At 42.7% G+C, this 243,993-nt stretch overlaps 5 protein-coding genes and 2 pseudogenes across 13 annotated transcripts; 6 read left to right on the top strand and 1 right to left on the bottom strand.

Moving 5' to 3' along the window:
• The first annotated feature begins 22,245 nt into the window (after positions 1-22,245).
• LOC311099922 (uncharacterized protein) lies at positions 22,246-40,168 on the top strand. The gene is made up of 8 exons (XM_084140640.1): positions 22,246-22,401; positions 22,986-23,184; positions 23,370-23,560; positions 30,042-30,200; positions 32,029-32,187; positions 37,868-38,005; positions 38,672-38,764; positions 39,086-40,168. Exons 1-8 carry the CDS (start codon positions 22,387-22,389, stop codon positions 39,557-39,559), a joined length of 1,428 nt encoding a protein of 475 aa, XP_083996766.1. The 5' UTR covers positions 22,246-22,386; the 3' UTR covers positions 39,560-40,168.
• Positions 40,169-41,935: 1,767 nt separating this feature from the next.
• LOC311099658 (spindlin-Z-like) lies at positions 41,936-44,295 on the top strand (the record flags this gene model as incomplete). The annotated part of the gene is made up of 1 exon (XM_084140379.1): positions 41,936-44,295. A coding segment is annotated over one exon (729 nt), but the record flags the coding sequence as incomplete, so codon positions are not given.
• A 454-nt stretch (positions 44,296-44,749) lies between these two features.
• On the top strand, positions 44,750-78,780 carry LOC311100053 (trafficking protein particle complex subunit 13-like). The gene is made up of 13 exons (XM_084140796.1): positions 44,750-44,850; positions 58,699-58,767; positions 64,418-64,517; positions 68,911-68,995; positions 69,112-69,239; positions 69,449-69,521; positions 69,995-70,039; positions 70,448-70,465; positions 72,357-72,490; positions 72,832-73,030; positions 76,991-77,091; positions 77,355-77,502; positions 78,463-78,780. Exons 1-13 carry the CDS (start codon positions 44,805-44,807, stop codon positions 78,568-78,570), a joined length of 1,254 nt encoding a protein of 417 aa, XP_083996922.1. The 5' UTR covers positions 44,750-44,804; the 3' UTR covers positions 78,571-78,780.
• A 4,327-nt stretch (positions 78,781-83,107) lies between these two features.
• Positions 83,108-92,353, bottom strand: LOC311099560 (small glutamine-rich tetratricopeptide repeat-containing protein beta-like; the record flags this gene model as incomplete). The annotated part of the gene is made up of 10 exons (XM_084140258.1): positions 83,108-83,219; positions 83,520-83,603; positions 84,234-84,271; positions 87,562-87,624; positions 89,929-90,067; positions 90,270-90,374; positions 90,735-90,834; positions 91,018-91,099; positions 91,289-91,392; positions 92,254-92,353. 10 exons carry the CDS (start codon positions 92,351-92,353, stop codon positions 83,108-83,110), a joined length of 927 nt encoding a protein of 308 aa, XP_083996384.1.
• Positions 92,354-99,487: 7,134 nt separating this feature from the next.
• Positions 99,488-107,673, top strand: LOC311099422 (neurolysin, mitochondrial-like; annotated as a pseudogene). Its single transcript has 12 exons — positions 99,488-99,652; positions 99,850-99,996; positions 101,440-101,541; positions 101,738-101,840; positions 102,307-102,448; positions 103,187-103,314; positions 103,867-103,880; positions 103,964-104,133; positions 104,385-104,444; positions 106,988-107,036; positions 107,160-107,298; positions 107,515-107,673. The product of its transcript is annotated as a neurolysin, mitochondrial-like (transcript).
• Positions 107,674-110,281: 2,608 nt separating this feature from the next.
• On the top strand, positions 110,282-236,923 carry LOC311100272 (erbin-like). 7 transcript variants are annotated; one of them, XM_084141120.1, is made up of 27 exons: positions 110,282-110,894; positions 128,520-128,595; positions 176,855-177,052; positions 177,655-177,772; positions 182,158-182,236; positions 183,224-183,313; positions 184,832-184,888; positions 195,122-195,185; positions 195,383-195,457; positions 197,063-197,207; positions 198,373-198,445; positions 202,378-202,507; positions 202,702-202,817; positions 204,878-204,947; positions 210,400-210,499; positions 214,472-214,593; positions 215,587-215,760; positions 216,381-216,554; positions 216,660-216,777; positions 217,048-217,231; positions 217,582-219,130; positions 221,306-221,458; positions 223,419-223,475; positions 230,575-230,757; positions 232,890-232,982; positions 233,217-233,291; positions 233,452-236,923. In XM_084141120.1, the coding sequence occupies exons 3-27, from the start codon at positions 176,864-176,866 to the stop codon at positions 233,557-233,559; spliced, it is 4,296 nt and encodes a 1,431-aa protein (XP_083997246.1). In that variant the 5' UTR covers positions 110,282-110,894; positions 128,520-128,595; positions 176,855-176,863; the 3' UTR covers positions 233,560-236,923. The 7 variants fall into 7 exon arrangements, with proteins under 7 accessions (XP_083997246.1, XP_083997247.1, XP_083997244.1 ...); XM_084141121.1 differs by having other exon boundaries at positions 216,645-216,762; XM_084141118.1 differs by having other exon boundaries at positions 216,645-216,777.
• On the top strand, positions 234,691-243,279 carry LOC311099421 (annotated as a pseudogene). Its single transcript, XR_014615713.1, has 8 exons — positions 234,691-234,704; positions 238,043-238,135; positions 241,495-241,704; positions 241,983-242,133; positions 242,415-242,560; positions 242,690-242,701; positions 242,911-242,982; positions 243,085-243,279. The product of XR_014615713.1 is annotated as an uncharacterized misc_RNA (transcript).
• The last annotated feature ends 714 nt before the right edge of the window (positions 243,280-243,993 follow it).

Below are 243,993 nucleotides of genomic sequence, written 5' to 3'. Positions count from 1 at the left end.
CATGGTTGCTGGAAGACTAGATTATGATCATAAAGAAATGTATTTACTTAGTTTGATTGAGTCACAGCATAAACACGTTTGGTACCACTTGCCTAGTTGAATATCAATGAGTGAGTGTGTCATTCAATTATGAGTCATAACTGTCATTTTAATGTGGCCCTACTAACTGCATATGATAACCCTGATCAGAGAGAGAGAGAGAGAGAGAGTGAGAGAGAGATGACCAAGCTCTGTCTGGGTTTGAGGCGTTGATTGACCGGCCAGAACACAGACTGTGCAATAGTTTCAGAACTCTCTCTGTCTGTCCTGTGGTGAAAGAATAGCTTCGTCAGTATTAACCGATGTGCTTAGTTTGCTTGAGTTTGGCTTTGCTTTGTTCTTTGTTGTGTTGCAAAAATTCCAGGAACTTTCAATAAATTCCCTGGTTTTCCAGAAATCCTGGTTTAGATTTCCGGATTTCCCTGATTATTCCCTCCTGACATATGGAATTGTTTAAGATGGTCATACTATGGATAATTTAGCTTTTTGATTTTGAATTTTAGGACCCCTTTAGGTATCCCCCCCAAAAAATGTTTTGATAAAATATTGAATTTGGCCTTTACTACTATAGCCTATAGAAAAGCATTGAATAACACATTCATAATTGGCAAGACAGTCAAAAAATACATCATATGGAACAAGGTTTAGATGTGTCTATCCTATGTCTAGGAGATATAAGAAAGCTCAGGAAATATTTTTTGTTTTTTTGCACATATTTAACCCCTTTTTGGGGTAGGCACAAAACGACCTACATACTTCCATTCATTTTTTTAAACAGGTACCTTCAGACGAGTCCAGTGACACTTGTGGGGGTTGTAGAGCAAAACGGAGAACACCATCGTGTTTGTGATAATCTCCCCTTTCCCATTAGTTTGTAGTCCGAACGGTTTGGACGCTACAAACAGAAGTTGGCACATCGATGGTACTGACTTCAGACAAGTCCTGTGACACTTGTGGGGGTCGTAGAGTAAAACGGAGGACCAATTTTCGGAATGTCTCATGGTCTGACAAACACCGCTGTAGCTCAGCCACCTTCCACCTCAAAAACAGATATCTCTAGCTTAAACTGATGGATTTTGATGGGGATTTTTTATTGTTACTTAGATTGATGCATGGGTGCATCAATCGACTCAAGTTCTTTTTTTATAACCCCCATTTTGGTTGAGTGAAAACCCTGTTGTCTCTCTCTCGGTCTGCACTCCCCATCGTAGCACAACAAATCCACAACAGCGGATATGTTACACAATAGATGGGCTAGAATAAAAACCTGCTGTAATTATCAAGCTACTGCCCTACATTCAGATTTAGATTGGGTAATGACATTTTGCATACACACACAGACACATTGTAAGTGTTCATTCTGTCTTTTTCTCTCTCTTTCTCTTTCTCTAAACAAGATGAGTGGGTAAGTGGTCCTTTAATGTGATGCCAGGACTTCCACACACATACAGTTGAAGTCGGAAGTTTACATACACTTAGGTTGGAGTCATTAAAACTCGTTTTTCAACCACTCCACAAATTTCTTGTTAACAAACTATAGTTTTGGCAAGTCGGTTAGGACATCTACTTTGTGCATGACACAAGTAATTTTTCAAACTGTTTACAGACAGATTATTTCACTTATAATTCACTGTATCACAATTCCAGTGGGTCAGAAGTTTACATACACTAAGTTGACTGTGCAACTTGCAAAACACTGCAAAAATTCTAAAAACCTGTTTTCGCTTTGTCATTATGGAGTACTATGTGTAGATTGATGAGTAAAAAAATTAATTTAACCAATTTTAAAATAAGGCAGTAACGTAACAAAATGTGGAAAGAATCAAGGGGTCTGAATGCTTTCCGAATGCACTTTATATCTGGCATTCCCTTAATCATGTTACATATACAGTACAGACATAGTTGACATCTTTGCTCTTTCAAATTAGTATTTTCTGTGATTTTATTGAGCAGAGAGTAGGAGAATAAAAGGGAGCATGAATCAGCAGCGTATTGTATATGGTGCACAGCAAATTGGCCAGTTTTACCTAGTGTTTTTCAGTGTAACATATAGTGTTGATTCAGGAGTTAAATTAACGTAACACTCAGCGGTGTAAAATAACCCTAGTGTTGTTTTGTTGTTGTTAATAACCAGAGTTGAGTGTGATTGTGTCATTTTTAGTAAAACGCTCAAAACCAGGCACCTCATTAGCATATTTCCCAAAATGCTCTATTGCAGGTTGATTTTCAGAATTGTTTCAATATCTGTGTTTTTTGCATGTAATGATTGATTGATTAATCTTATGCTACACAAAGATAAATAACATACATTTTCTAAACAAATCCAATCTGTTAGTAGTGAGACGTATTGCACCCGTTACTGAAATAGTTGTTCCAGTTGATTTAGGTCATCCCATTAATCAACCTTCTCTACCTTGGCAGTCATTCTGAATGCAGGTTGTGGGTGATTAAAAGTTCAAATTGTTGGATATCCTCAATCTGGCTGGATTCCAATAGGAATTACTTTGCATCCAGCATAATGTCATTTGCATGCCTGATGTGACCTGTAAACCAGGAGTTTCCTAACACCACTGTTAGGAAACGATCTAGGCCCTCAAAGAAATACCTTATAATATATGTAATGTAGTGTCATAAAGAGTTTAATTTTAAAGGCTAATAAGGCTGGTGGAACCGTTCATAAAGGGTTCTAGGAAGAAATCTTCAACCATAAAAGGGTTCTCAGTAGAACCCTTCATGGGGGGTTCTAGGAAGAACCTTTAGAGGATGAAAGAGTTATTGGTAGAACAGTTCACCCCTTCATAGAGGGTTCATTTACAGGTGATTCTATGAAGAACCCTAGATAGAGGGTTCTACCAAGCATCAAAAAGGTTTCGCCTATGGGGACAAACAGAAGAGCACTTTATGGTTCTACTTGCATATTTTTTTCTAAGCATGTATAGTCTTATGAGTGTGCATAGAGTCAGAGCAAGATAGGGTCCATGACTGCTCCTGCTCCCTCTGTTAAAACTGTATCATGATAATGTAGCCTACTATACACTATTACTCTAATACGAAAATTGGTTGCGTTTTGTGAAAAGTTTAATAAAGTTTAGTTGCCATTCAGGATATCCTGTGTCTTCATCAATCTCAGTGGTCTTTATTTATGCAGAGAGGGAGCCCCTAGTGGTCACAATTGGACAATGCACAAGTCTTGGCGTAAATAAACAAGCTGTGCAGGGTGTTTACATATCTTGTTGGCTAATAAAACTTGTCTATGCTAATGTACAATCAAAATATTTTTTGCGAAATAATAAACAAAGGTACTTCATTTTTTGGGGAAAATGTATATGGAGAAGCCGGGGATTGAACCCGGGGCCTCATACATGCAAAGCATGCGCTCTACCACTGAGCTACATCCCCTTCCACGTATGGGTGGAGAAAATTAGGCATACACAAAATTAGGCAATCCAAAAAGATACACTATACAAAACTATAAAAATACCCACTCATCACTCAAACTGTATCGCTTTGCAGTTGCAATCCCCACCACCCCTCCCAGATATAGTTAGTTGCCTAAGGACGAAAAGTTGACTTTTCCTCCACTTTCTGCACAAGATGCCAGTAAGAACGTTATCTCCATATTTACGTTACATATCAACCTCAAAGCTTGATTTCACAAGAGAGATTTGATATCACCAGAGAGATTGGATATCGGTGTTATCAAATCTTTCTGGTTAATTCAAACTTTGCTTCTCCTCTTCCTCTCTGAATGTATATAATATAACTTATTTTAGAAGGTGGGAAAGGTTTCTTTGATTATATCACTTTTAGAATGTCGAAGCTTTATGTTACCTAGGAGACAAATGTTACATCACATCAGTCAGGCGGGAAATGCTTTGCTGAGTTCTAGAACGTGCACGGGTGACATTGCCTTCAATGAGGGAGGAGGCAGGAGGAACCGTTGGCTGCAAGAAGTATTCAAATCAACATGGTTTTGCTGCTTTAAACAGTCATAATTACTCCAAGAAATGAGTGTACACGACGAGATATAATTTTATGGGGAATTCTCATGGTCATATGTTTTACTGCTTGGTTTATACTTTTTGTAAAACACCAGACCAGGCAGTGTTTAGGCCCAATCAAACGGTCAGCAGAAATTGACCTCACAGAAGACCAGGGGCAATTGGGCCCACTGACCACTGATGGACCATTCACCATGAAGGAAATAACACAGGGGCATATACACTAGCCTATTTTCATTACATTTACATGTTAGTCATTTAGCAGACACTCTTATCCAGAGCGACTTACAGTTAGTGAGTGCATACATTATTCATACTCATTAAGTCTTGATAAGCACAACTAGATAAATGCTTCGCAAATAATTTATAAGCAAAGTCATACTAACAGGTACTATATATAACAGGTGATCTGGTGCTTTGCCAAATGTGACCACCTATTTACCATTTAAAGTTTAAAGTTTTAATGTCACATGCACAAGTACAGTGTTAGAAATTGCGTAATTCAAATCTGGTATTGGAATAAGAGAAAACATAATCAAGAGATATTCAATCCAAGCTAAATTTATTATATGCAAAATGTATGTATGATAAGTATGATGGTTCGTATACGGGCTCACTGAAATACCACGCAGGGCAGACAGAGAACTGATCCATTGTTATGAGTTCTTCTTAAAATACTCTGACAGAGATAGTTCCCACTCCCTGCTGGCCAATCAGAGTAGAGACTGAGCGTGGTTTAGACTTACTCAGCCTATCCGTTGGCGCACCGGCTGGTCCCAGCCCCTTGGCGCTCCACTGTTGCACACTGTTGCCAGGCATAAGTTGTTATAACAACCTGTAGAGTCAGCTCCCCTAGACACCGTTCCACTGTACTGTAAGTACTTACGTTCAAGGACGGTTCACAGACAACAAAGAGGCAGTGTTCGTATCTGTAAGAAATACAAGTCTTATCTCATCCTAGCCCCTAACGTTCCTCACATGAATCACAGCTTGTTATGTGAAACAATTTATATCAGTACAGTACAAACCTTCTATGTTTAATCACCAATGCATTCCTTCTAAGCTATTCATCACATACAGATCAAATTATGAGAAAATAGATCCCCACAACAGTGAAATGCCTTTCTTGCAAACTCAAAACCCAACAATGCACCCAATATAGACATTTGCTAATTAATGATTTTTGAATCATTTTTATATGGGTGTTATAAAGGATTTATGAAGGCTTCATTAAGTTTAGTTACTGTAGTTTAAAATAGGACCATGAATGGAAGGGATTTCTTTCCAATCATAAAACTTTCACGCTGCTCTCACCAGAGCCATATATTGGCAGTACATGTACACTACATGACTAAAAGTATGTTGATACCTGCTCGTCGAACATCTCATTCCAAAATCATGGGCATTAATATGAAGTTGGTCCCCACTTTGCTGCCATAACAGCCTCCACTCTTCTGGGAAGGCTTTCCACTAGATGTTGGAACATTGCTGCGGGGACTTGCTTCCATTCAGTTGGCACTATGCGTTGGGGGAGGTAGCGTTCTCATCTGCCAAAACCAGATTCATCCATCAGACTGCCAGATGGTGAAGCATGATTCATCACTCCAGAGAATGCATTTTCACTGCTCCAGAGTCCAATGGCGGCGAGCTTTACACCACTCCAGCTGACGCTTGGCATTGCGCATGGTGATCTTAGGCTCGGCCATGGAAACCCATTTCATGAAGCTCCTGACGAACAGTTTGTGTGCTGACGTTGCTTCCAGAGGCAGTTTGGAACTCGGTAGTGAGTGTTGCAACCGAGGACAGACAATATTTAGCACTCGGCGGACGCGTTCTGTGAACTTGTGTGGCCTACCACTTCGCGGCTGAGCCGTTGTTGCTCCTAGACATTTCCACTTCACAATAACAGCACTTACAGTTGACCGGGGCAGCTCTAGCAGGGCAGAAATTTGACGAACTGACTTGTTGGAAAGGTGGCATCCTATGACGGTGCCATGTTGAAAGTCACTGAGCTCTTCAGTAAGGCCATTCTACTGCCAATGTTTGTCTATGGAGATTGCATGTCTGTGTGGTCGATTTTATACACCTGTCAGCAACGGGTGTGGCTGAAATGGGCGGATCCACTAAGTTGAAGGGGTGTCCACATGCTTTTGTATATACAGTGGGGGAAAAAAAGTATTTAGTCAGCCACCAATTGTGCAAGTTCTCCCACTTAAAAAGATGAGAGAGGCCTGTAATTTTCATCATAGGTACACGTCAACTATGAATTTATTTGCAAATTATGGTGGAAAATAAGTATTTGGTCACCTACATACAAGCAAGATTTCTGGCTCTCACAGACCTGTAACTTCTTCTTTAAGAGGCTCCTCTGTCCTCCACTCGTTACCTATATTAATGGCACCTGTTTGAACTTGTTATCAGTATAAAAGACACCTGTCCACAACCTCAAACAGTCACACTCCAAACTCCACTATGGCCAGGACCAAAGAGCTGTCAAAGGACACCAGAAACAAAATTGTAGACCTGCACCAGGCTGGGAAGACTGAATCTGCATTAGGTAAGCAGCTTGGTTTGAAGAAATCAACTGTGGGAGCAATTATTAGGAAATGGAAGACATAAAAGACCACTGATAATCTCCCTCGATTTGGGGCTCCACGCAAGATCTCACCCCGTGGGGTCAAAATGATCACAAAAACGGTGAGCAAAAATCCCAGAACCACACAGGGGGACCTAGTGAATGACCTGCAGAGAGCAGGGACCAAAGTATCAAAGCCTACCATCAGTAACACACTACGCCGCCAGGGACTCAAATCCTGCAGTGCCAGACGTGTCCCCCTGCTTAAGCCAGTACATGTCCAGGCCTGTCTGAAGTTTGCTAGAGTGCATTTGGATGATCCAGAAGAGGATTGGGAGAATGTCAGATGAAACCAAAATAGAACTTTTTGGTAAAAACTCAACTCGTCGTGTTTGGAGGACAAAGAATGCTGAGTTGCATCCAAAGAACACCATACCTACTGTGAAGCATGGGGGTGGAAACATCATGCTTTGGGGCTGTTATTCTGCAAAGGGACCAGGACGACTGATCCGTGTAAAGGAAAGAATGAATGGGGCCATGTATCGTGAGATTTTGAGTGAAAACCTCCTTCCATCAGCAAGGGCATTGAAGATGAAACGTGGCTGGGTCTTTCAGCATGACAATGATCCCAAACACACCGCCCGGGCAACGAAGGAGTGGCTTCGTAAGAAGCATTTCAAGGTCCTGGAGTGGCCTAGCCAGTCTCCAGATCTCAACCCCATAGAAAATCTTTGGAGGGAGTTGAAAGTCCGTGTTGCCCAGCGACAGCCCCAAAACATCACTGCTCTAGAGGAGATCTGCATGGAGGAATGGGCCAAAATACCAGCAACAGTGTGTGAAAACCTTGTGAAGACTTACAGAAAACGTTTGACCTGTGTCATTGCCAACAAAGGGTATATAACAAAGTATTGAGAAACTTTTGTTATTGACCAAATACTTATTTTCCACCATAATTTGCAAATAAATTCATAAAAAATCCTACAATGTGATTTTCTGGATTTTTTTTCCTAATTTTGTCTGTCATAGTTGACGTGTACCTATGATGAAAATTACAGGCTATGATGAAAATTACAGGCCTCTCTCATCTTTTTAAGTGGGAGAACTTGCACAATTGGTGGCTGACTAAATACTTTTTTCCCCCACTGTATAGTGTAGCTCTGGTGCTAACACTACTGGTTCTCCTCACACTTGTTCTCATATCATCTCTGACCTAAAGAAGGACAACTTCAACCTCAGGCTCCGCATCTTCTTCTACGAGGAGCTGTTGCAGCAGAGGTGTGACGACTCTGTCGAGGAAATGTACAAAACAGTGAGTGATCGGGATCAGAGACAGATCTTAACAAAGTAATGTACAGTCATGTAACTACTTTGAAGAAATACTGTAATGGTAGGCCTACTGAATAACTCCATGTATTTTTGTGTCAACACAGAACATTGACCTAAAGGTAGAAGTTGTAACACTGGAAGAGGAAATGAGGGAGCTGCAGAGTGTCTCTGCCCTTGCACTGTAAGTTTGGTCGAGGATATTTCATTTTGACCGAATAGAAATACAATTGGTTGGTATTGTATCTAATCTGCCTGCGTTTTGTATGATCTAGTAAAAATTACCCAGAGCAAATGGAGCAGCACAGAGAGTACGGCAACACCAAGATCCAGCTGCTAGAGAAGGTATCTGAAAAAAACAGTTCAATCTTAGCATTTAGAATGAAGACGTAGAAGACGTATTCCCAGTAGCGGTGCATGGGAAAAATCACTGGGGAAGCCCAGCCAGGAAAAGAAAGCCATAGTACAACCTGTATTTGTTGTGATAATTGCATTGTTTGCCCTATAACCTGTTAGTTCATATGCCTTGCCACCATGATATATAGGCCTAAGGCCGAGATAATGAGAAGACACAGTGGTAGAATAAATTCAGCCAAGCCTTTGTTTAATCACAAAAGCGGAGAGAAACATTTGTCCAGGGGAGCCCACAAAGCATATTGCATGTAACAAACAGTACATTACCTACAGCATGGTCAATCAAGTTAATGTTTCCGACATTTTCGGACTACTAAACCAACACCGGAGAGTTTCCACGAGTCGCAAAGAAAACAGGAGCTGCCTCCACTATTCCAGCACCATTTCAACTTCAGCATTTCAACATCATCAAACCTATGCTTAGTTACAGTAACAAAAAGATTCCCAAAACAATTTAGTCCAATCAACATAAGCTAAATATCATGTGGCTGGCTATGGTTCTTATTTCTGTGTGTGTGTGTGTGTGTGTGTGTGTGTGTGTGTGTGTGTGTGTGTGTGTGTGTGTGTGTGTGTGTGTGTGTGTGTGCATAAGTAGAAACAACAGGTTGACTCACCCTACTTGTAGAGAAACGCCAATGCCATCCTCCTTTCCCGGTCTATGACTCTGTTATACAGTACACGCTTTTAGTTTTTGTTGTCCTAGGCTACCTGGCTAAAATGCTTGCTCGCTAGCCTAACTTCCTTTCATGGGCAACGATTAGCCAGCTAGTTAACATTAGCCTACTACATATAGCTACATATTGAACTTCTATCCTCTGAGGCCAGGGGCACAATGTATGAATTTATGGTTGGATCAGAATCGCCGTTATAATCATTGGCCAGTACGGATAATTAAGTAAAACCACAAGTCCAAATACCTATCTCCATCCATGGCTAATTTAGGAAAGGGCCAATTTTAGCTAGCTAGCCACTGGAGGACAACAACGAGATGCAACAATTCATGTTTTTTTCTGTCAGTGACGTTTGGTGTGAAGCCAAATCCAAACTGGCTTCCCTTGACACCTTTTTTTGGTGCGCCAGGACCATTCACAGTTCAGTTCATTTAGTTTAGCTCGACGGTGATTGGCTATTATTGCATTTTTTTAAATCAAGGGAGGCCAAATGCTAACTGGCTTCCCTTGAATTCAATGCTACGGGTGGCAACAATATCTTACTATTTTTGACCGGACAGCATCAGATAGATGGGCTACACATACAGAGACAGAGGGGCGCTGTTTCGCTCGCTCGGAGGCTTTCTATGGTGAGATACATTCAGCCTCTTGCGAATTGAAGGAAAATATGAAAAACAGAGAGACGAAAGATACAATCTTTTATATCTTTTTTTTCTATTTTGGGGGGGAAAGCCTGGCTTCCCTCGGCATCCATCAATACACGCCACTGCGTATTCCATAAACAAGTGTTCTCCAATGTCCTCCAATAGTTGCTGAATATTGTTTCCATTTATTTCCAGGATCTGGATTCGTCCAGAGTGAAGGTGGGAAAGGTGACGGCCATGTTGGAGCAGGAGAGGATGCGTTGCCTGGAGCTGGTTACCGAGCTTCAGGGGGAGGGTCACTCCCAGTCGGACGCCCCCAACCAGACTGACCCTCTACCCCAGGACCAGAACCCAGATCAGAACCTGGAGCAGTACCAGGACCTGCTCAGCCTGTTGGAAGAGAGAGACCGGTAGGAGAGACTAGAGACCTCCTGGTTTATTTTAATCCCTCCATAGAATCACACACCAAACAAAGTTTGACCTTACACATTACACCAATGGACTACCTCTCTCTCCCTCTTTAATTCTCTCTCTCTCTTCCTCCACCTCCTTCTCCTTCTCTCTCACACAGGCTGATAGAGCAGCTGCAGGCATCTGTAAAGTCCCAGGAGGTTCTAATAGACCAGCTGAGGAACAGTGGTGCTGGCCAGGGTAGCGGAGACCAGCCAACAGCAGACCCCAACCGTCAGCTGTCGTATCTCATCACTCAGCGAGAGATGGACCTGCAGGTCAGTGCGTGTGCGTGTGTGTGTGTGTGTGAGTGTGTGTCAGTCACTGACCTTTAAAACCTTTATTTCTCAGGCTCTGAAACAGGATCATGGCAGAGAGAAGAGGAAATATGACAGACACCTGAAGGTTGGATGAGCCACATCATTTTGGACGTAGTTCTATATTCAAGATTCTACAGTGCCTTCAGAAATTATTAATACACCTTGACTTATTCCACATTTTGCAACCAGAATTTTTTTTTTCTCTCTCACCCATCTACACATAATACCCCATAATGACATTTTAGATATTTTAGCAAATGTATTGAAAATGAAATACAGAAATATCTCATTTACATAAGTATTCACAGTATTCACAGCCCTGAAGCACCATTGGCAGCGATTACAGCTGTGAGTCTTTTCTGGGTAAGTCTCTTAAGAGCTTTCCACACCTGGATTGTGCAACATTTGCCCAATATTCTTTTCAAAATTCTTCAAGCTCTGTCAAATTGGTGGTTGATCATTAATTTTCCTTAGGTTGATTTTTAGTAGTTCAGTTTTTATTGTTATTCATTTCTTTTTTTATCCTCTTATGTTTGTTGTGTAGTAAATATTTCAGTTTCTATTTTCATTGTTTTTCAATGTTTTTCCTGTGAAGCACATTGCGTTGCATTCCATGTCTGAAATGTGCTGACTAAATAAAGCTTGGTTTGATTTGATTTGATTTGACACAAATTTTTAGGTCTTGCCATAGATTTTCAAGTAGATTTAAGTCAAAACTGTAACTCGACCACTCAGGAACATTCACTGTCTTCTTGGTAAGCAACTCCAGCGTAGATTTGGCCTTGTGTTTTAGGTTATTGTCCTGCTGAAAGGTTAATTCATCTCCAAGTGTCTGGTGGAAAACAGACTGAACCAGGTTTTCCTCTAGGATTTTGCCTGTGCTTAGCTCCATTCCATTTATTTTTATCCTTAAAAACTCCCCAGTCCTTAACGATTAACGTAACATGATGCAGCCACCACTATGCTCGAAGATATGAAGAGTGATATTCAGTAATGTGTTGCATTGGAGTTGCCCCAAACATAACACTTGGTATTCAGGACAAAAGGTTAATTACTTTGCCACATTTTTGCAGTATTACTTTAGTGCCTTGTTGCTAACAAGATGCATGTTTTGGAATATTTTTTTTTCTGGACAGGCTTCCTTCTTTTCACTCTGTCAATTAGGTTAGTATTGTGTAGTAACTACAATGTTGTTGATCCATCCTCAGTTTTCTCCTATCTCAGCCATTAAACTCTGTAACTGTTTTAAAGTCACCATTTGCCTCATGGTGAAATCCCTAAACAGTTTCCTTCCTCTCCGGCAACTGAGTTAGGAAGGATGCCTGTAGCTTTGTAGTGACTGGGTGTATTGATACACCATCCAAAGTGTAATTAATAACTTCACCACGCACCTTACTATGTGACTTGTTAAGCAAATGTTTACTCCTGAATGTATTTAGGCTTGCCATAGCAAAGGGGTTGAATACTTATTGATTCAAGACATTTGAGCTTTTCATTCTTTATGAAACTTTGACATTGTGGGCTATTGTGTGTAGTAGGCCAGTCACAAAAATCTAAATGTAATCAATTTTAAATTCAGGCTGTAACACAACAAAATGTGGAAAAAGTCAAGGGGTGTGAATATTTTCTGAAGGCACTATGCAACCAAATTGGGCATCCCAATCAAAAACGAAAGTTAACATAACAAACGTAGTACAACTTGTTTGTTGCAAGAACAGAGAATCACTAGATATCCTGAATCTATAATACTTTTGTGATGATGAAAGTAATGGTGTTGATAACTCTACTATTCAGGAGCTGCGGGATATGATGGCAGAGAAGGATTTTCAGCTGGCTGAGTGTGAGTTTAAAGTCAAGGAGCAGGAAGCTGCCATCCAGAAACTCAACCACAAGCTACATGAAAAAGACAGTGACAAGCAACAGGCTGTTGAGGTAAGAATAGAAGGGGATGCAGTAGTGGTAGAGCTCAGTGGTAGAGTGCATGCTTTGCATGTGTGGTGCCCCGGGTTCAATCCCTGGCATCTCCACAATTGTTTTGTGGTTGACTTATCTACCTTAGTTGAATGCGTTGACTATATGTTGTTCTGGATAAGAGCATCTGCTAAATGACATAAATGCTAATTAAATTCCAATGTAATGGAGTTATTGAGGTTATATATTGTCAAGTTGACCCATCTTTAACCCCTGTGCCTTTTCTCATTTAGTCAAGCAATGGAGAGACAGACATGATAGGCCAGCTCCAGGCATATCTGCAGGAGAAGGAGAAGGAACTGCTAACCCTCAACAACCTGCTGTTTAGCCACGAGGATACAATCCATGTAAGAACTCGCAGCTATTCATACTGACCAAAACTATTGTGTATAGATCCATCAATCTATTGTGTAGCTCTTATACTGTATATCCATCCCTGAGTATGTTGTTGTTGGTTTTCCCCCCAGACTCTTGAGAATGAACTGGCCAATGAGAAGATCAAATATGACTCAAAGATGAAGGTAACACACAGACCCTTTTCCCTCCGGGTCCTCTGTTCTTTAATATAGTTAAATTATCCACTTCTGCTGTGACATGTTTGTTTAATTCTTCACATATTTTTTTTAATACATTAAATTGATGAACTGATAAACTGATCAGCTTTATCAGCATAGATAAGCAGATCACTATTATATGCCATCTGTTAAGGTACTGTAACTTACATACATTTATGTTCCTCTGTCTACCAGGAGCTCCAGGATGCTTTGGAACAGTCCAACAAAGAGATGTCAGAGAAAGACTTCCTCCTAACAGAGAATGAGATTAAACTGAAGGAGCTGGAAGCCACAGTAAAGACACTCAACTGCACAATGCCGGAAAAATATAAACTGCCACAGGTATTAGGCCTACAAAAAGCCAGAATCAAGCACTGTATAAAAAAAGCATACACGTACGGTATTATATAATGTCCATGGACTGTCAATGCATATGTTCACTCACAGGATAACTTACACAGGAGTGTGAAAGTGAACCAATTTTAACATTCTCTTTCTCAGGAGGGCCGTGTCCACATGCCCTGAGATTACCACTCGTCACCAGCAGGAGTCAGTGTTACAGCAGCAGCTTGAAGAAGTGAAGGAGGCTACCTCTGGCTTTCTCATCCAATGGGTTTTTAGAAGGAGGAAAGGAGAGAGGATGCATGTATGCAATTGAGATTCTCCCAAAGTCACATACACTTTCATTGGGCTTTTGCTCATTGTAAGTTTCCATACCTTTGTTTTTTGTTAGAAATAGAATAGATCGAAAGCTCCTGTCCCACATCCAAGATGCTAATAGCTATAAACATACAATACTTGGCCTCAATGCATACTGTTATTTCCTTGTGGTGATTCCAGTACTTAACCACATATTGATTGTGTTTGTTAATGGATAAGAAAGTCCCTATATTTTCTTAGCGAGCCAAGGATGAAATCCTCACTGCCATTAAAGGGAAAGGTAATTACAGCTCTTCAAAGCTGTCTCTACTGCTGCAGAAGCTAACCGATCTGCAAGATAGGAACGACCAGCTGTCTTGCTGTCAACATCTGATAAATGTATGTTTGCCTCACTTGCCTGCCCCTCTGGTGATACTATCTCCCCTGTGATATATCATAACGAATTGATATATCATATTCATTCGTCTTTATTTTTTGATGTTGTATGTTATTAATGTTAATAATACAATGTGTTGAGTTGAGCAGAGTGTGGGTGCTCTGACGCCAGAGCGAGAGGTGGAAATGGATCAGACCAGGGGTGTGTTTGAGCGCCTGCAGGGAACCAAGCAGGAACTGGAGAAGAGCCTGTCCCAGACACTACAAGACAAGGACAAGGCCAAGGCCATTGCACACCTGCAGGATGCTCTGGACACAAAGGACAAGGACATTGAGGTACAGGAGGACACATATGCATTTGAATGCAGAGCTAACGGACACAATCCACCATCCACTTGAATTGCTATATTCTCCAAAAATGCAAGCCAGGAGATTCTGGATGTTGCTAAATAAACAGCTAGCGAATGTAAAAATGGTTTGGAGGAAACAACACCCTAGAGAAGTAAAAAATGAGCTAAAAAAACAAAAATTAACTACCTCTTTAAGCTTAAACTCATTCAGAGTTTCTCTCATATTTTCGGTAATATCTCTTCAGGTCATGGCTGGTCAGTTCCATAGCCAGACAGAAGAAAGCACCAGGGAGCTAGAACGACTGGAACAGAGACTGAGAGAGACGGAGGACATTTTGGCTCAATTCAATGCAGATAAGCAGAGACAGCTGACTGATCACCAACTCACAGTAGAAGAGCTCCAGTCTGCCATCAGTATCAGGTGGTTCTCTGTAACTCAGCTGGTAGAGCACAGCGCTTGTAACGCCAAGGTAGTGGGTTCGATCCCCGGGACCACCCATACACAAAATAAAATGTATGCGCGCATGACTAAGTCGCTTTGAATAAAAGCGTCTGCTAAATGGCATATTTTATTATTAGTATCAATGCTAAAGGTAACATAAAACCTCTTAAAGGGATACTTTGGGATTTTAGCAATGAAGCCCTTTATCTACATCCCCAGAGCCAGATGAATTTGTGGATACCATCTCTGAGTGCAGTTTGAAGGGAGTTGCTAACTAGTGGTAGTGCAATTACTAACTAGCGTTAGCGCAATGACTGAAAGTCTATGGTAACAGCAAATATTTGTTTAACTAACCCAAGATAGACGATAGCCCGTCGTTTCCAATGGGAGCAAATTAATCATAGAACAAGCAAGGAGGTAGGCAGAGCCAAGCATGAACTAGTGAGATCCTATTGGCGTGTTCTAGCATGTATTTGCATATTTCCGTTAGGGAACACCTACTCTGTGAAGTGCACATGTGCAATCCTTGTAAACAACAAAAACATTAAAAAACTTTGGCAAAGGATAAAGTCGACAAATCTTAGTCCACTATGTTCGTAACAGATTCTAGTTTTGGGAATAGAAAACTGTATTGAGACCAAATGTTTAATCGATGAGAAAATTTGCAGAATGTCGGACAAAATCCATCTCGCTTCATCTTCTCCCACTGCCAGCCACTGAGCTTCCTCTCATCACCATATTTGGTGGTGAGTGGAAATGCCAGCCGGATGGTTCAGATTTATACATCCGATGAAACATCTGGCTCATTGTTCTATCTGTGGTAACAGCTAGCATAGACTTCCAGTCATTGCATGCTAGCTGTTACCATAGTTTTCCAGTCATTGCGCTAACGCTAGTTAGCATTGATTCGCAAAACGACCTCTAACTTCCTTCATACTGGATGTAGGGACATAAAATGGTATCCATGAGTTAATCTGACTAGATAAAGGGCTTCATTGCCAAATAATCCCTTTAACGTAAAATCCCGAAGTATCCCTTTAACGCCTTTTAGAGCAAATCTATAAGGAATGTATTTCCTCATACAAGAGTCACATAGACTACGGGTCTCAAACCTAGGAAGCTGTTATTTTGTAACTATGTTTATATCAGGGGTGCCAAATAAATGTTGCCCCGGGGACTGCATTCGGTCTTCAACGAGTTCTGGAGGGCTGCACTGAAAATGTGTTATTTTTTCCTCACTGTCAAAATATGCTAAAGATAGTCCTCTATCCATAATTTTTAGACTGTCTAGCTTTCATTTCAGTGATTATTAGCAAGCTGGACACAGTCAAGAAATCATAAATGTAGGTCCATTATCCAGTTTTTTATATATTTTATTTTTACTCAAACCACCCGCGGGACGGATTGGATCCCCTCACGGGCTGGATCCGTATGTTTGACACCCCTAGTCTATATGGACTTTTTGTATGTGCATAACTCTCAAGTGATTGCGGTGGAGTGGAGACCCATGGTCTACTATAATATGCCACTAATTTAGTTGATGATACAGCTACTCAACCTACTGCAATATATATGGTGCTAAGTGATAGAACATTAAATATAATTTCCTGTCACTTTCCTGTAGTCTTTAGAGTCTGTGATGAAGGGTTTGGACCAGGAGCTCCAGGAGAAAAACTTTATCATCTCCCAGCTACAGGAGGTGGTCAACAGGAAATCAGAGGTAGAGTGACAATCCAAGTCATTATTTGGTCATTATGTAATTTCCATTTAACAATTTCATTTCTGGTGAAATGTCAAGTAAAATGTTGTGAAATTAATCAACCTATTTCTGGACTGTTTTTCACATCTCTCTCCCCAGATCATGGTTGGCCGGTTGCATAGCCAGACTGAGGATAGCAACAAAGAGCTGGAGAAACTGGAACAGAGGCTCAAAGAGACGGAAGCCATTTTGGTTCAGACAACCCAGGAAAAGGAGACACAGCTGACAGACCATCAACTTGAAATTGAGAAACTGCAAGGTGAAGCTGAGGACAGCAACAGGAAATTGGAGCAGCTGGAGGAGAAACTCAAGGAAACTGAGGACATTTTGTCTCAAACCTCTGACAAACAGCTGCAGGACAATCAACTCACAGACAGGAAACTACAGGGTCAAGTAGAGGACAGTGACAGGAAGGTGGAGCAGCTGGAACAGAGACTCAAGGAGACTGACATTTTGGCTCAAACCATTGACGATAAGGACAAACTGTTAATAGAAAATCAACTGGCAGAACGGAAACTACAGAGCTACACTGAGGACAGCAGTAGGAAGCTGGGGCAACTGGATCAGATGTTAAAAGAGAAGGACGTCCTGTTCATGCAGAACACAGCAGACAAGGCGAGGCAGCTGACAAACTACAAACTCACAGTAGAGAAGCTTATGTCTTACATCACTGTCAATGAACAGATGTTCAAGGTAAAGAGAATAGGTTCCGCCAGAGCCACAGATACAGTGGGGAGAACAAGTATTTGATACACTGCCGATTTTGCAGGTTTTCCTACTTACAAAGCATGTAGAGGTCTGTAATTTTTATCATAGGTACACTTCAACTGTGAGAGACGGAATCTAAAACAAAAATCCAGAAAATCACATTGTATGATTTTTAAGTAATTAATTTGCATTTTATTGCATGACATAAGTATTTGATACATCAGAAAAGCAGAACTTAATATTTGGTACAGAAACCTTTGTTTGCAATTACAGAGATCATACGTTTCCTGTAGGTGGGGAGAACAAGTATCAAATACTTGTTCTCCCCACTGTAGGTGTGCATCTCAAATGTCACCCTATTCCCTATGCATAATAGTACACTACCTGTGGCCAAAATTGTCTGTCTCCTCTCTTTCCTTTAACCACAGACGTTGAGACAAGGCTGCCAGAAACACATTTATATTTTCTCTTTGAAGAAGCTGAGAGAACATCACAGCCAGATTCTGGCCAAGCACACGCTGGAGCTTAAGGACTATGGGAAAGAGGCAGGAGCAGCAATCCACAGCACAGACTCAGGTCTCTGAACTCAAACAACTCCTGACTGAGAGGGAGCAGGTCATCAAGGTACTGTAGATGTGACTATCAGGACTGGGTTAATTTCCGTTGTAATTCAATAAATTCAGGAAGTAAACTGAAGTTCCAATTTCTAATTTCCTACACTTGTCTTACTGTGGGTTTTTGATCAGGGCCTAAAGCAGCTTGCAGTCCAGAGGGAGAGGGGTAGAAGTAATCTGTGGCAGAGAGAGACTCTGTACCCTGACAAACACACCATCCGAGAGAACAGTGAAGGTGAGTGTAAGCGGTCTGTCTGTGGTCTGGGACTGTCTGTAGCTGAAGTATGTAATTGTGGCAGACTCATAAAGACCTCCTTACACTCTCATTCCTCTTTTCCTTTCTTCCTACCTCTCTCTTATTTTCTGTTTCACTCTGTCCTCCTCTCAGTTCCTCCTGCTAAGGCTGGCCCGACTAGGTGTGAGAGGTGTCTCCAGCTCCTGCAGCAGGAGAATGGCAGTCTGCTGGACAGACTGAGGGCTAGCGAGAGACTCAACAAGACCCTGCACAGCCAGCTGGACCTATGCAGAGCCATAATGGCTCAGAGAGAGGGAGGCGATGGATGCAGTTTCACTCCCTCTACCTCACTCACAATGGAGGAAGGAATGGAGGAGCAGCAGCAGGAGATCCTGAGGCTGAGACAGAGGCTGGAGGAGATAACCCAGGCCAACGGGAGGCTCCATGAGCAACTGGAGAACCATAGGGCCCAGCAGGCAGCAGCCCAGACAGGAGCTCAGGAGGCAGGGACAGAGATGAGGCAGAACCACCCAGGTCAGTCAGACATAGGGTTAATAATTTATTTAATTAGGGCCGAATCATAATGCACGCTTAACTTTCACGTAAATCATGCATTAATATCAATGGAAGAGTTACACGAAAACAAATTATTTTACAACCTAGTTAGTCAAGTGGTGGTGAACACACTTTAACTGCGTGACTGTTCGGAGGGAATAATCAGGAGTGAACTGTTACTGTACATGCTTTTGTCCTGATGTCCATGTGTGCATGCTGAGACAGAGAGACTGAATGAGGCTGTAGTTGAGAGTGGAGCGAGAGAGAGTGGAGCGCTGAGGGAGGAGAGAGAGAGGCTGACAGAGGGGCTCGCACGCTCTGAGGACAACAGGAGCCTGGAGGGCTCACTCAGCTCCACACGGAAAGAAATAGACAGGTAGGAGGGAATAAGTATAGGAAATAGCGTCCAATCTCCAGACTCCTTCATCCCAGCCTTGGCTGTTAGTAATCCATTGAATTATAGCCTGAGGCAGAGCTTATTTGGCTTGACAACGTAAATGCAGAGGATATGGCGAAAGCTAAAACACAAATACTGGCTATCAGGCGGATTGAGTTAGATGTCGACAGTCAAAATCGAAGACTTGATGTGAGTTTATTTCACAGGTTGAAGGGAGAGATCGATGCCTATCAAAAACAGCTCACCAACTGCCATGAGCTCCTCAAGTCATTGTGTGTGGAGATGCAGGGGTCCAAGCAGATGAGGACTGCTGCAGTCAACGCCACTGGTACTGTATAAAAGACGGTCCCTCACTTTCTCTCTCCATATATAGTTATTCTTGATAGATGTGACATTGATTCTGTTGAGTGACATTGGCTACTCTCTTACCCAGCAACAGAGTTTGGAGGCGTTCTCCAGGACAACCCCAAGCTAAATCAACTCCTCTCTGAGATCCAGCAAATCAGAGGACAGCTTGCCGATAAGTACACGGCACAGACTAAAGCCACAGAGGAGAAACTCCCTGAGCATTCTGGTTGGCCCGAGTGCCGTCCAAAAATCATCAATATCAACTATGTGGCGTGTGGTGCGTCCAGGCATTCAAACAGGAGCAGTCCTTCAGGTACAAGTAAGAACTGTGAAATGTCTAAGTGATCATTAAGTATGATGATGGGGTAAAAAGAAATGCCAGCATATTTTCAGTCGAAGCTCCATTGAAATGGCTTTGATGACCCTCATATCACCATGAAGTGTACAGAAATGTAACATTTTAGTAATCAAGTCAAAGATACTGCACGTTTCCGCTTAGGAAAGGCAAAACCTTAGTTGACTTGAATATAAAATTCAACTAATTTCAGTGACTTTATCACCACTGTTTTTATTGTTACATCAGGTAGAAGAGATCATGCCAAGAAGGACAACCTTTCTCAAAGCAGCCATTACTCCAGCATGGACGACTCAGCCACATCCTTACTGAACAGTAGTTTATCCCAACTGTGGGTCTATGACAAGAGCCCTCATGTCACTGGCCAGGAAGACAATTACATCACCTGCAGAGACTAATATCAGAAGGGAAGACACTGACCAATAAGATCACTACACAACAACTCCCATCCCGAGTCACAGTCAGTCTTCCGGAATTTGAATTTTTTGTGATCCCTAGGTGGAAATTGAAATACCACAGGCTTCAATATTGTGATTATTATAATCCCCAAACCACTATATAGTTGAGATGTTATGTTTACGATGAATGTATGCAAATGTGATAAAAGCACTACTCAGTTTTCCTTCCATAATTTCATCTCACACTGGTGCTGTTTGATGTCCCTCCGATTCAGGTGGACCTGAAGTTCATCAAGCATTTCTCGTCAACCATCAGTGCTACCCAGCATGCTTTGGAGGAAGCCTGTCATCTTCTGATTCTCCAAGAGAGGTGTTTTCACCTACAGAGCGACTCTGTGAATAACAACCAGAGCCAAGAGGTAAAGATATCCTTCCCATGTAGTAGCAGTCATGGTTTAAAATGTTAACACTGCAGCTCACCTCATATGCATTTGGTCTGAGCTACATTGTAAAATTAGGTGGTGAGGGAAGGAAATGTAAGCTGGGGACTTCGTGATCATATCTTTCTGCCAGTGAAAAATATAGATTTTATAGATGCTGCAATGCATATTCTGAATTTGTATTTTTATGTTTCTCTATGTTTTCCTAAGGACCTCTACTGGGAAAACCTGAAACTGAAGAATAAAATTGAGAGAATGAGGAGGGAGCAATCTCAAAATAAGAAGATGCTTTCTGAAGCTGTCAAACGACTAAGAAGAGTGAACCGGAGGAAAGTGGAGAGACTGGGTGAATAGCAGCATGATCGTCATTCCACTTAGCCAACTTTACTCCATAGATGAAAATAGAAAGAAAATGGAAAGCTTCCCTCATTAATTAATAAAAGTCTGTCATTGCAAAACAATCAATGTTGTTTCATTGATGCACACCTTTTTTCAATTCTGTGTAGTACTTTTGAACAGATCAACCAATGGAAAAATGTACCATATAAGTATATTACAAACATGATACAAACATGATAAAATGCACTTATTTGTGAGAAGGACAAGAAGTTTCCAAATGCTGATATGAAAATCAGTTATTCAACAATAATTATGACGACGTATTCCTTTTAGCTTCTAGTGGCGCAAAGGGCCTCATCAGTGCATACATAGTCTGTTGAGGTTTCTGTAACCATGTTTTGCGCACAACCCCCAATCTGGAAGACCAGGGGAATGGTCTTTGTCAGGTCTCTACCCCATGACCTAGCCTACTGATGTTGCTATACTCGCTAAGTCTTGGGGTCCTAGGCCTGACTGAATGATCTGTAACCTGATTAAATGTGTGCATTAATGTGAGAAGTAAGCGGACCATGTTGTATGTGGGTGTACTCAGGAGACAGCAAACATACCTGGATACAGGGCCAGATCGGTCTTGACGCTCTCGTCGGCCACCCCAAGCAATGACGTTCAAATATGGTGACCAATAATGATTGGTCTAATTTGTATTTGTTACAAAACTGGCATGCCAAAACAAAACATTTAACCACAAACAAACACTGGCAGGCCACCAGGCCGAGAGGCTCCTGCCACCTGATTGGCGTTCCCCAACACATCAGGCCTGGCAGCGCCTGGTGGTGGTCCGGTTGCCACTGCCCGATAGGGATGAGGTGTGGAAGTGTAGTGTATGCTAAGAACTAAACAAGGCAACAGTAAATATGTTGTCCCCCATGAATGATGCCCCCCCCCCCCCCCCCTTGGGCCAATTAGTGACAACAATTCAAGCTCAAACAGGACAGGAGATATGCTTGTTCAAAGTTTGGAATTTCAGTTGATTACTATAGCACCTGCCTTGGGCCTATCAGTGTAATTTTGTAAATGCCGGATCTCTATGGCAAGACAGAATAATAAAAAACAGAAATACCTTATTTATGTAAGTATTCAGACCCTTTGCTATAAGACTCGAAATTGAGCTCAAGGGTGATGGGAGTAGTGAGGTTTGTAGGGAATTATTTGATTTAATTTGAAATGTAGGGCTAGTTAAGAGAATATAGGTCGTGAACGGCCTTACACTCCAGTACAGTAGGTGGCGGTATATGCACCTATCCGTTTGTTGCGATTCGCCAATAAAACTTGAAGAAGTAGTGATTTGGCTCGCTTGTTTGAATAAACAAATTAACCGGTAACTTCATTTTTAAGCTGCATGTGTTTGAACCATTGGTTTGAAGAAACATACTAGCTTCAGCAGATAAAATGTCGGCTTTTATTGTAAGTGTCTCGCTTGATCAGTCATAGTTCTTAAACGTCTAGTGAAGTCGAGTCCTGAAAGCCATGGATGGACAGTCTTGTTTACAGTTAGCAAATTTAGCTAGCTGGAACTGCTTATTGCATGCTAACCAGCGCCTGTAATGTTGTGCATTAGCAAGCTATTTAATGGCCAAACAAATGCTATTAAGTGGTCTGCACTGTAGCTAGCTAGATAGTTATGTTCTGCCCAAATGGCTACTATGAAATTGTGTGGCAACTTGGACGTGAGGGGATAGGCTCAGTAGCTAGTTTATTTCATGTATGTTTGTCCGTAAGTGTAACGCACTTATTTACCACTAGTCGAAAATAAATAATATTCTAGCCGAAATCGTAGCTAGTGCAAGTTACGGAGCATTATTGTTGTCAACATTAGAGCTCAGCTCAGTATGTACCTATGTAATTAGTGACAAAAGAATATACTAACTACAGACAGTAAATGGCCTGTATTGTTAAAAATGACATCATATAAGGATTAACTTGCTGCAGCAACAGTCACCCTCACACAGTCTAGCCTGAATTGACCTCCTTGCCCTGCTGTGTTTCAGGCCCACCCTTCGGTGCGGATCAGGGGCACAGAGCACACCTACAACCCAGTACTATGTCAGGATGACAACTGCTCAGGCAAGGACAAGGGCACACATACGCACTGCCCTTTCTGCACTGTGGCTGAGGCCTATCAGGACCCCGTCATCTTACTGGCTCACTACCGCATCAAACATGTTGACAAGGGCATTGACTTTGCTGGTGAGAGGCTTTAACACCTATACAAAGGAGTACACATAAGATAATAGATTCAGTGGTAGTATGACTTTGCCAAAAGGTTTCAGTGAGAGATCTTTCACTAAAATGTATATTTAGTTATTGGTAGAAGAAGAAAAAAAAAAACACCCTATAGCAAGCTTTTTGTCCCCCACATTACTCCCCTTCAGGCCTAATAGTGCTTCGATGCTGCAATCACTGTGAGATCGTGGGCACCATCAAAGGGGAGAAGAGGTTCAAGGGAGCCCACTGGCACTGCTACCGCTGCCGAAACGGCTTCAACCGCAGAGATGAGGCTATTAAACACTATAAGACCCACTTCCGGAACCCCCACACCACCTTCCAGATACAGGTCACACAGGTACTGGCACCAGACAACTGTAATAGAACATAGTGCCTTCAGAAAGTATTCATACCCCTTGACTTATTCCACATTTTGTTGTTGCAGCCTAATTTCAAAATGGATAAAATATTTTCTTTCTCTATCATCTACACCAGGGGTGTCAAACTCATTTTAGCTCAGGGGCCACATGGAGGAAAATCTATTCCCAAGTGGGCCGGACCCGAAAAATCATGGTATATATAACTTAAAAACAACAACTTCAGATTGTTTTCTTTGTTTTAATACGATCAACATACAACATAAAGCTGGAGCCTGAGGACATTGTGTCCAAAATAGTACAAGCACAACATCACTATTAATCATAAAACACGTCAAGTTTATTTGAAAATTCTAAAGAAAAAGAACACAAACACACAATGCCTCAGTGATTAACAGAACTGTTTCACAGATCACAGAACTATATCAGGGTGTCATTTCTCAGGCAGAAATGTAGATACAAATAATGAAATCCTGTTCCCCAAACAAGTGCAAGAACCACAGAGTCAAGAATAGGTTAAATATACAAATAAAATAAAATCAATTAAAAACAATAGCACATCAACATAAAAACATATAAACATAAATCTGAAAGCGTTGCTCAAACTCCCGTAACAGTCCCGTTATTTTATCTTTGAACCGCTTCATGTCTGCCACATGTTGGGTCGCGCACACATTTTTCAGACAGGGGAAGTGAGCTGCATCACCACCGGCAAGTTGCGTCTCCCACAATGACAGCTTCAACTTGAAAGAACGTATGCTGTCATAATACTGCGTGACAACTTTGTTGCGCCCTTGCAGCTGTTTGTTCAAGTTATTCAGGTGCTCTGTAACATCCACCATAAATGCAAGGTCCTGCATCCATTCTGCGGAATGAAATTCTAACACTGGTTTGCCCTTTTCTTCCATGAACTGTTCAATTTCTTCTCGTAAATCAAAGAAACGCCTCAGCACAGCACCTCGGCTTAACCATCTTACCTCAGTGTGGTATGGCAGGCCATAGATGTGGTCTTTCTCTCTGAGAAGGCTGTCAAACTGACGGTGATTCAGGCTTCTGGATCGGATGAAATTAACAGTTTGGATGACCACCTTCATGACGTTATCCATCTTTAATGACTTGCAACACAAAGCCTCCTGGTGCAAAATACAGTGAAAAGTCAAAAAATCACATCCTCCATTTGCAGATTGCACTTTCTCTCTGAACTTTGTCACAACGCCTGCTTTTTTCCCGATCATTGAGGGCGCACCATCTGTAGCCAGGCTGACAGCGCGGGACCAGTCCACTCCGACCCTGTCCAGCGCGCCGACGAGTGCGGTAAAAATATCAGCTGCTGTCGTTGTATCTGTCATCGGCACCAACTCCACGAACTCCTCGGTGACGGTCAATGTGTCATCAACTCCGCGGATGAAAATGGCCAGTTGTGCAACATCTGTAATGTCCGTGCTTTCATCAATTGCAACCGAAAACGCAATAAATGACTTTCCTTTTTGCTTCAACTGGCTGTCCAAATCCACTGAAAGATCGGAAATCCTGTCTGCAACTGTGTTTCTTGTCAGGCTGATATTTGCAAAAGCCTGGTGCTTTTCAGGGCACACAATCTCTGCTGCCTTCATCATGCATGTTTTTACAAATTCACCCTCACTAAATGGTTTTGAAGCCACTGCGATTTCATTAGCAATGAGGTAGCTAGCTTTCACTGCAGCGTCACTGATGTCTCGGCTGTGAGTAAACACAGACTGCTGTTTCTTCAGACCCGCCAACAGTTCATTCACCTTCTCTCATCTCCGCTGTCCTTGAAAGTTGTCATATTTGTCGGCATGAAGACTCACATAGTGGCGACGAAGGTTATATTCTTTCAGCACTGCAACATGCTGTGAACACACCAAACATACAGCTTTCCCATTCAATTCCGTGATTAAATAGGATGACCATTTTTCTTGGAACACTCTGCACTCTGCGTCCACTTTTCTCTTTTTTGACAGAGACATATTGGGGCAATGAGGGTGCCAAAGCACATAATGTTAAAAGTAGAAGCCGTAATAAATATTGCGGGCAAAACAAAGTAGCTCATTGGCTGCACGTGCTTGACCTACTTGCTCTGCCCCGGTATAAACAGTTTGCTTGCTTAACACAATTGCTATTGCGCCATCCAGTGGACGCAATTGGAACAGCAGTTTATTTTATTGAAAAATTACAGCGCATTTTTATACTTTACCAATTTTTTTTTTTTTTTTTTTTTTTTTTTATCATCTCGCGGGCCGGATTAAACCCGTTTGCGGGCCTGATCCGGCCCGCGGGCCGTATGTTTCACACCCCTGATCTACACACAATACCCAATAATGAAACATGTTTTTAGAAATTGGTGTAAATGTATTGAAAATGAAATGCATAAATATCTCATTTACCTACAGTTGAAGTCGGAAGTTTACCTACACTTAGGTTGGAGTCATTAAAACTTGTTTTTCAACCACTCCACAAATTTCGTGTTAACAAACTATAGTTTTGGCAAGTCGGTTAGGACATCTACTTTGTGCATGACAAAAGTAATTTTTCCAACAATTGTTTACAGACAGATTATTTCACTGTATCACAATTCCAGTGGGTCAGAAGTTTACATACACTAAGTTGACTGTGACTTTAAACAGCTTGGAAAATTCCAGAAAATTATGTCATGGCTTTAGAAGCTTCTGATAGGCTAATTGACATCATTTGAGTCAATTGGAGGTGTACCTGTGGATGTATTTCAAGGCCTACCTTCAAACTCAGTGCCACTTTGCTTGACATCATGGGAAAATCAAAAGAAATCAGCCAAGACCTCCACAAGAAAAAAACAATTGTAGACCTCCACAAGTCTGGTTCATCCTCGGGAGCAATTTCCGAACGTCTGAAGGTACCACGTTCATTTTCTTTTCTTGGTGACTATGGTCCCAGCTGCCTTGAGATCATTGACAAGATCCTCCCGTGTAGTTCTGGGCTGATTCCTCACCGTTCTCATGATCATTGCAACTCCACGAGGTGAGATCTTGCATGGAGCCCCAGGCCGAGGGAGATTGACAGTTCTTTTGTGTTTCTTCCATTTGCGAATAATCGCACCAACTGTTGTCACCTTCTCACCAAGCTGCTTGGCGATGGTCTTGTAGCCCATTCCAGCCTTGTGTAGGTCTACAATCTTGTCCCTGACATCCTTGGAGAGCTCTTTGGTCTTGGCCATGGTGGAGAGTTTGGAATCTGATTGATTGATTGCTTCTGTGGACAGGTGTCTTTTATACAGGTAACAAGCTGAGATTAGGAGCACTCCCTTTAAGTGTGCTCCTAATCTCAGCTCATTACCTGTATAAAAGACACCTGGGAGCCAGAAATCTTTCTGCTTGAGAGGGGGTCAAATACTTATTTCCCTCATTAAAATGCAAATCAATTTATAACATTTTTGACATGCGTTTTTCTTGCTTTTTTTGTTGTTATTCTGTCTCTCACTGTTCAAAGAAACGTACCATTAAAATTATAGACTGATCATTTCTTTGTCAGTGGGCAAACGTACAAAGTCAACAGGGGATCAAATACTTTTTTCCCTCACTGTATAAAGTCCCATAGTTGACAGTGCATGTCAGAGCAGAAACAATACCATGAAGTCCAAGGAATTGTCCGTAGATCTCTGAGAGAGAATTGTGCTGAGGTATATATCTGGGGAAGGGTATAAAACAATTTCTAGAGTGTTGAAAGTTTCCAAGAGCACAATGGTCTCCATTGGGAAATTGAAATTGACTAAACTGAGCAACCGGGCAAGAAAGACCTTGTTCAGGGAGGTGACCAAGAACCCAATGACCACTCTGACAAAACTACAGAGTTCCTTGGCTGAGATGGGAGAACCTGCCAGAAGGACAACAGTCTACAGCACTTCACCAAACTGGGCTTTATGGGAGAGTGGAAGGACGTGAAAGACTCTGAGATCAAAAGATTCTGTGGTCTGATGAGACAAACATTATACTCTTTGGCCTGAACGCAAAGCGCCATCTTTAAAAAAAAGTTTTGCTCCAGATACAAACTTATACAAACAACAACTTACAGACACACACAATGACTACATATAATCTGCCCAGATCCGCATGCTCACACCTCCATCCCTAGTGCATTATTGTTGGCAGCATCATGCTATGGGGATGCTTTTCAGCGGCAGGGACTGGGAGACTGGTAAGGATAGAGGGAACAATGAATGGAGCCAAATACAGGCAAATCCTTGAGGAGAACCTGCTTGAGTGCAAACAACCTTTAAACTGGGGTGACGATTTACCTACCAACAGGACAATGACCCAAAGCAACGCTGGAATGTCTTCAGAACAAGAATGTGAAAGTCAATGAGTGGCCCAGCCAAAGCCCAGACTTGAATCTCATTGAAAATCTGTGGAAAGACTTGAAGATTGCGGTTCATCTCCACTCCCCATCTAATTTAACAGGGCTTGAGGAAAAATCTGCAAGGAAGAATGGGAGAAAATCCCCAAATCCAGATGTGCAAATCTGACACAGACATACCCAAGACGACTCAAAGGTGCTTCTACAAAGTATTGACTCGGGTATGAATACTTATGTAAATTAGAATGCTGTATTTCGTTCTCAAAAAATTTGCAAATTTCTAAAAACATGTTTTCACTTTTGTCATAATGAGATATTGTGTTTAGATGGGTGAGAAGAAAAATTATTTAATCAATTTTGAATTCACGCTATAACAACAAAATGTGGCATAAGTCAAGGGGTATGAATACTTTCTGAAGGCACTGTGAGCATGATATACACTGCTCAAAAAAGACAATGTAACTCCAAGTCAATCACACTTCTGTGAAATCAAACTGTCCACTTAGGAAGCAACACTGATTGACAATACATTTCACATGCTGTTGTGCAAATGGAATAGACAACAGGTGGAAATTATAGGCAATTAGCAAGACACCCCCAATAAAGGACTGGTTTTGCAGGTGGTGACCACAGACCACTTCTCAGTTCCTATGCTTCCTGGCTGATGTTTTGGTCACTTTTGAATGCATGGTGGTGCTTTCACTCTAGTGGTAGCATGAGACGGAGTCTACAACCCACACAAGTGGCTCAGGTAGTGCAGCTCATCCAGGATGGCACATCAATGCGAGCTGTGGCAAGAAGGTTTGCTGTGTCTGTCAGCGTAGTGTCCAGAGCATGGAGGCGCTACCAGGAGACAGGCCAGTACATCAGGAGACGTGGAGGAGGCCGTAGGAGGGCAACAACCCAGCAGCAGGACTGCTACCTCCGCCTTTGTGCAAGGAGGAGCAGGAGGAGCACTGCCAGAGCCCTGCAAAATGACCTCCAGCAGGCCACAAATGTGCATGTGTCTGCTCAAACGGTCAGAAACAGACTCCATGAGGGTGGTATGAATGCCCGACGTCCACAGGTGGGGGTTGTGCTTACAGCCCAACACCGTGCAGGACGTTTGGCATTTGCCAGAGAACACCAAGATTGGCAAATTCGCCACTGGCGCCCTGTACTCTTCACAGATGAAAGCAGATTCACACTGAGCACATGTGACAGACGTGACAGAGTCTGGAGACGCTGTGGAGAACGTTCTACTGCCTGCAACATCCTCCAGCATGACCGGTTTGGCAGTGGGTCAGTCATGGTGTGGGGTGGCATTTCTTTGGGGGGCCGCACAGCCCTCCATGTGCTCGCCAGAGGTAGCCTGAATGCCATTAGGTACCGAGATGAGATCCTCAGACCCCTTGTGAGAGCATATGCTGGTGCGGTTGGCCCTGGGTTCCTCCTAATGCAAGACAATGCTAGACCTCATGTGGCTGGAGTGTGTCAGCAGTTCCTGAAAGAGGAAGGCATTGATGCTATGGACTGGCCCGCCCGTTCCCCAGATCTGAATCCAATTGAGCACATCTGGGACATCATGTCTCGCTCCATCCACCAACGCCACGTTGCACCACAGACTGTCCAGGAGTTGGCGGATGCTTTAGTCCAGGTCTGGGAGGAGATCCCTCAGGAGACCATCCGCCACCTCATCAGGAGCATGCCCAGGCATTGTAGGGAGGTCATACAGGCACGTGGAGGCCACACACACTACTGAGCCTCATTTTGACTTGTTTTAAGGACATTACATCAAAGTTGGATCAGCCTGTAGTGTGGTTTTCCACTTTAATTTTGAGGGTGACTCCAAATCGAGACCTCCATGGGTTGATAAATTTGATTTCCATTGATAATTTTTGTGTGATTTTGTTGTCAGCACATTCAACTATGTAAAGAAAAAAGTATTTAATAAGATTATTTCATTCATTCAGATCTAGGATGTGTTATTTTAGTGTTCCCTTAATTTTTTGGAGCAGTGTATATGCAAGCACAGTACCCTCAGTGCCATAGGTAAACTCTCAGCAGAGACCTTAGAATGCTTATCAATGGCAGGGTATATTCTGTCCATTCACAATCTCCTTTCTCGGCTTTCAGGAGGTGAACAGCCGACAGTATTATGACCAGAATCCGGAGGCCCACCCTAAAGCCTATGGAGGGCTGGAAGTGTGTTCTGGGGCAGAGGGGGGCGCAGTGGGGACCATCGTGGCCCAGCCAGTCCTCAACACTGAGACCCTGCTCACTGTCGAACACAAGGTTTCATATACAGTGCATTCGGAAAGTATTCAGACCCCTTGACTTTTTCCACATTTTGTTACATTACAGCCTTATTCTAAACTGGATTCAATCGTTTTTTCCCCCTCATCAATCTACACACAATACCCCATAATGAGAAAGCAAAAACAGGTTTTTAGAAATGTTTGCAAATGTATAAAAAAATTAAACAACTGAAATATGAAATTACATAGGTATTCAGACCCTTTACTCAGTACTTTGTTGAAGCACCTTTGGCAGCGATTACAGCTCAAGTCTTTGGTATGACGCTACAAGCTTGGCACACCTGTATTTGGGGAGTTTCTCCCATTCTTCTCTGCCGTTCCTCTTAAGCTCTGTCAGGTTGGAGGGGAGCCTTGCTGCACAGCTATTTTCAGGGCTCTCCAGAGATGTTAGATTGGGTTCAAGTCCGGGCTCTGGCTGGAACACTCAAGGACATTCAGAGACTTGTCCTGAAGCCACTCCTGCATTGTCTTGACTGTGTGCTTAGGGTTGTTGTCCTGTTGGAAGGTGAACCTTCGCCCCCAGTCTGAGGTCCTGAGCGCTCTGGAGCAGTCTTTCATCAAGGATCTCTCTGTACTTTGCTCCGTTCATCTTTCCCTCTTCTGACTAGTCTCCCATTCCCTGCCGCTGAAAAACATCTGCACAGCATGATGCTGCCACCACCGTGCTTCACCGTAGGGATGGTGCCAGGTTTCCTCCAGACGCTTGGCATTCAGGCCAAAGAGTTCAATCTTGGTTTCATCAGACCAGAGAATCTTGTTTCTCGTGGTCTGAGAGTCCTTTAGCTGCCTTTTGGCAAACTCCAAGCGGGCTGTCATGTGCCTTTTACTGAGGAGTGGCTTCCATCTGGCCACTCTACCATAAAGGCCTGATTGGTGGAGTGCTGCAGAGATGGTTGTCCTTCTGGAAGGTTCTCCCATCTCCACAGAGGAACTCTGAGCTCTGTCACAGTGACCATCGGGTTCTTGGTCACCTCCCTGACCAAGGCCCTTCTCCCCCGATTGCTCAGTTTGGCTGGGCGGCCAGCTCTAGGAAGAGTCTTGGTGGCTCCAAACTTCTTCCATTTAAGAATTTCAATGCTGCAGAAACGTTTTGGTACCTTCCCCAGATCTGTGCCTTGAGACAATTCTGTCTTGGAGCTCTACGGACATTTCCTTCGACCTCATGGCTTGGTTTTTGCTCTGACATGCACTGTCAATTGTGGGACTTTATATAGACAGGTGTGTGCCTTTCCAAATCATGTCCAATCAATTGAATTTACCACAGGTGGACTCCCAATTAAGTTGTAGAAACATCTGAAGGATGATCAATGGAAACAGGATGCACCTGAGCTCAATTTAGAGTCTCATAGCTGAAAACCTGTTTTCGCTTTGGCATTATGGGTTATTGTGTGTAGATTGATGAGGGAAAAAATGTATTTAATCCATTTTAGAATAAGGCTGTAATGTAACAACATTTGGAAAAAGGGAAGGGGTCTGAATACTTTCCGAATGCACTCATGATTTGTGGTGGGTACATGTGGAGAGGGTGCGGTGGGTTGAAATTGTGAAGTGTTGTGTAGTAGTTGTAAAGTGTGCACTGTGTAGTAGTACGGGACTGGTGTGTGGGTGGGAGATGTGTTAATGTTTTATTGTGCAGTGTGTGTTACATGGCCTGTTGCTTGTGCTACAAAAGTTATTATTGGTGCCACTGAATTTTCTACAGCGGTAGTGCCACCGGCGCTAAAAAGGTTAACCTAGAGCCCAACACAGGAGGTGTACATGTCAAGTAACTTATGTCTGGTGATTGGTGCCTGCTCTGGTTGAAGGACAGCAGAGTGAACAGCAGGATCCTAGTGATGGCCGAAGGGGAGGTGGGGCCTTCCCAGCATACCCTGGACCGGACCCAGACGCTTGTTCTCATGGACCCTGATGGACAGGGAGGCAGCCTGATCTACGAGGAGGCGGCCAGCATTATCACCGAACCGGTAACAGCATTCACTTTTGTTGTGTAAGCAGATTCTGCTATAGTACTAGGGCCCTTTTCTTGAAGGATTGAGTGCTCTGGGCTGTCTGCATTGAGCTGTATGTTTGCTAATATTGTACCCAGGGCTCTAAAGTGCGACCATTTTGGTCACATATGCGCCTAAATATTTTGCTGTGCGACCTGTATTTTTCTTTTGGGAGCACCAGTGTGACTAGGAATAAAAATCAGCCAGAATAATTGTTGTTATTATTAGCGGCTTTTGTCCATTTTAATATCGAGTAATATTTCACTTTCTCTGGTCATAGGAGTAACAACATGAATTTGTGCGTGAGGCAGAAATAATGCGACTCAAGTCTCACCATCAGCTGGAAGACGTGTCGCCTTTTTGGTCACGGTCGAGGAGAGGCAAACCCTCTGCTGCTCTCTCCCTACCTCCGCTGAAACTGACCATCAGATGCAGGCACCATCAGTTCAGTAAAATAAAATAAAGCAAATGATTTCAATTTATGCTCACTCAGCTGTGCCTCACAAGTAATACAACCGATCTATTACCGGTGTGATCATATAGCCTACCTCAAAAAATCAAAATATTTTCCAAACAACAATGCATTGGCAGGGCAATTCAAGCAAAGCCAATATGCAGTGATAACACAGGAGGCTGCTAAGGGGAAAACGGCTCATAATAATGGCCGGAACGGAGCAAATGGAATGGCATCAAACACCTGGAAACTATGTGTTTGATTTATTTAATAGCATTCCATTGATTACGCTCCAGTCATTACCATGAGCCCAATAATGTATTGGGCCTATAGCATACTGCACAAACCTCATTGCTACAGTATTGTTTTTAATAGGTTAATGCTGCTTAGGCGTATGTTTTTTAAGTCATGTTTAAAAAATATCTGAGCAGTAGATCTCTGCTTCAAAGTATGTGTATCAATATTTTAGCGTTTTTAAAATAAACAATGTATTTAAAGGGTTATTAATTTTAGGGCAAAGCATGTGCTTCAAAAGTAGCTAGAATTCATATAGGCCTTAGGAAATTATTCAGACCCCTTGACTTTTTCCACATTTTGTTACGTTACAGCCTTATTCTAAAATGGATTAACTAAAAATAAAAATACTCAGCAATCTACACACAATACCCCATAATGACAGAGCGAAAACAGGTTTTTAGACATTTTTGTACATTTATAAAACATTCAAAACAGAAATACCTTATTTACATAAGTATTCAGACCCTTTGCTATGAGACTCGAAATTGAGCTCAGGTGCATCCTGTTTCCATTGATCATCCTTGAGATGTTTCTAGAACTTGATTGGAGTCCACCTGTGGTAAATTCAGTTGATTGGAAATTATTTGGAAAGGCACACACCTGTCTATACAGTGAGAGAATAAAGTATTTGATCCCCTGCTGATTTTGTATGTTTGCCCACTGACAAAGACATGATCAGTCTATAATTTTAATGGTAGGTTTATTTGAACAGTGAGAGACAGAATAACAACAAAAAAATCCAGAAAAATGCATGTCAAAAATGAGAGAAATAAGTATTTGACCCCTGTGCAAAACATGACTTAGTACTTGGTGGCAAAGCCCTTGTTGGCAATCACAGAGGTCAGACATTTCTTGTAGTTGGCCACCAGGTTTGCACACATCTCAGGAGGGATTTTGTCCCACTCCTCTTTGCAGATCTTCTCCAAGTAATTAAGGTTTCGAGCCTGACGTTTGGCAACTCGAACCTTCAGCTCCCTCCACAGATTTTCTATGGGATTAAGGTCTGGAGACTGGCTAGGCCACTCCAGGACCTTAATGTGCTTCTTCTTGAGCCACTCCTTTGTTGCCTTGGCCGTGTGTTTTGGGTCATTGTCATGCTGGAATACCCATCCACGACCCATTTTCAATGCCATGGCTGAGGGAAGGAGGTTCTCACCCAAGATTTGACGGTACATGGCGCCGTCCATCGTCCCTTTGATGTGGTGAAGTTGTTCTGTCCCCTTAGCAGAAAAACACCCCCAAAGCATAATGTTTCCACCTCCATGTTTGACGGTGGGGATGGTGTTCTTGGGGTCATAGGCAGCATTCCTCCTCCTCCAAACATGGCGAGTTGAGTTGATGCCAAAGAGCTTGATTTTGGTCTCATCTGACCACAACACTTTCACCCAGTTCTCCTCTGAATCATTCAGATGTTCATTGGCAAACTTTAGACGGGCCTGTATATGTGCTTTCTTGAGCAGGGGGACCTTGCGGGCGCTGCAGGATTTCAGTCCTTCACGGCGTAGTGTGTTACCAATTGTTTTCTTGGTGACTATGGTCCCAGCTGCCTTGAGATCATTGACAAGATCCTCCCGTGTAGTTCTGGGCTGATTCCTCACCGTTCTCATGATCATTGCAACTCCACGAGGTGAGATCTTGCATGGAGCCCCAGGCCGAGGGAGATTTACCGTTCTTTTGTGTTTCTTCCATTCCACTGTTGTCACCTTCTCACCAAGCTGCTTGGCGATGGTCTTGTAGCCCATTCCAGCCTTGTGTAGGTCTACAATCTTGTCCCTGACATCCTTGGAGAGCTCTTTGGTCTTGGCCATGGTGGAGAGTTTGGAATCTGATTGATTGATTGCTTCTGTGGACAGGTGTCTTTTATACAGGTAACAAACTGAGATTAGGAGCACTCCCTTTACGAGTGTGCTCCTAATCTCAGCTCATTACCTGTATAAAAGACACCTGGGAGCCAGAAATCTTTCTGATTGAGAGGGGGTCAAATACTTATTTCCCTCATTAAAATGCAAATCAATTTATAACATTTTTGACATGCGTTTTTCTGGCTTTTTTTGTTGTTATTCTGTCTCTCACTGTTCAAATAAACCTACCATTAAAATAATAGACTGATCATTTCTTTGTCAGTGGGCAAACTTACAAAATCAGCAGGGGATCAAATGTAAGGTCCCACAGTTGACAGTGCATGTCAGAGCAAAAACCAAGCAATGAGGTCGAAGGAATTGTCCGTAGAGCTCCAAGACAGGATTGTGTCAAGGCACAGATCTGGGAAAGAGTACCAAAAAATGTCTGCAGCATTGACGGTCCCCAAAAACACAGTGGAAGCCACTCCTCAGTAAAAGGCCAAACAGCTCAACTAATCTATCTGCAGTGATTGAGGGACCAGGGAAAAGTACCGCACAGGGATGCCACCTGATGTAAGAACAATGGTCTTTGAGTATCTCAGCCTTCACGCCTCCTGTCAATGTACCTGTTCGTTAAGTCTCTGGATCTCTGCCCTAAGCCTCTTCTCCATGGCGAGTTTGCCAAAAGGCACCTAAAGACTCTGACCATGAGAAACACGAATCTCTGGTCTGATGAAACCAAGGTTGAACTCTTTGGTCTGAATGCCAAGCGGCACGTCTGGAGGAAACCTGGCACCATCCCTATGGTGAAGCATGGTGGTGGCATCATCATGCTGTGGGGATGTTTTTCAGCGGCAGGGACGTTTTTCAGCGGTAGGGACTGGGAGACTAGTCAGGATCTAGGCAAAGATGAACGGAGCAAAATACAGTGAGATCCTTGATGAAGTGGCTTCAGGACCAGTCTCTGAATGTCCTTGAATGGCCCAGCCAGAGGCTGGACATGAACCCGATTTGAACATCTCTGGAGAGGCTTGAAAGTAGCTGTGCAGCAATGCTCCCCATCCAACCTGACAGAGCTTGAGAGGATCTACAGAGAAGAATGGGAGAAACTCCCCAAATACAGGTTTGCCAAGCTTGTAACGTCATACCAAAGACTCTAGCTGTAATCGCTGCCAAAGGTGCTTCAACAAAGTACTGAGTAAAGGGTCTGAATACTTATGTATTGGTGCGCGAGTCAGCTGTTTGTTCAAACGCACCCGTCCACAATTGCTAATAACCCATCCGCAATCGCCCGACTATATGTGATAAAGTGAAAATTCGGCTTGGATGCATATTTTATGTGGTTGAAAGCTTTTATGATGCTGATAAAGATGGCTCTCTACGGTCCCTAACTGCGCATTCGCATTCTCCAATTCACCAAATCTTTCCCAATCATTACTTTTCTGGCCCTCCCTTCTCTTTATTTTCAACTCTCCATTTTGCAGCATTTCTGTTACTGAATTAAACTCCGACATTGTCCTTTTTGCCTCAGTGGATTGATGTTAAAGGGAAACCTCGGGATTTTGGCAATGAGGCGCTTTATCTACTTCCCCAGAGTCAGATGCACTCGTGGATACCATTTTTATGTCTCTGTGGCCACTATGAAGGAAGTTAGAGGTAGTTTTGCGAGCCAATGCTAACTAGCGTTAGTGCAATGACTGGAAGTTAATGGGTATCTGCTAGCATGCTAACGCAGTAGCTAAAGGGCATCATTGCCAAAATCGAGAAGTATCCCTTTAACTCTTTCTGTCCGTTCCCTAAAGCGTTTCGTGATTTGCGTGTAGGCTAAAGCTTAGGCTTATGCACTAATGCCAGATCGCCAAAATATAATGAACAAAAAAACTAAATGTAGCCTATAGATATACACTGTAGCCATGATAGGATGCACCTGGTCAGCAACAATGTTCAGATACGTTGTGGCATTAAAACGTTGGTATCAAGGGGCCTAACGTGTGCCAGGAAAGCATTCCCCACACCATTATACCACCGCCACCAGTCTGTACCGTTGACACCAGGCAGGATGGGGCCATGGACTCATGCTGCTTACGGCAAATTCTGACTCTGCCATCAGCATGAGTCAACAGGAACCGGGATTCGTCGGACCAGGCAAGGTTTTTCCACTCCTCAGTTTTCCAGTGTTGGTGATCGCGTGCCCACTGGAGCTGCTTCTTCTTGTTTTTAGCAGATAGGAGTGGAACCCGGTGTGGTCGTCTGCTGCAGTAGCCCATTCGTGACAAGGACCGACGAATTGTGCGTTCCGAGATGCCGTTCTGCACACCACTGTTGTACTGTGCCGTTATTTTTCTGTTTGTGGCCCGCCTGTTAGCTTGCACGATTCTTGCCATTCTCCTTCGACCTCATCAACGAGCTGTTTTCGTCCACAGGACTGCCGCTGACTGGATGTTTTTTGTTTGTCGCACCATTCTCGGTAAACCCTATACACTGTTGTGCGTGAAAAGCCCAGAAGGTCGGCCGTTTCTGAGATACTAGAACTGGCGCGTCTGGCACCGACGATCATACCACGCTCAAAGTCGCTTAGGTCACTCGTTTTGCCTATGCTAACGTTCAATCGAACAGTAACTGAATGCTTTGATGCCTGTCTGCCTGCTTTATATAGCAAGCCACGGCCACGTGACACATTGTCTGTAGGAGCGAACAATTTTGTGAACGGTGTGGTGTACCTAATAAACTGGCAATAAAATTGCACAAGAATTATACATTTATGGATATTTTAATATATATATATTTTTTAATTCAAACCGACCGTCACCCACCCGCCCTTCATCCACACAATATTTCATGACCCTAAATCCGCACGCCCCGCGGATGTAACCGCAGAGACTGCGTGTTGAGTCAACCCGCGCATCCCTATAACATAGGTTTTATCGCAATCAAGCTAAAAGTCTGCTTTTCTGGTGCTCCTAAATTTTATGATGTGCTAACTTTTTTAAGTTGGGAGCATCAGTGCTACCAATTAACATTTTTAATTTAGAGCCCTGATTGTACTTATGGTTGTCCATTGCAGGGCGGGGAGGGTCTGGAGCAGGCCCTGCAGATGGAGAAGCATCTTCTGGAGCTCCACCGGCAGAACGAGACCATGCGGCAGGAGAAGGACGCCATGGAGAAGAGGCTTAGGGCAGAGATCCAGAGACTTAACGAACAGGTACATTGACAGGAGGCGTGAAGGCTGAGATACTCAAAGACCATTGTTCTTACGTCAGGTGGCATCCCTGTGCGGTGCTTTTCCCTGGTCCCTCAATCACTGCAGATAGATTAGTTGAGCTGTCTGATGTGAGACAGTTTTTCCACCCTACCACTTTCCTGGCATTGCACTGACATGTGTCAGAGAGGGCTTAAATGAAATAAAGAAAAAAGTCAAGGGCTGTGAGAGTGGGGACAAAGTGTTTTACAATTTTCTCTATGTGAAAGATGCTATACAGGGACAAAGTGGCCAGGTTACTTGGAGACGCAAAGTGGGAAGAGTTACAGAGACTCAGAAACCAGGTACACTGACCAGCACAGCAGCAAAGAGATGGTTAACATAACATGATTACTCATTTTGTGGAGGATCATTTATCATAATTAGAATTTGTGTGAAAGATAAATTAATAGTAATCTATTTCAACATGTTAGTGTTTAATTTTAACATCTTTAAAGCACTAACGTTATCTCTTTTAAATGCCAGACCCCCCCCCCCCCCCCCCCCCCCTTCTTTGACATGTTTGGTTGAATGGGAAACAGACAATTTTAATTTGTCCATTCCAACTTCTGTACTTCTGACGTGGCCATGGTTGATGTGTCTCCTCCCCTGTGCTGTGGTGCCCCCCAGGTGGCCAGTGTGGTGCAGGCCAACGTCAAGATGTTTGAGGAGCTGAAGCTGTACCGCTCTGCAGAAAACAGCCAGCAGAGAATCAATCAGCTGGTGAATGGAGGCTTTTAACTGCTACTGTAGTGATGATCCAAAGTGTTTGTTGAATACTCTCAAGGCCACATGCCAGATGTAAAATGATGTGTAAAGCCTCTTAGAAGAGCTATGCATTCTGTATGATTTAGTTAAAATTCATGAGCTTTAATAGTATTAATGAGCTGGAATGTCAAAGGGCTTTATTGCCTACTGAAGCAAAGTGGTTTCTCGTTTAAAAGGAGCCATCCTTTTGTAAATCCACTGAACATCACACATCATTGAAGCTCATTGGATGATATAAGAGAGTCTTTGACAGCTGTTTCCTTGTCTGTCTCTCAGGTGAAGAGTTTGGAGGAGCAGCACCGTACTCTCATCCACACCCAGCTAGCCTCCCTGAGGACAGAGCTACTGCGCCAGGCAGGAACCGCAGCACCCATCAACGGCCACTCAGAGCTCACCGTCAGCCTTATCGGTGAGGCCACTGGCCCTGGGGAGATGACTCTCCTGAAGGAGGAACAGAGTGAAACAAGGGTAGAGCGGGAGGGAGAAGCATTGACCATGGTGGTGGTTCAGATGGGCCCTGACCCAGGGGATTTGGTACCAATATCGAGTGATGTATGTTTGGTGGGTGGGCAGGAGGAGGAATCATCGGTTCCTGAGCTGTACAGTGTTGACTCTGGTGCAGAGGACTTCCAGAATTCTACTGAAAGCCTTGAAGACAAAGAGGGGGAGGAGCCATCTTTGTCAAGGAAACGCAGACCCAAAGAGGAACCAGGGGGAGAGAGCGAAGCCAAACTGCAGTGCATCTGTTGAGACCGTGCTCTTTGTTACTCTCATCTATCTTTTTCTCTCCAGTCATTTCCTGGCAGTACTTGGGGGTTTCTTTATGGGAGGGTACCTTTCCCACGAGGTGTTCTAAAAGGCTGTCCAGACAGGCACAGGGCAGCAGTGTGGGAAGAACTCTACTGTCAAAGCATCCTTCACTCCCTGTAGTGTGTGACCTGTACTTCCATGTAACGCTACTCAGCTAAACCTAATGACTGTTTACCAGTCTGCTCTGTACTTAAGCTCTGTTTTTAGAAGCTTCATGAAGGTCTACAGCGAATGTATTACACACACCTATTCAAAGAAAATAACTTATTTTTGTTCTGACTGTTCCAATGTTTTCATAAAGCTTGTTTGTTCAACTGTTGGTTCCATTGTTCTACTAAACATTGTATTTACAGCCTGGCGGTAACTAACTAACCATCTATGTCTTGACGAGACAGTCAAGTCACACAATGCAATTGTAGTTTGTGATACAATGTGTTGCTTGTTAACTTGCATAAAATGTATACAGTACATAGCCTACAAATCATATCTGCTACAACCGTACATTTCATGCCTATGAATGTCTTATTTGAGAAAATTATTAAACTCAGCAAAAAAAGAAATGTCCTCATTGTCAACTGCGTTTATTTTCAGCAAACTTAACAAGTGAAAATATTTGTAAGAACATAAAACAACTGAGACATAAACTGAACAAGTTCCACAGACATGTGACTAACAGAAATTGAATAATGTGTCCCTGAACAAAAGTAACAGTCAGTATCTGGTGTGGCCACCAGCTGCATTAAGTACTGCAGTGCATCTCCTCCTCATGGACTGCACCAGATTTGCCAGTTCTTCTTGCTGTGAGATGTTACCCCACTCTTCCACCAAGGCACCTGCAAGTTCCCTGACATTTCTAGGGGGAATGGCCCTAGCCCTCACCCTCCGATCCAACAGATCCCAGACGTGCTCAATGGGATTGAGATCCGGGCTCTTCGCTGGCCATGGCAGAACACTGACATTCCTGTCTTGCAGAAAATCACGCACAGAACGAGCAGTATGGCTGGTGGCATTGTCATGCTGGAGGGTCATGTCAGGTTGTGCCTGCAGGAAGGGTACCACATGAGGGAGGAGGATGTCTTCCCTGTAACGCACAGCGTTGAGATTGCCTGCAATGACAACAAGCTCATTCCGATGATGCTGTGACACACCGCCCCAGACCATGACGGACCCTCCACCTCCAAATCGATCCCGCTCCAGAGTACAGGACTTGGTGTAACGCTCATTCCTTCGATGATAAACGCGAATCCGACCATCACCCCTGGTGAGACAAAACCGCGACTCGTAAGTGAAGAGCACTTTGTCAGTCCTGTCTGTTCCAGCGACGGTGGGTTTGTGCCCATAGGCGACGTTGTTGCCGGTGATGTCTGGTGAGGACCTGCCTTACAACAGGCCTACAAGCCCTCAGTCCAGCCTCTCTTAGCCTATTGCGGACAGTCTGAACACTGATGGAGGGATTGTGCGTTCCTAGTGTAACTCGGGCAGTTGTTGTTGCCATCCTGTACCTGTCCCGCAGATGTGATGTTCGGATGTACCGATCCTGTGCAGGTGTTGTTACACGTGGTCTGCCACTGCGAGGACGATCAGCTGTCCGTCCTGTCTCACTGTAGCGCTGTCTTAGGCGTCTCACAGTATGGACATAGCAATTTATTGCCCTGGCCACATCTGCAGTCCTCATGCCTCCTTGCAGCATGCCTAAGGCATGTTCACGCAGATGAGCAGGGACCCTGTGCGTCTTTCTTTTGGTGTTTTTCAGAGTCAGTAGAAAGGCCTCTTTAGTGTCCAAACTTTTCATAACTGTGACCTTAATTGCCTACCGTCTGTAAGCTGTTAGTGTCTTAACAACCGTTCCACAGGTGCATGTTCATTAATTGTTTATGGTTCATTGAACAAGCATGGGAAACAGTGTTTAAACCCTTTACAATGAAGATCTGTGAAGTTATTTTGATTTTTACGAATTATCTTTGAAAGACAGGGTCCTGTCTTTCAAAGATATGTAGTTTCCTGCTTACTAGAATTCATGATTTTTTTTTTTTTTCATACCAAAGTTGTTGACATGCCTTAGTGGTTGTGACAAATGAAAAGCATTCCCTTTACATGAATTTATAGTTGCTGAATAAGAAAAGGAAATGGGATCCTTGGGATGTCCCAACTCTGAAGTTGAAATTTAAAACAGTTAAGGTTTGCGTTTAGGATAGGGACGTGAAATGTGACGTGTCACCTGTGCATGCAACCCATAGCTTTAGGGTTGCATGCAAACGGAGCTGGAGGAAAAGCGAGAGGGGACCAATTAATTAGATTTACAATTCATCGGGGAATACTGGGGTATCTGCAAATCTGATCAAGAAGAAAAATTCCCACAAGAAGCAGAAGAATAATGTTGGTCCAAGCAAGCCTATTGCCCAACCCAGACGAAACATAGTGGGTTGCAGGATAACTCACCAGTGGAAGGAAGACACCAAGCTGTCCCAGTGGAATGGAACAGTTCTCGACCAAGTCCCTGTCAACCCCTCTCTCTACCTGATCAAGTATGATGGTTTTGACTGCATCTATGGACTTGAGCTTCACAAAGATGAGAGGGTGCAAGGCCTGGAGGTTTTACCAGACCGAGTTGCTCCAGCTCGCGTCAGTGATGCCCAGCTAGCAGAAACCATGATAGGCAAAGCAGTGGAGCACATGTTTGAGCAAGATGAAGGACCAAAGGAGGAGTGGAGGGGCATGGTGCTAGCACGGGCTCCCATTATGAACACATGGTTCTACATCACTTACGAAAAGGACCCTGTTTTGTACATGTACCAGCTCTTGGATGACTACAAAGAGGGGGATCTCCGGATAATGCCTGATTCAAATGACTCGACCCCAACAGAGAGAGAGCCTGGAGAAGTGGTGGATAGTCTTGTTGGCAAACAAGTGGAATATGCCAAAGAGGATGGCGGCAAAAGGACTGGCATGGTTATCCATCAGGTTGATGCCAAACCGTCTGTGTATTTCATCAAGTTTGATGACGACTTTCACATCTACGTCTACGATTTAGTAAAAACGTCTTAGTGCATTGAGAAAATGATTGATTCACAGACCATGGCAAATGTTCTCAGGATTTCTTTGAGACATCAATCAGTTAAATGGACAATTCCTTCACAGGCTGCGAATGTGAAACTTGTCGTTTCCTGTGTCACTGCTTCCAATGCGAAAGCTTTTAGTGTACTTTGTTTGAAGTCCACTTTGATTCTAAAAGAAGAGACCTCTGCAGAATTCACCATGTCTGAACACTGTTCAATTGGGCCAGACACCAGGAGACAAATCAACGTTTTTCTTAACGTGAAAGAAAAGTGAGAATTTTGTGTATTTCTACTTGTCTATGATGCTGTAAATGTATTCTTGTGAGGTTATCTCGTAACATGTTTCCACCACTTTTGTTAACTTGTGGGTTTAGCATCCTCAGAATTGAGCATGCATCAGTCCAACAGCTGTGGTCCTTTGTAGCTCAGTTGGTAGAGCACGGAGCTTGTAAAGCCAGGGTAGTGGGTTCGATTCCCCCACCCATATGTAAAATGTATGCATGCATGACTGTAAGTCACTTTGGATAAAAGCGTCTGCTAAATGGCATATTACACATCAGTCAAACATCCTAGTAATCAGTGTAAAAAGAAAGGTATTACATTAAATTATGTGGTTTCATTTTATTCCTTACTGTCATTGTGATATTGTCCTTCGCATAAGGCTAGTTTCTGAGACCAAGGAAATCCAAGCGCTTCTTCCTTTTAGTTTTTAATCAGTGTTATTTTATGTCGGCCACACTTGCATTCTCCCGAAATGGGTGTCTAGACCTCTACTACTCTGTCAAATCAAAATTTGTATTAGAGTAAATTCCCTTAGCAGTTTGGCTGATTGGTTGTGCAAAGTTAATCAATTATTTAATTATAACGATTTTAATTTACAGTGGCTTTTATAGACTTTATTTTCATTTCCTTCAACCTGAAATGACATATCTTTTGACACATAATACTTGTGATTATTTTTATGTAATACTCTTTGTTTGTATCATCCAAATCTGATTAGAATTTGTATTAACACATTTCACTCTTACCCCTTTGCTGGAGTTACTGTATGCTAGAGTTGTTGTCCAAAACACTAAAAGGATAATGATTGATACACATAACTAACTATACACTGAGTGTATAAAACATCAGAATATTGAGTTGCACCTACTACCCCGTCCAAAGGCACTTAAATCTTTTGTCTTTCCTATTCATCCTCTGAATGGCACACATACACAAGCCATGTCTCAAGGCTTAAAAATCATTCTTTAACCTGTCTCCTCCTCTTCATCTACACTGGTTGAAGTGGATTTAACAGGTGACATCAATAAGGGATCATAGCCTTCACCTGGTCAGTTTATGTAATGGAAAGAGCAGGTGTTCTTAATGTTTGTACACTCAATGTATATGAAAGAGACAATTATAAATGCGGCTAACAAGAAATATAGTGTATCAATTATCTTCTTGTTAGCGTTGTGATACATACAGCTTGATACATTTAATTTGCTTTGGAAGTATTTCAGCTCAGCTGGTAGAGCATGGCGCTTGTAACGCCAAGGTAGTGGGTTCGATCCCCGGGACCACCCATACACAAAAATGTATGCAGGCATGTCTGTAAGTCGCTTTGGATAAAAGCGTCTGCTAAATGGCATATTATTATTATTATTATTATTATTACCACAATGCTACCACAAGAGGGCTCTCACAAGTTTGTCCCTCTGTCCTCACTATAGTCATCTGATATTGCCTGGTGAAAGGGTTGTCACTAGTTACTACATCCACAAAGTCGAAATTGGCAAAAACTCTTCACTTGGTGAGCAAAATAAAAAAATAATGCCACCAGTTGGAGAAGACAGATTTTGGTCCCTGTTATCCCTCTCTCTTAGCCTATTCCTATATCAAATACAGAAGCTTTGTGGCTATATTGTAAAAAATCATGAAAACAAAATTATTTTTGGTCTTAATTTAAGGTTAGGCATAAGGTTAGCAGTGTGGTTAGGTTTAAATCAGATTTTAAGAAGATACATTGTAGAAATTGGCGAGAAATCAGATTTTAAGAAGATAAACTGTAGAAATAGGCGAGGTTTAGCTATTTGTGGCTGTGGTAACTAGTGACGACCACATGGAAGTTCAACCGAACTCCGGACATAATGGAAGTAAATCAAGCAAAACAAGAGCATCTACTTGCATTAAAAGGTATTTTACTGAGTTAAATACATGATAACATTGTATAAAACAATATACTTAAGCAATATACTCATTCGGGTCGCGTTTGATTTGTCCGTTATGTTGATATCTGAAAAGAAGAGGTTGTTTACATCTGTTACTGACAACTTCTAGCTAATGTGTGGCTAATAGATGAACAAGTTCGCTAAATGCGCAGCTAGTATCGAGCAAATTAAAACAGAACTTGCTGTTGATAAGGGGTGTGTTGACGGTGTCTATTTTTTGTTTTTTCAAGAGCCAACCTTGTTAGCGTAACGACCGTTAACGTTAGATAGTAACTTAGCAAGGTAATGTAATGTTAACAATATTATGTCACATTTGCCATATCATGACCATTTGCATACTATATCTAAAGATGTTCGCCTATTCCTCTCCTATATCATACTGTTACCTAGCGCCTGATCATGACTATGTTCCATTGCATAGGGTTAGGGTTCCCACACGGCCAAATCTCCATGTTAGGGGGTGAACGTTAAAATAATAATAAGGGTTACATGGAGAAAATCGGAACTTTCTGAAATGAAAATGGATGGCCTTCCATTCAGCAAAATATATTTAATATATTTAAAAAATCAAGTGACCCTCCCCTATAGCCAAAATTAATAATGAAAACAATGTCGATAGCAGAGAACATCTACCATTTACCCAAACTTGTTGGACAGACCAGAACCTTAGATATGCAGTTTTAGAAACTGTTCAATGTTGGTCTTGTAATCTTTACATACGGTAACAATGTTGATAGCGCATAGGGCTGCTGGACAGAAGGTTGTGGGTTCGCGGACCACCGTGGACAAGAGTTGGGGTGGAAAGATTTAAAAGCATAGCATGAATCTATTGTCGTATTTGCAGGTCCGATAAAAAATGCAATCCTACGTCATTTTACATATTAGCAGAATATGTTTTAATACTACACACATTTCCCGAAATTACAGGCTATGAATGGACAGAGAGATAATAATAGACCTATGTGTTCATTTTATCATATTTCTCAAATGCCAAATCATTGTGTCTTGTTTGCAACAAAACTTTCCCTGTTTGCAAATAATTAAATCTGAGACAATATTAGGAATCTGGGCCTGGTACTTTCAAAAGTTATGCCTACCTTTCCACCACAGACAGAGTAGGCCTACCAACACAGAAAAATGTAAGCTTTAACTGCTGGCTACTCTTCTTCTGTGGCTTAGCCCAATGAGAGAAGGTCACAAGTGTTTCCCTAAAAATCTGTCTGGATTTAACATATTCTACTGTACAGAAAGTGAATAGCTTAATCAATTAGTGAGGTCGGGCACTGATGTTGGGCGATTAGGCCTGGCTTGCAGTCAGCGTTCCAATTCATCCCAAAGGTGTTTGATGGGGTTGAGGTCAGGACTCTGTGCAGGCCAGTCAAGTTCTTCCACACCGATCTCGACAAACCATTTCCAATCAGGCCTTTATGGTAGAGTGGCCAGACAGAAGCCACTCCTCAGTAAAAGGCACATGACATCCCGCTTGGAGTTTGCCAAAAGGCACCTAAAGGACTCTCAGACCACGAGAAACAAGATTCTCTGGTCTGATGAAACCAAGATTGAACTCTTTGGCCTGAATGCCAAGCATTACATCTGGAGGAAACCTGGCACCATCCCTACGGTGAAGCACAGTGGTGGCAGCATCATTCTGTGGAGATGTTTTTTAGTGGCAGGGACTGGGAGACTAGTGAGGATCGAGGGAAAGATGAACGGAGCAAAGTACAGAGAGATCCTTGATGAAAACCTGCTCCAGAGCGCTCGGGACCTCAGACTGGGACGAAGGTTCACCTTCCAACAGGACAACAACCCTAAGCACACAGCCAATACAATGCAGGAGTGGCTTCGGGACAAGTCTCTGAATGTTCTTGAGTGGCCCAGCCAGAGCCCGGACTTGAACCCGATCTAACATCTCTGGAGAGACCTGAAAATAGCTGTGCAGTGACGCTCCCCATCCAACCTGACAGAGCTTGAGAGGATCTGCAGAGAAGAATGGGAGAAACTCCCCAAATACAGGTGTGCCAAGCTTGTAGCGTCATACCCAAAAAGACTAAAGGCTGTAATCGCTGCCAAAGGTGCTTCAACAAAGTACTGAGTAAATGGTCTGAATACTTACAGTGAGGGAAAAAAGTATTTGATCCCCTGCTGATTTTGTACGTTTGCCCACTGACAAAGAAATGATCAGTCTATAATTTTTATGGTAGGTTTATTTGAACAGTGAGAGGCAGGATAACAACAACAAAATCCAGAAAAATGCATGTCAAAAATGTTATAAATTGATTTGCATTTTAAAGAGGGAAATAAGTATTTGACCCCCTCTCAATCAGAAAGATTTCTGTCTCCCAGGTGCCTTTTATACAGGTAACTAGCTGAGATTAGGAGCACACTCTTAAAGGGAGTGCTCCTAATCTCAGCTTGTTACCTGTATAAAAGACACCTGTCCACAGAAGCAATCAATCAATCAGATTCCAAACTCTCCACCATGGCCAAGACCAAAGAGCTCTCCAAGGATGACAGGGACAAGATTGTAGACCTACACAAGGCTGGAATGGGCTACAAGACCATTGCCAAGCAGCTTGGTGAGAAGGTGACAACAGTTGGTGCGATTATTCGCAAATGGAAGAAACACAAAACAACTCAATCTCCCTCGGCCTGGGGCTCCATGCAAGATCTCACCTCGTGGAGTTGCAATGATCATGAGAACGGTGAGGAATCAGCCCAGAACTACAACTACACGGGAGGATCTTGTCAATGATCTCAAGGCAGCTGGGACCATAGTCACCAAGAAAACAATTGGTAACACGCTACGCCGTGAAGGACTGAAATCCTGCAGCGCCCGCAAGGTCCCCCTGCTCAAGAAAGCACATATACAGGCCCGTCTGAAGTTTGCCAATGAACATCTGAATGATTCAGAGGAGAACTGGGTGAAAGTGTTGTTGTCAGATGAGACCAAAATCGAGCTCTTTGGCATCAACTCAACTCGCCATGTTTGGAGGAGTAGGAATGCTGCCTATGACCCCAAGAACACCATCCCCATCGTCAAACATGGAGGTGGAAACATTATGCTTTGGGGGTGTTTTTCTGCTAAGGGGACAGGACAACTTCACCGCATCAAAGGGACGATGGACGGGGCCATGTACCGTCAAATCTTGGGTGAGAACCTCCTTCCCTCAGCCAGGGCATTGAAAATGGGTCGTGGAAGGGTATTCCAGCATGACAATGACCCAAAACACACGGCCAAGGCAACAAAGGAGTGGCTCAAGAAGAAGCACATAAGGTCCTGGAGTGGCCTAGCCAGTCTCCAGACCTTAATCCCATAGAAAATCTGTGGAGGGAGCTGAAGGTTCGAGTTGCCAAACGTCAGGCTCGAAACCTTAATGACTTGGAGAAGATCTGCAAAGAGGAGTGGGACAGAATCCCTCCTGAGATGTGTGCAAACCTGGTGGCCAACTACAAGAAATGTCTGACCTATGTGATTGCCAACAAGGGTTTTGCCACCAAGTAGTTAGTCATGTTTTGCAGAGGGGTCAAATACTTATTTCCCTCATTAAAATGCAAATCAATTTATAACATTTTTGACATGTGTTTTTCTGGATTTTGTTGTTGTTATTCTGTCTCTCACTGTTCAAATAAACCTACCATAAAAATTATAGACTGATCATTTCTTTGTCAGTGGGCAAACGTACAAAATCAGCAGGGGATCAAATACTTTCTTCCCTCACTGTGTATGTATATATATATATATATATATATATATATATATATATATATATATATAAACTCAGGGAAAAAAAGAAATGTCCCTTTTTCAGGACCCTGTCTTTCAAAGATAATTTGTAAAAGTCCAAATAACTTCACAGATCTTCATTGTAAAGGGTTGAAACACTATTTCCCATGCTTGTTCATTGAACCATAAACAATTAATGAATGTGCACCTGTGGAACGGTTGTTAAGACACTAACAGCTTACAGAAGATAGGCAATTAAGGTCACAGTTATGAAAATTTTGGACACTAAAGAGGCCTTTCTACTGACTCTGAAAAACACCAAAAGAAAGATGCCCAGGGTCCCTGCTCATCTGCGTGAACATGCCTTAGGCATGCTGCAAGGAGGCATGAGGACTGCAGATGTGGCCAGGGCAATACATTTCAATGTCCGTACTGTGAGACGCCTAAGGCAGCGCTACAGGGAGACAAGACGGACAGCTGATCGTCCTCGCAGTGGTAGACCACGTGTAACAACACCTGCACAGGATCGGTACATCCGAACATCACACCTGCGGGACAGGTACAGAATGGCAACAACAACTGCCCGAGTTACACCAGGAACGCACAATCCCTCCATCAGTGCTCAGACTGTCCGCAATAGGCTGAGAGAGGCTGAACTGAGGGCTTGTAGGCCTGTTGTAAGGCAGGTCCTCACCAGACATCACCGGCAACAACGTCGCCTATGGGCACAAACCCACCGTCGCTGGACCAGACAGGACTGGCAAAAAGTGCTCTTCACTGACGAGTTGCGGTTTTGTCTCACCAGGGGTGATGGTCGAATTCGCGTTTATCGTCGAAAGAATGAGTGTTACACCAAGTCCTGTACTCTGGAGCGGGATCGATTTGGAGGTGGAGGGTCCGTCATGGTCTGGGGCGGTGTGTCACAGCATCATCGGAATGAGCTTGTTGTCATTGCAGGCAATCTCAACGCTGTGCGTTTACAGGGAAGACATCCTCCTCCCTCATGTGGTACCCTTCCTGCAGGCACATCCTGACATGACCCTCCAGCATGACAATGCCACCAGCCATACTGCTCGTTCTGTGCGTGATTTCCTGCAAGACAGGAATATCAGTGTTCTGCCATGGCCAGCGAAGAGCCCGGATCTCAATCCCATTGAGCACGTCTGGGACCTGTTGGATCGGAGTGTGAGGGCTAGGGCCATTCCCCCCAGAAATGTCTGGGAAGTTGCAGGTGCCTTGGTGGAAGAGTGGGGTAACATCTCACAGCAAGAACTGGCAAATCTGGTGCAGTCCATGAGGAGGAGATGCACTGCAGTACTTAATGCAGCTGGTGGCCACACCAGATACTGACTGTTACTTTTGATTTTGACCCCCCCTTTGTTCAGGGACACATTATGTGGAACTTGTTCAGTTTCTGTCTCAGTTGTTGAATATTGATATGTTCAAACAAATATTTTCATTTGTTAAGTTTGCTGAAAATAAACGCAGTTGACAGTGAGAGGACGTTTCTAAAGGAAAGACCAACATAACGTTTTTAATAGGGCATTGGGCAACCACGAGCCGCCAGAACAGCTTCAATGCACCTTTGCATAGGCTAGATTTTACAAGTGTCTGGAACTCTATTGGAGGTATGCGACACCATTCTTCCACAAGAAATTCCATAATTTTGTGTTTTGTTGATGGTGGTGGAAATTGCTGTCTCAGGCGCCACTCCAGAATCTCCCATAATTGTTCAATTGGATTGAGATCTGGTGACTGAGACACACACACATACTCTTTAGGACCTGTTAAACTGAGCTGTTGTTTGGTCCCACCCACAGCCCTTGTCTTTTTGGAAATTGGAACTAAAATCTTACTGCTGGCAATGTCATAAGAATCACTCACTACCCAATCCAGACGCAACTGGTTTCTCCTCTTATTTTTTTTAGGGATGGGCACAGTTGTTAGAAAGTGTGGATATCCGAACGGACGTTAGTATTCGATTACTTGGGAAAGTATACCTTTTTTAGGAGACAAAAATACTTATATTTTTCATTTTTTTAAGGCTTTGTCTAAAATGTAATATCTATGTGATATTGCTACGTAGCCTACAAGGATAGACCATTACGTTCAACATTTTAATAAACAACAGTTATGTCTAGCATGCTAGCAGATACAGTGCCTTGCAAAAGTATTCAGCCCCCTATTTTGTTGCATTACAACCTGTAATTTAAATGGATTTTTATTTGGATTTCATGTAATGGACATACACAAAATAGTCCAAATTGGTGAAGTGAAATGAAAAAAACTTGTTTCAAAAAATTGTAAAAAATTAATAACGGAAAAGTGGTGCGTGCATATGTATTCACCCCCTTTGCTATGAAGCCCCTAAATAAGATCTGGTGCAACCAATTACCTTCAGAAGTCACATAATTAGTTAAATAAAGTCCACCTGTGTGGAATCTAAGTGTCACATGATCTCAGTGTATATATACACCTGTTCTGAAAGGCCCCAGAGTCTGCAACACCACTAAGCAAGGGGCACCACCAAGCAAGCAGCACCATGAAGACCAAGGAGCTCTCCAAACAGGTCAGGGGCAAAGTTGTGGAGAAGTACAGATCAGGGTTGGGTTATTAAAAAAATATCAGAAACTTTGAACATCCCACGGAGCACCATTAAATCCATTATAAAAAAATAGAAAGATTATGGCACCACAACAAACGTGCCAAGAGAGGGCCGCCCACCAAAACTCACGCACCAGGCAAGGAGGGCATTAATCAGAGAGGCAACAAAGAGACCAAAGATAACCCTGAAGGAGCTGCAAAGCTCCACAGCGGAGATTGGAGTATCTGTCCATAGGACCACTTTAAGCCTTACACTCCACAGAGCTGGGCTTTACGGAAGAGTGGCCAGAAAAAAGCGATTGCTTAAAGAAAAAATTAAGCAAACACGTTTGGTGTTCGCCAAAAGCCATGTGGGAGACTCCCCAAACATATGGAAGAAGGTACTCTGGTCAGATGAGACTAAAATTGAGCTTTTTGGCCATCAAAGAAAACGCTATGTCTGGCGCAAACCCAACACCTCTCATCACCCGAGAACACCATCTCCACAGTGAAGCATGGTGGTGGCAGCATCATGCTGTGGGGATGTTTTCCATCGGCAGGGACTGGGAAACTGGTCAGAATTGAATGAATGATGGATGGCGCTAAATACAGGGAAATTCTTGAGGGAAACCTGTTTCAGTCTTCCAGAGATTTGAGACTGGGACGGAGGTTCACCTTCCAGCAGGACAATGACCCTAAGCATACTGCTAAAGCAACACTTGAGTGGTTTAAGGGGAAACATTTAAATGTCTTGGAATGGCCTAGTCAAAGCCCAGACCTCAATCCAATTGAGAATCTGTGGTATGACTTAAAGATTGCTGTACACCAGCGGAACCCATCCAACTTGGAGCTGGAGCAGTTTTGCCTTGAAGAATGGGCAAAAATCCCAGTGACTAGATGTGCCAAGCTTATAGAGACATACCCCAAGAGACTTGCAGCTGTAATTGCTGCAAAAGGTGGCTCTACAAAGTATTGACTTTGGGGGGGTGAATAGTTATGCACTCTCAAGTTTTCAGTTTTTTTGTCTTATTTCTTCTTTGTTTCACAATAAAAAGTACTTTGCATCTTCAAAGTGGTAGGCATGTTGTGTAAATCAAATGATACAAACCCCCAAAAAAATCAATTTTAATTCCAGATTGTCAACAAAATAGGAAAAATGCCAAGGGGGTGAATACTTTCGCAAGCCACTGTACCCGTAGACGTCCAGTCATTGTGCTAACGCTAATTAGCATTGGCTCGCGAAACTACCTCTAACTTCCTTCATACTGGACACAGAGACATAAAAATGGTATCCACCAGTTCATCTGACTCTGCCAAAATCCCGAAGCATCCCTTTAATTAACTCAGGAACTACACTTGTGTGGAAGCACCTATTTTCAATATACTTGGAATCCTTTATTTACTCAAGTGTATCCTTTATTTTGGCAGTTACCTGTGTGTGTGTGTGTGTGTGTGTGTGTGTGTGTGTGTGTGTGTGTGTGTATATGTATATATACAGTACCAGTCAAAAGTTTGGACATACCTACTCTTTATTTTTTTTACTATTTTCTACATTGTAGAATAATAGTGAAGACATCAAAACTATGAAATAACACATATGGAATCATGTAGTAACCAAAAAAGTGGCAGCAGCTAATGAGGATCCATAATAAATACAAATACATGTCATGTTTCTCTTTGAAATCAGTATTACTCAGACAGAAAAACAGATGCACGGCTCTACATTTCATGACATCATTATTGACAACACTGCACGCAATTCTATGTTCATAGGACATATATACTACCAGTCAAAAGTTTGGACACACCTACTCTTTATTTTTACTATTTCTTACATTGTAGAATAATAGTGAAGACATCAAAACTATGAAATAACACATATGGAATCATGTAGTAACCAAAAAAGTGTTAAACAAATCAAAATACATTTTATATTTGAGATTCTTCAAGGTAACCGTCCTTTGCCTTGATGACAGCTTGCATGGGGCACCAATTAATTTTTTAAATAATGTTTGAGTCTCTAAGATGGCATAAACCGTGGCAAAATATGTAGAATTGCAGGAAATGTGCAACATTTTATCTCCGCCACATGGCAAAATGTGTAGAATTTCAGTCAATTAAAACAGCAACATTTTGTCACTGCAGCCAACAGGAGGGCCTCTAACATTGCTGGTCGGTGACCGCACCATTGGCCACACCCATGGCCACGACCTTGCCACGCCCACCACCTAAGCCCCATTTTGATCCAGAAAAACCTGTGGTACCGCTCAGATGGTGTGGTCCTCTGTAGCTCAGCTGGTAGAGCACGGCGCTTGTAACGCCAAGGTAGTGGGTTCGATCCCCGGGACCACCCATACACAAAAAAAAATGTATGCACGCACGACTGTAAGTCGCTTTGGATAAAAGCGTCTGCTAAATGGCATATTATTATTATTATTATTATGGTGTATAGATCCTCAACTAGCCTAACGATCAAGAACTGAAACTAACCACTCGTTTTAATCCTCACAACCATTTCACGGAGAAAACACTAACCCTAGTCACCTTACTTTAACCCAAGGATTCCCAAACCTTTTGGGCCCACAACCCCATTTTGATATCAAAACAAATTTGGACCCCACCATGTAACAATACGTTATGTAATCAATGGCCAATGTTTACAGTTTTTATTGGGGCTATGACACTCTATTACAAATCAGTCTGAGAGTGCTTTTGACAGTATTTCAATCTGAAGGAAGTATGGTTTGAAGTGACTGAAATGCCTCAGAAAGGCAATACTTTTATATGATCTTCTGTATAGAAAAGAACATGATCATTGATTATCTTCTTTTCCCCCCAGGCTGATTAAGTGCCTGGTCTTGTTTATGTTTTTCTAATGAGAATTGTGGGTATTGTAGAGGGAAACAGAAGATATATATACGTGTTCATTATATTTCAGTGATGGGGTCATAATATTTTGTAGCTTAAACTGTTCAAAAGAGATCCACATTTGTAGGAAGAAAACAGAAACCGCTCTGTTTATTACAACCACATCTAGCGACTACCGGAGGTTACTGACATGGTTCTATGAACCAAGTGCGATTTTAACATAAATCTAAACTTAACTAAAGAGCCACTGAACACGCGGATTGGCACGTGTGTTTTTCTGTTGCTTATTAGAAAAACAAGATTGTCTTGGAGGTGTTTTTCCTTACCTATTCCGCCTTTGGTTAATGATGTATGTCCTCCATGAGACACTGTAGATGCGAAAGCCTATTACACTTCCTCAAAATCCCCAGAATGAATCTAAAATACAGTTGAAGTCGGAAGTTTACATACACCTTAGCAAAATAAATTTCAACTCAGTTTTTCACAATTCCTGACATTTAATCCTAGTAAACATTCTCTGTCTTAGGTCAGTTAGGATCACCACTTTATTTTAAGAATGTGAAATGTCAGAATAATAGTAGAGAGAATTATTTATTTCAGCTTTTATTTATTTCATCACATTCCCAGTGGGTCAGAGGTTTACATACACTCAATTCGTATTTGGTAGCATTGCCTTTAAATTGTTTAACTTGGGTCAAACGTTTCAGATAGCCTTCCACAAGCTTCCCACAATAAGTTGTGTGAATTTTGGCCCATTCCTCCTGACAGAGCTGGTGTAACTGAGTCAGGTTTGTAGGCCTCCTTGCTCGCACACACTCTTTCAGTTCTGCCCACAAATGTTCCATAGGATTGAGGTCAGGGCTTTGTGATGGCCACTCCAATACCTTGACTTTGTTGTCCTTAAGCCATTTTGCCTAACTTTGAAAGTATGCTTGGGGTCATTGTCCATTTAGAAGACCCATTTGCGACCAAGCTTTAACTTCCTGACTGATGTCTTGAGATGTTGCTTCAATATATCCACATAAATGTCCTTCCTCATTGTAATGATGTCATGTTATAGGATTGTGAGGACAGAGGAAGAGTTAAGAGATGAGTGGTTTGGGGCCATGAAGTCTACATTCCATTATGTCAAAGGAGATTACTGATATTTAGGATAGCATGAGTGATGTTTAGGATAGTGACTTGGGGTAAAGAGTGATGAACATCAAAGACAGGGAGTGCCCATGGAGACTTGCCAGATGTATGCCAGGAAGATGGTAATAAAGGCTATATATGGTAGTGTCTTCTTTGTTCAAGTGACGAAGGGCAAAGCCATGTCGGTTTGTTAGATGAACCCACGAGCTCGTGATTCAATAAATACTTGGTATAAAGTCTCCACAGAATGTCTAAGTATATCCTTGCATCCTTGATTCTTTGACACCCGAGAAACTCATCATAACACTGATGATGCCATCTATTATGTGAAGTGCACCAGTCCCTCCTGCAGCAAAGCACCCCCACAGCATGATGCTGCCACCCCCGTGCTTCACGGTTGGGATGGTATTCTTCAGCTTGCAAGCGTTCCCCTTTTTCCTCCAAACATAACGATGGTCATTATGGCCAAACAGTTCTATTTTTGTTTCATCAGACCAGAGTACATTTCTCCAAAAAGTACGATCTTTGTCCCCATGTGCAGTTGCAAACCGTGGTCTGGATTTTTTATGGCGGTTTTGGAGCGGTGGCTTCTTCCTTGCTGAGCGGCCTTTCAGGTTATGCCGATATAGGACTCGTTTTACTGTGGATATAGATACCTTTGTACCTGTCTCCTCCAGCATCTTCACAATGTCCTTTGCTGTTGTTCTGGGATTGATTTGCACTTTTCGCACCAAAGTACGTTCATCTCTAGGAGACAGAACGCGTCTCCTTCCTGAGTGGTATGACGGCTGCGTGGTCCCATGGTGTTTATACTTGCGTACTATTGTTTGTACAGATGAACGTGGTACCTTCAGGCGTTTGGAAATTGCTCCCAAGGATGAAACAGACTTGTGAAGGTCTACAATTTTGGCTGGTCTTGGCTGATTTCTTTTGATTTTCCCATGATGTCAAGCAAAGAGGCACTGAGTTTGAAGGTAGGCCTTGAAATACATCCACAGGTACACCGCCAATTGACTCAAATGATGTCAATTAGCCTATCAGAAGCTTCTAAAGCTTTTTCATTTTCTGGAATTTTCCAAGCTGTTTAAAGGCACAGTCAACTTAGTGTATGTAAACTTCTGACTCACTGGAATTGTGATATAGTGAATTATAAGTGAAATAATCTGTCTGTAAACAATTGTTGGAAAAATTACTTGTGTCATGCACAAAGTAGATGTCCTAACCGACTTGCCAAAACTATAGTTTGTTAACAAGAAATCTGTGGAGTGGTTGAAAATCTAGTTTTTAATGACTCCAACCTACAGTGAGGGAAAAAAGTATTTGATCCCCTGCTGATTTTGTACGTTTGCCCACTGACAAAGACATGATCAGTCTATATTTTTAATGGTAGGTTTTTCTGAACAGTGAGACAGAATAACAACAAAAAAATCCAGAAAAACGCATGTAAAAAATGTTATGAATTGATTTGCATTTTAATGAGGGAAATAAGTATTTGACCCCTCTGCAAAACATGACTAAGTACTTGGTGGCAAAACCCTTGTTGGCAATCACAGAGGTCAGACGTTTCTTGTAGTTGGCCACCAGGTTTGCACACATCTCAGGAGGGATTTTGTCCCACTCCTCTTTGCAGATCTTCTCCAAGTCATTACGGTTTCGAGGCTGACGTTTGGCAACTCGAACCTTTAGCTCCCTCGACAGATTTTCTATGGGATTAAGGTCTGGAGACGGGCTAGGCCACTCCAGGACCTTAATGTGCTTCTTCTTGAGCCACTCCTTTGTTGCCTTGGCTGTGTGTTTTGGGTCATTGTCATGCTGTAATACCCATCCACAACCCATTTTCAATGCCCTGGCTGAGGGAAGGCGGTTCTCACCCAAGATTTGACGGTACATGGCCCCGTCCATCGTCCCTTTGATGCGGTGAAGTTGTCCTGTCCCCTTAGCAGAAAAACACCCCCAAAGCATAATGTTTCCACCTCCATGTTTGACGGTGGGGATGGTATTCTTGGGGTCATAGGCAGCATTCCTCCTCCTCCAAACACGGCGAGTTGCGTTGATGGCAAAGAGCTCGATTTTGGTCTCATCAGACCACAACACTTTCACCCAGTTCTCCTCTGAATCATTCAGATGTTCATTGGCAAACTTCAGACGGGCCTGTATATGTGCTTTCTTGAGCAGGGGGACCTTGCGGGTGCTGCAGGATTTCAGTCCTTCACGGCGTAGTGTGTTACCAATTGTTTTCTTGGTGACTATGGTCCCAGCTGCTTTGAGATCATTGACAAGATCCTCCCGTGTAGTTCTGGGCTGATTCCTCACCGTTCTCATGATCATTGCAACTCCACGAGGTGAGATCTTGCATGGAGCCCCAGGCCGAGGGACATGGACAGTTCTTTTGTGTTTCTTCCATTTGCGAATAATCGCACCAACTGTTGTCACCTTCTCACCAAGCTGCTTGGTGATGGTCTTGTAGCCCATTCCAGCCTTGTGTAGGTCTACAATCTTGTCCCTGACATCCTTGTAGAGCTCTTTGGTCTTGGCCATGGTGGAGAGTTTGGAATCTGATTGATTGATTGCTTCTGTGGACAGGTGTCTTTTATACAGGTAACAAGCTGAGATTATTAGGAGCACTCCCTTTGTGTGCTCCTAATCTCAGCTCGTTACCTGTATAAAAGACACTTGGGAGCCAGAAAACTTTCTGATTGAGAGGGGGTCAAATACTTATTTCCCTCTTTAAAATGCAAATCAATTTATAACATTTTTTACATGCGTTTTTCTGAATTTTTTTGTTGTTAATCTGTCTCTCACTGTTCAAATAAACCTACCATTTAAAATTATAGACTGATCATTTATTTGTCAGTGGGCAAATGTACAAAATCAGCAGGGGATCAAATGCTCTTTTCCTCACTGTAAGTATATGTAAACCTCCGACTTCAACTGTAACTCAAGAAATCTGTAATACATTTTGACGTTTTTGCTGAGGATGTTTTAGTTGCACAATTTTACATCTAACCAGGGTGTTTGGTGCAGTATTTTTCAAGTTAAAAAAAATGTTTTATGTGTTGTCTTATGTAAACGAAGTCGGAGCTGCTGGGCAGGTCTGTCTCACTGTCTATGCTATTGGATAGAGAGCAATCACCGCAGCTGTTCACCCCATGTTAGTAGGCAAATGGACATCATCAAATCAAAACCCAACCTTCATTTACCCGTTGTGACGCACAGATGTTCCAAACTCCATTTTAGACTGACTTTATGACCAAAAATATCCTATTTACACTTTGTAGTACATTTTCACACTAGATAACTGTTTCTGACTCATATCGATGCCACATAGACCGTTTTCAAAGGGATTCGTTGCTTTTTAAAGGCAGTTGCTCTTTAAAGTGTCAAATAGCATGTTATTTCATGTTAACATGGAATTTCAATCTAGAATTGCAAGCAAGTAAACTTACCTACCTTACCTTACCTTAACTGAACTATTTTATCTCTTTTATCCTTTGTCTTTCACAGTGATGCGGTTAACAAAACCCACTCTCTTCACTAACATGCCAGTGACATGTGAAAATCGAGACCTCCCAGGTAAGCCTCTTGATTTATTTTACCGCCAACATGTAGTAGAGTTGTAGAATCTTTATTAGGCCTATCCAGTTTGCTTTGCAGCTGTAATTCAAAATAAATGACATAGGCATATCAATATAGAACAGAGAAAAGCTCAAATGTCTTTAGTCAATAAGTATTCAACCCCTTTGTTATGGCAAGCCTAAATCATATCAGGAGTAAAGAATTTGCTTAACAAGTCACATAAAAAGTTGCATGGACTTTGAATGACTACCCAATCTCTGTACCCCACACATACAATTATCTGTAAGGTCCCTCAGTCGAGTAGTGAATTTCAAGCACAGATTCAACCACAAAGACCAGGAAGGTTGTCCAATGCCTCGCAAAGAAGGGCACCTATTGGTAGATAAAATACAAATACTATATCCCTTTAAGAATGGTGGAGTTATTAATTAAGCTTTGGATGGTGTATCAATACACCCAGTCACTACAAAGATACCGGCATCCTTCATAACTTGCCGGAGAGAAAGAAAACCGCTTAGGGATTTCACCATGAGGCCAAATAAAACAGTTACAGAGTTAAATGGCTGTGATAGGAAAGAACTGAGGATGGACAACAACATTCTAGTTACTCCACAATACCCACCTAGCACATTTGGTTCCTTGGAAGTTGTGGGAACGTACGTTTTTGGTTTCGCATTGGTTCTGGGAACGAAGCCATAAGTTTCCTGACCAGTAAAAAGTTAAACTTCGCCTCTTCTGGGATGTTAATTTTTGGTTGCAGGGAGGTTCTGAGAACGTTTTACTATGGTTCCCGGAAGGTTTCCTGGGAGGTTTTATTAACGTTCTGAGAAAGGAAATTATAGGTTATTTGAAGGTAATTAAATAACGTTCTGAGGACACGTTTCAATAAGACTTTTAATAGCACTGCTAGCTTAGGTTAACTGTTTTGAACTCCAAGCACAGATATGACACATGAAAATTAATTTGCCTAAGCATTAATCATGCAAACACATTTCTTTTTTAATGTGGCACGGCGTCAAGTAAGATTCGAACCTATGATCTTCTGTTCTCTAGCCTTGGAATTAGTCCACTGCGCCACCAGGATGGAGCTAGTATGTATTTTTTTATTTTGTTTTACTCATACGAAGCTGTTCAGTTTAGTCTATTCAAACAGACCCCATTTCAAAGGAAACAAGCACTCATTAAGATCAGGTGTGGCCAAATAGTGGTGTGGCCAACACAGCTGAACACACTTAACAATATAGAGGATAGAAAAAGTTTTGTTGATGCTGAAAACGGAATGAATATGTTTTTAAATAAAATTCTTAGAATGTTCTTTGAACATTACTAATGTTTTGTTGTGGTTTTTATGGAAAAAAAATGGTAATGTCCTGAGAACGTGACTTTAAATAGAACCGTGAGGAAACTTGCAGAAAAAGTTATGCTGAAGTACTGAAATTCCCACAGAAGAACTCTCGGAGAACGTGACTTTAAATAGAACCATGAGGAAACCTGAAGAAAACCTTATGCTGATGTACTGAAATTCCCACAGAAGAACGTTGTATCTTAACGTTCTTGGAACACTTTGAGAACATTACTTTAAACGGAACCATGATCAAACCTGTAGAAAACGTTATGCTGAAGTACTGAAATTTCCACTATTTGAGAACATTCCCAATGTCAAACCAGTTGTAGAACGTTCCTAGAACATTACCAAAATTGAAATGAGATGTAACCATGTTTGAACTTTTAGGAAACGTTCTGTTAAAGTAATGAAATACCAAGAAAATAATGGTTTATTTGTCAAGTGCCTTAAATGTGCTGAGAATGTTTGAAAGCCAAACAGCTATCCTGCACCATTCCCAGAAACTTGTGGGAAGGCTGTATGCTAAATAACCATAGGACAACCACACTCTCACCAAGCCCTAAGAAACATATGGTTCTCAGAACATTATGTGCTAGCTGGGTACTAACGTAAATTACAGAGTGAAAAGAAGGAGGCCTGTACAGAATAAAAATATTCCAACGCATGCATCCTGTTTGCAATAATAAATAATAATAACTAAAGTAATACTGCAAAAAATGTTGCAAAGAAATGAACTGTTTGGCCTGAATATGTTTGGGGCAAATCCAACACATCACTGAGTACCACTCTTCATATTTTCAAGCATGGTGTTGGCTGCGTCATGTTATGGGTATACTTGTCATCAGCAAGGAGTAGGGAGTTTTTTGCGATAAAAAGAAACTGAATAGAGCTAAGCACAGGCAAAATCCTAGAGAAAAACCTGGTTAAGTCTGCTTTCCAACAGTCCCTGGGAGACAAATTCACCTTTCAGCAGAACAGTAACTTAAAACACAAGGCCAAATATACACTGGAGTTGCTTACCAAGACGACATTAAATGTTCCTGAATGTCCTAGTTACAGCTTTGACATAAAGGTAGACTCAGCTAATGGACGTTGCCACGAGCAGCACCACAGATATTGCGATGAGTGTGATGCAAGGTATACAGAAGATAGCCCTATTTGGTAAAAGACCAAGTCCATATTATGGCAAGAACAGCTCAAATAAGCAAAGAGAAATGACAGTCCATCATTACTTGAAGACATGAAGATCAGTCAATATGGAACATGTCAAGAACTTTGAACGTTCTTAAAGTGCAGGTGCAAAAACCATCAAGCGCTATGATGAAACTGGCTCTCATGAGTACCGCCACAGGAATGGAAGACCCAGAGTTACCTCTGCTGCAGAGGATAAGTTCATTAGAGTTACCAGCCTCAGAAATTGCAGCCCAAATAAATGCTTCACAGATTTCAAGTAACAGACACATCTCAACATCAACTGTTCAGAGGAGACTGTGTGAATCAGGTGTTCATGGTCGAATTGCTGAAAAGAAACCACTACTAAAGGACACCAATAAAAGAAGAGACTTGTTTTGGCCAATGTTTAGACCAGTGTAAATATGTCCTTTGGTCTTGAGTCAAATTGGAGATTTTTGTTGCCAACCGCCGTGTCTTTGTGAGAAGCTGTGTGGGTGAACGGATGACCTCCGCATGTGTATTTCCCACCGTAAAGCATGGAGGAGGAGGTGTTATGGTGTAGGGGTGCTTTCCTGGTAACACTGTCTGATATTTATTTAGAATTCAAGGCACACTTAACCAGCATGGATACCACAGCATTCTGCAGTGATACGCCATCCCATCTGGTTTGGGCTTAGTGGGACTTTCATTTGTTTTTCAACAGGAGTTCAAAGTTCAAACCTCCAGGCTGTGTAAGGGCTATTTGACCAAGAAGGAGAGTGATGGAGTGTTGCATCAGATGACCTGGCCTCCACAATCCCCTGACCTCAACCCAATTGAGATGGTTTGGGATGAGTCAGACCGCAGAGTGAAGGAAAAGTGCCAACAAAAGCTCAGCATATGTGGGAACTCCTTCAAGACTGTTGGAAAAGCATTCCAGGTGAAGCTGGTTGAGAGAATGCCAAGAGTGTGCAAAGCTGTCATCAAGGCAAAGGGTGGCTATTTGAAGAATCTCAAATATAAAATATATTTTGATTTGTTTAACACTTTTTTTGGTTACTATATGATTCCATATGTGTTGTTTCATAGTTTTGATGTCTTCACTATTATTCTACAATGTAAGAAATATTAAAAATAAAGAAAAACCCTTGAATGAGTAGGTGTGTCCAAACTTTTGACTGGTATTGTATGTATGTTAACCCTTTACACTTGTGGGAATTGGCCGATGGATAGGACTCAATTGAAATGTTTCTTACAGAATAAATATGAAACGCATATGCATTACCATGGTAGCAATTGAAAGGGAACAGTTTGGAGATAATGCAAAAAATATTAGACCAAAGCTGAGGACACAACCGTTCACCTGACACAAGACTGAATCCAAACGTTACACTGATGATTTCATGTGCATTTTATATTTACTGTACTTTTCACTGCATTTGTTGATAATGACATCTGAAAATACTCTGGATCCATTCAGTAACATGATACGAATATTCCTGGAAAATGTGTTGTAGGTGCAACATAAGACAAACAAATGACAAGGGTTTGAGTGAGAGGACTAACTGGTGTCTCCAAGTGGCCACACCTCTCCAAAGTGTGCACATTTCTTAAATAATTTCAATGCACTTTTGACTCAACTATAAGGGGCTTTTTTGAGCTCTCCTAGCTGTGCTGTTGAGGAACAACAGCAAGCACACTTGTAGTTGTTTTGAACACAACCCTGCATCCCCACCATCACACAATTACTGTTGTTTACGCAATCCAAAAACGGTCCATTATAAATCGCAATCTAGGTCAGGTGGGCATCATTTGAAAGCTTGTACTATTGCCAACATGACTAGCTAAGTTATAGAAAATGGTATTAGAGTGTTAGGTTTTCACACGGCAATTCAGGTAAACAGATCGTCATTTTGGTGCGCATAAGGTGCACGTGCTGCAGCTAATTTTCTTCAAAGTAGACAAACAGGCTCATTCTGTTCAGAACAACCCAGGGTATGATGCCATGTCATCTTGTAACTGTACTTCAAATAGTAATCATATACATTGGCACTGTATATGATATGAGTTTTATGATATGGACATTTGAAGTGCACATTTGGAGTCAAGGTTGTTTGGCTTGCTTGTATGACAATAGCGGGAGGGATGGGGGCATGTTCTTGTCGCGCGCGGTGTTCAAATTCAAACCCATACAGCATGAAGTCTGACGTCATGTATAGCATGTTACAGTACAGCCACTGTGTTCCAATGTAGGCATTTATCAGTGCCCAAATCGGGCATTTTCAACCCGTAAACGGGTACGAGTGTAAAGGACTACCAAGTGAACGTGTAAATCAACTAGCTTTCCTTTACTAGGGTTAAGCCTCTAGTTAAAATTCCAGGCAGGACGACAGTCAAATGAATTGAGCCAATACGTTCATTAACCTCTAAAATTCTGTGAATTCGGTAATCAATAATACAGCCAGCCAGTCAGCCAGCCAGCCACATCTAGCTGCCTCCCCCAATGAATCTCTACGGGATCCAAAGACTGTGTATATGAACGGCTCCCAAATTCAGTCGGGCAGGCCTGAAGATAATTTACAGTGTTTGTTTTTTGTTTTGGAGGCCTGCTGGGCCAGCACTGGGCTGGTAACCCAATGCCACGGAACCCATAAATCACAGTGACACTTCTGGGTAGGGACGCTATTATACAAGGGGGGAGAAATGAAATGAATGCATGGCCGTAAATCAAGATGAACGACTAGAACACTATATTGGAGACAGAAAATAAATTGTTGAAGTTTTTATGCCACCCAGCTCTCGAAACTTCCACACTGCTCATCTGAAAGCAGCCTTTCACTCAGAGATTTAAAATATTGACCTTGATCATCAATATTTAATTTACAAAACTAACATGATGGGAAATTTGATGAGGCTGACTATTAGACCTTGTAGTGACAGTTTTCCATATAGCCCTAAAACAGAAAGAATATCTGTTGAAAAAAAGGATGCAGTCCAACATTTCTAGCATTGTGTCAAGTTCTTTATGATCATCGACAACACTTAGCTGTATATATATGAGTAATTTGTGTGTGTGACTGTGACTAACCGTGTTTGTCTGTGTGTGTACGTGCGTTCGTGTGCATGCGTGTGTGTGCATGCATTCTACAGGAGATTTGTTTGGGCGGCTCATGAAGGAGGACCCATCCACTATTAAAGGAGCAGAGGCCTTAATGCTGGGAGAGATGCTCACACTACCTCAGAACTTTGGGTAATAAACACTACAGCAACAACCATTTGAACCCTTTGACGGATAGAACAGGATGAAACATTTAACATTACATTACAAAACATTAAGAACACCTTCCTAATATTGCCCTCAGAACAGCAATTCGTCGGGGGAATGGACTCTACAATGTGTCGAAAGCATTCCACAGAGATGCTGGCCCATGTTGACTCCAATGCTTCCCACAGTTGTGTCAAATTGGCTGGATGTCCTTTGGGTGGTGGACTATTCTTGACACACACGGGAAACTGTTGAGCATGAAAAACCCAGCAGCGTTGCAGTTCTTGACACAAACCGGTGCGCCTGGCACCTACTATCATACCCCGTTCAAAGGCACTTAAATATTTTGTCTTGCGCATTCACTCTCTGAATGGCACACATACACAATCCATGTCTCAATTGTCTCAAGGCTTAAAAATCATTCTTTAACCTGTCTCCTCCCCTTCATCTACACTCATTGAAGTGGATTTAACCCTTGGCCTACAATGGTCGAGCCCCCATCAAAATCTGTCTGTTTAAGCTAGAGATGCATGGGCTGCGTCTCAATCCACCACATCTGCCGATATCGCCCTTCTGCATCTGTGGTGAAAGGTAGCAGCGATAGAGCGGTGTTTGTCAGACCATGAGACATCCTGAAAATCGGTCTTCTCACGAAAACGTCTGTAGCGTCCGAACGGTTTGGCCTACAAATTATACAAACCAATCGATTGAAAGCTGAGACTCTCATGAACACAATGGTGTTCTCCGTTTATCTGTAAGAAAAATATGGAAGTACACAGTGCATTCAGAAAGTATTCAGACCCCTTGACTTATTCCACATTTTTTTACGTTACAGCCTTATTTCTAAATGGATAAAACATAAAAAAAAAAAAAAAAATCCACACACAATACCCCATAATGACAAAGCAAAAACAGGTTTGTAGAAATGTTTGATTATTTATTTTTAAAAAGAACAATGAAATATCACATTTACATAAGTATTCAGACCCTTTACTCAGTACTTTGTTGAAGCACCTTTGGCAGCGATTACAGCCTTGAGACTTCTTGGGTATGATGCTACAAGCTTGGAACACTTGTATTTGGGGAGTTTTTCCCATTCTTCTCTGCAGATCCTCTCAAGCTGTGTCAGGTTGGATGGGGAGCGTCGATGCACAGCTATTTTCAGGTCTCTCCAGAGATGTTTGATCGGGTTCAAGTCCCGGCTCTGGCTGGGCCACTCAAGAACATTCAGAGACTTGTCCCGAAGCCACTCCTGCGTTGTCTTGGCTGTGTGCTTAGGGTCGTTGTCCTGTTGGAAGGTGAACCTTCGCCCCAGTCTGAGGTCCTGAGCACTCTGGAGCAGGTTTTCATCAAGGATTTCTCTGTGCTTTGCTCAGTTCATCTTTCCCTCGATCCTCACTAGTCTCCCAGTCCCTGCCACTGAAAAACATCCCCACAGCATGATGCTGCTTCACCATGCTTCACCGTAGGGATGGTGCCAGGTTTCCTTCAGACGTGATGCTTGGCATTCAGGCCAAAGAGTTCAATCTTGGTTTCATCAGACCAGAGAATCTTGTTTCTCATGGTCTGAGAGTCCTTTAGGTGCCTTTTGGCAAACTCCAAGCGGGCTGTCATGTGGCTTACATCTGACCACTCCACCATAACGGCCTGATTGGTGGAGTGCTGCAGAGATGGTTGTCCACCTGGAAGGTTCTCACATCTCCACAGAGGAACTCTGGAGCTCTGTCAGAGTGACCATCGGGTTCTTGGTCACCTCCCTGACCAAGGCCATTCTCCCCCGATTGCTCAGTTTGGCAGGGCAGCCAGCTCTAGGAAGAGTCTTGGTGGTTCCAAACTTCTTCCGTTTGTGAATGATGGAGGCCACTGTGTTCTTGGGGACCTTCAATGCTGCAATTAAGTTGTAGAAACATCTCAAGGATGATCAATGGAAACAGGATGCACCTGAGCTCAATTTCGAGTCTCATAGCAAAGGGTCTGAATACTTATGTAAATATTTGTTTTCGCTTGGTCATTATGGGGTATTGTGTGTAGATTGATGAAGAAACAAATGTATTTCATCCATTTTAGAGTAAGGCTGTAACGTAATAAAATATGGAAAAAGTCAAGGGGTCTGAATACTTTCCGAATGTACTGTATATGGAGATACTTTTTGTTTATATATATATATGTGGACACCCCCTCAAATTAGTGGACTCGGCTATTTCAGCCACACCCGTTGCTGACAGGTGTATAAAATCGAGCACACCGCCATGCAATCTCCATAGACAAACATTGGCAGTAGAATGGCCTTACTGAAGAGCTCAGTGACTTTCAACGTGGCACCGTCATAGGATGCCACCTTTCCAACAAGTCAGTTCGTCAAATTTCTGCCCTGCTAGAGCTGCCCCGGTCAACCGTAAGTGCTATTATTGTGAAGTGGAAACGTCTAGGAGCAACAACAGCTCAGCCGCGAAGTGGTAGGCCACACAAGCTCACAGAACGGGATCACCGAGTGCTGAAGCGCGTAGCGTGTAAAAATCGTCTGTCCTCGGTTGTAACACTCACTACCGAGTTCCAAACTGCCTCTGGAAGCAACGTCAGCACAAGAACTGTTCGTCGGGAGCTTCATGAAACGGGTTTCCTTGGCCGAGCAGCCGCACACAAGCCTAAGGTCACCATGCGCAATTCTAAGCGTCGGCTGGAGTGGTGTAAAGCTCGCTGCAATTGGACTCTGGAGACGCGTTCTCTAGAGCGGCGAATCACACTTCAACATCTGGCATTCCGACAGATGAATCTGGGTTTGGCGGATGCCAGGAGAATGCTACCTTCCCCAATGCATAGTCAAACTGTAAAGTTTGGTGGAAGAGGAATAATGGTCTGGGGCTGTTTTTCATGGTTCGATCTAGGCCCCTTAGTTCCAGTGAAGGGACATTTTAATGCTACAGCATACAATGACATTCTACATTTTACATTTACATTTTAGTTATTTAGCAGACGCTCTTTTCCAGAGCGACTTACAGTTACAGTGAGTGCATACATTATTTAATTTTTTCATACTGGCCCCCCGTGGGAAACGAACCCACAACCCTGGCGTTTGCAAACGCCATGCTCTACCAACTGAGCTACATCCCTGCCGGCCATTCCCTCCCCTACCCTGGACGACGCTGGGCCAATTGTGCGCCGCCCCATGGGTCTCCCGGTCGCGGCCGGCTACGACAGAGCCTGGATTCGAACCAGGATCTCTAGTGGCACAGCTAGCACTGCGATGCAGTGCCTTAGACCACTGCGCCACTCGGGACTCTGTGCTTCCAACTTTGTGGCAACAGTTTGGGGAAGGCCCTTTCCTGTTTCAGCATGACAATGCCCCCATGCACAAAGTGAGGTCCATACAGAAATTGTTTGTCGAGATCGGTGTGTTAGAACTTGACTGGCCTGTACAGAGCCCTGACCTCAACCCCATCGAACACCTTTGGGATGAATTGGAACGCCGACTGTGAGCCAGGCCTAATCGCCCAACATCAGTGCCAGACCTCACTAACGCTCTTGTGGCTGAATGGAAGCAAGTCCCCGCAGCAATGTTCCATCCTCAAGTGGAAAGCCTTCCCAGAAGAGTGGAGGCTGTTATAGCAGTAAAGGGTGGACCAACCCCATATTAATGCCCATGATTTTGGAATGAGACGTTCGATGAGCAGGTGTCCACATACTTTTGGTCATGTAGTGTAGTTTAGAGCCTAAAATAAGGAGATAAATACATGTAAAAAATAATAATATTATTTCTTATCTCAGATATAGCACAGACACTTCAGAACAAACTTCCTTTCGATTTTTTTGGGGACTATCTATTGTTTCATGTAGTGAATCTGTTATTCAATGCGTTTCTATTGGCTAAAACAGTAATGCCAAATTCAATGTTTCATCCAATATATATATTGTCTTCATACCTTAAGGGGTCTAACAAATTCTAAATCAAATAGCTAGAGGATCCTTGGTATGATCATCTTAAAACAATTCATATCTTAGCTTAGAACCCTCCCCCCGGCTTAGACAGGGCTTAGACTCTAGAGGGTTAATAGTGAGACATCAATAAGGGATCATAGCTTTCCCCTGGATTCACCTGGTCAGTCTGTCATGGAAAGAGTAGGGGTTCTTAATGTTTTATACACTCAGTTTATGTCTTTCATTCCCCCTGGCCGATCATTTCTGTCAGTTTGTCTTGATCTGTTTCATTATAGAATCATCACATTTCTTGCAAGGCAAAACTTTTCACAGGAATACTTGTTAACTTTTATTTTTACCATACATTAATCCTTTTCACTGAAAAGCAAAGTCTCATTTCTGGTCTTCAGTTAGTCTATTGTCTTTGTGTGTGACACTTGCGTAACAACTTCCCTCTGCACAGAAATATTTTCCTTGGCGAGACCTTCTCGAGTTACATTAGTGTGCATAATGACAGCAACCAGGTGGTCAAGGACATACTAGTAAAGGTACAATACAGATTTACATAAATCCAATGGAAACATGTTTAAACTATCTCTGATGAATCCACTTGTCCTATTCACACTCCTTTAAGTGAAATCCCCCTTTTTGTCATGTCTTACAGGCAGACCTGCAGACCAGCTCTCAGAGGCTAAACCTATCAGCGTCCAACAACGCAGTCACAGAGCTGAAGCCTGAGTCCTGCATTGATGATGTCATCCACCATGAAGTCAAAGAGATTGGAACTCACATGTACGTTTTCTTTTCTGACATGGAGTAAATCTGGAATGACACCCTATTCCCCATATAGTACCCAACTTTTGATCAATGCTCTATGTAATTCTGGGAAAGGGTGTCACTCGAGCCACAGCTATGGGGAAGATGTACATCAACACATCTGCAAAGATGCATAGGAGTTCATTTGAATGCTAATATTTGAAGAATTTGTGTCTCTACTCCAGCTTGGTTTGTGCAGTCAGTTATACCACACAGGCGGGAGAGAAGCTGTACTTCAGGAAGTTCTTCAAATTTCAGGTAAGTTTCAAAGCATCCTTTATTTGAACTCTCCCATTCCCCCTCACTGAGTTATATTGAAAGCGCGGACCTCAACCCTGAACAATGTCACTGGTCCACGTCTGCTAAATAACTAAAATGTCAATATAAAAAGGCAATTAGCAATAGCACACAAGCTTTGGCTTTCGACTACCAAACAATCTCACTACCTACTATCCTCAGTCTCAGAAAGGATCTACTCTGTCACACAAATAAACTAAATCCAACTTCTCCTCCAGTAATACTTTTTGTATAAGATATACTGACTGTTTTAAATCAAATTTCTTGGCTCATGGATTTAAGTATTTTCTGTCACCAGAGATAAATGGCTATATTTTCTAATGTTATTGAGGAAGATTTTTCGTAGCTGTTGAATGGAGGAATCGTTTGAGAAATCATTTGAGAAATCATTTGAGACGTCTGCATTATTTAGCTTGCAATGTATTCTCAATCAGGTTCTGAAGCCGCTCGACGTCAAAACCAAGTTCTACAATGCAGAGGTATGTTTGTTTCTCTCTTTCTCCCTGCTGCACTTACCTCACTGTTTTATTACCTGTACCAAAACAATGACAAATACAGTTGTCTTACCAGCTTATTCAACTTTCTACCTTCTACCTTTGTCAACATACTTTAGCTATCTTCACTCACATAGTCCCATCTTTTCTCCAGAAATGTCCACTATCAATTCAGCAATTGGTTTTTAACTTGACATAAAAAACATAGTTTGCTGTATGTCATGTTTCATTCCATGGTCAGGCATTTTCCATTGGTGCCGCATATAGTAAAATGTGCTTATTTTCTCTCATAGTACTGTTTAATTTGCTAGAATATCAGATGTATTGTCACTTTCATTTGGCATGTAACCTTCATTTGTTTATTGTCTCTTGTGTTTTTATTTCCTCCATTAGAGTGACCTCAGTTCCGTGGTAATAGTTTTTTCAGTTTTCATTGCTCTTAACTCTCGCTTTCTTAATACTTTTTGTTGCAGCAATGTCTGTCTGTCTTTTTCTGGAGCCAATGAGCAAGAGCAAAGTCAAAATAATGAAAAAGCACGCATGGACGTTAACACGCTAGCTTTCAATGTGTTGAGGAAATATTTCTGAAAACTCCATAACGATATTGTGGGGAATAAAAGTCTATAGGAAAATTATGTGGCACATTAGCCTGGCTGATGCGACTCACGTGGTACACAGCGAGGGAGAGCTGTAACACTGCTCTGGACAGGAGCCCATTGATGGTACAATATTTGCACAGAAATTGGCTTGAGCTTTGATTGGTTTTCTCAAACGTTTTTGTTTTTCCTGGCGGGTTGAGACCTCTCGTTGTTTGGATTTGAAAATCCAACAGTTGTATTGGAAGGGGGCAGCGATCGGGGGCTGTGTGTGGCTGTCCATGTGGGTGTTTGAGTGAGAAAGACACAGAAGAGAACCAATCAGTTAAAAAGCACAGCCCCCTTCAATATCAACACATCGTGCCGACAACATCAAAAGAGCCTTTCCAGACTGTGAAGTCAGGAAGACTTCAAGTTTGGTGTCAGCCAGACTAGTGAGATATTACTTTTTGCAAGGAAATCAGGTATCATGCTGCTTTAATAAAGGTCCATGAAATGCTTTTTCCACTGTTTTGCCATTGCTCTGACTTTTCCTCTTCAAGGCGTTTGCCCTCTCGCTAACTCATCTGTCACAGGACTTTCGCAGCCCAAGACAAAATTGGTCTAGGGCTGCGAAATGGTGCCCTATTCCCTATATAGTGCACTACTTAGGGCTCTGGTCAAAAGTAGTGTACTATAGTGAATAAGGTGCCATTTCAGACAAAGGTCTGTATGATTGTAGTGGGGTTTCCATTTCTACAGTTCTTTTGAATGATTGGATTCAGAATGTAGATTTGAATGATATTTTTCAATCGAAATCCAGTACCAATCTCTGATGCTTTACATTTTAATGATGTTTGTAGAGTTGGTGATTATGAATCTGATTGTGAATGTATATGTTTACTTCACTCTTTAACTGAAATAAACTCTTTCAAGAGTCCAAATAGATCAAATAAAGTGAAACATTCTTCACATAAGGCTCTGGCCAAAAATAGCTGCACCACATGGGGAATAGGGTGCTATTTGAGATGTGTCCGATCTGAGGCGTTGGGTTGGATGATTGGTCAGGCTCGGCATGGGAGATGTAAAATAGAGGTGCTCTGCTCTGTAACAATAACCCCAGTCTGTCTGTCTAGCTGTCTGGCAGAATGTTTCTGTCTGTGGTCCCTACTTAATCACTAGCCTTTGAATTGCAGGCATGAACTAATCTCAGAGCGCTCCTCTGTTCAGTTCAGTACTAATCCACTCCTCAAAGGTAAACTGAGCAGACTTTGGTACTCCATTTGGGCCCCACTGGTTGGTTTTTCATAGGACTGACAAAGACATGAAAACCCTGTCTTACTGGAGTTCTAATTTATATTTTTGCATTTACATTTTAGTCATTTAGCAGACGCTCTTATCCAGAGCGACTTACAGTTAGTGAGTGCATACATTTTTATTTTTTTCATACTGGTCCCCCGTGTAACATTTCTGACACATTCATACAGTACATGCCTAGGTTATACAGGTAATTTGTGGTGTTTTCTAGATTCTACCTGTATAAATTACATGTTTTCAGAAAAATGTGACACACACTAGGCCTAAATGAAATCTACAATATCCCCTTTAGTGGCCAATATAAGTACATTGAAAGGGAATTTAAGTCGAAGCGCTGCCCAGTTAGGTCCTTTGAGCTATTCCTCTAGTTAGCATTAGCGTCTAACGTTAGCGCTGACCCCTGACCCCAGACAGACGAGGTGTTCCTGGAGGCCCAGATCCAGAACATCACCACATTGCCCATGTTCATGGAGAAAGTGTCCCTGGAGCCCTCCATGATGTACAACGTCACTGAGCTCAACACCGTGGAGACTGGGGACGTAGGGTAAGGGAGACACACACATCTCACACAAACTTATTTTAGTTATGTTTGGATTGTTCAGTAAAAAGGCAGTAAAATAAGAAAGATATACATGTGAAGAAGAAAAAGGAAACCAACAAGAGTTTCGAGTGTCGATACTTATAGTGTTATTTTACTGCTTTTTTGTTAAAACATTTAGACTGTGAAAGCTGTATGACTATTCTGATTGGAAACTATGCTGCTTACAAAATACAGCATTCACTCTGCCAGGTTTTATCAGTGTAGCTGAAGACGCCCCCACTATATGTCAAAGGTAATAGGTTTTCAGTGTCAGCTCAGACTTCTCCACCCTGACTGTGTTCCAGAACGTCTACGTTTGGAAAGATGTCTTACCTGCAGCCCATGGACACGCGCCAGTACCTCTACTGTCTGAAGCCCAAGCCAGAGTTCGCAGAGAAGGCAGGCGTCATCAAGGGCGTGACGGTGATCGGCAAACTGGACATTGTGTGGAAGACCAACTTAGGAGAAAGAGGAAGGCTGCAGACAAGCCAGCTACAGAGAATGGTACCACTACATTATCAGTTACAGTATATGGTTCATAGTCACAGTATACAGTATGGTTGTTGCATAACAGGACATTCTCAGTCTCAATGCTGTGGTTGTCTTTGTGGTCATTTGTTGAGTGGTGATGATGATGTTGAGTGGTGGTGATGTTGAGTGGTGGTGATGATGTTGAGTGGTGATGTTGAGTGGTGGTGATGATGTTGAGTGGTGATGTTGATGTTGAGTGGTGGTGTTGATGTAGTCATTGTTCTTGTTTTTGTCAGAGTCATACCTGGGCTGTTGCCAAATGTGACTCATTGGAGAATTACAATGAAAATAGCATAGCTCAAGATGATGATTGTATTCGCAATATATTCTCAATTATTCTCAATTGGGTAATGCAGTCATTCGTTTCCAAATTGGCCTACACCAAAATGTGATGTCACAAAGCCTGTTGCCCAGGGGTACCAACCAAACGACCACCCAAAAACACACAGGTGAATATCCCGGCGATAAAAGTACATAATGCTCAACTGAGCTAGCGACACCTCCACATGGAAACAATAACACACAAAGACATGGGGAGCAGAGGGAATACTTATACAGAGACTGATGAGGGGATATGAACCAGGTGTGTGTGAAAAACAAGACAAAACAAATGTAATGATGAAAAAAAGAGCGGCAGTGGCTAGAAGGCCGGTGACGACGAACGCCGAAGCCTGCCAGAACAAGGAGAGGAGGAAGTTTCAGGGCAGGTTGTGACAGTACCCCCCCCCCCCCCCCCCCCCCCCTTGACGCGCAGCTCCAGCACACAGGCCTCGGGGACGGCCAGGAGGACGCGGAGCAGGGCGATCCGGAGGCGACGGTGGAAATATCGCAACAGGGAGGGATCGAGGACATCCTTCACCAGGATCCAGCACCGCTCCTCCGGACCGTACCGCTCCCACTCCACGAGGTACTGAAGGCCCCCCACCCGATGCCTCGAATCCAGGATGGAACGGACAGAGTACGCCGGGGCCCCCTCAATGTCCAGAGGGGGCGGAGGGACCTCCCTCACCTGAGACTCCTGGAGCGGACCAGCCACCACCGGCCTGAGGAGATGCACGTGAAACGAGGGGTTAATACGGTAATCAGTAGGGAGCAGCAACCTATACGTAACCTCGTTCACTCTCCTCAGGACTTTGAACGGCCCCACAAACCGTGGGCTCAGCTTCCGGCAGGGCAGGCGGAGGGGCAGGTTCCGGGTCGAGAGCCAGACCCGATCCAAAGACCGGGGCCTCACTGTGGTGGCTGTCAGCGTTGGCCTTCTGGTGCCGCACGCCGCGCTGGTGGTGGACGTGGGCGGCGTTCCACGTCTCCTCCGCGTGCCGAAACCAGTCTTCCACCGCAGGAGCTTCAGTCTGGCTCTGATGCCACGGTGCCAGGACCGGCCCAAGGCGAGAACACCGACCACTCCCCCAGCCGGTCCTGGCAGTAGGACCACAGGAACCTATCCACATCCTGATTCACCCATTCCACCTGCCCATTAGATTCGGGGTGAAACCCAGAGGTAAGGCTGACTGAGACCCCCAGATGTTCCATGAACGCCTTCCAGACCCTAGACGTAAACTGGGGACCCCGGTCAGACACTATGTCCTCTGGCACCCCGTAGTGCCGGAAGACATGAGTAAACAGGGCTTCCGCAGTTTGCAGGGCCGTGGGGAGACCGGGCAGAGGAAGGAGGCGTCAGGCTTTAGAGAAGCGGTCCACAGCGACCAGGATGGTGGTATTACCCTGAGAGGAGGGTAGATCAGTTAGGAAATCGATCGATAAGTGGGACCATGGCCGTTGTGGAACTGGTAAGGGATGTAACTTACCCGCTGGAAGGTGCCTAGGTGCCTTACTCTGGGCGCACACCGAGCAGGAGGAGACATACACCCTCACGTCCTTAGCCAAGGTAGGCCACCAGTACTTCCCGGTCAGGCAGCGCACCGTACGGCCGATGCCTGGGTGACCAGAGGAGGGGGACGTGTGTGCCCAATAGATAAGACGATCACAGACACTAGATGGCACGTACCGAAGCCCAGCTGGGCACTGAGGTGGAGATGGCTCTGTGCGTAACGCCCGCTCTATGTCCGCGTCCACTGCCCACACCACCGGCGCCACAATGCAGGAGGCCGGGAGTATGGGGTGTTGTCAATGGGCCTCTCCTCTGTGTCGTACTGCCGTGACAGTGCATCTGCCTTCACGTTTTTAGTGCCTGGTATATAGGACAGCGTGAAATCAAAAAGGGTGAAGAACAAGGCCCACCTGGCCTGGCGAGGGTTCAGCCTCCTTGCTGCCCGGATGTACTCCAGGTTACGGTGGTCACACCAACAGAAACAGCTAGACACCTACCCTGACACTCTCGCGACCACCCCGTGAGAACCCTCTGCGGCCATGAAAAGGTTGGGTCGTGTAGTGCTAGCCAGGGAAGGCCCAACACAACAGGGAAATCAGGGGACTCAAGAATATGAAAGGTGATTTGCTCCCTATGGGTCTCCTGTGTAATCATAGTGACTGGTGCTGTAACCTCCCTAACAAAACCTGACCCTAATGGTCGACTGTCAAGTGCTTTGATGGGCAATGGAATGGATAGGGGAACCAATGTAAGACGTAAAAGCTAAAGACCTGTCCATAAAGTTCCCAGCTGCTCCTGAATCTACTAGTGCCTTACACTGGGGACCTACCGTGTAATCAGGGAAGTGGACGTGGATGGTTAACTGTGCAGCAGAGGGCACTGAACGAGTGTGGATTTGCACTCCCTGGGGTGACACGAGAGCGCCCTGCCTGCCGCCTCCAGAACCAGAAGAACTCTGACGACATCGTGTAGCAGAATGTCCTCTTCTGCCACAAGAGTGACACTGGATCTGTCGTCCTCCGTTCTTCTGGACCGCTGCACCACCCTGCTCCATCGGAACGTGAGCTGTGGTGAGGGGGGGTGAAATGGGCAGGCCCCTACCAGGACGTCCTCTCGAAGCCAGCAGGTTGTCCAACCGGATGGCAATGTCCACCAGTTGGTCGAAGGTCAGAGTGGTATCCCGGCAGGCTAGCTCCCTTCGGACGTCCTCACGCAGGCTGCATCGGAATTGGTCGATGAGGCACCGCTCGTTCCACCCGGACAGGTGAATACCACTGGGTGCTGGTATGTGGATGGCTGGATCCGGTCGCTCAGCTGGTTCCGCAGGGTCGGGTCCTCTACTCTCCAGGCGCTGGACGGCCTAGAGAACCCAATCCATCGCTTCGCCCAAGCTGGCTAATATATTGGAATGCTCCCGCAACCGCTTAACGACTCCAGGCATATTCCCCGCTCCTGCTGACTCCATGCTGTTGGGTGTGTTATTCTGTAGCGGGTGATTCGGACGGAGTCAGGCGCAGGAGGTGTGAATCACAGAATACGGTTTATTCGTCCAATACAGCAGTTAGCAGCAATGCGTAAACCAAATACAGTGCACCTTCAATGTGTACTGGGAAAACAAAAACACACGGGTGAATATCCCGGCAATAAAAGTACATAATGCTCAACTGAGCTAGTGACACCTCCACATGGAAACAATAACACACAAAGACATGGGGAGCAGAGGGAATACTTATACAGAGACTGATGAGGGGATATGAACCAGGTGTGTTTGAAAAACAAGACAAAACAAATGTAATGATGAAAAGAGGAGCGACAGTGGCTAGAAGGCCGGTGAAGACGAACGCCGAAGCCTGCCAGAACAAGGAGAGGAGGCAGCTTCGGAGGAAGTCGTGACAGTTATTCTGTGCTATTGCCTGGATCGGAGAGTGTAATTATTATTATTGTGTGTTGACCAGTATGAGTTGGTTTTCCTCTCGTCTCCTTATTAAAAAGAAGAATACTGCTAATCTTGATGCTTCCAAAAAATTTATGCATCTTATGTACCAACGTTTCGGTCTCAGTCGACCTTCATCAAGGTATTTTTTCCCCCTCGTCTCCGCCAGGCTCCAGGTTATGGAGATGTCAGGCTATCACTGGAGATGATCCCAGACACCGTCAACCTAGAGGAACCCTTCGACATAACCTGTAAAATCACCAACTGCAGGTATAGTCATACAGACTCCTCAAATATTATTGTACACCAGGGTTGGGGTATATACCATTTCAATTCAGTTGACTGAATTGAAATGGAATTGACCTCAATTCTGCTATACACATACTGATCTTTATATGCTTTAGTCAACTCCCCTGTCTGTCATTGTCATGCCATTTCATTAATGTACAAGAAGGAATGACAACCGATAGTCAGATGGCTTGGTTAAAGAACATACAGATGTGTAACCAGGCTGTGTGTGTGTGTTGTTGCAGTGAGAGGACCATGGACCTGGTGCTGGAGATGTGTAACACCTGCTCCATCCACTGGTGTGGTGTATCAGGGAGACAGCTAGGCAAAGTCAGCCCCAGTGCCTCACTCGCTCTGCCCCTCAAACTCCTCTCCTCTGTCCAGGGACTGCAGGTATTTCAAAAGTTATTCATGTTATAATACTTGGTAACACTTAGCTTAAAGCAGAGAGGTATCAAGCTTTAATACTTGTCATAAGCATGTAATACAAGATGTCTTTTAACAAGACTTATAATATGTTATGTCCCTCGATGCATAACATTTAACTGTTTCAAACTGGCTGTGATTTAGTGTGGATCATTGTGAGATGATTAAAAGATATAAGGCCATACCATTTTAATTAAATATTTTACGAATGCCCCTCTTCACTTTCCTCAAAAATAAAAATGGAATCTGAAAAATGAAAAAGTTACAATATTATAACAAAGATAATAGCAAAAATAATGTCCTCAAGCCTCCAGTAAAGAGATATACACAACTTCCTCACGGATTATGGTTGAACTTTGCCTCTTTTATCCTCCTCAAGAGGCTAAAATCTATTGATTAGGTCGCTAGCTGTTGAACTAAGTTTGCTATAGTATTTTAGCAAGAAGGTCCACTTTTCAATGTTTTAGTTGCTCGCTCACCTCAACAACAAAAAATTAATCCATTAAACATTCAATTGGCCTAAATGGGGTCATACATGCTCATGAGAAGCCTTACAATGCATTGTAACTGCATCACAATGCATTATACCTGGATGCTTTCAGTGTTACCCACTAAGCATGTATGACCCTTTATGATGTCAGTGGTCCTCTGTAGCTCAGCTGGTAGAGCACGGCGCTTGTAACGCCAAGGTAGTGGGTTCGATCCCCGGGACCACCCATACACAAAAATGTATGCACTCATGACTGTAAGTCGCTTTGGATAAAAGCGTCTGCTAAATGGCATATTAATTAATTAATTAATTAATTAATTAATTAATCTTATTATAGGCAAGGCTTATTATTATGTTACGTCTCGCTTTGACTGTTAATAGTTAAAAATCTATTGCCGATAATAACCATAACTAATTACCATTTGCTTGTATTTCAGAGTATATCTGGCCTGAGACTAACCGACACATTTCTGAAGAGGACATATGAATACGATGACATTGCACAGGTGTGTGTGGTCTGTCCATACATGAGCCGGGAGAGCTAAGACCCTTCCAGACGCTTCTAGAACCCAGCACTATAAATCTCACATCTCCATGGACCAACTTCCAAACTCTGCACCTATACTATCACCTTACTGTACACACCCCAAGGTTATCACGTTTTAACAGATCTTATGTTTTTAATGTTTTCTTTGCAAAAAAATATGGATTTTAAATGAATGTGCATTTAAATGTGAATAAAAGCATGAACTTAATCCATGGTTTGTTGTGCTTCGCTAGAAAAACGTGTATTATTGTGCACTATACACACATCTGCCTCTGAAGCGATTTCATTATATGATTTCACAACAAGACTTTCAACAACTATCAATTTCAAGACATTTTTATTGAGACATATTTTTTGACAAAACATTATGCTGCTCTGTTTTACAGGCATATTCATTAGCTTGTCTGACAGATATGAATGAGTCTTATACTAGCTATCAACATTGCTTCAGCCATGTCAAATGAAACCGAATCAAAAGGGAAATGGCATTGACGTGTGTGTTTGCTATGGTTGTAAATACAGGGGTGTTGGGCTGCATACACTATTCATACTTTCAAGGATACATACATTCCTTTATCTTCAAATTAGCAGTCAGATAATTGCTATCCAAAGCAATGCTAGAATTCCACATGATCAAGGCTTAGGGGCTTTGTTTCACCCAACAATAACTATAGCAAATCATTTGGTACAAAAATAACTGTTTGAACATGATAGAATAGAAAATAATGTAACCCTTCTGTCGTGTGCAAATGTCATGTAATCGTGAGAAAAGGATATGTACTCCCTGTTCAAATACTTCACACATGCATCCTTTATCCCTTTCACGCCTTCCTTAATATCCCCTTCCTCCCTTTCACTCCATCCTTAATTCCTTCCTCCCTTTCTCTCATTCCTTAACTCTTTCCTCCATTTACCCCTTCCTTAATTCCTTCCTCCCCTTCTCACCTGCAATTCCTTCCTCCCTTTCCCTCATCAAGGCATTTACTACAAGCAATATTAATAAGTCAAATCCTGGGGCCAGTACTGACAGGTGCAATGTTACAGAACGTTAACATAGAACTGTATTGTGTAGACCAGATACAATTGCCTGTCATGTAGAATAGGGAATTGTATCAGCTCTATTAACTGAATTTCTATCAGGTTTCCCCTCACTGAATATACCCCTGCATTCTCCTACGTACAATTCTGTTGGATCAGTGAAATCTTTCAGAGGACCAAAGGATCTGTAATTCAGTATAGGAACAGGGCAATGGTTTGGACATTGCTACTACAGCACAATATACAAACAATATTGAAAAACACAGAAATCCATTTGGAATAATCCTCGTTCTGATATTTCTAAATGTCTTGTTTCTCTCTCTTTTTTTGTTTTATTGTGTATTAGTATTGTACTGTTAGACATTTACTGCACTGCTGGAGCTAGAAACCAAGCATTTCGCTGCACCTGCTTTAACATCTGCTAATCTGTGGACGCGACAAATAAACTTTATTTGATTTGAATGGAACATCATTGAGGAAAGATAAACTAAAACTAGTCTCCTGATTGGGTCTCTATAACTGTGCATAATGATTGGTGGGAATGTGTTTTAAACTAATTGGGTATCTAGAATGTGTTTGAAACTCTGTTTCCTGATTGAGTATCATCTATACTGAACAAAAATATAAACGCAACATGCAACAATTTAATAGATTTTACTGAGTTACAGTTCATAAGAGTAAATCAGTCAATTGAAATAAATTCATTAGGCTCTAATCTATGGATTTCACATAACTGGGAATACAGATATGCATCTGTTCGTGACAGATACCTTTTTTAAAAAAAGGGCCTCACAATGGGCCTCAGGGCCTCGTCAAGGTATTTTTGTGCGTTCAAATTGCCATCGATAAAATGCAATTGTGTTCATTTTCCGTAGCTTATGCCTGCCACCATGGGGCACTCTGTTCACAATGTTGACATCAGCAAACCGCTCGCCCACACAATGCCATACGCTTGGTCTGTGGTTGTGAGGCCGGTTGAACGTACTGCCAAATTCTCTAAAACGACATTGGAGGTGGCTTACGGTAGAGAAATTAACATCAACTTGTCTGGCAACAGCCAATTGCATGCTCCCTCAAAACTTGAGACATCTGTGGTGTTGTGTGACAACTGCACGTTTTAGCGTGGCCTTTTATTGTCCCCAGCACAAGGTGCACCTGTGTAATAATCATGCGGTTTAATCAGCTTCTTGATATGCCACACCTATCAGGTGGATGGATTATCTTGGCAAAGGAGAAATGCTCACTAATAGGGAAGTAAACAAATTTGTGCACAGCATTTGAGAGAAATAAGCTTGTTGTGCGTATGGAACATTTCGGGGATCTTTTATTTCAGCTCATGAAACATGGGACCAACACTTTACATGTTGCGTTCATATTTACAGTTGAAGTCGGAAGTTCACATACACTTAGGTTGGAGTCATTAAAACTCGTTTTTCAACCACTCCACAAATTTCTTGTTAGCAAACTGTAGTTTTGGCAAGTCGGTTAGGGCATCTACTTTGTGCATGACACAAGTAATTTTTCCAACAATTGTTTACAGACAGATTATTTCACTTATAATTCACTGTTTCACAATTCCAGTGGGTCAGAAGTTTACATACACTAAGTTGACTGTGACTTTAAACAGCTTGGAAAATTCCAGAAAATGATGTGATGGCTTTAGAAGCTTCTGATAGGCTAATTGACATCATTTGAGTCAATTTGAGGTGTACCTGTGGATGTATTTCAAGGCCTACCTTCAAACTCAGTGCCTCTTTGCTTGACATCATGGGAAAATCAAAAGAAATCAACCAACACCTCAGAAAAAAAATTGTAGACCTCCACAAGTCTGGTTCATCCTTGGGAGCAATTTCCAAATGCCTGAAGGTACCACGTTCATCTGTACAAACAATAGTACGCAACTATAAACACCATGGGACCATGCAGCCGTCATACCGCTCAGGAAGAAGACGCGTTCTGTCTCCTAGAGATGAACGTACTTTGGTGCGAAAAGTGCAAATCAATCCCAGAACAACAGCAAAGGACCTTGTGAAGATGCTGGAGGCAACAGGTACAGAAATATCTATATCCACAGTAAAACGAGTCCTATATCGACATAACCTGAAAGGCCGCTCAGCAAGGAAGAAGCCACTGCTCCAAAACCGCCATAAAAAAGCCAGACTACGGTTTGCAACTGCACATGGGGACAAAGATTGTACTTTTTGGAGAAATGTCCTCTGATCTGATGAAACAAAAATAGAACTGTTTGGCCATTATGACCATCGTTATGTTTGGAGGAAAAAGGGGGTCGCTTGCAAGCCGAAGAACACCATCCCAACCGTGAAGAACAGGGGTGGAAGCATCATGCTGTGGGGGTGCTTTGCTGCAGGAGGGACTGGTGCACTTCACAAAATAGATGGCATCATGAGGAAGGAAAATTATGTGGATATATTGAAGCAACATCTCAAGACATCAGTCAGGAAGTTAAAGCTTGGTCGCAAATGACCCCAAGCATACTTCCAAAGTTGTGGCAAAAGTCAAGGTATTGGAGTGGCCATCACAAAGCCCTGACCTCACTCCTATAGAAAATTTGTGGGCAGAACTGAAAAAGCTTGTGCGTGCAAGGAGGCCTACAAACCTGACTCAGTTACACCAGCTCTGTCAGGAGGAATGGGCCAAAATTCACCCAACTTATTGTGGGAAGCTTGTGGAAGGCTACCCAAAATGTTTGACCCAAGTTAAACAATTTAAAGGCAATGCTACCAAATACTAATTGAGTGTATGTAAACGTCTGACCCACTGGGAATGTGATGAAAGAAAGAAAAGCTGAAATAAATAATTCTCTCTACTATTATTCTGACATTTAACATTCTTAAAATAAAGTAGTGATCGTAACTGACCTAAAACAGGGAATTTTTACTAGGATTAAATGTCAGGAATTGTGAAAAACTGAGTTTAAATGTATTTGGCTAAGGTGTATGTAAACTTCCGACTTCAACTGTATGTTCAGTGTGCATAGAATGTGTTGGATATTCTTTCTCCTGATTGGGTTGTAAAATGTTTCTCCTCTTTCCTCTCCTCTCTGAAGATCCAGTCATAGTAAAGTGGCATCATCCACATATGTCTCTTCATTCCAGCTCTGCCGGTGATGTAAGTTTAAGGAACGGGTGTAATCACGTCATATGGTTGCCCTTCCTTTATTGAAACTTACGCTGAAGGTAAGAAACATTTATATGCATTCAAATGTCCTTTTCACCCTGTGTAAGAACATGGTAATAACAGTTTAAGTAATTAATAACCATCTATTGCCGGTAAAACAAAAGCGCACATGTACAATCAAATGTTAGGTCTCTGCTATGATATAACTGGACAGGTGAAAGCAAATCCACCGCATTCTCCATGTTAATTCTCACCATTCCATTAGAGCACATGAAGGGGAGGAAGCCTCTTTAGACTATGGAGATGCATCCTAAGAGCGAGCCCTAACCTCTGTGTTGTAGTACACAGACCTGTGTGGATCACGAGTGCTCCTCAGCGTTGCCACTGAAGGACCGGCTGCGGATGTGGTTCCTCAGCTGTTCGATCAGCTCTGGGTTCTGCTGCTGGATCTGCTGGGCAAACTGCTGACCGCTGCAAATGGAGAGAGACCAGGGGAGTTAGCATTTAGTGTTTCTCTGCTTTACTTATCATGTTAATGTACTCATTGTGTCAGGCAGCTTGTGATACAACTAGGATGTAGCATCCTACATCAAATATTTAAAGGAAACTTTAAAATCTTTTAAAATGTCAAGGAACATTCATGATAATTTAGTCAAAATGAAACCTCACTAATTCTTGATGTCTGATGCTTTTTTAAATGTGTAATTAGAGCCCTAATGTGAGCAGAGTCCCTGTGTATGTTACAGTAATAACCCTATGGTGCTGCCATACGCTTCAATCAGGCTGGAGATGTCCGACAGTCCCCCCACTCCTGCTGCTGGACCCCCCACTGCATTGGACATCATCCCTGACATACTGCCCACAGAGAGAGAGAGAGAAAACCCAAAAGAGTTATAAACATGTGTCACACGCCATTTTATGACAAAAACTTGTAACAAATCTGAGCATAATTGAACAGTAATTCCTAAATTCTGACTTTCTTCAAGCAATGATCACAGGATTATGAATTAGTGGGATGTAGGGTATTTTTGTAAAGTAAAACATAAATCAAATTTTATTTGTCACATGCTTCGTATACAACAGGTGTAGACTAACAGTGAAATGCTTACTTACGGGTCCTTTTCCAACAATGCAGAGTTAAAGATAAGATACACATTTTAATAAAAAATAGAAATTGTGACACAAGGAATAAATACACACTTAATAACGAATACAAATAAAGAGTAAAAATAACATGACTATATACAGGGAGTACCAGTACCAAGTCGATGGGCAGGGGTATGAGGTAATTGAGGTAGCTATGTACTGTACATATACAGTAGGTAGGGGTAATATTGATGAGCTGTGTCTCAATAGTTTCAGTGGGGTGGCTTTCACCTATTTATTCATTCAGATCAGTGCAGATGAAGGAAACGAGATGAGGAAAGGACACCTCACACTATTGAGCCCCAGCCCTGTGTATGCTGAAACATGCAGAACACTCACAGCTGTTGCACTTGCTGGTTCTGCATCACACTGGCGGCCTGCAAATACACACAAAGCCAATCACCATGTCTCCCATTTAAATGTGTGAAAAGGACAATTCATTAACAGCGTTAAGGGGGAACCAGATGCATTCTCCAGTGGCGTGGCTACTTAGCGCTGGTTCCAATTTCATAGCTGTCTAGTAAAACTATGATTCAGCCCAGCTGCTGCCATGGAGGATTGGTATGTTTATAAAGACATGCACTCTCTGCCTGGCAGGCATTCCATCAGCCACCCGTTCAATCAACCAGTCATGATCAACCCCTTGAATGTCCCCAGGCCCCTTGACAATGGCATTGGTGGAATACCAGGCCAACTGTGTCAGGCATGTGGTCAATTTTAGGAAGCATTCTCCACTAGTAACCGTATCACAAACACTCATAAAATAAGTATGAGGAACCTGTGTTAAGGATTTGTCTAGACCAGGGATGGCTTTGGCCCTGGAGGGACTGCAATGTGGTTTAGACCTGGGTCGAATATAGTATTTATTTTCTTTCAAATATTGCAGGTGCGCTTGATTTTCTTGTCTGATGTAATAGAACCAATGGCATAGTCCCAAAAGTGCATACCCCCACCTCCCACATCTGGTGCACTGTATTAGCACACCTAAAGTACCTTAAGGAAAACAACATCTATTTCCACCCAGGTACAGTGCATTCAGAAAGTATTCAGACCCCTTGACTTTTTCACATTTTGTTACGTTACAGTCTTAATCTAAAATGGATTAAATTGTTTTTTTCTCTCTCAATCTACACACAATACCCCATTATGACATAGCAAAAACAGGTTTTTAGACATTTTTGCAAATGTATAAAAATAAAAAACTGATATCACATTTACATAAGTACTCAGACCCTTTACTCACTACCAGTGGCGGCTCCTGAAAAAATTCTCAGGAGGGGCAATTTTTCTGATGATTTAGGTGACCTACACACATTTTAAAAAAGATATGTCCAGCAACAACATGAAGACAGGGGCAGCATATAAGTCAATACCAGAAGCATTTATTGACTGATCTGGGGAGATGGATTCCAGTTTCTGTGACAGATTATAAATAATCTCTGATGCCTTTGTTATATTAGCTTTTGGTTGAATGTACTGTCGTAGTAAATATATAATGTTATAGCTTGGTCTGACTAAAATCTTGTGCATATCCACCCTGTCCAAAGTCTCTACTTGGTCTCAGTTCTCCAGTAAACTTGTGATTATCAACAGTACACAACGGTAACAAACAATTGGGGGAACTCACGGGGCAGATAGTAAGGTCACAGTGACACAGAAAGCAGTTCAATGTCGGGGCTCGGGGGTACAGAGTCGCTCTCTTACCAGGATCGATTTTCCCTGTGACTGTCAGATCGAGGTCCGCTCCGACCAGGGTGAAGCCGGCCGGCTCCACTTCTCTGTCCGGGACTCTGTCATCCAGCCAAGTCTCCCAGCTGTATTGGATTCCGCTGCCAGCAACGTTTTCATTATTTAGTCCGTTCGTAGCGGGTATGTACACGATCAACAAGATCAGTCCAAAACCCACCACTCGAAATCCATGGTTGGCAGAATGTTTGTAAACTAAGTGTACAAATTAAAAACATAAAATAACGCCACTAAGTGTACAAATTAAAAACATAAAATAATGCCACACTGCAGGTCGCAAAGAGACGCTGCTAGCCGCTATTTGCTTAGTTACGTTCATGGTTACGTCACGTATGACGAAAGCGCGTAAGTGCAAGCCCACAGACACCCATAGAGAATGTATTGAAAGCTTTGAAATTTGAAAAAAATAGATTTTACATGACAGGCTATGAGAGACTTCTGGGCGATTTTCAACCTGACTGAAATCGCCCAAAAACGGGCGGGGCCATTTGAAGCACGACTTTAGCCTGATTTGACATTTAGTGGCAGTCAGATCAGATTACAACACTGATAACTACTGTTGCCGTGATATAATTGATTAGAAAAAAAATCCCTTCCTTTTCCCGTTTGGCAGTGCGTCGCCCATATCGCCCTATTGAACAGGCCGTCCCTGCTCACTACATTGTTGAAGCACCTTTGGCAGCGATTACAGCCTTGAGTCTTCTTGGGTATAACGCTACAAGCTTAGCACACCTGTATTTGGGGAGTTTTTCCCCATTCTTCTCTGCAGATCCTCTCAAGCTCTGTCAGGTTGGATGGGGAGCATCGCTGCACAGCTATTTTTAGGTCTCTCCAGAGATGTTTGATCGGGTTCAAGTCCGGGCTCTGACTGGGCCAAGGACATTCAGAGACCCGAAACCATTCCTGTGTTGTCTTGGCTGTGTGCTTAGGGTCGTTGTCCGGTAGGAAGGTGAACCTTCGCCCCAGTCTGAGGTCCTGAGCGCTCTGGAGCAGGTTTTCATCAAGGATCTCTCTGAACTTTTCTCCGTTCATCTTTCCCTCGATCCTGACTAGTCCCCCAGTCCCTGCTGCTGAAAAACATCCCCACAACATGATGCTGCCACCACCATGCTTCACCGTAGGGATGGTGCCAGGTTTCCTCCAGACATGATGCTTGGCATTCAGGCCAAAGAGTTCAATCTTGGTTTCATCAGACCAGAGAATCTTGTTTCTCATGGTCTGAGAGTCTTTTAGGTGCCTTTTGGCAAACTCTAAGCGGGCTGTCATGTGCCTTTTACTGAGGAGAGGCTTCCGTCTGGCCACTCTACCATAAAGGCCTGATTGGTGAAGTGCTACAGAGATGGTTGTCCTTCTGGAAGGTTCTCCCATCTCAACAGAGGAATTCTGGAGCTCTGTCAGAGTGACCATTAGGTTCTTGGTCACCTCCCTGACCAAGGCCCTTCTCCCCCGATTGCTCAGTTTGGCCAGGCGGCCAGCTCTAGGAAGAGTCTTGGTGGTTACAAACCTCTTCCATTTAAGAACGATGGAGGCCACTGTGTTCTTAGGAACCTTCAATGCAGAAATGTTTTGGTACCCTTCCCCAGATCTGTGCCTCGACACAATCCTGTCTTGGAGCTCTACGGACAATTCCTTCGACCTCATGGCTTGGTTTTTGCTCTGACATGCATTGTCAACTGTGGGACCTTATATAGACAGGTGTGTACCTTTCCAAATCAAAATAAATGTATAAACCTGTTTCCACTTTGTCATTATGGGGTATTGTGTGTAGATTGATGAGATTTTTATTTTATTTTATTCATTTTAGAATAAGGCTGTAACGTAACAAAATGTGGAAAAAGGGAAGAGGTCTGAATACTTTCCGATGCACAGTATATGCTGTGTGCAGGTGTTTGTTCCAGCCCAGCACTAATCACAGTCTTACCATGCTGATGAAGGCAGGGTTGTTGATGAGGCTGGCCATGTCAAATCCCAGTCCTGTAGCTGTCTATAACAAGCAAACATTCAAAGGCTTCATTTTTGTATTTGTATTTATTATGAATCCGCATTAGCTGCTCCCAAGGCAGCAGCTACTCTTCCTGGGGTCCAGCAAAATTAAGGCAGTTATATACCATTTTTGAAACATTACAATACATTTCATAACAGATTTCACAACACATTAAGTGTGTGCCCTCAGGCCACTACTCTACTACCACATACTGTATCTACAACACAAAATCCATGTGTACGTGTGTGTCTAGTACGTATGTTATCGTGTGTATGTATGCATGTGTCTGTGCCTGTGTGTGTGTCTCTTCACACTCCCCGTCTCTTCACACTCCATAAAGTGTATTTTTAAATCTGATTTTACTGCTTGCATGAGTTACTTGATGTGGAATAGAGTTCCATGTAGTCATGTCTCTATGTAGTACTGTGCGCCTCCTATAGTCTGTTCTGGACTTGGGGACTGTGAAGAGACCTCTGACGGCATGTCTTGTGGAGTATGCATGGGTGTCTGAGCTGTGTGCTAGTAGTTTAAACAGACAGCTTGGTGCATTCAACATGTCAATACTTCTCACAAGTAGTGATGAAGTCAATCTCTCCTCTATTTTGAGCCAGTGTACACTTAGCTTTCCATGTAAAAAAAAAAGAAAAAAAGAAAAAATGTACATTTAAGGGCCAGCCGGTAGGACCTGCCTTGTTGATAGTGTTGTTAAGAAGGCAGAGCAACGCTTTATTATGGACAGACCTCTCCCCATGTTAGCTGCTGTTGCATCAATATGTTTTGACCATGACAGTTTACAATTCAGGGTTAATCCAAGCAGTTTAGTCTCCTCAATTTGCTCAATTGCCACATTATTCATTACAAGACTTAGTCGAGGTTTAGGGTTTAGTGAATGATTTGTCCCAAATACAATGCTTTTAGTTATTTCTTGCCACCCATTCTGAAACTGACTGCAGCTCTTTGTTAAGTGTTGCTTACAGGGATTTCACTTGCTGTGGTAGTTGACGTGTATAGTGTTGCGTAATCAGCATACATAGACACACATGCTTTACTCAGAGCCAGTGGCAGGTCATTAGTAAAGACTGAAAAAAGTAAGGGGCCTAGACAGCTGCCCTGGGGAATGCCTCACTTTACCTGGATTATGTTGGAGAGGCTTCCATTAAAGAACACCCTCTGTGTTCTGTTAGACAGGTAACTCTCAATCCAAAATATAGCAGGGGATCTAAAGTCATAACACATACGTTTTTCAAGCAGCAGATTATGATCGATAATGTCAGAGGCTGCACTGACATCTAACAAAACAGCTTCCACAATCTTTTTATTATAAATTTCTCTCAGCCAATTATCAGTCATTTGTGTAAGTGTTGAATGCCCTTTGCTATAAGCGTGCTGAAAATCTGTTATTAATTTGTTTACTGTGAAATAGCATTGTATCTGGTCAAACAAAATTATTTCCAAAAGTTGATTAAGGTTTGGTAACAGGCTAATTGGTTGGCTCTTTGAGCCAGTAAAGGGTGCTTTGCTATTCTTGCATAGCGGAATGAATTTTGCTTCCCTCCAGGCCTGAGGACACACACTTTCCTGTAGGTTTAGATTGAAGAGATGGCAAATAGGAGTGGCAATATCGTCCGCTATCATCCTCAGTAATTTTCCATCCAAGTTGTCAGACCCAGGTGGCTTGTCATTGTTGATAGACAACAAAATTACAATGCTTGTCTTTCATAATTTGGTCAGTTATGCATGGATGTGTAGGTTCAGAATTTGTTGTTGTCATGTCTAAGTTTGCCAATGAAAAAATCATGAAAGAAGTTGGCAATACCAGTGGGTTTTGTGATGAATGAGCCATCTGATTCAATGAATGATGGAGCCGAGTTTGCCTTTTTGGCCAAAATTGTATTTAAGGTGCTCCAAAGCTTTTGACTATCATTCTTTATATCATTTATCTTTGTTTCATAGTGCAGTTTGAAGCTGAATCTGACAAGAAAAATCCGTCTGTAGGTTCAGTATGATATCATTTTGTACCACTGCTCAAAGCAGGAATGTTAAATGTGTCTGATACAGCTGTTGACACAACTGCGACATCTTGACACACTTGAATACCCGTGGGATATAAGATACACATTTAATAGTACATGAAGAACTCTAGTGAGAGTTGTGTTCACATGTAAATGAAGTGTCCATTATTGGCGCTGTAGTGCCAGTATTTGTAGGGGAGTAATTATATATTATTACATGTGTTATAGTGTTTTTGCTTAGATTGACCTTCAGACATGAAATTCCACAAGGAGGTAAAACAGCACTACTTACAGGACTGGCTGCCTCTTTTTGCTTCTGCTCAACAATCTTCAGGTTGGATTTGTAGGTGTCGTTCTCTGGATCTAACACCAGAGCTTTCTTAAAGTAGGAAATGGCCTCTGGGTATTTATTTATAGCAGTAAATGCCAATCTAGAGACACACAGAGAATAAGATACATTGGAGAAGTGCAGTAAGTTTAACTCCAGAGCAAAACAATGACTATTTTCAAGCCAAATTCTTGCATTATCATCAGATACTACTATTGCTCTCTAAACAAAGGCCATATTCCTCAAAGGATACATGACTAGACATTGTAAACAACATTTCCACTCCTCTCCCATGTCTAACTCACCCCATTCTCCCATAGGCTTTACTGTAGCTGGGGTCGATCCCTATGGCCCTCTCACAGTCCCCCGTTGCTTCTGTGTAGTTCCCCAGTTTACTTTGGGCTGCAGCCCTGCGGTGACGACAACAGCAACAGCCAGACACACAACCAGACACTCAGGTTCATTTATTTGCACTCAGATCAATAAGGCAGGCACATGCAAAGGCTGCAGCAGCTGTGTGCCTGCCTAGTAGTCTGGTTCACCAGATGTGTATGCCACTATGTATTTCAGCTCAGACAGTACTGTGACTTTGACTGCATTATCTATGCATAGTACAAGCATATCATGAGTTATTGTCACAGTTTTACAAAAATTATTACCAATATAGTTGGAATAAAAACACAATAGATGCAGACATAATTTAGGTGTTATGTTATATATTTCTCATTTGAATACAGTGTTAATACTTTTTCAGAAGCGGTTGTGTGTACCTGTTGCAGTAGTAGACAGCGTTTCGGAGGTCCAGATCAATGGCTTTTGAGTAGCATTCCACCGCACAGCTGTAGTTCTCCTCTTTCATGTGATTATTCCCTGAAAATGAAATGGCGTTTTTTGTTTTGTTTTTTATTTCAGCCTGATGATCAGATCACATCTACTGACAGATTTTATGACAACATTACAAAACATTGTCAATATGAAGGAAAACTGAGTTTGCACTCATCCAACGTATATTTATCATAAGTCTACACTACATATTAAAACAGTGCCAGGTACCTTCATTCTTCAGTTGTTCTGCTCTCTCTGTGTCTTCTGGTGATGGGGACGTCTCTGGTGGCGCCGGGTTATTCTGATCATTCTGAGGAAAATACAATGACAGATAAAGTAAAATATCAATAAAGCCTCATACACATTATACATTATTGTAGTTTACTGATTGTGAGGTTACTGATTTGAGCATGATTGATGAACTGCACACAGACAGGTGAATGTTGTAGTTTGGGTAAACGAGTTTGAAACAAGGTAGTGAATCAGAGAGTAACCCCACCTTGAGGAGAGAATTTAAGAATATTTCAGTGAGAGGTTGTGGTGCTGTGAGATGACAGTCACTGGAGTTGATCTTGAAGGTGGTCTCCAAACATTGTATTGCAACTACAAGGGAAAAAATAGTTGAAATTACATAATAGTCAACACTGAGTAGCTTCAATTCAATGGAGCTGTTTATATTATGGTTATACAGGTAACTACCAAAATAAAGGAAACACTTGCGTAAATGAGGGATGCAAAGTATATTGAAAGCAGGTGCTTCCACACAGGTATGGTTCCTGATTTAATTAAGCAATTAACATCTCATCCCATGCTTAGGGTCATGTATAAAAATGCCCAGTTGCCCATTATGTTGGCTACCATGGCTAGAAGAAGAGATCTCAGTGACTTTGAAAGAGGGGTCTCAAAGGAGCATAGGTGGTTTTAAAGTTGTTGTGTGTGTGTGTGTGTGTATATGTGTGTGTGTGTGTGTGTGTGTGTGTGTGTGTGTGTGTGTGTGTGTGTGTGTGTGTGTGTGTGTGTGTGTGTGTTTGTCTCAGTCACCAGATCTCAACCCAATTGAATACTTATGGGAGATTCTGGAGTGGCGGCCAAGACAGCGTTTTCCACCACCATCAACAAAACACCAAATGATGGAATTTATTGTGGAAGAATGGTGTTGCATCCCTCCAATAGAGTTCTAGACACTTGTAGAATCTATGCCAATGCACATTGAAGCTGTTCTGGTGGCTCGTGGTAGCCCAATACCCTAATATGACAATTTATGTTGGTGTTTCCTTTGTTTTGGCAGCTACGTGTAGGTCCATTCGATAAGAAAACATAGTGCACATGTTATTATAGTCCACCCACAACTGAGTCACCAACCAAGTTTACAAATCCCTGAATTGGAGAGAGCAGGGTACAGTATTTTCAAAAGCAGTTTTAGCAGAAACTTTGTGAACAGACAGTGATCCTACGCTGACCTACCTTCGAGGCTTTCCTGCTCATCGGAATTCAAAGCACCACAGTGCATTTGATCTCGCAGGAACTGCACAATAGAGAATGCCAAGCGCTTCTCTACTGCCATTTTCGCTGCAAAAAACTGGGCATGGAGATAATAGATTAGAATAAAATAGAATATTAATGTTTGGGAATACATAGAAAAGAATAGAACATGTAGGGATACATAGAATAGAATACTACACAGTGAGAGGCTGCAGAGTTCATTCCAACTTGAATAAGCCACATTAATGGTTGTTTTATGACAGCTCTATGGTTACTGGACTCCCTTATGGTCTGATTATCTCAAGTCACTGTAATGTGGTACATTGGAGCCAAGTTGTTAATACATGGCACCAAATATAGTACATTACTGCCTATGGTAAGATGCAGGTCTGTTTCCAAGACAACTCAAGAGGGAAAAGTTGGGTGTGTGTATAAGCCATTCTGTATGAGTACAGTTCAGTTATCATGAATCCTTCAGTATCATACACTCATCACACTCATACATTTGATAACTCTTCACTGCAGATTTCCTAAAGTAAGCTACTACTGTATATTGCTTGCTGCAGGTTATTAAACATAATTCAGATTTCAATGTGATACACATTTGTTAGTCTTTTCAAATCCATTGTCTACTAATTGTAATTTTGGAGAGAAACTTATTTACAATACTAATACCGAGGATCTTGCATTACTGTACAGTAGTACTGCATAAATATCAAGCACAACCAGGGGTGTGCCATTATAAATGATCCATAACCTACACAACAGGGAACCCATGTTTTCCCATATTATTAGATATGGGAATATGGGATACTACTTGACTTGCTTTGAAATTAATTATGACACAATCAATGTATGGCAAGGCATAATACAAACATACATTTGAATGAATTATCTCTATTGTATCATTGACCGTTTTGGAACCATGCAGAATTTTTAAACCCTAAAATGTATAATCATGCTTGTTTGACATTCCAAAGCAAAGCAACTCTAGCCCTCTGTTCTGTTGACATCTGCCTCATAACAAAATATGTAGGGATGATGCATGTATTTGCTAATGCCACTAGAGACTTGAGATTTCATCTCATGATGCCATGTCATCCTAATGCATCCTTATCTCAAGTAAATAGCAGTCTTTGATGACAGACATATATTGATTATTTACATAGCGTGTCCAAATACATGATTGCCCCTGATCATCACCGACAATGTGCCTCTCTACCCATGCAGTCTGCAACCTATAATGGCTGACCATCGCTATAATAAAGCTGCCTATACGAGGGAGAACAAAGGCAGCTCCACTGCTCATTCCTATCCTTCTAAATACAGTACTGTAACACTGTAAATAACAACATTGAGTCAAGGGATGCCATTCGACGACCCCGCCCAGTGCGCCCACCTACCTGAGATATTTTCCAGCTGTCTCTGCTACCGCGTCATGAGAACTTTTGCTCAGATTGATCGCATCTCTGGCGCCTGCGCATTCACAACGGAAGTAAACCGATTCATGAGCACTACTGGACCTGTGAAGTAAAGAGGTTGAATGAGAGAGGGTTTTGCGAATTGCACGCAGAAAACCGTATGAAGTTGCTGCTGGCATGTTTTCGATACGAATTGTAGTGTGTCGAACGCTGTGCAGGTAGGCTACTGTCAAAGTCGTGGTTGTGTTTGTTAATTCCACATAAATAGAACCCCACAGTGGAGGTGTCATAATACCCATAAAACCTAGCGGTCAAACAGGTCGAATCGTTTTTCCACCATCATTTTCTGCCATAGGGAATTTTAGAAACACTTAAAATAAGGGATGTGTTTCGTGTAGGCTGACCCTGGCGTGACGTTTTGATAACCATGTAAATCTCTCTAGGACAAGGTGACTTTTATTTTGCTAAATAAGACCGAATCGAGCCGGTTGGTCACATATATCTACAGAAATAAGACAGATCCTGCTTCTGTTGCCTGTTTGAGTGTTTGTTTAATAGCCTACTGACCATGAGCTCTAAGCCTCACGCAATCACATGTCAGATAAACAATTTCACAAATTTAATAATAAAGCCTCTGGTATAATAATACCAGAGGCTGTTTTTAATCTTTTCTATGCTGTAACAAAGGCTTTACACTTTTTTTCATTAGACCAGCCTCTGGTATTATTATAATTGATTAAGTGTTTACACTGTTCCAAATTGTCAGAAACATTATATTTATAATAATAATAACTCCTTTTTCCTTGATCTTTTTATTGTTATTACCTCCCGAGTGGCGCAGTGGTCTAAGGCACTGCATTGCAGTGATAGCTGTGCCACTAGAGATCCTGTTTCAAATCCAGGCTCTGTCATAGCCGGCCGCGACTGGGAGACCCATGGGGCGGCGCACAATTGGCCCAGCGTCGTCCAGGGTAGGGGAGGGAATGGCCGGCAGGGATGTAGCTCAGTTGGTAGAGCATGGCGTTTGCAATGCCAGGGTTGTGGGTTCGATTCCCATAGGGGGCCAGTATGAAAAAAAATAATGTATGCACCAGAGCATATGAGCGGAGTGGAGCGGTGAGAATCTCAGCTCCTCGCTCACGGAGTTGTTCACCCCTCCGCTCCCCCCGCTCAAAGCCACATCAGGCCAGTCCGCTCATTATCGCTCAGCGCTCAACGCAGTTTGCATCGCGCTCCACTCAAATCGCCCCCCGCTCACTCCAAAAAAAGGAACAAAATCTGCATGTATTTCACTTTTAGCTTAAACCACAGCCTTACTTTATCTCCCCGAATTTGTTGCATACAGACTCATCTCGGATTATCCATTCTGTCTTGAAACGGGGATCTAACACTGACGCTAAAATGAGATGTTAATCAGTATAGTATATTCCATAGCGAATTGACACGTTGTTTGCCAATGTTTCTGCAAAAGCAGCGATGCCCATTGGAAGTGCAGCGTGAGTGTAATCGGTGAGCAGGGATTTGATTTATGTGACAGCAGGGAGGATCATCCCCAGGTTCCCCAGCTCCTTCTGCATTTTGTCTGTGAGGTCTGCTAGTGGTGTCAGCACACGGACAAGGTGCGTCAGCTGCCGTACTTGATTCAGGGTGATGTTAGCAACATTAGACTTGAGTTTGTTTTGCCATAACGGGTCTTTTTGGAACAACCGGATGAACGACTGAATCATCCGCAGCTGGCTGCTCCATCGAATGGCGCAGGCATTTGTGGGGCGGACACCTAATTGTTCGGTTTCCTCTGTGCTCTTGCGTACACTTTTCACCAGGTGCCCGACTTTCACTAACAGCCTATTAATGTTGTCGTGCTCGTTAACGGCGTTTTTGATCGCCAGCTGAAGCATGTGAATGGGGCATCTCAGATGTAAATTTGACAAAGTAAAGTACTGATTTATCATAGTTTCTTGGGGGGGGTGTAGCCCGGTTGAGCTGCGCTGGCGAAGTGTTGCATCCCTTCGCGTTCTCCTTTACTCAGCGGTTCATAGTCCATGAAAATCATTTTTTAAAATGCTACATCCAGCTCTCTTTTTCTCTCCCTTGTTATGGTTGGGCCTTTGCCTGCAGTGAATAAACTTTTGAATTCCTCAACGCGTTTCTCTTGTTGCTGCTGCTGCTCCTCGCTCTATAAAATACAAATTCTTGGACAACACAAATTAAATTAAACAGATGGATTCTGGGTCAGGCTTGAGCATGCTTCAGACTCTTGGTGTGAGCGAGCGAAATTGGAGCGGGACATAGGGCGACGCTCCGTCCTTTTAAAAATGCCGCTCTGCGCTCTGTTCAAAATCCGTCCGCTCACGCTCCACGCTCGCTCCCGCTCCACTCCGCTCATATGCTCTGGGATGCACTCACTAACTGTAAGTCGCTCTGGATAAGAGCGTCTGCTAAATGACTTAAATGTAATTATTACTACTTTTATTAGGATCATCATTATAATAATAAGTAATGTCATTATCACAACAGACTCTCTGGGAGGCTTATAATTTATTTAGTGTTATTTACATTGTTCCAAACGGTCAGAAAAATGTATATTGTAATCTAACAGCACCTGTTTGGCACACATAATATGCACGCAGCGCTTGCTCCTTACCTTATTTTTCTTGATCTCCAGTATTTTCCACAACTAGTCAAATTTATTCCACACATCTGACTTCCCCTTTACCTCTTGAGCAAAAACTAAACATTACACCGTTTCGAGTTTATTTGTCACGTCCTCTGCATCCATTTTGCTGTCACGTGTTACGGTGTTCAGAGTTTGTTATAACCAATTTATTCTGGTTTCAAGTGGCCAAGAGATGTCATGTGATCTCCTACTGCTGTCTAGTGGACGAACTGGGAATCACACAGAGGATATATTTACATCAGTGAATAGGTAGAGACTTCAGCTTTCTCCTCGTATATATATCATTACTGTAAGATGAAAAAGGTATGAAGGTATGACACGTTGCACAAGCCCTGCACTTTTAAAATGGCTGTGTTCCAATGAGAATTTGCACGTTTAGAGCGCCACCATTAGGTAAAAGATCTGAGAAATGTTGTCACAGTAATAGGTGACATATTTTCTCAAACCTAGACTTTCAGAGCTCTTATTCCCCAACATGGGGACAATTGGGGGGGGGACCCCCACCCCCTGAAAAAAAAGAATCTGTAAATGTAAGTATTTTTTTGTCTGCTGCATCTCTGGCTCTGTAGTAGTCACATTGTTTCTGACACCTTTATCTGAATCGCAAGGACTCAAAGGTATACTGTTTATTATAGAAACTATAGGCGCTTGCACCTGATATGTTCTTGATACATGTTCTTTTGAGCCAGTGTTACCAATAGTAACAACAACTGTTTTAGAACTGCTGTGTGTAACTGTAACATTGTCTTGTTAATGTTATTGTCTGTACAGAACAGCCTAGTGACAATCTAACAGAAAGCTTACACACTGCAACATTGTAGAGCTACTACTTACACCAGCGTTTACCAAACTCGGTCCTGGGGACCCCAAGGGGTGCACGTTTTGGTTTTTGCCCTAGAACTATACAGCTGATTCAAATAATGAAAGCTTTAGGATGAGTTCATTATTTGAATCAGCTGTGTAGTGCTAGGGCAAAAACCAAAACGTGCACCCCTTGGGTCCCCAGCCCCGAGTTTGGGACACGCTGACAGTTGTTACAGTGTAGTTAATAACAACTTGCAATTCTGGCCAGAAAGAAGTGTTTCATTATATACAGTGAGGTCCAAAATTATTGACACCCTTGATAAAGATGAGCAATAATGACTGTATAAAATTGCTCAGAGAAAAACATTTTGTTTAACAAATATATTAATTTTTTTTCAAAAAGGTAGGGTTCAAAATTATTGACACCCATACAGATTCTTATAAATAAAGTAGTCAAAAGTTAGTATTTGGTCCCATATTCCTAGCACGCAATGACTACATCAAGCCTGTGACTCTACAAACTTGTTGGATGCATTTGCAGTTAGTTTTGGTTGTGTTTAAGATTATGTTGTGCCCAATAGAAATTAATGGCAAATAATGTGTTGTGTCATTTTGGAGTCACTTTTATAATAAATAAGAATAGAATATGTTTCTAAACATGTCTACATTAATGTGGATGCTACCATGATTATGGATATTCCTGAATTAATAATGATGAGTGAGAACATTACAGGGTCAAAGATCATAACCCCAAGACATGCTAACCTCATGCCTGATTACTCAAACTGAATTATTCTGCTGCTTTATGTTCGCTATATATTTCAGTCTGAGACTGCCATCATTGAAGTCGTTTGTGGTGATGTCAAAATGAAGGGTGTTGTACAAAACAAAGTAATCAGCGATTGGATCATCTCTAACCAATAAGAGTGAGTATCAAAGCCAATGACACATTTTCAAAACGCTGCTTTACCTGGCACTGGCCCAACACATCGGTTTCTGGGACCAATTAGAACGGTTAGAATGTGTTTGTGTTCTAGAAATTGTCGGGGAGGTACTCAGATCCAGACTCATTGCGGAGAAGAAACTAACGTCCGTGGGTGTGGCGTAGCGTTTGGCAAGAGCAAGGAGTTTGGGTAGCCAGGCAAGCTAACCTCTCACCATTACCAATAACGGGGGTATGATGTTTGACCCTCTGTAACTTTCCCACTCATCATTATTCAAAACTGTACTCCAAAATGACACAATACATTACACATTATTTACCATTCATTTCTATTGGGCACAAATTAATCTGAAACACAACCAAAACGAACTGCAAATGCATCCAACAAGTTTGTGGAGTACCAAGCTTGATGTAGTCATTGTGTGCTAGGAATAGGGACCAAATACTAAACTTTTGACTACTTTATTTCTAAGAATCTTTAGGGGTGTCAATAATTTTGACCCCTACCTTTTTTTTGTTGAAAAAATAGTATTTCAAAATATCTTTCTCTGAGCAATTGTATTTTGGAGCTACAATATAACTCATTATTTGAATTATTTATTTTATACAATCATTTGCTCATCTTTATCAAGGGGGTCAATAATTTCGGGCCCCTATAGTCATTTGAGGTAAAAAGAAGATCAACGTTTTTTCTGTGTACTGTAAGTAACATTGGCAATGTCTCTTCTAGGAAAGATAACACACTGCAACAGCTATTTCTCTCCCTTTTCACCTGAAATGACTGCTACAGTAACCTATGGCAACTTCAGTTATGCTTTTATATATTTTAATTTAATTTTAATAGCCACTTTTTATTCTTACAAAAGCACAACAAAGCCATTTTATGACATAGCCTACCATCATCTTCCATCATCTACTTCATCATCTACTTACAGCTAACTAGGCCTGTAACCACTTGCTTCACTAATACGTGTTGTGGGATCAGTTGTCAGTCATCTGGTAAATTCATTGGAGTGGTAATGGCGATCATGCGAAAGTCTTGAAGGCCATTAATAAAAGCAAACATCATCTGGCATTAAGTATTAAACAGTTTATCTCCGAACACAATCTTTGCTTTAAAAAAGACTGGTGCCATTAAGTCTAAATATGGGTTTGTGTAATGGTTAGAGCTTAAGATAAATATTTCCTAGATTTCTTAGCATTTCAGTATATTTCCTAGAATTTACAGTATTTCAAGTAAATGAAATCACATTGAGGTTATATGAAATGGACAAAGTTGCAAATGTACTGTCATGCACATTAGTTTTTGTTATTTACTTGTAATAATTGTATTTTGTGTCCAGAGTGTCTGGTTTTAAACCCAGTGTGAGAATGACCTTGCAGAATGGGCTGGTGTTACCTGCTGCCAGAAACGGTTCCCAGGTCGCCATAGCAGGTAACTCAGCAGACTGCAACAACAGGAATGCCCTGAGATGGAATCTGGCCCCAGATCAGATGAAGAACGTGACAGAGAGCCTGGTCCAGAGGATCAAACAGGTATATATATGGAGATGTCTCTCGCTTCACATGTTTATGCAGTAATTACTCATTTTAGGCAACACTTCTGCTCCAGTTGTTTGAGCATAAACCTCCTTTTGTTTCTTCCCTAGTCCACTAATGTATAATGTATTTATATAGTCTACTCTGGACCAGTTGAATATGCCACCATTATGTTGCCTGCATTTGTTCTCCAGCACAGCGCCATATTGGACTTCCCCAAGTATGTGTCTGCTTGTAAGGAGGTGCGGTCAGTGAGCACAGAGGCCAACAAGAAGCTGTCTGACTTTGAAGTGGAGACGAGTATGAGGGAAGACGTGTTTCAGAGAGTTATTGCCTTAAAGGTACAACTAACGAACTACATACTGTACTAACTAGTTAAAGGTAGACTCAGCGATATGACGTAGATGCAGAAAGTAAACAGCATATTGGGTCAATTTCCGCAACAACTAAGAGCGTTGAAGCGCAAGGGTCAGGTTCTCCGCTGTTTTGGTTTCCTCACTTCCCTGGATACGACACTGTACACAGCGTGAAGTGGAAACCGTGCACAGGCGCAGATACTGTGTGTAACTGTGTGAGAGCGAAGTCTTGCATCTCGCCAGTGTTGCCAATTTAGCGACATTGTCGCTATATTTAGCGAGTTTTCAGACCCCTCTAGCGACACATTTTCAAAAAAGCGACTAGCGACAAATCTAGCGACTTTTTTTGGTGTTATTGGAGACTTTTGGAGACTGACGTGAAACAATAGCTACTTTCCTTACTGAGGAGTTGGCAACACTGCATCTCGCTCATCTCAATATCTCCGGTGCTGCTCGTGGCAACGTTATTTGATGAGTCTGTTGGGTGAATCTTTCCTTTAAGTACCTATTAACTAATTATTATAAGTACAATATACACATAAACATACACACATGGCCAAAATCAGTTATGACAAAAAATGGGACAGGAGAAAAATGTTTATTTCAAGGTAATTTTGAGGTGTTATGTAATAAAGTTGTTGGCTTTGGCTAGAGTTCATTCTTTCTAAATGTGCCCTAATTTGATATCATTGGTTCATATTTAGCCTACAGTTGTAATTTGACCTGATAACGGTCTGGTACCAGCCAATACGAAGTGGCTTAATCCCGGGTAAAACCACTGTTACTCCACTGACTATCATGTTCACATATCATAGGTAGTCAACCGGTCATCCACATATTCACACATTATTTCATTATCAATCAATTGATTTGGATGAATCATCAGGAAGAGTGTGTACTGCCAAAACACTGAGAGGGTACAGTGTTCTCTCCATACTACTGTGTTTAATACCCTTTGTACTTAAAGGAAAACTCCACCCAAAAACTATATTTTGGTATTTGTTTAATTAGTCCATTGTTGATATAGACCCAAAATGTTTTTCATTTTAGCAATCATGTTTTCAAGATATATAACTTTCAAAATCCAGGAATACAGCTGGCATGATGCCTTTGGCATTTGGACTAATGAAACAAATACCAAGATATAATTTTTGCATGGAATTTTCCTTTAAGTTGTGTCCATGGACACAGCTATTTAATTGAGATCAGATTAAGTCCTCACTGTCACGTGGTCCTGGAAGCTGTCTAAGTACTGACAGACGTAACGGTGGAGACTGCTCCAACGCCTGCCAGAGGTGGAGACCTGGCCGGACTGACAGAACTACACACACACACACACACACACACAGTTATCGCGCCACAGATCAATGGGACATATGGGAAATATTGAACTGCATCCTCAGAGAGTGGTCTAATGTTTTCTTGCAGGAGAACCAGCTGGACAATCTAACGCCTGAGGCCAAGCGATTCTTAGACTGTCCTATCACAGGGAAGAGGAAAGGATTCCACTTGTCAAAGGATATACAGGAGGTAATACAAGCTTTGGCATTTCATACACATAAGGGACAGGATTCCTCAGTGACACTTAAGTGGTGAAGACTACACAATTTGGGGGGAAGATTTGAAATGTGGCTTTTATGTGGTTTGTAGAGCTAAAAGTCAAATGGCCTATACTTTCGACATTGTAGAGTTCTCATACCAATGTGGCCATTTTTTCTCTCTCAAGGAAATCCTACGATTGTCAAAACTCATCAGTGAACTTTCAATCAACTTCAACCAAAATCTGAATGCCAAAAACACGCATCTAACATTCACTGAAAATGAACTAAGCAAGCAGAACCAGCACAAAAAAAATGAAAGAACTATTCATGATTGTCCTTCATACACTGAGTGTACAGGGTATGGTAGTAGGTGCCAGGCACACCGGTTTGAGTATGTCAAGAACTACAATTCTGCTGGAGTTTTTCACGCTCAACAGTTTCCTGTGTGTATCAAGAATGATCCACCACCCAAAGGACATCCAGCCAACTTGACACAACTGTGGGAAGCATTGGTGTCAACATGGGCCAGGATCCCTGTGGAACGCATTTGACACCTTGTAGAGTCTATGCCCCGACGAATTGAGGCTGTTCTGAGGGCAAAAGGGGGTGCAACTCAATATTAGGAAGGTGTTCCTAATGTTTTGTCCACTCAGTGTATATCCTTGTAGTCATATATCCTTGTAATGTATTCTTCATATATCCTTACCATGTTCTCAGAATATTTGGGTTTTGACTCCTGCTTTTTACCTTCAAGGTGGGCTACCGGATAGCTATCTGAATGGGCTGGAGAAGACGGCAGACGGGTGTTACAAGGTGACCCTGGCATACCCTCACTACTACCCTCTGATGAGACCAGGAGAAAGATGGAGACTGCTTTCCACAGCAGGTGTTAGGAGGTAAACCTCCTGCTGTTGGTCCACTTGTACTGGTAAAAAGTGCTATACAAATTACATTGATAATAGATGAATGTATTGTTTTATTCTGTCACGTCTCCTCCCGTTGCTCCCCTCCGGCGCTCTGATTCGCCAGGTCTGAGCGCACCACCTCGGCAACACCGGAATGGAAAACCAACGCACCCTAATCACCTCCAGTGCACCTGCATCTCATCACCACCCCTATTTAGCCCTGGAATGTTCTGGATGATGTTGTGTGTGATTGTTTAGCTTCGTGTCGTTTACTCTATCTTTGTTATTTCGCCTTGTTAAGTAAACCTTGACCTTGTTAATTCCTGCTTCTGTGTCCTGCCTCTTCGTATACTCAGTATTCGTCACATATTCATTGATTTATTGTTTGTTTGTTTGGTTGGTTGGTTGGTTGGTTGGTTGATTGATTTTTTATCTGCAATGTTGGTATGCCACTTGGCATCTACTATAACAAAGTTTGGAATTATAAGGGTGCCAAGGGGTGCAGTTCCTTCAGAAATCCAGGCACCCTTGTAAAAAATAAAAGAACATAATAAGTTTAGCCATCTATTTCAGGGTATCCCCAAGACCAGTTTAGTTCATGTATCTTAGTCTCAAGTCTCAACAATTTATTGATAGAGTTCAGAGAGTTCTCATAGAAGTCAACATGCAGTGTTTGTGACCACATGTACCAGACTTCCTGAAAGTGTCACCTTTTATGTCTTGTTGCAGGTAAACACAGTCATTCTGGAGCAGCTGATCAAGCTGAGGGGGCACAGCTACTGGCTTAGAGTACCCACGCCAACAATGTACTTGAGATGAACATGGCCAAGAATACCAACATGTGGCATGCTTTCTAGGTATGACCCCTGACCGGACCTAAACAACTTGTCAGTATGGCAAAGACTCCTATTGCACAACAGTAATTTCTTATTTTATGAATAGCCTATCCGTTTTCTGTATGCATGGCCTATCAATAAATCAATGTAATAATAATAATAATATGCCATTTAGCAGACGCTTTTATCCAAAGTGACTTACAGTCATGTGTGCATACATTTTTACGTATGGGTGGTCCTGGAGATTGAACCCACTACCCTGGCGTTACAAGAGACATGCTCTACCAATTGAGCTACAGAGGACCATTTAGAACTGTAAAACTGTATTACACAGTATTCAGATATAAATGCAATAGATATTTAATAAATAGGTAATGTCTTACCAATAGTCAGATCTGGAATATGTTTGTGAGTCAGCAGCCTCTGTTATTAAAATTGTGTGCTTCAATAACTTTTCTAGCACTACAATCATAAATTGTTGAAAAAAACTTGAAAATTAAACAGCTAATTGAAATTGAGGTACGGTGGCGTCCACTCCATTTTGATATAATTTCCATGTCCCCTACTTCACAGTTGAGTTTCATTGGGTGCACATTCAACACTAGCCTCGATGCAATGATCACCAGCCTGGTCCTGAAAAGCTACAGTGTATTCTAATCTCCCTCCCTAGACGACGTTCTCAGAGTTCAGTGGAACCCTTGTGTGAGACAGACTTTGTAGAGGTGCCATCTCAGATACTGGAGAATTGGGTATGGGAGAAGGAGCCCCATCCCCGACAATCTGCTCAACAAACTCATCGCCTCCCGAGTCGCCAACACAGGTCAGAGGTCACACATACAGTCACCTTTCCACCAATTCACCCATTCATATGTAATAAGGTAACTAAGAAATAAGTAGTGCATCTATACTATTGTATCTATCCTACTGGATCTATCCTATTGGATCTATCGTACTGTATATATCTATTGGATAGCATGCATAGTCTTTGGTAGCATGCATGTCTGTTCCCTTCAAATCTAAAATATTTGTTAAAATACCCTAAAATAACTTGACATCCAATACACTCCCACTCCTGTGCCTGTCTTGTTCAGGTAGTGCTCAGTAAAGTGGACCATTCTCAGCATACCAAGTCCCAAGCGGGCACTGCCAAGGTGTTCTCACTGCAACTCTCCTCCATGTCTCCGACCACTACTTTGTATCCTTTTCTCTCTCGCTCTCCTCCAACACTACTCACTCTGCCCCTACACAGATGGTAATGGGCCGCCGCAACCTTCGCTCTCTCTCTCCCACTACTCTCTCTTCTTCCATCCTATCATCTCTTCCCTCTGCTCAATCCTTCTCCCTCCAATCTCCTGATTCTGCCTCCTCAACCCTCCTCTCCTCCCTTTCTGCATCCTTTGACTCTCTGTGTCCCCTATCCTCCCGGCCGGCTCGGTCCTCCCCTCCAGCTCCGTGGCTTGATGACTCATTGCGAGCTCACAGAACAGAGCTCCGGGCAGCGGAGCGGAAATGGAAGAAAACTAAACTCCCTGCCGACCTGGCATCTTTTCACTCCCTCCTCTCTACATTTTCTTCATCTGTTTCTGCTGCTAAGGCCACTTTCTACCACTCTAAATTCCAAGCATCTGCCTCTAACCCTAGGAAGCTTTTTGCCACATTCTCCTCCCTGCTGAATCCTCCCCCCCCCCCCCCCCCCCCTCCTCTCTCTCTGTGGATGACTTCGTCAACCACTTTGAAAAGAAGGTTGACGACATCCGATCCTCGTTTGTTAAGTCTAATGACACTGCTGGTCCTGCTCACACTGCCCTACCCTATGCTTTGACTTCTTTCTCCCCTCTCTCTCCAGATAAAATCTTGCGACTTGTGACTGCAGGCCGCCCAACAACCTGCCCGCTTGACCCCATCCCCTCCTCTCTTCTCCAGACCATCTCCGGTGACCTTCTCCCCTACCTCACCTCGCTGATCAACTCATCCTTGACCGCTGGCTATGTCCCTTCCGTCTTCAAGAGAGCGAGAGTTGCACCCCTTCTCAAAAAGCACTCGATCCCACTGATGTCAACAACTACAGACCAGTATCCCTTCTTTCTTTTCTTTCCAAAACTATTGAGCGTGCCGTCTTTAGCCAACTCTCTTGCTATCTCTCTCAGAATGACCTTCTTGATCCAAACCAGTCAGGTTTCAGGACTGGTCATTCAACTGAGACTGCTCTTCTCTGTGTCACGGAGGCTCTCCGCACTGCTAAAGCTAACTCTCTCTCCTCTGCTCTTGTCCTTCTAGACCTGTCTGCTGCCTTTGATACTGTGAACCATCAGATCCTCCTCTCCACCCTCTCCGAGCTGGGCATCTCCGGCGCGGCTCACTCCTGGATCGCGTCCTACCTGACCGGTCGCTCCTACCAAGTGGCGTGGCGAGAAGCTGTCTCCGCACCACGTGCTCTCACCACTGGTGTCCCCCAGGGCTCAGTTCTAGGCCCTCTCCTATTCTCCCTATACACCAAGTCACTTGGCTCTGTCATATGTAGTCCTCTGTAGCTCAGCTGGTAGAGCACGGCGCTTGTAACGCCAAGGTAGTGGGTTCGATCCCCGGGACCACCCATACACAAAAAAAAAAATGTATGCTCACATGACTGTAAGTCGCTTTGGATAAAAGCGTCTGCTAAATGGCATATTATTATTATTATATTATTATTATTATTATATCCTCACATGGCCTCTCCTATCATTGCTACGCTGCGAATCGCATCTCTGCATGTCTGGCAGACATATCAGTATGGATGACGGATCACCACCTCAAGCTGAACCTTGGCAAGACGGAGCTGCTCTTCCTCCCGGGGAAGGACTGCCCGTTCCATGATCTCGCCATCACGGTTGACAACTCCATTGTGTCCTCCTCCCAGAGTGCGAAGAGCCTTGGCGTGACCCTGGACAACACCCTGTCGTTCTCCGCTAACATCAAGGCGGTGACCCGATCCTGCAGGTTCATGCTCTACAACATTCGGAGAGTACGACCCTGCCTTACACAGGAAGCGGCACAGGTCCTAATCCAGGCACTTGTCATCTCCCGTCTGGATTACTGCAACTCGCTGTTGGCTGGGCTCCCTGCCTGTGCCATTAAACCCCTACAACTCATCCAGAATGCCGCAGCCCGTCTGGTGTTCAACCTTCCCAAGTTCTCTCACGTCACCCCGCTCCTCCGCACACTCCACTGGCTTCCAGTTGAAGCTCGCATCTGTTACAAGACCATGGTGCTTGCCTATGGAGCTGTGAGGGGAACGGCACCTCTGTACCTTCAGGCTCTGATCAGTCCCTACATCCAAACGAGGGCATTGCGTTCATCCACCTCTGGCCTGCTGGCTCCCCTTCCTCTGCGGAAGCATAGTTCCCGCTCAGCCCAGTCAAAACTGTTCGCTGCTCTGGCACCCCAATGGTGGAACAAGCTCCCTCACGACGCCAGGACAGTGGAGTCACTCACCACCTTCCGGAGACATTTGAAACCCCACCTCTTTAAGGAATACCTGGGATAGGATAAAGTAATCCTTCTACCCCCCCCCCCCCCTAAAAATAAAAAAAAAATAAAAAAAAAATAAATGTTTTTATTGTAAAGTGGTTATCCCACTGGCTATATGGTGAATGCACCTATTTGTAAGTCGCTCTGGATAAGAGCGTCTGCTAAATGACGTAAATGTAATGTAAATGTGTTCGTCAAGCACTGCCAAGACATCCTGGGGATCTCCGCTACTCCAAGTCTTACACCAGCGACAATATAATGCCATTTAAATTAGAATATGAATGTACAATTTAAAGCAATGTTCCTCCTGTAATGATGTATTGTTCTCAAAGAATACAAAATTATTAATTTTCCTCCAGGCACTAATATGACAGCCAGGTTCAGTCACTTGGCTGGGGGCTACGATGTGCAGTAAGGACTATGGCTACCTGTGGAGCGAGGTCTACTCCATGGGCATATTCGTCAGTTTTAAAATGGAGAGGAATAATGAACCCTAAGGTGTGGCACAGTCAATCCACTCCACTCAACATTCATCTTGAGTTACCATATTCCATTTTTTTTATGCATCTATACTTTTAAGAAGAAATAGAATTTAAGCCTGCAAGTTCTCTTTGATTGGCAAGCATCTTTGAATGTGACCTTGTGTGTCAGTAATATTACACCATTTATCATGGCTTTTGACTGGCATGTTCTGTATGCCCATCTTATCATCAGGTGGTGAAGGAGTACAGGAGGCTGATTCTGGAGGCTGATGGCTCTGTGGATGGAAGGGACATGCTGAAGACCTTCCTGGGTCGTGAACCTTGCCAGGATGCCTTCTTTCAATGCAAGGGATTGGCCAAAGCTGAGGGAACACTGAACGGTCATCACTGACCCCCCCCCCCCTCTCTCTCTCACTCCAGATGACAATATGTTTTGCTTTTTATACAGTTTATATACCTGTTGTTATTGTATTGGAGTTGCCATGTTGAATTGTGTTAATTGTTTGAGCACCATAATAGTAAGGTGGGAGTGTTCACTCACTTGAAACAGCGTGTTTTTGTGTGAGAAATGCTGTGCTACCTTTGTATTTGATGACTGTATAGTCTTATATACTGACAAAGCTGGGAACAGAAAAGGCAACTGCAAAAGTATGGTCATTTCTACTTGGTCAATGTGAAAAGGTATCTAAAAAAAGATGACAATACTTGTGTTATATGAAAAGTATGAAAATGTATGCACTCACTACTGTAAGTCACTCTGGATAAGAACGTCTGCTAAATGACTAAAATGTGAATGTGAAATTGTTATATTTTCAGTGAAAAGTACTTTAATCATAATGACACTTTCCATTAATAGGCTTGTTACTACTACTAAGCTATTTGTGAATTAATAAAAGAACAATCCTCCTGCTTCTTGGTTTTTCACTGGTCATACTATCGGACCAACCTCAATAAAAAAAAACAGATCAACTACACCTTATGGAACAACGCGGACTGTGAAGAGACACATACACACACACGCTAGCACATGCACTCTACACACACTTACATTGTAATATTGTTGTATGGTGATATTATACATTTTGTGTTGTAGATAGATGATTAGGAAGTCCGGGGGGCAGGAGGAGGAGGCCGCTAGCTGCCTAGTGGTGGCTATTCGGCAGCCTGATGGTCTAGGGGTAGAAGCTATTAGCCAGTTTGACAGTTTTTGCCATGATGCTCCTATACTGCCTGCATCTGGGTGATAGAAGCGAGGAGAACAGGCCATGAGGTCTGAGGTCCTTAATGATCTTCTTGGCCATCCCACGACACCTGGTTTTGTAGGTGTCCTGGAGGGCAGGCAGTGTGCACCCAATGGTGCATTTGGCTGAGCGTACCACCGTCTGTAGAGCCTTGCAGTCAGCGGCGGTGATACAGCCCAACAGCATGCTCTTAATGATGCTCCTGTAGAACACCGTGAGGGCCCTCGAGGACAGGCTGAATTTCTTCAGCCTCCTGAGGTTGAAGAGTCACTGTCATGTCTTCATCACCACAGTGTCTGTGTGGTTTAACCATTTCTGCTCCTCTGAGATGTGTATGCAGAGGAACTTGAAGTTTTTGACCGTCTCCACGGCGGTCTCGTTGATGAGGATGGGAGCGTGCCCAGCCTGGATCCTCCTGAAGTTCAGGTTGTTTACCTGGCATACAGGGAGTGGTATAATGATATGTACTGGCGTAATTACATTTTAATCATTTAGCATACGCTCTTATCCAGAGCGACTTACAGTTAGTGAGTGCATACATTATTTTTGTATTTTTTTCATACTGGCCCCCCGTGGGAATCAAACCCACAACCCTGGCGTTGCAAACACCATGCTCTACCAACTGAGCTACATCCCTGCCAGCCATTCCCTCATTGTGCGCCAGTCCATGGGTCTCCCGGTCGCGGCCGGCTACGACAGAGCCTGGATTCGAACCAGGATCTCTAGTGGCACAGCTAGCACTGCGATGCAGTGACTTAGACCACTGCGCCACTCGGGAGGTAATGATGTTATATGATGTACTGTGTTATTTTTTAGTTTTTTTGTTTTTTTTGTGTTATGTGCCTTAATGTGTTTGGACCCCGGGAAGATTGGCAGCAGCTAGTGGGGATCCCTAATAAATACAAATACTTTTGTGTGTGTGTCCACAAGGGGGAGACAAAACATCATACAGCATCACACCACACTGACCATTGTACATTAAGGCCAGTTTCCAGGGTCCGGACCCAGATCAAGCCTTAACTAAAAAGCACTTCAATGGAGATTCTCAATTGGGCATGTTTTTCAGTCCAGAGGTAGATGTAATCCTGGTCTGGGAAACAGGCCATTGGTTTCCACTCTCTGGCTAAAGGCTGGAACATTGTAGAAAAATCACCTTTTGAAATAGAATTTGCCCACAAGGTGATGTATTAAACATATTCTTTCAAATGCTGTTCAAATTCGTTCAAATGCAGTATATGCTATTGCACTTGTAGCTACATTGATGTTCTTCAGTCTCTCTGTTGTATTTGGGAGTAATTTTTTATGTCATGTCACAACAACCCTTAGTTCCCAATGTATCTTCACAGGGGATCATTGGATCATTACTTGAATCTATTCAAATGGTGTCAACGATTATTACATCAAGGAAGGGAGGGGAAAAAACTAGATTATACATCAGTGACACATTCCATCACCATCATCACTTTACTGTTTGAGTGACTGTACCCCTTTGTCATGTGCATATCAGAGGACCTAATGCAAATCTTGTTCACAAAATAACAAATGGCCATTGTTTTCTGTTGTAAAATAACATCTAAAATAACCTTCCAAATAATTGTGAGCAGTAAAAAATCTACTGTAAAATATGTCCTAGCTACCTCTCCACAAAGCGTATTGGTGAACATAATTTACAAACGACTGATACACCATTTTCATTGGTTACATAATCATGCCCATCAGATGCAGGGTTGTCGTTGCCCCCACTGGATTTACTGACTGGGCTAGCGATACAGCAGCATACACTGGTGTTGGCGCGACAGACTGTGGCCAACTCTGTGTTTCATCGTGAATTGTAGCGTGTTCTTGCTACAAATAAGATGTATATATAATTTTTTGAATGGCAAAAAGAACGGGAGATTAGGATTTAAGACATTTAGTGCGGCGTTCTTAAAAGGAAAGGATTCTGTTTTCGTGGTGGTGGATTTTTTTTGTTGCCTTTTGTAGCTATTTCCTTGGCTGTTGTGGACATTTTGGATTCCTTCTTTTAATGTTCCCTTTTATATTTTTACCCAAAGTATCTTATAAAATCGAATAATTGGGTGTCCCCGTTTAGTTTAGTCATTACTTTTATTTTATTTTATTGCCTGACACACTGGACACTGTTTTTCAGCGAGACGCAAACTCGGAATGCTAAACAACTTTCGAGGGGATTGGTCTCGCGAAAGAATGCGTTTGCTAACTGGTTAGCTAGCCAGTTATGTAGCTAGCTAAGTGTACTTTGAGTGGATGCTTGGAGGGGAAAACGTGTCGGCCGGCGAATGTATACAGTTTAAAAGTTTCGTGGATTTTAAACAATTCCCGGACTATATAACTAATTCGACACAATTTTACGGTAAGTGAAGTCAGCTAACGACACTTGTTATATTCCTATTACCACTTTGCTGTAACGCGTTAGCTAGCTAGCTAGATTAGCTAGCAAACTAGCGGTTGGCTAGTGTGGTCGAGAGGGGAGGGGAGGGGAGGGGAGGGGAGGGGAGGGGGGGTAGTATTTTCGCTAACTTGCACTCTTCACAGGTGTATTTCCTTACGAAAGGGTTGGCTAGCTAACAATTACTAATGAAATGTCTTAGGCTAGTTAGCTATATTCTGCTATAGCAAACTAGATAGGTTGTTGATAGTTTTACAAACTGGAATATCACAATCTGCCAATTACTCTTGTTTTGTTTTCCAACACTGGAATGCCAAATCTACTGTCGACTTTCCACTGTAAGTATACAATCAAACTAGGTAGTATAGCTAGTAGGCGACCAACAGCCCAAGAATTGCAATCTGACAATGTTTCACACTAGCTAACATATTTGATAATGCAGTCTTTCCATAGGCGTGATACAGGTAAGAGGCACGAGTCCTGTTTATTGACAGTCAGTATAATGCGGAAGGAAATAAGAGGCCAATAAAACTGTAGTTAACGAAATTAAATGTATGTTGTTCATCACTTCATGTGACGAATACCTTCAGTTCGTGTTTTAGGACAGATGTCTTGACCTGTACTCGACATCTTGGTATTTTCATTAGCTTTCACCTTTACTAATAAGATTAGCTAGTATCCCAAGCTAATTTAAATCTGCTGGCTTTGATCCTGTATTTTAATGCAAGACAGTGAGGCTAATCTCACGACGGATTTATGTGATATGATAACCTTAGTGGTAGAAATGTAGCTATCCAATGACATTCTCATTCTAGAATGATTAGCTAGCTAGAACCGGAACCCTGCAATGACTCTGGGATTTTAAAATGGGAGGTGAATTTCTATTTAATATGTAAACATCTATGATTTTGTATTATTTATACCGGATAAGTAGTCTAATACAAGCTTTACCAGTGTGCCACCGTATGGTTAGTCTATGCCAAGTAAAAGCTGTCTTTTTTTGCGACTGCTTTGTGTAACTTTTGTGGTTAGTGAGCCTAGAGAATTAGCAGGTGATGAATCTAGCTAACAAGATAAAGGTTGATTTAGGGGGATTGGTGGCACTTGGTAGGCAGGCTCGTCTTCACTGTGTATTATCAGGCTCAGGCTACTCAGCACCACCACACACACACACACACACTCTTACCCAGGCCCGCAGGCTCGTCTTCACTGTGTATTATCAGGCTCAGGCTACTCAGCACCACCACACACACACACACACACTCTTACCCAGGCCAAACTAACACCTCAGGTTATTAGAACTGTCCAAAGGTGAACCTGTTGATATGACAATCTGAGCCATTCATTCATGGTTGTGTGTGGCAACTGGGAAGATGGTAATGGTAAAATGCAAGACACAGCACAGTTCAAGTCACACTGCTCAAGTCCTCTCGTTAAAAGGGTCCTGTAAAACAGCCAATTCAAACTTGGCACATGTTGAATTATTTTAATTATTTGACTGGGCTTGTTGGTAAGATTGATTGTGATTTGGTTTGAGACTGACCATGGTTTTGTTGAAGTCTTGTAGGCAAAGTGTAGGCTTTAGTGTTTCCTTTCCTGGCATGTTCATACCGGTTACCAATGCAAGGTTTAATAAGATAAAGTGTATGAGGGTGATTTGATTGTATAATCAGATTTGACCAACCAAGCCTTGCTATAAGGAAGTAGGCCACTTGCATTTTGGTTAGCTCTAGATCAGTGATCACCAACCTTTTCTGAGTCAGTTCACTTTCACAGTCAAAAGCAAGCCGAGATCTACAGCTCAGATTTTTTAAAAACATGACTTAAATGTAACATTTACATTTTACATTTTAGTCATTTAGCAGACGCTCTTATCCAGAGCGACTTACAGTTAGTGAGTGCATACCTAATAAAAACAGTTCTGAAGGAATGAGGTTTGTACAGTAGGCCTAATACATTATCACAGCATATTGGCTGGTCTTCCAATATTGTTTTTCTCAGACCATATTATATTTCAAAACTCGAGCGTTGATAACAAAATAGATCAGTGGGTGTAGCACTTGTGAGGCACAGCTGAGCATAAATTATTAAATAATTTACTTTTTTTATTTTACTGGACTGATGTTACCTGCATCTGATGGTCATGGTGCTTTCAAGACAACTGGGAACTCGGGGAAAATAAAGGAGGTCAAATCATGACGTCAGTGATCTTCAGGTTGGAAAGTCGGAGCTCTAGAAAGATGCCAGCGTTTCCGACTTGGAATTTCGAGATGGATGACCGTTCAAAGCGATTTTCTCAAGTCGGAGCTCGTGGCCACTCCAATACCTTGACTTTATGTCCTTAAACCATTTTGCCACAACTTTGGAAGTATGCTTGGGGTCATTGTCCATTTGGAAGACCCATTTGCGACCAAGCTTTAACTTCCTGACTGATGTCTTGAGATGTTGCTTAAATTTATCCACATAATTTTCCTTCCTCATGATGCCATCTATTTTGTGAAGTGCACCAGTCCCTCCTGCAGCAAAGCACCCCCACAGCATGATGCTGCCACCCCCGTGCTTCACGGTTGGGATAGTGTTCTTCGGCTTGCAAGCAACCCCCTTTGTCCTCCAAACATAACGATGGTCATTATGGCCAAACAGTTCTATTTTTGTTTCATCAGACCAGAGGACATTTCTCCAAAAAGTATGATCTTTGTCCCCATGTGCAGTTGCAAATTGTAGTCTGGCTTTTTTATGGCGGTTTTGGAGCAGTGGCTTCTTCCTTGCTGAGCGGCCTTTCAGGTTATGTCGATATAGGACTCGTTTTACTGTGGATATAGATACTTTTGTACCTGTTTCCTCCAGCATCTTCACAAGGTCCTTTGCTGTTGTTCTGGGATTGATTTGCACTTTTCGCACCGAAGTACATTCATCTCTAAGAGACAGAAGGCGTCTCCTTCCTGAGCGGTATGACGGCTGCGTGGTCCCATGGTGTTTATACTTGCGTACTACTGTTTGTACAGATGAACGTGGTACCTTCAGGCGTTTGGAAATTGCTCCCAAGGATGAAACAGACTTGTGGAGGTCTTGGCTGATTTCTTTTGATTTTCCCATGATGTCAAGCAAAGAGGCACTGAGTTAGGCTAATTGACATCAATTGAGTCAATCAGAAGCTTCTAAAGCCATGATATCCTTTTCTGGAATTTTCCAAGCTGTTTAAAGGCACAGTCAACTTAGTGTATGTAAACTTCTGACCCACTGGAATTGTGATACAGTGAATTATAAGTGAAATAATCTGTCTGTAAACAATTGTTGGAAAAATTACTTGTGTCATGCACGAAGTAGATGTCCTAACCGACTTGCCAAAACTTTTGTTTGTTATCAAGAAAACACGGGCCCCATTATTTATAGAGACTGAGATATGCAATTTGTTGACACTACAACACAGTAAAGACTTGGATATGCATGTATGTTACATTTTCTGCTCTGTTTTGCTTGTTTACAGCAGGTCATTTCATAGGGAACTGTCGGAGGCGCTCTCGTATTGTTACATCAACAACATTTCAAGAATAAAGTACTATATGGGTTCTAACATGGCGGCCGTTCCAAAAGCTGGCCTAACTCTAGTTCAGTGGCTCTGCTCGCAATGGCCACCAGTCCACCCATTATGCCATCATTGACTTTAATGGGGACGCCCACTCTATTCATTCTATTTCTATGGCTGTAAGCCTATCTTTGATCATGCCAGTTCCACTGGATCGCCTCTGTAAGTAACCAGCTGTATAAAATGATTATGTGGAGAGATTTCATGTGAACTCAGATTTTCCACAAAACACAACAAACAATTCTCCAATGGAAGACGCTGTGGCTATTTTGGGCAGACTCGCAGATTTCTGATTTGAGGAAGATGTGGATATTGACTTGCTCGATGGCCAAGAACTTGTGATGGGCCATATTTCTCTAACCACCCATGCATGTCACGCAAAAGTTGCAAAACAACACAGAAGAATATCAAAGGGCATTTCCAAAATAGGATATCGGTAGAGCAACACAAAGCTAGACACTCAATACAAAATGTTATGTCCCTGACAATGTTGTTGTAAGCACACCCCATTTATTTTCCCTTTGCCTTACTCAGTGTTTCTATCTCTGGACGTAATCAGTTGTTGTGCCACTATTTTAGCCCTCGCTCTCTCTCAACAAATAGTTATAGATTCATTGCTTCCTCAGCATGGCAAAAAGCTGACACGGCAGGCAACTATGATGCATAGAAGTTAAGACCCATCTCACCAGTCAAACCTTACCGTAGTGATTTATGGCGTTTTCCATGGGGCCCTCTTCTGCTTAACAATGAGCTGATCCTTTCCTCCCCCTGGAAAGGAAATATTTAGACGCATCCTCTAGATCCATTACTACAGAGCAATGCTTCGGGTCTGAGTGAATGTGTAAGTGCTATGGAATGTTTCCATTAAGATGTACTGAACCCTGTCTCTCGAGTGATAGTGTACAGTCGTGGTCAAAAGTTTTGAGAATTACACAAGTATTGGTCTTCACAAAGTTCGCTGCTTCAGTGTTATGAGATATTTTTGTCAGATGTTAATATGGGATACTGAAGTATAATTACAAGCATTCCATAAGTGTCAAAGGCTTTTATTGACAATTACATTAAGTTTATGCAAAGAGTCAATATTTGCAGTGTTGACCCTTCTTTTTCAAGACCTCTGTAATCCGCCCTGGCATGCTGTCAATTAACTTCTGGGCCACATCCTGACTGGCAGCCCATTCTTGCATAATCAATGCTTGGAGTTTGTCAGAATTTGTGGGTTTTTGTTTGTCCACCCGCCTCTTGAGGATCGACCACAAGTTCTCAATGGGATTAAGGTCTTGGGAGTTTCCTGGCCATGGACCCAAAATGTCGATGTTTTATTCCCCGAGTCACTTAGTTATCCCTTTTGACTTATGGCAAGGTGCTCCATCTTGCTGGAAAAGGCTTTGGAGAACAAGCTCTGTTTTGGTGGCCTCTGTTACATTCTAATGATAATAATAATAATAATAATATAATAATAATAATAATAATAATAATAATAATAATAATATGCCATTTAGCAGACGCTTTTATCCAAAGCGACTTACAGTCGTGCGTGCATACATTTTTGTGTATGGGTGGTCCCGGGGATCGAACCCACTACCTTGGCGTTACAAGCGCCGTGCTCTACCAGCTGAGCTACAGAGGACCATGCCTTGATTCCATCTGAAATACACAGCTAAATTATTGAATACTTTAACAACTTTACTTTACAGATTGGTAAAATGAGTCGTGATATTGACTAGAAAGACATTTGCAATAAACATTTCTGGAAAATGGGGCTTGGGCGGAATACATTATATTCCGGGGTATTTGGAATAAAACGGGATGGATTTCAATACCATCATTCTCTATGAGGATTCCTTAGTACTTGTTTGCATTTTGGTAAGTGAAATGTTTTGGGCTTTGAATATTAGTACTTTTTAAATATATACCTGCAGTAAACGTGTTCTAGGTTATTGATAAAGCAGATCGCGTTCATCATGTTGCCTGTTAGATGATATTTCATTATGAAGCTTACCGGTACTAATTTCCCAAAACAGCGGTTTGAGCCAGTCACGTGTGTTTGTTTACAAAGAAGCACAATGGGCAAAATGGGCGCTTCGTGAGGTGAGTCAACACAACATACGTGTGGTGATCAAGTTACACTTGTATGAAATTCACTACTGTTTGCCAGCTATATAGATTATAACTATGAAGTTAGCAAAAACCAGATGGGAGATAATTTATTTGGTTAAGTGGCTAACGTTAGCCTGCAAGATCAAGCTTCTTGGTAACAACAGCAGAGACAATCCCCTCCTGTTTTGTGTGTGCTGCAAACTGCGTTTTGAGATACTTGCATAACTACGTCCAAGTAATCAGTGTTCGCATGCGCTCATTAGCATTTACCTATGAGTGCCTTTAGTACTTGTTAGCATTTTGTTAACATTCTGTTAAGTGACATTCTTTGGCCTATTTTTACGTTAGAATAAAAAATGTGCACCCCTTGTGTGCACTACCGGTAATACCGTATATCCCAGGATGGCACAGGCACAGTATTCAGGTATGGAAATCTGGATACCGCCCAACCATGAAAATGTATAAATTCAGTGTGTTAGATATCGTCTAGGCCTATATGATCAGGACTATTTTCTAAGTAAGAACCTTTTTTTAACATTAAACTGGTCTTCTCTTGAGATTCAAATCATATTTACAGTTTTACTGCAAGATATGAATTGCCAAAACGATGTATTTTATTTAGGGGTATCACGATTCGTGGTTGTCGATACGATTCAAGGACGATATTGGTTCATTTAGAACGATACGATCCGAAACGATTCAGTGACTTGAAATCGATTCAGTAACCTTTTAGCCAAAAATTCAACCAGTGTGACTGAAATAAATACCTGGATACTGGACAGTGCAGGTGAAGTTTCCTAGATTCCTGTTTCTTGTAGCAGACTGAATCGAGTAATGTTTAAAGCCTTTATCATTAAAAGTGGTAAGAAAAAACATCCATATAAAGTCTGACGTGCTTAAATCCAATGGGTTATTTCCTAGTATCGATACAATCGATTTATTACATTTTAAAACGATGTTAGATCGATATATGTTGTCCAAAAGGCCAACTCGCCGAGCACAGATCGATGTAGTTGGATCATAGGAATATAAATCGATACATCGATGTAGAAGATGGATCGTTACACCCCTAATTTTGTTGTCTCTGCTGCTGTGGACACTTAGGGTAAGGAAACCAATGTGTCATTTTGTAATTTCGGTGAACTAGCTTATCCCTTTTAACAGTTTGGCCTGTCAATCAATCACTGTGGGTGGGCTTGTCAGAGGAGGGGGCAGGATGTTTGTTTGAGTCACAGAGTTGGTAGGGTTTCAGAGTCAGACCTGTCGATCAATCACTGTGGGAGGGACTATGAGGGAAGGCGGTAGATTAGTAATCTATTCGGGAAAAAACAGTAATGTCTCCCCTTTTAAATTGAATTTATTGTGACAAAACTAGATCTAGTCTACTCTTTCAAATATTTTCAGGGGGAGGACACCTAGACCCCTGCCAGATTGTGCACCCCCATTTTTAGACAGTCAGGCGCCCATGAATAGACCTACATGTATGATTTGTAAAATTAAGTAAGTGTTAAAAATATGCTTTGTTGCAAAGAAAGCAGCAGTTGACTACTCCGCTGTCGAAACTTTAATCAAATCAGTAGGCCTATCAATATCTTTAATAATACCATATAAGTATCATGACATTAGCTTTTATAACCTTCAATCTGTTCTTTAATCGTCTTTTGGACCAGAATGAGGCTGTCCTCTACCTATTGTTCTTGCTTCGAGGATTCAACATCTTCATCAAATGTTTTCATAATTTATCTGCAGATAATCGCCAAAAAGCAGTAGTAGCCTACCAGTAGGCAAATTAGGGAGCCAAATCAATTGCTCTCTCATAATGCAATTTGGTTCAGTTCACCGAAAAGATCTGTTCAAAAGGAGATGTTCATTTGCAAACTATCCATCACTTGGTTTCAAGTTCCTTGGCGTACACATCACTGACAAAGTGAAATGGTCCACCCACGCAGACAGTGTGGTGAAGAAGGCGCAACAGAGCCTCTTCAACCTCAGGAGGCTGAAGAAATTTGGCTTGGCACCTAAAACCCTCACAAACTTTTACAGATGCACAATTGAGAGCATCCTGTCGGGCTGTATCACCGCCTGGTACGGCAACTGCACCGCCCGCAACCGCAGGGCTCTCCAGAGGGTGGTGCGGTCTGCCGACCGCATTACCGGGAGCAAACTACCCCGCCCTCCAAGACACCTACAGCACCCGATGTCACAGGAAGGCCAAAAAGATCATCAAGGACATCAACAACCCGAGCCACTGCCTGTTCACCCCGCTATCATCCAGAAGGCAAGGTCAGTACAGGTGCATCAAAGCTGGGACCGAGAGAATGAAAAACAGCCTCTATCTCAAGGCCATCAGACTGTTAAAAAGCCATCACTAGCACATTAGAGGCTGCTGCTGCCTATTGCAATCACTGACCACTTTAATAATGTTTACATATCTTGCACTACTCATCATATGTATATACTGTATTCTATTCTATAATATTCTACTGTATCTTAGTCCATGCCCCTCTGTCATTGCTTGGCCATATATGTATATATTCTTAAATTCCATTCCATTACTAGATTTGTGTGTATTGGGTATATGTTGTGAAATTGTTAAATATTACTTGATAGATATTACTGCACTGTCGGAGCTAGAAGAACAAGCATTTCGCTACACCCGCAATAACATCTGCTAAACACATGTATGTGACAAATCAAATGTGATTTGATTTGACGAATCACTTTAGCGGTCACTGGCAAGTCTTGACATGGGCTTCGAATCCTAGGAAAATACAGACAAGATCTTTGGTTTACTTGTCCCGATGCGATTACATAGACATACAACTACGTTGTATGATTTATGAATAGCAAAGGGATGAAGAATATTTATTTATTCAGGCAGTTCGACACCTTTTTATAAACTAGTAAACACATGCTGTTCTGTCGTCAGATAGCCTATGCGCGCGACTCCGTGGCTGGCTATACAGTCGTGGTCAAAGGTTTTGAGAATGACAAAAATATTAATTTTCACAAAGTCTGTTGCCTCAGTTTTTATGATGGCAATTTAAATATACTCCAGAATGTTATGAAGAGTGATCAGATGAATTGCAATTAATTGCAAAGTCCCTCTTTGCCATGAAAATGAACTTAATCCCCCAAAAAAATGTCCACTGTATTTCAGCCCTGCCACAAAAGGACCAGCTGACATCATGTCAGTTATTCTCTCGTTAACACAGGTGAGTGTTGACGAGGACAAGGCTGGAGATCACTCTATCATGCTGATTGAGTTAGAATAACAGACTGGAAGCTTTTAAAGGAGGGTGGTGCTTGAAATCATTGTTCTTCCTCTGTTAACCATGGTTACCTGCAAGGAAACACGTGCCATCATCATTGCTTTGCACAAAAAGGGCTTCACAGGCAAGAATATTGCTGCTAGTAAGATTGCACCTAAATCAACCATTTATCGGATCATCAAGAACTTCAAGGAGAGAGGTTCAATTGTTGTGAAGAAGGCTTCAGGGCGCCAAAGAAAGTCCAGCAAGCGCCAGGACCGTCTCCTAAAGTTGATTCAGCTGTGGGATCGGAGCACCCCCAGTGCAGAGCTTGCTCAGGAATGGCAGCAGGCAGGTGTGAGAGCATCTGCACGCACAGTTAGGCAAAGATGTTTGGAGGATGGCCTGGTGTCAAGAAGGGCAGCAAGGAAGCCACTTCTCTCCAGGGAAAACATCAGGGACAGACTGATATTCTGAAAAAGGTACAGGGATTGGACTGCTGAGGACTGGGGTAAAGTCATTTTCTCTGATGAATCCCCTTTCCGATTGTTTGGGGCATCTGGAAAAAAGCTTGTCTGGAGAAGAAAAGGTGAGCGCTACCATCAGTTCTGTGTCATGCCAACAGTAAAGCATCCTGAGACCATTCATGTGTGGGGTTGCTTCTCAGCCAAGGGAGTGGGCTCACTCACAATTTTGCCTAAGAACACAGCCATGAATAAAGAATGGTACCAACACATCCTCCGAGAGCAACTTCTCCCAACCATCCATGAACAGTTTGGTGACGAACAATGCCTTTTCCAGCATGATGGAGCACCTTGCCATAAGGCAAAAGTGATAACTAAGTGGCTCGGGGAACAAAACATCGACATTTTGGGTCCATGGCCAGGAAACTCCCCAGACCTTAATCCCATTTGAGAACTTGTGGTCGATCCTCAAGAGGCGGGTGGACAAACAAAACCCCACAAATTCTGACGAACTCCAAGCATTGATTATGCAAGAATGGGCTGCCATCAGTCAGGATGTGGCCCAGAAGTTAATTGACAGCATGCCAGGGCGGATTGCAGAGGTCTTGAAAAAGAAGGGTCAACACTGCAAATATTGACTCTTTGCATAAACCTAATGTAATTGTCAATAAAAGCATTTGACACTTATGGAATGCTTGTGATTATACTTCATTATACCATAGTAACATCTGACAAAAATATCTAAAAACACTGAAGCAGCAAACTTTGTGAATACCAATACTTGTGTCATTCTCAACTTTTGACCACGACTGTAGGCCTATGAATCACAACAAAAGGCGCTTATGGAAAACACTGCTTTTTAAAAATATATACAGTACCAGTCAAAGGTTTGGACACACCTACTCATTCCAGGGTTTTTCTTTATTTTTACAATTTTCTACATTGTAGAATAATAGTGAAGACATCACAACTATGAAGAATATATATATATATATGTGTGTGTGTGTGTATGTGTGTTATTTCAAAGTAGCCACCCTTTGCCTTGACAGCTTTGCAGACTCTTGGCATTCTCCCAACCAGCTTCATGAGGTAGTCGCCTTGAATGCATTTCAATTAACAGGTCTGCCTTGTTAAAAGTTAATTTGTGGATTTATTTTCCTCCTTAATGCATTTGCGCCAATCAGTTTTATTGTGACAAGGTAGGGGTGGTATAAAGAAGATAGCCCTATTTGGTAAAAGACTAAGTCCATATTATGGCAAGAACAGCTCAAATAAGCTAAGAGAAACAACAGTCCATCATTACTTTAAGACATGAAGGTCAGTCAATCATGAATATTTCAAGAACTTTTAAAGTTCCTTCAGTGCAGTCGCAAAAACCATCAAGCACTATGATGAAACTGGCTCTCATGAGGACCGCCACAGGAAAGGAAGACCCAGAGTTACCTCTGCTGCAGAGGATAAATTAATTAGTTAACTGCACCTCAGATTGCAGCCCAAATAAATCCTTCACAGAGTTCAAGTAACAGACACATCTCAACATCAACTTTTCAGAGGAGACTGCGTGAATCAGGCCTTCATAGTTGAATTTCTGCAAAGAAACCACTACTAAAAAGGACACTAACAATAAGAAGAGACTTGTTTGGGCCAAGAAACACAAGCAATGGACATTAGACCGGTGGAAATCTGTCCTTTGGTCTGATGAGTCCAAATGTGAGATTTTTGGTTCCAACCGCCGTGTCTTTGTGAGACGCAGAGTAGGTGAACGGCTGATCTCTGCATGTGTGGTTCCCACCGTGAAGCATGGAGGAGGTGTGATGGTGTTGGGGTGCTTTGCTGGTGACACTGCTGTGATTTATTTAGAATTCAAGGCACACTTAACCAGCATGGCTACCACAGCATTCTGCAGCGATACACCATCCCTTCTGGTTTGGGCTTAGTGGGACTATCATTTGTTTTTCAACAGGACAATGACCCAACACACCTCCAGGCTGTGTAAGGGCTATTCGACCAAGAAGGAGAGTGATGGAGTGCTGCATCAGATGACCTGGCCTCCACAATCACCCGACCTCAACCAAATTGAGATGGTTTGGGATGAGTTGGACCGCAGAGTGAAGGAAAAGCAGCCAACAAGTGCTTAGCATATGTAGGAACTCCTTCAAGACGGTTGGAAAAGCATTCATCATGAAGCTGGTTGAGAGAATGCCAAGATGGTGCAAAGCTGTGGCTACTTTGACGAATCTCAAATATAAAAAATGTTTTGATTTGTTTTACACTTTTTTGGTTACTACATGATTCCATATGTGTTATTTCATAGTTTTGATGTCTTCACTATTATTCTACAATGTAGAAAATGTTTTTTTTTTAAATAAAGAAAAACCCTTGAATGAGTAGGTGTCCAAACATTTGACTTGTACTGTATGTATAACAAAAAATAAACGCAACATGTAAAGTGTTGATTTCATGAGCTGAAATAAAAGATCTCAGAAATGTTCCATGTGCACAAAAAGCTTATTTCCCTCAAATTTTGTACACAAATTTGTTTATATCCCTGTTAGTGAACATTTCTCCTTTGCCAAGATAATCCATCCCACTTGACAGGTGTGGCATATCAAGAAGCTGATTAAACAGCATGATCATTACACAGGTGCACTTTGTGCTGGGGACAATAAAAGGCCATTCTAAAATGTGCAGTTGTCGTCACACAATACAATGCCACAGATTCTCAAGTTTTGAGGGCGCGTGCAATTGGCATGCTGACTACAGGAATGTCCACCAGAGCTGTTGCCAGATAATTTAATGTTAATTTCTCTACCATAAGCCGCCTCCAACTTCGTTTTAGAGAATTTGGCAGTACGTCCAACCGGTCTCGCAACCGCAGACCACGTGTAACCATTCCAGCCCAGGACGTCCACATCCGGCTTCTTCACCTGGGGGATCGTCTGAGACCAGCCACCCGGACAGCTGATGAAACTGAGGAGTATTTCTGTCGGTAATAAAACAAATTCTGATTGGCTGGACCTGGCTCCCCAGTGGGTGGGCCTGGCTCCCAACTCTGTGGGCCTATGCCCTCCCAGGTCCACCCATGGCTGCGCCCCTACCCAGTCATGGGAAAACCATAGATTAGGGCCTATTTTATTTATTTCAGTTGACTGATTTCCTTATATGAACTGTAACACAGTAAAATCGTTTATTGTTTTATGTTGTGTTTTATATTTTTATTCAGTGTATATATATATATATATATCACCCATTTTATCTGCTGCCAGTGACAGCAGCTTTCGAACAGTTGGATATTTTTATCTGCGTCCTTAAGAATAAGCACAAGCCTGCTCTCTCTCCCATACTCCCTCTCTTTAATCTGAATCACTTTAGAATTTACATTGAAACCCCATTCATCATCTATGGGGAGTGGGGACTGGCCTTTTCGACTGCTAATGTATCAGTGTCCCCCCTGTAGCACAGCAAAGTGACTGTTCCCCTGTGGCTCTTCTCTAGAAGATGGGGCCTATTTTAGTCCCTTTGGCTTTGGCAGTGTCAAGTTCACTGTCCACCCCTTTCACTGATTTCCCCGTCCATCCGCCCTTCGTTCAACACATCAAAAGCCAGTTAACTGACATTTATCAAACTGGAAGTCATCAGGAGCCCCCAGAGAATGCTTTTATCTCTCTTTTCATTGGGTTGTGTGGCTTTGTCAACAAAACCAATGCATATTTATAGTGCGACACCATGGCAGTTTATTTTTGCTCCTGGTCCCGGTGGGCTGCAGTGTGCGTGGGGGATTTTGTCCCAGCACTATGTCTTGACGATTAGTAAAAACAGGTGTTCTAGGCTAGCGCTAGGCTGCAAGTGGACAAAAGCCTGCATACACTCACAGGGTTGAGAGAACACTGCACTGAGTAAACAAATGCCCTTTAAGGTGTTCGGCCTATTAAACCCCAAGTCGATTTGAAGTACATACTGTAGGCCTACTGCTACTGTCCCCGAGTCAAGAGAATGGCAGTTTGCCAGTTTCACTTGATGTCTGGCTGGCTGGTGTAAATAGAAACCTCATAGCTCCTGCTCCTTAACTTACTCCCACCCCATGTAGGCGCAGAGGGTGTCTTAAAACCAGGGCAGTAATTCACTGGAGTTTGTGGAATGCTATTTTCTCATTGCTGTGTTCGGGTTGCTGAAGGAGGAACGAGCCGTCAACATTTTAGAAAGGTTTTCATTGTGTGTGTTTGTGTGTGTGCCAAGTCAGCAGGGATGGGAACGGTTGTTGGATTAGTGAGGATAGTGCCTTGTTCACTGGAGGACTCGGACACATGATGGTGTTCAGCACCGGTCGCTCAACTCGGAACCAACGGAAGCCCTGGGTCGGACCAGTACAGCTCAACTACAGACACTGACCCGTATGTTGCTGAGGAGACTGGGCTGTTTGATAAAATGGCCAACAGGAGGATTATATACAGTAAAAAACAGAATGTTTATTGATAGGCCTGTGTCTGAGCAGATAGCACAATCAAACAACTGGCTTTTTTAAACGGAAAGCGGCCGATAGCACTATAGTGTTCTCAGAAGTATTGATGCTCACATTTAAATGGCGCCCCATTTTGCATTTCTGGGGGTCCTTTGGGTTTGCTTTGTAAGACATTTCAGAGAGTGATACTGGGACATTAATTTAGAATAGCGTTTGATTCATTTTGTATACAGAGATGAGCCCGAGGCATTGATAGAGCTTTGTTTACGTCGGTGTGTGAAAGATAATGATGTGTGTTAGGAGGGGTGAAAGCCTTGGCAGCTGTACACAAGTTGTTGTTGTTGAAAGAGGCAACACAAAATCCCCTTCACTCGGCTGTGTTGGGCTAAATAAACCATTATCTCACAGATGACAGACAGTGTCAGAACTAACCGTTAGATTGATGTGATAACGAATAGTTCCATTCCCCTTATCTCACACCTTTCTGAATCTGTGCATGATCTCATTTACAATAGACTGTGTGCAATGATGTTTCCCCAGTCTATACGTTATACTGTCCATGATATTGAATTCAGCATCTTTTGCTGAATATTCTGTTTGATGTGCTGGTTGATGTTTGTTTGCCATCACTCGCCACACCAGCCGATTATGCCTCGATGCGCATTTTGAAAAGTAGCCAATAGCCCCTTTTAATATCAGCCAAAAACCCATTCTTGGTAGGCGATTTGCAAGATTTTGTGGACTTTATAATATAGCCCTAATATTTGTCGGGAGTTGTCAGTTTGCGTAACATTTGACATGCCAGTCTGTCAAATTTAACTCACATCTGTGCACTGCCTCTCCCTACTGATTTGCCTGCCTCTGTGACCCACTTTAGAGAACATCTGTCTCTCACTCCCTCTCTCTCTCCCTTCCTCCCCTTTTCACTACTACTGCATGACTGTTACACATTCACAAACCCAAATCCTTCTTATTTTATATTGAGTTGCTATACCGAGAGACAATCAAGGAGCATATTTATGCATAAGCACACAACAATATGACATGTAGCCTAAACACGTGTAAGGGATGACCCAGACCGAGGTCTACGCAGTACACACTGCGTCCATTGTAATGGTAGGCTATCTCCTGCTCTTCCCCTCACCACACTGTCCTCCACTGCTCCAGTTTTGCCTAATGCTCTGCCCTGTACATGTGATGGCGTCTGCTAGATGCAGGTCAGACAGACAAGCTCACCAGGTTGCTTAGCTCTTTTTCACTTCACAGCACATCAGAGGGAGAGTACTACAGTAACCCCATTTATAATTGTGTGTGTGCACCTGTGAGTGGTGCGTGCGTGAGTTCTTGTGTGTGTGCATATATATGCACAGTCGGTGTGTGTACTGTAGGCCTATAATTGGATACTGTGTGTGTGTGTGTGTGTGTGTGGCCACAGGAAATCCTTAACACATGACAGACATAAAAGCCCCCCGGAGGAAGTGGAGCAGAAAGAAAAAAGTGGCAATGATGCAGCCCAAGAGTGTGCTCAGCTGACTGTGAGAGTCAGGGCCTGGGTGCAATTAAAACCCCTCACACACACACACTGCGTTGGGCTGCACTGTAGCTCCATTGTGCTGTATCGGCACAGGGACAGTCAGGGGGCGGGGAATGAGCCCAGTGCTGATTGGGTTTGTCTCAGATCAGCTGGCAAGGCCACGGGCCCCAATGACATGAACAGGCAGACAATACTGGCCTGATGTAGGGCATGCTACGCTGGGCTGAGAGGGATGATGATGATGATGATCCCAGGGTTTTTTCTACATCCAAAAGGGGCTTAGGTAGTGGACGTGGCTTAAGCCAATTTCTTTTAATTCTACATGGAGCTGAGAAAATTGTGCAGTTTTAAAGCCAATTTCCTGCAATTCTATGCATTTTGCAATTACTAATGCTGTGTTATTTTGCTAACAAAATCAATACTGCTACATTATTGTTTTGGGAGTTTTTCAATTCTCCTTGACTGTTTAGCTTTTATTTTGGTGATTTGTTAGTTCTCAAAGATTATATTATTTACAAATATATAGGTCCATTATCTTTTCTACATACTTAATATCTGGTTTAAGTTTACACTGGAAGTGTTTTCCCACCCCCCAAAATATAGACTTTCAATGGCAAAAAACTCCCTGGATACTATTGAGCCCCATCCTGTGTGGGTGTTATACACTCTGTATTCTATAACCACAGTATAGCCAATTAGGACTTACTGGCTACACTAGGCTGTGTATGTTAATGCTACTTTATTCCTGTGGCTTTCCAAGTTTAGGATAAAGCATACTCTAGCCCCAATCTTGACAAAACAGACAGCTAATCTAGCAATGTTTTTGAGACGACAAAAAACAGGTGCAGCCTAAACAAGCCTAGTTGTTCCTCCATAATAGAAGAATAGGATAGTATCATTAATTTGCCCACAACAACAGTGGAGGATTATCATATTGCGATATGCATTATTCAGAATAAAATATTCGGACTAGTTTTGAACTAGAGGTACTTTGTCAAACAGGATACATTTTTGTGACAAGTAAAATAATGTTGCAGTCCTGTTGGTTGCCTACAAACAATGTAATGTATATTTCTCATCCCACTCCCTGCCTTAGTCATAATAATACAGCTATTGTCATCCATCTGACATCTCACAAATGTTTCATTCACCAATAGTCTATTCTTGCATGTCCTTACAAAAATGCAATAATGGGCTAGTTTCCATTTAGTTCACATGCATTAAAGATAGCTTATTAGGCTACATTGACTATTGAATCAAATTGTAAACACAGCTTACCTTTTGTGAGTTGTATAAGTCATTGTTGCCCAAGATATAGGTTATTTTGCATATTTTAAGTTTATTGTAGAAATTCAATTTGGGGGGGGGGGTCACAAAAGTCAATATGCAAAACGACACCAAATGAAATGTAGGCCTATGCACTACCTCAGAGAAACCTTCCGACTGGGGGATGGTGAAATCCTGGACTCCTAGCTCCGGAGTATCACTGGATGATATTCGGAGAAAGTGTTACTATGAGCTCTTTTGCAAAAGCCTTACATCAGGCCCCCCTATCTTTCTCCATATTGGTTTAAGTAGATAAAGATAACTTGGCTCAGATAATCCTGCCTAATCAGGGTTTTTTCTGTATAGAAAACCAACACCGGCCGCCAATGTTCAAACAGTAAAAAAATTAAAATGTTAACTTCAGTGTAAACTTAAATGACTAAAACCAGATATGTAGAAAATATAATGGACCATATATATATATTTTAATAAGATCATCTTTGAGAACTAGCAATCACCTAAATAAAAGCTAGACAGCCAGGGAGAATCTAAAATTTCACAAATTATGCATTCAGAAGTATTTTGGTCATGGCATGGGGGCCCCCATTGATTTTGTTTTCATGTTTGACTCACTCAGCATAAACTGTGTAGAATTGCAGGAAATTAGCTTTTAAAAAAGCAACATTTTGTCACTACGGCCAACGGGGGCCTCTAAAATGTTCGGTCGACAGCTGCATCATTGGCCACGCCCATGGCCATGACCCCGCCACACCCATCACCTAAGCCCCATTTTGATCCAGAAAAACCCCTACTAATAAGATAAGGTTAATGGGCCAATAACGGGTCATTTTAGGCCTAACGCAAAGATTGAGAAGATTTACCGTAAATGCATCTGTACGTAACACAGTGAATCTGCTTATTCCCTCCAGATAAGCGCCTGTGCTGCTGTTGGGTCTTTCACCTGCCATCAGCTGGGATCCAGGGGCCTAAGTCATAAATGACAAGGTAAGAAAAACATTGCAGTGCCATGTTTATATTTTCCTGTTTACTATAGTCAACATTCCGATTGGCTGGTTAAAGCCATGTGTGGCTACTATAAGTCATACAGTGATGATAAGCTACCTACTGGGCTTGACTTTGAAACTCACTCTGTACAACATGGCTCTGGTTAACATCGTGACTGATCAAGGCAGGAATTCTGGAAAGTGGTGGCGTTGAATGATAAAGAAGCGTTCTTTTGGACAACCTCCATCCTTTCTGTAACAATGCAATCCAGGGATTCTCCATAGCCTAGTGTGCCATAGCTAGGGCCTTATAAAATCTGTGTTGCTTACAGAATCACAGAATCCAGACATTAAAACAGAATTCAACAATATTTAAATATGTATTGAACTTAGTAGGAAATCAACTAAATGTATTGAAGTTATTAGAAAATTCATTAATTTGCCCAAGATTATCAAATCAAATTTTGTCACATGCTTCATAAACAACAGGTGTAGACTAACAGTGAAATACATACTTACAGGTCCTTTTCCAACAATGCAGAGTTAACGATAAACAAAAAAAAACATAGAAATAGTGACACGAGGAATAAATACACAGTGAATAACAAGTAAAAATAACATGGCTATTCGTGCAGGGGTACGAGATAATTGAGGTAGCTATGTACATATAGGCAGGGTTAAAGTGTGTGTTTATTTATTTAGATATCTAGTACCAGTCAAAAGTTTGGACACCTACACATTCCAGGGTTTTTATTTTTGTTTTGAAATGTTCTACATTGTAGAATAATAGTGAACATATCAAAACTATGAAATAACACATATGGAATCATGTAGTAACCAAAAAGGTGTTAAACAAATCAAAATATATGTTATATTTGAGATTCTTCAAAGTAGCCACCCTTTGCCTTGATGACAGCTTTGCACACTCTTGGCATTCTCTCAACCAGCTTCATGAGGTAGTCACCTGGAATGCATTTCAATTAACAGGTGTGCCTTGTTAAAAGTTAATTTGTGGAATTTCTTTCGTTCTTAATGCGTTTGAGCCAATCAGTTGTGCTTTGACAAGGAAGGGTGGTATACAGAAGATAGCCCTATTCGGTAAAAGACCAAGTCCATATTATGGCAAGAACAGCTCAAATTAGCAAAGGTCAGTCAATCCGGAAAATGTCAAGAACTTTTAAAGTTTCTTCAAGTGCAGTCGCAAAAACCAGCAAGTGCTATGATGAAACTGACTCATGAGGACCGCCACAGGAAAGGAAGACCCAGAGTTACCTCTGCTGCAGAGGATACATTCATTAGTTAACTGCACCTCAGATTGCAGCCCAAATAAATGCTTCACAGAGTAACAGACACATCTCAACATCAACTGTTCAGAGGAGACTGCGTGAATCAGGCCTTCATGGTTGAATTGCTGCAAAGAAACCACTACTAAAGGACACCAATAAGAAGAAGAGACTTGCTTGGGCCAAGAAAAATGAGCGATGGACATTAGACCCGTGGAATTGTGTCCTTTGGTCTGGAGTCTAAATTTGATATTTTTGATTCCAACCATCGTGTCTTTGTGAGACTCAGAGTAGGTGAACGGATGATCTCCGCATGTGTGGTTCCCACCGTGAAGCATGTAGGAGGAGGTGTGATGGTGTGGGCGTGCTTTGCTGGTGACACTGTCTGTGATATATTTAGAATTCAAGGCACACTTAACCAGCATGGCTACCACAGCATTCTGCAGCGATACGCCATCTCATCTGGTTTGGTCTTAGTCCCACTATCATTTGTCTTTCAACAGGACAATGACCCAACACACCTCCAGGCTGTGAAAGGGCTATTTGACCAAGAAGGAGAATGATGGAGTGCTGCATCAGATGACCTGGCCTCCACAATCACCCGACCTCAACCCAATTGAGATGGTTTGGGATGAGTTGGACTGCAGAGTGAAAGAAAAGCAGCCAACAAGTGCTCAGCATATGTGGGAACTCCTTCAAGACTGTTGGAAAAGCATTCCAGGTGAAGCTGGAATGAGCTGATTGGCTCTCTGCTAGACAAACAAAAAACCCATCATATCTGGCCCTATGCCCTCTCTGAATCGTGGCATTGAACAAAACACGTTTTATAAGGAGGATCCTTTCACCGTATTATAAGGCTGCTTTGAGACAATGAATTGGCAATGACCCAAGCCCAGCTCAGCTAATCCCTACCATTGTGATGCAGAGTTGTCAAAATGCTTCAGCAAATGTACTTTACATCAGGGGTGTCGGTAGACACAATGTGGGTAACCTGGTTTGTGTCCCTTTAGCTGCCCTGGGTGCCTCTGCTGATCCTGCAGCTGTTGTGTGCAATGATCATGTGCCTAGGAACCAGATTTATACTGTTAGCACTGAGCCGGTGTGCCAGAGGAGGCAGTCCACTGTGTGCAGCTCACCCTGCACTAACACAAAGAAATGAGCAAATCTACTGCTGCTAAGCTTCCCAGTAAAGCAATAAAAACAAGTAAGCATCCCAGTAGATAAGTGCTCAAAATAGTCCACGTTAACATATGTAGCTTAAGAAACAAGGTTCATGAAATCAATAATTTGCTAGTAACAGATGACATTCCATATTCTGACTATCTCTGAAACTCACTTAGATAATACCTTTGATGATACAGTGGTAGCAATACAAGGTTATAACATTTACAGAAAATATAGAAATGCCAATGGTGGAAGTGTTGCTGTTTAATATTCAGAACCACATTCCTGTGAAGATTAGACAGGATCTCATGTTAAATACTGGTTTAGTAATATGGCTACATGTTCATCTGCCTCTCCTAAAGCAAATTTTGTTGGGAAGCTGCTATAGACCACCAAGTGCTAACAGTCAGTATCTGGATAACGTGTGAAATGCTTGATAATGTATGTGATGTCAATAGAGAGGTATACTTTATGGGTGATTTAAATATTGACTGGCTTTCATCAGGCTGCCCACTCAAAGCTTCAAACTGTAACCAGTGCCTGCAACCTGGTTCAGGTTATCAGTCAACCTACCAGGGTGGTTACAAACAGTACAGGAATTAAATCATCAACATGTATTGATCATATCTTTACTAATGCTGCAGAGATTCGTTTGAAAGCAGTATTCAAATCCATTGGATGTAGTGATCACAGTATAGTAGCCATATGTTCCAAAGGCTGGGCCTAATATTGTGTATGAGGTCAAACAATACCTTTTGTAGTGATTCCGATGTTGTTGATGTAAAGAATATATGTTGGTCCGTGGTGTGTAATGAGGAGCAAACAGACACTGCGCTTGACACATTTATGAAATTGCTTATTCCAGTTAATAATAAGCACGCATCCATTAGAAAATGACTGTAAAAACTGTTAAATCCCTGTGGATTGATGAGGAATTGAAAAATTGTATGGTTGAGAGGGATGAGGCAAAAGGAATGGCAAATAAGTCTGGCTGCACAACCGATTGGCAAATGTATTGCAAATTGAGAAATCATGTGACTAAACTGAATAAAAAGAAGAAGAAACAACACTATGAAACAAGGATAAATTACATAAAGAATGATAGTAAAAAGCTTTGGAGCATGTTAAATGAAATTTTGGGAAAAAAGGCAAACTCAGCCCCATCATTAATTGAATCAGATGGCTCATTCATCACAAAACCAACTGATATTGCCAACTACTTTAATATTTTTTTCATTGGCAAAATTAGCAAACTATTTTTACTATTTTCTACATTGTAGCATAATAGTCAAGACATCACAACTATGAAATAACACATATGGAATCATGTAGTAACCAAAAACCAGATGGGATGGTGTGTCGCTGCAGAATGCTGTGGTAGCCACGCTGGTTAAGTGTGCCTTGAATTCTAAATAAATCACAGACATAGTCACCAGCAAAGCACCCCCAAACCATAACATCACCTCCTCCATGCTTTATGGTGGGAAATACACATGATGTGGAGATCATCCGTTCACCCACACCGCGTCTCACAAAGACACGGCGGTTGGAACCAAAATTATCCAATTTGAACTCTAGACCAAAGGACAAATTTCCACCGGTCTAATGTCCATTGCTCGTTTTTCTTGGCCCAAGCAGGTCCCTTCTTCTTATTGGTGTCCTTTTTAGTAGTGGTTTCTTTGCAGCAATTCAACCATGAAGGCCTGATTCACGCAGTCTCCTCTGAACAGTTGATGTTGAGCTGCGTCTGTTACTTGAACTCTGAGAAGCATTTTTTTGGGCTGCAATTTCTGAAGCTGGTAACTCTAATGAACTTATCCTCTGCAGAAGAGGTAACTATGGGCCTTCCATTCCTGTGGCGGTCCTCATGAGAGACAGTTTCATCGTAGCGCTTTATGGTTTTTGCGACTGCACTTGAAGAAACTTTTAAAGTTCTTGAAATGTTCCGTATTGACTGACCATGTCTTAAAGTAATGATGGACTACCTCATGAAGCTGGTTGAGAGAATGGCAAGAGTGTGCAAAGCTGTCATCAAGGCAAAGGGTGGCTACTTTGAAGAATCTCAAATATAAAATATATTTTGATTTGTTTAACACTTTTTTGGTTACTACATGATTCCATATGTGTTATTTCATAGTTTTGATGTCTTCACTATTATTCTACAATGTAGAAAATTTTAAAAAATTAAGAAAAATCCTGGAATGAGTAGGTGTTCAAACTTTTGACGTGTGTGTGTGTGTGTGTATATATATATATATATATATATATATATATATATATATATATATATATATATATATGTATATATGTATATGTATATGTATATGTATATGTATATGTATATGTATATATATATATATATGTATATATATATGTATATGTATGTATTTTTTTTTTTTTATATACTGTATATACAGGGTCAGTGCCAATAACATATTTACAATATGCAAGCATACTGGAGTGGGAGGGGTAGATATGTATATTCCCTATAATCAACCAGTCCATTTTGAATTCGTGATAAAGCTGTTGTGATTTGGCAAGGAATGTAGCTTGTCTACAGTTTTTTTTTTTGTATCCCGTCATTTAAAAACGTTTTTATAGGCAGTAATATCTGTAGGTTCATGGGAGTTTGGGTGCGCAGCACGCATGTGTGTAGCGCAGCGGTTCCCAAACTAGGGGTCGAGACCCCATGTGGGGTCACCTGAAATGAAAATGGGGTCGCGGGAGAATTTCCTAAATCCTGATTTTAATATTATAGTGTCTTTTTGTCTCAAAGTCATTGTAATCTGGTTAACCTTAAAAATCTGAATGAAAATGATTCAAATCTGAAAGTTAAAATTCAACCAGAGCGCACCCTTAGATCGTGGGAAAAAGATGGCACTTGAATCATTCCCACGGTGAATGGCTAAGCCCGCTTTGCTATGAAACCACACACTATTGCAGAGACAGGAATTACTGGTCGCAATTAAAATGGTGAAAACAATGTGTGGGGAGGGAGAGGCACAGAAACTCACATCAATACCTTAGTCAGATAACACTGTGAAACTAAGAATTGATGCTAAAGCTAGCAATCAAGAGGAAACTCTGACTGAACTCAAACTCTCCACCTTATGCTCTCTAAATGGACGTTAGATGTGCGGGCCGAGATGCCCATTCATTGACTTTTGTTAGCTACATGTCGGGGGATTCTATTCATGAACACATTGTTCTGTCTCACGATTACCGTGCATGAAATGGCACAGGTGATGTTCAGTGTGCTGCGTGGCTATATTGACGAAAAACAGATTTGATGGGATCGAATGGTGGGCTTTTGCACAGATGGGGCTCCATCTATGGTGGGACGGCGGGCAGGCCTCTACACTCTAGTTATGAATGTGTCTCCCTCTGCCATATGGATGCATTTTATGATACACCCACTGAGCTATAATGGATACACCGAGAGCAACTGGCTGCAAAAGAGCTGATCGCACAACTCTTAAATATGCAGCAGGTAACTTCAATCGTAAACTACATCTCAAAAACTGTGTGGAGATATGGGATCAGAGCATGAAAATGTTTTATTTCACACCGAGGCTTGGTGGTCTCCAAGGGGGAGTGTTGGAAATATTTTTTGAATTGATAGAGGAACTGTTGTCATTCGCAATGGATGTAAAAAACAGACTTTGTTTAATTTCTGTGAAATGAAAAGAAAATGTCTCCTTGCCTATGTAACAGACATATTTGGGAAACTGAATGAACTGAGCGCAAGCATGCAGGGGAAATGCAAAGACATTCTACAGATGAGTGACCAAATCAGCTAAATCCGTTTAACTGTGATCCTGGCTCAGTTGACATGCCGGTAAGTGACATTCAACAGCTGATTGAGCTGTCATGTGACCGAATACTGCAGACAACGCATTCATGGGTTACTATGGAGGAGTTTTGGTTACTGACTCAGTGGGAATACTGTTCCTTCTCCTCCGAGCATTAAAACTCATACGCTGATTCAGTGCTTTCGTCGGCATTAAAAACAAATATCGATCCATGTTAATAATAATAATAATATGCCATTTAGCAGACGCTTTTATCCAAAGCGACTTACAGTCATGCGTGCATACATTTTTTTTGTGTATGGGTGGTCCCGGGGATCGAACCCACTACCTTGGCGTTACAAGCGCCGTGCTCTACCAGCTGAGCTACAGAGGAGTTGGATGTGACAGGAGAGATGAGGTGCGCACTGTCGACCACGCCACATGACTTTGAGAAGCTCCGACGTGACATGCATCAAGTACACCCATCTCTGAAATAGAAATGGCAAATAGAAATCAAAACTGGATGGTGTTCAGCGATAGATGGGAGGGGTTGAGTGGAGCTGAAGGGTGGAACTAAAATAACAAGATAACTAATGTAAAACATAGTGTCCGTAAAATGTATATAGGTTCAGAACCTTTGTGAAACAGCACAGTTGAAAAATATGGCAAAAAGAAATCAAAACTGGATGGTCTTCAGAGATAGATGGGAGGGGTTGAGCGTAGCTGAAAGATTTGACTTTTTTTCATTTGTCACATCCCTACTCAAAAGTGGTCTCCTGATGTGGTTTAAGCATTGTTGTGGACTTAGAAAAACAACACAATTCGAGGTTCTATTTAATAAGTGTGATTTTGAAAGCGAAAACCCCCCGGAAACCTGGAAAAACTAAACGGAAATAAAATGAAATTTGGGAAAAGCCTAAACTGAATTGGGCAAAACATTTAACTGATTTTATAGCCCTACTTAGCCTTGCTCGGTTACTGGTCTGACTTTAGCCTTGTCAAGCATATGGAATATGCAACAAGTCCTGGAAAGTGTGGTAACATGCTAGTTTCTGTGATAGCTCACCTAGAGAGGTCTGATTCAAGACTGCTCTCAAGGCTGCTAAGTCTTTCATTTCCGCCATCGCTTGTGATGCATGCAGCCGTTTTGAAAAGTGAATCAACATGATCAAGGCCTAGATAAAATTATGAGCCCCCTCTCTGAGAGGAAATATGACGTTGGTTTGAGTGATGCAGAAGAGCAGTCAGTCTTGCTTCCTACCCTGTGTTTGGTCGGCCAACGTGTGTCACACGTCACACGTGTGTCACACTGCTCCTCTTGACGCTTGTCAGGTTTTGACTCATGTTTTGCATAAACACGCATAAACACACCAGCAGCAGGAGCAGCCCTCTGGGAGTATCACTCCACTGTTCTCAGTTAGTGAAAACCAATCATCATGGATCTGGAAGATCACCGACAGGAGGAGGATGTAACCACTCGAATGCAAATGTAGGCCTACCTGCACACTCTTAATACATGCCTACACACTCTTCAATCACTGTGTGGGGGTTAAGCACTCTGCTAATAGCCAAGACCAGGGTAGACATATTGCAAGGATAACCTGTGCTTATCCTATACTGTTGTCGCATAAAAACCTTTGCGATATAGGCCGAGATGTTTCAGAGAACGTAGTGTCGCAAGAGATTTAAAAAGCTTTCTATAGCCTTATCACCTAATTGCAAACTGACCCCATCCCACGTTTTTGCATTATGCGTTCCTCTAATAGACCAATCGGTGGGTTTCTTTAAAATATAGCACTGATTCTCCGTTAGAAATAAGGTTGTCTATTTGTATTATAGTTTGATTTGTAGGAGCCAGTGGCAGTAAAGGTAAATCACCAAATCAGTGTGACTTGAAGTGGAAGGGAATCTCTGTAAGCCTCTATATATAAACACCACAATGACTATCTATCAATCCACTATCTAAGCCTATTGATTACTGTCACCAAGACTGTGTGTTGTGTCAAGCTCCACTGGTCGGCAGCAGGGGGTGATTTGGGTTTGATAACAGTCGAATGTAGAGGTGTAATCTATGGCTGATAGTCTGCTCAGTGGTCAATAGGTTAACTTGCAAATGTAGGAAACGGTTACATTTGTGGAGTCCATGTACTGTATCAAATCAAATCAAATCAAATTTTATTGGTCACATGCGCCGAATACAACAGGTGCAGACATTACAGTGAAATGCTTACTTACAGCCCTTAACCAACAGTGCATTTATTTAAAAAAAATAAAACAACAACAAAATAAGTGTTGAGAAAAAAAAGAGCAGAAGTAAAATAAAGTGACAGTAGGGAGGCTATATATACAGGGGGGTACCGTTGCAGAGTCAATGTGCGGGGGCACCGGCTAGTTGAGGTAGTTGAGGTAATATGTACATGTGGGTAGAGTTAAAGTGACTATGCATAAATACTTAACAAAATACTGTACCATGCTACAATACTGTAACCTCTCAGGCCCTGTGAGAAAATGGTTACATAAGAACATGTCTTGTCGTCCATCTCCATCCTTGCATGATTGCAAACTGTACTGTTTATAGCTGTGGCTCAAGAGGAACTCTTGATATGATCAGCCTCTGTATAGTTACAGTGAGATGATAGCCTATTAGTCAGTGGGTCGAAGGGCTGTTAACAGCTGTAAAAGTGAGGTGATGACGCTAGCCCAAGTCAAAAAGGTCACATTGATGGAAGGTCATTGAGTACCAATCAATCAATGCGCTCATCCACACTGGGTCACCCAACTTCTTTACTAGAGGTGTGGTGAGTAGTCGGACAAAACAAGTATCGTAATGGATATGGGCAATTTTCCTGATAGGATTATGAGCCGAGTATATTTTGTAATTATCTGTGACTTAAAAAAAGTAAGTAATTTTCGAGTGCCAGCGCACATCTTTCAATCAAGTGTGAGGTGATACGTGGTCTAAATACAGTGCCTTGCAAAAGTATTCAGCCCCCTTGGCATTTTTCCTAGTTTGTTGCATTATAACCTGTAATTTAAAGGGATTTTTATTTGGATTTCATGTAATGGACATACACGAAATAGTGAAATGAAAAAGTGAAATGAAAAAAATAACTTGTTTCAAAAAATTCTAAAAAATAAATAGCGGAAAAGTGGTGCGTGCATATGTATTCACCCCCTTTGCTATGATGCCCCTAAATAGGATCTGGTGCAACCAATTACCTTCAGAGGTCAAATAATTAGTTAAATAAAGTCCACCTGTGTGCAATCTAAGTGTCACATGATCTCAGTGTATATATACAACTGTTCTGAAAGGCCCCAGAGTCTGCAACACCAATAAGCAAGGGGCACCACCAAGCAAGCGGCACCATGAAGACCAAGGAGCTCTCCAAACAGGTCAGGGGCAAAGTTGTGGAGAAGTACAGATCAGGCTTGGGTTATAAAAAAATATCTGAAACTTTGAACATCCCACGGAGCACCATTTAAATCCATTATTAAAAAATGGAAAGAATATGGCACCACAACAAACCTGCCAAGAGAGGGCCGCCCACCAAAACTCACGGACCAGGCAAGGAGGGCATTAATCAGAGAGGCAACAAAGAGACCAAAGATAACCCTGAAGGAGCTGCAAAGCTCTACAGCGGAGATTGGAGTATCTGTCCATAGAACCACTTTAAGCCGTACACTCCACATAGCTGGGCTTTACGAAAGAGTGGCCAGAAGAAAGCCATTGCGTAAAGAAAAAAATAAGCAAACACGTTTGGTGTTCGCCAAAAGGCATGTGGGAGACTCCCCAAACATATGGAAGAAGGTACTCTGGTCAGATGAGACTAAAATTGAGCTTTTTGGCCATCAAGAAAAACGCTATGTCTGGCGCAAACCCAACACCTCTCATCACCCCGAGAACACCATCTCCACAGTGAAGCATGGTGGTGGCAACATCATGCTGTGAATATGTTTTTCATTGGCAGGGACTGGGAAACTGGTCAGAATTGAAGGAATGATGGATGGCGCTAAATACAGGGAAATTCTTGCAGGAAACCTGTTTTCAGTCTTCCAGAGATTTGATACTGGGACAGAGGTTCACCTTCCAGCAGGACAATGACCCTAAGCATACTGCTAAAGCAACACTTGAGTGGTTTAAGGGGAAACATTTAAATGTCTTGGAATGGCCTAGTCAAAGCCCAGACCTCAATCCAACTGAGAATCTGTGGTGTGACTTAAAGATTGCTGTACACCAGCGGAACCCATCCAACTTGAAGGAGCTGGAGCAGTTTTGCCTTGAAGAATGGGCAAAAATCCAAGCTTACAGAGAGACACCCCAAGAGACTTGCAGCTGTAATTGCTGCAAAAGGTGGCTCTACAAAGTATTGACTTTGGGGGGTGAATAGTTATGCATGCTCAAGTTTTCTGTTTTTTTGTCTTATTTCTTGTTTGTTTCATAAGAACAAATATTTTGCCTCTTCAAAGTGGTAGGCATGTTGTGTAAATCAAATGAAACAAACCCCCCAAAAATCAATTTTAATTCCAGGTTGTTAGGCAACAAAATAGGGAAAATGCCAAGGGGGGTGAATACTTTCGCAAACCACTGTAACTCATCTGGCTAGTTTGCCCGTCTGTAAAGAGAGGGCGGGCTGTGTACATTGATCCTGCTGCTCTGATTGGATGGAGCGAAGCTGTATTTCTCCATCTACTCGCTTTGCTTCATAATTTCACCCTATCACTTCTCCTTACATGTTTCGGTCTGATCATTTAGATTGTTGTTGCCTGCTGTTAGCCTGCTACTATGAGAAATCAAATGACGAGGAAGTTTGATAGCCTAGTGTGAGGGTGACCCAGCGGTTGGATTGGAACGGTGAGGAGGCTGACGAAGTAGATAGATTTTTGTTGCCAAATTTGCGCTTTTTATTAGCAGTGAGGAATGATGCCAGCAAAACTATACAGATATTTACAAAAACAAATGTCCAAACTGGATGTTGATCCAGAAAGAAACTAAATCAAATGTAGCTCTCAAAGAAAAACCTGGGCTCAATAATGCCTGTTAAACCGGCAGCATGCCGACCTTACGCTATCCTGTCTCCAAACAAAGAAAAGACATGGTTTAAATAATACTTCCCATGATGCATCTGACCAATGAGAGACAGCCATATCATGATGTCAAGTAACTTTCAAAGGCATACATTACAATATACACGTCTTCCGTTAACAAGCATTATCATACACACAATTCAATAAAGGTACTAACCCCACATAAATACAATTAATAAAGGGGCTTTTCAAATCATTAACGTTTGCAGGGTTTGGCTATTCATATAAGGTATATCTTTAGATCAAGTGACTGAGGACATAGGACGATCGTCACACCTAGCAAGCTATCAATGTGCATAATATCTAACAAGTGGGCGAGGGTAGAGGAAAAAGATGAACCGCCGGTGCGCATTCTGACAAAGTGACAGCAAACTTGTTTGCCTGCTGCAAGTTGAGGACACAGACACAAACCTATATATCTACATACAGAGGTGCGCTGCTGCTGAATGCATATAGGGGAAACACTGGATTGTATGCTTTAGGGCTGTGAGAGTCATGGAATTTTGGATGACGGTAATTTGTCAGCCAAATGACCAAGCTTTCCGTAATAACCGTTCAAATGGCACAAAACCCCCAAGTCAATGATGGCATAATGGGTTGACTGGCGGCCATTGTGAGTGTACTAATAGGAGCAAAGCAGGAAGTAAAAGCAGGAAGTGTGCCCATCAATATGTGCTGTGATTTGTTGATTCAACTCAACTGACATTACAAAAAATACATTCTATTGCATTAGCCACATCAGTTAACATCAGTGCCATGTATTTAGAGAGTTGGGCCAATGCAGTTTCTGCATTATGATGCATTTGCATGACACTTCAACATTCTATGGCAGCCATGTTATCTCTCCATTAACATTACATGGGGAATATATATATTTTTTAATACTAAAACTGAATGTCTAGGGGTGTGTTCGTAAATTCAATCTGGAGTGCCAGAGTGCGCTCAGAGTGCACTCTGGGCGTTCGTAAATTCAGAGTTGTCAGATTGGCTGTTCGTAAATTCAGAGCGCACCCTGGACGCTCTGGCCGAGGAGTAGGGTTGAGCCAAGCGTTCTGACCTCACAACGGCAGTCAAGCACCCAAACTAACTGGCTAACGTTGGTTAGCTTGCTAGCTACTTCCAGACACAAATGAGAGAACACCTCACTCTGACCATTTTAATTCGCCCTAGCAGAGCTGGTTAGGCTGCTTTCATGTTATCTAGAGCGTTAGTGACTGTAACTGTGCTGCTGGAAACAATTTAACTAGGTTTTATTGCCGACGTTTACTGACACCGGTCATATTCAATGGGTGTTACGCATTTGTAAATTCCTCAGTTATTCTGCGCTCTGGCACACTCGGACGAGAGTGCTCTGAAATTGGAGTAGATAGAGTGAATTCACGAACGCCCCCTAAGTATATGGCTCTGGTTTACATCATTTGAATGAACATTCTACGTTACCATGGAAATTGTTACTTCACAACACCAGGCAGCCATTGCAAGTGATTCCAAGCCCATTCTATCATCGTTTGCTACAACACCTTGCTTGTTGCAAATCAAATCAAATCAAATTTTATTGGTCACATGCGCCGAATACAACAGGTGCAGACATTACAGTGAAATGCTTACTTACAGCCCTTAACCAACAGTGCATTTATTTTAAACAAAAAAAGTAAGAATAAAACAACAACAAAAAAAGTGTTGAGAAAAAAAGAGCAGAAGTAAAATAAAGTGACAGTAGGGAGGCTATATATACAGTAAAATAAAGTGACAGTAGGGAGGCTATATATACAGGGGGGTACCGTTGCAGAGTCAATGTGCGGGGGCACCGGCTAGTTGAGGTAGTTGAGGTAATATGTACATGTGGGTAGAGTTAAAGTGACTATGCATAAATACTTAACAGAGTAGCAGCAGCGTAAAAAGGATGGGGTGGGGGGGGGCAGTGCAAATAGTCCGGGTAGCCATGATTAGCTGTTCAGGAGTCTTATGGCTTGGGGGTAGAAGCTGTTGAGAAGTCTTTTGGACCTAGACTTGGCACTCCGGTACCGCTTGCCGTGCGGTAGCAGAGAGAACAGTCTATGACTAGGGTGGCTGTAGTCTTTGACAATTTTGAGGGCCTTCCTCTGACACCGCCTGGTATAGAGGTCCTGGATGGCAGGGAGCTTTGCCCCAGTGATGTACTGGGCCGTACGCACTACCCTCTGTAGTGCCTTGCGGTCAGAGGCCAAGCAGTTGCCATACCAGGCGGTGATGCAACCAGTCAGGATGCTCTCGATGGTGCAGCTGTAGAATTTTTTGAGGATCTGAGGACCCATGCCAAATCTTTTTAGTCTCCTGAGAGGGAATAGGCTTCAAAGGGGCAACAAAGTTTCATCACATTAAGAGTGATTGCAAAAACTAGCTCAACCGCACGAATGCCCGGCCGTCCCGTCTTCAGTCAGCTGTTCATTATGACGGTTATTTTCTTTTCATGAGTCTTCGTTGGTTTCGCGGTTATACGGTAATTGTGCCATCCCTAGTATGCTTGTGGAGTGATACACAGATTGCACATTGCGATAGGAAGATTGCATCAGTAACAAAGGTATCTCTTTTGTCAAAAACTTGCCTGGTTGACAGCTTGTCAAGAACTGGTCCAAACCTGTCATTCATTACTGACCTAAACAGTTTTTTCTAATTAAAGGCCTAATTAATTTATCTGAGGTCTGGACATAGGCTATTTCTATTATTATGACCCATTCCGAGTGAAACCCACTGGCTCTCTTTTGGACCAAAACAGGATTATGTGCCATGGAACATTTCTCTGCCTTTCTTTCCATTCCACCCATGGAGTCTTATCCAGGCAGATGGTACTGTAGTCTACACTACAGAATTGCTACTGTTGTAACTGAGGCTGCAGCTGAAATTAGCCTGTCTGCCCGGGTCAGAGGTTCTCCATGTAGGCCTGTTCCAGAGTGCCCAGTTGGACTGGTGCTGCTGGCCAGTCAGCCCCTCTCTATAGCCCCACCAGCCCTAATGAATGAGGCTGTACGGGAGATCAAACACTGGCAAAAGAGTAGACTCATGGCTGGCCTAATATGAGGAAGAAAGACTCATGTAGGCCGGGTCACTGTGGAGCACTTCAAGATAATATAAATGAATAACATTTGGTTGGATGAAGAGTTCTGTTTCCCCTCCACAATGTTGGTGTTTCAATAGCACATTTTAGACTCCTGGCACTCTCGCTCCCTTTTTTTTTATCAACAAGTACCTGCGCTACACTGCCTGGATCAAGTGTACAACAGAACATCAAACGCAGCTGGCTTCTCCAGAGATGAATGAATCCTCTTAAGCCACTGTTTAACTTCAAACAGGGAAGTGTAGGCTCGTTGTTGGCTAAGTGGTGGGCTGCTGAGAGAGAGTGATAGTGGGAGAGAAAGGTAGAAAGAAGGAGCAGAGAAAGGACAACGAGGAAAAGCACGAGAGGAAGAAAGCGGGAGATGAAAGAGAGACAGGAAAGGACAATAGAGGAAGAGCGAGAAATGGAACGAGAGAAGCGAAAAAGACCTACGCAAAGAACATGAGGTATAGAAATAAATGGAGAAAAGGTTGGTTGAGATCCAGGTTGAATGCTGGGGGTGCACTGTGCTGATGAATGCCTGTGCATTATAAGCTTTAGAACAGCAGCAGCTCCTCCGTGATGACAACATTGATCCCTACACCCTTCTTCCCTATGCTCCCTTCCAGTGCATTTTCCATTGCAGGAGGTTGCCTGCCCTGGCCTCCACACTGTTGAATATTAACCAGACGTGGTGTTGTGGCTGATTTACGGCCATGTTGTTGAGCTCTGTCCTATGGAGGGATCTCTTTCCCTGCAGCTTCAATGCCTGGGCCTGGAACCCATTAAACGTCTTGGGGGAACAAAAAGGTTGACATACGCGACTGAACAGTGGATGGAAGAAACGTGCCAAGATAAACGTGTGTGCAGGTATGAATTGCAGATGTAATTGTTTGATCATTGATGGCTTTTCTATTGCTTGAATCACATACAGCAAGCAACACACAGCAGGGTAGAGTTAGAACTAGCCTATGTAAGTCTTATCCTGACTCTTTCTGTGAGTTGCCTTTGTTTAGTATAGCCTAATCTGCATCCAGTATTGAGACCTCTTGTTTGAATGCATGAACATGGGTGATACACAAGTTAACTGTGCTCTGTCACTCTATACACAGTCGATAAGGCAGAGGCTACATGCAGTGGGAGACGACAGACTGAGCTAGCTGTGCTGCTTATCTGGAAGGAACTGGCAAATAACATGGCACTTGGTTGATCTTGCATTGTATACTAGGCCCAAGACTTATCTGTATGTTTTAATATTTACATATTTGAATCAATGCATGAATGTCCAAACTGAATGTGCCAACTGGCTAGCAAAAGTGTGTAGTGGACAGGCTGGACACATTTCAGGTGAATTAGTTTGTATCCGTTTTGCCTGATTAGATTAGTGTGAGGACTTTTTAGGCATTTGGATATAGATTCTGACTGTGCAAACTGAAAATGTATTTCCTTACCCTGCTAAATGAACTTGAAATGAACTTGAAGCAGTGAATCTGTTCCTAGTGGTAGTCTGCTTCTCTGCGTCCCCGGATTTGGTTTCTGCTGATGCTGTTCTCCAGGGGAGTGTGTGTGCTTGCGTGTGTGAGGGAGGGGAGAGGGATTTGCCGTGGGCTGTACCGAAGTATGTGTCCAAGCCAGACTCCCAAGGCTGTCTGCAGACTGGTCCAATGGGCCACACAATCATTGGACTTAACAGAGGTCAGGTGTGGGTCAGTGTGTGCTCGCCTCTGTGTGTTATTTTCCCATATAGGCTAATTCACAAGAGAAATGTGTCACTGTACAGAATATGGTGGTGATGTCATTTTTTAGGCTCTACATTCCCCTACTTGGTCTTTTTTTTAAGCAGTGCCTACATGGATATTGTCCAGGGATGCAAACTAGTCACCTTTCGGTGAAATTCGCCATTTTAATAATAATATAATAATATGCCATTTAGCAGACGCTTTTATCCAAAGCGACTTACAGTCATGTGTGCATACATTCTTACGTATGGGTGGTCCCGGGGATCAAACCCACTACCCTGGCGTTACAAGCGCCATGCTCTACCAATTGAGCTACAGAGGACGATTTTGAATCCAAAATAGGTAACCTATGTGATTCGTGTAGATCCTTTGAAAGAAGTTAAGGGGGGGTGGGGGGGGCTTTGGATCACAACTGGCTGTAAGTGAACAAGTGATGCACGTTTGGCGCAATACTGGCTATATCCAAGGCTCAGCCAATCGTTCACATAACAACAGAATGCAGAACGCGACTGAAGAGAGAAGAGACAACCAACTTGCTGGTTGCACCCGTTCGGGTGCTAGTTACAGCATCAGCACGCGCTCTGGAAAGACAGCGGAGAGTGGAATGTCCGTTTTCCAGTTACATCAGCGCGTCCCCTGAACCATAACGAAGAGGTAGGTGAGAAGCCTGACGACAGAGACGGGGGTGAGAAGGTGGTGAAGCCTACTTCATGAGCTGTAACCGAAAATCAACTGGCATTTGGAAAGTTTGAGGTGAGGGAGCAAGTGTGGTGGAACAATAAATGTTAGCATTGTTAAGTATCTTGGTAGCTGGATCGAATTCTCCGTTAGCTAGTTAACTAGCTGACAAACTAGCTAACTTACTATCTATGAACTAATGTTTACCCTCTACAGTATGTAGTTAATTTTCAGAATGAGAGAATTAGGTGAAAATGAGGCGTTGCTTGTTAAGTGGATTAAGGGATGAAGTGTAACGTTAGCTGGAGCTGGGCCTGGCTTAAGCTGGATGCCACTATAGGTGAAAGGAACACCACACACTTTCTCTCTTTCTCACTTTTTCAACATGGTGGAAAAAAAGGGGCATGCCAGGTGTACTCTGCCTGATAGAGATCAATTATGCCAACAAAGGCTCTCATGCTCTGCTGCTGGCACATTGTAGAATAGAAAGTGTACAAGGTAATAACGTGTAGCCCAAAGTTATTGCTTTTGTTGTGTTGAACTTGACATACAGTTGTGTGTGAGTGAGGGGGGATTATTGAAATTTTTACTCAGTGAACGTTAATTTTGCACACATATAGCCTTGTGCACTTGATCGATGTCTACTATAGTGGCCACTATAATCGTAGCCACTATAATAGAGAAAAAATAGAATTCCTGTTTGTTTCATTCTATTTCTACTTTAAGTTGTTTTTTGTGCAATATTTAGATGTGTGTGTGTGGTCACAAGCTTTCTATTACGAAGGCTGTCATGGCTAACTGCAATATTAATGTATAGTTTTTTCTCTGGACTTGAGTGTCATTTGCAGTAAAGCCTAGGCAACAAATTACATTGGATTGCTTTCCTTATATTTTTTAGCTGTGTGTTAGGTTCACATTAACCACTTTTTATTTTACACACAGAGACTGATCATGTAGATCATATTCTTGAATTAGTTAAAACCTGCATTTCAAGAAGGGATTCAGCCTAAGTCACAGAAATTAGCCTTTCAAAGCTGATATTTATTTTTATCACCCTAGCAGGGATTTTGTTGCATGTTTCAGTGCAAAAGAAAAGTGTCACCTTTTTGGGCCCTCACCAGTTTGCAGCCCTGGTTGTCTAGGCCTTCTCTTGTCTCTGTTCCTACTGCTCTGAATAGTGTTGAAGTTTCATATCATCCATAAACCACTCTGGACTGCTTTTATGTAAGCTTGGTGATCATCATGTTGCTTAACCTCAACGGTTGTTTTATCACTACTATTAAGTTGACAGACCGAAAGCCTGCCCTTTGACAAACAAGGCAATCAATCACTGTGTGATGTTAGTTCTTACTTTTGACTCATGGCCAACCAGGAAATGATGATCACTCCCCTTACTGCAGCGTTTCCCAAACTAGAGGTTGCGACCCCATGTGGGGTCACCTGATTAGAAAATGGGGTTGCTGGGAAAAAAAAACAGGGTTATGCCAGTAACCTACGGTAGCTGCTAGATGTGGTTGTAATAAACGGAGTGGTTTCTGTTTTCTTCCTACAAATGTGGCTCTATCTTTTGAATGGTTTAAGCTACAAAATATTATGACCCGATCACTGAAAGATAAGACTCTCAGGAACACGCACGTGTCTTCTGTTTCCCTCAAGCCGTGCAGGACTCATTAGAACAGAGTGGACAGACCAGACACTAAATCAAACTTGGGGAAAAAGAACATCAATGATGATGTTCTTTTCTACACAGAATATCATACAAAATTATTGCTTGCTGATCTCCTGAACTTTCCAAAACCTTTCGGATGCATTTCAGTCACTTTAAACCATACTTCCTTCAGATTGAAATACTGTCAAAAGTACTGCCAGACTGATTTGTAATAGATTGTCATAGCCCCAATAAAATAAAAAATAAAAACATTGGCCTTTGATAACATCACTTATTTTACATGGTGGGGTTGCTCAGGTATCATATACAGTGGCTTGAGAAAGTATTCACCCACCTTGGCATTTTTCCTATTTTGTTGCCTAACAACCTGGAATTAAAATTTATTTTGGGGGGGTTTCTATCATTTGATTTATACAACATGCCTACCACTTTGAAGATGCAAAATATTTTTTTGTGTGAAACAAACAAGAAATAAGACAAACAAAAACAGAACTTGAGCGTGCATAACTATTCAGCCCCCCCCCCCCCCCCCCAAAGTCAATACTTTGTAGTGCCACCTTTTGCAGCAATTACAGCTGCAAGTCTCTTGGGGTATGTCTCTGTAAGTTTGGCACATCTAGCCACTGGGATTTTTGCCTATTCTTCAAGGCAAAACTGCTCCAGCTTCTTCAAGTTAGATGGGTTCCGCTGGTGTATAGCAATCTTTAAGTCACACCACAGATTCTCAGTTGGATTGAGGTCTGGGCTTTGACTAGGCCATTCCAAGACATTTAAATGTTTCCCCTTAAACCACTTAAGTGTTGCTTTAGCAGTATGCTTAGGGTCATTGTCCTGCTGGAAGGTGAACCTCCGTCCCAGTCTCAAATCTCTGGAAGACTGAAACAGGTTTCCCTCAAGAATTTCCCAGTATTTAGCGCCATCCATCATTCCTTCAATTCTGACCAACAAAATAGGAAAAACACGAAGGGGAAGAATACTTTTGCAAGGCACTGTAGCCTACCCACACCAGTCACTGAACATAGTGAGAGAGTTGGCATCAAACCCATGTCGGCAGAGAAGGAGAGCGAGAACAGAAAGAAAATAAAGTTGGACTGCAAGAAAAAGAGTGAGACAGTGAATGTGTTCCCCGATGTTATGGCTGTTGTTAGAACCAGATAGCTATTCAAGCTTTCCTCTAGCTAATCTTCTCTGCCTCTCCTTGACCTCTGCCTTAACTGAACTGCCTACTCTTCTCTCTGCTCTGCAGTTCCTCCTTCTCTCCTCTCCACATCTTGACTGGTGCTCCTCTACAAATCGAGACTCCGGCCCGAAGCTCATGTTTTCAATCTTTACTACTTGCTCACGGTAGAGGTTCTAACCACAGAACTAGGGTCAGATTACACAGCCTCCAATACTTTAAACCTTTTTAGCTCAAGGAGGTCTGTCCTGTAACCCAAATTGTCATCCAACAACTCTAATTAAGAAGGAACAGTGTGATTATAGATGCATTCTCATTACTCACAACCCACCTATCACATGCCCAGGGCCCACTTTGGGTCCCGACCCATAGTTTAGGAAACCGTGCCATGACAATTGGGCAGATGAATAGAAATATCTGACATACAGGTGGTTACTGGTTAGGGGCTCTGCTGCTCTTTTGCTTATTTCAGTCAGACAGGAGACATCTGAAGACCTGTTCTGTCTTCACTTCCTGTTAGTGGTAGCAGCAGATGTTTTTTTTCCACCAAGTTGTTGACAGATCAGCCTCAGTTCTCAGCACTTGTCACTGTACATGACAAAGAGAGAGACAGAAGGATGTTCCATGAACCCCAATGTGATTTGGACCAAATCCACTTCTCACTTTTACTAATGGCAATAGCACCCTATTCCCTATGTAGTGCACTACATTTTACCAGGGCTCATAGGGCTATGGACAAAACAAAAATAGTGCACTTTATATTTTACTGTGCTCTCACAAACAGTTTTTTAGCCCTCCTAGGCTTTCCACTAGCCTAATGACTCTCACTAAATTCTTCCACTGCTCTGTTGTTCGCTACATACTTTAGTCTGAGACTGCCATCATTGAAGTTGTTTGTGGTGACGAGGGGTGGTGTACAAAACAAAGTCATCAGCGATTTGGATAGTCTCTAACCAATCAGAGTATCAAAGCCAATTACACGTTTTTTAACTGATGCTTTACCCACGTGTGTTTGGGCTCTGGCCCAACCCATTGTTTTCTAGACCAATCAGACAGCCCTGAATGTGTTTGCATTTGGTGAAGGGTCGGGGATGTACTCAGATCCAGACTCATTGCGGAGAACAAACTAACATCCGTGGGCGTGGCGTAGCGTTTGGCCGGAGCAAGGAGTCTGGGTAGCCAGGCAAGCTTTCAACTTGATCCTCGGTTCTTAACAAACTGGTTCTAAAGCTCTGGGTTATTACCTAGCCTAGTCCCTCGTTTCCTGTAACATCACAGGGATTTCCTCACTCTCACACAAGTTCACAGAAAAGGTAGCTGAATCATGTTCTGTCCACCCCAAAGCATTAGCCGAGGTATGGTTGTTTTATCAAAAGAAACTTACACATGTACAGTGAGGAAAAAAAGTATTTAGTCAGCCACCAATTGAGCAAGTTCTCCCACTTAAAAAGATGAGAGGCCTGTAATATTCATCATAGGTACACGTCAACTATGACAGACAAAATGAGAAAAAATAATCCAGAAAATCACATTGTAGGATTTTTAATGAATTTATTTGCAAATGATGGTGGAAAATAAGTATTTGGTCAATAACAAAAGTTTCTCAATACTTTGTTATATACCCTTTGTTGGCAATGACACAGGTCAAACGTTTTCTGTAAGTCTTCACAAGGTTTTCACACACTGTTGCTGGTATTTTGGCCCATTCCTCCATGCAGATCTCCTCTAGAGCAGTGATGTTTTGGGGCTGTCGCTGGGCAACACGGACTTTCAACTCCCTCCAAAGATTTTCTATGGGGTTGAGATCTGGAGACTGGCTAGGCCACTCCAGGACCTTGAAATGCTTCTTACGAAGCCACTCCTTCGTTGCCTGGGCGGTGTGTTTGGGATCATTGTCATGCTGAAAGACCCAGCCACGTTTCATCTTCAATGCCCTTGCTGATGGAAGGAGGTTTTCACTCAAAATCTCACGATACATGGCCCCATTCAGTCTTTCCTTTACACGGATCAGTCGTCCTGGTCCCTTTGCAGAAAAACAGCCCCAAAGCATGATGTTTCCACCCCCATGCTTCACAGTAGGTATGGTGTTCTTTGGATGCAACTTCAGCAAACATCAGACGGGCCTGGACATGTACTGGCTTAAGCAGGGGGACACGTCTGGCACTGCAGGATTTGAGTCCCTGGCGGCGTAGTGTGTTTACTGATGGTAGGCTTTGTTACTTTGGTCCCAGCTCTCTGCAGGTCATTCACTAGGTCCCCCCGTGTGGTTCTGGGATTTTTGCTCACCGTTCTTGTGATCATTTTGACCCCACGGGGTGAGATCTTGCGTGGAGCCCCAGATCGCGGGAGATTATCAGTGGTCTTGTATGTCTTCCATTTCCTAATAATTGCTCCCACAGTTGATTTCTTCAAACCAAGCTGCTTACCTATTGCAGATTCAGTCTTCCCAGCCTGGTGCAGGTCTACAATTTTTTGTTTCTGGTGTCCTTTGACAGCTCTTTGGTCTTGGCCATAGTGGAGTTTGGAGTGTGACTGTTTGAGGTTGTGGACATGTGTCTTTTATACTGATAACAAGTTCAAACAGGTGCCATTAATACAGGAAACGAGTGGAGGACAGAGGAGCCTCTTAAAGAAGAAGTTACAGGTCTGTGAGAGCCAGAAATCTTGCTTGTTTGTAGGTGACCAAATACTTATTTTCCACCATAATTTGCAAATAAATTCATTAAAAATCCTACAATGTGATTTTCTGGTATATGTTTTCTCTATCAATTTGTCTGTCATAGTTGACGTGTACCTATATGGTGGCTGACTAAATACTTTTTTCCCCCACTGTATTCAGTTCAGTACCATATATGTGGGAATCCAACGCATGACAACTGTTGCAAAACACCATGCTCTAATCAACTGAGCCATTGGAACCGCTGGACCTGGCCTAGATTTCGATCCTCGGGAAGCAGAGCGATTCAGACTCTAGTTAGAACAGGGATTCCCACCTTGGAAAGGGAAATTAGTCCCTCTGTCTGTAAATTCCAGCCATTTTCCCTGAGTACAGTGTTAGTCATGGTCTAATGGCCCCTTTCATGCCAGTGACACAGCAGGGCTAGCACATGATTACAAAGCTGTGCACAGGCCACAGGCTGTAGCTACATGGAGACAATTACAGGACTTAACCAGCCTCAGTCATTCACACAGCGACGCTTATCATAGGTTTATCATTATTGAGAGATGCTGAGTCCAAGAGAAGTCACGATGCAACCTGACACCCATACAAACCGTGTCATGCAAATGCACCCTGGGATAGTATTAATAATACAGAAATTATTACTGCTGCTTTTCAAATGCAGCACATTCCCACAGGCAGGCTGGAGTTTGGAATGAGAAAGCAAAGCCTAATGGCTTTGATAATGAATGCATTTCAATGGATACAGAGGGATAAATTAAGTATATCTCTCTGTCTGCACAGCCTTGATGACTGTAAACAAAGAGCCTTTTAAAGCTTTGAATGTTATTTGTTTTTCATCTTTTCAGTGTAATGGCCTGATTGGCAGAGATGTCTCAATGTAGGTGTGTTGACAGTCAACAGTAAAATCCTTGTTTATAAAGCCATTGATGGGAGAAGAGTTGTGTGTTTGGTGCCATATTTTGGTGTCACACATATTGAGCGGTTCATTCGATTGGTCATTAAATATTCAATGTATTTCTCCAACAGATGCTAGGCTCTTTATGGAGACTAGCGCTTTATGTTGTCGACGATCAGGCAAAACAATGACTGTATCAGTGCTTCATAAACCGTTTGACATGTAGCCTATGTGATTTCAAACTAGACACTGGGGGAAATATAAGCCATTTTCTGGTCTCCCACAGGATTGTGAGAAGTCGTGCATGTGTAAACGTTAGCTTGACCTGAATGTGTCTGACCTAACTAACTTTCTCTCTCTCACACACACACTTCTGAACTGCATCTCGCTCTCACTCACCTACAAGGCAACATCACAGGGGAAGCTGCTTTCAAATGTAGATCCATCCCGGGGTAGTCGAGTCTCTCCTCAGCCTCAGCTCTGACAAGGTGGAGCAACAGTACAGGGTTTTGGGTTGTTTTGATTGGTGGGGAACTGACTCCTTTGTCTGGTTTGCAGATCTTATTCAGTCTTGCCCACATGCATGGACAGAGATCCACACACACACACACACCTCTCACTCGTCCTGGCCCCTGTGTAGGAGTGAATAATCAGATAAGAGCTCCTCAGGTAATCAGTGGTGTATGAGCCCGAAGCAAGGTGGGCCCCTCGCTCCCATGCTGCTGGTGACTCTTCCACATCATAATGCTACCCAGATGATTAGGATGTCACTGCCTGCCTGTATTCCGCACTGAGCTCTTGAGCACTCACACTCATATCCCAGTGACTGCGTGCACTCATGCACTGACATCAGTCTGCCCTCCTGCGCTGTCATTCAAAACAAGCCAGCCAGGCGAGGTCTGAGACTGTCCTATCATGTGTAGGCAGTCATAATATCTAAGCTGGGAGGATGTTGGGAGGTCAGGTCCTGGTAAGTACACAGTGACCCCAGGCAAGGTCCTGGTCCCCCTGCTTGAAATGTCACTTTCTCTCTTGACCCTCGCTTGTTTGGTCACCTCAGAGTTATTAATGTCTGCTTGCTCTGTGACTCTAGGCTACCTGAATGTGACTCCAGGTGTCTACAGTGCTATGAAAAAGTATTTGCCCCCTTTCTAATTTTCCCCACTTTTGCATATTTGTGATACTGAATGTTATCAGATCTTCAACCAAAACCTAATGTTAGATAAAGGGAACATAAGTGGACAAATAACACAAAAATTACATATTTATTTCATTTATTTCATAAACAAAGTTATGCAACACCCAATTCCCCTGTGTGAAAACGTAATTGCCCCCTTACACTCAATAACTGGTTGTGCCACCTTTAGCTGCAATGACTCCAACCAAATGCTTCCTGTAGTTGCTTCCTGTAGTTGTCTTCAGCTTCAGCTCACAGACGGATGGTCTGACATTCTCCTGTAGAATTCTCTGATACAGAGCAGAATTCATGGTTCCTTCTATTAAGGCAAGTCGTCCAGGTCCTGTGGCAGCAAAGCATCCTCAAACCATCACACCACCAAGCATTTGGTTGGAGTCATTGCAGCTAAAGGTGGCACAACCAGTTATTGAGTGTAAGGGGGCAATTACGTTTTCACACAGGGGAATTGGGTGTTGCATAACTTTGTTTATGAAATAAATATGTAATTGTTGTGTTATTTGTCCACTTATGTTCCCTTTATCTAACATTAGGTTTTGGTTGAAGATCTGATAACATTCAGTATCACAAATATGCAAAAGTAGAGAAATTAGAAAGGGGGAAAATACTTTTTCATAGCACTGTATATATCAGTGTTTGGAGGTCTGCACTAAAAAATACTGAAAATGTAGGGCAGGGATCATCAACTAGATTCAGCTGCTGGCCGATTTTAAATTTTTTCTTGAGCACATGGTCAGGGGGCCGGCCATAATTACAAATCATTTGTTGACTGCAAATTGACCGCAAGCCCAAACAGATATAATATTTGACTAAAACATAATCATTTCAAACCTTTGTACAATCACATATATCACTCTGTGTTGGAATACTTTGCAACAGATTTACAAAATTTAAATCACTTGCAGGTGATTTGCTGGTGTTTTACAGTCTTTTGTCCAATAATTTAAAAAATACTCAAACTGGGCCAGTTGGGGAACCCTGCTGTAACGCATGCTATACTTTTTTAATTGAAGAAGAGCCATAGCCAGGACAAACGTTCTGGCATTCAAGCCATCGGCAGTGTGTTCTGGTAGTCCATTTTGTCTCATGTTGACGTACTGTCTGCCTCTAAATCAAATCAAATTGTATTGATCCCATACACATATTTAGCAGATGTTATAGCGGGTGTAGCGAAATGCTTGTGTTCCTAGCTCCAACAGTGCAGTAGTATCTAACAATACACACAAATCTAAAAGTAAAATAATGGAATTAAGGCCTCCTGTAGCTCAGTTGGTAGAGCATGGCGCTTGCAACGCCAGGGTTGTGGGTTCGATTCCCATGGGGGGCCAGTATGAAAAATGTATGCACTCACTAACTGTAAGTCGCTCTGGAGAAGAGCGTCTGCTAAATGACAAAAAAAAAGAGAGAAAAAAGAAAGAAATATATAAATATTAGAGCAATGTCGGGGTGGCATTGACTAAAATACAGTAGAATAGAATACAGTATATACATATGAGATGAGTAAAGCAGTATGTAAACTTTATTAAAGTGACTAGTGATTCCAAGTCTTTGTATACACTACCGGTCAAACGTTTTTAGAACACCTACTCATTCAAGGGTTTTTATTTATTTTTACTATTTTCTACATTGTAGAATAATAGTGAAGACATCAAAACTATGTAATAACACATATGGAATCATTTGGTAACCAAAAAAGTGTTAAACAAATGAAAATATATTTTATGTTCTTCAAATAGCCACCCTTTGCCTTGATGACAGCTTTGCACACTCTTGGCATTCTCTCAACCAGCTTCATGAGGTAGTCACCTGGAATGCATTTCAATTAACAGGTGTGCCTTCTTTAAAAGTTAATTTGTGTAATTTCTTTCATTCTTAATGTGTTTGAGCCAATCAGTTGTGTTGTGACAAGGTAGGGGGGTTATACAGAAGAAAGCCCTATTTGGTAAAATACCAAGTCCATATTATGGCAAGAACAGCTCAAATAAGCAAAGAGAAACGACAGTCCATCATTACTTTAAGACATGAAGGTCAGTCAATACGGAACATTTCAAGAACTTTGAACGTTTCTTCAAGTGCAGTCGCAAAAACCATCAAGCGCTTTGATAACTGGCTCTCATGAGGACCGACACAGGAATGGAAGACCCAGAGTTACCTCTGCTGCAGAGGATAAGTTCATTAGAGTTAACTGCACCTCAGAAATTGAATCCCAAATAAATGCTTCACAGAGTTCAAGTAACAGACACATCTCAACATCAACTGTTCAGAGGAGACTGTGTGATTCAGGCCTTCATGGTCGATTTGCTGCAAAGAAACCACTACTAAAGGACACCAATAAGAATAGACTTGCTTGGGCCAAGAAACACGAGCAATGGACATTAGACCGGTGGAAATGTGTCCTTTGGTCTGGAGTCCAAATTGGAGATTTTTGGTTCCAACCGCTGTGTACTTGTGAGACGCAGAGTTGGTGAACGGATGATCTCTGCATGTGTATTTCCTTACATAAAGCATGGAGGAGGAGGTGTTATGGTGTGGGGGTGCTTTGCTGGTGACACTGTGATTTTATTTAGAATTCAAGGCACACTTAACCAGCATGGCTACCATAGCATTCTGCAGCGATACACCATCCCATATCGTTTCCGCTTAGTGGGACTATCATTTGTTTTTCAACAGGACAATGACCCAACACACCTCCAGGCTGTGTAAGGGCTATTTTACCAAGAAGGAGAGTGATGGAGTGCTGCATCAGATGACCTGACCTCCACAAAGCATTCCAGGTTAAGCTGGTTGAGAGAATGCCAAGAGTGTGCAAAGCTGTCATCAAGGCAAAGGGTGGTAGAAAATAGTAAAAATAAAGAAAAACCTTTGAATGAGTAGGTGTTCTAAAACTTTTGACCGGTAGTGTAGCTGCTGGTGAAAATGTTTCTCCACAGCTCTCACACGATTTATAATTTCCCCTGAAAATGGACTCAAGTACTAGTTTCCCGAAAGCCCTTTTTGTTGTGTTGACCTTGCTGTTGAAAGCAGTCGAGGTCATTGTTTATGGGTATCTCTCTTTGTGAAGCAGGGGTGAGTTGAGCCCGTAGGCGTTTTGTTTCTGTACGGACCCCGCTCGTCGCTTGGCATTTAAATTAATCTCATATTTAATTAAAGACTTACCGGCCGAAGGATGGCTTTTTAAAACAGGCTGCTATTTATGACCAACATAGCACAAGAGCACAGCACCACACTGCTCTGCTCTCTCTTTTTCTGCCCAGGCCTGGGTCTCAATGACAGAGGGAAGCGGGTGAGAGATAAGAGTGACCGAGAAAGAGAGGGTGGGCGTAAGGGTGTGAGAGGTGTGTGCTTGCGTGTGTGTGTCAGCGTGTGCCCAGCTAAATAAGGCATCTCTCTTATAATTGACAAGGCAGAGCAGCACTTTGGGAGCACAGTGGTCAAATACCTTGTGCTGAATGCTGGTGTAGCCCAGGTAATGAGCATATATACTGCCCTGACTGCAGAGGTTGTCTCTACTGATACAGTCAATTCAGGACATACAATACTATGCATGCATACAAGGAACGGACATTTTTCATTAAGAGCTTAATGGAAACATGCAACAATAGGAAGCCTATCGTCTTACAGTCAAAAGGCTATAGCCTATTATTGAACATGCAACTCCTGAAATGAAGCAGCTAATAATACTTTTTTTTTTTTTTAACAAATGTAACTCGCGGGAAAACACCATTCTAAAGAGTGCACCTAATGCGAGCGGTTCTGTATGTGACAGAGATGAAAATCTCCATTAGAAACTTAGAAAGAGAGTCTAATAGCAACAACTTGGATGTGTTGCTAATATGAATAGGATTGTGCCTTTGGCTTCTGGACAACGAAAGAAAGTTGATATGAAAACAAATAGAACAGGAGAGAAATGCTTTTAATGGCATGAGGAAGTCTTTATAAAATAATTGCCTCCAAGTTTCTATGGATGGATTTTGGCAAGGCTACTTTGAAGCAAGGTAAGACATGCCTCATTATTTGAAGGAAAGTAAAATGTTCAGGTTTTAATCAATTATACTGCCTCAACCTCACATTGTAAAGTGGTCGGTGAAGCGCTAATAGCCTGCCTACCGTTGACTTTAACCTATGCACTCAAATGGCGAATGAGAAGCACGCTTTAATTATGACTTGAAATTGAGAAATAAAAAATTTGAGTTTTTTATCGTGGCCATCAACAATTTTTAACACGCAATTGCATTTAGATTTGTTATTTGTTGTGCAATGACTGGGCTTACAAAAGCACATTTCACTCCAGTACCAGCATTTTGAGGAGCTGCTATCGCGCTGTCTGACAGGTGATAGGCTATAACTGATTAACAGTTAACCGTTAGCATCCCTAATGCAATGGCTTCAGATTGTCATAATGGGTGTTGTATGTACACTAGAATAAAACAGTTTTCGCTGGAGTCATTTACAGAGGACAAAACACTCTTTCCATGACATAGACTAACCAGGTGAATCCAGGTGAAAGCTTGGATCCCTTATTGATGGCACTTGTTATATCCACTTCAATCAGTGTAGATGAAGGGGAGGAGACAGGTTAAAGAATGATTTTTAAGTCTTCACAGTTGAGATATGGATTTTGTATGTGTTCCATTCAGAAGGTGAATGGGCTCAACAGTTTCCCGTGTATATCAAGAATGGTCCGACACCCAAAGGACATCTAGCCAACAACTGTGGGAAGTATGGGAGTGAACCTGGTCCAGCATCCATGTCGAACGCTTTCGACACCTTTGTAGAGTACATGCCCCAACTCAATATTAGGAAGGTGTTCTTAATGTTTTGTAAACTCAGGGTATATGTAGCAAAATTATTGCCGCCACACCAAAAAAATATGAAACAGGGCTCGACATTAACGCTTGACCTCTTGTCCGGGACAAGTAAAAAAAATAAACATTCAAAGTAGCCTAGCCAAAAAACAACCATAGAAATGCTGAGGGAGTTATTTTATAACCACTTAATATGCCATTGAAACCAGCATTTTTCTCAAGTTATATTGGTTTTCAAATTAACATTATTTTATTGTCCAGCAGCCAAAGGCATAATCCTAGTCATATTAGTAACCCATGCTAGTTGATGCATCTTTAGAACTCCCCTCTTTCTTAATTTCTAATGGATATTGTCATATATGTCATATGAAACCGCTCATTCGGGCGTAGCCTACAGCCATGTGCACGCTGTTGAGCTTATAATATGAAGAAATACAACTTTATCAACATTTAAAGCTAAACGGTCTGATCTGTTGCATCAGCGTCATTGCTTTAAAAAATAAATATGTGCAGTGGTTGTATGAATTTTGGATCTGTCATCCCAGAACTGTCCCAGTCTGTTTTGAACTGTAGACATATTATATTTATCGTCCCAGGGACGACAGGACGCCCTTAATTTCGAGCCATGGATGGAATTTATTTTATGACGTTAAAAAGTACTTGGTTGTAATTGTAATGTTGCAATATTTTATAGGCTACCAAGGGTGGCCAACCATCCTCCAGGAGAGCCTTAAAAGGGAGTGTTGTATTTTGAGACAGGCTTCAATATGTATAGAAGCCAATAGGCAGTGTAGAAAAGATGGTAATGCATTTTATTTTGTAAGGTTGCATCATATAATGATGTAAAAAATTGTTAGACCTTTTTTGGGAGGGACTTGAGCTTTTGGACAAGCAAAGATTCTCTCCTGCTTGTCAAAAGGACAAGTGGCTAAAAAAGTTAATGTCAAGCCCTGAGGCACACTTTGAAGATGCTAGAACAGTCTACATTAACTTTTTCCTCTGCAAACAAAACGAGCAATGGATAGAAAACTCAGACTACCAAATAGTAGAATAGTTTATCTATTTACCTAGTCGGCTTGTTGTGTGTTGCTAGGGAGGGGACCCGGACCCCCTCCGCGACCTTTTCCCAACACTGCAAAAAAAATAAACAGGGGAAACACTGGACTAAAGTATGCACATTGCAGATATTTGGAACAGTAGGCCTAAATATTTTATGTATTTATGCTGTGTCAGGTGAACTGCAATGAATTTAAATTGGAGTGTGCACTTAGACCTAAATGTTGGCCAGGACTCGACTGTACTAGGAATGGGCGCGAGTATTCAATTTTAGGTTTGTATTCTAATAATTAACCCCCTAGAGTCGATTGACACACCGATGCATCAATTAGATAACAAAAAAATCCCCATCAAAATCCATCCATTTAAGCTAGAGAGATCTTTTTGGATGCGTCTCTCCACGGCATTCACTAGTGTCGCACTTCCTCATCTGCACTGAAAGGTGGCAGAGCTAGAGCGGTGTTTGTCAGACCATGAGACATCCCGAAAATCTGTCTTCTCACAAATGTCTGTACCGTCCAAACGGTTTGACCTACAAACTATTACACCACTCTGGAAAGGGAAGACTCTCACGAACACGATGGCGTTCTCCGTTTTGCTCTACGACCCCCACAAGTGTCACTGCACTCATCTGAAGGAAACCGGTACCGGTTAAAATTTTGTTATAGAAGTATGAAAAGGGGTAAAATTCACTATATATACAAAAGTATGTAGACACCCCTTAAAATTTGTGGATTCGGCTATTTCAGCCACACCCGTTGCTGATAGGTGTATAAAATTGAGCATACAGCCATGCAATCGCCATAGACAAACATTGGCAGTAGAATGGCCTTACTGAAGAGCTCAGTGACTTTCAATGTGGCATCGTCATAGGATGCCACCTTTCCAACAAGTCAGTTCGTCAAATGTCTGCCCAGCTAGAGCTGCCCCGGGTTAACTGTAAGTGCTGTTATTGTGAAGTGAAAACGTCTAGGAGCAACAACGGCTCAGCCGCAACGTGTTAGGCCACACAAGCTCACAGAACAGGACCGCTGAAGCGAGTATTGCATAAAAATCGCCTGTCCTCTGTTGCAACGCTCTCACTACCGAGTTCCAAACTACCTCTGGAAGCAGCGTCAGCACAAGAACTGTTAGTCGGGAGATCACCATGCGCAATGCCAAGAGTCAGCTGGAATATTGTAAAGCTCGCCACCATTGGACTCTTGAGCAGTGGAAACACGTTCTCTGGAGTGATGAATCACCCTTCACCATCTGGCAGTCCAACGGACAAATATGTGTTTGGCGGATGCCAGGAGAATGCTACCTGCCCCAATGCATAGTGCCAACTTTTGGTGGAGGAGCTAGGCCTCTTAGGTCCAGTGAAGGGAAATCTTAACGCTACAGCATACAATGACATTCTAGACGATTCTGTGCTTCCAACTTTGTGGCAACAGTTTGGGGAAGGCCTTTTCCTGTTTCAGCATGAGAATGCCCCCATGCACAAAGCGAGGTCCATACAGAAATGGTTTGTCGATCGGTGTGGAAGAACTTGACCGGCCTGCACAGTGCTTGGACCTCAACCCCATCAAACACGTTTGGGATGAATTGGAACGCCGACTGCGAGCCAAATCACCAAACATCAGTTCTCGTCCTCACTAATGCTCTTGTGGCTGAAAGGAAGCAAGTCCCCGCAGCAATTTTTCCACATCTAGTGGAAAGCCTTCCCAGAAGAGTGGAGGCTGTTAGAGCAAGTGGGGGACTTGCTTGGGGGACCAACTCCATATTAATGCCTATGATTTTGGAATGAGATGTTTGACGAGCAGGTGTCAACATACTTTTGGTCATGTAGTATATGTGTAAAAAAATAAAAATAAAAAAAAAAATCCTGAGCTTTCTAATATATCCTACATATAGGACAGACGCTTCAAAACCTTTTTTCTTATGATTCATTTTTTGCCATTTATGAATGTGTTATTCAATGTGTTTCTCTGGCTATAGTAATAAAGGCTAAATTCAATATTTTATGAAATAATTGTATTTCTTTATACCTAAAGGGGTCCAAAAATTCAAAATGAAATAGCTAAATGATCCATAGTATGACCATCTTAAAACAATTCCATATGTCAGCTTATAACAACTAATTTGGCAAATTTTTCTTACATTATTGGCCTTTTCATCATAAAATGTTGAAACAACAATGGCCACGAGTCACAAAAGAGCAGGCCTCTACTAAAGCATTGGGCTCACCGGACACTGACACGGACTCTGATCCCCCCCGACCTAGCCAAGGTAATGGCGGCTATCACTAAGTCTGAACAGACTGTGCTGGCTAAGAGTAGCACAAATAGCCACTCTCGCCACCGAGGTCAACACAAAGATCGACTCCGTTAAAGAAGACTTGGCGAAACAGGACACCTGTCTGAATAGCCTGGAGGGCGGCGCAAATACTTACTCCGACAAAGTGGTGACACTGGAAGAGCAAGTCACCCGGCTATCATCAGATGTCGTCAAACTTACTTCCGAGGTCGAGGACCTTGAGAATAGACAGTGCCTGGGGAACGGTCGCATTTTCGGCGTGAGAGAGGGTCTCGAGACCTTAGGCAGATTGCGGTCTACCCTGTTCATAGCTAAACTGTGCTGCGATTATACAATTATCACTAAGGTCCTCTCGTGCCGTTTAGAGACAGTGATGCCTAATATAATTAACTCTAACCAAACCGGAGTTATCTCAGGTAGGCAATCTTTCTATAATATGCGCTGGCTATTTAATGTTACAGTGAGGGGGAAAAAGTATTTGATCCCCTGCTGATTTTATACATTTGCCCACTGACAAATACATGATCAGTCTATAATTTTAATGGTAGGTTTTTTTGAACAGTGAGAGACAGAATAACAACAACAAAATCCAGAAAAACGCATGTCAAAAATATTATAAATTGATTTGCATTTTAATGCGGGAAATAAGTATTTCACCCCTCTGCAAAACATGACTTAGTTCTTGTAGTTGGCCACCAGGTTTGCACACATCTCAGGAGGGATTTTGTCCCACTCCTCTTTGCAGATCTTCTCCAAGTCATTAAGGTTTCGAGGCTGACGTTTGGCAACTCGAACCTTCACCTCCCTCTACAGATTTTCTATGGGATTAAGGTCTGGAGACTGGCTAGGCCACTCCAGGACCTTAATGTGCTTCTTCTTGTGCCACTCCTTTGTTGCCTTGGCCGTGTGTTTTGGGTCATTGTCATGCTGGAATACCCATCCACGACCCATTTTCAATGCCCTGGCTGAGGGAAGGAGGTTCTCACCCAAGATTTGACGGTACATGGCCCCGTCCATCGCCCCTTTGATGCGTTGAAGTTGTCCTGTCCCCTTAGCAGAAAAACACCCCCAAAGCAGAATGTTTCCACCTCCATGTTTGACGGTAGGGATGGTGTTCTTGGGGTCATAGGCAGCATTCCTCCTCCTCCAAACACGGCGAGTTGAGTTGATGCCAAAGAGCTCGATTTTGGTCTCATCTGACCACAACACTTTCACCCAGTTCTCCTCTGAATCATTCAGATGTTCATTGGCAAACTTTAGACGGGCCTGTATATGTGCTTTCTTGAGCAGGGGGACCTTGCGGGCGCTGCAGGATTTCAGTCCTTCACGGCGTTGTGTGTTACCAATTGTTTTCTTGGTGACTATGGTCCCAGCTGCCTTGAGATCATTGACAAGATCCTCCCATGTAGTTCTGGGCTGATTCCTCACTGTTCTCATGATCATTGCAACTCCACGAGGTGAGATCTTGCATGGAGCCCCAGGCCGAGGGAGATTGACAGTCTTGTGTGTTTCTTCCATTTGTGAATAATCGCACCAATTGTTATTCTCTCACTGTTCAAATAAACCTACCATTAAAATTATAGACTGATCATTTCTTTGTCAGTGGGCAAACGTACAAGGAGAGGATTAAGGGAATACTAAGGGGCGACGTAACTCACAAGGTGGCCTTATATGCAGACGATCTTCTTTTATACATCTCTAACCCTGTTGAGTCTATACCCTATCTTTTGGGCATGCTACAAGGTTTTGGGATATTCTGTGGTTATAAGTTAAACCTAACAAAAAGTGTGCTCCTCTCCATTAATCAGTTAAGGTGGAGCATCAGCGCTTTACTTATTTGGGGATAAAGGTCACATGCTCATTTAAGGCTCTGTTTAAACAACTTCAAAACACTCCTGGAGCCCACTAAGCAGGATTTCATAAGGTGGTCGTCTCTTCTCATTTAATTAGCAGGTCGCATTAATTCTGTTAAGATTACTGTACTACCAAGTATTTTTCTGCCAAAGTCGATGTTCAAACAACTGGACAGCTGCATTTCTAACTTAATTTGGAATAAGTCAAATCCACGAATGAGAAAGGTATGTCTAGAGAGACCTAAGCCCAATTTTTTACACTACTACTGGTCAGCAAATATATCTAAATGTGTTTATTGGGTTTCTACATTTGAAAACAAGGATGGTCCAACTTGGGCCAGCATGGAGTTACAGTCCAGCCTTCCAACTTCTCCTGTCTCGCACCTGTGCTCCCCAACTGCTCATGAACCTTGGCACCCATGTTTTGAATCCCATTGTCAAGAACTCCCTTACAATCTGGTCCCAATTCCAAAAATCACTTTAGCCTTAAACAAGCAAGCTGCTTCTCTCCATTAACATCTAATAATCTCTTCCCAGCGTCGCAGATTGACACAGCATTCCAGTTCTGGCATAGGAATGGTCTGGTGTTTTTTTGTCACCTATTTGTTGATAACACATTAGTCTCATTCGATACTCTGAGGGTTGACCATAATATTCCCAATACCCACTTTTTTAGATACCTGCAAATTTACAGCTTTGCAAAAAAAAAACATTTCCCTTCATTTCCACTCGAGCCCGCTAAGTGTCCAGTCGAGAGGTGCTTGGAATTTTTACCTGTATTTTAAGGGCACAATCTCCAGATTATACGACATAATACAGAACATTAATCCGCCTTCCTTGGCAAATACAAAATCTGCATGGGAGCAAGACATGGATGGCAAGCTACCCGATGACATATGGCAACAAAGTATTGGGCGTATCCACACCTCATCATTGTGCATAAGGCATGGGCTCATTCAGTTCAAAGTTTTGCACCGTCTCCATTACTCAAATGACAAATTTGCGGGGTGGGTGGATGGGAGAAGTTGGGGTTGTACTGTTTTTCTGTTCTCATATCTGAAAATCTATAAATAAAGTACAAAAAAATAATAAATCGGCCCGCGGCTGGATCTAGTTACCTACCCCTGGGCTAGGCTATGTCAAGTGCAGTGAAAATGTTACGTAACGTTTTTAGTTGTGTGTCAGAACAACCAGTAATTGAAACAACAAATAGCATCCCACAAGCATTTTAGCCTTCATCGCCTTTTCACGCTAACATGCGAGTACTTTAGTACTCAATTATTGAGAGTACTCTAACGTTTTCTTTGAAACTGGCATTTGTTACTGGTATTTTGTGATTGAGAACCAAAGTGAAACCATTCTAAAAGTTGAGCTCCCATGCTGCAAGCTTAGGCTATTGTTGCTCACCTGAACTCGCACTCTCATCATTGTCACATAGGAAGTGGTCACAGAGTCACACACCAAAGTTTGCTCCACTCAACTTCTAGATCAGTGTTTCTTAATCCTGCTCCTGGGGACCTAAAGGGATGTACATTTTAGTTTTTGCCCTAGCATTACACACCTGATTCCACGCAGACCCAGGTCCAAAGGCTTGATAAGTTTATTATTTGAATCAGGTGTGTAGTGCTAGGACAAAAACTAAAATGTACACCCCGTTGGGTCCCCAGGAGCAGGATTAAGAAACGCTGATCTTGGAGTCAACATGGTGTGTCCTCTACATGTTATTCTGCGAAAACATTTTTCCCCCTCAGGAAAAGACAAAGAGTTAAAAGTTTGTGGCCGCCTCATGATTTTTGTATTTACTTGTTTGTCAAGTGCATGCATTTTTTATGGAGTTTAAAGGTCTTTTAAAAGCTGTATTTCATATTGCATTGCTGTATCAAATGAAGGACTCAGTTTGTGTTGTGCTATCTGTGCAATAGAGACTCCACATGGACATTTTAGATCTGTGGATGAGATCCAGTGCTATTTGATGTGCTCTCATCTCATCTTTCTGTCTGTGGCTTTGGCCTTTGGACATAGTGTGACTGGCCAGTGCTCTGGTGGTCATCTTACTGTGGGACGAAAATCCTGTTTCTGCCATTAGTAAGGCAGAAAGGAAGCTAACACCCACACACACACACATTTTCTTTACTAAGTGAGCATAGCTGACCATGTGTTTACCATGGCCTTGTCTTTGTCTTGTTATGTTGTCTCTAACTTGGTTTAGGACTGACACCAGTGTTTCCCCAAATGTCGGTCAAAAGGACTCACTGGGTAGTGGGCAATAAAGATGTAGCCTAGACTAGCCAGCTTGAAAGGCTTCAGGTTAGTGTTGCATTGTGGTGGATGAGGCGAGTTCTCTCCATTGCAATGTGAATTGCTTTGAGCATTGGAATTCAATCTGTATTTGTGGGCATTCTCAGCCTACAAAAAAGCCTGACAGGCTGTCATTCAAACATGCAGTGTTTTATGTTTGGTTGGCCAATCCTGTGCCTGTGTATTATCAGTCTCAGGGGCTGCTGTGACATCCTGGCGATCCCAGAGCTTTGAGAGACTGAGCCAATAAGATGAAAGCTATAAGGCTGCATTCCCGGGGCCATGCGTGTCTAACGCAGCATTAATGTACTGGGAGTTATTGATCAGAATAATTATGATAGGCATCTCAAAGGGAATTGAAATGAAGACGTACCCAGGTCAATTAGCTGCTCAAATTAGGTAGTATTGGAAATCTTCTCTTCTAGGGCTGAGAATTGCCAGGGACCTCATGAAAACTATATTATCACGATACTTAGGTGCCCGATACGATATGTATTGCGATTCTCACAATTCTATATGTATTGCGATTCGATACTTTGATTTTATTACGATTCGATGTCCCAAAAATATTGCTCACCATATGTCTGCTGCAGAGGGACAAGAGAGAGCCTTGAGAAAATGAGTTTTGATCAGTCATCATCCTCTGTTCAAACCAAGTGTTCCAGGACCGTTCTGATATTGAAGGAAGGACTGTTGCCAGAACCTTAACACTGAAATGGAGAGAACACGAGAGCAAGAGAGACCGAGGGGGAGGAGAAGGAAGAAAGGAGGAAGGGGGGGTGAGTGAGAGAGATATTATCTAGACTCCTAGCAGGCCTGGCGTGAGCAGGTTAGTGTGTGTGAACTGTAGAGGGGGAGGAAGATGCTGTCAATGAGGTCCGGAGGTTGGTTATGTATATTTCCTGGATCCATCGTTTTGGGAATTTTCTATGCTCCCTGACTGTCTAGTGATTGTTAAAGCGCTGGACAGTCAAGAAACTCTATGAATATAGGTCCATTATCATTTCTACACAGTTTCGATTTGGTTTGAGTCATTTTAAAGTTTATCAAGTGTTTTTGTCACCCAGATCAGATTACATAACCTCATTGCAGCAGAGATTCAAAGAAAACAATCATGGTTTTGTTCTCCCTTGTCCCGTAAGACAGCAGAGAATCGAGGACACTGGTGAGAACCAAAACCTTGGAAACTGGAAGAGCCGGTTCAGTTAGGCCCCATGCCGCTGCCACTGATGCCTAACAGTGTCATCTTTCCACCCATTTCCATTGAAATTCACTTCCATTTTCTCAACTCTCGGGCCTTTCTGATGCATTCCCACGCCGTCTTGGCCAGAGTGGTAAGCTGAGGAAGAGCTGGAGGTGTGTGTGTACAGTGTTTGTGTGGACCTCCCTAACCCAATGTAATAATATAATAATAATATGCCATTTAGCAGACGCTTTTATCCAAAGCGACTTACAGTCATGCGTGCATACATTTTTTTTTTGTGTATGGGTGGTCCCGGGGATCGAACCCACTACCTTGGCGTTACAAGCGCCGTGCTCTACCAGCTGAGCTACAGAGGGCATCCCCTGAATGATTGAGGAGCTGCCTGCACCTCTCCTGCGGTGCCCGCTAGCGGTGAGTCCGGTGCAGAGGTAACACGCAACAGGGTGCAGAGGTAACACAAAGCTCCATCATGAGTGGCATAGAGGTAACATACACCTGAAAACACAGTTGTTTTCCAGAGCTCTTCACACGAGTCACCTCAATCTTCTCACCCCATCACATCGCGTGACTGTCTTGACACATGCCTTCCTAAACGTATCACAAACCCTGTGTCCAGATGAGATCACAACCTCAACAAGTAGGCCTGATCTAATGTCACCTAACATTAGCAGCATTTTGATTTCATTCAACATCAGCTTGGCTTTAACCTGGCTGCTATTCTGTTTCTACTTTAGCCATCTTCTAAGGAATTGTTTGGCATGACAGACGTTTCAATGGAAGTGTTCTATAGTGTCTGTAAACAAGTTCATTATCAAGTAGACTGCATTGTCTGTAGTGAAACCATGAAACCACACGGCAGCTAGCCAGGCCTCCTAGCCATTGGCACTCTGCTGTTCCTTCACATTGAGGAAGTGGCCTTTTCTTTACTCTCTTCTTCTGTGCCAGACGAAGACGACTTCAAAGTTGTACAGCAGCCTCCCTCCCTCCGTAGGAATCTTTATTTATTTATTTATTTTATTTATTTTTTTCTTTGGGCCTAATTCTCTGGGTGACGAGTTTCGTCATTGACCCAGCAGGCAGGCAGCATTCCTGCAGCAGTCTACAGTATCAGGATGAAAAAGCTCCTTTCATAAGACTGCAAGACTTATAGGCTAATCACATTCTAGGATATTAACCAGATGAGTGCTACTACCTTCTATAAATAACTCTATACTGTCACATCAGAGACTGTGCGACTCACATTTCCGCTCTACACACACACACTACTCAACAACTACTTCCCTTCTCTCCTTTGAACAGCTCAGAGATGGGTCCCAAATGGCAGCCTATTCCCGATAGGCCTTGTTCAAAAGTAGTGCACTATAAAGGGAATAGGGTGTCATTTCAGAAACAGCCAGGGACACCCAGTCGCAAATTAACCCCTAGCTCCCCCTAGGGTTAGGTTGGAGAGAGGGAGAGAGAGAAGACAGACTGAGAGCACTACCCTGAGTGTTGTGTAATTGGTTCCCAGCATATTTCACTGGATGAACTTGAAGTGGGTCAGCGAGTCCCAGTTGGCCGGCAGAGACTGTTGGGAGATCTGCTTATGCCCAGAGTGCGTGTGAACATGCTCGCTGACACACACACACACACAGTGAGAGATGGGGAGATGAATGCCAGCCCTGGAGACAGGAAGCTTTCTCTATCTGCCCAGGTTCCAGGCCAGCTGCAGCCCCTCCTGCCTCCTTTATCACCCTGCCCTCTCTGTCCAGACCACTGACTCTGGCACCCGGAACATGTCTGTCCCATGGCAGAGTATTGCATCGGACAGACTACAATACTCCTCCTGCCTCTCACCTAGCTACCTCCTTTTAGAATTCACCGGCTTTATTGGCCACCTGAGCTCTGTTTGGATAAGACAACTACAGCAGGTGCCAATTTTTGTTTGAGTGTGTGTGTCCTAGCTTAAATAATGTACTGTGTTTGACACTGAAAATAGTAAACATCACCAGGGCAGGTTGGATGAATGTGAACTGAAGGATCTCACTCCCTCAACACAGAGCAGGTTTCTACCACATGTATATGTGTTTGTATCTCTTTAGCCTCCCCTAACAGCGGTTGCCGTGATGACGCCACTCACCCGAGAGGTGGTGGGTTACTGTCTGAAAGGGAAGAGCTTTTACTGCTCCAAATGGAAGGGAGGAGGAGGAGGAGGGATGGTGGACTAATGACCTGCCCTTTGACCCAGTTCATTCACCATTACACTGGGCCACTGACAGACAGACACAAACTTTCACACCAAACACGCAGAGCAGAGTTCTGCAGGGAGTTTATATGCCTATGGTGGCTTTTTAAAGCCACAGGCCCTTAACACAGATCTCTCTCTTTGGCCGCTCCACTGTTATTAAACACAGTTATTATTGAAACACGTACTACTGTAGACATGTAAATGAGTACGTAGAGGGAAAATCGGTTAATGCCGAGAGCTTAATATGTCTGGAAATGCTCTGAACATGAAGGCCCTCGCCAAAGGCAAGGCATGGGCAACGTTTTGTGGGCTAGGGCTAGAATAGATATTGAAGTTTGCATCAGCCCCCAGAGGCTAGTTAAACCATAGGAAGACATGTATGTTGCACTGTGGTGAGGCAATGGGCAGCGTACGTTTCTTGGTAATGAGAGCAGCCTATCAGGCAGCATATCTCGTCAGGGAGCTAGCTAGCACTACTGTAGCACTAACTCAGACTGGAGATTAAGGCTCTCTCGCTATGCTAACACTGTAGCTTAGCCTTAGCCTATCCTTCCTATCCCCATAATCCTTCCCCATCCACCTGCTTTTCTTCTCTTCTTCAGTGTACTGCACACTCTCTCCTTGTATGTAACCTAATCCTCATCCTGCTAATAGTCTCTGTATCCATCCTTCTCTCCTCCTTCCTGAAGTCCAGTCTCACCTCTGCGATTGAAGTATGTACGTCATCTCTTCACATGCTGCCATCTCTTCACACAATTCCTTCTTTCTGCCATTCACACGCATCCCTCTCTTCCTCTCTTCTTCACATCCCCCTCTACTCTTTCTGTCGCCCTCTCCTCCTCACGTACATCTGTCACCTTTACTCATCATACAATCCCCTCTTCTCCTCTCCAACACCTATCCCTCTCTCCTCTCCTACATGCTCTCTGGCTCTCTGCGTCATGAATAACCTTTTAAGTAGTCAGCCAGCTACTCTATCTTGCTGTGAAGTGAATGGAGTCCAGCCCTCCACACACACACACACACACACACACACACACACACACACACACACACACACACTGCTCTCCTCTGATATACCTGATTACTCATAATGTAGGATGTGTGTGTGTGTGTGTGTGTGTGTTCGTGTGTGTAATCAACTCTACAGCTGCTGATGGCTGACAGTTTAATTGTAAATATGCCTCAGTCCTCCAATGATTGGGTCCTGACAGGCTTACTTATCTGGGAAACCCCTTGGTAAATACAAACCATGATGATACGAGTATATGCCAGTAACAGTAGGTCTGTATAGAAATTACAAAAGGAGATAATGTTTGCGGTTGCATACATGGCTAGTTGTCACAGAGGGAGGAGAGAGGGAGTGTGTAGAACGAAGTATGGTAATTAGTATCTGGGCAGTACAGACTGGTACATGGATTCCCTGGAAAACCCCGGTAACATTGGCAATTTAATGCATTTATAATATACAGTGCATTCGGAAAGTATTCAGACCGTTGACTTTTTACACATTTTGTTACATTACAGCCTTATTCTAAAATGGATTAAGTTCATTGTTTTCCTCATAAATCTACACACAATACCCCATAATGAAAAAGCATAACCGTTTTTTATAAATTTTTGCAAATGTGTTTCCAAATACTTTCCGAATGCACTGTATAATCATATATGCCATTTAGCAGACACTTTATTTTTTATTTATTTTTATCTGAGGCGATTTAGTCATGCATGCATACATTTTATTTTGACCTCTTATCCCTGAGGCACCCACTAACTTCCTTCTGTTTGGCCCTCAGTGTGTACAGACGTCAGAGGCCCAGTCAAGTGTGTGTCTGTGTGTGTGTGTGTGTGTGTGTGTGTTTGCCTGTCCCTGTTTCGCTGTCGGCAGCTGTGTGAGCAAGCCACTCTTACACCCTTTCGTCACTGCGCACGGAGGAGGGAGAAATGCATTCTGAGAAGCACAAGCATTTGACCGTTGTTCTAGTTGGAGAAAGGAGAGTCACAGCTTTTTATGAGTCTATATAATGTATTTCTCACCTCTTAATATTGAGTTCACTTTACAACCAGAGTAGGCTGTAGTATGGTTTTGATGCACCCGTGGAGCAGAGTTCGCCATTTTCGGTGAATAGGCCTACATTAGTTAGCCTAGGCCTAGTGCTAGAACGTTTTTGTAGGACATTAGCCTACATTTACTGATAGATTAATCAATTAGCCTACATGGCTATGTAGCAACAATATATTTAGAGTTAGCAATCTAGCTAAGTGTTTTGAGTTCCCACTTCCTCAGGTGGTGAATAATATAACCTATAGGCTAATATGCACAAAGACGTTGGCAAATTCTCTGAAGAGACAAAAATACATCTGGATCCTTTTTTGACAGGTTGCACATCAAAATATCAATCATGTGCTCCATGAATATGTTAGATAAATTAGCTTCCTTTTTGTTTTTTATCATAAGCTACCATCTCTGTTGTCTTACTGGAAATAAATTGTCTAGAGCCCTGCTGCTAATTTAAAGTAACTGTCCATTAAAACATGTTTTTTATCGGTGTATTTATTTTTATTGTGCAAAATGGTTAGTTATCACAATAATACTTTTGGTCCATGTTGCCAAGCTCTAGCACCTCCCCAAACAAGTATTTATGGCAGATTTATTTATTATCACAAAAAAATGGCTACATTGATTGCGATTATGGATTTTTGTCCATATCGCCCAACTCTAGGAGAGGCCCCGAGATAGGCCTGCTTTCACTCATTTAGGCCTTCTCGTTCCTGCTTATTATAGACTACACAATTCGTTCTCTCTCTCTCTCTCTCTGACTGGCGTACTAGCCTATTACTAATACTCATTCACTCATTGGTTATGATTCTCCACCCTTCTCCCAAATTGTGCACTTGCAACTTAACTCTCTCTTACTCGTCTCTCCCTTTTTCTCGCTCGCTCACTTTTCTTTCACTTTCTCTCTTTCTGTTCTGCTCACTTTTCTCCCTGAACTATGTGGCTATTAGTGTGATTGTAGATAATCCATTGAGGTGTGGTGGCAGTGGAAGTCTTATCCCGTTTCTAACCCAGGAGAGCATGGCGGGCTGACAGCCCCATCTCTCTACAGGCAATTAGAGATGGACATGCACTAGCCCTACATCAACACACACACACACAAACGCACACTAAGGGAGTCAGACATGTTGTGTTACGATGTGGTGCGCAGCTGTAGATAAAGGGGCAGAAAGTCGCATTCTCTATTCACTCCAGTGAACAAGGCCTCCATTGACCAGAGCACATTCCATAGTGCAATACTATAATCTGTACTGCCATAAAGCCCCCAGCCATAGCCAACTCTGTCATCAGACCAATAATAGCCACTATGAATCTTGTGGCCCCTTCAAATAAGCGAGTGAAGAGCGCGCCTTGGAAAGAAAGCAAAAGCCATTCACGTTTCTTTCCAATCCGCACAGTCATTTTCTTTAGTTTCCTGATTGGCTGTCCCTCAAGGACGTGTAGTCGAGCATCAGCCCTTTCATACCTGGTCTGACTGTTGTTTCATGACAAAATACGATAGTGAAGGACTGAATTCTTTGGAGGATGACTCACATCACAACGTTGTTTGTGTTTATCCTTCACTACAACACAATTAGGCCTGCAGCCTTATGCGGTATTGAGCTGCTGTATATGCTTCTTCCTATGCCTGACTGAAAGTGGTGTTAATTTGAAAGCGTTCCAAGAGGAACTGCTCTATATTTTCTTTTTTGAGCAAGATGCTTTCACAATGGCAGAAATTGCAATTATACAGCCATTAGTGGAGGAAGGAATAGCTGAGATGTAGATTTTGCCTTTGGCCTCACAAAGAGCTAATGATGCTATGTCAACCTTCACCTGCTAGATGTTCCTCAACCTCAGGTCCTCGGAACGGCACTGATCCCTGAGATGATTCTGAGCAGTCCCTCAGATGGTTAGCTGACACCAGTTTACTCTGTTCTCAAGTGCTGTTTTTATAGACCTAGCCTAAGCAGTTTTCCAATGGGGAAGGTCCTAAGCAGGGTGATTCCTCACAAAACCAGGACAAAAATGACCATGAATTCTGTGATTCTCATGACATTTAATCCATAGAATGGTCCTTTGGAGGAAGGATTGTTAACATGTAATTTACATTTTGTATCTAAAAGCATAATAAAAAACAATCAAAGTTGGCATATTTATGACATTTTGGAAATGTGAGTTATAGATCTGTCATTCTCATTGAAACCAAGTCTAAGAAGCGGTAGATCTGTTCTGTGTGCTATTTCTATGCTTCCTGTTCTGAAGTTCTTTCGGTTTTGTAGACCGGCTTCAAACAGCTGAAAATACAATATTTTGGGTTATGGAAAATATATTTCACAGCGGTTTAGATGGTACAATGATTCTCTACACTATAGTTGATTGTTTTGTCACAAACTGAAATTAGGCAGACTATTCGAATTTTAGCAACCAGGAAATGGCGGAGTGATTTCTGCATAGTGCATCTTTAAGACTCCATAATGTTTTATATGTATGTGCTACAGAGAAAAAATGTAGCAGAGATCCCACTCGTGAACTTTGAAATGCCTGTAGAGTATATTATGTTAAACAATATATATATATGTTTTAATCATGTTTATATTTTTCAAAATGAATTAAATATTATTATGTTTTAAATACCACTCATATTTCATAGCAAGGGGTAAAGGTTCATATGACACCAGTTTTTGCTTTGTAGCACCTACATATGAAACATTATGGAGTCTTAAAGGAGGCCTAGGTAAGTCCAAAATGTCATAAATATGCCAACTTTAAATATTTCTTAATTATGCTTTTAGATACAAATGTCAAGCATATGTCAACAATCCTTCTTCCAAAGGGCCATTTTATGGATAAAATGTTTGTCCTGGTTTCGTGAGGACTCACCCAGCAGTCTTCTAAGGTGCAAGGGCGTTAGCACTCTTCCAAGGAGGAAGGACAATAGCTCTCCACTCCCTGCTATTAAAAAAGCTTGAGAAACATTGAACATGTTTGTTGTTTATCTATGCCTTGTCAGACAGATTTTACGCCTTAATGAGATGCCACAGGGCTCAGTCCCCTGGCACTGAGTGTTTTCCACTAGCGCTTGCTGTCAGCTATACAGACTCAATTCGCTAATCAGGAAATAGTCAGCCCGCTAGAATAAATGCTATGCATCTTCTTGCAATCTATTGATAGGACAGTCGCCTGTCAGTCACAACGTGAACGATGACAGGGAAACACTGCTGGTTTGACAGTCTGCCGTCTGTCCCGGTACCTGGGGGTGTGAGTTGTGTACGCTGCTGCGCTCGCTGTGGTTTCAGTCGAATTTCTACACTGAGGAGAGCGCATGATGCTCTTTCATCGTCTCTGAGTGAATTTGCACGTCCCATATAATGTGGTAACGATGAGTCGAAATCTACTTAGCTTGTTGTTTTTTCTGGCACATTCATTTATTTTCTTTTGTGTTTCTTGTGCAGCCACGGAGTGGTGGCTCCTAGGCTTACTATGCTTTTATTGACGAACAACAAGCTTGACTCGTTTATAAAAGGTGTCGAACTAACTGAATAAAGTCGATCTCACATATCCTTGCAATTCATAAATCATGCAACGTAGTTATGTCCATGGTATCGCACCGGGACACGTAAACTAAAGATCTCCTTTGTATTTTTGATAGGAAGTCCACCAGGACTTGCCAGACAGTGACATTAAAGCGAGTGACTCATCAGTAGCCTACCGAATCGCACTGGTAAGAGGGCTGTTCATTTGGCTCCCTATTTTACCTACTGTTAGGCTTTTCTGCAGATAAATTATGAAAACATTCGATGAAGATGGTGAATCCTCCTCACTCCAATAACAATAGGTAGGCTAGTGGAGAGTGCCTTTCATATGTTTGCCTTAGATAGGCTTAGTGTCTGTGTCCTTATCCTCTGAATGGAGATGCATTGTCAGTGCACTGACGAGCAACAGAGTAATCTATATGCAAATGTAATCTATATCAAGTGCCAGCTCATTGTCACCGTTTATACCTCAGGTAAAATATTGGGGAGTGGGGAAGGCATATCCATGAGGTATGCTTTGTTTGTCCAGATAGGTCTCTTCTCTCTGGGACAGATGAGTGCCACTGCTGTACTGTGTTGTGGCTATGAAGCTGTATTGAAAGTAATATGATACTGTTGAAGAGCTTGCTTTCATTATCCAGCGATGTTCTGGACCCACATGTACACAACTCTCTTTCTGAAGAGGTTTTAAAGGGGCCCATGTAATGAGTTTCCAAACTAAACAATGCTCAGAGGGCATTGTGTTGATGATAGCTGGCCCTTTGCTCCGGCACTTTCAACGCAACACAGATGTAAATGAGAATGCATTGCAGATCCTGCATATGTGTCAATATGGTCACAGAGAACAAACGATTAGGCCATGTCAAATAAAATAAAATGTTATTGGTCACATACACGTGTTTAGCAGATGTTATTGCGGGTGTAGCAAAATGCTTGTGTTTCTAGCTCCGACAGTGCAGTATATCTAAAAAGTAATATGCTAAATGGCATATTATTATTATTATTATTATTATTATTATTATTATTATTATAATATCTAACAATTTCACAACATATACCCAATACACACAAATCTAAATAAAGCAATGGAATTAAGAATATATAAATAAATATATGGACGAGCAATGTCAGAGCGGCATAGACTAAGATACAGTAGAATAGTATAGAATACAGTATATACATATGAGATGAGTAATGCAATATATGTAAACATTATTAAAGTGACTAGTGTTCCATTTATTAAAGTGGCCAGTGATTTCTAATCTGTGTATATAGGCAGCAGCCTCTAATGTGCTAGCGAAGGCTATTTAACAGTCTGATGGCCTTGAGATAGGAGCTGTTTTTCAGTCTCTCGGTCCCAGCTTTGATGCACTTGTACTGACCTCGCCTTCTGGATGATAGCGGGGTGAACAGGCAGTGGCTCGGGTGGTTGTTGTCCTTGATGATCTTTTTGGCCTTCCTGTGACATCGCGTACTGTAGGTGTATTGGAGGGCTGGTAGTTTGCCCCCGGTGATAGGGTTGTGACGATTATGGAATATTGGGTAATGATTCATTGTCATGCAATTGGCCATGGTTATTGTCATAATTGTAGTTTTTGGAGAAAAATGTTTTGAGTTTGTAATGCATCTTTTTGAAGATTAGCTAAGACGTACCTAATGAATCAAACCCAGCTTTGGTGTCACCCCTGTCTCAAAACCGAATGGTTTTGACCACTTGGCAGTTTTGGAAATGAAGCTTCTCCTCCCAACTGTGCTGTTCTGCTCGTGAAATTATTACCAAATGTACCCACTTCATGTAAAAATGAAAAACTGCGTTTGGGTAAACTATTTACTTTAATATATAAATATATTAAAATCCTAAAATGAATGTATTAAGGCAATTATGACAAAAAAAATGTTTAGTTCACTGTTATTGTCCATAATTGTCGGTTACACGATTATACGATTATTGTGCCAGCCCTGTTATGTAACTGCTTACAGTGTAATTTATGCCCATATTTCATAAGGGCTGTGGAAAACTAGCAGATCATAATGGATGCTGCCTTTGCCCTTAGATCCTCTTTGTAGCTTTTGGTAAAACCTCTTGGACTGTTGTTGAAGCACTGAGTGTAGCCATACTAGGGATGGCCATTAGATTTTCTTCTACTGTTCGAGTACTTGCATGATTTTTTTCAGAGTACTCAAACATCTGGTGCCCAGGCTGGCGGGTGGTCAGGGCTCCACAGTGCAAGCATTTCACTCGCATTTGCGAATAAAAATAGAAGTCAAGTATGACATTTATAGCAAAATAAATGCTGCAGTAGCTGTTTTCAAAGTGTTTGTTGTTTTGTTTCGTAGCTGGTAGGTAATTACACAAGAAACCTGCCTTACCTGCCCACTAGTTCAATTTCTTCACTCTGACACTGCCATTTCTCTCTTGGCTTAGGATGTTACCTGTAATAGCTTTAGCCCCAAGAAGCACCAGTAGTTCACTGACCTGTCTTGACACTGACTCACCTCTCCCTCTCTCTCTGCAGTGCCTGAGGATGTCGAGCAAGCGGAACCTGTTTGTGCGGCTGGTGCCGTGCCGCTGCCTGCGGGGGGAGGAGGAGACGGTGACGTCGCTGGACTACTCCCACTGCAGCCTGGAGACTGTGCCCAAGGAGGTCTTCAGCTTCGAGAAGACCCTGGAGGAGCTCTACCTGGACGCCAACCAGATCGAGGAGCTGCCCAAAGTAAGACACAGATGGATGCATTCATAATAAATTCAGAATGTTACACACCCAAATACCCAGATCATTTTTGAATAAAAGAAGGTGGTCCTGTAATATATATATGATGGTTTAGAAACGTGAACCTGTCAAAGTTGTAGTAACCGCCCTCTCTGGCAAACACTATCTGAGTGACATAATGAAATCAGTCCATAAGGATAAGGCTGTAGGTCTTGATCAAGTTGCAGCCTCTCATTTCAGTTGGGCCTTTTCCTCCTGCTGCTCACAACACTGAGTGCGTTACCAAGGGATGATTGTAGTGGTTATGTTAGGCAAGAGTATCCCGCCGATAGAATGGAGCCAATCCACAACGCAGCCCTGTTCTTACCCCTTTCCCCCACACACTGTCAGTCTATAATTCTCCAAGTGTGTTGTGGCGGAGTCAGCATCAGCTGGCTGCTGGGGCCCAGCAACTTGATGCTTGGCTGTGAATGAGCTGCAGCTTCCTTTACAAACCAGAGTCCTGCCTGAGTCATGCTGCGAAATCAACTTCTTATTCTCGCTCTCGCTCTCTTTCTTCCTATCTCTCGCTCTTTCTCCCGTTCTCTCTCTTCCACCGTCCATAGCAACTGTTCAACTGCCAGTTGCTCCACCGACTGAGCATGCCAGACAACGACCTCACAGTGCTGCCTGCGGCCATCGCCAACCTCGTCAATCTCAGGGAGCTGGACGTCAGCAAGAACAGTAAGCACAATGACCACAAAATGACCACAATGTATCACTCTCTCAATAGGAGTATGACCAGAATGACCACTCTTTCAATAAGAGAATGACCATTCATTCAATACAAAAGTACAGTATGACCAGATCAATAACATAATATAATTTTGTTGAGGTCTTTAAGGAGTTGCAGCCTACCCATTTTCCCTTTGGGGATGGTGTTTATGTTTAGAATGACTACTGTCTCGCATTCAACTTTTACTTTAGGACTCTCCATCACTTATCATGCCACTCATTCTCAAAAGTGGATTTTGACTGAAGAGCCATCCCACTTCTTCATATTTGTGCAGTATGAATAAAGAATGTTAAAAGTTGACTGGCTAGTCAGAGATGGAGGGTTCAGTAATAGTTCAAGACTGTTTCCACTGTCTCTGGCCTAGACCTGCGTGCTAGACTGAAAGAGACTAGACAATACCTGTGTGCGAGTCGGTATCTATCAGCAGTGGGATGTTCAGTCTACTTAACTAATTGCCCCTTACTTTCCCTCTGTTGTCGAAGAAAATTACTGAAACATAAAGTAGATTAGATTATGTAAAAGTGTCCCAGTGTCGGTTACACAATCAACTCTCCAATCTCAAATTGAGATAAGTTAAAACAAAGAAACCCTTAAAAGTATCAGTACCACACAAAAGTGCTGTTTCAACACAACATTATTTATACACAACAGTAGAACACACCGCTGACAAACCCTTGTGTAAAAAAAGGAAGTCATGACAGGACAAGCTAAAGCCTGGAAATGATTTTGTACACTATAATACGTAGGCCTAGCACTACCTTACAACAACTGGCCAAATCTAAAATGACATCCTAGTTCATGTATAGAATAGTGGTGCACTTTGTAGGGAGTAGGGGGTCATTTGAGACTGAACCGGTGCAAACTGTGAATGCAGCTCCCCAGAGCTCTCTCTCATCTCCAGTCTAATGGAGGAGCCGCTCACTGCTAGTTGTCAGTGTGAGAGAAAGCATATGTATGTGTGGATGGCTGCTACATTGATCAAATGTGATTATCACCAAATAAGGGCCTCACAGACGTTCTCTAAGCAAGATTCTAAAACCGTTGCATCGGCAAACGTACTATTGAGTGACATTTCGTTTTTCAGTTTGTTCACTTCATCTAGGTAAAGTAATTGGGAAAAATATAATATCTGAAAAACAACTAGAACATTACCACCGCTGTATTTGTAAAATGTCATGGCATATAGGCCTAGCAAACAATTCCCAAATAATCAGACACATGTTCGTTTGAGCACTGTTGAGTTTGATAGAAATATGGTGTAATGGCCGGTCCTTTCAGATTGTTGTGCTTTGAGACAATGCCTCGTACTGCCTTTATTACAGTTATTACATCCAGCCTCAGTACAGCTGACTGGCGCACAGACAGACAGTCTCACTGCTACACACACCAATGTTCTGTTCTACTGCTCCAGTGCACTGAGTGACAGACAGCTAAATAAATATGTAGCAAAGAAAGTAAAGTAACACCATGTCGTTTCTTGATCTCCACTTGGTTTTCGTGTCCATCCACCACAGTGGAGTCCATACCAGACTAATCAAAGAGTAAGGAAGGTCTGGGGAGTTTTAGTGACTTAAGGCTACGTCTGTTTACTTAATAGAAGCTTACCCTCCTTCACCTAGTACTCAGGCCTAAGTGTTGTGAACACAAATCAAAGTATATAGAAATAAACCTTGAGACTTGCTCACAACCCGCCCCCTCGATTTGAGCCACTGTTGAGCGGATGTTTTGGTGAGAACTGCCAGACACACTCCGTCAGTTTCTCTCTGCTAATGTGTCACCTCCTCGAGCACTCAGCCCTGTGGTTGTTTACAGAGGAAAGGCGCAGCCCAGGAGCTCTAATGCACAGCTAAGACCAGACACGTCTCACAGAGTACTGACTGACTGACTAATTGGCTGGCTGGTTGACTGGCACTAGTCTACGCCACTCTTCTGCTGTTGAAAACAGAAATGCTAGCATTATCCTCTTTTCATATTATTTGTTTCTTATCTTGTCACATTTTTTAAAATGTATTTTTAAAATCCTAAACCCACTACTTTTTGAGACATTTGTCAACCTGCTTTACAAATGATTGGAGACAATCTTTTAAAATGTAGGCCTAAATCAGGGATAGGCAACATTGGGGCTGGGGGCCACAAAAAATGTGAACTTACCATGAGGGGCCGCAGTGGCTCGCAGGTCTGCATATTCACATCCATACCCACGTATGCAGTCAGAACCGGCCCTAGCCTTATGGGGGCCCTAAGTAACAATTAGCCCTCTGGTCAGTAATTCTACAGGTTTAAATAGCTCTCTAGACCAACTTAACAATCTTTTTGTTGTTGTTGCTGAAATGGCCTAATTGAGTGGCTGTCAGTAACTGACATAACAAGAGAAAATTGCACCGTGTATTCTACGATTCTAACTCTTAACAGTACATTTATTTTAATTTTATTATTGATCTGCGGGCCTACAAAAAGGGGGCCGCCAGTTGCCCATCCCTGGCCTAAATGGAAAATGATGGCGTACATCTGTATGTTGTGTGTCAACACATTAGATGTAGGTTCTGAGGGATAGCCTATCCACAAAGCAAAATCAATGTTAGCCTACTACTTTTGATAAATATTTATTTACAACCATATATAGTGCCTTCAGAAAGTATTCATACACCTTGTTGTGTTACAACCTGAATTTAAAATGGATTAAATTGAAATGTTGTGTCACTGGCCAACACAATATCCCATAATGTTTTTAGGAATGTATTAAAAATGAAAAGCTTAAATGTCTTTAGTCAATAAGTATTCAACCCCTTGTTATGGCAAGGCTAAATAAGTTCAGGAGTAAGACATTTTCTTAACTGGTCACATAAGTTGCATGGACTCACTTTGTAGGTAATAATAGTGTTTAACATGATTTTTGAATGACTACCTCATCTCTTTACCCCACACATACAATTATCTGTAAGGTCCCTCAGTCGAGCAGTGAATTTCAAACACAGATTCAACCACGATGACCAGGGAGTTTTTCCAATGCCTCACAAAGAAGGGTACCTATTGCTAGATAGTTAAATATTTTAAAAAAGCAGACATTGAATATCCCTTTGAGCATGGTGACGTTATTAATTACACTTTGGATGGTGTATCAATACACCCGGTCACTACAAAGATACAGGCATCCTTCCTAACTCAGTTGCCGGAGAAGAAGGAAACCGCTCAGGGATTTCACCATGAGGCCAATGTTGACTTTAAAACAGTTAGTTTAATGGTTGTGATGGGAGAAGACTGAGGATGGATCAACAACGTAGTTACTCCACAATACTAATCTAAATGAAGAAGGAAGCCTGTACAGATTAAAAAATATTCCAAAACATGCATCCTGTTTGCAATAAATCACTAAAGTCAAACTGCAAAAAGTATGGCAAAGAAATGAACATTATGTCCTGAGTACCAGTCTTCATATTTTAAATCATGGGGGTGGTTGCATCATGTTATGGGTGTACTTGTCATCGGCAAGGACTAGGGAGTTTTGTAGGATAAAAATGAATGGAATAGAGCTAAGTACAGGCAAACTCCTAGAGGAAAACCTGGTTCAGTCTGCTTTCCACCAGAAACTGGGAGACAAATTCACTTTTCAGCAGAACAATAACCTAAAACACAAGGCCAAATATTCACTTGAGTAGTTTACCAAGACAACATTGAATGTTCCTGAGTGGCCTATTTACAGTTTTGACTTAAATCGTCTTGAAACTTTATGGCAAGACTTGAAAATGGCTGTCTAGCAATGATCAACCACCAACTTGACACAGCTTGAAGAATTTTTAAAAGAATAATGTGCAAATATTGTACAATCCAGGTGTTCAAAGCTCTTAGACTTACCCAGAAAAACTCACAGCTGTAATCACTGCCAAAGGTGATTCTAACATGTATTAACTCAGGAGTGTGAATACTTATGTAAATGAGATTTCATTTTCAATACATTTAGAAAAACATGTTTTCATTTTGTCATTATGGGGTATTGTGTGTAAATGGGTAAGGAAATAAATATATTTAATCAATTTTGAATTCAGGCTGTAAAACAACAAAATGTGGAATAGGTTGAGGGGTATGAATACTTTCTGAAGGCACTGTATAGGCTACTGTAGAAGCGGTTGATTTTCCAGTTTATTAAAAAAAGCTGGAGTTGAATGTGGGATATTGAAAATATTGAGTAAGTTATAGAATTACTCTTTTGATCTACGAGATATGGAGATGTTTGATCCTGCTCTGTTAAATATCCCCCAGGAATTGTAACACGTTTAAATAATTAAACACCTTATATGTTGACATGATGTAACTGTACATCTGCTTCATGTTCTAGGTATCCAGGAGTTTCCAGAAAATATAAAGAACTGCAAAGTCCTGGCTATCGTTGAAGCAAGTGTGAATCCCATCTCCAAGTAAGTTTGGTACAAATTCTTTAAAAGTCACACCTGTGTATTTACCTACACACGCCGAAGGATATGACTATGCCCTTGAAATGTTAATTTGTAAACCCCTACGGCTATAACATTCACTAAATGGAAAGATAAGGTCCCTTGTGTTCATAGTGCCAGTGAGTCAGTGAGAACATTCTTGAGTGAATGTTTGCTCTTGCCAAATGTGATTTTCATTTGAGCTAATGCTACCACTGACAATCTGCATCTCAGTGCTTGAGGCGTCACTACAGACCCCCTGGTTCGATTCCAGGCTGTATCACAACCGGCCGTGATTGGGAGTCCCATAGGGCGGCGCACAATTGGCCCAGCGTCGTCCGGGTTTGGCCGGTGTAGGCCGTCATTGTAAATACGAATTTGTTCTTAACTGACTTGCCTAGTTAAATAAAGGTTAAATAAAATAAAATAAAACCACTGACAATGAGGAAATATCATATTCAAACCAAGATGGTTCAAATAAGGATCATTCTTGGGAACGGCAAACAGTTGGCAGACATATACTTTATTTTCATTATAAAGATAAGATTAACGTTATTGTTCCCAAAGGGAAAATTGTCTTGGACACAATACTTTTCTGTAAAATAATAACACCTCTTATTGTGTACTTGTTTGACATTTTTGATGTACTGTTCGGAGCTAGTAACACAAGTATTTCGCTGCACCTGCTATAACATCTGCTAAACTGTGTACGCGACAAATCAACTTTGATTTGATTAGATTTTTATTGATAGATTTTTCTGCCCAACTCCTGTGCCACATTTAGCCGAGATGTGCGTAGATACAGTAATTTGTCTCTTTTTACGATGCTTTTAAAAATAGAATAATAACACATCTATCTTACAACTAATGGCCTATATTGTCTCGTCCGGCTCCTATGCATATCTCCAGTTTGAATTCCTATGTCTTTATAATGTTAGTGATGTGATCATGTTGGTCCCGTCTCCCCTGCAGGCTCCCAGAGGGTTTCACCCAGCTCCTCAGCCTGTCACAGCTCTACCTGAATGACGCCTTCCTCGAGTTCCTTCCAGCCAGCTTCGGCAGGTAAGACATCAGACAGTCAATCAATCACAATTCACTGAGTGTACAACACTTTAGGAACATGCTCTTTTTATGACGACAGACTGACCAGGTGAATCCAGGTGAACGCTATGATCCCTTATTAATGTCACCTGTTAAATCCACTTCAATCAGTCTAGATGAAGGGAGGAGACAGGTTAAAGAAGGATTTTTAAGCCTTGATACAATTGAGACATGGATTGTATATGTGTGCCATTCAGAGGGTGAATGGGCAAGACAAACTATTTAAGTGCCTTTGAACGGGGTATGGTAGTAGGTGCCAGGCACACCGGTTTGAGTGCGTCAAGAACGGCAACGCTGCTGGATTTTTCACACTCAACAGTTTCCTGTGTGTATCAAGAATGGTCCACCACCCAAAGGACATCCAGCCAACTTGACACAAGTGTGACAAGCATTGGAGTCAACATGGGCCAGAATCCCTGAGGAACGCTTTCGACACCTTGTAGTCCATACCCCGACGAATTGAGGCTGTTCTGAGGGCAAAAGGGGGTGCAACTCAATATTAGGAAGGTGTTCTTTTTACAGATATTTTGCACAACTACCTCTACCCAGGCCTAAACCCTCACAGAGCAAACCTCCAAAAGCAAATACACTGTATTTGTTGGTCTTAAAGTACACAAATGCTCACATGCAAGGAAGCAGGCAGGTATTGAAAATGGGTGCATGGTGTGAAATTATATCTCCTCAATCACAAAGAATAGCATGACAAGGTACTGTAGGTTATTCCCTCGAGACAGGAAGCCATTATCTTATAGTGATGTTGGAATGACTGGCATGAATCCACATTTCCTTATCTCATCTTCACAGTCGGTGACCTTAACCTCCCCATGGAAATGCTTTAAACTGGGAAAGGGCAGAAGGCAGGAGAGTGTGTGTTGTGTTTGTGTGTGATGTTGCAGTGTGAGGTTAGAAGTCAGAGGAACCAGTGTGTGTATGAATGCAGTGTGATGTGAAAGTTTGAGATAAAATCAACTGCTACAACCCTCTTTCTTCTTCAATTGCTTCAACTTCCACACTCCCCTATCTCTCCCTTGTCTCTATAGAGACTAACTCTTTATAATATGACTCATCTCTCCCATGGTGAAGGTCACAACTGTATATAAGCTATAGTATGTAATCATGGTTAGATCATAAGGTTTATGTCATGGGAGGAAACCTTGCTACTGACCCTATGTAGCTTTCTCTTTGGCTCAGTTTCCCCACCTTACGTCTGAATCACAGCTGGGTTTCAAACTAGCAGGAGTCGTGTGGAATCTTGAATAACATATCTGTAGTGCTCCAATCGTTGTCAGACCCCAGTGATCCAGCCCCAGGATAAGCCTTTGTTTTTAGACAAAACCATCCAGTAAAACGACACTATCCCAAGTTCCTGAAGGCTGGTCAATAGATTTCACTTTGAGTATACACAGTGAGTGTTATGTCATTGACTTGTATTGTACCTCTCTCTCTCTCCTCCTCTTCCTCTCTCTCACTCTCCCTCAGGTTGACTAAACTGCAGATCCTGGAGCTGAGAGAGAACCAGTTAAAGATGTTGCCAAAGTAAGTTTTCCCTGTCTCTGTTTCATGTGTTGTTTTCCCCACATCAAAGCCTTTACAGACCTAACAGCTCACAGTCCCCAGACAAACAAGAGTTGGCTTTTTGTGAGCGACCATGTTTGTGTGAGGGAGAAAAAAGGACAAGTGCCTTTATATTGTCCTTTCGCTCTCTCTTCTCTCCCTCTCTCCCCTGCACACTCTTGCTTTCTCAGTCTCTCTCACTTTTTCTCTGTGGCATTGAATTCACCGTGTTATATACGAGTGCTACCCTTTGCTGCAGGGTTTCCGTTTTGAAAATGTGGCGCCGGACATTTGACCGGCAGCATTTTCATTGACCAGACATTTGAGTAATTAACCAGACCCATATGCATTGGGTGCGTAACCTGATTAGGGCGTCCACCCACGGTGCTCAGAATGACAGAAATCACATTTAGATTATGGTACTTCATCTTAACAAAACATGCAAGTCGAGGATGCAATGACTTGTGTCCTTACCGCGCACTTTGAAGATGTTAGAATAACTGTCCACATTTACTTTTCCTTAGCCAACAAGACGAGTAACGAACAGCAAAATCACTAGCCTATGCATAGGCGCCGCGTGAGTTTCACGTTTTTTTTTTTCACCATAAAAATTCACCTTTATAATAAAGCATTCCATGCATCATCACATTTGCAGACTTATGTAATGTGATGAGTAGATTGGATAGTCATAATTTAGGCAAATAATATAACTCAATCACTGTTTGCAAAAAAGACTGTTCAATGCATGGCTGAGCGCCTATAGCGTAGAGGCCTGGGCTATAGGCTATATCAGATATGTTTCTTCTTTCTTTGCACAGGAAAAACACATTTCATGCAGTTGTACTACACTTTATATGACTGGAGACATAAGCAGAATCTTTTTTTAATATAACAAATTACAAGGTAGCCTACTCTGCTGACACTGACAAACAGATCAATAAAAATAATGTTGTCCATATAATATTCCTATGAGAAGGAGAGACACAAATAGAATGACGTTCATCTAAACTGGAGGAGGAAATTATTGTCCGAAAACAAACTTTTAAGTGGCACTGACCCAACAATGATAAAGAGTGAATATGTGCAGTGCCAATAAGATAGGCTATAGGCCTACTGGTCGCTCAATTAAGTTGAGAATTTTGATAACTAAAAGACAGACTAGTATTTTCATTGTTGTCTCTTTAAAACAATAACCTTTTGCTTTCCAAACTATACTGAACAAAAATATAAAAGCAACATGTAAAGTGTTGGTTTCATGAGCTGAAATAAAAGATCCCTGAAATTTTCCATATGCACAAAAAGCTTATTTCTCTAAAATGTTGTGCACAAATTTGTTTACATCCCTTTTAGTGAGCATTTCTCCATTACCAAGATAATCCATCCGCCTGACAGGTGTGGCATATCAAGTAGCTGATTAAAAAGCATTATCATTACACAGGTGCACCTTGTGCTGGGGACAATAAAAGGTCACTCTAAAATGTGCAGTTTTGTCACACAACACAATGCCACAGATGTCTCTGGTTTTGAGGAAGCGTGCAGTTGGCATGCTGACTACAGGAATGTCCACCAGAGCTGTTGCCAGATAATTTAATGTAAATGTTTCTATCATAAGCCGTCTCCAACGTCGTTTTAGAGAATTTGGCTGTACGTCCAACCTGACGGGAGGAGCATCAGCAGGTAAGCAGCGTGGCGGAGCGACACAAAACAATACAAACATTTCTGATAAATATGTTATATTGCAGTAGGCTGCTCTCCTGCAAGCCCTACTAATGAAAGTTTACCAATACCTTGCGGTGAGGTGAGAAAAACATTGCTATAAACAACTTTGAGCTAACTCAAACTGGAGACACGGTGGATAAATCACATGACAGCCTGTGGGATCTGGAGTCTTTCATTGACCAATACTACTATTCCAACCGCGACATGGATTGCGGGGATTCCTTAACTCAGGCTGGCCATAAGAACCAAGACACCGGGGTCTCTGCCAAATAGCCTGCCAAAAGATTTAGGAACTCATCCACTGACACCGTTGATTTAAACAACTCCACCGGCGATGACGTCAACGCTTCCGAAGTAAGTGTTCTGGTCTCCATAAATCAAAAGCTGGCTGTTTTAGATGAAATGAGGAAGAACCTAGCTGACGAACAACTTGAGGATATGTGCAAAGAGAATAAAACGCTAAAGGGCACTGTTGACAAACTGGAAATCAAAGTAAACGATGTTGTCCGTGACAACAGAGTCCTTAACGAGACAGTGCTGGATACACAGACACGCAGTATGCGGGTAAACTTAGAAGAAGTCGAATCTAGTGCGCGAGTTCATATCTACTAATCTGAAAAGACCAGGTACAAAGAATGACATTTTCGCGAGTACATAGAAGGGGAGGCACATCCCACCATGGCCCGCGCCCCCATAATAGCTTGTTTTGAGCACTACCAGAAGAAAATCATGGTACAAAAAAAAGTACGTGAGCTCAAAGGCACAAACTATGGAATGAATGACCAGCTCCCTAATGATATCCGAGACAGAAGGGAAATACTTTACCTAACGTTAAAAGAATACAGACAAATGAGTGGACGCTTCTCTATGGTGGTTGATAAGCTGTATATTGCTGGGCAGCTACAGTGCATTCGGAAAGTATTCAGACCCTTTGACTTTTTCCACATTTTGTTACGTTACAGCCTAATTCTAAAATGGATTCAATTGTTTTTTCCCCTCATCAATCTACACACCATACCCCATAATGACAAAGCTAAAACTGGTTTTTAGAAAATGTAGCACATTTATAAAAAATAAAAAACAGATACCTTATTTACATAAGTATTCAGACCCTTTGCTATAAAACTTGAAATTGAGCTCAGGTGCATCATGTTTCCATTGATCATCCTTGAGATGTTTCTACAACTTGGAGTCCACCTGTGGTAAATTCTATTGATTAGACATGATTTAGAAAGGCACACACCTGTCTATATAAGGTCCCACAGTTGACAGTGCTTGTCAGAGCAAAAACCAAGCCATGAGGTGGAAGGAATTGTCCGTAGAGCTCCGAGACAGGATTGTGTCGAGGCACAGATCTGGGGAAGGGTACCAAAAAATGTCTGCAGCGTTGAAGGTCCCCAAGAATACAGTGGCTCCCATCGTTCTTAAATGTAAGACGTTTGGAATCACCGAGACTCTTCCTAGAGCTGGCCGTCCGGCCAAACTGAGCAATCGGGGGAGAAGGGCCTTGGTCAGGGAGGTGACCAAGAACCTGATGGTCACACTGACAGAGCTCCAGAGTTCCTCTGTGGAGATGGGATAACCTTCCAGAAGGACATCTCTGCAGCACTGCACCAATCAGGCCACTCCTCAGTAAAAGGCACATGACAGCCCGCTTGGAGTTTGCCAAAAGGCATAATAAAAAAAGACTCTCAGACCATGAGAAACAAGATTCTCTGAGAAATCAAAATTGAACTCTTTGGCCTGAATGCCAAGTGTCACATCTGGAATAAACTAGGCACCGCTCATCACCTGGCCAATACCATCCCTACGGTGAAGCATGGTGGTGGCAGCATCATGCTGTGAGGATGTTTTTCAGTGGCAGGGACTGGGAGACTAGTCAGGATCGAGGGAAAGATGAACGGAGCAAAGTACAGAGAGATCCTTGATGAAAACCTGCTCCAAAGACTGGGGCGAAGGTTCACCTTCCAACAGGACAATGACCGTAAGCACACAGCCAAGACAACGCAGGAGTGGTTTCGGGACAAGTCTCTGAATGTCCTTGAGTGGTCCAGCCAGAGCCCGGACTTGAACCCGATCGAACATCTCTGGAGAGACCTGAAAATAGCTGTGCAGCGACGCTCCCCATCCAACCTGACAGAGCTTAAGAGGATATGCAGAGAAGAATGGAAGAAACTCCCCAAATACAGGTATGCCAAGCTTGTAGCATCATACTGAAGAACACTCGAGGCTGTAGTCGCTGCCAAAGGTGCTTCAACAAAGTACTGAGTAAAGGGTCTGAATACTTAAGTAAATCTGATATTTTTATTTTTTATTTTTTTATATATACATTTGCACACAGAAAAGCTGTACCATGATATTTGCACTGCTGCTGAGTAAACCTACAATGGTTCTCCACTATTCCACCCGCTAAAACCTCCCCCCATCCCAAGTTGGGTTGTCGTCCCCATGACTGGCAGACCACCCTTGTCCACCTGGATCCTAGGTCCTTTGAGAGATTGGGACCCAACATTTGAAAAGAGCACACAGTGCCACCTACAGAACAGAAGCAGATTAACAGCCAAATGCATTTCCAACGACCTCACCTCAATTATATTGTATACAGTTATGCAATAATTGTTTATATATATTTTTTTATCTTAATTTATTTCCACAATTAACTAATAATATGCGTAATGATGTAGGCACTTCCTACGAAGGATGGTTACCTATAACCAGGATCTGGCATTACAAAAATAAAAATTTTGGCAAACAATTATTGTGATTCAACCTATAATTCCCCTAACATCATTACCCCATAGCAACAGATGTGGGATACATGCACGCACTCTCCCCACCCATCCCCCGCAAACAACCACAAGCTCAGATGTTCAACAGTTGTTCCATCCCGGAGCCCAACTCAAGAGAATACTATTTGTGAATGCGTATACAGTTGTAGCTGTTTGAGAAGGCATTCCAAATTGGGCAAGAATGGGGAGATTTGATTAACCAATGTCTAGTCTTAGCTGATGGCGCTCGGATACACCCCTATCCCCGAAACACTCACACACTGGTCCCCAGTTGTGACCATTTTCCCAAGCACCTCTGTGCAGTCAGACCCTTAGGATTATTTTGTGCCGGCAGTGCCATAATAATTAGCTCCCTCTCTGATTATTAGAGTGTGACCCCCTCCCCATGGGTTACTGCAGCTAGTGTTGCCAGCACTGCCACTACCTGGGTGGGGGTACTCCACCGTAATTCCCACCGGCTAGGCACGAGGTCGTCAAGGTTCTCATTAGCAGCTTTGAGAAATTCCTTGTATATTATGCTCACCCATCTGGGCTTTTGCTTTGTTGGACCAACACTGCCAGGCAGGCTCAGACTCTTGAGGGGGCGGTGCTGCTTTAGTGGGTCTCTGACCGTGTTTATCTTTCTGTCTTGGCTCATGTATAGGCTACTTGCAGTAGGCCTATAAAACAGATAAGGACTTCTCCTTAGTGTTTTCTCGTCCAAGCCCCTACCTTGTTTATAAGGTATCTGTGACCAACAGATGCATATCTGTATTCCCAATATACACTGTAACTCAATTAAATCTCTGAAATGGTTGCATTTATATTTTTGTTCAGTGTATGTTGTAGCCTGGCTGGTTATCGGTTTAGCTGTTAGCATGTATTCATGTTTTCGCCCTATCCCCAAAAACGTTTCACTGACACTCGCGAATAAGGCCTTACAAAGTTGATTTACTTTTTGGAACAATTCATATGATTCATTTAAATGATTACTTTTGACGAAACTAACGACTCACTTCGCCATTGTATTCCTTGGGATTCTGTTCAATCGCTTTGAATCGAATTTGTGAATCACGAACAGTAATTTTAGGAACAATTATTAGATGTAGCCTGTTGGATTATGTGGCAGTAATAATTCCAGTTGATTTTGGGCATCCAATGTATGGGACATTGCAAATCAATAGATGCTAATTCAGCCGGCAAAGTAAAAACTTCTAAGGTAGCTAAGTTGAATTTGATGAAACTATAAAAGGTACATTTCCTGAAGAAAATGTGGGCTTGCTTCAGCTGTATACAAAGATTTGTAGCCTACCATAGCCATTTGATCTTTTGATATATTGAATGAGCTAATTATTTTATAAAGGCATAAAACTGATTTAGTTGCAATGTTTAACATCAAGGGTGGTCAACCATCCTGCAGGAGAGCTACTGGGTGTGCAGGCTTTTGTTCCAGTCGCCCTCTAACAAATCACATTTTAGAAATGAGCTGCTCAACCAGACCTTGATAAACTCAGTGTTTGAGCAGTAGCTCTCCAGACTGACTGACCACGTGTTTTATACAGTTACCTAACATGTATTCTACTTTGGGGGGGGTTAAGTGCCGTGCACAACAGCAGGAGATGGTTAAAAGTAGTTGAGAAGTGATGAAATTCCATCTGTCAAAATGTGCATGAACCCTGTCCAGAGCACTTACTGTAGCTCCTGTTCTGTTTCACCTTTTGAAAGCCTCTGCTTCCTACCTCTGTGTGTATGTGTTCACTACCCAGAAAACCCAGTGATTTATAAAGGGGCTCCAGAGTGCTACAGGTGGCTTTGGAGAAGTCTCACTTTCTCTGCTCTCTTTGTCACGTTACCCCGCTCTCTTTCTCTACCTGCCTATCCGGTGCATCTAGGTCCAGTTCTTCTGTTGTCCCCTAGCTGGCTGGTCCTCTGTGCTCTTTGTTTGTGAGCCTCCGCGCTCCTTCTGGCATGCCAATCACGGGGTAGGAAAGTTCCGACGCTCGGCGTGCTATCACGGTCTTTTTATATAAACCCAACGTTTATTACGACAACAACCCCAGAGATCGCTGTGAAACCGCCTCGTTGTATAGTTTAATTGTACAGACAGATACATGGTATGGATTAAGGTGTGATGTTTTGAGGAGCAGCGTAGACAAATCAGCCTCCACAGGGGGGAAGCGCGTAACTGTCAACCCTAGCACCGAGCTGTGTTTTGGTTTGACTGGTGTTTTGAGGTCTAGGCCTGCGGCCTAAATGGCACCTTAATCCCTATATAGGGCACTACCCCCTCATCAAAAGTAGTGCACTATATAGGGAATAGGGTGCTATTTGGGACACACCCCTAGAGGTTCATCCCCACTGAGAAACCACCGTTATCTGATCTGTTCCCAAACACAATGAAGCCCCTCGCGATATCTATGTTCTATTTATCCCAGTAGTAGCTCTCATATTAAATTACTCGTGTTTAGACTTTGTTTGTCTTAGTAACAAATGCAATATCATATGTTATGTCATTCTCATGACATGGTCATTTAGCTTATGTTTTAATAGTCGTATAGCATCCAGTTATCCTGTAGCACCTGTCAGTGAAGTGGGACGGATGTTGACCTATTGACCTCATGGTTGTTATATCGCCAATCAATATCTTGCCACTAGATGCATATGAATTCCCCCAGACCTGAAGAGAAATCAGAAAATCTGTTGCTGCCAATTTGTTAGAAATGGATAAAACAATGAATAAGAAGCAAGCCTGGATATGGAGGAAAGTTAGACCAACATCACTTCCAGACATTATTTGAACAAACTTCGTTACATTTTTCATGTCCCCCTGGTGTAACATAACTGTCTGAGTATTTGAGTCAAATGTTGCGCCGCTTTATCCTGTGACGAAATCGGCCTTAAATGGGTGAGAGGTAAGCCTGTGCGTGAGCCTGCTATAACAGGGCCCATGTGTGATGTAAAGCAGTCTTTTAAGAAACCAGACTACAGGGACACTAGGTGAAAGTTTGTACACACACACACATACATGGATGAGCACGCAGAGAGCAGGCACATCATACTGTAATGGTGTGTGGGTCAGCTGTTTGTTTATCTGTACCTGCCCGCAATTGCTAATAACCCATCCGCAACCGCCCAACTATATGTGAAAATCTGTGGCCCGACCCTAACCTGCTAATATTGAAAATGTGCTGTAAGCTGCGGTCAGAGACTGCAGAATGATTTTTTGAAAGTTCTGTCATCTCTGCTTCAAAGACGTTTAGGGACTGGGAGAAATACAATACCTAAAAAAAAATGATTCTGTGCAAAATGTTCAAATAACATCGGTTTGACCAGTTGTAATGAAATAGAAAGCTGTGAAAACGACCCAACATGTTTCTGATAAGATTTCAGTTCAGCTTGGATGCATATTTTATGTGGTTGACATGCTATTAGCTTTTATGATGCTGATAAAGATAGCACCTCTACAGACGGTATATAACTGGACATTTGCATTCTCTTAAATGCTGGAAGAAATAAATCATATTTCTCTACACTTGTTCCAGAGTAAACATTTTGCCTACATTTGGTGTATGATTTTACTGCAAGTAATGCTTAATTCTGCAGGAGTAAATATTAAGGCTATGTGAGAGGTTATAGACCTACAGTCAATATCCCTTGAACTTTAAATTATATATATTTTCCTACAGATCTACACAACCTACTCCACATTTCCAAAGTGAAAGAACATTTTCCATAAATAAATTAAAATGAAATATCATAATTGGGTAAGTCTCCACCCCCCTGCGTTAATACTTGGTGGAAGCACCTTTGGCAGCCATTACAGATGGGAATAATTTGGAATAAGATTTTACCAACTTTGCACAACTTTCAGGGCAACATACACTGAGTATACAAAACATTAGGAACACCTTCCTAATATTGAGTTGCACCCCCTTTTGCCCTCAGAACAGTCTCAATTCGTTGGGGCATGGACTCTACAAGGTGTCGAAGGCGTTTCACATGGATGCTGGCCCATGTTGACTCCAATGCGTCCCACAGTTGTCAAGTTGGCTGGATGTCCTTTGGGTGGTGGACCATTCTTGATACACACGGGAAACTGTTGCGCGTGAAAAACCCAGCAGCTTTGCAGTTATTGACACACTCAAACCGGTGCGCCTGGCACCTGCTACCATACCCCGTTCAAAGGCACTTAAATCTTTTGTCTTGCCCATTCATCCTCTGAATGTCACACATACACAATCCATGTCTCAATTGGCTTAAAAATCATTATTTAACCTACACTGATTGAAGTAGAGTTAACAAGTGACATCAATAAGGCATCATAGCTTTCACCTGGATTCACCTGGTCAGTCTGTTATGGAAAGAGCAGGTGTTCCTAATGTTTTGTACACTACGTGTATATCTATTGTTTTTGTCAATGTTCTCAAGCTCATTATATTTGCTTGGAAATCATTGATGGACAGCAATATTAAAACCTGGTCTCAGATTTTGTAAAGCAGATTTAAGTCAGGACTGAGACTAGACCACTCAGGAACACTTAACACCTCTTGGAAAGCCATTCTGGTGTTTCTTTACCTGGACTTTGCTCCGTTCACATTTATTTTGATGCTAACATATTTATTTTGATCCCCACCCCTGCCAGTGACAAACATACCCATAACATGATGCTGCCACCATATTACTTGAAAATACTCAAGAATCAACAACATTGCATTCACTCCATGTTACTGGCCTCTATGACAAAGTGAAAAAGAAAGAAGCCTGTGTTAAAAAAATCCCCTCCAAATCATCCATTCTGTTTGCAACAAGGCTGTTAAGTAATACTGCAAGACAACACAGCAAATCAATTATATTTTTGGCCTAAATTAAAAACTACAGGGTTGGGTCAAATCCAATATAACACAACACAGAGTGAAACCCTCTTTATTGTGTTGGCAGCATCATGTTATGGGTGTGCTTGTCATCGGCAGGGACTGGGGAGTTTGTCAGGATCAAAAGTAATATGAAAGGAGCAAAGCCCAGGTAAAAGGTTTGAGGAAAACCCACTTCAGTCTTCTGAAAACCTAACCCTGGGATAGTTTTAATGCCAAAGACACACCAGAATGGCTTTCCAAGAGGTGTTGAGTGTTCCTGCATGGTCCTGTCTCAGTCCTGACTTAAATATGCTTGAAAGTCAGAGACAAGGTTTGAATATTGCTGGCCTTCAATGATTCCCAACCGAATGTAATGAGCTTGAGACATTTTGACAAAAACAATGTTATGTTGCCCTAAGAGTTGTGAAAAGTTGGTATAATCTTATTCCAAATGATTCAAAGCTCTAATGGCTGCCAGTGGTGTCTCCACCAAATATTACTCAGGGGGATGGAGATTTATCCAATTATGATATTTCAGTATTTTTTTGTTCTTAATTTGTAACTTTCTTTCACTTTGAAAATGTGGAGTATGTTTTGTAGGGGGTGTATACTTTCTATAGGCACTGAATGCATACACACGCACACACATAATAATCAACAATGACTAACTCGTCATACATTTTGTATTATGTGTGTTTTGTTAGATCTGTGTACGGAGATGGCTCAGAATTGTCTTTTGATTATATCAAAGTAACCCTGCAGAATGGCTTGGACATTTGGAAATGTGTCCTTTGATGCTGCTGTTGTGGTTGACTCGTTGTATTCCCAGATCCTTAGCTCAACATCAATCTCTTTCTCTCCCTCTCTCTCTGCAGAAGCATGCACAAGCTCACCCAGCTGGAGAGGTTGGACTTGGGGAGTAACGAGTTCACTGAAGTGGTGAGTGTCTGTCTCTGTCGTGCCCTCGGCTGAACCTCAGTACTCTAAAGTCAGTGGCTTCCTGAATTGTTGTAAATGAATTGAGCTCTCATTTCTCTCCATTTCTGTCCCTCTCTCTGTCTCTCTCTCTCTTTCTCTCTTCCCACTCTTTCTCTCCACTCTCTTTCTCTCTCTTGCCCCTCCCTCCCTACCCCCAGCCTGAGGTATTGGAGCAGCTCACTGGAATCAAAGAGCTGTGGATGGATGGAAACAGACTGACGTTCCTACCAGGGGTAAGATGATGAACCGCCATTCAACTCCCCACAGGCTTATTCTTCCTGTGCACTGCCTCGGCTTTCACACCGTCCTACCTACAGTATGGTGATGAAACATTCCCCAGAGACACAAACTGTGTGAAAACTCAAAACGGCTTTGTTCAAGCCAACATGGTAAGATATTATTAAAGACGTTTTGCTGCCTGTCCAACATCATAAGATTAATGTTGCAAATGACGAATCCACAGACCAATTAATCTGTTGGTTCAAAGTCGTGTGATTCAAACGATTGTGTTTTGTTGTGATTCGTCGTCGTCAGCCCATGTTGTGTTGCGTAATGCCTCTCGCTCATGGAAATGGCCAGCTTGTTTGGTAAATAGGTCATAATTAATACATTAGTGCGCCGCAAGCATTTCGACAGCACCACCACCAACCCCGTAATCACATGCTGTTCCTCTGTTAGGATTAGGATTACTGACTACTGCCTGGCCTCACTGTAGAACATTATTAAAGAATGCCTCAAACCATGCCTAGGAACGGTGCGATGTACACTGCATTTCACTGCGCTAGTGTTTGTTATAATGAAATTGAAATTACTGTTTAATTATGAAACGAAATGCTCCTCAAAACAATGCAGCCAAGGGGCCTCCCGAGTGGCGCAGCGGTCTAAGGCACTGCAGTGCTTGAGACGTCACTACAGATCCGGGTTCGATCCCGGGCTGTGTTGCAGCCGGCCGCGACCGGGAGACCCATGAGGCGACGCACAATTGGCCCAGCTTCGTCCGGGTTAGGGGAGGGTCTAGCCAGCCGGGGATGTCCTTGTCCCATCGCGCTCTACCGACTCCTGTGGCAAGCCGGGCGCATGCACACTGACACGGTCGCCAGTTGTACAGTATTTCCTCCGACACATTGGTGCGGCTGACTTCCGGGTTAAGCGAGCAGTGTGTCAAGAAGCAGTGCGGCTTGGCAGGGTCGTGTTTCGGATGGACAAGACTGTATCTACCAATTTGGATATCACAATAATAAAAAATAAAGAAAACAACGCAGCCAGACCATTCTTTCTCCTTTCCTTTTGTCTTTCCTTCTTTCCCGTGTTCAGGCTCATGTTAGGTTCTACTTTTGTGGATCTGTTTGTGTTTGTGTGTACACGTTTGACTATACTTGTGAGTACCAGAAGTCCTCATTTTTTCATAACAAACACTATTTTAGGGTTAGAGGTTAGGGAAAACAATATTTGCTCCCCAAAAAGTCCTCACAAGTATTGTAAGACATAGCTGTGTGTGTGTACACTCACTGTGGTGTGTGTGTGGGTATGAGGTGGTGAATGGTGATGAAGTACAGTGAGCCCCTGAAACCTCCCCTCAGCCTGTACTGGAACATTGATTTGTTTAATCAATGTGGAGGGAAGGGTTAGTGTGTCACACACAAATGTACAAAGACACTGAGATTGCAAGCTTTCAGGTTCCTGTGTTCAGATTGGTCAGGCCAGGGGTATTCCTGTGACTGTTTTAATTCTGAGTTAATTCTGAGTTCAATTAACACCGTCAGCCCCGCCCCCTCGCCGCAATCCTCTCTGTTACTCTTTTCAATGTGCGTGCCCTCACGCATGTGTGTGTTCTCCAGAGGCTGGGCACTCTGAAGCAGCTGACCTACCTGGACGTGTCCAAGAACAACCTGGAGATGGTGGATGAGCAGATCTGTGGCTGTGAGAGCCTGCAGGACCTGCTGCTGTCTAACAATGCCCTCACACAGCTGCCAGGATCCATAGGTGAGTGGCTACACACACACACACACACACACACACACACACACACACACACACAGACTGGCACATATATACACACATACCGACAAAGACAGGGCTCCCGAGTGGCGCAGCAGTCTAAGGTACTGCATCTCAGTGCTTGAGGCGTCACTACAGACCCCCTGGTTCGATTCCAGGCTGTATCACAACCGGCTGTGATTGGGAGTCCCATAGGGCGGCGCACAATTGGCCCAGCGTCGTCCGGGTTTGGCCGGTGTAGGCCGTCATTGTAAATAAGAATTTGTTCTTAACTGACTTGCCTAGTTAAATAAAGGTTAAATAAAATAAAAAAAGACAGATAGACCGCCACGAATACACAAACACCCACACATAGTGCCCATCTCTTTACCACATGATAAAGGCAGTATGACATAGCTCAGTGACCTCAAGCCAAGCCATTGTTGATGTGTGTCTAATGAACATGGTTGGTTGTTGGAGGTGAAGCGGAATATTGGCTTTAATTGAATCTCATTCTGGAATGAATGACTCGCCTAGATGCATATTGAAGAAGTGGACTTCCAGAAGCATGATGCTTTACCAAAGCTGTTTTCTGTTCCATCCCCCATTTTATATTTATATGGTATGAATATCTAAATATCTGATAACATTTTACGGGGATATGTGTTCATGGCAGCCCTCTTGGAATTGTATGTCTAAGCATTCAGCTGTTCGTAAAACCAGTCATAGTATTGTTGTTGGTATTAATTATTAATCTGTTGCATTACTGGAATGGATGCTCCTCTTTTTGTGATCCAGCTGAGATTCAGAATCAATTTCTGTGTGCACTGTAGTGGTGTGTTACCTAATGTGCTATTTATCTTTATTTCTCTCGTCCTACCCCTCTCTCTCTCTCTCTCTCTCTCTCTCTCTCTCTCTCTCTCTCTCTCTCTCTCTCTCTCTCTCTCTCTCTCTCTCTCTCTCTCTCTCTCTCTCCCCCACTCTCTCTCTCTCTCTCTCTCTCTCTCTCTCTCTCCCCCCCACTCTCTCGCTCTCTACCCCTCTCTCTCTCTACCCCACTCTCTCTTTCTACCCCACTCTCTCACCCCCACCCCCCCCCCCCCTTTCTCTTTCTCCCTCTTCCTCCTTCCTCCCCTCCCTCCCTCTTCCTCCTTCCCTCCCTCCCTCTCAGGCTCCCTGAAGAAACTAACCGCCCTGAAAGTGGATGAGAACCAGCTCATGTATCTGCCCGACTCTGTCGGGGGGTGAGTGCTACTCAGTACTACTACAGCCATCGTTTTAAAACAACCAGACCCATCCTGATTGGTTTGCATTGATCCTCATCTAATCATATCACAGAACGCTGCAGTACAGTACACCAATATAGGGCTAGGTTTGATTAATTGACCTAAGCCCCTTGTCCCATTGACCTCATTCTACACGTGCCAGATATGAGACGATTCATGGTCGCCGGTGGATTGTAGGGGTTGAGGCGTTAGTCCCAATGATTTAGGTGAGTGAACTAAGCCTGGCTGCCCTATTGTGGATGGGTATGATTGTAGTCCTGACCCCAGGAACCTCTTAATTCCGTATTGACTGATTAAAGCCTCCGTTTAATTCTGCTTCGCCAATATTCAACTACGACAGGTGAGGCCAGCTGTTGGCGGTTGACTGCTGTTTCCGGGTGACACGGAGGTCAATACAGGCTGGGACTTGACCAAGTTTAGACTTGACCTCTGTAGAAGAAAAGGAAAAGCCACACACTCTAATAGCGCCAATGCAATCATTTATCAACGCAAGACTTGAACTCTGACTATAGACGTGATCATCCATATGGAGCGACAAAGACATTACATTTTAATCCATCAACATAGTATGTGTGGTAGCCAACTAGCATTTAAAGAACTACAGTGATGAATTGGCAACTAGGTTTATACATTTGATATGTTTTATTAAAAAAACTTCTGGGCAGGATTATAAATATGTGATTGCAAGGGGAACCGTGGTTTAATTCCAGACCAGGATTGTAAAGCATACTGATTAAATGTATTTAATTTTGTATTTTGTTAATTTGTTTTACATTTTGATTTGTGTTCTACGTCCTACACTCTTGTTGGTCCCTGGTCTTGACTTCTAAGCATACTGATTTAAATGCATTTAATCTTGTATTTCATTCAATTTGCTTTATCTTGATTTGTGTTCGACGGCCTACACACTTGTTTGTCCCTGGTCTTGACTTCTGAGCAGTGGAATCTGATCTTTACTCGGTTGCTATAGAGAATATGGAGAATGATAGAGGAGAACAACTTGTGTTCTAGTACTATCAGCTATTATTATCCCACAGCCTTTGGTGACTGGCCAGCAAGCAGGAAGTCCATCTCACTTTGCCTTTAGACATTTTTCATCCCAGAGAAATCCCCAGCTGCATATGAGCCTTTTCTCCTAGCTTCTCTGTTTTCAATGGAACTTTATTGTCAGTTTTTCTGGGAAATTGAGATTTGTCGTCTGCCTTTTCCCAACCCATGCATGCATGCACGCACATGCGTACACACACACAAACATACTGAGAGGCACAGGGTCAACTGCAGCAGGATGCGTACTCAGAGCATGCACCGACCAGCTGGCAAGTGTCTGCGCTGACATTTTCAACCTCTCCCTGGCCCAGTCTGAAATACGTACATGTTTCAAGCAGACCACCATAGTTCTACAGCTCAGTGTTCAACACCATAGTGCCCTCCAAGATCATCACTAAGCTCAGGACCCTGGGGCTCAACACCTACCTCAGCAACTGGATCCTGGACTTCCTGATGGACCGCCCCCAGGTGGTTAGGGTAGGCAACAACACTTCCACCATGCTTACCCTCAACACGGGGGGCTGCTCAGGGGTGCATGTTTAGTCCACTCCTGTACTCCCTGTTCACCCAACACCATTATTAAGTTTGCTGACGACGTGCCGGTAGTAGGCCTGATCACCGACAACGATGATGCAGCCTGTAGGGAGGAGGTTAGTGACCTGGCAGTGTAGTGCCAGGACAACAGCATTTCCCTCTAAGTCAGCAAGACAAAGGAACTGATCGTGGACTACAGGAAACTGAGGGTCGAGCATGCCCTCATCGACATTGACGGGGCTGTAGTGGAGCGAGTTGAGCGTTTCAAGTTTCTCAGTGTCCACATCACTAAGGAATGAACATGGTCCACACACACCAACACAGTCGTGAAGAAGACACGACAACGCCTCTTCCCACTCAGGAGGCTGAAAAGGTTTTTGGCCCTCAGATCCAAGTTCTACAGCTGCACCATTGGCTGCATCACCGCTTGGGATGGTAACTGCTTGGCATCTGACCGCAAGGTGCTACAGAGGGTAGTGCGCACGGCCCAGTACATCACTGGGGCCGAGCTCCCTGCCATCCAGGACCTCTATGCTGCTGCTACTGTTTGTCCTGTTGCCTAGTCACTGTACCCCTAGCTATATGTACATATCTACCTCAATTACCTCGTACACATCGACTCAGTACTGGTACCCCGTGTATATAGCCACGTATCTTTACTCATTGTGTATTTATTCCTGGTGTTATTTTTGTAGTATTTTTCTATTTCTATCTTCTCTCTGCATTGTTGGGAAGGGCCCGTAAGTAAGCATTTCACTGTTAGTCTACACCTGTTGTTTAAGAAGCATGTGACAAATACAATTAATTGATTGCCTGTGCCCAGGGTTCCAAATTAACGTTTTTCATTGGTAGCACTGGTGCTCCCAAAATGTTAAAGTTAGTAGCATCACATGAAATTTAGGAGCCCCAGAATGTTTTGATTTTATTGATTGAGATAGTCTATATTGAGCCTGTATGAATTCTAGCTACTTTTGAAGCACATGTTGTGCCCTAGAGACGAATATGTAACACTGTAAATACTTTAGTTTATTATAAAAGCTAAAGTGTGGATACGAATACCTGTCATTGAAATTACAAAGTAATTTGTGGAATATTAGGTTTCGACATTGTGTAAAAGCGCTATTGTCCTATTGAGATGCATTACATTGAAAATTGTACACGGTCTCTTTAAAAACGTCCGGTTTGTGATGAAGACATGCAAGAGATCTGTCATTCATGCTTTGCTATGATCATTCATTTCCAGAAGAAGCTATCCCTTTTCCTTTCTTTCTGTGCCCCCAGATGTTTGGATATACTGGTGAAGTTACCAGGTTCTCCTTTAGGGCACTTGGAAACAATGGTACAGCGAAGCCTTATCATTACAACAATTATTATCTGGGAGATGTTTTTTTGGGTCCTCTGTGCTCCCAAAATAAAACTGCTGGTCGAACAGCATATTTGGTCGCATATGCTTAACCTAATGTAACTCAGGCTTAACCTAACATAACAGGCGTAAAAGAACCCCCAGAAACTAGATCCCCCTACATACTGGTCTTGACGAGAAGGGAAAAAAAACTATTGGGGGGGGTTCTCTTCTGCACTGTTTAACCAATCCAGTAAATGTGGAGGAGGAGTTAAGATGGAGTGTCGCCTTGTTAACGTCCAAAAGCGGAAGTCGCGTCACATGCTATCTTTCCATTTCCCCTCAAGAACCGGAACATCCGGTTGATTGATGGGACTCAGCAGAGGCTACTCTGGCTCAAATCCTGCTTAAATTCCACGTGAACCATCTATGCGCAGGCGCAGTATGTATTTTCATATTAATGCTGGAATAAAAACGCCAGATCTATTCAGAGTATGCTAGCTTGCATATTCCTGAGCAAAACAGAATAATGAGAACCAGATACAGTATTGAAGAGTTTCGGATATAGAATAACCTCTTCTCCAGCGAGTCTTCTAGTCACAGAATAATCATTCACTCTTTTTTCATGAATAATATGCCGTATAGTGCAGTCCTAGATAGTTATGGCAGCTGACAGTTAAGACAGAAGTAGGGCTTATGTTAGTCAGAGGTAGGCCATTTGACAGGGGCCAAAGATTCTAAGGACTGTTGGCTAGTTCGAGCAAAATACCTTTTTAGGACTTCCCTCACTATGGTATAAAACTGTCTCACGTCCCTCGCGATAAATCGCCTCTAGAATCAATTAATCAACCAAATGAAATGCCCTCCCCACACTAAACACCTTTTTTTTCTCTTTTCCTCCTTTTCTGCCTGTCCTCCTCCTTTCCCTCTGTTTCTTCTTCCTCCTCCTCTTGTTCTTCCTCTGTAGGCTGGCAGCCCTGGATGAGCTGGACTGTAGTTTTAACGAGATTGAGGCTCTGCCATCCTCCATCGGACAGTGTGTCAGCATACGCACCTTCGCCGCTGACCACAACTTCCTCACACAGCTGCCCCCAGAGGTGAGCATTGGGCTCACACAGTGTGTTTGCGAGTGTTGGTGTTTGTGTGTCGGTGTGTGTCTGTGTTATTATGTGCCCGCTGTGCTGTGTGCTTATGTACAAAATATCAATTGTGTGTCCGCGTACATCAACTTATCGTGTCCGGCCCCAGCTGTGTGCTGATGTCCTATCCCTCCTATCCCCACATCACTCAGATGGGCAGCTGGAAGAGTGCCACTGTGCTGTTCCTGCACTCCAACAAGCTGGAGTCTCTGCCCGAGGAGATGGGAGACATGACCAAGCTCAAGGTCATCAACCTAAGTGACAACAAGTGAGTCTAGCCTTCCTGTCTCTACTCCTCAGCCCGGTGGCAGTCCAGTCAGATTGTCAATGCAATCTGGAAAGCAGCCAGGCAGGCAGGCAGGGGACCAGAGGTGATGGGTCTCTTTTATTTTTATTTACAAAATCTGTCATTCTTCATACACAGTCTTATCCAGGTTTGGCGCAACTCTCCCATGTCGCATCCCCCGTACTCATGTTTTGCCCCCCCCCCCCCCATCTCACCCCGCTACACTCCTTATCCCAGCTAAGACAGGGGAACAATAATCACATAACACAGGGGTTACAAATGAGTATACGGTAGGCGTTGTTGAAAATGTGACTACAGTGGCAGCGCAAATTAATCTGTAGTACATTTACATTTACGTCATTTAGCAGACGCTCTTATCCAGAGCGACTTACAAATAGGTGCATTCACCTTATAGCCAGTGGGATAACCACTTTACAATGTAATTTTATTTTATTTATTTTTTTGGGGGGGGGGTGGTTGGAGTAAAGGGGGGGGATGTGGGGGGGTAGAAGGATTACTTTATCCTATCCCAGGTATTCCTTAAAGAGGTGGGGTTTCAAATGTCTCCGGAAGGTGGTGAGTGACTCGTACTAGTGGCATAGAGGTAACACATTTGTCAGAGTTGAATGAAGAGTCACAGATGCTGCAGGAGAGGCTACGCATACGTTCTCTCTCTGCAAGGGAGGTGTGACACATTTCCACACACACAGTATTTACTTTACTTAGTCTAGTTCACATGCAGCTGAAACTGGGATGTTTATGAATAAAACAAATGGTTGAACAACCATAAGCGGTACCCTGGCAAAAGCCCAAACTACATAGCATCACGTTAACCCAATCTTTCATCTGTGGAACATTAAGACACAATGCATTACGGCAACTTTTGTATTGTTGTGAACATCACTCAAATCAATTTGATCGCTAACTTTTCCCATTGTTTCTGGTGTTCTCAGAGGGTTTAATTGGAGCGCTCGAACAGTCGACACTAGTTTAACACAGTAGTTAAAATAGCAGCAGTCTACCAGCTGCTCCCTTTATTGTGCAAAGCCACTCTACCGTTGCCACATGGTGCCTTGTAAAACATGTCCTTCCAGCTTATTGGAACCAGCGCTGGCAGCAGAGCAATCTCCCTCTGCTGTGCCTGCCACCAAAGTGGATTATATAAGGTGCTGAAAACACACACATGGGCTGTGTGTGAACAATGGGGAAAAATAATCAGAATGCATTCCCCAACTTTGCGGACAAACACACTTACACACACTCCCTGAGACCCTGGAAGTGAATCATTTGGTGCATAATGATACAGGCGTTAAAGCCTCGGACCAGGAAGATAACATTTGGACCAGGAAGATTGAGTGGGTTGATTTCAGATGCTCACAAAACCCCTATTCCTTCCTGATGGTGGTTATTTCCAGGTGTTTTTCCAGGCAAGGCCACAGACACTCTAGCCGCTCCGGTCCTCTCACTGCCAGCAGCTCTAAATAGATTTGACCATGACTCAGCAGTAACCCTGCAGCCTGCTGTAAATTAGTTCCCATCCTCCAGTTTTTACAGAGCGAAAGAGACCTATTACCCCGGGACCACTCATTTGTCATTACCACTTTGGCCTTGGAGACACATTGACACAGCACCTGTTTCCTACCTGTTCAAGATCAAGCTTTATTTATACAGCACATTTCTGACATGAAATGCAACACAATGTGCTTCACAAGAAAAAACGAATAAAAACAATGAACATTTTTACTACACAACAAACATAAGAGGATAGTTTATCTGATTCTCTGTGCACTTTAGAAAGTTATCCTGTAGATGTTAGATCAATGGCACTCAAAGATTTGGGCCATTATTTATATTGGACAGCAGTGTGTTAAAGTGTGGTTAAAGTTATTATGCATGCATAAACATGGTCATGTCTCATATTACACCCTATTCTCTAAATAGTGCTTTTGGTTGTTAGTTGTTATCTGTCCCATATCTTTCTCAGGTGGATAATGTGCAGGGTGACTTTAACTGTAATACTTTCTCTGTGTTTGTGTCTCCAGGTTGAAGAACCTTCCCTACAGTTTCACCAAGCTCAACCAGATGACTGCTATGTGGCTGTCTGAGAACCAGGTGTGTACACAGCCTCTTGGCTTTCACTTCCACCATGGGGCTTTCAGTACTTTATACTGTATTCCATGTAGGCTTATTTCTTTACTCGTAGGGAAATCTCTGTTAATTGTTTGGAGCATCAACGTGCTTGTTGTACGACCCTCTTGTTTCAAAAGCCTCCCTGCAGTATCATGAGAATGCGATGAGTGGGAGGGAGATCTGTAATTGAATGTCTGACGCACACACACACGAGTGGTCTCTGTGCTGCACTCAAACGTGTGAGAGGCAGTGCACTTCCATGTCTCTCTACTTCTCAAACGGCGTAATAAATAATGCCAAACCCCTACAGTAACTCCAGATACCATGCCATGGCATATTTAGTCTCTTGTGATTATTTAGGCCCAACAATCAGCCAGTGCTGACGGAGGCATTGATAGCGTTACCCACTGTTACCTCACACACGATGGTGGTCATTGTGGAAAGCATGGGGATTGGTGGTAATTTTCTGGGGCAAGAAAACGAGCGACCAAGTGTAGTGGTGCAACCCGCAGCTCCTGACAGCCAGCCATGGACTAATCCCATTGGATAGAGTACAACCTGCCAAAACTCAGATTAAACGCAATAAAACACTTCCATGGCATCTAATCCTACAGACACACCATATGGCACAGGGGGCCTTTCTCTAAAGCTGAAAACTAAAAGCCACTGATCACTTGCTGTGTTGAGAAGATTTGACCAGAGCGGGAGAGAGCGAGAGGCTCTCTCTAAAACAAAAAAGCATGTTTTGATTGAATATAGGTGGATGGACACATGTTATTCCAGCAACCCGCTTTTTCAGAGCACCCCTAAAGAATAATACATGTTGTAATTGTAGCCCTGTGCCCAGAGCAGGAGTGCTAATTTAGGATCAGTTTTGCCTTCCAGATCACAATGAATAAGACTGGAGGGATAGGATCCTAGATCAGCAAACTCAGTTCTTTCCCAGTGGGTTCTGATTAGGAGTGTGTGGCAATGTGATCAGGGGCTAACTCCTGCCAGCTGGGTTCTTTATTGATTGTTATCTAATGTAGTTTGAGAGCCAAACATGCGCACGCACACACACACACACACACACACACACACTACAGAGTGTTTAATGATCAACCCAGATGTCTCTGGTTGAGGGCAGACAGGTGGAGGAATGCAACCTGGTAAATAAATGTACAGTGCATTCGGAAAATATTCAATCCCCTTCCCTTTTTCCACATTTTGTTACGTTACAGCCTTATTCTAAAATTGATGTTATTTTTTTCCTCATCAATGTACCCCATAATGACGAAGCAAAAACCGTTTTTTAAATTGTTTTGCAAATGTATACAAAATAAAAAAACGGAAACATCACATTTACATAAGTATTCACACCCTTTGCTGAGAGACTCGAAATTGAGCGCAGGTGCATCCTGTTTCCATTGATCATTCTTGAAATGTTTCTACAACTTGATTGGAGTCCACCTGTGGTAAATTCAATTGATTAGACATGATTTTGAAAGACACATACCTGTCTATATAAGGTCCCACATTTGACAGTGCATGTCAGAGCAAAAACCAAGCCATGAGGTGAAAGGAATTGTCCGTAGAGCTCCGAGACAGGATTGTGTCGAGGCACAGATCTGAGGAAGGGTACCAAAAAATGTCTGCAGCATTGAAGGTCCCCAAGAACACAGTGGCCTCCATCATTCTTAAATGGAAGAAGTTTGGAACCACCAAGACTCTTCCTAGAGCTGGCCGACCAGCCAAACTGAGCAATCGGGGGAGAAGGGCCTTGGTCAGGGAGGTGACCAAGAACCCGATGGTCACTCTGACAGAGCTCCAGAGATCCTCTGTGGAGATGGGAGAACCTTCCAGAAGGACAACCATCTCTGCAGCACTCCACCAATTGGGTATTTATGGTAGAGTGGCCAGATGGAAGCCACTCCTCAGTAAAAGGCACAACAGTTTGGAGTTTGCCAAAAGGCACCTAAAGGACTCTCAAACCATGAGAAACAAGATTCTCTAGTCTGATGAAACCAAGATTGAACTCTTTGGCCTGAATGCCAAGCGTCACGTCTGGAGGAAACCTGGCACCATCCCTACGGTGAAGCATGGTGGTGGCAGCATCATGCTGTGGGGATGGTTTTCAGCAGCAGGGACTGGGGGGACTAATCAGGATCGAGGGAAAAGATGAACAGAGCAAAGTACAGAGAGATCCTTGATGAAAACCTGCTCTAGAGCGCTCAGGACTTCAGCCTGGGGCGAAGGTTCACCTTCCAACAGGACAATGACCCTAAGCGCACAGCCAAGACAGCGCAGAGTGGCATCGGGACAAGTCTCTGAATGTCCTTGAGTGGTCCAGCCAGAGCCGGACTTGAACCCAATCGAACATCTCTGGAGAGACCTGAAAATAGCTGTGCAGCGATGCTCCCCATCCAACCTGACAGGGTTTTAGAGAAGAATGGGAGAAATTCCCCAAATACAGGTGTGCCAAGCTTGTAGTGTCATACCCAAGAAGACTCTAGGCTGTAATCGCTGCCAAAAGTGCTTAAACAAAGTACTGAGTAAAGGGTCTGAAAACGTATGTAAATGTGATATTTCAGTTTACATTTTTTAGTTTTTTAGTTTAAAATTCAAAAAAACTGTTTTTGATTTGTCATTATGGGTTATTGTGTGTAGATTGATGAGAGAGAGATTTTTTAAAATCAATTTTAGAATATGGCTGTAACGTAACAAAATGTGGAAAAAGTCAAGGGGTCTGAATACTTGTTGAATGCACTGTATTCATCGTCAGACCTGAAGGGATTTCCTCCTCTTGCCTAGGGCTGGGCGAAATGGCCTCAAACGTATGGCCAAAATTATATATATATATATATATATATATATATATATATATATATATGTTTTCTCTAAAAACACTGTGAAATTGTGAAATTATACCTTGGCTAAAGATAAGCCTTCCACAACCATAGGACCCACTAATAATGTAATTATTTTATCAAAATAGTTTAACCTGCTTTTTTGAAATAATCACTGATCTGACTTTCAAGTCTGTCTATGACAATAACCTTTTGGTTAAACATTCAACCAGAACAATGCGTAATGCACTTTCACTTCTTGTAACAGGCATTATAGAACATGAACACAGGTCTCATTAACAATATCTCAAGCACAAGCCCACATGCTAGTTGGTAGCCAGCTAATATTTATAGGAAGTTTAGCCAACTTGGATTGATTTGTTAGCTAACAAGGCAGAACAGTTGAATTATGAACTCACCCCTCTGTCCGTCTCCAACCGTTTGAACAGCATGCTAGCCTGTCCACTTTGTTCAGAAGTTGAAATCAAGTGGCCTACCTTATTTCTCAGAATGAGAACGAGTTGCCATTTCCTTATATAATTGTGTTTTATGCTTATTGCACATTTATAAAACAAATACATCTAGTATAACAGTCTTTGGCTAAAATGTAGCGGTACCAACTGAGCATGAATTTTCCAGAATCAATGTTCATTGATACTCCCGTTTTAGTAGTCTGCTCTGCGTGCAATTTGTGCAGTTGAGACATAAGTGGTATCGTTAGAAAGGTGAACTTCTCCTTTATGTTCATATGACCGATTCTGTTGGACCAAACCTCAAATGCAAATAGCGAGTTGAAACCGCTTGTCAGAGGAAGAAGGGATCTCTCATCTTTGTTGTGCAAGTGGCAGGGGGAGGGGCTTGGTGTGTTTGCGTGTGAAAACCGAGGAAGAGGCGAAGCGAGAGGTTTCACTCTCACTAGAATAAGGCCAATGTGTTTCTGAATTATTTAGACAATGATTTCAAGGCTATAGCCTACAAAGAAATACATTGTGAAGCATTTGCGAGTGAGACACAATAGGCTGGTAGGGACATAAAGGGCTCAGCATTTAAATAACATTTTGTTGTATTCAATCATTATAGTCTATACAGTTTGCATATAGGCTGTGACTTACTTAGAATTAAATACAAATTAAACGAAAAATTACTAATTAGTGCCTTTGAATTCATTTTTAGAAACACGAGTTTGGCCAGTCTGTAGCTTCAGGCTCATGCGATGGTGCCTGGAGAGCAGACCAGCAGCGGAGAATATCCTCTCCATGCTTGTAGAGCCATTGGGGATGCTAAACACCCCTTTGGCCACTCTTGCCAGGCAGGGCAGAGATGCAGAGTTGTTTTATTTTTATTTTTCTATAGGTAGGCCTAAAGGTTTTTTGTCAAAATAACCCAATCAAAATGAAAAGCTCCTTGAACGTGGGAATATGCCAGGCCTATTGGGTCAAAATCAATTATGGCCTGTTGTATAGATAATAGAACAAAAATGAACTAAACAGTTAAGAGATCAGATTTTTTGTTTTTAAATACTTTGCTTCAATGGCACACTTAGTTATCTTCCCACCTTGTTCCTTTCTTTTAGCATGTAGTAAGTATACATCATGCTTTCGGGATGCGTGTCTTTTCAGATTCCACAATGATTCTTTAGTTGTTGACACTACATCACCGCACTCTCTCTCTTGCTCCTCATCCTTGATTTAGCACCTGTGTGTTTTATCAGTTTCTTTATGAAAATATTTAGTGAACTCCATGACAGTAGCTAAAGCAAGGGGTTATAGCAGCACACAAGTAGACTACAAATGCATGCTGGGGCGGGCATGCCCCGAGCTTGTGAAGTGAGCGCTATTGGAGCGGGTGAGAAGGCCGACACTCCAGCCTTTGGGAATCTCGCTCTGCGCTCCAGTCAAATTGAGCATGCTCCGCTCCAGCTCCGCTCACATACTCTGGCGGAGACAAGAGCATCTCGTCATTATATACAGATCTTTGGTGTAAATGGGAAGGTGCACACAGCACAGAAGGAGCGAAGGAGACAAGACCAAAAAGACAACATGAGAACAAGCAGACATAAAGGCTCATAAAAACAAAAAAATAACTTGGTTCTTGCGATACAGGCATTTGGAATATCGCGCAAAAACATACATTTGAATTCATTTCATATATCGCCCAGCCCTACTCCTGTCACACCAGCCGTCCTCCAAAGAAATACAGCTCTGATCATCTACTAATGTTACTGTCCAAAGCCTTTAGTAGGTTTGGAAACCAAATTAAATTTATGATTTCCACCAGTGAATGTTTGTCACCGCCTATTTCTAAAATGTCTCTTCTTAAAATGTGATTTGAAACCTAATCTTAACCACACTGCTAACATTATGCCTAACCTAAATTATGATTTAGCCTATGTTTTATTTGTGGCTATGGTAACTAGTGACAACACCCAGTGAATACATATCCATGAAAGATTCCTATGTCTGTCCTCTCCCTTGCTTATTTGACCAACTATTACTTTGTCAGGAAGATGCAATTTCTTGTCGTTTTCATAAGCCATAAGGATATTCAACATTTACTATTACACCACTGTCTTATATTGTCTCTTTCTTTCTCCCCTCCCTCCACAGTCGAAGCCACTCATCCCTCTGCAGAAGGAGGAGGATCCAGAGACCCACAAGACGGTTCTCACCAACTATATGTTCCCCCAGCAGACCAGGACAGAGGACTGTGAGTACTAGACAACCTAAGGCCTACTATCTGTGAGCTAGGCTCTGTTCACTTTTACAATACATCCTACACTAGACAACCTAGACCAGGGGGAATTTTATCTCGTGAAAATACTGTAAATATGCTACAGGTGAGATGTAACTTTCTGATTTAAAAACCTACCAACGAAGGAAATATTTTTCTCCATTGATTAATTGAAATACCAACATCAAGCCCCACAATACATTGAATAATGAAACCAAGATACACAAGTATTATAATCAAACAGAAGGTTGGATTGAAATCAATATATTATTATACTGTGTAGGGCAGCCCAACCCCCAAAGTGACTCTTTACACTCTATTGAAAAGGTGTTATTATCTTCTCAGGAATTCAGCCTTCTCTGTGTTGCTCTTGCCATCCTCCATTGTCTCACACCTCTGGGTAGCAGAGGGTTTTGGTGTGATGACATCCTGCAGGTCTGATATCTGATTGGAGGTTAACTCAACAGTAATGCTATTGGTCAACAACTCCGATTTTGAATCCAAGGAATTTATAAAGCGGTCTTGGATTCATTGTCACTTTCTCTTTGTTCCTGACCTGCTGTAGTGAGATACTCTCTCTTCTCTTTCTTTCTTTAGAGATGCGCTCTAAAGCCAGCCAGCCAAACTAACAGCCTTACGCCTGCTACGAGGCGTCCGCATGGTCCTAAAGCCTACCCATTGTTAAACTGCATAAATGTTCCTTTTGGAAATAATACTAGTATTTCTGATTTTTTTATTTTTTTACAAATATACAGCTCTGGAAAAAATTAGAGACCACTGCACATTTTTTTAAAATCAGCATCTCTACATGTATGACAGCCATTCCAGTGTCTGTTGAATTCCAACACAGACACACCTCATTCTACTGAATTAGGTACTGATCAGGTGATCACCTGAACCAAATCTTATTTAACAAGGAAAAGTATAAAAACCACTGCTGTGGTCATCACTATCCTCTTGCAATAGGACCAGCTGGATGGCAAAAACAGTGCGACTAGTACCTCAAAAGTAATATTAGTCAAAAAAGAACCATTGACCATGCCAAAAGCGTTGAAAAGGAACATTTTGAGTGAGGAAAGGAAGGGTTAAATTCTGGCTTTACTGGCAGAGGGACACAGTGAGCGTCAAGTTGCTTCCATCCTTAAAATTTAAAAGACGGCAGTTCATAAGAACAAGGTCAAGCAACAGACAACAAAGCTACAGACCGGCAGAGGGCAAAAACGACTCTCTACTGACCGGGATGACCGCCAACTCATTCGAATGTCACTCAACAACCGTAGGATGGCAAACGGCAGCTGGGGTGAAGTGCACCGCGAGGACGGTTCGAAACAGGCTCCTAGGGGCAGGGCTGAAGTCGTGCAAAGCTAGAAAAAAGCCCTTCATCAATGAGAAGCAAAGAAGAGCCAGGCTGAGGTTTGCAAAAGACCATAAGGATTGGACCGTAGAGGACTGGAGTAAGGTCATCTTCTCTGACGAGTCCAATTTTCAGCTTTGCCCAACACCTGGTCGTCTAATGGTTAGATGGAGACCTGGAGAGGCCTACAAGCCACAGTGTCTCGCACCCACTGTGAAATTTGGTGGAGGATCGGTGATGATCTGGGGGTGCTTCAGCAAGGCTGGAATCGGGCAGATTTGTCTTTGTGAAGGACGCATGAATCAAGCCATGTACAAGGTTGTCCTGGAAGAAACCTTGCTTCCTTTTGCTCTGACATTGTTCCCCAAATCAGAGGATTGGTTTTTCCAGCAGGACAATGCGCCATGCCACACAGCCAGGTCAATCAAGGATGGAGGACCACCAGATCAAGACCCTGTCATGGCCAGCCCAATCTCCAGACCTGAACCCCATTGAAAACTTCTGGAATGTGATCAAGAGGAAGATGGATGGTCACAAGCCATCAAACAAAGCCGAGCTGCTTGAATTTTTTCACCAGGAGTGGCATAAAGTCACCCAACATCAATGTGAAAGACTGGTGGAGAGCATGCCAAGACGCATGAAAGTTGTGATTGAAAATCACGGTTATTCCACCAAATATTGATTTCTGAACTCTTCCTAAGTTAAAACATTAGTATTGTGTTGTTTAAAAATGAACATGAACTTATTTTCTTTGCATTATTTGAGGTCTGACAACACTGCATCTTTTTTGTTATATTGACCAGTTGTCATTTTCTGCAAATACATGCTCTAAATTACAATATTTTTATTTGGATTTGGGAGAAATGTTGTCAGTAGTTTATAGAATAAACAAGAATGTTAATTTTACCCAAACACATACCTATAAATAGTAAAACCAGAGAAACTTATAATGTTGCAGTGTCTCTTTAATTTTTTCCAGAGCTGTATGTGTGTGCGTGTGTGTGTGTGTGTATGTATGTATGTATATATGTATATATATATATAAACACACACACAGTACCAGTCAAAGGTTTGGACACACCTACTCATTCCAGGGTTTTTCTTTATTTTTTACTATTTTCTACATTGTAGAATAATAGTAAAGACATCAAAACTATGAAATAACACATATGGAATCATATAGTAGAATCAAAGTGTTAAACAAATCTAAATATATTTTATATTTGAGATTCTTCAAATAGCCACCCTTTGCCTTGATGACAGCTTTGCACACTCTTGGCATTCTCTCAACCAGCTTCACCTGGAATGCTTTTCCAACAGTCTTGAAGGAGTTCCCACGTATGCTGAGCACTTGTTGGCTGATTTTCCTTCACTCTGCGGTCGACTCATCCCAAACCATCTCAATTGGGTTGAGGTCGGGGGATTGTGGAGGCCAGGTCATCTGATGCAGCACTCTATCACTCTCCTTCTTGGTAAAATAGCCCTTACACAGCCTGGAGGTGTGTTGGGTCATTGTCCTGTTGAAAAACAAATGATATTCCCACTAAGCGCAAACCAGATGGGATGGTATATCGCTGCAGAATGCTGTGGTAGCCATGCTGGTTAAGTGTGCCTTGAATTCTAAATAAATCACAGACAGTGTCACCAGCAAAGCACCCCCACACCATAACACCTCCCCCTTGATGCTTTATGGTGGGAAATACACATGCGGAGATCATCCGTTCAACCACACCGCGTCTCACAAAGACACGGCGGTTGGAACCAAAAATCTCCAATTTGGACTACAGACCAAAGGACAAATTTCCACCGGTCTAATGTTCATTGCTCATGTTTCTTGGCCCAAGCAAGTCTCTTCGTCTTATTGGTGTCCTTTAGTAGTGGTTTCTTTGCAGCAATTTGACCATGAAGGCCTGATTCACACAGTCTCCTCTGAACAGTTGATGTTGAGATGTGTCTGTTACTTAAATCAGTGTTCAGGAGAGCAACAGGTGCTAGCCCTTGGAGGGGAAATAGTGAATCTGTTATCAGTGCGCTGCTTTTGCGTTCCAATTTGTTTTTGTTGCACCCACCAGATCTACTCAGTCCCTTAATTGGAATGTCTGTGCTTTGAACATTTTTGGTCTGAAACAAGCTCCCATTGTTTGCCGGGACAGAGGGAAATCTCCAAAATTGAAACTAAAAAGATTCTGGAGGGAGAGAGACTAAAACGTCTTAACCTGTTTCCTAGCTAAACAACTTTTGTACTTCTCTGACGTGGAATCTTGGCGTCGAACGCAGCCCAGGCTTAGAGAAAACTGTTCCGGAAAACATGACTGGGCTAAGCTGTCAAAAACAAACAGAATTCCCACCGGTTTCTTCATCACTATTAATTTACCTCGCGCACACACGTTTTGGGATATCAAGTGGTATTAATCCCTCAAACATACATTTAAGGCCCCATACTCTAGGCAGGGGAGAATATTTTAATTAGTGGTACATAATAACTGCTAAGGTTTCATATTTTATTCAATTATTTTATCTCTAGATGTATGTTTAACAAATGTCATTGGAATTCTGCGTAAAGGTTGACGTGTGGTGGTGTTTGTCCTCTTCAGACATCCCCAGCTCTGACAGCGAGAGCTTTAACCCCTCTCTGTGGGAGGAGCAGAGGAAGCAGCGGGCCCAGGTGGCCTTCGAGTGTGACGAGGACAAGGATGAGAGGGAGACGCCTCCGCGGGTCAGTACTCCACGCGCATGCATAGACACAAACCAACACACACACAAGCACACACCCTTGTGTACGCACACAGCCAAGACAAACAAACTCTCTTAACTTGCTGTGTTATAGATTGTAGCTAGTGCGGATGACAAACTGAGGGTGACACTATGCAAATGCAAGCTAATGAAAGTAGATGAAAAATTATGTCCATTTGGCACGCGTCGAAAACGAGGGTCAAATAATGCTGCCCTGTACTCGCATTGCTTTTGCACATTACACAGTTCTCATTAATAAGTTGTTAATGCTGTTAAAACACTGGAGCAAGGGTTTCAAATGGGCTTTCTGGTACAAAAGCAAGCTTTTTTCAATCTCCTCATGTTATAATGGAAAATCTAGATTTGTGTCCCAAATGGCACCCTATTCCCTATATAGTGCACTAATAGGACTCTGGTCAAAAGTATTGCACTACATAGGTAATAGGGTGCTATTTGGGATGTAACCTATATCTGTTAGTCATCTTGTGCGTCAAGCTACAACTGCATTACCCATAAAAGATTGGCCTTTCCCTTTTTCCCTTGTATTTAAGAGAGATGTGTGTGTGCCTGCACCTGAGTTTCTATGGAATTCCCATTTAGTTAATCTGATGTCTACTGTCTCACTGTGAAATGGAAGCTGACTGAAGCTCATGGTGAGGAGGTTCTGAATAATTTCCTTCCCATCAATTGTGCCGTCTCACACAGTCTCCCACTGGCACAATATGGCCGCCTGACTGCAGTGTCTCTCCAGCAGACTGGGAGGGCTGGCCTGCCGGGAAGAGGCACACCACCTCTCAAACTGTCAGTCTGACAAAGGAGCGGTGGTGTCACCTCCGCTTGGCAGGCAAACCCAACTCCCCCTCCCTACCCAACTCCCGCTCCCCACCCCCTAGTTGAGGGACCCACTGTGATCACTGGTTTTGATGTACATGTCACTCTCTCCGCTATGTGCATGTGTGCGTGTGTGTGTCTCCAGGAGGGCAACCTGAAGCGCTACCCAACGCCGTACCCAGACGAGCTGAAGAACATGGTGAAGACGGCCCAGTCGGTCGCCCACAGGTTGAAGGAGGACGAGTCAGGCGACGAGTCAGGGAAGGATGCCAGGCCTAACGAGCGTAACCACGTGGGAGTGCAGGACGTGGGAGTCAAGGTTGGCCTCCATCTGAGCCCAGTTTTCTTTAAACACTGGCAGACATGCAAACTGCACATGCGCACACTCTATCTAGTCTAGTTTCTACTCCTCTTCTGCTTTCCGTAAATACAACAAACAACTTGTATACAGTTTATTGCAGGGATCATCAACTAGATTAAGCCGCGGGACGATTTTCTTCTTGAGGGGATAGTCAGGGGGCCGGAACATAATTACAAATAATTATATTATTTTTTGCTCAGAAAACTTGAGGGGCTAAATAAAATCACCCGCGGGCCAAATTTGGCTCACGGGCCTCCAGTTGGGGAACCCTGGTGTATTGTATTGGACGATTGCATGAGAGAAAATAAAGACTGCTCCACATGTCCACAAGTATTAGCAAATATTTTCATTTAAATTTATATGGTAAACATAATATATTGGAAATGAGTGAAATCACAAACAGCCGTAATAAACCTGAGATCAACAGTAATTCACTGTTATGTTTTCCAATACTTACTTGCCACTTATTTAGAAGTTAAATAGGTAACAAATAACATAACAACAACCTAATAATGACTATTTTGTAATAGAAACACGTCTCCTTTATATAACCTTCTGTTGGTTTGGGGTTTGACCAGGTGATTGAGGCTCCCTGTGCCAATGGCAAGCCAGTGGAGATGGAGCCCAAAGCGCCTGTCTGTGTCCAGGACTCCACGGCACCCCTGGAGACCTCTGAATCCTACACCTCCCAGAAGACCTCTCTCCGAACCTCCGACAACACCAGGAACATGAAACATGAGGATACCCTGGAGGTACGCTACTACAGAAGATGCTACACACCTCATTGGCCATACACATTTTGAAACTTTCACATTTATTTTGTGGATTTTTTTTGTGTCAAGTCTTTTTCTCTGCAGGACTCCGAGGAGCTTTCATCTGAGGAGGAGGAGATGAAGATGGCGGAGATGAGACCTCCTCTCATCGAGATCTCCATCAACCAGCCCAAAGTGGTGGCCCTAAGTAAGGACAAAAAAGGTACTGCACAGACAAGCGGCTCCTTGTAGGATTAACCACCACTAGATGTAGTACATGGCTAGAACGCTGGTACTTAACTCAAATTAGGATTTGTCCATATGTAACAAAGTGAAGTAGTTCTATGTAACTATTGACACGTTCATTACATAATGTGTATACTGTCCTCAGGGTACACAGCTTGGTAGTACACCCAGAAATCATCCCAAACCCTGTCAGAACTATGTGTATGAATGTGTACACTGACCGAGTTCTCCTCTCTTTGTCTGACAGATGACGGTAAAGACGCTGACTCGTTGTTGGACGAGACGGTGGCCAACAGCAATCAGAACAACAGCAACTGTTCGTCCCCGTCGCGCATGTCGGACTCAGTGTCTCTGACCACGGACAGCAGCCAGGACAACTCCCTGTGCACCCCCGAGAGAGAGGCCAAGATGCCCTTCCTACCCAAAAGCAGGTGGGTGCAGTCTGGTTCCTCTCAAGGTTTATTGAGGATGGAGTGTGATTTCCTTGCTATTAGGGATGTGATTTCTTTGAAAATAAAAGCTATAAACGTCCTAGTAAAAAAATCACTTGGGAGCAGAGAAGTATATTTTCCCCTTGCTTTGAAATGTTTGCTGAACTCAGAAAATACCTTTGTATGTGCTCATACTAGATGTAAATAAGCTGGTGGGATCTCCTAGTCATTGGGCGTGTGGGCCAGGGTTCCTGCTAAGCTGCCATGCTAGTCTGTTTGTTTCCTTATACTCTATATGGCACAACACTCGTCAACAACAACAAACCAATATGTTGTGCTTCCTGTTCCAGGCAAGCGGATGAAAACATGAACCAGCGGAAGGAGAGAACACCTCTCCTCCAGAACGGCAATGGCTCGGACACGTCCCTGCAGACCCTCCTGAAGACCCAGCAGGGCTACGCGTCCAAGCCCGAGAAGATGGTGGGTGACTATGACCTGTCCATGGAGGAGAGGCTGGCCTTCATTGAGAAGGGCATCAACAACGGTATGGGTGACGCCTACACCAAGTGGGACCAGATCAACATGAACGTGGCCAAGCTGCTGCCGCCGCAGCCGGACAATATGGTGGTCCAACCGGACGACCGCTCGAACGGCCCGAGCGCCAAAGAGGACTTTAACCACTTGCCTCCCCCGTATAACAATGACAACTCTACAGCGCCCATCACGGACCACTTGGAGAACGGCAACCAGCTGGGCGACCACTTCAATAACCGCTCCAGCGAGGGTCTGGCCGTGTCACCTGTGAGGGTGGACTCTGCCACGTCGGTGGTGCGGACGGCTTCAGCGGGCGTGACGGCCAGCAGCGACATGTCTCTGTCTCGCAGCACCGAGGAGCTGTCCCCGGAGAAACGATGCATCCCTCCTGTAGTGGTCAAGGCTCAGAGCATCACCAACATCGAGACGGGGGGGATGAAGCTGTACTCCTTGGACGCTGAGGGGGGCTCCTACGAGGGTGGCGTAGTGGGCAGGATGGCCGGAGCCGGACCGGGGGCCCAGGGCCAGAGCATCGTCCGCAGCAAATCAGCCTCCCTGCTCAACGACCAACCCTTCCAGGTCTACCCTGGCTCCTCAGCCTCCTCCTCCGACCTGCTCTCCAGCTCCTCCAAGCCCCCCGTCAGCACCGGCCGTTACCCAGTCCCCTCTGGCATGGCCATGGGCCCGCCACCCCAGTACAACGTCCAGTACACCAGCAGCACCATGCCTAAAGACGGCATGTGGACCCAGAGGACCCCTGTCCCCCTTGACCAGGGCTACCTTCCTCCGCCCCAGCATTCTCTGGCCAACACCAACTACTCCAACCGCAACCAGGCCCCTCCCTACCCCCTCCTGGCCCAGCAGAGAGGCCCGCCCACGGGGCCCACACCCGGTGACATGTGGGCTAAGGAGAGACACCTGCCCCCCGGTGGTCAGCCACGGAGCAGCACCCTTCAGAGGCAGAGCAGCAGCTCCTCCACGGCCTCCATGGGGGACCCCCGGCGCATGCAGGTGCCCGAGGGAGAGTACATGACGTACAGGGACATCCACACCCTGGGCCGGGGACCACTGGCCATGGCCCAGGCCATGCAGAGGCCTCTGTCGGCACGTACCTACAGCATTGACGGGCCCAGCGCCACCAGGCCCCACAGCGCCAGGCCACAGCCCCACGAGCTGCCCGAAAGGACCATGTCAGTCAGCGACTTCAACTACCAGCACGGCAGCCCCAGCAAGAGGCCCAACACCAGGGTGAAGTCTGAGCACTCGTTGCTGGATGGGCCAGGAGGACCGGGAGCAGGAGGAAGGGTACCGGTGGACTGGAGAGACCAGGTGATGCGCCACATCGAGGCCAAGAAGATGGAAAAGGTAGAGTATTTGATGAATATTTAAGGAGCAATCCATTTGATTGTACTTTTCATTCAATATGTTTGATAATAATCTTAATGGCCACTAAGAGAAATACAGTATTATTTAAAGGCATAGCTACGATAAGAGGTCAAACTTGGGTGATATGGACAAAAATCCATATCACGATAAATTGACTGAATTATCACAATAACGATAAAAAGTTCAAACCATTAAGTACATCAGTTAATTGTGTATATTACCTTTAAAACTACTACTTTGAATGTTGTAGTTATCAATTGTTCTGTTAGCAATAGCCCATATTAGCAGACTTATTTCATTTCTAGTAAAGGCTATTTATCGTTATCGATAACAGTAAAATGTCCTCGATAAATGTTGGTTTGGTTGGTGTCGATAATTTTCGGTTTATCGTGCCAGCTCTAATAGAGGTCACCTGTGTTTGATTGGGAACGTGTTAAGAAGATCACATCGTTATGGTGTTATCATCCCAGGTTGTTATTAGGTCCGTTCTATTTGATGATGTTATAGCCGAGATGACAACACCGTCCATTCAGAAACCTCATGACCCACATTACAGTGGCGTTTCTGTTTCATTATCTCCATCTTCATTACTTGTCCCATTCCTTTACATCAGTTCAGAATGAAAAGGAGGGTAGGAAGCCACTTTAGACTTTTGACTCAGCCCTGGCTCCAGGGTGACAATAGCGCAACTCCGTCTGACGTAGGAAGACAATCGGGTTGAGACTGGAGTTTGGGGTGTGTACCTTAGTGGCTCTCCTATGGGCCCTAGGTACCACAGGTTGAGGGGGGCTACAGTCTGCATTCTCATTGTCCACTTCATCATTACAGTCACAGTGGGCATCTTTAGAACGCAGCCATGAAAGTGACTGCCCTGATGTTATCTAAGACGCATGGTTTAATCAATGATGTGATTTAGAATGTGGAATGAATGGCCTCGATTTGAAAAGGAGAGATTACTCACTTGATACTTAATTAGTAGAGGAACAGCAGAACAGACAGAGGAGAAAGTGATGAGCGGGACATGTCATTTAATCACTTGTTCACAAGCAAGATTCGCCTGATTTATTCAATTTCCTCCCTAATTAAATTGTAGAGCATCAACTTGCTAAGTGCTGAAATCTCCTTAAAGAACAAAACCACATTAACAGATTCTGTTGTCTGAGTTTGACTTTACCATGTAGTCAATGGCAGTACAGTCGACTCCTGATAAATGGAACGGCTTTCTACTGGAAAGCTACATATTGCAATTTAAACAGAGTTTGCATTTATCTGGACTTATCAGGGGTCTACATATAAAACATATTGTTTCCTAAGCATGTTTGTTGCATCAGTATGTTTAGAGTAACAAGCAAACAACCTGCTACTAACTCAGTGTATGAAATAGTGTTTTGTGATTCACTGCATGCTTGTCTGCTGTTAAAGCATGTGGAATGTTAACATTAACAATATTATTTACATTATTTTATTATTCATTACCACTTCGTGAAATGCATGCCCACTAAATTGTGTCTGTGTGTGTTGTCTGTATGTGTGTGTGTGTTGGCTGTATGTCAGGGTTTCCGTTAGGAAAATGTGGCACTGGACATTTGACCGGCAACGTTTTAATTTACCGGACATTTGCGAAATTTACCGGACCCATATGCATTGGGTGCGTAACCTGATTAGGGTGTCCACCCACGGTGCTCAGAATGACAGAAATCACATTTAGAATATGGTGATTCATATTAACAGAACATGCAAGTGGAGGATGCAATGATGTGCAATCCTTCTTACCGAATTCTGATGTGCACTTTGAACGTTAGAATAACTGTCCACATTTACTTTTCCTCAGCCAACAAGATGAGTAACAAACAGCAAAATGACTAGCCTATGTAAATGTAATATACAGTTCCACTAAATTATGCAAATTAACCTATAGACCGATAAGCATGACCAGTCAAATGTATTTCTATCGACTGGTATTTCCATCAATGAATAGGCTAAAAATCATTATTTCGCAATGGGATTTTTTTTTTCTTTCTCCCGGACAATTGGCCGGGGCCAATTTTATTTATCGGCTTTAAAATTAAAATAAAACGAACAAAAGCCGGCTATTACCAGCTAACGGAAACCCTGCTGTATGTGTAATGTGGTGTGTTGCCCTCCTCTGCTCAGAACGCCCTGTCTCGGTCCTATAATTCCAATTACGCCCCGCTGAGCTGCTCCCACTACAGCAGCTCTCGGGACGTGCACCACGCAGGCAGCCAAGGCTCTCTGGTCTTTGGTGCTGCCGCAGAAGGACGGCCTTACGGAGCCCAGGGCCTCTTTGTGAGTACTGGACTGTACTGGAGCTAGACTACAGCTCAGCCTCCTAGCTCCTAGCTGCCTCCTATCCAGGCAGATCTGATTCCTACCTCCTACTGCTTTTCAGCTTGGGCCCCTTTCCAATGCTTTTCAAAGGCATCCTTGGCTTCCACATCGTTCCATTCAGAATACAATGCCTTCCTCAGTTAAGATTGATCATTTTGTTGCGGGGCCTTTTTGTGATGTTCAAACCTTGAGGTTGTCATTGATCTGTGCTGGATGGAAACAAGGTTTCTCTCTCCACCCTGTTTGCTTCCATCACTTCAACCCTCAGATCTGGGATGACTTCACAGAAGGTTTCAAGGAAGGATGCATTTTAGAATGATTGGGACAGGGCCTTTGAACTGTATCGCTCCTTGCTGTAGTGTGACGCAACCTAACTTGTTTGAAAGGGGCATCCTTTGTCTGTGCACATAAACTAGTCCGCTCTACCACAAACTGTTTGTAGGGAAACTTACGATCTCTATCTCTATCAAGGATTCAGGTAGAGGAAACTCCTAGCTCTGTAGAATGCCATGGTCTCCCGAGTGGCGCAGCGGTCTAAGGCACTGCATCTTAGTGCTTGAGGCGTCACTACAGACTCCCTGGTTCGATTCCAGGCTGTATCACAACCGGCCGTGATTGGGAGTCCCATAGGGTGGCGCACAATTGGCCCAGCGTCGTCCGGGTTTGGCCGGTGTAGGCCGTCATTGTAAATATGAATTTGTTCTTAACTGACTTGCCTAGTTAAATAAAGGTTAAAAAAAGAACAATTAAGACCTGGCTGAACTAACACATTGCTTCTGTTGTATAAATTGAAAATGTTTGTAGTCTCTCAATTTACAGCAGAAAAGTAGCCTACCTTATCCAAACAGTAGTAGGGTTGAATAGGGCGGAAGCAGTGTTGTTATCCTTATAAGGGTTTTCTCTCTAAAACCTATTTTCTGTGTCATTATAGGCCATATGATAGGATGCAGTTGACAGTGAGATACTGAACAGGGATTTCACTGGCTTGGTGTAGAGGAATTTAATTTATCCAATGACATCGGTGCGTCGGAAGCCTTTGATTAGCAGTATAGGCTACAAGTCTCATCTCTGATGTGAAATAACATAATGTTGCATAGTACAGTTGGATGTGTTGAATAATAGTAGTATAATAATATTAGCAAGTTGCATGGTACAAAATGCCCCTTTTTAAACCTGGTTTCCCTCCCAACCTATAATTCACTTATCCCAGTGCTTTATCCACCCACCCTCCAGAACTCCAATCATGTAGCATGCTTCCCTTCTCAATCAAACTGATTCTCCCTTTAACGACACGTTGACTCATCAATCATCAGCTCGCTTAATGCCTCCTCTTCACTCCCACTGTTGATCACTTCAGAATCACCTCATAAGCCTTTCACTTCTTTGTGTGGAGATGAGCACTGTATTTGTCCAAGGTAAGTGTGGGGGGTGTAGTTGGAAGAACAAGTAGTTGTGGTGTTAGATTGAGTCGTAGTGTCAAATAGCGGCCTACTTGCTCATTTGCACTCAACATGTAGTCTTATGAATTAATGAATCATTGTTTCCTTCTCTATTTATTCTCTAAAGGACACTACTTTCGGCTCTAGTGCCCTACGTAGGGAATAATCATCCTCATTGTAAAGAATGTTATCCATAGATGTACTTTTCATGGGTGTTGGAATTACCTGGAGAAATTTCAGAATTAATGGTTAACACAACATATTCCATTTTTGTTAACCGAACATGCAACTAACATTATTAGCCTCAATCAGAACATGGTCAACTAATTCAGCTTAGATATGAAGAATTACCTCAACATTACCTAATAGTCCGGGGCTTCAGGGACTTGCCTAAAATAGTAGAGGTGTGTTTGTCACAGACAGACAGTGGTCAGGACATGGGCTTTCTTACTAAGCATCTGACATTGTTCCCTCTTCAGGATGACGTGGTTGGACCTCAAGGGCAACAGGGCTACACCATGGACACCCTCCGAAAAGTAAGTGCACACTAGAACCATATGTAGAGGATACCCATAAACCAATCAACCACCTCTTATCATTTTAACATTTCTAAAAAATTGTCTTCTCAAATTGGTTTGTTTTCCTACTATACAGTGGCTTGCGAAAGTATTCACCCCCCTTGGCATTTTTCCTATTTTGTTGCCTTACAACCTGGAATTAAAATGGATTTTTGGGGGGTTTATATCATTTGATTTACACAACATGCCTACCACTTTGAAGATGCAAAGTATTTTTTATTGTGAAACAAAGAAGAAATAAGACATAAAAGCAGAACTTGAGCGTGCATAGCTATTCACCCCTCCAAAGTCAATACTTTGTAGAGACATCTTTTGCAGCAGTTACAGCTGCAAGTCTCTTGGGGTATGTCTCTATAAGCTTGGCACATCTTGCCCATTCTTCAAGGCAAAACTGCACCAGCTCCTTCAAGTTGGATGGGTTCCGCTGGTGTACAGCAATCCTTAAGTCATACCACAGATTCTCAATTGGATTGAGGTTTGGACTTTGACTAGGCCATTCCAAGACATTTAAATATTTCCCCTTAAACCACTCAAGTGTTGGTTTAGCAGTATGCTGGAAGGTGAACCTCCGTCCCAGTCTCAAATCTCTGGAAGACTGAAACAGGTTTCCCTCAAGAATTTCCCTGTATTTAGCGCCATCCATCATTCCTTCAATTCTGACCAGTTTCCCAGTCCCTGCCGATGGAAAAACATCCCACCACCATGCTTCACTGTGGGGATGGTGTTCTCTGGGTAATGAGAGGTGTTGGGTTTGCGCCAGACATAGCATTTTACTTGATGGCCAAAATGCTCAATTCTAGTCTCATCTGACCAGAGTACCTTCTTCCACATGCCTTTTGGCGAACACCAAACGTGTTTGCTTATTTTTTTTCTTTACGCAATGGCTTTTCTCTGGCCACTCTTCCATAAAGCCCAGCTCTGTGGAGTGTACGGCTTAAAGTGGTCCTATGGACAGATACTCCAATCTCCGCTGTGGAGCTTTGCAGCTCCTTCAGGGTTATCTTTGATCTCTTTGTTGCCTCTCTGATTAATGCCCTCCTTTCCTGGTCCGTGAGTTTTGGTGGGCGGCCCTCTCTTGGCAGGTTTGTTGTGGTGCCATATTATTTCAATTTTTTAATAATGGATTTAATGGTGCTCCGTGGGATGTTCAAAGTTTCTGATATTTTTTTATAACCCAACCCTGATCTGTACTTCTCCACAACTTTGTCCCTGGCCTGTTTGGAGAGCTCCTTGGTCTTCATGGTGCCCCTTGCTTAGTGGCGTTGCAGACTATTGGGCCTTTCAGAACAGGTATATATATATATACTGACATCAAATCAAATCAAATCAAATTTTATTGGCCACATGCGTCGAATACAACAGGTGCAGACATTACAGTGAAATGCTTACTTACAGCCCTTAACCAACAGTGCATTTCTTTTTAACAAAAAAAGTAAGAATAAAACAACAACAAAAAAAGTGTTGAGAAAAAAAGAGCAGAAGTAAAATAAAATAACAGTAGGGAGGCTATATATACAGGGGGGTACCGGTGCAGAGTCAATGTGCGGGGGCACCGGCTAGTTGAGGTAGTTGAAGTAATATGTACATGTGGGTAGAGTTAAAGTGACTATGCATAAATAATTAACAGAGTAGCAGCAGCGTAAAAGGATGGGGTGGGGGGGCAGTGCAAATAGTCCGGGTAGCCATGATGAGCTGTTCAGGAGTCTTATGGCTTGGGGGTAGAAGCTGTTGAGAAGTCTTTTGGACCTAGACTTGGCACTCCGGTACGGCTTGCCGTGCGGTAGCAGAGAGAACAGTCTATGACTAGGGTGGCTGGAGTCTTTGACAATTTTGAGGGCCTTCCTCTGACACCACCTGGTATAGAGGTCCTGGATGGCAGGAAGCTTGGCCCCAGTGATGTACTGGGCCGTACGCACTACCCTCTGTAGTGCCTTGCGGTCGGAGGCCAAGCAGTTGCCATACCAGGCAGTGATGCAACCAGTCAGGATGCTCTCGATGGTGCAGCTGTAGAATTTTTTGAGGATCTGAGGACCCATGCCAAATCTTTTTAGTCTCCTGAGGGGGAATAGGCTTTGTCGTGCCCTCTTCACGACTGTCTTGGTGTGTTTGGACCATGATAGTTCGTTGGTGATGTGGACACCAAGGAACTTGAAGCTCTCAACCTGTTCCACTACAGCCCCGTCGATGAGAATGGGGGCGTGCTCAGTCCTCTTTTTTTTCCTGTAGTCCACAATCATCTCCTTTGTCTTGGTCACGTTGAGGGAGAGGTTGTTGTCCTGGCACCACACGGCCAGGTCTCTGACCTCCTCCCTATAGGCTGTCTCATCGTTGTCGGTGTTCAGGCCTACCACTGTTGTGTCGTCTGCAAACTTAATGATGGTGTTGGAGTCGTGCCTGGCCATGCAGTCATGGGTGAACAGGGAGTACAGGAGGGGACTGAGCACGCACCCCTGAGGGGCTCCCGTGTTGAGGATCAGTGTGGCAGATGTGTTGTTACCTACCCTTACCACCTGGGGGCGGCCCGTCAGGAAGTCCAGGATCCAGTTGCAGAGGGAGGTGTTTAGTCCCAGGATCCTTAGCTTAGTGATGAGCTTAGAGGGCACTATGGTGTTGAATGCTGAGCTGTAGTCAATGGATAGCATTCTCACGTAGGTGTTCCTCTTGTCCAGGTGGGAAAGGGCAGTGTGGAGTGCAATAGAGATTGCATCATCTGTGGATCTGTTGGGGCGGTATGCAAATTGGAGTGGGTCTAGGGTTTCTGGGATAATGCTGTTGATGTGAGCCATGACCAGCCTTTCAAAGCACTTCATGGCTACAGACGTCAGTGCTACGGGTCGGTAGTCATTTAGGCAGGTTATCTTAGAGTCCTTGGGCACGGGGACTATGGTGGTCTGCTTGAAACATGTTGGTATTACAGACTCAGTCAGGGACATGTTGAAAATGTCAGTGAAGACACTTGCCAGTTGGTCAGCACATGCTCGGAGTACACGTCCTGGTAATCCATCTGGCCCTGTGGCCTTGTGAATGTTGACCTGCTTAAAAGTCTTACTCACATCGGCTACGGAGAGCGTGATCACATAGTCATCCGGAACAGCTGGTGCTCTCATGCATGCTTCAGTGTTGCTTGCCTCGAAGCGAGCATAGAATTGGTTTAGCTCGTCTGGTAGGCTTGTGTCACTGGGCAGCTCGCGGCTGTGCTTCCCTTTGTAGTCTGTAATAGTTTTCAAGCCCTGCCACATCCGACGAGCGTCAGAGCCAGTGTAGTACGATTCAATCTTAGTCCTGTATTGACTCTTTGCCTGTTTGATGGTTCGTCGGAGAGCATAGCGGGATTTCTTATAAGCGTCCGGGTTAGAGTCCCGCTCCTTGAAAGCGGCAGCTCTACCCTTTAGCTCAGTGCAGATGTTTCCTGTAATCCATGGCTTCTGGTTGGGGTATGTACGTACGGTCACTGTGGGGACGACATCATCGATGCACTTATTGATGAAGCCAGTGACTGATGTGGTGTACTCCTCAATGCTGTCTGAAGAATCCCGGAACATGTTCCAGTCTGTGCTAGCAAAACAGTCCTGTAGCTTAGCATCTGCTACATCTGACCACTTTTTTATTAACCGAGTCACTGGTGCTTCCTGCTTTAGTTTTTGCTTATAAGCAGGAATCAGGAGAATAGAGTTATGGTCAGATTTGCCAAATGGAGGGCGAGGGAGAGCTTTGTATGCGTCTCTGTGTGTGGAGTAAAGGTGGTCCAGAGTTTTTTTTCCTCTGGTTGCACATTTAACATGCTGGTAGAAATGAGGTAGAACGGATTTAAGTTTCCCTGCATTAAAGTCCCCGGCCACTAGGAGCGCTGCATCTGGATGAGCGTTTTCCTCTTGATTTATGGCCTTATACAACTCATTCAGTGCAATCTTAATGCCAGCATTGGTTTGTGGTGGTAAATAGACAGCTATGAAAAATATAGATGAAAACTCTCTTGGTAAATAGTGTGGTCTACAGCTTATCATAAGATACTCTACCTCAGGCGAGCAAAACCTCGAGACTTCCTTAGTATTTGATTTTGTGCACCAGCTGTTGTTTACAAATATACACAGACCGCCACCCCTTGTCTTACCGGAGTCAGCCGTTCTATCCTGCCGATGTAGCGTATAGCCCGCTAGCTGTATGTTATCCATGTCGTCGTTCAGCCACGACTCGGTGAAACATAAGATATTACAGTTTTTAATGTCCCGTTGGTAGGATAACCGTAATCTTAGGTCATCCAATTTGTTCTCCAATGATTGAAGATTGGCTAATAGGATTGATGGGAGCGGCAGTTTACTCGCTCGCCGTCGGATCCTTACAAGGCACCCCTACCTACGTCCACGATATCTCCGTCTCTTCCTCATGCGAATGACGGGGATTTGGGCCTTGTCGGGTGTATGTATGATATCCTTCGCGGCCGCCTCGTTGAAGAAAAAATCTTCGTCCAATACGAGTTGAGTAATCGCTGTCCTGATATCCAGAAGCTCTTTTTGGTTATAAGAGACGATGGCAGAAACATTATGTACAAAATAAATTACAAATAACGCGGAAAAACACACATAATAGTACAATTGGTTAGAGGGCTGTAAAACGGCAGCCATCTTCTCCGGCGCTGTTCTATGTGACAGATCATGTGACACTTAGATTGCACACAGGTGGACTTTATTTAACTAATTATGTGACTTCTGAAGGTAATTGGTTGCACCAGATCTTATTTAGGGGCTTCATAGCAAAGGGGGTGAATACATATGCACATACCACTTTTCCGTTATTTATTTTTTTGAATTTTTTGAAACAAGTTCTTTTTTTCATTTCACTTCACCAATTTGGACTATTTTGTGTATGTCCATTACATGAAATCCAAATAAAAATCAATTTAAATTACAGGTTGAAATGCAACAAAATAGGAAAAATGCCAAGGGGGATGAATACTTTTGCAAGGCACTGTATATTAGGAATGCAGACCATAAAGACCATGGAATTGTCATAGGCCTATACAGTTTTGAGTAGTTTCTTAACAAAAGGAGTGCAATAATTCTACAAATCGATCATACAACCCCACCATAACTAGAAGTGCCTGTCTGTCTGTCCCATCTCGGCACATGCATTCCTGACCCATAGCTTTTTCTGTTCCACTGCAAGTAGAGCGTTGCCCAGCCCCAGCCCAATACCCTTAGTAGAGCTAGCTAGCTGAGAATTAAGATATTGACCCAGCAACAGTACCTAGAAGCACCATCCTCCTCCACACCAGTGATTAATGACTTCTAATTAACAAGATCTGCCTTGAAAGAGATTATTGTTCAGGCCTATCTATTCTCACGGTGACACCTCTGCCTCCACCAGGGTCCTCTGACCCTCGCAGTGAGGTTTGGAGGAGCGCTGCTTCTGTATATACTGGTATTAATAGCTATGCTGGGTGGAATATGGTGGTGGAAGCTTAGCGTAGTTAAAGCTCCTCGGTCCAGTCCTCAGTGGGCTCTTGACCTCCATCACTAAGCTAGATACAGTATGGTACGGTGTCCGTGGACAATTCAAGGAATTGCAATTTAATAGAGTAAATAATATGTGAGATGTAGGCAGAATAAACTATTAAAATAAAGTATTCTACCGTATGTACAGTGTACAGTGTTTCTATATGACCTTCTCAGTGAGGCCTGAATGTGAAATATTTGATACCCAGAAATCACTCCCTTTCCATGACCTGTGAAATAATTAGAACAACATTATTCGCAATTCCATTTACACTGAGAGAATTGAATTTGTGAGTAATGTAGACATTTTGGGGCGTTCCTCCTGCTCCCTGCAGGTTGTCCGGTGGTACCGCAACTGTCCCTTTTCAGTAACCGGCTCAGACAGAGCCACAGAATGAGGTCAGTCGGCTGTCTGGGAGAATTTGAAATGGTCTGTTCGAAGAGATGTCGTACAGAGAACCACAGCGTGACTCATAGAGAGCCATTTTATTAAACGGACTGCAAGTCCTTATCAGACGTTAAATAAGGTCTTTCATATAAATGTCTCCTTCGAACGCATTGATGCAATGGTCTTTTTGTTTTAGTTCAGTCTACTCAATGTTCTTAGACTTACTGTCTATCTGCCTGGATGTAGATATGGAGAGAACAAAATACAATGGATCTCACTGTCGAATAGGAATACTAAGGACAAAGGCTTTTGAACTGGGCTTATAGATATGGAATTAATGAACTAATGTTATTTGGACGTCTTCCAACTTCTGGCCAAATGTGGGAAATGTGTCTACATTTTCAGATTCTACCTCAACGTTTACCAAGATGAAGTGGACTCTGTCGTAGTCCTTCAGACCTGGCATTGAGAATGACTTCAGTCGCTCCATAAAGAAAACCTATTGCTCATATAGTGCACTTCTGTAGACCAGAGCCCTAGTCTAGCCTAGCCTATTACATAGTATATAGGGAATAGGATGTCATTTCAAATTTGCCCTGAGTCACATAGTGAAGAAAGCCAAACCCCTGCCGGCCCAGCTACATTAATGGAACCTGCCAATAACCCCACCACCATCTAATAAAACCTAATTGATTTATCTCTGAAATTCATCCTCCACACTAGTCAGAGCGAAATTATTTCCATGATTTTGTTGCTTTGGGGGCAGTGGCGATGAGTCAGTGGATCCATTCCCCCTGGCCTGCTGCTTAAGACAGAGCATCTTGCTGGTGGTAAATCAGCAGCTTCTGAGGAAATCACACTCTTGTTCTGTCACATTATGTTCTTCTGTATGCCAGGCCTGCAGTTTAGCTTACCCTTTGGCCAAATCAAGTTTATTTTTATCTTGCTGAATTATAGCCTAGTATTTTTTTCTCTTGTTTTAGGTTCTGTGAAAGTATGGATTTGAGTACTGTGTATTCCCAAACCCTGCTGAACATTAAAGTGTATTGTCGGATGAGCATATTAGATATGCATTTTTTAAATCAATTTTGTTGGAATGTCAACTCTATAACAACATGGGTCTTTCTTTGTCTGTCTACGTGTGTGTCTGTTTATCTGTCTGTCTGTGTTTTGCCAGGTGCCTTCGATAAACGGTCAGATCGGCGGTCCGGTGCGAGGCCAGATGACATCGTGCCAGGCGCCAATGGCCCGCCACCCCTCCAGAGAGCAGCTCATTGACTACCTGATGCTCAAGGTCTCCCATGGCCAGCAGCCCCAGGGGCCCCCACCACGGGCCGACCACGACACACTGCAGCAGGAGGTAGGGTGGGGAAATGGATGGATGGAGAGAGAGAAGAGTTACAGTTAAACAATGCTCCCCATCCCTAATCCTGGAGAGCTATAGGGTGTTTAGCCCACAACTACAAACCTCATTCATCATGAAAACCTTGATTAACTAAGATTAGGTCAAACTCATATGTGTGTTTTAGTGCTGGGCTTGAACTACACCATCTAGGAATAGGGTTGATGACCACTGGGTTAAAGCATGCATAGCATTTCACTTAATAGTTGTTATTGGTGGTTTGGTTGTTACATAAATTACCTGGCTAGACTGAATCATAAAGACTTATCTGTCACTGGGATGTACAGTGCGTTCAGAAAGTATTCAGACCCCTTGACGTTTTCCACATTTAGTTACGTTACAGCCTTATTCTAAAATTTATTAAATATTTGTTTCCCTCATCAGTCTACACACAATACCCCATAATGACAAAGCAAATTTTTTTTTTTTTTTACATTTTTGGCTAATTTATAAATAAAATAAACTGAAATATCATATTTACATAAGTATTCAGACCCTATACTCAGTACTTTGTTGAATCACCTTTGGCAGCGATTACAGCCTCGAGTCTTCTTGGGTATGATGCTACAAGCATGGCACACCTGTATTTGGGGAGTTTCTCACATTCTTCTCTGCAAATCCTCTCAAGCTCTGCCAGGTTGGATGGGGAGCAAACGCTGCACAACTATTTTCAGGTCTCCAGAGATGTTCGATCGGGTTCAAGTCCGGGCTCTGGCTGGGCCACTCAAGGACATTCAGAGACTTGTCCTGAAGCCACTCCTGCGTTGTCTTGGCTGTGTGCTTAGGGTCGTTGTCCTCTTGGAAGGTGAACCTTCGCCCCAGTCGGAGGTCCTGAGCACCCTGGAGCAGGTTTTCATCAAGAATCTCTCAGTCTTTCCCTCGATCCTGACTAGTCTCCCAGACAGTGCCACTGAAAAACATCCCCACAGCATGATGCTGCCACCACCATGCTTCACCGTAGGGATGGTGCCAGGTTTCCTCCAGACGTGACGCTTGGCATTCAGGCAAAAGAGTTCCATCTTAGTTCCATCAGACCAGAGAATCTTGTTTCTTGTGGTCCTTTAGGTGCCTTTTGGCAAACTCCAAGCGGACTGTCATGTGGCTTCTGTCTGGCCACTTTACCATAAAGACCTGATTGGTGGAGTGCTGCAGAGATGGTTGTCTTTCTGGAAGGTTCTCCCATCTCCACAGAGGAACTTTGGAGCTCTGTCAGTGACCATTGGGTTCTTGATCACCTCCCTGACCAAGGCCCTTCTCCCCCGATTGTTCAGTTTGGCTGGGCGGCCAGCTCTAGGAAGAGTCTTGGTGGTTCCAAACTTCCATTTAAGAAGGATGGAGGCCACTGTGTTGTTGGGGACCTTCAATGCTGCAGAAATGTTTTTGTACCCTTCCCCAGATCGGTGTCTCAACACAATCCTGTCTCGGAGCTCTACGGACAATGCCTTCGACCTCATGGCTTGGTTTTTGCTCTGACATGCACTGTCAACTTTGGGACCTTATATACATTTTTACATTTTAGTCATTTAGCAGACGCTCTTATCCAGAGCGACTTACAGTTAGTGAGTGCATACATTTTTTCATACTGGCCCCCTGTGGGATTCGAACCCACAACCCTGGCGTTGCAAACGCCATGCTCTAACAACTGAGCTACACGGGACCATACCTATATAGACAGGTATGTGTCTTTCCAAATCATGTCCAATCCATTGAATTTACCACAGGTGGACTCCAATCAAGTTGTAGAAACATCTCAAGGATGATCAATGAAAACAGGATGCGCCTGAGCTCAATTTCGAGTCTCATAGTAAAGGGTCTGAATACTTATGTAAATAAGGTATTTATGTTTTACATTTACATTCGCAAAAATGTCTAAAAACCAGTTTTTGCTTTGTCATAATGGGGTATTGTGTGTAGATTGAGGAACATTTTATATTTATTCAATTTTAGAATAAGGCTGTAACGTAACAAAATGTGGATAAAGGGGAAGGGGTCTGAATACTTTTCGAATGCACGGTATGTGACTCGTATTCAAATGTACAGTTTACAGTAAAGTCCCCTGTGAAGGTAGTAATGTAATGTCTGTTTTCCAGTTCCGTGTGAAAGTGGAGAAGAACCCAGAGTTGGGGTTCAGTATATCAGGAGGAGTGGGAGGACGGGGAAATCCCTTTCGTCCAGACGATAATGTATGTACACTCATCGGCCCTCTTATTTTTCCAGCCCACTGCATGTGACATTTAATCTAAGCACTTACACAATTGAGGCCTCTGTAAGGTTTGCATTATGTTAGTTGTTAACTGTATAGCAATTCAGTTTGTTACTGCATTTGTACGGATTCTGCAACAATCTATCAATCAATAAATAATGTCATGAGTGTTGTTAACCAGATGGGTGTGATTCGTCTCTCTCTCCTCTCTCAGGGCATCTTCGTGACAAGGGTCCAGCCTGAGGGACCTGCCTCCAAGATACTCCAGCCTGGAGACAAGATCCTCCAGGTAAACCCAATAATACCATTCCCTCTATGTCCCCATCACTATAAATCGATACTGTATCGATTATTTGCTGAACACGTTTACCTACTACAAAATACCTTACACATCAGAGCCAAAGTTGCCATCTTGGTGTTGAGCTATATCTCTCCTTGTTTCCCCCCAGGCGAACGGATATAGCTTTGTGAACGTTGACCATGGGAATGCCGTGGCACTGCTGAAGACGTTTCCCACCACTGTTGATATGATCATCGTCCGAGAGTTGGCGGCGTAGAGAGAGACAGGCGGGACTGTGGAGTGATGAACTCCAATCCTTCTTATTTTTATACATAGAGGGGCCTTGTCTATAAATAGAAGACCTGAACTGCTTTATGGTGAAGAGAACCTTTTAGAGCTTTTGGGATAATGGGGGCCAAACCACTGCATCAAGTCGACTTATTGGGGGAGGAGAGGGACCTGGGGGGGGGTGGAGGGGGGCAAACATCTGGAAGCATGCGTTGTCTACTTGGTCGTCTTAAAGAAGCCGTCACTGTGGGATAGCACGGTTATTTTTTACACAGAGGACGCTGCAGAGACGGTGTGTGCTCCAACGACACAGAGATTTTTTTCTGTAACGTTAGACTTTGTTTTTTTAAAGATAATAATTGACCTACATCAATACGGAGTTGTAGTTGCTGTAGTTGAGCATTAACTGTAGTTGACCACTAGAGGGCAGGGCTCCCTCTGTCTCTCTCTCTCGCTCTCTCTCTCTCTCTCTGCTGACATCTTATTTGCCCTTTTTAAATCATGTCTTTTTTTAATTTAAGAAGATGCTGAGACCACTTATTTGACCTAGGCGAGATTTGATCTGGGGGACAATGTTAGGTGCTTTCTTGTGGAGATGAATGTAGTGCTGGGTTGCGCTTTCAGAAAGATGTTTAAGAATTTCCCCCCTGACTACTTGCAATTGTGACCATTTTTGACTGGGTCCTGTACATGGTGGATAGTTTAGAAGGACAATTCATTTGCCTCTGCCTCCATAAAACCTGTGAGCCACACACTGCATACATCCAGTATATACTAGGAGCAGTTCCATGGCACCACTGGCTTGGAATATCCCTCACCTGAAAAGACCACTGCCTGTGCCGTCACTCAACTCCTGAACAAAACCTTTCTAACAGACGAGGACACTCTGTCACTGAATCAACTACCCCGGTTGCTGACTGCTTGGATGCTGTAAAACGCTCTTTGTATGTGAAATGGAATTGGGACTGGGATATGGAACGGATCATGATATTTCTTTGTGGGGAAACTGACTGGGAGTAACAATAGAGGAATGTATTTGCTTGGCCTTAATTAGCCTAGCCAGGATGTGATGTGAGATAGTGGGTCAGGAGGCAGAGTGGTAATGTTAGGTCACCAAAACATGTTGAGACCATGGTCAGGTGTTGGGCAGGTGCTGGTGGGAGGAACGCCCTATTCCCCAAAGTGCGCTACATACTAGTGGTGCACTATATACAAAGGATATAGGGTGTCATTTGAGATGCAGCCTGTATCAGACTCCGAGCAGGTGTAGGCCTGGTCTCTGGGCCCCTTCCACTCATGTTGGTAAGATTCTAAAGGGCTTCTCCCACAAGGCAGCCATTGGTGACTAGAGAACACTCACACAATGCTTTGAGATTAAAAAGGGGTTTATGTCAGTCTAACATATTTTTGTTTAAGTGGGGGAAAACAACCATAGTTTGCCTTTGTGTATAAAAATCTTATTTTTAGACATCAAGCTAGGCTTTTCACTCTCTTTTTTTGTTGGGATAGTGTTGTTTCATGCATGGACTCTTTTCTTTACGCTGGGGGTGGGGGGGGGGACTGAGCTGTTAAGTGCCATAGACCTTGAACTGTTTGAACAAGGGGAGGGAGGGAGTGACTACCCTGAGACCCAAGCAATATTCACATATTTATCTTCACAACAAACTAAACACTCTCCTCTTGAGTACACCCACCTTACTCGACACAATGGTTTAATAGCAATAGTCAGAGGCTTTATTTTCAGTCAGAAAGACATCCGGTTGCATTTTTAAAAACCTATTTTTTAAAAACGGCAAGAAGAAAACTCTTTTAGAGATCGCTGATTGTTATACAGGATTTTATATTGTAAAGAATCTTTTCTAATGAAAAACAACATGGGGAGTTACATTACAGATCTTTTTAGCAAAGAAACTAAAATGTAAAAGTCTGCATTGTATAATAGTGAATGCTCTTGCGTCACTCAGCCCTAGGCTTACATATGTTGCAGGTTTTCCCAAACTTGACTGCTCAGAAAACCGTTCAAACCAACTGGTTACATGTATCTGTACAAACATGAATAACTTTTACCCCAGTGTAAAATAAACTCAATCAGAGCTGCAAAGTCATTTGTAATGTTTCTAATTGAATAGTGTAAAGTTATAAAAATGCTTTTAAAAGCTTTTATGCTATGTCCACTTGGTGTAATCAACAGTCTATAGATGTATGTGTTTGCATGAAGTCACCCAATGAATTGTCTATTTTGAAACCTTTAGAAATATTTCCTATAGAAAGGGAAACGATCCAATTCAAAGATATCTACAAGTTATGGCCCCACTGAACATTTTTTGTAAATGGATTGTAACGCAAACACAATAGTGACAGAGTGTATATAAAGTACTTATCAGAGATTGATAATTGTTTTTTCACAAAGTTAATGACATTGTCGTCATCCAAATCCTTCACAAATTTCAAATGGTATGCATGTAATCTACTGTACCTGTATGTAATTCAATGTTACTTTATGCATACACCTAAAGATTATACTCATGTTACTGTCAACTTGTGACTCAAATGGAAAACACTGTGTCAATGATGTTCGCTCCCCTTTTTCCATTTTGAATTCCAACTGAACATTGCCCCCAACTGAAACTGTCCTGTTTTTAAAAAAAATCAACTGCAGACCAAGTGGCATGCTCATAACTGCAAATATTTGTCATTGGTCAATATTAGCCTAGAGAGGTAACATATTGACTTGTTAAGATTTCTCTCCTGCATTTCCCCCATCGCAAGATTACTGTCAGTACATCATGTTTTAAATTTGAACATTGTAATTATGCTTTTGTGCTGTTTTGTTGTGGGCACTGTGTTCTTTTACTTTCTATCTGGGAATTGGAACAATCTAATGAGATTTCTTGGGTCAAGTTCATATTTTTTAAAATATTTGTGGCAAAACAGTAAGAAAGAAAATAACTGTCCAATAGACGGTGGACGATCTGGGACTAAAACCTAGGGGGTCACCTGTTTGCCATATCCAAGAAAAACTGGTCTTCTCTTCACGCTCCGACCTTGTTTTTATTTATTTAGCTCAGTCTCCTGTGACTTTTTAGACATTACTAATCAAAATGTAAATACTTTTAAAAAAGTTAAATCAATTAATCATGGCATTAGTCACTCTTGAGTTTGTAAAACCAGCAATAAATTGCAATGCAAACGCAACCCTTTTAATGTATAGCTATTTCAACAGATTCTCTGGAAACAGCTACAGTAAGATGATTTATATGCATTTATTCAACATTCCAGATTTTGTATATAGTAAAACTGTTTCTGAGGTAACCTGTGGAAAATAAGAAATAAACTAATGCTCTTTACAATTGTTTCCTTCATTGAGTGACTTTCTCTCCTTTCTTTCCTAAAGGCTTGAATGTGGCAATTTCCCATGCCAGACTATATGACAGTAATATGTTGAAGATAGTTGTAAGAAATGCATCTTAATACAATACAGACATTTTAGGATTAAGAATATCAAAAAACAAAAAAACATATTTGGACTAGATAATGCTAAACAAGGTTGGAATGCTGTTATATAAATTGAACAGAAGACAAGTAGTTAACAGCATGATCATTGCACAGGTGCCCCTTGTGCTGGGGACAATAAAAGGCTACTCTAAAATGTGCAGTTTTGTCATACAATGCCACAGATGTCTCAGGTTTTAAAGGAGTGTGCAATTGGCATGCTGACTGCAGGAATGTCCACCAGAGCTGTTGCCAGAGAATGTAATGTTAATTTCTCTACACAATCCAACATCGTTTTAGAGAATTTGGAGGTGCGTCCAACCAGCCTCACTACCGCAGACCACATGTAACCACGCCAGTGCAGGACCTTCACATCCGGCTTCTTTACCTGCGGGATCGTCTGAGACCAGCCACCCGGACAGCTGATGAAACTGGGGGTTTGCAAAACCGAAGAATGTCTGCACAAACTGTCAGAATCCGTCGCAGGGAAGCTCATCTGCGTGCTCGTTGTCCTCACCAGGGTCTTGACCTGACTGCAGTTTGGCGTCGTAACCGACTTCAGTGGGCAAATGCTCACCTTCGATGGCCACTGGCATGCTGGAGAAGTGTGCTCTTCACAGATGAATCCCGGCTTCAACTGTACCGGGCAGATTTGCTGATGTCAACGTTGTGAGCAGAGTGCTCCATGGTGGCAGTGGGGTTATGGTATGAGCAGGCATAAGCTAATGACAACGAACACAGTCTTTCTGGGTACGTTTCTAAGAGCTTTGCACACCTGGATTGTACAATATTTGTTCATTATTCTTTCAAACATTCTTCAGGCTCTGTCAAATTGGTTGTTGATCATTGCTAGACAACCATTTTCAAGTCTTGGCATAGATTTTCAAGCAGATTTAAGTCAAAACTGTAACTTGACACATGTAAACTGTGTTTATGCAACATGCATGACATTTCTAATGCACGTCTGTGTTCTCTTGCAGCAATACACCACTCCCCTTCTCGTCCAAAGTGTGTTACATAAAGCTTCGAGAGCATTTTCCAGTGTTGGCGTGGCTCAACATTTAACCAACACTGATTAATTTATTTAAAAAGCTTTGATAGTAGTCCCATGTGCGAAATGTGTGTATGCCCAAGTTTATTCAAGTGATGTTGTTGACATAATGAGTGTTACTGTGTAGTCAACATAATTCCTGTGAAATCATGTGGTCTTGTGGTTGGTCAAACCTGTGAAATTGTAGCTAACCTAAGTATCATACATTTAAATAGCAGGTAGACACGCAAATGTTTCTTTCCAGTGTATTTTATTGTGTAACATTTAAAAATATGTATACAGTACCAGTCAAAAGTTTGGACACACCTACTCATTCAAGGGTTTTTCTTTATTTGTACTATTTTCTACATTGTAGAATAATAGTGAAGATATAAAAACTATGAAATAACACACATGGAATCATGTAGTAACCAAAAAAGTGTTAAACAAATATAATATATTATTTGCCTTGATGACAGCTTTGCATTCTCTCAACCAGCTTCATGAGGAATGATTTTCCAACAGTCTTGAAGGAGTTCCCACATATGCTGAGCACTTGTTGGCTGCTTTTCCTTCACTCTGCGGTCCAACTCATCCCAAACCATCTCAATTGGGTTGAGGTCGGGTGATTGTGGAGGCCAGGTCATCTGATGCAGTACTCCATCACTCTCCTTCTTGGTCAAATAGCCCTTACACAGCCTGGAGGTGTGTTGGGTCATTGTCCTGTTGAAAAACAAATGATAGTATTGCTGCAGAATGCTGTGGTACCCATGCTGGTTAAGTGTGCCTTGAATTCTAAATAAATCACAGACAGTGTCACCAGCAAAGCACCCCCACACCATCACACCACCTCCTCCATGCTTCACGGTGGGAACCACACATGCGGAGATCATCCGTTCACCAACTCTGCGTCTCACAAAGACACAGCGGTTGGAACCAAAAATCTCACATTTGGACTCATCAGACCAAGGGACATATTTCCACCGGTCTAATGTCCATTGCTCGTGTTTCTTGGCCCAAGCAAGTCTCTTCTTCTTATTGGTGTCCTTTAGTAGTGGTTTCTTTGCAGCAATTCGACCATGAAGGCCTGATTCACGCAGTCTCCTCTGAACAGTTGATGTTGAGATGTGTCTGTTACTTGAACTCCGTGAAGCATTTATTTGGGCTGCAATCGGAGGTGCAGTTAACTCTAATTAACTTATCCTCTGCAGCAGAGGTAACTTTGGGTCTTCCTTTCCTGTGGCGGTCCTCATGAGAGCCAGTTTCATCATAGTGCTTGATGGTTTTTGCGACTGCACTTGAAGAAACTTTCTAAGTTCTTGAAATGTTCCATATTGAATGACCTTCATGTCTTAAAGTAATGATGGACTGTCATTTCTCTTTGTTTTTTTGAGCTGTTCATGCCATAATATGGACTTGGTCTTTTACCAAATAGGGCTATCTTCTGTATACCACCCCTACCTTGTCACAACACAACTGATTGATACATATATATACAAATTAACTTTTAACAAGGCACACCTGTTAATTGAAATACATTCCAGGTGACTACCTCATGAAGCTGGTTGAGAAAATGCCAAGTGTGTGCAAAGCTGTCATTAAGGCAAAGGGTGGCTACTTTGAAGAATCTCAAATATAAAATATATTTAGATTTGTTTAACACTTTTTTGGTTACCAAATGATTCCATGTGTTATTTCATAGTTTTGATGTCTTCACTATTATTCTAAAATGTATACAATAGTAAAAATAAAGAAGAACCCTGGAATTAGTAGGTGTGTCCAAACTTTTAACTGGTACTATATACACTACCGTTCAAAAGTTTGGGGTCACTTAGAAATGTCCTTGTTTTCCATGAAAACATACATGAAATGAGTTTGAATAGGAAATATAGCAAAATGCATAGGAAATGTAGTCATTGACAAGGTTAGAAATAATGATTTTTAATTGAAATAATAATTGTGTCCTTCAAACTTTCCTTTCATCAAAGAATCCTCCATTTGCAGCAATTACAGCTTTGCAGACCTTTGGCATTCTAGTTGTCAATTTGTTGAGGTAATCTGAAGAGATTTCACCCCATGCTTCCTGAAGCACCTCCCACAAGTTGGATTGGCTTGATGGGCACTTCATACGTACCATACGGTCAAGCTGCTCCCACAACAGCTCAATAGGGTTGAGATCCGGTTACTGTTCTGGCTATTCCATTATAGACAGAATACCAGCTGACTGCTTCTTCCCTAAATAGTTTCAGAAGAAAGTTCTTTGTTTCTGGCCATTTTGAGCCTGTAATCGAACCCACAATTGCTGATGCTCCAGATACTCAACTAGTCTCAAGAAGGCCAGTTTTATTGCTTCTTTAATCAGCACAACAGTTTTCAGCTGTGCTAACATAATTGCTAAAGGGTTTTCTAATGATTAATTAGCCTTTTAAAATGATAAACTTGGATTAGCAAACACAACGTGCCATTGGAACACATGACTGATGGTTGCTGATAATGGGCCTCTGTACGCCTATGTAGATATTCCATAAAAAATCTGCCGTTTCCAGCTACAATAGCCATTTACAACATTAACAATGTCTACACTGTATTTCTGATCAATTTGATGTTATTTTAATGGACAAAAAAAAATGCTTTTCTTTTGAAAACAAGGACATTTCTAAGTGACCCCAAACTTTTGAACGGTAGCGTATATATATATATATATATATATATATATATATATAAACAATTTTTACTTTTGTTTATTTAGTAAATATTTTCTTAACTCTATTTTCTTAAAACTGCATTGTTATTTAAGGGCTTGTAAGTAAGCAATTCACGGTTGTATTTGGCGCATGTGATTTGTTATTTTCCATTAGGAATACAAATTAGCTTCCACACTAACACTATCCCAGATCCAAGATGGCCTAATGCATATTGTTATCTTGTCCAATATCCAACTTAATTGCACTGTCTCTGTAATATTATACTTCAACATGTTTGCGAGTTAATGCACAAGGACAGCACTGAGCACTCCATTAATTAGTAGTGGTTTCTTTGCAGCAATTCAACCATGAAGGCCTGATTCACGCGGTCTCCTCTGAACAGTTGATGTTGAGATGTGTCTGTTACTTGAATTCTGTGAAGCATTTATTTGGGCTGCAATCTGAGGTGCAGTTAACTCTAATGAATTTATCCTCTGCAGCAGAGGTAACTTTAGGTCTTCCTTTCCTGTGGCGGTCCTCATGAGGGCCAGTTTCATCATAGTGCTTGATGGTTTTTGCGACTGCACTTAAAAACGTTCTTATTTTCATAAGGGAACAAAGGACAATCAGAGCTAAAAATATCTTGAAACTGTGTTTATGTGCAGTACATCCTACCTGAAAATCTCTTAATCTTCATTTCAACGTTCTACTTGCCTAGCTAGTAAACCTTGCTCTATCTATGTTTGTGTTACTGCAGCAGCTGAGTGTCCCCATAGCTTCTCTGGACCCTGTAGTGTCGACCCCGGCCCTAGCTGTGGCTGGAGCAGGTGGGGTGTCCTTCGCCCAGCCCACTCTCATTGGGAATGTGGACCCCTCCAAGGTGGACGAGATCAGGAGGACCGTCTACGTCGGCAACCTCAACTCGCAGGTAACAGGGACCAAAGAGTAACTGTAGTATTATGCGGCGTATTCAAATTTCCATACATATTTCCCATTGACATAAATGCATGATTTAAGTGCAAAATTCAGAGTTCAAATGTTTGTATTTGAAGTAAGGGTTTGGCACTTGGATGTAGCACCTGTTTTTTTGTGTGTGTTTAAAAACAATAGTTCAACACTTATAATTTGTCATAGGATGATGCCATGATCTTATGACATTTAGCTCATTGCAATAATGATCAAATGCGCTCTCTTCTCCCTCCATAGATCACTACTGCAGAGCAGCTGCTGGAGTACTTTAAGCAGGTGGGCGATGTGAAGTTTGTGCGCATGGCGGGGGATGAGACACAGCCCATGTGCTTTGCCTTCGTGGAGTTTACCGACCAGAGCATAGACCTTCAACGGCATCATGTTCGGAGTACGCCTCAAAAAAATCTAAATTATAATGTATTTTAGAAATCTGTGCATGTTCACTGTAAATGCTGAATATTTGTTTAACTGAAACATAATTGTCGTTCCCTCCAACTACATGTTAAATCAACAGCCAATAATGTAGCTAGATACTGTCTTGGCAACCTTAAATTGACAGACTTACCAATTAACGAACTTGCTCTTAAGTTTATTGTTCTTTCTTTCTGGGACGGTGATGTGATGCTCACGAAGTTGTGTTGTGATGCTGTCCGAGTTGTGCATTAACAGGATCGAACGTGTTTTTGGTCAGGATTTAACCATTCCAACAACGCCATTGTGAAGCCCCAAGAGCTGACCCCTCAGGCTGCAGCCAAGGAGCTGGAGAACGTGATGAAGAGGGTCAGAGAGGCCAGTCCACCATCGCCACCATCATAGTAGAGCCAGGACAGAGGCCAACCACAGTCAGCTCACTCTCTGTCATCCGCACGGATCCTCGTTTTTTTTGTGTCAAAATTAGTTCCCAACAAAAAATATTCCTAAATTTGACATATTTGAAGGCACAGCGTTGGAGAAAAGTAAGGCAGATATTCTGTAATAATAAAATGCTTAGGCTTTACTACAGATGGAAATACAAGTATAGGGATAGATACATGGAGAATGTTTCAACTTCACATGATGTCTTTCTCAGACTGAGATTAGTCTGAGGGTATGATTAGTCTGACCAAGCACTTCTTCTTTCAGAGGAAGTGAAGAAATGCTTGTCCAGTCGCTCCTGACCGTCCAGGAGATCCAGAACAAGGTCGTGGTCTCGCTCCTGCTCGAGAACGAGGAAGAATCGGTCCCGTTCCAGGCACAGGTACGGTCCGGGATTGAGAATTCCTCTCACAGGCAAATAAAGTTAACTTGATTTGGTCTAATAACATAAATTCTCCCCTTCTTGCTTTCTCGTCTCCAGAAGCAGACTCTCTCAGAGGTCGCGGCCCAAGGTCAGCGAGACCCACAGCTCTCGGGGCGTCCACAAGAGACTCTCGCGCTCCAGAGCCAGGCAGAGGAGCCGCAGCCGCTCCAGATCTGCAGTCTGTGGTTTCCAAAATATTTTATTTTGAGATAAGCCTGAAGGCTTTTGTAAATTAAATAAAACAGGACATTTCTATCTGTGGTGAAGTCTTTAGTCATGACCCTGAGTTAAGGCATTCAAGCCTAAATGTGTATAGTTTTATGTTATTTTGTTAGTCTGCACCTCACCTTAAAGGGTGTGCATTAAGCTGGGACGATAAACGGAAAATGTTCAATACCGACCGAAACGACCATTTATCAAGGATTTACTAATATCGATAATAACGATAAGTAGCCTTTGTGAAGTTTTGAAATAAAATAAGTCAGCTAATATGGACAATTGCTAATGGGACAATGATAGCAACAACACTTAAAGTAGTCGTTTTCAGGGTAATATAAAAAAGTAACTGGTGCACATTCATGTTATACACTTATCGTTCAATTTATCATGATATTGATTTGTGTCCATATCAAATCAAATCAAATTTTATTGGTCACATACATGTGTTTAGCAGATGTTATTGCGGGTGTAGCGAAATGCTTGTGCTTCTATCTCCAACAGTGCAGTAATATCTAACAACTAACTCCAAAAGCATGACTTTTTCCACATTTTGTTACGTTACAGCCTTATTCTAAAATTGATTAAATAGCTTTTTTCCCCTCATCAATCTACACACAATACCTCATAATGACAAAGCAAAAACAGGTTTTTAGAAATTGTTGCTAATTTATATAAAACAGAAGAAAAAAAATATCACATTTACATAAGTATTCAGACCCTTTACTCAGTACTTTGTTGAAGCACCTTTGG

Source organism: Coregonus lavaretus (genome assembly GCF_964263955.1).
Source record: "Coregonus lavaretus genome assembly, chromosome: 24".
Taxonomy (NCBI): domain Eukaryota; kingdom Metazoa; phylum Chordata; class Actinopteri; order Salmoniformes; family Salmonidae; genus Coregonus; species Coregonus lavaretus.
This window is presented reverse-complemented; position numbering and strand designations above follow the sequence as displayed.

Excerpts from the sequence above, each read along its gene's own strand:
- LOC311099922 (XM_084140640.1), top strand. Across the intron at positions 38,006-38,671 it reads TCCAGAGACTTAACGAACAG|GTGGCCAGTGTGGTGCAGGC; the intron begins GTACATTGACAG and ends GGTGCCCCCCAG. Across the intron at positions 38,765-39,085 it reads AGCAGAGAATCAATCAGCTG|GTGAAGAGTTTGGAGGAGCA; the intron begins GTGAATGGAGGC and ends TCTGTCTCTCAG.
- LOC311100053 (XM_084140796.1), top strand. The coding sequence starts at position 44,805 with ATGGAAGTAAATCAAGCAAAACAAGAGCATCTACTTGCATTAAAAG. Across the intron at positions 68,996-69,111 it reads TCAAGGACATACTAGTAAAG|GCAGACCTGCAGACCAGCTC; the intron begins GTACAATACAGA and ends CATGTCTTACAG. Across the intron at positions 77,503-78,462 it reads CCTCTGTCCAGGGACTGCAG|AGTATATCTGGCCTGAGACT; the intron begins GTATTTCAAAAG and ends CTTGTATTTCAG.
- LOC311100272 (XM_084141118.1), top strand. The coding sequence starts at position 176,864 with ATGTCGAGCAAGCGGAACCTGTTTGTGCGGCTGGTGCCGTGCCGCTGC. Across the intron at positions 182,237-183,223 it reads AGTGTGAATCCCATCTCCAA|GCTCCCAGAGGGTTTCACCC; the intron begins GTAAGTTTGGTA and ends TCTCCCCTGCAG. Across the intron at positions 202,818-204,877 it reads ATCAACCTAAGTGACAACAA|GTTGAAGAACCTTCCCTACA; the intron begins GTGAGTCTAGCC and ends TTGTGTCTCCAG.